Below are 288,358 nucleotides of genomic sequence, written 5' to 3'. Positions count from 1 at the left end.
GCAGGTCAGGTGGATTGGCCATGCTAAATTGCCGACATTGTTAGGTGCATTATTCAGTGGGAAATATGTCTGGGTGGGTTCCTCTCTGGAGGGTCACAGAATATCGATGCAACAGAGACACATTATGAAAGCAAAGGAAGCAAACCTCAGTGAGTGTCAAGAAAGTAAGGGTGGGACAGTGGTTAGCACAGATACAAATCACTATATATGCCGAGGAAACATCACAGAAGCACTTCACAGGAGGTTCCCAAGCACTGAGGATGTCACCTAGACAGGGGACGAAACATCTGCAACACAAATTCCCAGCTTGGCAAACAGAACTGCAACGGGAAAATATGATATTGTTGCCATCGTAGAAACATAGTTGAGGGAAGGGCTGGACTGGTAACACGTGAGACAGAGAACGGTGTAAAAAGGATGATGGTGTAGTATTATCAATTAAGATGTCAATTATAGCAATGAGAGATGGTATCTTGAATGGGTCATAGAGTCATGGAGATGTACAGCATGAAGACAGACCCTTTGGTCCAAGCCGTCCATGCCGAAGAGATATCCCAATCCAATCTAGTCCCAACTGCCAGCACCTGGCCCATATCCCTCCAAGCCCTTCCTATTCATATACCCATCCAAATGCATTTCAAATGTTACAATTGTATCAGCCTCCACCACTTCCTCTGGCAGCTCATTCCATACACATACCACCCTCTGTGTGAAAAGGTTGCCCCTTAGGTCTCTTTTATATCTTTTCCCTCTCATCCTAAACCTATGCCCTCTAGTCCTGGGCTCCCCCACCCCAGGGAAAAGACTTTGTCTATTTATCCTATCCATGCCCCTCATAATTTTGTAAACCTCTACAAGGTCACCCCTCAACCTCCGACGCTCCAGGGAAAATAGCCCCAGCCTGTTCAGCCTCTCCCTATAGCTCAAATCCTCCAACCCTGGCAACATCCTTGTACATCATTTCTGAACTCTTTCAAGTTTCACAACATCTTTCTGATAGCAAGGAGACCAGAATTGCACGCAATATTCCAAAAGTGGCCTAACCAATGTTCTGTACAGCCGCAACATGACTCCCAACTCCTATACTCAATACTCTGACAAATAAAAGAAAGCATACCAAACACCTTCTTCGCTATTCTATCTACCTGCGACTCCACTTTCAAGGAGCTAAATCCTCAAACAATGCTTTGTGAGTAGAACTTAGAAATATTAAGTGAGCAGCCACTTTACCGGGAGTGTATTGTAGATCGCCAAGGAGTCAGCAGGAAATAGAGGAGCAAATGTGTGAATAGTTCACAGAGATGTTGAAGAGTAATGATCGGGTTATTATAGTAGGGGGTTTCAACTTTCCAAACATAATTTAGGATAGTCAAAGCATTGAGGGTCTAAAGGGGGCATATTTCTTGAAATGTATCCAGGGCAGTTATTTGTATCAATATGTAGGAGCCCCAACAAGGGGCAGCACAGTGCTGGATCTGATTGTGGGGAAAGAAACCAGACAAGGGGCAGCAGGGGAACATTTTAGCAATTGCAGCCACAACACAGTACGGTTCAAACTTGTTCTGGACAGGGAAAAAGATGACCTGCAAAAGATGGCTTTGAATTGGGGAAAGGTATATTTTAATAAAATAAAGTGGGATCTGGCCACAGTAGACAGGGAACAGCTCCACATGTGGAAGTCTACAGCGGAGCAGTCGGGGGCATTCGAAAAGAAATTGGGGGAGTACAGGTCTAACATATATCCTTCAGAAGGAAATATAGGTTGCAATAAGTTCAGTGAACCTTGGATGCCTAGGATAAATAAGGACTGGATAAGGAAGAAGAAAAGGGCTTTTAGCAAGTCTAAAGGGAACAATTCAGCTGGGACCCTAGGGGAATACAGGAAGTGCAGGAGGGAACTTAAGAAAGCAACTAGAAGGGCAAAAGGGGTCATGAAAAAGGACTTGTGAACAGCATTAGGGAGAATCCTAAGATATTTTATAAATACATTAAAGGTGATAAGTTAACCAGGGAAAGAGTAGGCTCCATTACAGACTTAAAGAGGTAACCTGTGTATGATATTGGAAGGGAGTTGAATGAATATTTCTCTTCAATCTTCACGCTGGAAAAGGAGAACATAGATATGGAATTCAGGAGAAGAGGCTATGTGGAAGTTGCACAGTTTGACATAGGAAAGGAGGAAATGTTGGAGGATCTATCAGGCTTAAAAACAGACAAATCCCCATGCCCAGATGAATTGGATCCTAGGCTGCTATGGGAGGCAACACAGGAATTTGCAGGGGCTCAGATGCAATTTTTTAATTCCTCTCTGGCCACTGGGGATGTATCAGAAGACTGGAGGATGGCTAATGTGGTTCGACCTTTCAGGAAGGGTGATAGAAATGAACCAGGAAATTACAGAGCGGTGAGTCTCACGTCAATGGTAGGGAAACTATTGGAGAAAATTCTTAAGGAAAGCATGAATATCCATTTGGAAAGTCATGGGTTAATTAGAGATAGTATGGCTTTGTCAGAGAGAGGTCATGCTACACAAATTTATTGGAATTTTTTGAAAACATGATCATTTGTGTGGCTGAGGGGAATTCAGTTGATGTTTTTTATATGGATTTTAGTGAAGATTTTGACAATGTTCTACATGAGAGCCTGATTGAGTAGGTTAAATCATGTAGAAATGGGGAAAACTCGATGAGATGGATCAAAAACTGGCTTAGTACTATGACACAAAGGATAGTGGTGGAAGGCTGTTTGAGTGACTGGAGGTCAAAGTCCAGTGGTATAGCGCAAGGATCATTATTGGGACCCTTATTGTTTGTGCAAACGTAAATGATATAGATAAAAATGTTGGGGGAATGTGAAGCAAATTTGCAGCCGACACCAAGGTTGATAGAGTAATGATGAAGAAGATGATTGTTGGTTACAGGAAAATAAAGATGGGTTGATCAGATGGGCAGACCAGTGGCAGATGGTATTTAAACCTGACAAGTGCGAGATGAGTCGCTTTGGTAGAAAAAAACAAGCTGAAAATGTGTTGCTGGAAAAGCGCAGCAGGCCAGGCAGCATCCAAGGAGCAGGAAATTTGATGTTTCGGGCATAAGCCCTTCATCAGGAATTCCTGATGAAGGGCTTATGCCCGAAACGTCAAATTTCCTGTTCCTTGGATGCTGCCTGGCCTGCTGCACTTTTCCAGCAACACATTTTCAGCTCTGATCTCCAGCATCTGCAGATCTCACTTTCTCCTAGAAAAAAACAAGATAAGGCAGTATTTATGACAGAATATAGCAGAACACTAGGTAGCTCAGATGAACAGAGGGATCTTGGGGTAACTATTCACAGATCCCTGAAGCCAGTAGAGCACATAAATAGAATAATTAAGAAGGTATATGATTTAATTTTAGTTGATTTATTACTGTCTTGTGTACTAAGATACAGTGAAAAGTGTTTCATAAATGCCTTACAGACAGATTGTACTAGACAATGTATCAGGGTAACAGAACAGAGTGCGCATGTCAGTGTTGCAGACATAGATAAGTGCAGAGACAGGAAGGGAGAGGGAGAGAAAGATAGAGAGAGAGAGAAAGAGAGAGAGAGAGATCAGAATTAACATTTCAGAGGTCCATTCAAAAGTCTGATAACATCAGAGAAGAAGCTGTTCTTGAATCTGTTGGTGCGTGTTTTCAAAATTTATATATTCTCTGTCCAATGGAAAAGAGTGGAAGAGCATATTACCAGGGTGGAAGGGGTCTTTGACTATGTTGGTTGCTTTCCCGTGGTAACGGGAAGTATAATGAGGCAAATGGATGGAAGGCTGATTAGCGTGATGGACTGGGCTCTCTGTAGTCACCAGTGGTCTCGGAAAGAACAGTTGTCATACCCAGATAGGATGCTTTCTGTGGTGCATCCATAAAAAAATGTAAGTGTCTTTACGATCATGCTGAATTACCTTATCTTCCTGAGGAAGTAGAGACATTGTTGTGCTTTCTTGACTGTGGTGTCAACTTGGTGGACCAGGGCAGATTGTTGGTGACCATGACTCCCAGGCACTTGACACCCTTGACCATCTTCACCTCAGCACCATCGATGCTGACAGGTTCAGGCCCTCCACCTTCTGAAGCCAATGAACAGCTCTGTCATTTTGCTGACATTGATGAAGAAATTGTTGTCCTTACCCCTTGTTGCTAAACACTCAATCTCTTTCCTATTCCATCTCATCGTTGGTTTAGAGCTGACCTACAACATTGGTGTTGTCAGCAAACTTTTAAATGGAGTTGGGACAGAATTTGGCCACTCAGTCATTTGTGAATAATGGGTGCATATGGTCTGAGTATACAGCCTTACAGGGCACAGTGTTGAGGATTATCGTGGAGGAGATGTCATCGCCTATCCTAGCTAACTGCAGTCTGCTGGTCAGGAAGTCGAGAATCCAGTTACAGAGTAGGGGACAGAGACATAGGTTCTGGAGTTTGAAGATGAGTTTATTTGGAATTATGGTGTTGAACATGGAACTTGTAGTCAATAAATAGGAGCATGACATAGAAATCCTTGTTGTTCAGATGTTCCAGGGATGAGTGTTAGGCCAGGGAGATGACATCTGCTGTGGACCTATTGTGCCAAGGTGAATTGCAAGGGATCAAGGCAATCTGGGAGGCTAGAGTTAATGTGGTCCATAACCTACGTCTCAAAGCACTACATAGTTATGGAGTTCAGAGCCACCAGCTGGTAGTCATTGAGGCAGGCTGCTTGATATTTCTTCGGCATTGGGAAGATAGTGGTCTTCTTGAAGAAGATGGGGATTTCAGATCATAATAAGGCGATGTTGAAGATGTCAGCGAATGCTCCCACCAGCTGGTCCATGCAGGATCTGAGTGCATGACCGGGGACTCCATTCGGATCAGTCACTTTCCACGGACTGATCTGCAACGGTGACTGAGGGTACAGGTGCATCCAAGGCAGCTGAGACAGGTAACATTGTTTCACTACCCTTCTGTTCAAAGTGAGCATACCGTACATTGAGCTCATTGGGTAAGGATGTATTGTTGCCCGTGATTCTGTTCAACTTTGTTTTGTAGCCTATTATGTCACGTAAGCCTTGCCATCAACGATGGGTATTCATGTGGTTAGTCTGGGTCTTTCTTAAGCTTAGTTTGGTATTGTCTCTTGGCATCCCTAATGGTCTTGCCAAGGACGTACCTGGATTTCCTGTATAGGTCAGAGTCACTCAACTTGAATGTCTCAGACCTGGACTTTAGTAGGGAATGGATCACCTGGATCATACATGAACACTTGCTTTCTACAGTCATGGCAAAGGGTGTAACAGGAAGGAGGTAATGTTGGGGTTGTACAGAGTTTCAGTGAGGGCACAGCTGGAGTACTGTGTGTGGTTCTGGTCGCCTCACTACAGGATGTTTCCTTAAGAGCAGAGAAGACTGAGGTGGGACATGGTTGAGGTGTATAAGATTATGAGGGATATGGACAGAGTGAATAGAGAGAAAAACAGAAATTGCTGGAAAAGTTCTGCAGATCCGGCAGCATCTGTGAAGAGAATTCAGAGTTAATGTTTCGGATCCAGTGACCCTACCTCAGAACTCCAGAAACATTGACTCTGATTTTTCTTCACAGATGCTGCCGGATCTGCTCAGCAACTTCTGTTTTTGTTTCTGATTTACAACATCCACAGTTCTTTCAATTCGAATAGAGAGCAGCTTGGTTGAGGGGTCAATCACGAAGGGACATAGTTTTAGGGCAAAGGGCAGAAGATTCAGAGTGGATTTGGGAATCTGGAATGCACAGCCAAGGAATGTAGTGGAGGCTGGAAACCTCACAACCTTTAAAAATATTTGGATGAGCACTTCAAGTATCATAACATTCAAGGAAATGGGACCAAGTGTGGGAAATTGGGATTGGCTTATCTTTAGTGGTAGTCATGTCAGTGCAGATTTGATGGGGCCTTTTATGCCCTGTATGAATCTATGAATGTTTTCCTCTACAAATAGTCAACTTTGATAAAACCTTAATAAGTAGCAGTGCTTCCATGTACATCTCAAACTTTGGCCAACGCTGTTTTCATGTGTTGCCTGGTTTTTCTATGACATAGCCAATGTCCTTTCAGTTTCTCATTCAACTACCGTACCAAATCTAATTCTCAAATCGTCACCCTGTTACACTCCCCTTTGTAGAAGAAAATCATAGCCAGGCATCTTCTGTTATGCAAACAGATGCTTCTGAAACTATTGTTAGAAATTTCTCAGAAAAGATCTTCATCAGGTATTCATTTCCTAACTGATTGAAAAAATGACTTTCTTCAATCACAATGTTAAAAATCACACAAAACTAGGTTACACTCCAACAGGTTCATCTTTTGGATGGTTGCACCTTTGTCAGGTGGATAGTGGAGCAAAATCGTAGGACACAGAATTTGTAGAAAGATCATTGCGTCGTACGACTGATGTGAAATGTTGAACAAACTTAGATTGCTGTTAGGTTTTTCATCTTTTAGAATGGTTTGCAGGTTTTGATTCATTAATACGTAAATCCCAGAACGTCGTTCCAGTCACATTCCTGAGATAACGTAAGGTTTTATTAGTAAAAAGGTGACATCTCAGCTCAGACAATCCACGAAAGGGATGCGGTTAGAGTCTGTATGTATTCCAGTCTTGAGTCAAACTGGTTCTATTTCCAGAGGAGGAATTTATAAAATGTGCCATGGGCAGACAGGAACAAAGAAGAGAACAAGGTAGGACAGATAAATTAAACTGCATTTGTTTTTAATGCAAGAGGCCTAACAGGGAAGGCAGATGATGTCAGGGCATGGTGAGGAGCATGGGACTGGGATATCATACCAATGACAGAGACATGGCTCAGGATGGACAGGACTGGCAGCTTAATTTTCCAGGAAACAAATGCTACAGGAAGGACAGAAAGGGAGGCAAGAGACTAGGGAGTGTGTCATTTTTGATAAGGGATAGCATTACAGTTGTGCTGACAGACGATATTCCCAGAAATACATCCAAGGAAGTCATTTGGGTTGAACTGAGAAATAAGAAAGGGATGGCTAACTTATTGGGATTATCTTATAGACCCCCTAATAGTCATTGGGAAACTGAGAAACAAATGTGTAAGGAGATCTCAGTTATCTGTAAGAATAATAGGGTGGTTATGGTAGGGATTTTAACTTTCCAAACATAGACTGGGACTGCCATAGTGTTAAGGATTTAGATGGAGAGGAATTCATTGAGTGTGTACAAGAACATTTTCTGATTCAGTATGTGGATATACCTACTAGAGAAGGTGCAAATCTTGACCTACTCTTGGGAAATAAGGCAGTGCACGTGACTGAGGTGTCAGTGGGGGAGCATTTTGGGGCCAGCGACCATAATTCTATTAGATTTAAAATAATTATGGAAATGGATAGACCAGATCTAAAAGTTGAAGTTCTAAATTGGAGGAAGGCTAATTTTGATGGTATTTGGCAAGAATCTTCAAGAGCTGATTGAAGGCAGATGTTTGCAAGTAAAGGGACGGCTGGAAAATGAGAAGCCTTCAGAAATGAGATAACAAGAATCCAGAGACAGTATATTCCTGTAAGGGTGAAAGGGAATGCTGGTAGGCATAGGGAATGCTGGATGACTAAAGAAATTGGGGGTTTGGTACAGAAAAAGAAAGAAGCATATGTCAGGTATAGACAGAAGATATTGAGTGAATCCTTAGAAGTGTATAAAGGCAGTAGGAGTATACTTCAGAGGGAAATCAGGAGGACAGAAAGGAGACATGAGATAGCTTTGGCAAATAGAGTTAAGGAGAATCCAAAGGGTTTTTGCAAATACATTAAGGACTAAAGTGTCACGAGGGAGAGAAAAGGGTCCCTCAAAGATCAGCGAGGCAGCCGCAGGAGACGGGGAAGATACGAAATGAGTATTTTTCATTAGTGCTTACAGTTCAAAAGGACATGGAGGATATAGAATGTGGGGAAATAGATGATGACATTTTGAAAACTGTCCATATTACAGAGGAGGAAGGGCTGGATGTCTGGAGACACTTAAAGGAGGATAAATCCCCAGGACCTGATCAGGTGTACCCTAGAGCTCTGTGGGAAGTGAGGGAAGTGATTGCTGGGCCCCTTGCTGAGATATTTGTATCATTAATGGTTACAGGTGAGGTGCTGGAAGACTGGAGGTTGGCTAACGTGTGCCACTATTTAAGAAAGATGGTAAGGACAAGCAGGAGAACTATAGACCAGTGAGCCTGATGTTGGTGATGGGCAAGTTGTAGGAGGGAATTCTGAGGGACAGGATACACATGTATTTGGAAAGACAAGGACTGATTAGGGATAGTCAACATGGCTTTGTGCATGGGAAATCATGTATCACAAACTTGATTTTTTGAAGAAGTAACAAAGAGGATTGATGAAGGCAGAGTGGTGGACATGATCTATATGGACTTCAGTAAGGATTTGACAAGGTTCCCCACAGGAGACTGGTTAGCAAGGTTAGGTCTCATTGAATACAGGGAGAACTAGCCATTTGGATACAGAACTGGCTCAAAGGTAGAAGACAGAGGGTGCTGGTGGAGGGTTGTTTTTCAGACTGGAGGCCTGTGACCAGTGGAGTGCGAAAAGGATCGGTGCTGGGTCCACTACCTTTCGTCATTTATATAAATGATTTGGATGTGAGCATAAGAGGTATAGTTAATAGGTTTGCAGGTGACACCAAAATTGGCGATGTAGTGGACAGTGAAGAAGGTTGCCTCAGATTACAACAGGATCTTGACCAGATGGACCAATGGGCTGAGAAGTGAGAGATGGAGTTTAATTTAGATAAATGAGAGGTGTTGCATTTTGAGAAAGCAAATCTTATCAGGACTTAGACACTTAATGGTAAGGTCCTAGGGAGTGTTGCTGAAGAAAGAGACCTTGGAGTGCAGGTTCATAGCTCCTTGAAAGTAGAGTCACAGATAGATAGGATAGTGAAGAAGACGTTTGGTATGCTTGCCTTTATTGGTTGGAGTATTGAATACAGGAGTTGGGAGGTCATGTTGCGACTGTATAGGACATTGGTTAGGCCACTTTCAGAATATTGTGCGCAATTCTGGTTTCCTTCCTATCGAAAGGATGTTGTGGAAGTTGAAAGAGTTCAGAAAAGATTTACAAGGATGTTGCCAGGGTTGGAGGGTTTGAGTTATGCGGAGAGATTGAATAGGCGGGGGCTGTTTTTCCTGGATCTTCGGAGGCTGAGGGGTGACCTTACAGAGGTTTATAAAATCATGAAGGGCATGGATAAGATAAATAGGCAAAGTCTCTTCCGTGGGGTGGGGGAGTCTAGAACTAGAGGGGATAGGTTTAGGTTGAGGGGGAAAGATATAAAAGAGGCCGATGGGGCAACTTTTTCACACAGAGGGTTGTACGTGTATGGAATGAGCTGCCACAGGAAGTGGTGGAGGCTGGTACAATTGCAACATTTAAAAGGCATCTGGATGTGTATATGAATAGGAAGGGTTGAGAGGGATATAGGCTGGATGCTGGCAGGTGGGACTAGATTTGGGTAGGATATCTGGCCAGCATGGATGAGTTGGACTAAAGGGTCTGTTTCCATACTGTACATCTCTATAACTCTATGACACTGTGACTGCCTTCAGACTGTGTGCTTCTTGAACAGAATAGAATGCATCTGCAAATACAATTCTGCAAATGCAATTTCACCCCATAGACTTATATGTCTCTGTGTGTGCATGTGAGGGAGATAGAGAGTGAGTGAGAGAGATAGAGAGAGTGTGTATCTGTGTGTGTATGTGTATGTGAGAGTGAGGGGGGAGAATATGTGTCCGTGCGTACGCTTGATAGAATGTGTGAGTCATTGTGATGGAGTATATGCGAGAGGGTGCGTGCATGCGTGGGTGTGAGTGTGATGGGCGCGTATGTGTGTGCCTGAGAGACGCCATGTGTATGAGAGAGGGTCTGCGTGAGTGTGTGAATTACAATGTCAGTGCATCTCTGTCCAATATAGTTTCAGTGTTTTGTTCAAATTTTCATTTTCTTCCTTTCAATACTTTGCTCTCAAGGACAGTGCTCGGTGTGCATCACAACATTATTTTGACCACAATCACAACATTTTCAGATATTGCTTTAGTGGTCTCCCCTTGTGCCATGGAAAACCTGTTGTCTCAGGTCTCCATGTCAGGATCAGTAAGTCATGTTGGCCCCTACAGAATCGATGTTTCTTTTTTCCTTAGGATAGCAATCTGCCTTCCTGCCTGGCATAAGTATTGCTGACATGGATTTCTACATGTCAGCTTCACTTCAATGTATGCATCTGGTTCAGCTGCTGCTGTGTCCTTGTCATCATGATACTTTTTGACTTGCGGAGAATTTCTGTCTTACAGAACTCCTTTCAAAGACTGCACAGTTGCATTGTTTCCCTTCTTGGCAATGGTAGCTTGGGGCAAAATGTTATATCTGTTTTACTCAGACTCTTCAGTCTCAGCAATAATTTTGACATCTGGCATCACTTCAGACCATTCAGTTCCCCTTCTGTGATCCATGTAAAACTTTACAGAATCCTTTTTTTCAGAATCACTGAACCTCCTGAGTGGTGTCCTTCAGCTCTGCATTGTTCATGTCTCAGTAACAACTCAGGTGGGCTCTTTCCCATTGTAGTGGGTGGAGTTACTCTCTGCATGGCAGTGTCAGGCAAAATATTGGCAGTAACATCTTGCAATCTTCATCTTCAGCCTCAGTGATCCTCATAGATATCTATAAGGTTTGGTTTTGTCGTTCTACTTCCCCAGTTTTCAGTTGCTCTTTAGGGGTTTCTCTGTGGCTGTAACTATATGTACGCCACTAAAGTTTGTGAAATGAATTGGGGCCCATATGTGCGCTATATCAGGAGTTGGAAGGTCATGTTGCGGCTGTACAGGACATTGGTTAGGCCGCTGTTGGAAGATTGCTTGCAATTCTGGTCTCCTTCTCATCGGAAAGATATTGTGAAACTTGAAAGGGTTCAGAAAAGATTTACAAGGATGTTGCCAGGGTTGGAGGATCTGAGCTACAGGGAGAGGCTGAACAGGCTGGGGCTGTTTTCCCTGGAGCTTCGGAGGCTGAGGAGTGATCTTATAGAGGTTTACAAAATTATGAGGGGCATGGATAGGATAAATAGACAAAGTCTTTTTACTGGGATCGGAGAGTCCAGAATTAGAGGACATAGGTTTAGGGTGAGAGGGGAAAGATATAAAAGAGACCTAAGGGGCAACTTTTTCACGCAGAGAGTGGTACATGTATGGAATGAGCTGCCAAAGGATGTGGTGGAGGCTGGTACAATTGCAACATTTAAGAGGCACGTGGATGGGTATATGAATAGGAAGGGTTTGGAGGGATATGGGCCGGGTGCTGGCAGGTGGGACTAGATTGGATTGGGATATTTGGTCGGCATGGACGGGTTGGACCGAAGGGTCTGTTTCCGTGCTGTACATCTCTATGACTCTATATCAATTATATAGGGGATGAAGTGGTCTAGTGACACTATCACTGTACCATTAATCCAGCATCTGCAGTCCTCACTTTCTCCGTTAATCCAGAGACCTGAGTAATGTTTTGTGACCTGGATTCAAATCCCTCCACAGTAGATGGTGGAACCTGAACTCAACAAAAATTGTCGGGAAAAAAAAATCATCTGATTCACTAATGTCCTTTAGGGAATGAAACTGTCATCCTTACCAGTCTGGCCTACGTATGACTCCAGACCCACAGCAATGTGGTTGACAGTTAAGTGTCTTCTGGGCAATTAGGGCTGGGCAATAAATGTTGGCATGGCCAGTGACAGCCTCATCTCGTGAATGTGCAAAAAATACAGAATATTTTTGGTAGACTATGCCTTGGAAATATTTCAGCGTTTGCCATTATAGACTTTATCGATGCTTATACATAAGCGACATAACCATTCCTGGTGAAGGAACATGTCTAAGAGGTGAACTGTTATTTTTCCCACGGGCCAGCTGGTAACATGGTGTTGCTTGCTGGCTCTGATGGTTTGGGTATGCTGGCATGACTGAACAAACTGCTCCAGGTCATTCTCCAACCATGTCATCCGTACTACGGTTTATATGTTTTGCTTCGTACCAATCACCACCCAAGTGGTCCTCAAGGTAAAAACAATGACTGTAGATGCTGGAAATCAGATTCTGGATCAGTGGTGCTGGAAGAGCACAGCAGTTCAGGCAGCATCCAACGAGCAGCGAAATCGACGTTTCGGGCAAAGGCCCTTCATCAGGATCACCACTGATCCAGGACCCAAGTGGTCCTCAGTAACTCACATCACCCAGGCAAGACCAAAAGTTTGTGGCACTGCAACTCTATTTCTCCAGAGAACAGACTTTCCAGTTGTGCACAGTGCATCTTACTTGGTGATGCCCAACTTGAATGAACAATTCCCCAATTTCCCATTAATTGGTTTCTTTCAATTCTGCATCTTTGACAGTCTCTCGATCTCTCTTATTGACGTTGCTCTCGATTTAAAACTGTCACACACCACAATATTCAAATTTATTCTCCAGTAAAGTGCTGTGTATTTGACACTCCCTCACTTCACTGGTAGTTTGTCACTCATATGGCACTGCTATTGCTTCTGTCATGTCTTTAGCAGGCTTGATTCTGCTGTTCATAAATTTATACCCATGAACATTAGCTCTGTCACATCCAACAAGCAACTGACTGCATTTATTATAAATCTTGTTGGTTGCAATTTAACCCTCTCTGATCGCAGCCTCTCGCTATCTTCCTCTCTCTTGGTTTCATGAATAATGTCTTCTGAATATTGACTGTTCCTGAAAGGACCATGAGATATAGGAGCAGAATTAGACCATTTGCTCCATCATGTCTGCTTCACCGCTCAGTTGTGGCTGATATGTTTCTGAACCCCATTCTCCTACCTTCTCCCTGTAACCCTTGATTCTCCATACAAATCAAGAATCTATCTATCTTTGTCTTCAATATATGGCCTCCACAGCCTTCTGTGGCATTGAGTTTCACAGATTCACACCATCTATCAAAAGAGAATCCTCCTTCTATCCAGGTTATCCCTTCACTCTGAGGCTGTGCCCTCAGGTCCTAGTATCTTCTACTAATGGAAACATCCACTCTATCTAGGCCTCTCAGTATTCTGTAAGTTTCAATCAGATCTCCTTCCCCCACCCCATACTTCTAAACTACATCAAGTACAGACACAGGGTCCTCAACCGTTCCTCATACGACAAGCTCTTCACCCCTGGAATTATTCTTGTAAACCTCCTCTGGACCTCCTCCAATGCCAGCACATCCTTTCTTAGATATGGCGCTCAAAACTGCTCATAATATTCCGAATACGTTCTGACCAGAGCCTTATGCAGCCTCAGCAATACATCCCTACTCTTGTATTCCAGCCATCTTGAAATGAATGCTAACATGCATTGCCAATGAACTTTGTTTCGGTAAATATCTGGTGCTGCACTGATGTCTGACAGCAATTACTTGTGTCAATGAATTCCATATTAACTGACAACACTTGTGATATTCCTTGAATCAGGTTGGAGTTACAATCTGATGATATCAACCAGTTTAAGCAAAATTGGGAAACCTTGCTTGTTGACAACTCTGTAAGATTTCCTCCAAGTGGGAATTAGGTGATTGTGACTCATGACTGCTTCATTCACATGTTGCATATCACAGAAAGCCTGAGACCTCCATTTGGCTTAGGCATAACCATACTAAGGCTCACCTGAGGTGTAGTCCTTCAGTTGGCTCTATCATGGTCAATCAATTCCTTGATCTATGTCTCTAGTTTCTCTGTCAGACTGAAAGATGTACTTTATACTGGCTGAGCTACAACCTTCAGATTTTTCTCAACGTTTATTCTCTCTTGCTGACGTGCATCTTCCCAGCTTCTTGAAACACTGATTGAAACTCCTTTTGAAGCTTCACATAGAATCTCACTTTCAGTCCAAAGTACAGCACCCCCAAGGCTTCAACACATTCCCTGCTTCTAAGAAGTGAACTATCTTCCTCAATCACTATGAATTATTTCTCCACATTCCAATTTCCAGCTCTCCCAATCCCAACAAGCATCTGCCACTTTGAAATGGACTTATAGATGTGTAAGGATAGAGCTTTTTGACATATTTTCTAGATATGCAATTGATTCTCTGTCTTCTATCCCTCTCAGAGTATTTCACTGTCACTGAACTTGCAATGATGTTCACTTCAACACCACCAATAACAATTGCAACTTTCACATAGCTGATTCCATTAAGAAATAACATGTATCTATGTTTATCATTCACGTCCTCACTCTTTGCATCTTTAAATCATTCATGTTGCGTTACATTTATCTGTCATTCCTTTATGTCATTTACGAGGCTTATCTCTTCATACAGCTTTGCTCCTCCATATTTAGGCAAAATAGACTGTGACTTTTGGAACATGAGCCAAAATGTATTACCCATCCCTAGTGACCTTTGAGAAGATGTTGGGGAACTGCCTTTTTGAACCACTGAAGTCCATTTAATGGAGGTAACCCTACAAAACTATAAGGGAGGGAGTTCCAGGATTTTGACACAGGAGCATTTAAGGGACAGTGATATATTCCAAGCCAAGATGTTGTGTGGCTTGGATGGGAACTTGCAGCGGATGGTATTGTAATCTGTTGTCTCTCTAGATGGAAGTGGATAAATATCACACAACATCAGATTATAGTCCAACAAGTTTATTTGGAAGCACTAGCTTTCAGAGCACTGATCCTTCACCAGATAGCTGTGGAGCAGGATCATAAGACACTGAATTTATAGACCACAGTCTCATGCAATTGAAACAATATATTGAACAGCCTTAGATTGCTGTTAAGTCTTTCATCTTTTAGGATGAGTTGCAGGTTTCGGTTCATTAATGTGTAAATCCCAGAACTTCTTTTAAGTCACATTCCTGAGATAACCTAAGGTTTTATTTTTAAAAAAGTGAAATCTCAGCTCAGACAATGTATTAAAGGCACGAAGTTGGAGTCTATCTGTATCCCAATCTCAGACTGGTTCTATTTCCAAAGTAGGAATGTATAAAATGTCACATGGACTAACTGCCTGCAAATTGTGTGCATTTTGAGAAAAATAGAATGTATCTGCAAACACAATTCTACAAATGCAAATTCACCCCATAGACTTATATGTGTATGTATGTGTGTCATGTGAGGGAGAGAGAAAAAGAGAGAGTGTACATATGAGTGTGTGCATGTGAGTATTAGTGCACATGAGAAACTGTGTGTTTGCATGTGTGCGTGCTTGGTAGAGTGTGTGCATGAGTGTAACGGAGTATAAGCCTGTGAGAGGGTGTGAGTATGGGTGTGAGTGTGGGGATGTATGTGTGTTTGTCTGAGAGAGAGCATATATATGAGAGAGGGTCTGCGTGAGAGTGTGACACACTCTCTTACATACACACTCAAACAGACCCTCTCTCATATGGAAACACAGACTCTCTCATGTGCACTCACAATCACATACACACACACTCTCTCTCTCTCTCTCTCTCCCTCTCAGGTGCACACACGTGCACATATATGTCTATGGTTGAATTTGTATTTGCAGAATTGTATTTACAGTTACATTCTATTTTTCTCAAAAAGTATACAACCTGCAGGCAGTCAATCCATGTGACATTTTATAAATTCCTACTTTAGAAATAGAACCAGTCTGACTCAAGATTGGGATACAGACAGATTCTAACCTCACACCTTTAATACATTGTCTCAGCAGAGATGTCACCTTTTTTATACAGTTATCTTGAGAATGTGACTTAAAAGAAGTTCTGGGGTTTGCACATTAATGGACTGAAACCTGCACTCCATTCTAAAAGAAGAAAGACTTAACAGCAATCTAGGTTTGTTCAATATATCATTTCAATCACAAGACACTGTGATCTTTTGCTATAAATTCTGTATCTTAAGATCCTGCTCCACAGATACTTGTTGAAGGAGCAGCGCTCCAAAAGCTGGTACATTCAAATAAACCAGTTGGACTATAATGTGGTGTTTGTGTGATTTTTAACTTTGTCCACCCCAGTCCAACACCGGCACCTCCACATCATAGATGGAAGTGTCCGTAGATTTGGAAAATGCTGTCTCAGGATCTTTGGTGAATTTCTGCAATACATCTTGTAGATGGTATACACTGCTGCTACTGAGCATCAGTGGTGGAGGGAGTGGATGTTTGTGGATTATTCAGGTATGTTGTAATATAATGAATGCATCCATCAATGCCTGTCTCAAATGGGTGACATATTGAGTTACTGTTTTCCCCATTTTCTTACAAAGGCTGTGTGGAATTTTCAAGCAGGCTCAAGGGACCCCCACAGAACATGGTGGTAGATGCTTGAAGAGGACTTTGAAGACTCATCCAAATCTGCCACCTCATCCCACAACTATTTGGAATCCTCTGTGGAAGGGTTTTCCTTTTGCAGTGATGGTCCAACAGCCATGGCCATTTCCATTTCTGATTGGTTTCCTTACTTAGATGGTGTCTTCAGATCAGAACAAAATCACTGTCTGACGACTGTGTGTGACACTATGTGGAGATGGGACCCCAGTTTGCCCCCAGATGAAATTCTGACCTCTTTGTGCTACATGGGAATATAAAACATAGCAAGAGTGGGGGCAGGAGATGACCATGATTTCCAATTAGCCATTATTGCCACAATACTAGGCATATGGACTTAGAAGGGCTTGTTGCTGTTGGATCACCTTTCTTGCTACTGGATTTGGAAGGTATAGCAAAGACTCTGCAGGTGGTCTTTCTGCAATACTTCGAGATGTCTTCTGCAGGTTGTCCAAGTGCCTGATGCCTATGGGAATCCAGGTATCACTCCGCAGAAAACCACAACGTTTGTCTTGGTTTTAAGATCTCAGTTCTCAATATTTTTCTCCTCAGTTGGTCAAAGAGTAAGCTGGCATCTTGGAGGTGATGGTCACTTACGTAACCATAATGGGAGAAATGTGAGGTCCACTGCCGTTCTTGCTAAATTCTGCAAAGACAAGGCAACAAGTATATCTGTAAGCATCCATTACAAACTTGGGAATGTACCAACAGAGAAGATCCCAAAACATTCACATTCATTATTGTTATTATTATTCACAGTAACAAATAGCTGGAAGAGAAGTGAAAAACATAACATTCATTATGTTTGCAAGATACTGGTATTCTGTCTCTCCTGCTTGATAATTTCATTTTATCTGTTTAACTGAGTTTCTGCCTTGTAACTTGCTGCTGGCAATGTATCACTTTATCGAATCCAGCATCAAAACAGGACTCGGAAATATGGTGGGAATTATGTCAAATGGCATTTTTAAGAGCTACTCAACTAATTGGTAGACACTCAAGTAGGAATTACCGCAAATTGCTAAGCCAATTAGTCATTTGAATTCTTTCATCTGAGATGCACATAATGAGAATTACAGCATGAATTGATTACATCTCTTATAACCCCTTTATACTGCAGATGTACTGCAAAATAACATGATTGTGTGATCAGCTGGGACTCCAGAACTCAAATGCACACAGGGGAGAGTACTGGTACCAATGGAGGAACAGAGGAAGAATAGGATAATCTGGGGTAAAATTACACACGTCCCAGCAAGTTGAATGGCAATCAATCAGAACTATGTTATTCACCAAATGCCTGTTAAATTAAGTACTGCATTATCGTATCATTGATTATATGTAAATACAAGTGTCCTTACAATTAAGTGGTTAATATTCTTTAGAAGTGTTTGTTGTCATCATGCGACGTTCCTTGTGGATTAGATTTCACTTTTCAAGGATTCCTTTTGGAAAGGTCTATTTGTCAGCAGGTTGTTGCAGAATGCAATAATGTCCAAATCAAGGTTCAATTGTATGAATAAAATAACCTATATAGTGGAAAGACTAAGTTGTGACTAAGGTAAGACACAGAATCATAGGATTTACAGGACAGAAAGGACAATTGGGCCTATCAAGTCTGCACCTCGAAAATGTGTTATGACCTACAGAAGTCCCCCTTTCCTGTAGTAGGGCCATTACCTCGAATGTTATGATACTTCAGATGTTCATCCAAGTAGTTTTTACTTGTGCTTGTCAGATTGCATTCCTGGCTGAAAACAGACATTAACACAGGGGCTGTGGTGCCTGGGAAACACAAAATGAACACAATTGCCTTTGCCAGATCTGAGTGCTTCATTGCCTTATTCCATCATCTCTTGAAAGAAAAATTCCATCACCTTACCAAATTCGGTGCTTTCTGTACATCCCAGTCAGATGTGTAACATAAGGTGACTGGTTTTACAGTAATCCAAAGACAACTCTTGTGTGTCAGCCTCCAAATAGAAAGTCTTGTGTGGCATGTGGCATGACTACTTCATTATCCGTTCCCACACTGGTATAGTTCTCAAAGGAACCCAAACTAGTGTTCCTGTGTACTCGTAAGCAGGTTTTTTGTGCCCTGATTAATTCAGAGTAGTAGAGGAAAATAAATTCTCTTCTGCATTGCAAAATTCCTCTTTCCCTAATTTTCCGACTCACAACCAATAGGACCTGATTTAACAAATATCTCTTTGACCATCTCTGCTCAATTATCAAAAAGAGTATAAATGCACAATGTGACTTCTGTTACCAATAAGTCACTTCCCCATTTCTCCTTCTTGCTTAGTAATAAAGGAAAGTTAGAATTTTGTGAAGGGTTAACTATGCAATACTCTGTTAAAATCTACTGAGCTGATGCATACGTGGCCATGTCCTAATGATGCCTATGACCTTCGAAGTCTTAGTCCACCAGGTTTCTGTGTAAAACTTTCAGAAACATAGAAAATATGAGCAGGAGTAGGTCAGTCAGCCCTTCGAGCCTGCCCTGCCTGTCTTTATGTTTATGGTTGAGCATCCAATTCCATAAACGGGTCAGTTAAAAGTAGTTTTCCTCCAGATCCTTTGATCCACATACACACCATAAAATATTAAATCTTCGCAGTCAAATACTGATCCAAGTTTATCCTTCAAATGCTGTTCATAACAACATTATCACTGTTCATCATGACGTGTGTCCCATTGTGGAACAGCTTATGTTTTTGAACTATAACTCTGGAGCCACAAGCAGCGACAAGTACTATTTGTTACTGAGCTGTTTTCAGCTTTTCCATTCCCACCTGAGTGCTCACAACGCTCCTCCATGTTGTCCTAAAGAATCTGCTAACAAATGTTATAATGTCCATTGTGAAGAGAAAGGAAGATCCATTGCAATTCTCAGCAAAGATTCAGTATAAACTTTTCTGGATGTTTACTCAAAAAAAAACGAACCATCCAAAACCAAACTGGAAATGCACTAGCCCTGCCTTAAGACAATATTGCTGTCAGTATTCTTAATGGCAATGTGGATTGGTGAATCAGATAACATAGAAACATAGGAACTGGAGTAGTCCATTCAGGTCTTCAAGACTGGTCCACCATTCAATATGGCTGATCTCAATGCCCTGTTCTGACTTTCCTTCCATGCCCTTTGATCCCTTTAGCCCTCAGAACACCTGCTTGAAATTTCGGCCTCAACAATTTTCTGTGGTAGAGATTTCCCAGGAAATGGTTTCTCACTTGAGTTCTAAATGATTTATCACATATCCTTAGACTGTGTCCCAGGTAGAAATCATCAGACTGATTTGTGGCGGTTCATGTCTTCACAGTTGTGGCTCACTTAGCGCTTTAGTTAGCTCTAGGCCTCAAGACAGTGGGTTTATATCTTAATCTAGAAATTTAAAAGCAAACTCCAAGCTGGAGCCGCCATGTAACTTGCAGGGCGGCACGGTGGCTCAGCAGTTAGCACTGCTGCCTCACAGTACCAAGGTCCCAGGTTCAATTCCAGCCTCGGGCAACTATCTATATGGAGTTTGCACATTCTCCCTGTGTCTGTGTGGGTTTCCTCCATGTGCTCCGGTTTCCTCCCACAGTCCAAAGATGTGCACGTCAGGTGAATTGGCTATCCTAAGTTGCCCATAGGTGCATTAGTCAGAGGGAAATGGGTCTGGCTGGGTTAATCTTCAGACGGCCAGTGTGGACTGGTTGGGCTGAAGGGCCTGTTTCCACACTGTATGTAAGTAATCTAAACTAGCTCTGAGAGAGCACTGTACTGTTGGAGAATCGAACTTTCGGAGTCATAAAGCCCATCTGCTTTCCAGGATGAACTCAAAAAAATCCTGCTGCATCCTTTGAAGAAGCACAAGAGCAGTATGACCAATAATCAAAACCAATTAAAGGGTTACCTGGTGACTGTTAATGGTGGGATTTGATGGCATACAAATTTTCTACATTATAACATGGTGCATTTCAAAACCTATTCCATTGGGTGAGGTCAGAAAGATAACAGAAATGCAAGGCTTTCTTTCATCTAGCGGTATCTCTGCTGAATGAGGATTGATGTAAGGAACCTCACCTCATCAGATTCACTCTGAACGGATTCTTTGAGTGGGGAAGGAGAATAATAGGATGTAGAAAGCCCATATTTCTCAATTGCTGCTTTGCCTTCTCCACTTCTCTCCTCATCTACTGAAGCCAATAGCTGTTAGTTACACTGGTGAGGACAGGTCCCTACTAAGGCTAAACATCCAACCAGAGGGGAGGCCATATTGGATTTGGTACTTGGTAACGAACCGGGACAAGTGATGGGCTTGTTAGTGGGCGAGCATTTTGGTGATGGTGACCACAGTTCTGTGACTTTCACTAAGTTATGGAGAGAGATAGGTGCGTGCAGCAGGGTAGGTTTTACAATTGGAGGAAGGGTAAATATGATGCTGCAAGACAGGATCTGAGGAGCATAAGTTGGGAGCATAGGCTGTCAGGGAAGGATGTCGTGGAAATGTGGAACTTTTTCAAGGAACAGATACGTGTCCTTGATATGTATGTACCTGTCAGGCATGAAAGAGATGGTCGTGTGAGGGAACCTTGGTTGACGAGGGAGGTTGAATATCTAGTAAAGAGGAAGAAGGAGGCTTACATAAGGTTAAGGAAACAAGGTTCAGACAGAGCATTGGAGGGATACAGGATAGCCAGGAGGGAGCTGAAGAAAGGGATTAGGAGAGCTAAGAGAGGGCATGAAAAATCTTTGGCGGGTAGGATCAAGAATAACCCCAAGACCTTTTATGCGTATGTGAGAAACATGAGAATGACGAGAACAGGGTAGATCCAATCAAGGACAGTAGTGGGAGACTCTGTATTGAGTCGGAAGAGATAGGACAGGTCTTGAATGAGTACTTTTCTTCAGTATTTACAAATGAGAGGGACCGTATTGTTGAAGAGGAGAGTATGAAACAGACTGGTAAGCTAGAGGAGATACTTGTTAGGAAGGAAGATCTGTTGGGCATTGTGAAAAATTTGAGGATAGACAAGTCCCCCGGGCCTGACGGGATATATCCTAGGATTATATGGGAAACAAGAGAGGAAATTGCAGAGCTGTTGGCAATGATCTTTTCATCTTCACTGTCAATGAGGGTGGTACCAGGGGACTGGAGAGTGGCGAATGTTGTGCCCCTGTTCAAAAAAGGGAATAAGGATAACCCCGGGAATTATAGGCCAGTTAGTCTTACTTCAGTGGTGGGCAAAGTAATGGAAAGGGTACTGAGGGATAGGATTTATGAGTATCTGGAAAGACACTGCTTGATTAGGGATAGCCAGCACGGATTTGTGAGGGGTAGGTCTTGCCTTACAAGTCTTATTGAATTCTTTGAGGAGGTGACCAAGCATGTGGATGAGGGTAGAGCAGTGGATGTAGTGTACATGGATTTTAGTAAGGCATTTGAGAAGGTTACCTATGGTGATCTTATGCAGAAAGTCAGGAGGCATGGGATGGTGGGAAATTTGGCCAGTTGGATAGAGAACTGGCTAACTGGTTGAAGTCAGAGAGTGGTGGTAGATGGCAAATATTTAGCCTGGAACCCAGTTACAAGTGGAGTTCCGCAGGGATCAGTTCTGGGTCCTCTGCTGTTTGTAATTTTTATTAATGACTTGGAAGAGGGAGTCGAAGGGTGGGTCAGTAAATTTGCAGACAATACGAAGATTGGTGGAGTTGTGGATAGTGAGGAGGGCTGTTGTCAGCTGCAAAGGGACTTAGATATGATGCAGAGCTGGGCTGAGGAATGGCAGATGGAATTCAACCCTGTCAGGTGTGAGGTTGTCCATTTTGGAAGGACAAATAAGAATGCGGAATACAGGGTTAACGGTAGGGTTCTTAGTAAGGTGGAGGAGTAGAGGGATCTTGGGGTCTATGTTCATAGCTCTTTGAAAGTTGCCACTCAGGTGGGTAGAGCTTGTAAGAAGGCCTATGGTGTATTAGCGTTCATTAGCAGAGGGATTGAATTCAAGAGTCGTGAGGTGATGTTGCAGCTTTACAGGACCTTGGTAAGGCCACAATTGGAGTACTGTGTGCAATTCTGGTCCCCTCACTTTAGGAAAGATGTGGAAGCTTTGGAGAGGGTGCAGAGGAGATTTACCAGGATGTTGCCTGCGATGGAGAATAGGTCGTACGAGAATAGGTTGAGAGTGCTAGGCCTTTTCTCATTGGAACGATGAAGGATGAGGGGTGACTTGATAGACGTTTATAAGATGATCAGAGGAATAGATAGAGTAGACAGTCAGAGACTTTTTCCCCGGGTACAACAGAGTGTTACAAGGGAACATCAATTTAAGGTGAAGGGTGGAAGGTATAGGGGGATGTCAGGGGTAGGTTCTTTACCCAGAGAGTGGTGGGGGCATGGAATGCGCTGTCTGTGGGAGTGGCAGAGTCAGAATCATTGGTGACCTTTAAGCGGCAATTGGATAGGGATATGAATAGGTGCTTAAGCTAGGACAAATGTTCGGCACAACATTGTGTGCTGAAGGGCCTGGTCTGTGTTGTATTGTTCTATGTTCTATTATCTATGTTCTATTTGTGGAACACTTGCAAACCAGTCATTCCCTGAGGCTCTTTGGCCTGCTTCGAAATGCCTCTGGACATTTCCTCGACATGGTCATGTATCCGTGGAATTCACTACAGCAGAATGTGATGGATGTCAGGACAACAAATAAATTTATAGAGGAGATAGACTTTTTTAAATTAGTAGCAGGTTAAAGAGATATGAGGAGTGGGCAGGAAAGTGGAGTTCAGCCCTATTGAATAGCAGAGCAGTTTTGAAGGGCTGAATGGCCTACTCCTTGTACTTAAGGACGGACTACAGGGCTGTATTTCACCAAGGGGCTATCCTTGCCATGTGGAGTTGATCAGACATTACAACAAGAAATAAAGGTCAGAGAGGCCAGAAGAACATTTTTCAAACTCGTAACAATGTCTGCCGATGGGTGCTGAACTTCACTCTGATCTACACCCTTGTGAACGTCTGAGCTGTTCAAAAGAGGTAAGTGGCAAGGGCCAGGAATATTGTGCATCAGTGAGCTGCTTCATCACGAGGGGGAGTGTGTAACGATACATATTGGTTTTAAGAGGTGTATTTTATCCTTGTGTAATGAAGAAAGGTTGAGACAGAGGTGTAACGCAGTGTTTTCCTCAGACAATAAAATAAGCAACTTGCGAGATCTTGGTTTTTATTTTTAAAGTTGCAACAGTAGAAACTACCTGAACGGTTGGAGGCAGGCTCTCGCAGAACTAGGATTTTCCTTTTAGTTTTAGCTTTCAGCAGTTTCTGGGGCATTGTAGCTGGATGTAGAAGCTGTTTTTCCTCTCTCTGTTACAGCTAAAAGTTGGAACTGCATATGAGGCAATCTATTTTACTGAATTTGCCTTTGCCAAGAATGTGTTTATGGGATATTGCTGTATTGGAACAGTTAATTAGTGGTAATTTTATATATGTTGTTAAGCATTAGTTAAGTTATTCCAATTCTTTCTTTTATTGTATTTTAACTATAATGTATTAATAACATGTGTTTTGCTTCAAGACTGATAGTTTGACCAATCGAGTTGCACCTGGAATGCAATATCTGGCAATTATCTTTAAAATCAAAAAAGGTTAGGGTCTAGGCAATTGTCAGGGGTTTGGTCTAGTCCTTAATAAGTGGAAGACACCAGAAGCATACTAGAACTTCAAGGGAGTCAGGGGCAGAAGTGAGTGTCATGGCCATCACTCAGGTGATGGTGCTGGGAAGCCAAAAGGTGGAAAATTCATCTGGACCAGATGGACTACATCCCAGCATTCTGAAGGAGATAGCTGAGGAGATTGTGGAATCATTGTTGGTGACCAGCCAGGAATCAATACAGTCAGGGATTGTCTGAGAGGACTGGAAAATGATTAATGTAAGATTCTTGTTAAAGGAGAGAGAAAGGCAGGAGACAGGAAACCACAGGCTAGTTAGTCTGACTTCGGTCATTGTTAAGGTTTTAGAGTCCATTGTTAAGGATAAGATTGAGGAGTACTTGGACGTGCATGGTAAAATAGGGCAGCATCAGGGTGACTTCATTAATGGGAAGTCACGCCTGTCAAATCCATTAAGATTTCTTTAGAGGATGTAATGAACAAGTTAGACAAAGGAGGGCCAGAGGGTTTTCAGAAAGTTTTTGTCAAGGTGCTACACAGGAAACTGCTAAAAAAGGTAAGAGCCTAAAGTGTTAGGGGCAAGGTACTGGTATGGAGAGAGGATTGGCTGACTGGCAGAAAGCAGAGAGTGGGGATAAAGGGCTCCTATTCAGAATCTGCATCTGCATCTGCAGTCCTCACTTTCTCCTATTCTGAATGGCAGCTGGTGACCAGTGGAGTTTCACAAGTGTCGGTGTTGGGATTGAATCTATTTATGTTATACATTAACAATCAGGATGAAGGAACTAAAGGCATTGTTGTTAACTTTGCAGATGACAAAAAAAGAAAGGGATAGGTGGTGTTGAGAAAGTAGGGAGACTGCAGAAGGACTTGGCCAGACTAGGGGTGTGGGCAAAGAAGTGGCAAATGGAATACAATGTGGGAAAGTGTGAAGTCATGCACTTTGGTAGGAAGAACAAGGGCATGGACTATTTTATAAATGGGGAAAGTCTTCAGAAATCTGAAACACAAAAGACTTGGGAGTCCTAGTTCATGATTCTCTTAAAGTTAACATGGAGTTTCATTTACAATGAGAAAGGCAAATGAAGGCAAATCAGCATTCATTTCAAGAGTGCTAAAAATTAAGAACAGGGATGTACTGTTGAGTCTGTAAAAGGCTCTGGTCAGACTGCATTTGGAATATTGTGAGCTGGTTTGAGCTGCATATCTAAGGAAGGATGAGTGGGCATTGGAGGGGGGATCCAGAGGAGATTTACAAGAATGACCTCGGAAATAAAGGGCTTGTCATATGAAGATTCTAAATCTGCACTTGATGGAATTCAGAAGGATGAGGGAAGATCTGAATGAAATTTACAGAACACTGAGAAGCCTGGATAGGGTGGTATGGACAAAATCCTTCCACTGGTCTGAGCGACTAGGACTCGGGGTGGGGGACAACTTCAAAGTGAAGGGATGACCCTTTGGAACTGAGGTGAGGAGGAACTTCTTCAATCAGAAGGTGGTGAATCTGTGGGACGCATTACTGATGAAGATTAACTGGACGCCAAACGTTAATTCTGCTTTCTTTCCACAGATGCTGCCAAACTCAGAATGTGCAATTCTAGTCTCCATCCTATAAAAAGGATGTTATGAAACTTGAAAGGGTTCAAAAAAGATTTGCAAGAATGTTGCCAGGGTTGGAGGATTTGAGCGATAGAGAGAGGTGAACAGGCTGGGGCTATTTTTCCTGGAGCATTAGAGGCTGAGGGTGAACTTATAGAGGTTTATAAAATCATGAGGGGCATAGATAGGGTAAACAGGCAAGGTATTTTCCCTGGAGTGGGGGAGCCCAGAACTAGAGGACATGGGTTTAGGCTGAGAGGGAAAAGTTTTAGAAGGGACCTTAGGAGCAACTTTTTCAGGCAGTGGGGGTGCATATATGGAATGAACAGACAGAGGAAGTGATGGAGGCTGGCAGAATGACAGCATTTAAAAGACATCTGGATGGGCGTATGAATAGGAAGGGTCTAGACGGATATGGGCCAAGTGCAGGGAAATGGGAGTAAACATATTTAGGGTATCTGGTCGTCATGGGCAAGTTGGACCAAAGGCTCTGTTTCCATGCTGGACATCTCTATGACTCTATGACTGAGTTTATGCTGGTGAAATTTAAATTCAATGAAGGCAAAAACGTGGAATTAAAAGCTAGTCAAATGATAACTGTGCAAATAATTACTAGCTGAAAATGTGTTGCTGGAAAAGCGCAGTAGGTCAGGCAGCATCCAAGGAACAGGCGATTCGATGTTTCGGGCATAAGCCCTTCTTCATAACCCCTTCCTGAAGAAGGGCTTATGCCCGAAACGTTGAATCTCCTGTTCCTTGGATGCTGCCTGAACTGCTGCGCTTTTCCAGCAACACATTTTCAGCTCTGAACTTCAGCATCTGCAGACCTCACTTTCTCCTCAAATAATTACTAGGTCTACTAATGTCATTCAGAGAAGAAAATCTACCATCCTTACCTGGTCTGGTCTACATGTGACTCCAGACCTATGCTAATACAGTTAATAGTTAATGTCCTCTGAAATGGCCAACCAGTTCATTCAGGTCAATGGCAACTAGAGAAGGGCAATAAATTCTGGCCCATCCAGTGATATCCACATCCCTCAAATGAATTGTAAAAAGTCAGTATGGGTATGCAGGAAGGAATCACAATGAGTGAAATAAAGAGCATGCATTTTGCATTTTATTTGCTTGTCAATTGGTTTTTAAAACAGGCTTGTTCTGCCCTTGTGAAAAAAGGCTCATTAAAACGAAAATCCACTTTACATGGAAGCTTGGCAGCAGTCAAAGGAAAGGAATAGAAAGCTTTTGTGATGAGGGGGAAAAAAAATACATCTTGAATGACCTGCAGTTGATAACTTGACTAAAGCCAAATCAAAATGGGAAATCAATTATGCAAGCAGCACTTCGCCTTATAACAGAGAGAGCAAGAAAAAAATGATGCACAAAGTTATGCAAAGCAGGAGACATCTGCACTGTAGTGACTTGATTTTTATGATAGGTGTTTGCTTTACCCCAAGTGGTGGTATTGTAATTCATCTACCTCTGAATTAGGATGGGACAATTAGTGTAGTCATTGTGCCTCACGTGTTATCACCAATACTAATGAGGCAGCTTCCAGCTCCTGTCGACACTGGCTTGAAAACTGAGACTGATTTCTTTCCTCTGGTGAGCTGAATGTGATCCTGATTACCTCAGCAAAGGCCACCTGCTGCTTTCCTTTTGTGTGCGTGGCCTCCATTTGCAGAGGTCCCTGGAGAGCATAACCCCAAGGGCACTCCCAGCTGACACCAATCTGGTCACCCACTGACTATGCAATCAGCTCAAGTGGCCATTTCCCCCCAGCGACCCTCTGTCACGCAAACTGAGTGGATATTTGCACAGTGCAGCACCATGCCCTCCCCTACATTACTGACTTGCTGTGCCACTTTTTATATCCTATATACATGCAGTGCTGACCTCTTGCCACGTCTTAAACTGGGTAAGGGGCGACATTTTCAGTTTCAAAATGTGCTTGTCTCAACGTAAGTCTCTTAATGTCGATGTGACAGACTTTCCTAAGTTGTGTCAAGACACCACTCAATTGATTGGATTTTGATTTTACAAGTCAAATGTACGAGAGTGTATTTATGTTTTGGAAATTGCCCGTCCCTACCTTTGGGCTGATAACAGAATGAAAAAGTGCAAAAGAACAAAGTGTAAGAGGGAAGGGAAAGAGATGTACCAGACGGAGAGGTAGAAAGTAAGAACACAAATTTGCTGGATTAACACAGTAGGTCTTCCGAATGGCTCTGTTCTGGACCCGGAACATGCTTCCTCTGTACTGCTGCATTTTTCTTGCCATTTTTGTTTTTGCTTCTGACTTGTGCCAGTCTTTTGCTGTCTTTTGTTTATGAAAAAATGTTGGGCTAGAGAAAGACAATTGCTTTTTATTCATTCATAGAATGTGGGGTCACTGGGTTGGACAGCATTTATTGCCCGTCGCCAACTAAACTGGCAAAGGTAAGCTACCTCTTTAAACTGCTGCAGTCCTTCAGGTGTAGGGACAGGTGTTTGGAAGGGATTTCCAGGATTTTGACCCAGCCACATTTGAAGAATCGGTGAAGTGTTTTCCAACAGTGATGGTGTGTGGCTTAGAGGGGAACTTGGAGGTGGTTGTGTTCCCATGCTATTGCTGTCCTTGCCTTTCTAGATGGTGGTAGTCAATAATTTGGAAGGCACTGCCTGAGGAGCCTTGATGAATTTCTACAGTGCACCTTATACATGACACCCATTGCTGCTATTGAGCGTCGGTGGTGAAGGGAGTGAATGCTGAAGGTTATGTTGAAGAGGTGCCAATCAAGTGGGCTATTTTGTCCTGGATGGCATCAAGTTTCTTGAGTGTTGTTGGAGCTGCACTCATCCAGACAAGTTGTTGTGTTGTGTCGCCATAGTCTTACCAAACCATAGAGGCTGCTCTCTCATTAGAGAGAAGAGGGCGTCACTGGCTAGCCAGACAGCATTTATTGCCCAGAGGCAGTTGAGAGTCAACCACATTGCTGTGGGTTTGGAGTTACATGTAGGCCAGGCCAAGTAAGGATAGCAGATTTCTTCCCTAAAGTCCAGCAGATGGGTTTTTCCAACAATCGACAATGTCATCATGGTCATCATTAGATTCTTAATTCCAGATATTTATTGAATTCAAATTCCACCATCTGCCGTGGTGGGATTCAAACCCCCAGCCCCAGAACGTTATCTGGGTCTCTGAATTAACTTTATTCCTGATGAAGGGCTCCAGCCCAAAACATCAATTCTCTTGCTCCTCGGATGCTGCCTGAACTGCTATGTTTTTCCAGCAACACACTCTCAACTCTGATCTCCAGCATCTGCAGACCTCTCTGGCTCCTCTCTGGATTAATTGTCTAGTGATAATATCACTAGGCCATTGTTGCTTCTTCTCTTATGAAATGAGGGCTGATGAAGGCCTTATGCCCGAAACGTCGAGTTTCCTGTTCCTTGGATGCTGCCTGACCTGCTGCGCTTTTCCAGCAACACATTTTCAGCTCTTATGAAATGAAGCAAGGTAAGTGAATGAAGTATCAGTGGGAGAGCACGTCTGCACCAAAGATCCCACAGTGTTGTTGTTCATTGGTTAGCAGTGCTGCCTCAGCGCCACGGACCTGGGTTTGACTCCAGCATTGGGCAACTGTATATGTGGAGTTTGCACATTTTCCCCATGTTTGCATGGGTTTCCCCTGGGTGCTCCGGTTTCCTCCCACACTCCAAAGATGTGCAGGTTAGGTGTATTAGCCCGTGTTAAAATGCTCATAGTGTACAGACGCAGTAGATGAGGCGTTTGGATGTGCAGGAAAATCTCTGCCAGATGTGAAAAGATCCATTGGGGCCTTGGACAGAGGTGAGGGGGGGAGGTGTGGGTGCAGGTAGACCTAACAAGGGAATCACAGAGGCAATGGTCTCTTAGGAACGCAAAAAGTAATGGGGAGGGAAATATGTCTCTGGTGGTGGGGGTCTGACAGTAGGTAGTGGCAATGGCAGAGGTTAATGCACTGTATTTGGAAATTAGTTGGGTGGAAAGTAAGGACCAGGGGGCTATATTCTTAATGTGGTTGGAGGGATGGCGTTCAAGGGCAGAGGTGTGGTAAGCGGAGGATATGTGTTGGAGAGCATTGTCGATCAAGTGGGAGGGAAATTGCAGTCCTTGAAATAGGACACCTTTCTGGGAATCCTGGTGTGGAATTGCTCCTCCTGGGTGCAGATATGGCAGAGTGATAACAAGACCTGGTGTGCGAGGTAAGGGGCTAGGAGATGACATTAAAATTATTCCAGGATGTTGCCAAGGTAGGAGGGTTTGAGCTGTAGGGAGAGATTGAATAGGCTGGGGCTGTTTTCCCTGGAGTGTCGGAGGCTGAAGGATGACATTATAGAGCTATATAAAATCATGAAGGGCTTGGATAGGATAAATAGACAAAATCTTTTCCCTGGGTGGGGGAGTCCAGTATTAGAAGGCATAGGTTTAGGGTGAGAGGGGAAAGATATAAAAGAGACCTAAGGGGCAACGTTTTCATGCAGAGGGTGGTATGTGTCTGGAATGAGCTCCTAGAGAAAGTGGTGGAGGCTGGTACAATTGCAACGTTTAAAAGGCATCTGAATGGGTATATGAAGAGGAAGGGTTTGGAGGGATATGGGCCAGCTGCTGGCAGATGAGACTGGATTAGGTTGGGATATCTGGCCATCATGGACGGGTAGGACCGAAGGGTCTGTTTCTGTACTGTACATCTCTATGAGTCTATGACTGGTGGTGATTTAACCTGAGGGCCACCAGACCTCAGGCAAGGGAAGAGGTTGAGAAGGAGAGTCTTTCGTGGTAACCTCAAACCGGTGATTTGTATTGAATCCAAGTGAGCAGTATTCTATCACACTCAAGACCTGTGCCTTGTAGATGGTGGACAGGCTTTGGAGAAGTCAGCAAGTGAGTTAGTTGCCACAGGATTCCTAGCCTTTGACCTGTTCTTGTAGCCACAGTATTTCTCTGGCTAGTTTGATTCAATTTCTGGTCAATTGGAAACTTCAGGATGGTTAAGTGGTAATGGAGGGAAATGGCAATTGAGAAGTGAAGGTATGAGATAGAATTGAAATAACAGAGGAACACAGGAAGAGAGGAACAGGAGTAGTCCATTCAGTCCCTCGAGCCTGTTCTAGCATTCAATGAGATTTGTGGCCTAATTCCATATACCTGCTTTTGGTCCATATCACTTCAGACCTTCGATGAACAGAACTTTATCTATCTCAGGTTTAAACTTAACAACCGATCATGTATCCACTGCTTTCTTCCTGATATCTCTCCTCAACAGCCTAGCCCTAATTCTCAGGCTATTCTGCCTAGTTCTCAAATCCAAAACTAGTGGGAACAGTTTTTCTTTACCCCCATCTTTTCCTGTTAGCATCTTGAAGACATTGATTAGATCACCCCTTAATTTTTTAAATCCTAGAAAAAATAGGCTGAAATTGTGTAACCTTTCCTCATAATGCAACCCCTGAATTCCAGGTGGTGTCCAAGGGAATAAAAAGGGAACAGCCAATGGAAGTCAAGAGGTAAAGGAAAGTTTTGAAGGGGTAATAGAAGTGAAGAAAGAAAACAAGGGAGGGAGAGAAAAAGTTCAGCAAAAAACCAACAGAGAAAGAAAATTGAAGATGAAGGAGAACGAGAAATCATGAAGTTGAGCGCAACTGAGAAATGTAAGGTAGAGAAAAGTTAAGGAGGGTGGAACTATTTATGGTTGAGATGAAGTAAAGTAGCACTGACCATGCAACAAATCTGAAATTTTCCTGATTCCTCTGGGTAGACTAACCTATACAATTACTCAAAAAGCTTTCAGAAATCCCAAATCTACTTCAAAATTTAAAAAGTTAGACATTTGTTTCTTGATTTTTCCCTGTCTATTCCAGATACTCTTTTGAATACTGAAACACAGAACATGTGGCCAAAAGTGATTACTGCAGATGCTGGAAACCGGAGTCTCGATTAGAGTGGTGGTGGAGAAGCATAGCAGGTCAGGCAGCATCCAAGGAGCAGGAAAATCGACATTTCGGGCAAAATCCCTTCATCAGGACTGCAGGCAGGGAACCTCCAGGGTGGATAGATAAATGGGAGGGGGGTGAGATTGCGGAGAAGGTAGCAAAGAGTACAATAGATGAATGGGAGTGGGGATGAAGGTGATAGGTCAGAGAGGAGGGTGGAGCAGATAGGTGGGAGAGAAGATTGGCAGATAGGACAGGTCATGAGGATGGTGCTGAGCTGGAAGTTTGGAACTAGGGTAAGGTGGGAGGAGGAGAAATGAGGAAACTGGTGAAGTTGAAGTGTTCCAAGGCAGAAGATGAGGCGTTCTTCCTCCAGGCGTCGGGTCATAAGGGAGTGGTGTTGGAGGAGGCCCAGGACCTGCATGTCCTCAGCAGAGTGGGAGGGGGAGTTGAAATGTTGGGCCACTGGGTGGTGGGGTTGATCAGTGCGGGAGTCCCAGGGATGTTCCCTAAAGTGACTGCAATAATTTATTTCTGTTCTATCTGACTTGTCTGCGTGGTTTATTCCCACAACAGTGAGCACACTTAGCATCTAAACCATCAGAAAAGATAATGTTGAACAAAGCATTTTCTGAACAACAAGGCTTGTGTTGAGCTTTGCACTGCTTAGCCTTTCACTGTCAATAATCTTTTTCCTCCAGTCGATATTGCTGTTGTAGGCATGAAGATGGATCACCACCTGAATGGAAACGTCACCTTGCTGGAGTTTTGAGAGTGCTGATTTCTAAAAATATTTCACATCTATTTGCCATATCATGTCAGAAGACACTAGAGTCTAGAAGCTGCCCTTCTTCTGTATCTAATCAATAAACCTGTACAGCTCTGTGACATTCTATCAATAAAGGCATATGACAAGGGTGCAATCCAATAAAGGCTGGAACAGAATTATTTAAGCAATTATAATACACTGAGGTTACTCTTCAGTAACCATATAATACCATTTAATCCCAGGAGTGGGAGAGGCCCCATTACTCACACTGCATGCCAAAAGGAAAACATAATTCGCCTTTCAGTATTGTATTCTATTTATGCTCAAGGTTACTTCTCTGACTAAAACCCTTAGATATTTATATCCAAATTAAACACTTACCATCCAAGCCTCATGGGGCTTCCATTTGCCCATTGCACTGATTGTGCATTAAATGTGAATTCATTTTCTCCTCTTTACTCTTGTCAATGCATTAACATAGAATCTTAGCTACTTAACATAGAAGCATACATTTAATGGCCAATGTTTGGCCTGTAACCAAGATCACTCATTATCACATTGCCTTCTGTGAGAGCTTACGGTGCGTAAATTAACTGTCACCTTTTCTAAACAGCCTTAATGACCCCATTTCTAAAGGGCTTTGTTTGCTGAAAAGCACTTTAGGATATTCTGAGGCCACAAAAGATACCATATAAATAAGTTATTTGCTTTCACTGGAACAGTGGATTAAATTAAATTGCTCAAATGTATATATCTTTGATCCATGCCACTTGATCATCCCAGTCAATATCAAACCTAAGAATCTCAGTGTTGATAACAAGAGATCATAACTTTAAGGTGAAAGGCATGAGGTTTAGAGAGGATTTGAGGAAATTTTGTTTTCACCCAGAAAGTAGTGGAGTTTGGTACTCAATAGCCTTGGAGAGTAGTGTAGGCAAGTAACCTCCAACCTTTAACAAGTATGTGAATGAGCACTCGAACTGTCATAACATTTAAGGCTTTGGGCCTTGTTCTGGAAAGGATGACTAGAGTAGATTTAATGTAGCTTTGGCAATCCTGATTTGATCGACCGAAGGGCATCTTCTGTACTGTGTGATTCTATGATCCGAATTACAATCTTGAATGATTTGATTTGCCTGAACTTCCACAGCAATTTGGAGAGGAGCTTTTAGATTTTCACAACCTTTCTGGTTTCACTTATTTGTTGATTATAATCCAAGATCCTTTTTGGGATCCTGTCAGCTCAGTCTTGCTTCCCAGATAATCACTCTCAACTTAATATTGGGAAAGACAGGTCCTGAGGCACTGAATGACAACGGAAGACTGATCCAATTCTTCCCAAAAAATAGCACCAGCTGAGGTTATTACCAACCCCAAGCAAGCCTTTTAACCAGTATCTTCCATATCATTGTATTATGTCCAAACTTACCATGAAGATTCAGTGTACTCTATAGATATATACCTCCCCCACCTAAGACTGTATGGAGCTAGATCCACAGCTCAGAAAGAAATGAAGTCCAAGTGAGAAATTATACATTTTTAAACAGATTAAACATTTAACGAACTGAACATGCAATTTACAGGTGGTGAGAGTCAACTACATTTTTAGGATAGATTTTTTAAAAAACCATTTCTAGAGAATCCAAAACTTTCAAATTCAAATATTGTAACAGTAAAGTTGGATATTCATCAGTTATAAAAGAAACATTTACTGTAATTCTGGGCTGAGTTTGCTTCCAGTATGGTGCTTTATCTGATTAGAAATGCTTATGTTATCTCCTTTACCATGAGAAACTGGGCATGGTTATCGTGCTAATGAAGAGTCCAACATGCATTACAATCAACTCTTTTGGACAAATATTACATTCTTGAGGCACAAAGCTCAATGGGTCAAATGTCTTGCTACTGCTCCTACATCTTATGGAGTGTATGAGCTCATATTAAGCTTTAGATTACAACAGAGGAGTATGCTTACATGAGAGTGTCATGCTTCAAGTGATTTGAAGTAAGATGGAGTATGAGATTTTACTCTCAGTTCGCATGCTGTGAAACAGTGATGTTTTGAAAATGTCTCTTAAAGGTAAACTGACCATGGAGCATAACACAACACAACCCTTCCCTATAAGATAAAAAATGATCATAAACAGATATGCATAATTGGTCATAGGAATGTGCCATCAAATCACTAATTATGCAACAGGTAAAACAAAGTTGATAAGATTAACATTTCAATATTCAACGCAATGCTTTGCAGGTCTGACAATTAGTCCTGATCTGGTGATCGTATACCCATCTGGAGAGATGCGTGTTGTTTGCTGTGATATGCACTTGACAGCTTGCTGGTCTTGCTGCTGGTTGCTGTTACTCAACACCACCACATAATTATCATCACCTGAGTGTTCTTCCTCACTCTTGTGGTGTGTCATATCCAAGCTGCCCTCTGTCCCTTCAGAGTTGAACACCATGATCTAGATCAATTTTGTATGACCTTGTTGCATATTTGGGAGCTATTGGCTCATATCTGAGTCTTTGTGTCTGTATTTCCAATTCACACTCACTGTCCATTGTGCAGTTTCACAAGTTGTCTGTCTGCTAGCTCATTGTGCATCTTTTTCATTCTTCTTTGCCTTTCTAGATGGGCAAGGCGATGGCCCAGTGGTATGCAATGGACAATTTTACCCTTTGGGTACATGAACATCAGTTAACATTTTTAAACCTACAATTTGGGAAAAATAGCTGTTTTAATCCTACTGGATGGCTTCACATCCTGAAAGTGATGAGGTTCTTCAGATTAATAAAGAAGCTATAACTTAATGAAATGACAACAACTGACACGGCAAACTCTAGAAAGCAGAAATGTTAACCAACCATAGAGATTGACAGGTATCTTCTTGACTGCTCCCCGTGGCATAGCATTCATTTACAAGGCCGAACAGTTGTTGCCATAGCAGTTAAAAAGGGGGACAGAGCCCTTGCTTTGCAACCTTTTAGCAATGGAAGTCAATGATTCCACTTGTATGGAGTCTATCTTACCATCATTTTTAATTTAATGTACCCTCTGCATCCACATTGCATTTAACATGCACAGATATGGATTGATATGACTTGATTAAATTGAATGTTCATGTTTGATACACATTAAGATTTTAATTGAAGTAAGAGTAGTAACACTTTAATCTGAATCAAGATAAAATTCAACATATGACACATCACTGTTGTTTTAGCATTTCTGCAAATGCTATTTTCATTAGATTGGGGTGGGCTACGTTGCAAAACTGATCATCTACAATTTTTATCATTGAGTCTCAGCATCAAACCCTCCTATATTAAGTAAACCAAAGACCGATGCATAAGTCTCCTACACTGTGTCAACAACCTACCTCAGTTGTGACCTTTCAAGAGCACCCCTTACTGTGCCAACATGGCTTTGTCACTTCCCAAAGCAGCCATTTTTTGTGACCTGTCTAAGTGAGATTGCCAATTAGTGCTGAACCAATGCTATTTTGTGCTAATGGGGGATTTGTATTTGGAAACCTTTTGACTTCTGATTAATGAAATAAATCAGCACAAAAGGAAAATTGGGTTAAGCAATCGTTAGAAGTAAGCGAAGTACCAATTACTGATCATACCATTCACTGCCAGCAAGCCATTAAAATAACTAATAAAGAGTTTCAATTCTCAGTGGTGTGCCAGTGTTAATTGAGGTTCCCTTTGAGTCAAGCTCATCAATGTACCTTTTCATCAAAGCACATTTGATTTATGTTGGACAAAACAGGTTTAAAGTTGTTAAATAGAGAAAATGCCACAGTGTATCTCTGGATGCAAAATTTATCCCATGCGTGAGGAGAGTGAAATAGAACTTCACTGAGAAAGGAAGCATATAGACAGTGAGAGTGGCATGTTTCTCTTTTAAGTTGGGAATCCTAACTGGGTGGAACGTGAGGTCATATTGCAGGAGTTCAACAAGATTGAAATAAGGAAGCAAAATCATGGAGGCTATCTGGAAATAAAAGTACCAGACATTGCCAAATTACTTGCTTAGAGGCCAATAAAATGCAGGGGGAGGGGCATTTGAGGAAGTGGAGGAACTCTGGTTTCTGACTCAAGATGTCTCCAAAACGTTGAGACAGAATGAACTTGAGAAGCTAATGAGGCAAAGCCAAGTACATAAGAATGGAAATATAGGATGATGACACATTCAAATGAAGGAGAGAAGACCAGTTGTCGATGGGTTGGGTTTATATCCCATCGTGATGACATGAGATTGCTGGTGAGGAAGGAGCAAAATACCATAAACCCTGTACCCACTATCTACTTTCCAAGCCCTGACTTGTTGCAATCTTATTTGAGGATGGAGTGAGGCTGGATGGCTTTAAGTGGTCAATTAATGACCACTTGAAGACCTCATCCCACCTTTGCTGTGAATCAGTCTGGCATGGGAAAGACCCACATCAGGTATGCAGGGTAACAGCTCTCTCTTCACAGTCTAATATAGAGCTTGAGGAAGCAGATACCAGATTCTCTTTGATCTCTTCCCACTGGGTCTATCTAACTCAATCCTCTCACCCCTGTCTCCAGGACTGTCTGATCTCGCCTTTAATTCCCATTGTTGACCTTTCACTCTGGCTGCAGAGCCTCTTGAGATCAGAATTTGGATGCAATACCAACAGTGACCACACTCCCTGGTGGTGCATTTGGAACCAGGAAGATGCTAGAATTTGATTGGCTGGCTGCATTCAGAAGTGGGATGTCCTCAGTAATTGGAGGCACAAGCTCAATTTTAAACCAATGAAAGAACATCAGTACTTAGGGGATCTGCCAGAGCAGGAGGTCAAGAGCTCATTCCTAACTTTTCCAATGAGGTTCAGGAATCCTTGACTTAATAGAGTAACAGGACAAGGGGCACTGTTTATCACTGGCCACTCATGTGTTTCTGTTCTTCCTGGTGGTGAGATATAAATAATGGTTTCTGCACTCGATGTTTCTTCACTGTGTCCTACAACTATACAAAAACAAGATAGAGTGACAGGGGAAGAGAAATGGAAATAGTGGTTCCACTAGTTTTATTAGCATTTTGCCTGTGGATTTTGCCAATCCAGCTGAAATGTAAAGACAAGCCAGGGAATGATAGACCAGTGAGCCTGACTTGGTGATGGGCAAGTTGTTGGAAGGAATCCTGAGGAACAGGATATAAATGCATTTGGAAAAACAATGACTGATTCGGGATAGTCAACATGGCTTTGTGCATGGGAAATCATGTCTCACAAACTTAATTGAGTTTTTTGAAGAAGTAACAAAGAGGATTGATGAGGGCAGAGTGGTGGACGTGATCTATATGGACTTCAGTAAGGCATTTGACAAGGTTCCCCATGGGAGACTGGTTGGCAAGGTTAGATCTCATGAAATACAAGGAGAACTAGCCATTTTGAATACGGAACTGGCTCAAAACTGGAAGACAGAGGGTGGTGGTGGTGGGTTGTTTTTCAGACTGGAGGCCTGTGACCAGTGGAGTCCCACAGGGATCGATGCTGGATCCACTACTTTTCAACATTTATATAAATGATTTGGATGTGAGCATAAGAGGTATAATTAATAAGTTTGCAGATTACACCAAAATTAGAGGTGTAGTGGACAGTGAAGAAGGTTACCACAGATTACAATGGGATCTTGATCAGTTGGGCCAATGGGCTAAGAAGTGGCAGATGGAGTTTAAATTAGATAAATGCGAGGTACTGCATTTTGGGAAAGCAAATCTTAGGAGAACTTATACACTTAATGGTAAGGTCCTAGGGAGGGTTGCTGAACAAAGAGACCTTGGAGTGCAGGTTCATAGCTCCTTGAAAGTAGAGTCGCAGGTAGATAGGATAGTGAAGAAGGTGTTTGGTATGCTTTCCTTTATTGGTCAGAATATTGATTACAGGAGTTGGGAGGTCATGTTGCGGCTGTACAGGACATTGGTTAGGCCACTTTTGGAATATTGCAAGCAACTCTGGTCTCCTTCCTATTGGAAAGATGTTGTGAAATTTGAAAGGGTTGAGAAAAGATTTACAAGGATGTTGCTAGGATTGGAGGATTTGAGCTACAGGGAGAGGCTGAACAGGCTGGGTCTATTTTTACCTGGAGCATTGAAGTCTGAGGGGTGACCTCATAGAGGTTTGTAAAATCATGAGGGATATTTGTAAAAGCATGGATACTATAAACAGACAAAATCTCTTCCCTGGGGTAGGAGAGTCCAGAACTAGAGGGCATTGGTTCATGGTGAGAGGGGAAAGATGTAAAACAGACCTAAGGGGCAACGTTTTCACACAGAAGGGTGGTACATGTATGGCTTGAGCTGCCAGAGGAAATGGTGAATTCTAGTACAATTACAACATTTAAAAGGCCTCTGGATGGGTATTTGAATAGGAAGGGTTTGGAGGGATATGGGCCAGGTGCTGGTAGGTGGGACTAGATTGGGTTGGGATATCTGGTCAGCATGGACGGGTTGGTCCAAAGGGTCTGTTTCCATGCTGTACATCTCTATGACCCTATTAACCTTGGTCTACTTCAAGCATAAATTGAGGTATGCAGTCTTTAATATTAGTTTCCACAAAATTGCCATGTTTCAACTGCCTATACTTGTTCTAAAAGTTTATTTAAATGAATCATCTCTTTTAAATACAAGTAGGCAATGCTTTTTAAATATGAAAAACTACATAATGTATGAAATGTATGCTTTTAAAGAGATTTTCAGTCATTTAAAATCAGGTTTCATTTCGGGAGAAGAAGCCATTCATAATCAAGTCTTGTTTTATTTTTGATCAACAGCCGTATTTAAAAATATCTGCACCAGAATGCATCACACTTGAATGTGTAAATAAATATACTTTATGGAAGGAAAATAAATAAACATTCACATTCAATTGTGTTGCCCAGGACTTAAGAAGCTTGAGACCATCTTAGACAAAGCAGTCTGCTTGAAACGTTGACTTCTCCACCTCCTGATGCTGCCTGGCTTGTTGTATTCTTCCAGTCTTCTGCCTATCTGATTGAGAGCCCAAGCCCTACATTCAATATTTACTCCCTTGGCCATTCTCTGCACGATGGCAGAACGTACTATCTTTGAGACCCACAGCAATAGCTGTCAAGCCTCCTTAGACAGCAGCTTCCAACGTGCAGCCACTTCCATTAAGGATAAGAACAGTAGATATTTGGGAACGCCACTACCTGCAAGCTCTCCTCCACTCACCATCCTGACTTGGAAATATATTGCTATTCCTTTACTGTCTTTGGTCATAATCCCGGAATTCCCCTCCCGACAGCACTCTGATGTTCCAGCACCTGAAGGATGATATCGTTTCCGGAAAGCAGCTCCCCTTACCTTCTCAAAGAAACCAATAATTGAAAACAAATGCTGGCCTCACCAGCAATGCCCATATCTCATGAAAGAATGAAGAAATGTCTTTTCTCATTTCACTCCCGAGGTGTTTACCCCTAATTTTCAAATGTTATCCTCAGTCCTCATCTCTTAAGGCAGATGAAATAATTTCTCTTTGTTTATCCTCTCCCTTCAACTAAGCTGTGACCAAATCATGCCTTAAACATCTAAATTACAGAGAAAACAGCTTGCATTTATGTATTTCCTCCTTTTAAGTTAACCTTTGGATTGGGAAACATTTGAGTAAGTCTTTGCTGAATTCCTTCCAGGGCTGATGTATCTTTCCCAAGTTCTGATGTCAAAGCTGCTTACAATCCCAGAAGACCATATCATATCAGAGCAGAATTAGGCTATGTAGTTGTTTGAGTCTGCTCCGCTATTCAATTATGGCTTTTATGTTTGTCAATCCCATGGTCCTGTCTTCTCCCTATAAGCCTTGTTTCCTATAACAATCAAGAACCTATTTATTTCTGTCTTAAATTCTTGGCCTCCGCAGCCTTCGACTGCAATGAATTCACAGATTCACAGCCCTCTGGCTGAAGAAATTCCTCTTCAGCTCCATTCTAAAAGCTCATCCCTTCACTCAGAGGCTGTACTCTCGGGTCCTAGTCTCTCCTACTAGTGAAAGCATTTTCTCCATGTCCACTCTATCCAGGCCTCTCTGTTTTCTGTATGTTTCAGTAAGATGCACCCCTCCACCCCCCACCCCCCCTCCCCAATCCTTCTAGAATCCATTGAGTACAGATTCAGAGTCCTCAACTGCTCCTCATATGTCAAGCCCTTCACCTTTGGATCATTCTTGTAGATGTCCTTTGGACCTCTTCCAAATCTGAAACATCCTTCCTTAATTATGGAGCCCAAAAGTGCTCATAATAGTCCAAATGTAGTTTAACCAGAACCTTATACAGCCTCAGAAGTATATCCCTGCCCTGGTGTCCATCTGGTCCAGGTAATTTATCCACCTTCAGACTTTTCAGCTTCCCCAGCACATTCTCCTTAATGATGGCCACTGCACTCACCTCTCCCCCTGACTGTCTTGTCGTTCTGGTATGCTGCTGATGTCTTCCACTGTGAAAACTGATGCAAAGTACCAACTCAATTCCTCTGCCATTTCTTTGCTCCCCATTCTTACTTCTCCAGCCTCATCTTCCAGCTGTCCAATATCCACTCTTGTCTTCCACTTATCTTTTAGACATCTAAAAAAAATCTTGCAATCTTCTTTTATATGACCATCTAGTTTAATGTTATATTTCACCTTCTTCTTCCTTATTGATTTGAAAGTTATCCTCTGCTGGTTTTTAAAGGCTTCCCTATTCTTGCACTAATCTTCACCACCTTTCACTTTTACTTTTGCTTTTATACTGTCCCCGGCTTCCTCCAATTAGCATCTTTCATCTTCTTTGAGATGAATTTCTGCTGTGCCTCCTGAATTACCCCAGAAACTCCTGCCACTGCTGCTCCACCATCTTCCCTGCTAGGCAACCCCCCTCCTTCCAATCATTGCTGGCCAGCTCCTCCCTCATGTCTTTGTTGTTACTTTTACTCACTTGTAATTCTGTTACATCTGATTCCAGCTTCTTCCTCTCAAACTGCATGGTCAATTCTATCTTATTATGGATACTGCCCCCTCTGAGTTCTTTCATCTTAAGGTCCTTAATTAAGTCTGCCTTATTACATGTCACTAATTCCAAAGTTGCCTGTTCCCTAGGGGGCTCTACACAAAGCGGTCCAAAAAACATCTCATAGACATTCCACAAATACTTGCTGCCAACCTGATTTTCCCAGTCCACCTACATGTTGGAGTCCCCATGATTATTACAATAGAGCCTTTCTTACATGTCTTTTCTAGCTCCTGATTTATTTTCGACTCCACATCCTGACTACAGTCAGGAGACCAGTTCATAACACCCATCAGAGACCATTTTCCTTTGCAGTTCCTCAACTCTACCCACACAGATTCTGTGGTTTCTGACTCTTGCTACCAATTTATTTTGTTTTTTATTAACAAGACAACCAACCCTCCTTTGCTCATCTCCCTGTCCTTTCGGTACCGTCAATTCTTCCATAACGCGATGGTTGTGTTCTTGTACAGCCTCTCATTATAGAAAAACTGAGCTTTCGGACCAGCGCTTAAAGTTTTAGCAATGCAATCATGCTACAGCCAATACACGTTTTAAAAGTTCGCGCTTTAGAAACAATGTCTCCAAATCATCAATTGCGCCATAGCAAATTCACATTACCGAAACACTTATTGTAGCAGAGCAACCTGTATTCCAAATATGGTCTCATCTGAATTTTGTATAATCAGCATCTGCCAATCAGTGATCCACAAAGGTGTCAAACTGACTCATTCAGTACAGCTATCCAGTTCCTCTATCTTTTTATTGAAGGGCCAGCGACAGGTATTCTATGCACATACTGTTCAGCCAGCAATAGAAAGGGATTTCTTGCTGGCAGTTGCTCCTCCTCAATCGCTTTTATTTATATTTACGCTATGATTTATCCAACACCATCATCAAATTGCATCCTACTGTATAACCATACTGGTGTTTCTAATAATGGTAAAAGGAAGGAAAGATATAGCTAATTATTGTCTTATGTACCATTAAAGATAGATAGTATTACAATATTTACTCCATCCACCTGTAAAAATGAACGAGTGAGGTTTGATTCACTGAACGACTCAGTGAAATTTGATTCATTGAATGATTGAGTGCAGTTTGATTCATTGAAGGACTGAAATGTTTCAACGTTTTGTTTTCCAGCTTTGTACCTAAGATTCTGTACCGAGGTACCTTTGTCCCTAAGATGGCGCCGTAAGTGACGACTTGTAAACTTTTCACTGTACTCATGTGAGTACATGTGACAACAAAGTTAATTCATTCCATTCAGCTGCCTGATTACCGACTGCACCTGTTTTCGCGCTTCCTGTGTTTTCTGCCCCATGCTGCCTACTCCTACTCTCACTGTCAGCTGCCCCATGCTGCCCAGTCCCACTCTCACTGCCAGCTGCTACAGTCTTTTGGTGTTGCAGTTTTCTGTAATTTTTTTCCGTTTAGATAATAGTATTTTTCTTTGTTCTCCCTCCCAAAATGCACAACTTTTTCCTCATTGCACTCCATTTGCCAACGTTTTGCCCATGTGCTTTACCTGTCAATATCTCTCTGTAAATTGTCTGTAGCCTCTCACAATCTGCCTTTCCATCTACATTTGTGTTGTCTACAAATTGGGCTGGAGTCCATTCACTTCCTTCCTCCATGTCATTAATACACATCAGAAACAATTGAGGTCACAACACTGATCCCAGTGCAATCCTGCTGGTTACAGGTTGCTAATCTGTAAATCAGCTCCTTATTCCCCCGGTCTGTTTCCTGCCCATTTCTCAATTTGTCTGAACATGAATGGGCAGAGAACTGGATGTTCCTTGTCCATGATTGAGTGAGACTTGTGGATTCACCAATTTGTGCATCATTTATTCTTCATTGTAAAGTATACAGTCCTCCCAAGAGTCACAGCGATAGGTTCAAAGACCTCATCCAGTTCGGGTCTCTTTGATTTCTTATTTATGCTGTTGCTCACATTGATGACTATTGCCTTTTCACTCATTTATACACTCCACGCCTCTGACAAAGTATTCTTTGTTTCTTCCCCAGAAGTCTTAACAGGATGGAATAAGCTACAGCTAAGCATTCTTGAATAACTCAGGTTATGTTGCAATTCTTCAACGTATTAATTTTCAAAGTTGATAAAGCATCAAAGCTTCCTCCAAGAGTCTGAATGAATTGGGAGGTTTGGCATGAAAGCAGTAAAGGTTATCTAGTGAACATTTCCTGATTAAGTAAATATGTGGATCACATAACTGACCAATGCCACTATCAGGTTTATATTGTAACCAACTTCCTTCAAGGTTACATGACTTTTCATTCTTTCCTCTCAATACGTTGGACATTTTGAGTTTGGCCAGATGATCTCTGACACCCATTGAATCAAATTTCAGTTTTTGCCACCACCTGAAGAATGGGGGGTTGGGGTTGGTATGGTCTAGAAACAAGGAGGTGTTCTTCAACTAGGCTGAGTGGGTGTGGTCCTGTGTCAAGTCAAAGGAGTGGTGCAGGGTGTAGTTTTGGGATAATGGGAATAGAGTGTGTGGTTCTAAAACTGATGGGGCAGACAAGATTGTGTAGTCCAGTAATTGAGGGGTGTCTGGGAAGGGTTGGGGGCAGGTCAGGCACGCAAGCTTATGTCAGTCTATTTCCAACCGGTCTGAAGGAGTTCCAACTCTTGACAGAAGAAGGCATTTTGCTGGAGAATTGGAAAGGTGGGACCAAGCACAACAATGCAGTTATAGTAGCTGATGGAGGTTTCCGTTAAACATTTTTTATTTGCAATTTGTCTCTTTTATAGCATTTTTCTCACCTTTAGTTGTAGGCCTTGTTGGAATGTCCAATTTCCTTAGGCAGTGGCACAGTCTGGATATTGGGCTGCCCTATAACCCAGGTGGGGGGAGGGGAGGGGGAGGGGAGAGGGGGGATGGTGAACTGCTGTGCTGGGGGTGATAAGGACCTTGCTGTCCTGGGTTGCATTGCTGCAAATGTTAGCAGTCAAGTACTCGAGAACGGCAGACCAGTGAATTGGGACTGGACAGAAAGGAGCTGTATTCCTGATGAAGGGCTTTTGCCTGAAACATCAATTTTCCTGCTCCTCGGATGCTGCCTGACCTGCTGTGCTTTTCCAGCACCACTCTAATCCAGAATCTGGTTTCCAGCATCTGCAGTCATTATTTTTACCTAGAAAGGAGCTTCAGCTTATTAACTCAGCAAAGGAACAGCAATATAGTTGCAGCTCAGGATGGTGAGTGACTTGGAGGGAACTTCCTGCTGGTAGTATTCCCATGTATCTGCTGCTCCTGCTCTTCTAGGTGATAGGGATTAGGAGTATGGAAGATCCTGGTGAGAAACTTCAGTGCATCAGTGAATAGTTAACATTCAGATTTCATTACATACTTTATCCCGCTGCACTTTTCTTTCTCCTAATGTTGCCATATTTACGATGTTACTCACATTGAAGACTATTGCCTTCTCATTCCACTACACGCTCTATTCCCCTAATGAAGTTTCTTCCTCAGCATTGGTTGTCTTGGCAAAATCAGCAGAGAAAAATGAAGAAAGATCAGAAGGAAGAGTAGTATTCCAGTTGAAATGGGAGGGAAACCCTTGGGGAAAGAAAAATGAACTTATGCAGTATGACTTGTTTATTTCTGTTCACAGCACAGCATTAACAAAGCAGCATTTGCTGCCTGGGCCAGCTTTTATAAGTTGAGCAAGCTGTGATCACTTTGAAATGCTAACGGTTGCTTCTACAAATTTAAAAGGCTGAGCTGGTTTTCAATCACTAACATGATATTAATTGAGCATTTAGTCTGTGATCAAGACTCATTCAAATCTACACCATTTGATTCCAAATAATGCACAGACTATTTTGGAGCGTCACTGAACAATGAATTGATTTTTACATTTTCTGGTGGGAATGTCATTAGTTTGTGTTGTGAGTGCCATTGGGAAGAATGTTAAGACTGTGCCAACTTATTTCAATGCCAAATATTCAGCCGATAGACCTTCAGTCCATTATTTTGTCTTCTTCAACACTGGGGGCAAATAGATTAATAAGTTGGAGAGCCACAACACATTCTTGACTTGCACCACTGTTTATTGCAAAGCCACTTTAGGAGGCATTTCCTAAGATGGGATTATCATATCACAAGGAGTAGTCATTTCCACCATCTACCCAAGTTTCTATTTGTCTTGTGCACTCACTATAAACAGGACCTGGTTCTGTCCTCCCTTTGACATTTTCAGCTATACAATCTTGAGGTGAGTGTGGCCAGATAGCAATCACAGACAGGAATCAAGGCAGACTTTTGCACACTTATTAAGCAGCAGACTCTAAAGTCAATAATAGTGGCCTTGCTCTTTCCCCCAGCAAAGACCAGCTAATTCAACACTTGTGATGGATCAAAGCTAAGATCTTCCTGTCGCTTGGATCAGTCAATATGGCCAATCGGTCATACAGAGTATGTTGTCCACTGCCATCTATCTGACAATCAAATATTAATCAAGAGCAAAATAGGAGGAGCACAATTAAACCCCACAGCATGTCATAAACTTTAAAGTGGGATTGGGCAACTTGGAATATTGGATTAAAAGTTCTTAGGTAGCTTTGAAATAAGTTGATGTCATCTCAATGTCATTGCTAACTGGCACTCAGAACATCAAAGCACATCTAATTTATTCGCTTTATTCACTAAGATCAATATAGCAACTCACATTTGAATTTGATCTGGCAGTGCACTGGTTAAAGCATTTGTAGAAAATTCCTTGTTGCTATGATCACACTGTCATTAATCTGTCTGCAAATGAACTGGTTAGTGACTGTCAAAATAACAAAAAAATGTTATTTTATACAAATAAATGAACCAGTGCAGCACAGGGGAGAGTTAGTTAACACACCAGAAACAGACTAAGCACAAAGCCAGAGAAGCTAGAATCTCCTCGAAAGCTGTACACAGTGAATGACCAGCCTCATTTATCACCCTTCCTGCGATGTTCTTTCCATTGAGATCACCTAGACAATTACAGAAGAACAGCACAGTAGGTTCTAACAGGCTTCAATAAAGAAGAGAAAATGCTGGAAATTTCATCAAATTTCACCATATTTTCTCCTAACTTCATCTACAAGTTCACTGACGACACCACCGTTGTAGGTTGGGGATCACAAATAATGACGAGACGGAATACAGGAAAAAGATTGAGTATTTGGTAGCATGGTGTAAAGATAATAATCTCTCCCTCAATGTCAGCAAAACTAAAGAGCTGATCATCGACTTCAGGACACAAGGAGGAAGACATGCCTCAATTTACATCAATGGAGCCTCGATGGAAATGGTCAAGAGCATCAAATTCCAAGGAGTGATGATCACCAACAATCTGACCTGGTCCACCCTCACTGGTTCAGAGGTGATTAATCCCCTCCACCTTCACCAGAGAGAAAACTCACTGGGTCAAACACCAATTGTGTACTTGAAGTGCTGCCTGCTAATTTCCTTATCCAATCAGAAGTCTCACCACTGAAGTCCCAACATGCCTGAGATGGCTGGCCAGTCAAAAGGCAGCAGCTTTTAGGAAAAGCCGGAGCTCATTGCTGGACACCAGGAAGGGTTGAATGGAGTGAAGATAGATATGTTTTATTGGAGTATTATGGATTGGGGGTCATGGATGAGGGAAGTCAGGGAGATGGTGTTTGGAGGCAAGGGAAGGGGCTGGCTTACAATAATCACCCACTTGTCCCTATCTCTGTCCCTGATTGGCTCAAGATGGGGAAAAGGAGGCACTATCCTCGACCCATCAGCAGGATCCTGGCATCCCCATTGGGAAGCAAGTCATTCTCCATTCTGCCTGGAAAACAGGTAATTGGGAAGGTAATAAACAGAGGCTCTTCAGCATTGGTTAATTAACCATTTAAGGGCCTTCATTAGTGTCAAGTCAAAACAGTCACCCACAGAACAGCTTGCTGAGAAACGAGCTGGTGTCTCTGCAAGACCAACTGCTATTAGGAATTGGTGTCTCCTTAAAGTTAAATTTTTCTGCTATTTTTCATCCAGTATTAGACCTATGGAAGTGCTGCTACAGCACAATCATCTTTCTCCACTCCAGGACAAAATGAAGGTGACAATAAAGGAATCAAGGATCATCAAGTCACTCTATTCCATGAAACTGATGTCAAAGTGCTATCTGACATCAGATAAGAGTCCCTCTTATCAATGCAGCCTTTCAGACAATAAAGGCCTTGGAGGAATGGATTTGAACCTTTGAGTGAGGGTGGATAAGTGGGCAATGGTTTTCCTGACATTGTGAGCATTTGTTCTGTGTCCATTGGATAAAAGGAGTCAAATGTTTGATGGTCATCTGGTAAACTACCAGCCCCAAGAAACAGAGAATATCACTGAGGACTCAGAAAGAAGGAGCAGCCCTTGTCTGAGGGCAATGGGCACTATTGTGCAGCCTCCTTCAGATAGAAGCTAGACCAAGAGTGAAGGATGAAGACCCACTGAGTCTTTCAATTGAAGAGCAAGGATGCTGCCTCGGTCATTTCAATCTGTTATAGATCATCTACATTTTAGCCTAATGTATCCCAGGGAGGAGGGGTGAAGATTGCTGGGGATATATTTAATATGTCACTGACTCCAGGTGAAGTGCCAGGTGAGTGAAGGATGTCTAACGTGCTTTCTTTTGTTCAAGCAGGATAGCAGGGATAGGCCAGGAAATTACAGACCAGTTAATCTGATGTCAATGGTTGGGAAATTATGGAAAAGATTTTGAAGGACAGGATTAATCAATACTGAGAAAGGCAGTAATTGATTAGGTACAATTAGCCCAGATTTGTTTGAGGGAGATCCTGTCTAACTAATTTACTTGAGTTTTTTGAAATGGTGTCTAAATGTGAGAATGAAGGTAGTGCAGTTAATATGGTTTACATGGCCATCAGTTTGATAAGGTCCGATATGGAAGGCTGGTACAAAAGATAAGAGTCCATGGCAAGTTGACAAACTGGATCCAAAACTGGCTTACAAATAGGAGGCAAAGGGTGATGATGGAGGGTTGTTTTTGTGATTGGAAGCCAGTGACCTGCAGTGTATGCCAGGGATTGGTGCTGGGGCCTTTGCTGTTTGTAATGTATGTTAACAACTTAGATATGAATGTGCAATGTATAATTAGTGAATTTTGCAGATGACATGAAAAATGTGGGTGTTGTTGATACTGAGGAGGGCAATCTCAGGTTACTGTCTAATATTGATCAACTGGTTATTTGGGCAGAGCAATGTCAGTTGGAATGTAATCCCAATAAGTGTGAATGATTTGTTTTGAGAGGTTTGATACATGAAGGATACCCAATCCAAAAGAAGGGTTCTGACCAAAATGTTGGCTCTCTTAGACAATAGGGTAGAGACAATAGGGTAGTGGTGATGGGATATTTTAATTTTCCCATCATTGACTGGGATACACTTAATGTCTGAGGTCTGGATGGGGTAGAATTTGTAAGAACCGTCCAGGAGAGTTTTCTGGAGCAGTATGTCAATAGTCCAATGAGGGAAGGGGCCATATTGAACCTGGTACTGGGGAACGAGCCGGGACAGTTGATAGAAGTTGCAGTGGGGGATTTCTTTGGGAACAGTGACCACAATTCTGTAAGTTTTAGAATACTCGTAGATAATGAAGAGAGTGGTCCTAAGAGAAGAGTTTTAAACTGGGCCAAGGCCAATTATACCAAAGTTAGGCAGAAGCTTGGATATGTGGATTGGACACAGCTATTTGAAGGGAAGTCCATATTTGAGATGTAGGAGGTTTTCAAAGATAAGTCATAGATAGTGCAGGATAGGCATGTCCCGTTGAAGGCAAAGGATAGGAAGGGCAAGATTCGTGAACCGTGGATGACAGGAGAAATTGGACAACTAGCCAAGAGGAAAAGGGAAGCGTACATAAGGTCTAGGCAGCTAAGAACAGAACGGGCCCTGGAAGAATATTGGAAGAGTAGGAGAAGTCTTAAACAAGAAATCAAGCGGGCTAAAAGGGGTCATGAAATAGCTTTAGCAAGCAGAATTATAAGGAGAATCCCAAAGTATTTTATTCTTATATAAGAAGCAAGCGAGTAACTAGAGAAAGGATTGGTCCACTAAAGGATAACGAAGGAAGGCTGTGTGTCGAAACTGAGAGAACGGGTGAGATTCTGAGGAGAGGAACATGATGAATGTTGAGGTTAGAGATAGAAGTTTGATTAGTCTGGATCACATTGACATAAGTAGGGAAGATATGTTGGTAGGCAAGAGGCTATTAAGATGGACAAATCCCCAGGACTGGATGGGATCTATCCCAGGTTGCTGAGAGAGGCGAGAGAGAAAATAGCTGAGGTCCTGACAGATATCTTTGTGGCATCCTTAAATACAGGTGAGGTGCCGGAGGACTGGAGGGTTGCTCATGTTGTCCCCCTGTACAAGAAGGGTAGTAGGGATATTCCGAGTAACTACAGACCAGTGAGCCTGACATCGGTGGTGAGATAGTTGTTGGAGAAGGTACTGAGGGATAGGATCTATTTATATTTAGAAAAGAATGGGCTTATCAGTGATAGGCAACATGGTTTTGTGCAGGGGAGATCGTGCCTTACCAACTTAATAGAGTTCTTCGAGGAAATGACCAAGTTGGTAGATGAAGGAAGGACTGTTGATGTCATATACATGGACTTTTGTAGACTAATGGAGAAAGTGATGTCATATGTTGTGCAGGTTGTTCTAGCTAGGTGGATAAAGAACTGGTTGAGCAACAGGAGACAGAGGAGTAGCTGAAGGGAGTTTCTCAAAATGGAGAAAGGTGACCAGTGGTGTTCCACAGGGGTCAGTGTTGGGGCCACTGTTGTTTGTAATATACATAAATGATCTGGAAGAGGGCACTGTTGGTATGATCAGCAAGTTTGCAGATGACACAAAGAATGGTGGAGTAGCAGAGATACAGGAGGACGTAGATAGACTGGAGAGTTGGGCGGAAAAGTGGCAGATGGATTTCAATCCAGACAAATATGAGGTGATACATTTAGGCAAGACAAATTCTATACAATGAACGGAAGAGCCTTGGGTAAAGTTGATGGGCAGAGAGATCTGGGAGTGCAGGTCCATTGTACCCTGAAGGTTGCTGCACAGGTGGTTAGAGTGATCGAGAAGGTATATAGTATGCTTGCTTTCATTGGACGGGGTATTGAGTATAAGAGCTGGCAAGTCATGTTAACATTGTCCTAGACCTTGGTTCGGCAGCATTTAGAATACTGTGTACAATTCTGGTCACCACATTACCAAAAGGATATGGATGTTTTGGAGAGGGTGGAGAGAAGGTTTATGAGGATGTTGCCTGGTATGGAAGGTGCTAGCTATGAAGAAAGGTTGAGTAGGTTAGGTTTATTTTCATTAGAAAAAAGGAGATTGAGGGGGGATCTGATTGAGGTATATAAAATCATGAAGGGTATAGACAGAATGGATAGAGACAAGTTTTTTTCCCAGAGTGAAGGCTTCAATAATGAGAGGTCACGCTTTCAAGGTGAGAGATGGAAAGTTTAAGGGGGATACACGTGGCAAGTACTTCACACAGAGGGTGGTGGGCGTTTGGAACGCGTTACCAGCAGAGGTGATAAAGGTAGGTACGGTAGATTCATTTAAGATGCGTCTGGATAAATGCATGAGTAGGTGAGGAGTAGAGGGATAAAGATGATTAGGAATTGAGCGACAGGTTTAGACTGTACATTTGGATCGGCTCAGGCTTAGAGGGCCAAAGGGCCTGTTCCTGGGCTGTAAATTTTCTTTGTTCTTTGTTCTTTTGCTCCTCGAATGTTGCTTGACCTGCTGTGCTTTCTCCAGGAATATCAACAAGAATATATGTAATGAATGGTAGCTTCCTAGAGAGTACTGAAGAACAAGACCCTGGTGTACAGGGTGTACATTCCTGCAGGTGGACAGGGTGGTGGAAATGATGCATGGGATATTTGCTGGGTTGGTTTTGCTTGGAGCAGAGAAGGCAGAGGAGGATCTGACTGAGTTATATTAGATTATGTGAGGCAACGTGAGTAGATCATGAGAATCTCTTTCCCAAGGCAGATGTGTCTAAGACCAGAGGGCATAACATGAGGAATAAGTGTTTGAGAAAAGATCTGAGAAAAAGAAAATCACCCAGAGGGTGGTAGAAATATGGAAAAGTGCTGCCTGAGAGGGTGGTGGGAGCAGGTACTCTCACAACAGTTAAGAAGCATCCAGATGAGCAGGTCATAGCAGGCCTTGGATCAAGTGCAGGTCAATAAGATTAGTGCAGATCGGTGTGTGTTGATCACCATAGACATGGTAGACTGAAGGGTCTATTGCTATACCGCATGACTCTACATCTACAATTATCTTATGTATCAAATCTAAACTATCACTTAACAAACTTAATAAACAATCTGAAGAAGTCTTTGCAAATAGTTGCCTACATTAAGTTACGGCAGTTACAAACCACCAAAATCTAGTCATCCATTTGCCCATCTTGTCATCTTCCTGGTAAAGTCTAGGGATGGAAATATCTTGATTCTTTCTCCATGGACACTGTTAGATTAACTAAGTATTTCCAGCATCTTCTGTTTTTGCATCTAAAATGGTTTGTGGTTTAATAGCACCAGAAGACAAAATAGGAACAAGAATCCAGATATTCAACTACGTAAGACTGTTCCATCATTCAGTCCCATCTTATGGCTGGTGTTGGTCTTAAGTTCCCTTTAACTGGGGTGGGGGGAGTCCAGAACTAGAGGGCATGGGTTTAGGGTGAGAAGGGAAAGATGTAAAAAGGACCTAAGAGGCAACTTTTTCACGCAGAAGGTGGTACATGTAAGGAACGAGTTTCCAGAGGAAGTGGTAGAGGCTGGTACAATTGCAACATTTAAAAGGTATTTTTATGAGTTTATGAATAGGATGGGTTTGGAGGGATATGGGCCAAGTGCTGGCAAATGGGACTAGATTAGGTTGGGATAGCTAGACGGCATGGACAAGTTGGACCGAAGGGTCTGTTTCCATGCTGTACATCTCTGTGACTCCAACTGTTCTGCTTGAATAACCCTTGACTAACACAATTATCTATCAGGGGTCTGAAAGGGAATGTTGCCTTTCACTGGTCTAATGCTGACCCTATCTGTTGTTCTATTTCACCCTTCTTTCTCTTAGTTTCATTTCACATTTTCTGAGCCTGGTTTGTTCTCAGTGAGGAAAGCAAACAACTTAGAGCTGTTTTCAGAGTGGGTTGGCTAAAGACGAGCTGGAAGTTAGCAGCCAAGAACAGTGGATGTGTCAAATCAGACAAAATAAGAGAACTCAGGGCTAAATTCCTTCAGAAGAAAAGATAAACACAACTTCAAAAGCCAAGAAAAAGGCTGTAGAGCAGCTGCCTGACTTATCAAATGAGCAACTGACCTCAAAGAAAGAAAGCTTGCTGTATTATGGCAGGGGCCAACACAGACAGTAGTCACTGAATTTATTTTACATTCAACCAGGGCATGTGGGCTTCACTGGCTGGGCCAGCACTTATAGCTCATCCTGAGTTGCCCTTGAAGATTGAAGTGAATAAGGAATCACCTGCAAATGGCCAGACGTACGTATAATCCCCCCACTCACAGGGTGATCAGTGGTTGAAGGTATTCTATGCCTGAACTGGAATGCAAATAGGATCTGTGATTTTTTTTCTCTCTCTCTCAAGCTATTTAATACCTCGAAGGTACAACATTTCCATTGCTGAGCTAAACAGCATGGAAACCGGAAATTAGAGGAAAGAACGTTTTAAATACTTTGTTTTTTTTTAATTATTCATTGACAGGATGTGGGTATTGCTGGCTGGGCCAGCACTTATTGCTCATTGCCAACTGGCTGAAGGCAGTTCAGAGTCAACCACATTGCAGTGGATCTGGAGTCACATGTAGGCCAGACCAGGTCATGATGGCCAATCCCTAAAGGACATTATTGAACCAGATGGGTTTTTCTGACAATCGATAATGGCTTCATGGGCATCATTTGACTCTTCATTCTATACCTTTAATGAATTCAAATTCAACCATCGGCCATGGTGGCAGTCAAACCCATATCCCCAGATTTCTGGATAGCTAGTCCAGCAAGAATACCACTAGATCACTGCCTCCCCCACATGTCAGCCAGTAACCATGGGGGGAGAAGCTGAAGACTTGCTATTTTACTGGCTGCTGGGTAAAATATATCAAGAGGCAGATGGGCAGGCATGGTAAACTGTCAGGGAGCTGTGTTTGGGCAGCTCTCCAATGCCAGTTTCCCAGTGGTCAGAATAGAAGCGTCTCAGCCAATTGCTGACCACTTGCAGGGAGCTGGTTTAGCCAACATCTCATAACTGGATTCTCAGATTGCTGGCACCTTGCCATTGACACTACAGTTCTCTCTGCTGTGAGGACCAGCCTTGTGATCCCTCCTCCCACTGTGCCACTTCTGAGGGAGGTTGGGGCCTACTTTGTCCCAGGTAGAAAGATCTGGTATGTTCCTTCCTTAAAGGGGCACCTCAAAGCTGGAGTTGCCTTCTTGGTCACCTCTCTCTCTGGGAAGGCCACTTCTCGCGGTGGCACTGCTGAGGCTTCTGAGGAGCATCCTTAGATGAACAGAGGGACCAAAGGCAACCCAGTAGCAGGAAAATGGTTGAGCCCAGACCACCCGCTGTCCCACTCACATCAGCTCCAGGGGGCTTCCATTTGGCCCCAGTGTCAAGTAAAATCGTCCCCTTAGGCTTCAGGTCTACACACCATCATCAGTTTGAAATGGCTAATCTAGCACAAATGTATCAGGGAGGGAGCAAATTCTGACCAACAGGCAAGGCCATCAGCCAAGAACACAGAGTGTATGGATTCTGAAATAACCATAGACCTCGAGCATGAAGGACAACAGGGCTTGTGAGATTTAGAACAACAGGGCCAGACCATGAATGACAATGAACTATGCATCTAGCCAGTTAAGAAGATATATCCAAATCATATCTAGAATTTTGGCTCTGTGACGGATTGTGCATTTTGCAGGTCTACTGTTAGTATTGCGCATAGCACAACCCTGTGAAAAGAGCTGGGATGTGACCATCACTTACTGGACCAGCATTTATTGCCCATTCTTAACTGCCCTTGAGAAGGTTGTGATGAGCTGTTTTCTTGAATTACTAGAGTCCATCTCATGCTATTAAGGAAGGAGTTCTGTGATTCTGATCTAGTGACAGTGGAGGGAACAGCTGATTTAGTCCCATATTAGGATAATGAGGGGCTTGGCGGGGAATTTGCAGGTAGTGTTGTTCCCATGTGCATGCTAACCTTGCCCTTCTAGATGGTAGAGATTGCTGGGTTTCTTTTGGAAAATCAAGGCAACACATGATGAAAGACACTCAGGAGGATTTGGTTTTCCCTCAGCTCTTGTTAAGTGTCTTGACTCCTACGTTAGGTGACTGTCTGTGTGGAGTTTGCACGTTCTTCCCATGTCTGCATGGGTTTCCTCTGGGTTCTTCGGTTTCCTCCTACAGTCCAAAGTGGCGTAGGTTAGGTAGATTAGCCATATTAAATTGCCCCATAGCACACAGGGGTGTGCAGGCTATGTGTGTTCATCATGATAAATACAGGGATAGGGTGAGATGATCTTTGGAGGTGCAGTTTCGATGGGCTGAATGGCTTGTATCTGCACTGTAGGAATTCTAATTCTAATTCCAATTCTAAAAATTCTAATTCAAGAGGACTTATCATTCACACCATAGTTACCAAGGATTTGTAGCACTATGGGAAATGATTAAAGTCAAAGTTGGTCAAAAATCAGCCATGAGAGGAATACCCATTCTTGACAGAAATTTAATCTAAAGAAGGAAAGAAATTACATGTATGTGATAGAATTGTACAATACAGAACAGGCCCTTCAGCCCATCATATCTTTACTGCCAAACCTGTCCTAATGCCTACAATAGTCCCATTCTCCCACACTAGGCCCACAGCCTCATGTGTTAAACACATGCATCATCTAATCTGATCCTAAGGTTATCTTCATGTTCAAGTGGTTTTGTTTGGAAACACATTCACAACGTGAATGTAAAGGCAGCAGCAACCTCCAACAAGGTCAATGAACAAGATGAATTACTGGCTCATCTCGTCTTAGTGAATGTTAGGCAAGGAGAGGTCCCTGCTCTTTATGAAATAACGTAAAGGGAGCTTTAATGTCAACCCAGATCAGCCAGTGGTTTCATATTTGGATGACCTTTTATAATTAAAATACATCAAGCACTACGTGGGAAGAAATAAGTTAAAAATAGCTTTTGGTCAGTTTCATACCAGTCAAAATTCACTAATCATCGATTGACTGCCATTCTCTTCCACAGTTATGATTCCAAATTTGAAAACATAAAGTGGCATGATAAATAGTGAAAAATTGCACAGGCAGTGAGAGGAAGTAACTCTTGTGTAAAGGACACTCTATGTACACCACAGGAATGTATGTTTATATTCTATATGTTTTTCAATCTTCTGGTATTTACAGTAAGGGGCTTAAAGGAAAATTGTGGGGCCTCTTAATTTTCTCATCAAAGCATTTCTTAAATTCCAGCAGCATCATGAGAAAATGCATATTCAGTCTTTCCATCGTAACACAACTCACGTCCTCATCTCTGCACATGTCCTTGACACTTTGAAGTAGTACCCTTCCCTATCTTCAAGCATGAGATTTCACAAGGACATCACACCTCTTTGTGAACGTAATGTTCCTTTAACGAAAAAACTCATTTTTGTTTTCCCCTACATAATAATTCTCACTGCCCACATCCCAAAATAATTTATCATGTTAATTAATTAGCCTGTGGTGTGATCATCAGTAACACCATTGATCTCATAGATAGGAATCTCTCTCTCTCTCATTCCTCTGACCCAACCTCTGAGCAATGTTGGGCTCCAAAGCAATTCCTTTCTTTCATGGGATTCAATAAACTGTTGGGTTTTCCAAAACAATGTTTGTTGCCTCAGTTTATGCTGGAAAAACAAACTTGAACCATCATTAAAGTCACAAATGTCTAATATGTACAGACCAACTTCAAGTGAGTCATAACAATGTAAACATTCCACTGAAGGAGGCCTCCAGGACAGTATAACGTGATAATTCCATTCCCGTGCGATCCCGTGTTGGAAGAAAATCATGTAATAGCAACACCAGAGAAACCAATGGGACCAGAATCACATTATAGCCAATAGAGCAAGGAAAGTTCACACTCTGCAAATAATGGTCTAAATTCTTCAACTGAGTTATAGCCAATTCGTATTGAAGAAATATGTGTTATACAGAAATATCTGTAAACAAACACAGAAAACCTACCCATATACAATATTGCTAATCAATCTGTTCAGAGATATTATGACACACTTTGGTAGCAGGTAGGACTTGAACCCAGCTGTCTTGGTTCAGAGGCAAGGACACTATCACTGTGTCAAAAGAGCCCAAAGACAGCCTCTCCAGACTAAAAACACCCATCATTACTTTTTAAGCACTTATTGTTCAAATCGTTTTAACAAGGCACTTAATTGTCTGAAACAGGAGGTCATTATTTACTGTAGTCTGAGGGAATGACTGAGACCTAACAGAACTGGGGAATAGGCAATGCATATTAATTATAGGTGAATTGGGTGCGAATTGCATGCATACACACACTGCTGTGGTAGTATCCCCACCCCTCGACTGCGAGGCCTGGATTCCATGGTGTGATTTGCCTGGAAAGCACAATGATACTTTACCTCTGTATCTCGCTTTATGTGACAATAATGAATCAAACCAAATCAAAAAATCCACACGTGCGTATTAACATCATTGAATAGGTTGGTTATAAAGTATCTATACTCAGTGAGGTGGCAGGGCTTTTGTGACCCACAGTGGTAGCATACCTACCTGTGAGCCAGGAGGTCGGGTTTCAAGCCTTACCTGCTCCAGAAGTGTGTCAAAAAGTGTGGCGTTGGAAATGCACAGCAGGTCCGACAGCATCCGAGGAGCAGGAGAGTCCAAGTTTCGGGCATAAGCCCTTCATCAAGAATGTCTCCAGAAATGTATCATAACATCTCTGAACAGGCTCATTAGAAAATATCTAGTAATCACTATGGAGTGTGACTAACTTAAATAAAACGCTCACTATATGTGTGGCTTTGGACTTAGACTCTGCTCAATGAACAGCTATCTTGAAGAATATAAACTCAATGAACATCATGCAAAATATGCAAAAGTACGGACAGGTGGACAAAAACATCTGCAGCAATGGGATCTGCATCTGGTGTGTACAGTGATTGCACAAGATGTAAGAATATACCCACCTGGAGGTAAAGTGCAAAATAGCAATGCCAATCATCCTCAAGGAATTAAAAGCATGTCCACTTCTGGCACTAAGCACTTCCACATGGAGAGCAAGAAGAGTAAGACAAAGATGAGAATGTGGATCTAACCTGCTATAATTCCCAACTGTAAAATGAGTTCTACATTGCATGTACAATGCTGAATAATATTATTCAGGAATGGTATCTCTCATTCTCTTCTTAAACGTTTGATTTGATTTGATTGGATTTATTATTGTCACACGTACCTAAATAGAGTGAAAATTTTTGTTTTGTACGCAGTATAAGCAGATGATACCATACAAAGGCACAAAGATTAGAGGGTGATTGAACAAAGTGATGAATACAAAGTTACAACTGTAAGGAAAGTGTACAAAAAACAAGATAAACATTAGATTTGAAATTTGAGCGATCCATCCAGAAGTCTAAAAACAGTGGGAAAGAAACTGTGCAAAGATATAGATCCAAGGAAGAACATGCAATTATACAGCACCTTTCACAAACCTAGGGCATACCAATGTGTTTTAGAATGGATGAGATATTTTAAAATGTAGCCAACACTGTTGGAATTGTACAAATTCACAGCGGATTTTCACACTGCAAAGGCGCACAAGCAAAAAAATGTGATAAATGAGAAATTACTGCAGAGCTAGTGATGGTTAAGGGATGACTGTTGATCAGGACACCGAGGGAACCACTCTTTGTCAAATGATGTCGCATTCCCTCGAATACATGACTGGGCCTTCAGTTTAACATCTCACACAAATGATTGTCTCCCCTCAGTCCTGTATTGAAGTGTCAGCCTAAATTGTCTGCTCAAGTCCCTGGTTTAGGCTACAAATGCACAACTTTATGAACCAAAGTGTTGCCACTGAGTCAAGACTGACATCACAGGTACTGACTAAAGGACAGTCTTGGTTATGAATGGGAGAAGAAAATTCATATTCATTTAATTTGGAACTCTTATAGACATCAGTAGGCAGACTCAACTCAGTGGTAGAAGGGCTGTGTGTGAAACAGCTAGCGACCTCCCTAATTTATCTCAAAAACATAACTGTTCATTCATCTTTTAATTATTTATGTGGGATCACTAATACTACTGGAGGTGGATCCTTGACCGACACTCAATCACTTACTTCAATGAAGTTGATGTAGTTTCAAAGTTAAATGCAGAATTCTAAGTCCTATAATGAAGAGTAGGCCCAACTCTAATTAACACAGTGGGCTGTAACCTGCTGACATGCATCACCTGGATGTGGATTATTGATAAGCTGCTAGAGTGCTGCTGGGCCTAGCAAAGTCATAGACCATCACAGTTGGGTGAAGGAGTAAAAGAAGAAAGGAAGCAATGTTTCTTGAATACTCGAAAGGCATTAGAACTTTCCCCTAAAACATAGAGCCTTCAAGTCGACTTCTGCTTTAACAATGAGCATTTGAGCTGCAGTTGTGCAAAACAACCTTCTCTGAAGAGGAACCAATTGGAACATACCGTCTGGAGTCAACATGAAATGGCTCAAATGAGGGGAAAAAAAAATTGTACTGCAGCTGTTAGGAAGCAAAACTCCGAACAAATGGCAGCTATATTCATATTTTCCCTAATCAGATCTTAGCAATCAGCTTCAAAAATTTTCCCATATGTTTGAGAGTAACCAACAAGCCCAGGGTTATTGCAAGGACACAGGCCACTACAAGGTTACAAAGTCTGGCTACAATTAAACACTCAGTGCAGAAATTGTGATGATGCTTCAGGGAGCTCATTCATTTCAGTCAGATGTAATTATACGCCCAAGCTCTGGTTTCTGTGGAACAAAACCTCAACATTAACATACCTCAAGTCGGCTGCTTACAAACAGGAGAGGTCTTAATAGTTGTGGGGGTGACTGTGTTGTCATTAATCAATAGTGATGATCAATGAACAGAATTTAAAGTACAGTTTTAAAAATGTGGACTCCACTTTGTTAAAATTACCTAGGGATGCCTAGGGATGTCAAAATAAGCTTCCAGTGGGATTCCTGTCATTTAGCATTTTGCACAGATTCAGCAAGGTCCATGTTGAACTCCTCACCATTAAAAGTTACCATGCTTTTCTGCCACTGTCAGAACCAGGGCCCAGCCTGGGACCAATTGTCCCTGTTTCAATTTTTATATCAATCCATCTGTCTTTATGTGTGTGGGTGTGGAAAGAATGGGGCACACGTCCATCTCATTTTAACCTTTGGCTACAGCTTATAAACTGCTCAAGCTTTGCTTTTGAAGGTTAGACCAACAATGGATCTCTTCACTGAGGTTACCACATTATAAACTTGGTGACCTGTGACTCTCCGTGTGCATAATATGCATTTTATTATCCAATCATCTGGCAACCTTCACATACTGAAACCTCTGCACTACCTTGAAATCTCCATACAGCCGTTCTGTTACAAACGCCGCCAAAATTAGCATCTCAAAGAACCCCAGTACAAAAAGCTACAATCAAAGCTGTTGAATTAATAAATAACACGTGTGTTCTATGGCAACAGACAATGACAAATCCCCAAAAGTGACTAAAAAGCAAAAAATTCCACTTCAGTGTTCGGTTAGTGTTCGTAAGTGTGTCTCAAATTTCACTTGTCAGTTTGTAATATCATCAGAGCACCTTGACAGGATCACATTCATAAACTTCTCTCCCCTCGAAACCTTTGTTCTGTTTTAAAGTGCTGCTGAAGATAAGTGTGGAGTGTGTGCTGTACAAACAGTAAATGCATTACATTTTCTTTTATTCATTCAAGGGATGTAGGCACGGCTAGCTAGGACTTTAAATCCCTGGGTATGGTGTACATACAAGTGTCAATAAGCAGAAATATCATGTCATAGGAAGTCCTGATATGGTAGTAATGTCACTGACCTAGTAATCCAGGGAGGTAAAAACAATGACTGCAGATGCTGGAAACCAGATTCTGGATCAGTGGTGCTGGAAGAGCACAGCAGTTCAGGCAGCATCCAAAGTGCAGCGAAATCGACGTTTCGGGCAAAAGCCCTTCATCAGGAATAAAGGCAGTGAGCTGGAAGCATGGAGAGATAAGGTAGGGGAGGGTGAGGGTGGGGAGAGAGTAGCATAGAGTACAATGGGTGAGTGGGGGAGGAGATGAAGGTGATAGGTCAAGGAGGAGAGGGTGGAGTGGATAGGTGGAAAAGGAGCTAGGCAGGTCGGACAAGTCCGGACAAGTCATGGGGACAGTGCTGAGCTGGAAGTTTGAAACTAGGATGAGGTGGGGGAAGGGGAAATTAGGAAGCTGTTGAAGTCTACATTGATGCCCTGGGGTTAAAGTGTTCCGAGGCGAAAGATGAGACATTCTTTCTCCAGGCGTCTGGTGGTGAGGGAGCGGCGGTGAAGGAGGCCCAGGACATCCATGTCCTCAGCAGAGTGGGAGGGGGAGTTGAAATGTTGGGCCACGGGGTGGTGGGGTTGATTGGTGCGGGTGTCTCGGAGATGTCTAGCATTGGATAGACATATGGAGGATAGTGGGCTAGTGTAGATTAGGTGGGCTTGGATCGGCACAACATCGAGGGCCAAAGGGCCAGTACTGCGCTGTATTTTTCTATGTTCTATGTTCTATGTTCCCTAAAGCGCTCTGCTAGGAGGCGCCCAGTCTCCCCAATGTAGAGGAGACCACATTGGGAGCAACGGATACAATAAATGATATTCGTGGATGTACAGGTAAAACATTGATGGATGTGGAAGGCTCCTTTAGGGTCTTGGATAGAGGTCAGGGAGGCCTGGGCGAGTGTTCTGTGTGCATGGGTTTGAATCCTAACATAGCATGTGGTGAAATTTGAATCCAATAAAATCTGGAATTGTAAAGTTAGCCTAATAATGACCCATGTAACCATCAGTGATTGTTGTGAAAACCCATCTGGTTCACTAATGCCCTTTAGGGAAGGAAATCTGTCATCCTTACCCGGTCCAGCATCCATGTGACTCCAGACCCACGGTGATGTGCTGGACTCTTAACTATATTCTGAAGACGCTAAGAGCACCAATCAGTTCAAGACAATTAAGGGCTTGCAACAAAGGCTAACATAAAAGAGAATGGCACAGGAAGAGGCCCTTCGGCCCACCATGTCAGTGCTAACCATGATGCCATTCTAAACTAGTTCTATCTGCTTGCACATGGTCTGTATCACTACATGTGCCTGTCCAAGTGCCTATTAAATATTGTTATCTTACCTGATTCTGTCACCTCTCCCAATGGCACCACCCTGTTCACAAAAAAAACTGCTCATCTCAAGAAGTTCAGCTTTTCTCAACATTGAGCCCAACATTTTTTAAAATCTAAATCCCAGACTTTGAGACAGTATTGTCACTGCACAGCAGCTCATTGCCTATTAAGAGGGATTATTGCTTGTTAACAACATTATTCACTGCAAATCTTGATTCATTGAGGCTTAGACTATTTTCTAAGCAGGGGAAGGCTTCAGAAATCTGAAGTACAAAGGGACTTAGGAGTCTTCGTTCAGGATTCTCTTGAGGTTAACACGCTGTTTCAGTTGGCAGTTAGGAAGGCAAATGCAATGTTAGCACTCATTTCAAGAGGGCTACGATACAAGCACAATGTAAGACTCTAGTCAGACTGCATTTGGAATATTGTGAGCAGTTTTGGCGGCATATTGAAGTAATGACATGCTGACATTGGAGGTGGTCCAAGGAGGTATACAAAAATGATCGTGGGGATGAAGGGTCATAAGGATAGAATTGAATGCGAAGAAGATGTTTCCACTGGTAGGAGAGACTAGGACTGGAGGCCAAAGCCTCAGAGTAAAGGGATGAGCCTTTAGACCTGAGATGAGGAGGAATTTCTCCAGCCAGTGGGTGGTGAATCTGTGGAACTCATTGCAGCAGATGGCTGTGTGAGGCCAAATCATTGTGGTTAAGACAGAGATAGATAGATTATTGATTGGCAAGTAGATCAAGGATTACGTGGAGAAAGCAGAATGATGGGTTTGAGAAAGATATCAACCATGATTGAATGGTGGAGCAGACTTGATGGGCTGAATGGTCTAATTCCATTCCTATATCTAATGGTAATTAAAATGCATCTTTTTATCCTGCCATCCACTGTAAGCAGTATTGACGTTGATGATTCTTATCATGGGATAAGATATGCTTATCAGAGCAGGTATGTGGTACCTGACTCCAGCTCAGCCCTTCCTTCAAGGGGTCTCCTTGTTAGACAGCAGGCAGGCATCAACATCTCTGGGCAAACTCCATGGGCACTAGCTACACACAACAGGTCCTCAGGCATTACATTCTGACATGTGCCAACTGTAAGAACTCACATGGCATATCTCCAAGCCTCTTACAGGACGCTTCTGCACATCAAAGCTGCCCGTCAGGGATTATCAGTATCTATTGCTGCAATGTTGCTACAGAGATGCTTTATGTTTATGCAACTAGCTCATGGTCTGGAATCAATGCCATTCATTTACCATTCATTCATCTGACTTGTCTTGTATTGTATTCATTAGAGTTTAGAAGATTGAGGGGAGATCTAATAGAAACTTACAAGATTCTTGTAAGTTCAACTTCTGAGTTGAGGGGAAGGGAAAGTGAAAGTGACAGGGAGTATGGAGTTAAATGGAAAGATAAGCGACAGGATAGCATATGTGCAGGCAGATTTAAACTCGAGGCAGACTGGGAATGCAGCAAAAAGGAAGGATAACTTAGGACATCTTATGACTTCCAATATCTCTAATGATAAAGTTAGCATTAAGGCACTTTACCTGAATGCTCGTAGCATTCGTAACAAAGCAGATGAACTAATGGCACAGATCATAGTGAATGATTATGATGTGGTAGGCATCACAGAGACGTGGTTATGGGGCGTCAGGACTGGCAGTTAAACCTCCAAGGATTTTCAACTTATCGAAAAGACAGGGAGGTGGGCAGAGGGGGCGGGGTTGCCTTCTTAGTTAAGAACAAAATTAAATCTATGGCACTGAATGACATAGCGTCGGATGATGTGGAGTCTGTGTGGGTGGAATTGAGGAACCACAAAGGCAAAAAACCATAATGGGAGTTATGTACAGACCTCCTAACAGTGGTCAGGACCAGGAGCGCAACATGTACCGGGAAATAGAGAAGGCATGTCAGAAAGGCAAGGTCACGGTGATCATGGGAGACTTCAATATGCAGGTGGACTGGGTAAATAATGTTGCCAGTGGATCCAAAGAAAGGGAATTCATGGAATGCTTACAGGAGAGCTTTTTGGAACAGCTTGTCATGGAGCCCACAAGGGAGCAGGCTATTTTGACCTAGTGCCATGTAATGAACCAGACTTTATAAAAGATCTTAAAGTAAGGGAACACTTAGGAAGCAGCGATCATAATATGGTAGAGTTCAGTCTGCAGTTTGAAAGAGAGAAGGCAAAATCGGATGTAATGGTGTTACAGTTAAATAAAGGTAATTATGAGGGCATGAGAGAAGAACTGACAAAAATAGACTGGAAGCAGAGCCTAGCGGGGAAGACAATAGCGCAAAAATGGCAGGTGTTTGTGGGTATAATTGAGGACACTGTACAGAGATTCATTCCCAAGAAAAGAAAGATTATCCTGGGAGGGATTAGACAGCCATGACTGACAAAGGAAGTCAGGAAATGTGTCAAAGATAAAGAGAGATCCTGTAAAGTGGCCAAGAGCACTGGGAAATCAGAAGATTGGGAAGGCTACAAAAACAAACAGAGGATAACAGAGAGACAAATAAGGAAGGAGAGGATCAAATATCAAGGTAGGCTAGCCAGTAATATTAGAAATGATAGTAAAAGTTTCTTTCAATACATAAGAAACAAACGACAGGCAAAAGTAGACATTAGGCCACTTCAAACTGATACTGGAAGCCTAGTGATGGGAGATAAAGAAATAGCAGGAGAACTTAACAAGTACTTTGCATCAGTCTTCACAGTGGAAGACATGAGTAATATCCCAACAATTAAAGGGAGTCAGGGGCTGAGTTGAGTATGGTTGCCATTACAAAAGAGAAAATGCTAGAAAAGCTAAAAGGTCTTAAAATTGATAAATCTCCTGGCCCCGATGGGATACACCCTAGAGTTCTGAGAGAGGTGGCTGAGGAAATAGCGGAGGCATTGGTTGAGATCTTTCAAAAGTCACTGGAGTCAGGGAAAATCCCGAATGATTGGAAGATCGCTGCTGTAACCCCCTTGTTCAAGAAAGGATCAAGACAAAAAATGGAAAATTATAGGCCAATTAGCCTAACCTCGGTTGTTGGTAAAATTCTAGAATCCATCATTAAGGATGAGGTTTCTAAATTCTTGGAAGAGCAGAGTCTGTTTAGAACAAGTCAACATGGGATTTAGAAAGGGGAGGTCGTGTCTGACAAATCTGTTGGAATTCTTTGAAGAGGTGACAAGTAGGTTAGACCAGGGAAACCCAGTGGATGTGGTCTATCTAGACTTCCAAAAGGCCTTTGATAAGGTGCCACACAGGAGGCTGCTAAGCAAGGTGAGGGTCCATGGTGTTCGAGGTGAGTTATTGATATGGATTGAGGATTGGCTGTCTGACAGAAGGCAGAGAGTTGAGATGAAAGGTTCTTTTTCGGAATGGCAGCCGGTGACAAGCGGTGTCCCGCAGGGTTCAGTGTTGGGGCCGCAGCTGTTCACATGATATATTAATGATCTGGATGAAGGGACTGAGGGCATTCTAGCAAAGTTTGCCGATGATACGAAGTTAGGTGGACAGGCAGGTAGTACTGAGGACGTGAGGAGGCTGCAAAAGGATCTAGACAGTTTGGGAGAGTGGTCCATGAAATGGCTGATGGAATTCAACGTGAGCAAATGCGAGGTCTTGCACTTTGGAAAAAAGAATAAAAGCGTAGACTACTTTCTAAACAGTGAGAAAATTCAAAAAGCCAAAGTACAAAGGGATCTGGGAGTGCTAGTCGAGGATTTTCTAAAGGTAAACATGCAGGTTGAGTCCGTGATTAAGAAAGCGAATGCAATGTTGTCACTTATCTCAAGAGGGTTGGAATATAAAAGCACTGTTGTGCTACTGAGACTTCATAAAACTCTGGTTAGGCCCCATTTGGAGTACTGTATCCAGTTTTGGTCCCCACACCTCAGGAAGGACAAACTCACACTGGAGCATGTCCAGCGGAGATTCACACGGATGATCCCTGGAATGGTAGGTCTAACATACGAGGAACGGCTGAGGATCCTGGGATTGTATTTATTGGAGTTTAGAAGATTAAGGGGAGACTTAATAGAAATTTACAAGATAATACATGGCTTGGAAAGGGTGGATGCAAGGAAATTGTTTCCGTTAGGCTAGGAGACTAGGACCCGTGGACACAGCCTTAAAATTAGAGGGGGTCAATTTAGAACAGAAATGCGGAGACATTTCTTCAGCCAGAGAGTGGTGGGCCTGTGGAATTCATTGCCGCAGAGTGCAGTGGAGGCTGGGACACTAAATGTCTTCAAGGCAGAGATTGATAAATTCTTGATGTCACAAGGAATTAAGGGCTACAGGGAGAATGCTGGTAAGTGGAGTTGAAATGCCCATCAGCCATGATTGAATGGCGGAGTGGACTCGATGGGCCTAATGGCCTTACTTCCATTCCTATGTCATATGGTCTTAATGCATGGCTTAGAAAGAGTGGACTCTGGGAAATTGTTTCCGTCAGGCAGTGATACTAGGACCTGTGGGCACAGCCTTAGAATTAGAGGGGGCCAATTGAAAATGGAAATGAGGAGACATTTCTTCAGCCAGAGGGTGGTGGGCCTATGGAATTCATTGCCACGGAGTGCAGTGGAGGCTGGGATGCTAAATGTCTTCAAGGCAGAGATTGATACATTCTTAATCTTGCAAGGAATTAAGGGATACGGGGAGAGTGCAGATAAGTGGTGTTGAAATGCCTATCACCCATGATTGAATGGCAGAGTGGACTCGATGGGCCAAATGGCCTTAATTCCACTCCTATGTCTTATGGTCTTATGGTCTTACCCTTCTGCACTTTGCCCCCTCAGCCAGAGAGACCAGGTTCACAGTACTTCTGTATTGCCTTGCTGTTTAATCCTGATGCAAAACCAGCAAGCTTGTCCTGCTAATCAACTGCCCTCACTCAAATCAAGGCAGACAGCCTTCAGTCTTGGGATCCCAGTACAGAAAGCCAAGAGCAGCCTTGATACACACAGTTTTCTCCTCATAGAGAATGAGGAGCAGAATGTCAGGCAGCCCACCATCTGTCACAACTTTTTCTGCCATGTTGTGGGCTGCTTTCCTCCTGGAATGGGAGAAAGTAAAGGAGAGGAAAGTGGGTTCTCATCTGTCGTAGATGGAATCGATGCATTAAAAATGCAGAGGTGCTCCAAGTGAGTAGGCAGCACAGAGTTCATAGCAGCAGGATTAGGGCAGATGACAGTGAGTGAGGGAAAACATTGCACGCAACAGCAGGATTAGTAGAGCATGAGCTGTGATGTGAGGTATGCACAGTAACAGAGAGAGTGTGAGTATGATGTGTCAGACAGAAGATTACGCCACTTGCATTGGCAGGGTCACAAATGTCATTGACCTTCTTCCTCCACTACTGAGCATGCCTCCTGAGACAACACTGAACCAGGTGGCAAACTCACACCCGGGTCTGGTGGAAAATACATCTTAACGAAGAGGACATCCCTCCTATTGCAAACCTATCCACAAGGACCTCCCATTCACAAAGCTGAGTTCCTACGTTTCTTTGTCTGGGCAAATGTCAGAAAGCATGCGGGGAGCTCCAGACTGACAATTCTCATCCGGGTATAGAGTGGTCATTAAAGATGGCACCAGTGCCAAGGCTGTTCATGATTTCTGGAATATCCTGACAGTAGGAAGTTGTTGCAGCTCAGGGCGAGTGGTAGAATGGTCAAGAATCAGATGTGTGGGCCCTTACAAGGATGACATAAATAACCAATGAGGCAGGTTTGATCAGATACAGTGAGAAAATTTGCTTGGCCACATGGAGAGATACCCTCCATGAAACTCAACAAAATTAGCACGAAAATTTATATGATTCAGCTTCCAGTTATTATTCTTAGGCAATAATAATATTTCTTATCTAGGGTTCATGTAGTTATCCAGTCTTAAGCTGATAAAAGTTGTTATCTTGGAAATGTATACAGAAGTACTTCTTGTTCATCAAAGATGTGTTTCTTCTGTCAAAGACTTATTTGTGGTTAAGCCTTCATCACTATTACCAGTCATTCATGTGGGTAAGAATCAGAAGATGGGCTGGGAACAACAAATCTATCCAAAGGAGTGGCAATCACATTTGGACAACTGTTTGTGTTCTCCTATCTCAGTTCAGAAGATGGATCAATATCACTCAGACTGTTCCTCCGTGCAGTACTGAAGGAGAGCTGCACTGTCAGCAATGTGCTGCCTTGTGGAGGACACATCAAACAGGGAATCCATTTGACATTTCAAGTATGAACAATAACTCCTGAAGTATCTGGCAGAAAACAAATGGGAGTGATCCAGTGTCATCGGGTGCCAATCAGTATTTATCTCTTCAAGATATTAACAGGAAAAAACAGGGTAGATAAAGATAGTCGGTTCTGATATCATGTGATACTTCCATTCTTGTGCGATCTCCTGTAACAAGAAAATCGCACAATAGCACCACCATTTAAACTTATGGGGCCAGACTTGCGTTATAGCCAACAAAGGGAAGGAAAGTTTGCGTTCTACAAATTATGGGATAAATTCTTCAATCGTGTTAAAGCCAAATTGCATTTAATGCATTATAGCAGAACTGACTGAATTTCTACTGATTGAGGATTCTAGAACTAGGAGGCACAATCTGAGAATTAGAGCCAGAGCATTCAGGAAAGATATTGGGAAGACCTCCCACACACAGTGGCTCAGTGGTTAGCACTGCTGCCTCACAGCACCAGGGACTCCTTCCAGTTCCAGCCTTAGGTGACTGACTGTGTGGAGTTTGCAGATTCTCCCCATGTCTATATTGGTTTCCTCTGGGTGCTCTGATTTCCTCCCAAAGTCCAAAGATGTGCAGGTTAGGTGGATTGGCCATGGGAAATGCAGGGTTACAAGGACAAGGTTGGGGGGTGTGGATCTGGGGGAATGCTGTTTGGAGGGTTAGGCCAAATGGCCTGTTTCCACACTATAGAGATTCTATGACATAAAGGGTGGATGAGGTTTGGAACTCTCTTCCAGAAACAGCAGTGAATGTTGAATTGAGTTGTTAGTTTTAAATTTGAGGTGGTTACATTATTGCTAAAGAGTAGTATTAAGGGATATTGTCAAAAGGCAGGTATACGGAGTTAGGCCACAGATCATCCATGACCTTATTAAATGACACAGCTGCCTTGAGGAGCTCAATAGTCTACCCCTATTCCTATGTTCCCTCAACTAACATCATTAAAATAGATCATCTGGTCATTACCATATTGTTATTTGTAAAATCAATTGATGCACAAATTGTCCATCATATCATAACATTGAAAACTGGAAAAGCACTTTGGCACATTATAAGGTTGCAAGAGGCATTAAATAATTTTTCCTAAGTAGATAGAAATATTTAAACTTGTTGGAGATTTCCACTGCCTGGTTTTCATCTTTGAGGCTCTTAAGCAAATGTTCAACTTGGCATGAGCTCTACAGCTCCTGCAGTCGGAATGCCCATTGTGGAAATGAAACTCAGCAGTTTGTATAAATATGGCTTGGCGACAATGACGGATTTAAATCTGGACTTGATGGGATGCATTCGAGAATTGTATACGAAATCACTAGGGATAATGAATGCACTGGTAGTAATCCTTGGATTCTGGAGAAGTTGCAGCAAATTAGAAAAGTGTTAATGTAAAACTCTTGTTCAAAGAGGAAAGGAGCCAAAACAACAGATAACTGCACGAACGGTTAGTTTTATGCCGATTACTGAGAAAATCTCAGTGCCTATCACAGAGGATGTAATAGCAGTGCATTTTGCAAATGTACAATGAAAACAAACAGAGTCAGCATGGCTTCATGAAGGGAAAATCATGCCTGACAAATTTATTAGAATTCTTTGGAGTAATAAGCAGGATGGATAAAGGGAAACCGGTAAGTGAAATCTATTTGGATTGCCAAAAATCTTTTGATTATGTACTGCATGTATAACTATTTAATAAGACAAAAGTCCATGGTTTTGGAACTAGTGTATTAACTTGGAATTGGTTGGGTAGTAGAAGAGAGTTGGGATATGGGAAGGATTTTCACAATGGAAAAAGAGATCAGTGCTGGAATCATAATTGTTGACAATATATTAGTGACTTAGATGATGAAAGTGATTCTACTATTGCAGTTAACACAAAAATAGGTAGAAAGGCAAGTGCTGAGGGAAACATCAACTGTCCACAGAGGGAGACAGACAGTTAAGCTAGCAAGCAAACACTTGGCAGATAGAATATTATGTGGGGTAGGACAGGGTTTTGTACTTTGTAAGGAAGAAGAGAGGAGCTGAATATTAGTTAAATGGGAAAAGACTGCAGAAAGCAATGGAACAGAGGGAAAATGGATGTCCTTGGACATGAATCATCTCAAATAGCATGCAAGTTCAATAATAAAATCAGGAACTGCTGGAAAAGCTCAGCAGGTCTGGCAGAGTCTGTGGAGAAATATCAGAGTTAATTCAGGTCGCGTGACCCTTCTTCAGAACTGATGGTAGCTAGGAAAATGTCAATTTATATTCCACTCTCCGATGCTGAATGTTCTGTACTTAGCAAAGGTCTCAGTTTTACCCACTCTTTATCCCCAACTTCTGTGCACAAAGTAAGATCAACAATATTTGAAGTTAGAGAGGTCCATTCATCAGTCTAATAACAGCAGGGAAGAAGCTGTTCCTGTACCTTTTGGTGCGTGTGTTCAAGCTGCTGTATCTTCTGCCTGATGTAAGAGGTTGGAAGAGGGTATTACCAGGATTTGATGATGTTGACATCCTTTCCACGGCAACAAGAAGTGTAGATGGAGTCCAATTGGTGGGAGCTGAAAATGTGTTGCTGGAAAAGCACAACAGGTCAGGCAGCATCCAAAGAGCAGGAGAATCAACATTTCGGGTATGAGCCCTTCTTCAGGATCATCAAATCCTGGTAATACTCTCTTCCAACCTCTTCCATCAGGGTGAACCTCCACCGCAATCCCATTCCGGCAAGTATATCCACCTTTAGGAAAAATGAGCAGAACTGCATATAATACTCAGGTGTTGTACCACCAAAGTTCAATACAATTAAAGCAAGATCTCTTTAATGCAATTTTTAAATCATCTTGCCTCAAAGGCAAACACAACTTGCTTTCCTAATTGTTTATTGCACCTGCATGTTCACAGTCAGTGATTTACGACATCTCAGTTCACTTGGACATCAATAATTCTCAATCTCTGACCATTTTGGAAATGCCCTGCAGCTCCATTTCTCCTAACATGCGGCTAATCTTGCACATGTCCATATTATGTTCCAACTATTATGCTTGTGCCCAATCATTCAGCCAACCCCACAGCCTTTTGAAGCCTGTTTTTTATCCTGCTCACAACTCACATTTCCACCTAGTTTTGTGACACCCGCAAGCTTGGAAATACACCCTTTTGAGGTGGCATAAGGAACACTTTGCAATCAATTTGCAAGGTCACACAAACAACAATGTGATAAAGCCAGGCAATCTGCTATCGTGTTGTTGAGTGAGGGATAAGTGATGACCCAGCCAGCAGGCACATTTTTCCTGGTCTTTTTCAAAATAATTTGATACCATCCTTTCCATCCACCTGAAAAGACTTTGGTTTAATAACTGTAAATGTTGAACCTCCTCTTACCTGCAGTGGATTATTAATCTACCTTGGAGTTACTTGTGAACCTATGAGTTAGGAGCAGGGGTGGCTACTCAATTGTTTCAGTCTGCTCCCCTCACTGAATACAGTCATGGCTGCTGTTATTATTCTACATTTCTGCCTATCCCCAAATGACCTTTCACCTTCCTACTCATCAATAATCTATCTATCGCTGTCTTAAAAATATTCTGTTTCTGCCACCTTTTCAGAAAAAGTTAAAAGATCGTTTGTGAGAAAACAGTTATTCCTCAGTTTTCCTCCTCTCTCTACAAGAATCTCAGGGAATCCCTCTCCCACTGCAACGCTATGCTGCTTTCTCCCCACCCCACCTTCCTCTACTTATCTCTCCACGCTTCAGGCTCACTGCCTTTATTCCTGATGAAGGGCTTTTGCCCAAAACGTCGATTTCACTGCACTTTGGATGCTGCCTGAACTGCTGTGCTCTTCCAGCACTATTGATCCAGAATCTGATTTCCAACATCTGCAGTCATTGTTTTTACCTCGTTGATTTTAACCCTACTGCGAATCCTCTTGCGAGGATGCCTGCCTTAAAGAAGTTTTCCTCCTCTCTCTACAAGAATCTCAGGGAATCCCTCTCCCACTGCAACTCTATGCTACTTTCTCCTCACCCCCACCCTCCTCTAGCTTATCTCTCCACGCTTCAGGCTCACTGCCTTTATTCCTGATGAAGGGCTTTTGCCCGAAACGTCGATTTCGCTGCACTTTGGATGCTGCCTGAACTGCTGTGCTCTTCCAGCACCACTAATCCAGAATCTGTCTTCAAAGGGCAACCCCTTATGTTTAAGCAGTGCCCGCTAAATCTGCACTCAGATTTCTGAAGTTGAAAATAAACATTACAATCTTCTGGCTCCAGGGTGAGAGGGCTATCATGATCACACCAATCTTACACAGCACATAGGTTTGATCTGAGAAATATCAGTTTTCACCAGTTTGTGTATGAACCTTCTAATAAGATGGAGGACACAGACTATATTGAAAACATTCACTTCATAACTTAACGTTATGTACATGTAGAGAGATTTATAGTTATGACAGGCAAATTATTATACTTCATCTGAGTAAAGTAGGTAAAAGTAGAACTGAACATCAGTCAATGCTTACCCTGTTGTTTTGGTAATATATTGTACCAAGTACCATGTTAGTTCATAAAGAATATAAACCTGTGCTGCCAGCATTATAAAAGTCTGGGAAGTGCCATAAATAGACTGTTCAAGAATTACTGTAGTAATTATGATTATATTTTTTTCCTAAGGTGAGCCAGTTTGAACCTCATTTCCTTTTCTTATTTGGAAGTTCTGGTCCCTGTGGGTTCCATGGCCTGATTTAAAGTCTAATGCACAAAACAGCAGGAAAATAAAGATTACGTTGTCTGGTGTTCTTTGTCTAACAGTGAATCGTCTACAACATTTCTCATGATAAGTTAAATGATAATGTTAGAAGGATCAGGATATGCAAGAGGTGAAAGTGATCTTAAACTGTTCATTTGAGTCTGCAATATCTAATTCTTACAAGCAACCTGAGGTCAGTCAGAGTTTAATTGCTGTATGGTGATGAGCATCTGTGGGTCACCTGGTGTTGTTAAATTTCTGGTGTCCAGGGCAGAAAAATGACATGAAAGTGATTGCTTTCAAATGTGTTGTCTGAAATATGGCAGGGGAGAGCCGGAAGGAAGCAGAAAAGGAAAAGAGGAAGGGCAGACCAAGGAAGAGCAGAAAGAAGGATGGAAGGAAGGACAGAAAGAAGAACAGAAGGAAGGAAAGGAAGAAGTTTGAAAAAACATAAAAGGAAGGAAGAAGAGTAGAAAGGAAGGACATAACGAAGGAAGAAAAGAAGGGAAGAAGGGATTCTCAGCTTTCCTAAAATCGTGCATGTCTGCAGAACATTATCAGCCATGAGGAGAGATTAGCTCGCCTGAGGTGGCTTGCGTCAGAGCAAAGAAAACTGAAGGGGAATCGAATTGCCATGTATAAAGTTCTGAGAGGCATTGACAGCTTAGAAAGAGTGGGGATCAATAACCAAGGAGCTACAATTTTAAGGTCAGGAGAGGGGATTTGGGGGAAATTTGAGGAAGACTTATTTGACCCATGGAGTGATGAGCATGTAAAAGGGTAGTAGAAACAGAAGTAATCAAGGTCTTTATGAAGTAGTTATAGAGTCATACAGATGTACAGCATGGAAACAGACCTAAAATCTGATTGAAGATTTGTAGCTCGGGTATCCGTTGTTGTGGTTCTGCTCGCCGAGCTGGAAGTTTTTGCTGCAAACGTTTCGTTCCCTGGCTAGGGAACATCATCAGTGTGGTGGGAGCCTCGTGTGAAGCGCTGCTTTGATGTTTCTTCCGGTATTTATATTGGTTTGTTCTTGCCGCTTCCGGGTGTCAGTTTCAGCTGCAGTGATTTGTATATGGAAACAGACCCTTTGGTCCAACCCATCCATGCTGAGCAGATATCCCAACCCAATCTAGTCCGACCTGCCAGCACACGGCCCATATAACTCCAAACCCTTACTGTTCATATACCCATCCAAATGCCTTTTAAATGTTGAAATTGTACCAGCCTCCACCACATCCTCTGGCAGCTTATTCCATACACGGACCACCCTCTGTGTGAAAAAGTTGCCCCTTAGGTGTTTTTTATATCTTTCCCCTCTCAGCCTAAACCTATGCCCTCTAGTTCTGGACTCTCCAACCCAGGGAAGAGACTTTGTCTATTTATCCTATCATGCTTCTCAGGATTTTATAAACTTCTATAAAGTCACCCCTCAGCCTCTGACACTCCAGGGAAATCAGCCCCAGCCTGTTCAGCCTCTCCCTATAGCTCAAATTCTCCAACCCTGGCAACATCACTTGAAATGTAATAGCATCCAAGGCTCTGGGCCAAGTTCTAGAATATTGGGATGAGAATAGATGGAAACTTGATGACTGACATGAACATGATGGGCTGAAAGGCCTTTCTCCACACTGTCTCTCTGAATCTCTGATGCAACATACCTGATTTCACTTAAACAATATCAATGCTTGCAGTCAAAGAACAATAGGTAACAAATTCCTAGAGAGTGGTTAGAACAGTGAACTTTACACTGAAAATTTCTAATATGGTGAATTTATCATTTCAGTCACAGCATTGCAGGGAGATACAAAAGAGAACTAAAGGACCTACTCTTCTCACCTGCTTGTGCCAGGTACAAGATGGAAGAAACAAAGATCTGAGAAACAAGACACTTGACTGTTAGAAAAACAGAAATTTCTGGAGAAACTCAGCATGTCTGGCAGTATCCAATGAAAGGAAAACAGAGTTAGTGTTTGGAATCCAGTGATCCTTAGCTTTTCTCTCCACAGATGCTGCCGGATCTGCTGAGTTTCCTTGGCACTTTATGGTTCTGTTTCAGAGTTCCAGCATCTGCAGTTCTTTGTTTTTCACCTACCCACGTTCCAGTGTCAGATTATTCCAGAAAAATGAAGAACTAGTCGTTCCAAGAAGGTATTTCTGGGCTTACACATTTCCTGCGACATATGCAGTCATGTTCGAGTAACAGCCACTCGGTCGACTGCAAGAAAACCTGGATGAAGCTCAAGCATTCAAATCCAAAATTGTCACTATTTTGAACAGAATGGAACCAGAACATGGCAGCAGCAGATGTCAGTGAGTAAGACACAAGCTTGTAAAATGCTTTTCAATAGAATCTCTGCAGTGTGGAAGCAGGCCACTCAACCCATCGAGCAACACCGACTCTACAAAAAGCATCCCACTCTGACTAACTCTCCTACCCTATAATCCTGCATTGCCTATGACTGATCCACCGAACCTACACATCCCAGCACTATGGGCAATTTAGCATGGCCAATCCACCTGACCTGCACATCTTTGCACTGTGGGAGGAAACCAGAGCACCTGGAGGAAGCCCACACAGACACTGGGAGAATGTGCAAGCTCCACACAGAGGAAGGCTGGAATCAAATCCAGGTCCCTAGTGCTGTGAGGCAGCAGAGCTAACCACTGAGCCAGCATTTCACTATCTGTTTTAATGTTGTTTTAATGTTGATTCAAATTAATCTGAACCTTGGTCAGGTTTCTGTCTGTACTCTTCTTCTAGGAAATTTTCACAGAAGGTGCACTACGAATGTAGCCAATGGCTGCATCAACTAAAAATGTTAAAATAATTTTCCTTCAAAGAGAACAGTAACAGAATTAGAAAGGAAGTCTGCATTAATTATTTGGGCAGAAATGAAATGGTCATCACTGAACAATTTCTTTTGATGATGAATAGAGACATTTGAGAAATCTAAAGGAAAGTGCTTTCTAAAGGAAATTTTGCAGAAGAGCATCCTTTTCCTCAGGACAGAATGTGTTTCAACTTGGGATTTTCAGTAATTCCACACCAGTTGAAGTTACTATGAACGTCCTAACTTCTCAATTTCACCCAAGCTGACCATCAGGTTAAGCTGCTCCCAGTTGTCACTCTCTACCTCTCTCTCTCTATAATGAGAGAGCTGGTCTTTGGGGGAACCATAGGGGGTAACAATAAAAATTTGGACAAAATTTTTGAAAATCTCAGTGTATACCTCCAGACAAAATCAGGTCGGCAGATCAACTGATATGAATTTATTTCAGAGCCTGAGGTAAGAATCAGGTGAGCCTGATGACAATTTCCAGATAAAATTGAAAAGTGAGCCAGAAAACGTAAACACAGATGAAAGTCCAATAGTTTACCTGATCTGGGGCACTGCACACAAAAAAAATACAAATACAATTTGATTGGAAAGGGAAAGCTCACATTGGAAAGAGCCAGAGAACATGGAGGCAGGTACAGACAGATGAAGGCACTGAATATCCACTCGGGTAGAATTGAGTGAAGTCAAGAGAAGATATCAGTATTTGATACAGGAGGAAAAAATGATGAAAGGCAACATATCAGAGAGTCAGGTGTTATTGGCTAAACCTGGTTGAGGAGGATGATTACCTTCCAATGATTCCAAAAATGGCTGATAAGGATGATTGCAGGCTTTATGGCACGTATGGCATCATAGAGTTATCAAGAGTCACAGAATTTTTATAGCACAGAAAGAAACCATTGTGTCCAGTTTGATCATTAAGCATTCATCTACTCTAATCCTATTTTCCAGCACTTGACATGTAGCCTTACATTATGATGCTTCAAGTATTTATCTAAATATTTATGAAATGTCTTGCAGGTACTCATCTTTTGCCACATCTTTGCCACCAGTGGGTTCCAGGTGCCCAACACCCTCTGGATGGAAAAGCCTTTCCTCAAATCCTCTGTAAAAGTCCTGCTCCTGCTCATATAAATGTGCCAATGTTTGTTGACCATTCTACAAAAGAGGAAACATTTCTCTTTATTGACCCTATCTATGATCTTCATTACTTTGTACACCTCAAATAAGTCCTCTCGCAGCCTTCTCTGTTATAAGGAAAACCACTTTAGGCCTATCTAATCTCTACATAGCTGAATCAGTCGAGCCCAGGCAACATCCCTGTGACCTTCTGGTCAACCTGTCAAATGCAATCACGTTCTTTCTATATATCAAGTGGCATGTAGGAGGTTATGCTTCAGTTATTAAGGGTGTTTGTGAAACCATATCTGGAGCACTGTGTATAGTAGTACTCTTAATAAGAGATTAAATGAAGACATTTTCTTAGTCCATTCACAGGTTGTGGCCATCACTGGTAAAGCCAGCATTCATTGCTCATTCCGAATTACTCAGAGGGCAGTTAAGAGTCAATCACATTGCTGTGAATCTAGAGTCACATATAGTCCAGACGAGGTAATCTGGCAATTTCCTTCCCTGAAGGCCATTCATGACCCAGATGGGTTTTTCCAACTATTGACAATGATTATCTTCCAATGATTCCAAAAATGGCTGATAAGGATGATTGCAGGCTTTATGGCACATATGGCATCATAGAGTTATCAAGAGTCACAGAATTTTAATAGCACAGAAAGAGACCATAGATTTCTATTTACAATTTTTAAAAAAAATTCAAATTCCACTATCTTGCCACGGCAGGATTTAAAACCAAGTCCCCAGAACATTAAGTGGGTCTTCAGAGTAATAGCCTGGCAATAATACCACTAGGTAAGAACAATGACTGCAGATGCTGGAAACCAGATTTTGGATTAGTGGTGCTGGAAGAGCACAGCAGTTCAGGCAGCATCCGAGGAGCAGTAAAATCGAGGTTTCGGGCGAAAGCCCATCATCAGGGAAAGAAGATAGGCAGGTAGGACAAGTCATGGGGACAGTGCTGAGCTGGAAGTTTGGAACTGGGGTGAGGTGGGGGAAGGGGAAATGAGGAAACTGGTGAAGCCCACATTGATGCCCTGGGGTTGAAGTGTTCTGAGGCAAAAGATGAGGTGTTCTTCCTCCAGGTGTCTGGTGGTGAGGGAGCGGCGGTGAAGGAGGCCCAGGACCTCCATGTCCTCAGCAGAGTGGGAAGTGGAGTTGAAATATTGGGCCACAGGGTGGTGTGGTTGATTGGTGCGGGTGCCCCGGAGATGTTCTCTAAAGCGCTCTGCAAGGAGGTGTCTAGTCTCCCCAATGTAGAGGAGACTGTATCGGGAGCAATGGATACAATTAGTGATGTTAGTGGATGTGCAGGTAAAACTTTGATGGATGTGGAAGGCTCCTTTAGGGCCTTGGATGGAGATGAGGGAGGAGCTGTGGGCGCAGATTTTGCAATTCCTGTGGTGACAGGGGAAGGTGCCAGGATGGGAGGGTGGGTTGTAGGGGGGCATGGACCTGACCAGGTAGTCACAGAGGGAATGGTCTTTGCGAAAGGTGAAAAGGGGTGGGAAGGGAAATATATCCCTGGTGGTGGGGTCTGTTTGGAGCTGGCAGAAATGTCGGCAGATGATTTGGTTTATGCGAAGGTTGGTAGGGTGGAAGGTGAGCACCAGGGCCGTTCTGTTCTTGTTACGGTTGGAGGGGTGGGGTCTGAGGGCGGAGGTGCGGGATGTGGATGAGATGCGTTGGAGGACATCTTTAACCATGTGGGAAGGGAAATTGCGGTCTTGAAAGAAGGAGGCCAAGCTGTGAGAGACAATCTGCTCTGGTGATGCAGAGTCCAATGTATAGTTGTACAAAAAACAGCAAGGGAAAGAAGACATTGGTAAAAGTAGTGTATAGGCCCCAAAACAATGGCTACTCTGCAGGAAAAATGATAACCAACAAATAGTAGGAGAATGTAAAGTGAATAGAGTAATAGTGGAATACTTTAGTCTTCATGTTGACTAGATGAATCAAATTGGAAATGGTAGCTGTGACAAACTAATTCATTGAGTGTATTGAGAATAGTTTCCTGGAGCAATATGGTATGGAGCCAACCAGGGAGCAGGTATGAGATCTGGTCATGAATTATGAGGCAAATTTAATAAATGACCTCTGAGTAAATGATCCCCGAGGAAGTAGTGATCATAACATGATAGAATTAAATATTCAGTTCAAGAGTGAGAAACTTGGGTTGGAAACAACTGTGTTTAACCCAAATAAAAGGAATTACAATGAAATTATGGGTAGTTAGCAGAAAGATAGTAAGTAACAAGTGGCAGACATTTCAGGAGATGTTTCTCAGCAAAATTACATCCCAGTGGGAAGGAAAGATTCTAAGAGGAATAAACTAACCATGGGCAACTAAGGAAGTTAAAGAAAGTATTAAGTTTATAGAAAAAGCATAAAAGGAGGCAAAAGTCAGTGATAACTTACTGGCATATCACTGAAGACTAGGATAAATTCAAAATCCTGCAAAAGACCATTATAGAGATAATAAAGAGAGAAAAGATAAACTCTGAGGGCAAACTAGTGAGAAAGTTAAAAAAATGACAATAAGAGATTCTTTAAATATGTAGAAGGGAAGATAGGTCTCTGAGAAAATGAATATGGAGAGACAAACTTGGGGAAGACTGAAATGACAGAGGAGTTAAGTAGATATTTTGCATTAGTCTTTATGGTACTTTGAATATCCCATTAATACCAAAGAATATGGGGGATGAATTAAATACATCACCATCACTAGAGACGTAGTATTAGATAAACTAACGGGGCCAAAGGTAGATAAGTCTCTGGGCTCAAAAGGCTTGCATCTTCGGATCCTAAAAGAGGTAACTACTGAGATGATGGATGCATTGGTTGTAATTTTCCAAAAAAACATTGGATTCTGTAGGCCCACCAAAGGATTGAAAAGTACTGCTTATGTGGTATACAGGGGGAGGGGATGCAAAGGAGCAGTTCCCATAAGCTGCTGAAATCCAACTCTATGGCATAAAGTTGGAAAATATTGTGCCCACCCTTATCACAAAACCATGGAGGGAAATAGGAAAGCCGAGAACTAAACACAGACAAATGCATTGGGAAGTTGACTGAATGTCAGTTCGTTGTAATGTGTCCACCAACCACATGGAGAACTTCAAGAAATACATTGAGTGAAATTGCAACATTTGAAAGTGTGATAATTTTGAACTTTCACAAACCAGAAGTTTTAATAGTCTGCCTTCCCAAACAGCAAAAGAGATTAAAGTCAATTGAGGAATGCAGATAATATTACATGACCAGGGAAATGAAGGTCATCTTGTAATTGTTTCTGGCACATTGAAATGCCAATTTCCAAAACCGCTGCTGCTTAAGGGGATGAAGTCACACTTTAAGTTGCACACAGTCTGTACAAAATACAAAACGCAATGGTCATATCTAGTATCACTGGGAATAATCAACCAACATTACAGGTATCATTATGGAAAATTCAAAGGTTTGAGGTAACCGGTTACAGTAAATACCTTATCGCCGCAATACTCATCCATAATCAAGTTTGTTCATCCATTGGATTGTAGCTAGCACAACTGAGCTCTGCAAATCTTCCATTCACTTGGCCAAGCCCTTCACACTTGTGCTTGATGTTTTATTTCCTGTATGGGCTGACGCAATGGGTCATACAGTAATTTGGGGCAACAAATTGTCAGATTGATTCAGAGTTCTACATAAAACACAAAGACAAGTTATCCCAAAACAATAGGGGAGCCCAAGATATTGTGTTTTTTTTTAATATAATTTATCCTTGGCTGCTTTTCTTTAATAATCAGAGCTTTTTTTTTCCCTTCTGGAGTAGATTATGATCGAGCTGTGTCAGGATAATAAAATGAAGCAAAGGAAATAGTAATCCACAAGAGCCAAGAAAAGTAATCATGTACCATTAAAAAAACAGTGAGCACATGCCGTCTCAGTTTGAAGTGATTTGGGCCTGGACAGTGCTGCCAAAATAAGAAGTAGTTTGTAATGTCACGGTAGCATGTGTTGGACTATATTAAACTACACAATCATTTAATAAAAAGAGATTTATTGCAAAGTCTTCTGTTCTAATTCACTAGTTTTGAAGTGTCGCTGTGCAGATATCACTTTTCTATACTTCAAGTGGAAATGATGGGTTGGAGGTACTATCACTGGAGCTAGCAAAATTATGAACCTCAGGCCAATTTCTGTGGGACGCGAGTTCAGATCCTACCATAACAGATTGCGAAATTTGAATTTAATTGAAGCATGAAGCTAATGAAAACCATGTAACCACATTTTTTTGTCATAGAAACATATCTGGTTTATTAATTCCCTTCAGGGAAGGAGATCTGCCATCCTTACCTGGTCTAGCCATCATGTGAATCCAGATCCATAGCAATGCAGTTGACTCTTAACTGCCCTCTGGGCAATAAATATTGGCTAAGCAATGATGACTGTGAATTTCTTTTTCAAAAAGTAATTACCTTAAGATATTTTGCAATCTACTGACCATTTAAAATAATAGTTTAACCTCACTGATTAAACAGTGAAAAAATAAAGCTTATGCAAACACAGTCAATATCCTTTAGGGCATTTATACAGGAGTGACTAATGTTAGCCTCTCCAGTGATGCTCATATACAATGAAAGATTAAGAAAATATTTCAAGGCTACTGTCCTCCTGGAAGTTTCTGTCTACTTTGACTGTCTTCTGTGCACAGCATATTGACCATGCTCAACCAGCCCTGAGCTTACAAAACAGAAAACATAGTGTCCAACCTTCGATGTGATTCTGCTCATGGAGAAACTTTTCCTTAAATTTGATCATGGGATGTGGATAGAGCTAGCTAGGCCAGCAATTATTGCCCAAAACTAGTGGCTCTTGAGAAGGAGGTGATGAGTTGTGCTCCAATCCTTATGGTGTATGTAGACCCACAATGCCATTGGGAAAGAGTTGCAAGATGTTGACCCAATGACAGTGAAGGAATAACGGTATATTTTCAAGTCAGGATGACGAGTTGTATGGAAGGAAACGTGCAGGTGATGTATCTGCTGCCTTTGTCTTTCAGATGAAAGTGGTTTGGAAGGTGTTGTCAGAAGAACCTTGGTGAATTTCTGCAGTGTATTTTATAGATGGTACACATTGCTGCTATTGAGCATCGATGTTGCAGGATATAATGTTTGTAGATGTGTACCATGTGCCGTAGACCCAGTCTGGCAGCAATGTCCTTTAGGACTCAGTAGAGGAGCACTGATTCATCAGCCAAGGGAAAATGGTACATGGAAATCAGCAGGAGATTTTCATTGCCATGGTTGACTTGATGCCATGAGACTTCATGGGGTCTGGAGTCAGTACTAAAAACACTCAGAGAAACTCCCTCCTGACTGTATACGACTGTGCCGCCATATCTACTGGGCATGGCTCAGGACATATCCAGAGATGGTGGTGGTGGTGTCTGGGACATTGTTTATAATGTATAATTCCATAAGAATAACTATGTCCAGCTGTTGCTCCATTATTCCCTGAGACTGCTTTCCAAATTTCGGCACAAGTCCCAAAGTATTTGTAAGAAGGACATTGCAAGGTCAGCAGGGTTGTGTTTGCTAATATTGTTTCTGCTGTCTATGTCAATGCAAGGTAGTCAATTCCATTTCTTCACCTTATAAGAACACAAGAAACAGGAGCAGGATTAGGCAACCAGGCCCATCAAGCCTGCTCCACCATTCAATAAGATCATGACTGATCTTTTTGTGGGCTCAGTTCCACTGACCTGCCCACTCACCATGACCTTTCGTTCCTTTACTGTTCAAAATTCTATCTCTTTTTGCATTAAAAACATCCAATGAGTTGGCCTCAACTGCTCCACTGGGCAGAGAATTCTACAGATTCACAGCTCTTTGGGTGAAGAAGTCCATCCTCCACTCAGTCCTAAATCTGCTCCCCCTTATTTTGAGGCTACTCCCCCTAGTTCAGTTTTTACCTGCTTGCTTCTATCTTACCTATTCTCTTCATAATTTCTCAAGTAAGAAGAACAAAGCCTCACCAGCACCCTATACAGCTGCAGCATAACCCCGTTGCTTTTAAATTCCATCCCTTTAGCAATGAAGGACAATAATCAATTAACCTTCGTGATTACCTGCTGCACCTGCAAATCATCTTTTTGTGATTTGTGCACAAGGATACCCAGCTTCAGCAGCATGCTGCAATTTTTCACCATTTAAGTAAATGTCACCATTTAAATAAAAATAGCACCTTTATAGCTGCTGGATCAAAAAATTACCAAATAATCCTCATTGTGCCAAGAATTACATCTGAAATCGATTTGAGATTCCCAGTCAACTTCTAGTATGACTCAATTGACTATTACCACCCAATCTCAATCATTGCCTATCATTGAACAACATTTCCCACTGAGGGAAATGCAGCTCCTTTTCGAATCAAGTCAAGTTAGTTGACTACCTCACATGCTCCACTGGACTTATGAATCTGAAAGTACGTCTTTCCTGTTCACTGATAATTTTACAGAAAGGATTTATTTTTATATGTATTCTTGGAATGTGGACATTGCCCGTTCTGAAGAGCCACATTAGACTTGAAGCATTAACTCTGATCATCTCTCACAGATGTTGCCCGACTTGCAGAGTTTCTCCATAATTTTTTTTGTTTTTATTTCAGAATTCCAGAATCTGCAGTTCTTTGTTTTCCCTATAGGAAGTAATGGGTCTGCACAAACAATTTCTGGGCAACCAGTGTTTGAGGACAATAGATTTCCAGACTGGTGAGGTTAAAACATATTTGCAAAATAATGAGTAGCAAATTGTGCTTGAGAATTTTGCTCAAGCCTCCCTAAGATTTAAAATTCACCTTTAGAAACAGCAAAACAACATTTTAATATATCAAGCAAATTGAATAAAAAATGAATGAGCAAATAATTTTCACATACATCATCCAGTTTTATTAATTTTTTACATTAGAAGTTTTTAAAATTTTTTTAGCTGGCTAATCAAATTAGTGTAAATTGTAACTTTAGCTTCTGACTCAGATGGTTATGGGTTCAAGTCCCATTTAAACGATTATATTTGATTTGTTTTGATTTGATTGATTGTGGTCCCATGTACCTAGATACTGTGAAAAGCTTTTGTTTTGCGAGCAGTGCATAGCAAACAAGGACACACAGATCACAGGGTGATTAGAACCAGACATACGGGTTACGTTGCACAGGAAATACAGAGTAGACTTGCACTGCAAAGCAGAACTGAGGGAGTGCTGCACTGTTGGTGATTTATTCTGGATGTAAAAAATACAAAAATTTAGCAGGAGTTGACAATTCAGCCCATCAAGCCTGCAAATGTTAACTGGGGACCTCTCTATCCTCACAGGTCAATGTGAAAGATTCCACAGTATCCGTAAAAAAAAGCCATGTTAATTCTGCCCAGTACCCTGCCCTTATCCCTGAACTCAATCACTACAATAGAGTAACTGGCAATGACCATGTGGCTGTTTTGTTGGAGGTGCTGTATTCAATTTGCTTAGGAAACTGTATAAATATGAGTTTCTCCGTATGTCTTTAATACTCTGCTATTCTTACATAGGTAACCATTATCTTATCCTTCTTACAAACAGTTCTGACACTGGAAATTAATGACCTTAACGTTTTCAGTGAAGTTTTCAGAGTTCTGATTATTCATTCAATGAATAGGTCCAGCTATTTAAATACCCTTTCACTGGTTGCCGTGGCTTGTTTGAATTTTTCATAAGTGACAGTTGGATTCAAAATAATTGGCTGTCATGCATTTAACTGAGCAAATCACAACTTCTGATTCTTCTGTCAAAAGTGTGCAGTTCAAAAGCTCGCCTGAACTGACACTTAGAACACAGTATCAGTATAAATGTGGTGCAGTCATGTAAGATAGAAATTGTTTGTGTAGAATGCCTAAAGTGAAAGGAGAACCATTAGAAAGCTAGTCAAAAATACATCATTTTTTTGTTTGAATTACAGTAAGTTTACGGAGTAACTCTTATGTCTGTGCATTTTTCATCCTTCTGGCCTTTAATTTCTAACCATGTATGTAAAGGTCATTCTCAGTTAAATTTGTAAACTCTGACAACCAAAGAACCTAAGGATGTCTTTGTCCTTGTCATTGGCATGTCAGGCAATTTCCCATCAGACCAAATTGGTGCTTTCTGCTATCTCTTTGTCATAAATAGGTAGCCTCTAGGAGAAAGTGAGGTCTGCAGATGCTGGAGATCAGAGCTGAAAATGTGTTGCTGGAAAAGCGCAGCAGGTCAGGCAGCATCCAAGGAACAGGAGATTCGACGTTTCGGGCATAAGCCCTTCTTCAGGAATCCTGAAGAAGGACTTATGCCCGAAACGTTGAATCTCCTGTTCCTTGGATGCTGCCTGACCTGCTGCGCTTTTCCAGCAACACATTTTCAGCTCATAAATAGGTAGCCCCCAATATCTGAAAGTAGACCGTTCCCAGGAAACCTATTGTAAGTCGAAGTGACATAAAGTGAAGGTACTAATGTAGGTGTTTCATAAAAGCAAAATTGCATACAGCGAATGTTCGAAAAGCAGGGGATATCTGTATCTAAATATCTGAAGCAAAATATGCAGGGATGTGATGAGAAGGGCTGGCAGAGTCAGTCTATGAACTGCATACTAGGGGCCCTAGCATAGACATGATAAGCCGAATGGCCTTCTTCTGTGCTATGATGATTCTATGATTCCAGGTAGACAGTACGTACAGCACGATTTCAATAATACACAATTTTTCACTTCTCATCAATCATTGTTGGATTTTGTGTGCTGATGTAAGTAGACACCAATGATGTTGAATGGGAAAAAAAAGTCATTGTCAGCTTATGGTGAGTGGGTTGCTCCTATTCCCAAAGCTTAGACACTTATTACAACCTTGAGTGCAGGTTGGAATGTGTTGGTAACACGGGAGAGAATTTTCCCATTTCTAGCTAAAGAGACTGGTCGAGTGATATTGATGATCCACCAAGTCTTGGAATGACTTTGGGCTTATGCTCGAAACGTCGAATTCTCTATTCCTGAGATGCTGCCTGGCCTGCTGTGCTTTGACTAGCAACACATTTGCAGCTGTGATCTCCAGCATCTGCAGACCTCATTTTTTACTCGAATGACTTTTCTGACCTAGCATTCTGTTCCTCATCTTATTAATGATGCATTTAGTTTCATTGACACCCCATTTGTGGAAGTGCACAACAGGAGAGAAGGAAATTCTCACCAAGACCTTCCAGAATTTATGTCACTGGTGTCAAATTAGGGGCCCAGTTTGCTGGCACCGACGTGTGAGGGTGCAGGGTCAAGGTGACTGATGGCCATGGAGCAGACAAGGACAATAACACGATATGTCAGACACAGTCAAAGTGGCCAGGACAAGCATTCATTGAGCTGCAGCCATCAGGCGACTGTTCTGACTGTGCACGGTCTAGTTTCATGGGGAAGGAACAGAGAATTGGAAATGATGCATAAATAAGGTGAGCTGGGGCATTAATGAGACTGCACATACATAGAAATAAGATATTTGCCTCTCAATAGCAAGATACTGAAGTTGTCTTTCTTTTTAAGTTTAATGAGGAAAACCTCTAAAATCCATTCATGATGTCAATATTCTGGACTGAATTTTACCAAAGATCAGCCAAGGTCAATTTTGGTTTCTCACCAGAGGCTTGAGTGAGTTAACTCTCATAATTCTCTGCTGCTCATCTCATTAAATATGCACCTCACCTTGATGGTGCCACCTTTCTGCCCAATGTGACAAAGACCCTGTTGGTGCCAGGACCTCCCAGAGTTCATGCTGTGGGCACTGCCGTTAAATCCCAACTGCACATTCCACCAAAACACCACCAGCCTAGTGTAAGTGGCTGCCTGCATTAGTGAAGTCTTCAAGGAGAAAGTGAGGTCTGCAGATGCTGGAAATCAGAGCTGAAAATGTGTTGCTGGAAAAGCGCAGCAGGTCAGGCAGCATCCAAGGAACAGGAAATTCGACGTTTCGGGCACAAGCCTGAAGAAGGGCTTGTGCCCGAAACGTCAAATTTCCTGTTCCTTGGATGCTGCCTGACCTGCTGCGCTTTTCCAGCAACACATTTTCAGCTCTGCATTAGTGAAGTGCCTCCTACCCAGAGGAATGGGAAGCAATGCTGCAAGAAGGTTAATAACCTTTAGCACTCTGCAAAGGTAAGTGTTTTCATGCGCTGTCTGCTACCTCACTCTTACATCATCTCTGCCATTGCCACCCACTTCCCATCAAGGCTCAAGCTCTACCACGTTTACTCAGCATCTCCCGGCAGTCACTCTCACCCACTCTAGCTAGCCCCCCCAACTACAAAAATTAATATATTTTCCTGTATGCTGCACTTCCCACTCATTCACCTCCCCACATTCCCTGATGAAGGATTCCTGCTCTGACCATCCACAGTCCCCATTGGCAGCTGATTGCTAGCCAACATGGCAAGCTGCCTGACAAACTATCTGCATGAAAAGCCAAGGCAGAGATGCTGTGAGCATCCAAGTAAATGCAAAAGCAGTGAGTACAAAGAAAGCAAGCTAAGACCCTGTGACACACCATTATTTGATGCACAAACTGAGCGCCTGTTCATAGAATTCCTACAGTGTGGAAGCAGGCCATTCAGCTCTTTGAATCCACACCATTGAAACAGTGTTCTTCCTATGTGTTGCTATTAGCTCTGTTGGCTGGATGGCTGGCTTGTTATGGATTCAGTTCCAACACTATCTGAGGTTATTGTACAGCAGTCTCCTCTCATTTGAGGTGTGGTGACCCTCAGGTTTGATGACTACCAGTTGTCTCTCTTAGACAAGAAAGCAGCCCTGTGGTCTGATAAGAGTATGATGACTTTGCCTTTATCTTTAACTATATAATTAGAAATAAAATTTCCATTTATGGACACCTTGCAGAACCTTAGACCATCCCAAAGTGCTTTAACACCAATCAACAACCTTCCAAGTGTAGTCATCGTGTAATTGACAGTCACTTTGCACACAGTTAAAAATCACACAACACCAGGTTATAGTCCGACAGGCTTATTTGGAGGCAGTAGCTTTCGGAGCGCTGATCCTTCATCAGGAGGTGAAGATGCAGCATTTTGAAAGCTAGTACCTCCAAATGAACCTGTTGGACTATAACCTGGTGTTGTGTGATTTTTTTAATTTTGTACACCCCAGTCCAACACCAGCTCCTCCTCATCATTTTGCATACAGCAAGCAAACACAAACAGCAATGTGCTGATGATTAGCAAACCTGACTGAAGGTTTCAAATTAGAGGGAGGCGCATACATATAGCGCATCTGTTGACAACTATTTGCTTTGATCTTTATCATTCCTCAAATTCAAATTGAAATGCCCGTCAGCCCAGGCCAAGGGTGGGACAAGGAAGGCAGGAGTTCTGGTAGGACCACATGGGTAATGAACATGGCGGGAGTACATCAACGGCTGCTAATACAAGCACACCGTGTTCGAAACAATCCTTTTTTTAGATTAGATTACTTACAGTGTGGAAACAGGCCCTTCGGCCCAACAAGTCCACACAGACCCACCGAAGCGCAACCCCTTACCTAACACTACGGGCAATTTAGCATAACCAATTCACCTGACCCACACGTCTTTGGATTGTGGGAGGAAACCGGAGCACCCGGAGGAAACCCACGCAGACACGGGGAGAACGTGCAAACTCCACACAGTCAGTCGCCTGAGTCGGGAATTGAACCCGGGTCTCAGGTGCTGTGAGGCAGCAGTGCTAACCACTGTGCCACCGTGCCGCCCACTTAAATCCTCTTAAATCCTCCTTGTCCTCTAGCTTCTAGAGATGAGAAAGAATCTATTGATTCTAACATAGCAACTGCTATATGTTATTGTGTTGCTCAGTTGAGGTGCTAAAATGATGGGAAAAGAAGTACTAACCACAATAAGAAATAGCTGAATCCATTTTGTGAAAGTAAGGACATGATCTACCCCCTCTGATACAGCTACCTTCCTTCATCATGTATCGATCTTAACCCTGCTTTTGAGCAGATACACTGGGCACCGGATTTGGACAGGATGTCCCACATGTTCTCTCCACAAGTGCTGCCAAACCCGCTGAGATTTTCCAGCAATTTCTGTTTCTGTGTCATGTTTCCAGCATCTGCATTTTCTTCGTTTCTTTCTGGCCAGGGTCTTGCTTTTTTCCGCAAATTGGATTCTAATGATGTCAGTCATGAAACAGGAACATGTAACTTGGCTGAATTTGACCAAAAATTGGCGAGTGTCAGTTTCAGGGAGTTTCCTATAGGCTTTCTTTCCATGAGCCCCAGTGACGTTTCTCCCCCACACATTTCACAGAATCGCTATGGCATAGAAAGAGGTCATTCGTGCCAAGGTGGCTGTGACTGTCAATGACCAACCCTCCCTCAGTAACCCATGTCCTCCAGTGTACAATCACCAAAACTTCGTACAATATTAGGGATGGAACAGTGGCTCAGTGGCTAGCAATGCTGCCTTACAGCACCAGGGACCCAAGTTTTATTCCACCCTCAAGTGACTATCCATGTGGAGTTTTTATGTTGTCCGTATGTCTGTGTGGATTCTCTCCAGATGCTCTAGTTTGCTCCCTCAGTCCAAAGATGCGCAGGTTAGGTGGATTGGCCATGGGAAATGCAGGATTACAGGGAAAGAGTAGAAGAGTAGATCTGGGTGGGATGCTTTTTGAAGGGTTGGTATAGACTCGATCTGTCAAATGGCCTACTTCCACACTGTAGAGATTCTATGAATTCTCCCCTCACTATATGTTGAGTTGCCACTTTTACAATTATTATCACCTCAATATCCCAGCAAGCTGTCTCTAATCTCACAATTTAATTTCTCAACTTGCCTACAACAGGGGAACTGATTTCTAATAACACACCTTGTCTTTCATTGAGCTGACCATGGCCCACACCCTGACTGACTTCAAATTTCGGCCCCAAACAATGAGTGGCTAAACCCCTGACTGATTTTTGTGTTGCACAGAGCCTGCAGAAGTGACTGTGGCCTACCTCCTGGGCTGTAATGATACAGAGCCTCTGACCCTAACTGCCCCAAGTGGCTGACTGACTATGTCCAAGCCCCTGGACAGAGATGCACTTCTGTCCTTGATGCACTGCAGCAGAATCCCCAGACTTGCAAGTTTCTCCATTGGCTTGACTCAAGGCGACGCCTCCTTAGCCTTGGAGACAAAGCTGATTGGCTGAAGCACATTCAATGTGTTTGTTACATGAGTTACTGAGACTTACCGTAGGTGAGACAATGACAGTGCATGGTGCTGACAGACTGCAGACAACCCGTGATCAGATGCTGGTCTTTACATCTGCCTTAAACAACAAGGCAAGATAAATATACAGTGGGCCGTTTAAGTTCTAATGAAAGCAACAAAATGCAAAAAGGCAAGGCAGGGATGCTTTGAGTTTCCAAGTAGATGCAGAGTGAGTGAGCACTAAGTGAGCAAGTGAGGACTCCTGAAATACACTCTGGTCCAATCTGTGAGAGGAGTAATTATCCTGACATACAATGGCTTGGCAGCAGCATTGCAATGAAATCTACCAATGCAATCCAAACTGATTTGATTGACTTATTGGTCACACGTATTTTCTTACAACATACAGTGTAAAGTGTTGCATTGTCTTGCCATTATCTGGCACCATCTTAAATAAATAGAAAAATAAACCAAAACATAGAAGCTAAAGGCAGAAAAATAAAGAAATAAAGAAAAAGTGTTCAACTTTATAGTCTTTCCTGTGAAGTGCTCCATCATGAGGCATGGGCTCAATACCCTAGCACGGGGTCCCCTTCACCACTCTGCCATTGGAACAGAAGCCACCACTCTTCGGCCCCATCTTGCCTGCACAAATGCCCTCACCACTATGAGTCATTGCTGGACCTCATCATTGCAGGTGCCATCGGGTACTGCACTAGCCCAAACTCAACTCCACGACCACGATGAGTCTGCTTCAGGCCTACCTTGCCAATGCAACCACTTTTCTCCCCACAGATGCCGCCAGACCTGCAGAGTTCTTCCTTGTTGCAGCAATGAAGCAGACAACCAAAGTCTAAGTGAGTTGGAGATGTGGCATGAGGGTGCAGTGAGGCTGGTACATGTCCAATATCAGTAGACAGTGGTTTCAGTCTCTCACTGCCCATGGACAGTGCCAAGAGAGTATGGACACTGCTGGCCAAATGGTGACCTGGAGAAGCAACCAATGTGCTGGAGTCACCAGCATCTGATCCATCTTTCAAGCCAGGAAATGTCACTATCTGGTTTCTATCTGGCACATGGACTGATGGGAAAAAGCAAATCAGTAAATGAAATTTTTGTCTGCCATTCAAATCTTGATTGCAGTAAGTGACTTATTAATCCCAATGTCGAGAATCTCAATTTTCCAAATATACCATATTTTCCCATTTGACTAATCTTTCCCAACATTGCTCAGGGAACGATTCCCAATAAGTCTGATTGGATGGAACACTCTGGAGGGCTGTCTGCTTCACACTCACATATATTTCATATCATTCCCATCTCCCCTTTAAAATTAGAGCTAACAGTTCCAAAGATATGCAATGGAAATAAACCAGAATGTCAAAATAAAAAATAAAATTGCCAATTTGTTGGAGATACAACTTAAAGAATAGCGGCACGTCTCTTCTAATAGCTGTGCTTTTAGAGATCTGTAAAAGATTATGACTCTGGTCTCTTCTGACATTCAGTTACATAGAATCCCTGCACTGCAGAAGTAGGCCATTCGGCCCATCAAGTCCACACCGAAGTTCTAAAGTTTATCCCATCCTAACTCACTCCCCACCCCAAAACCCTGCATTTCCCATAACTAATCCACCTAACCTACACATCTTTGAACAGTGGAAGAAAACCAGAGCAAACTCACACAGACACAGGGTGCGTGTACACTCCATCCTCACCCAAGGGTGGAATCAAACCTGGGTCCCTGGCACTAGGAGACAGCCGAACTAAGAACTGAGCCATTGTGCTACCCTAAAACAGACAGAAAAAGCATCTTGATCTCCAGCCCCATAACATTGCCCTCATCTTTGGTCACAGTTTAATGGCAAGGAAAACAATGTTCAAAATGCCTGCGATGTGTTCTGCACTCGTTGGCTCGATTCATGCTGGTCTTTCCATTTCCAACATTTCAACCGTTAAAAACACACAAGGCATTACTAGAAAACCTTTTAAGAGAAAAAGTTCTGAATGAAAACCCATTGTAGGATTTTGGGATTAACTTGGGTTCACTGTAATAATGGGGCCCTATAAATGCTTCAGAAATATTTAAACTCAGCTGTTATAGGTGTCTCATGACTAGTGACTTTCCTCATCATTTTCCCCTCCAAACCCAGTCAAACAGTCAAAATTTGATTCCATTAAAATCCATAATGGAATCAAGAAATCTGCCTCCTTGCTGAGTCTGCTGTGGATCATGAGGAAAACTGAGCCTTTTTTGGGAAAAGAGAAAAACCACGGTTAGTTTCCTGACTGGATGCTCTGATTCAGGGAGGCTTTTCCCTCAAAAGGTGCACACTGATCATTTGGATAATTTGTTCCTTGTTACTTGACATATCCATTCGATATTTAAAGTTAATGCACACCTGCCTCAAAATTGTGCATATAAGAAAACGACAATCATCATTCTCCTCCCTATTGGAATCAAGAAATTATGGCATTTGTGTTACTTACTGCAGAAAATTAAAGCTGAAATGTCATGATGTAAGAACTTACAAGATGTAAGTTCCTTCAGTGTTGCTGATGTCCTTGAGTGAATGAAATCTGCTGCCCTGATCTTGTCTGCACCACCTGGGATTCCTGTTTCACAACAGTATGACTGACTCTTCACTGTCCTCTGAAATATCCCCTAACAAGTTGCCAAGTCCAAAGGTGGCTTGGGATGAGTTTCAACTTCTGGCCCTGTGAGCCACGCCCACATCCCATGAAAGAAAAGAGGAAAATCAAACTCAAACAGTTACTCTTAAAGGGGAGCAGTTAAAATTATGAAATCTCAATGCTCCAAATGGAGCAGTAAGCTGTCACTAGTAGATGCTGGACTTCAGGAGCTTTTTTTTTACAATTAGTTGGATGCTCATATTAAGAGAGCATACATATTAGTCAAAAATATTGTTCCCCTTTGCAGTGGTGTTCTTGAGACTGTCTTGATGAGTGTGTGATGAAAGGTGTTATATACTAGTTCAGTTTCGGAAACCTGATTAGAATGGACGAGGTGGACCAAATGGCCTGTTTCCATGCTGTATGACTCTATGACTCTATGCTCAGTACAGAGGCATTTAGATCTGCTGAGAAACCAATATTGTGAGCTCATTAACAACCAATTCAAGCAAGTGGAAAGCAAGAAATATCATTGTCCATTTGAGTGGCCAGTGAAAATACAGATATGTCTACTTCGCTAAGTTAAGATTTGATTTGGTTTTACTTATTATTACTTTGTGTACCGAGGTAGAATGAAAAGTTTTGTTTTGTATGCAGTCCATGCAGATCTCCCCTACAAAGTGCATTAGGATGGTAGAACAGAGTGAGGGATATAATGTTACGGCTGCAGAGAAAGTACATAAAGAGCGACGTCAACATTAAATTCAAAATTTGGAAGGTCTACTTAGAAGTCTAATAACAGTGGGGAGGTGTTCTTGAATTTCTGGTCCGAATGTTTAAGCTTTTGTGTCTTCTGCCTGATGGAAGAGATTGGAAGAGATTGTAACTGAAGTGGGCGTGGCCTTTGACAATGTCAACTATCTTTCCAAGGAAGTATCGATGGAGACAAGGAATGGAAGGTTGACTTGAGTGATGGACTGGTCTGTATTCACAACTCTGTATAGTTTCTTGAGGTCTTGGGAAGAACAGATGCCAAACTAAACCATGGTTTCTATGCTTTCTATGGTGCATCTATAAAATTGGTGAGAGGTTCAAAGGTAGTTGCATAGTGATAATGTAATTAGGCTAATATCTTGGGAACATAGGTTGAATCCCCTAGTGGCAGATGATGGAATTTGAATTCAATAAAAATCTAGAATTTTATTGAAAAGTTACTCTAAGGCAACCATTGTCATTTAAAAAAGAACCATCTTATTCACTTATGTTTGTTGGGGAGGGAGATCTGCCATATTTAATTAGGTTTGTCTACATGGCCAATGTGATATACTTCCTAATGCTTTATGAAATGGCCTGAAGAGCCACTTAATTCAAGGACAGCTAAGATGGGCAACACATTCCCCACAAGAGCAAAGAAAAGAAAATACTTATGCTGTGCTTTCTCTGTGCATCATATTAGGTAGAGGACTTCTATGTGCCATACAACATCTGCAAATGTTTCTTTGTTATCCATTCTTGAGATGTAGAATTCATTGGCCAATCTTTTTGTCAGAATCATTAGAGTTTTACAGTATGTAAAGAGGCCATTCAGCCCATTGTCTCCACAAACTCATTGTCCAAAATACCCAAACTACACTGTTTGCACCACAGGGTCCCATGCAGAACAACGAAATAATGACCAGACCATCCACTTTTTTTTGTGATGTTGATTGAGGGATAAATGAAACCAAGGATACTGGAGGGAACTTTTCTGCTGTTCTTCACATTAGGACCACAAGACCTTGCATGTCCACTTGAGAGCGCGGATGGGGGCTCAACTCAATGTTGCATTTGTGAGACATTTATGATCCATTTTCTGTATATGCTAGATTATCTAGGCATCAATCCCAATGGAATAAAAGCAGCATTTTTTCCACCTGTTTTATTTTCCGTCAGATCTGCTTTAAGACATGTCACTGATGGAATTTGGCACCAAGATACCAATCCCATGGATCCCATTGCTATTTTCATGTGAAAAAGAGTTTCTAATCAGAAATGAGAGTTTTGCTTTGGTTACCATCTACTCATTAAACATTGCAACCCCTGTGATTCATTTCTTTTTTTTTAAATCTTTCTGAAATGATTTAAATTCTGTTGGCAGCCAGAATTCAATATTCCTCTAAACTGTGACAAGCATGACATGTGCCTGTGCATACAAGCACTCTATTATGCGAGCTACAATGTTTTCTGAGATTTTAATTGAATCATATGGTCCCAAACTTGTTATTTTTAATTTGCGGTATTTGATTTCCAGCGCTGTGTTCCACTGTGTCATAAATTATGCAGGCAATAATCTTAATTGTGGATGTTATTAAAACAAAAGTAATTAGGTTTGATTAAAAAATTATGCCATGAGATGGCTGGAGCATATGTGCACAGCCGAATTCTCCCTCTTTTTTTGGCTTCTCTTTCTGTCTCTTGGTCACTGCGCACAGAAATGTGAGTTTTGATTGATTCTGACACAAATGAAGGCAAATGGAGGATTCTGCTTATTTGTGCGGCAAAATTGCATTAGCTGGAGCCACTGATAGTTCATTTTCGCCATTCCCAACGTGAATCATTTTGTTCAGCTAGCTGGAAACTCGGAACTCGCAGCCAATTTGCACAGGGTTGAAATGTTGGGAAATTTTAGAGATTTGGAAACACAAATTTTGCCTGACAATGAGTACAAGAAATTATTTTGTTGAATTCTTTTCTCTTTTGAGCTTTTCCTTTGTAGAGATTATAAATCTTACTATTATGAATCCAAGATCATTAAAAAAATTCTTCATTAATAAACCCTGGTAATAGAGATGAAAACTGCTGCAAATGTGTTGCTGGTCAAAGCACAGCTGGTTAGGCAGCATCTCAGGAATAGAGAATTCGACGTTTCGAGCATAAGCCCTTCATCAGGAATAAGAGAGAGAGAGCCAAGCCGGCTGAGATAAAAGGTAGGGAGGAGGGACTAGGGGGAGGGGCGATGGAGGTGGGATAGGTGGAAGGAGGTCAAGGTGAGGGTGATAGGCCGGAGTGGGGTGGGGGCGGAGAGGTCAGGAAGAGGATTGCAGGTTAGGAGGGCGGTGCTGAGTTGAGGGAACCGACTGAGACAAGGTGGGGGGAGGGGAAATGAGGAAGCTGGAGAAATCTGAATTCATACCTTGTGGTTGGAGGGTTCCCAGGCGGAAGATGAGGCGCTCCTCCTCCAGCCGTCGTGTAGTTGTGTTCTGCCGGTGGAGGAGTCCAAGGACCTGCATGTCCTCGGTGGAGTGGGAGGGGGAGTTAAAGTGTTGAGCCACGGGGTGATTGGGTTGGTTGGTTCGGGCGGCCCAGAGGTGTTCTCTGAAGCGTTCCGCAAGTAAGCGGCCTGTCTCACCAATATAGAGGAGGCCACATCGGGTGCAGCGGATGCAATAGATGATGTGTGTGGAGGTACAGGTGAACTTGTGGCGGATATGGAAGGATCCCTTGGGGCCTTGGAGGGAAGTGAGTGTGGAGGTGTGGGCGCAAGTTTTACATTTCCTGCGGTTGCAGGGGAAGGTGCCACCTTCCCCTGCAACCGCAGGAAATGTAAAACTTGCGCCCACACCTCCACACTCACTTCCCTCCAAGGCCCCAAGGGATCCTTCCATATCCGCCACAAGTTCACCTGTACCTCCACACACATCATCTATTGCATCCGCTGCACCCGATGTGGCCTCCTCTATATTGGTGAGACAGGCCGCTTACTTGCGGAACGCTTCAGAGAACACCTCTGGGCCGCCCGAACCAACCAACCCAATCACCCCGTGGCTCAACACTTTAACTCCCCCTCCCACTCCACCGAGGACATGCAGGTCCTTGGACTCCTCCACCGGCAGAACACAACTACACGACGGCTGGAGGAGGAGCGCCTCATCTTCCGCCTGGGAACCCTCCAACCACAAGGTATGAATTCAGATTTCTCCAGCTTCCTCATTTCCCCTCCCCCCACCTTGTCTCAGTCGGTTCCCTCAACTCAGCACCGCCCTCCTAACCTGCAATCCTCTTCCTGACCTCTCCGCCCCCACCCCACTCCGGCCTATCACCCTCACCTTGACCTCCTTCCACCTATCCCACCTCCATCGCCCCTCCCCCTAGTCCCTCCTCCCTACCTTTTATCTCAGCCGGCTGGGCTCTCTCTCTCTTATTCCTGATGAAGGGCTTATGCTCGAAACGTCGAATTCTCTATTCCTGAGATGCTGCCTAACCTGCTGTGCTTTGACCAGCAACACATTTGCAGCTGTGATCTCCAGCATCTGCAGACCTCATTTTTTACTAAATAGAGATGAAAAATTAGACACCCCCATGGTGAGCAAATTAGTCCCTTTATCCACTTGTTCATAATAAACGAATAAACAACAGTCAACAAGAAACTGCTTGATATGATTTTCAGTCTTCTTTAACTCAGCTATATTGATACTCAATCATACAATGTTACAATCTCCATAGAAGCCAATACCTTTAAAAAGAAAAGAATTACCCAATGGCTAATAGAAATAAACTAAAATGTCTTGACATTTTAAAATTTTTACTCAAAATAACATAACCAAAGTCAAACACAATTTAACAGGCAATTAATAGATTGAATGAAACACAAGACTTCTTCTTAGGCAGCCCCTTGATGTTGAGATTGATTTGGTTCCACTCCAGTTCAATGGGTCCGGAAATGGCTGGGATGTCAAATGTATGCTCGGAAGATTCTGCCATATGGAAGACATGTCAAATTTGAAGGGTTGGGTTGGTGTCTTCTCTGGAGATTTGCCTGCTATGTTGGATGCTTCAATGTTGCCTCTCCATGTTCCTGATGAAGTCTTGCAATACGCTTGATGCCTTGTCAATTGAAGCTTGAGTCAGTCAAATTCCAGGGTCTTCTGCAAATCAATGTGTTTATTTGACCTTTTCAAGAAATAACTTCTGTGAGCTTCCTGTGTTTTTGCCTCCATGATTGAAAACTGAGTAGAGCACTTCATTCAGATGTCTGGCAGCAGGAATGTGAACAATATGTTCCACCCAGCTAAGGTGGTCTTGATTGATTCATACTTGATGCTGGGTAAGTTGACTTGGGAAAGGGCATTGCTTTTGGACTATCTTTGCTTCCACCAGAATGGTAGCCACTGCTGAAGGTACCTCTCCAATTCTTTCAGACAGCCGCTGTGAATTACTAAAATCTCAGAAGCATTTAGGAATGCAGGAATCACTGCTGCCCATTAAACCACAATCTTACTCTCAGCTTTAAGATCTTGATCATTTATACATGAAGACTTGATCTGGCACATTGGAGCAATAATGAAGTTTGTTGTCTATCTCTACCTTGGTTGTGAAGAGGAGAAAGTGAGGTCTGCAGATGCTGGAGATCAGAGCTGAAAATGTGTTGCTGGAAAAGCACAGCAGGTCAGGCAGCATCCAAGGAACAGGAGATTCAATGTTTCGGGCATAAGCTCTTCTTCAGGAATTCTAGCAGTGGTTGTGAAGAGGCTACCAAGATAAGAAAATTGCTCCATATTCTGCAGCATTTTGCCATTCATCTTAATCTGGTTGAAAGAACGCTTTGGCTTTGAGATGTTTTCTGAAAGGTCCACTTTCTTGGATACTTCAGGGAAGAAAATAACAATGACCAGGCTCTCGATTTCTGACTGAGCATCATCTGCACTCAAAAAGTGAAGTCTGAATGGTTTTGGTTTTGGACTGAAGGCATGGTAGGCTTCTGCCTATACTGTAGATTACTACCAGACATGGTGAATTTACCTTAGGTGTGTTGAAGGACTGCAATGAGGAATGTGAAGAAGAGAGTTGGTGCAATGAGACAGGAATGCTCTAACTGTGACTATATTTAAGCAGGGAGAAACATTTGATTGCAGTAACTATAGAAAATTCTCCATGCTGTCTGTAACAGTAATGGCCATGGCAAGACTCCAATGATCGTGTTGTCATGAAGTTTTCACCCATCAAGAGATGACTGGGCTCAATCAAGTCTCAACAAATATTGCATTGGTTACTGTTCTCATGGAAGGATGCTGATGTGTTGCAAGAAATTCAAAGAAGGTTGACAAGACTAGTAACTGGAATGAGCAGTTTGCCTCATGAGGAAAGGTTAAACTTGCTAGGCTTGTGTCTTCCAGAGTTTAGAAGAGTAAGAAGTGACATAAATGGGCATCCCCTTATTTTTAAACATTGACTCCCTGGTTCTAGATTCTCCCAGAAGAGGAAACATCCTTTCTACATCCATCTGATTAGGTCCACTCAGGATCGTACATGTATCAAGAAGTTTAGAAATCAAGAAGGAGTTTAGAATAGTCACAGGTGACTTAATACACAACAATTTAAAACAATTTCAAATGTTTTCCATCTATATTACTTTACGAAGGAATCTGTGACAAATCTTGTCGGACAGAATGACATTCTATCAATTCGAACTTCACGAATTTTAAACCATGCACTTTGTTTCAGTCAATTACTACACAGATCCCATTGATGATTTTGATGATTATATAACAAGAAGGCAATGATATTTAATGTATATTTGTTCATGGGATAGAGACATCAGTGTCTTGGTCAGCATTTTTTGCCCATCCCTAGTTGCCCTGCGGAAGGTAATACCTCAGTCTTGAAATATAAAAAAAAATTGGATGTTCTTTCCCTCTAGTAATGGAATGCAAAATATATTCGGGTCAGAAAATGTTACTGTCCCAATTCAATAGAATCCTTAAGACCATAGGCATAGGAGCATAATTATGTCATTTGACTTATCAAATCTAGTCTGCTATTTGATTATGGTTGATATGTTTCTCTACACTATTCTGCTGCCTTCTGTCCATAACTCAAGAACCTATCTACCTCTGCCTTAAATATACTCAATGATTTGGTCTCCACAGCCTTCTGCAGCAATGGGTTCCACAGATTAACCATTACTCTGAGGTTGTGCCCTCAAGTACTAGTCTCTCCTACTGGTAGAAACATCTTCTCCACATACACTCTATCCAGTATTCTGAAAGTTTCAGTGAGACCCCAACACATATCCTTTTAAACCCCACTGAGTACAGACCCAGAGTCTTCAAGTGATCCTCATATGACAAGCCCTTCATTCTCAGGATCACTGTTGCAACCCTCCAATGCCAGCACATCCTCCTTAGATATAGAGCCCAAACCTGTCATAATATTCCAAATGTTGCCTGACCAAAGCCTTATACAGCTTCAGCAGTACATCTCCACTCTTGTATTCTAGCCCTCTTGAAATAAATGCTAACATCGCATTTGCCTTCCTGACTGCCAATTGAACCTGTATGTTAATCTTAAGAGAATTATGAACTAGGACTTCCAAGTCCCTTGTGCTTCAGCTTCCCATGAGTTCTAGGGTACACCTGATCAGGTCCTAGGGATTTATGCACTTTCATGCATTTCAAAACATCCAGCACTTCCTCCTTTGTAATATGACATTTTTCAAGATGTCGCCATCTATTTCCCTACATTCTATATCTTCCCTGTCCTTTTCCACAGTAAATACTGATGCAAAATACTTGTTTAGTATCTCTCCCATCTCCTGCGGCTCCACACAAAGGCCACCTTGCTGATCTTTGAGAGCCCCTATTTTCTCCCTAATTATCTTTTTGTCCTTAATATATTTGTAAAAACTCTTTGGATTCTCCTTAACTCTATTGCCAAAGCTATCTCATGTCTCCTTTTTGCCCTCCAGATTTTTCTCTTAAGTATACTCCTACTGCCTTTATACTCATCTAAGGATTCACTTGATCTATCCTGTCTATACCTGACATATGCTTCCCTCTTTTTCTTAACCAAAACCTCAATTTCTTTAGTCATCCAGCATTCACTATACCTACCAGCCTTTCCTTCCACCCTAACAGGTATATACTTTCTGTGGACTGTCAGTATCTCATTTCTGAAGGCTTCCCATTTTCCAGCTGTCCCTTTACCTGCAAACATCTGCCTCCAAACAGCTTTTGAAAGTCCTTGCCTAATACCATCAAAATTAGCCTTCCTCCAATTTAGAACTTCAACTTTTAGATCTGGTCTACCCTTTTCTTTATCACTATTTTAAAACTAATAGAATTATGGTCGCTGGCCCCAAAGTGCTCCCCCACTGACACCTCAGTCACCTGCCCTGCCTTATTTCACAAGAGTATGTCAAGTTTTACACCTTCTCTTGTAGGTACATCCACATACTGAATCAGAAAATTTTCTGTACACACTTAACATATTCCTCTCCATCTAAACCATGGGTGGCACAGTGATTAGCACTGCTGCCTCACAGCGCCAGAGACCCAGGTTCAATTCCCGACTCAGGTAACTAACTGTGTTGAGTTTGCACATTCTCCCTGTGTCTGCGTGGGTTTCCTCCAGGTGCTCCGGTTTCCTCCCACAGTCCAAAGATGTGCAGGTCAGGTGAATTGGTCGTGCTAAATTGCCCGTAGTGTTAGGTAAAGGGGTAAATGTAGGGGAATGGGTGGGTTGCGCTTCGGCGGGTCGGTGTGGACTTGTTGGGCCGAAGGGCCTGTTTCCACACTGTAAGTAATCTAATCTAAATCTTTAACACTATGGCAGCCCCAGTCTATGTTTGGAAAGTAAAGATCCCCTCCCATAACCACCCTATTATTCTTACAAATAGCTGAGATCTTCTTACAATTTTGTTTCTCAATTTTCCTCTGACGATTAGGAGGTCTATAATACAACCCCATTAAGGTGATTAGCCCTTTCTTATTTCTCAGTTCCACCCAAATAACTTTCCTGGATGGATTTCCGGGAATATCCTCCCTCAATACAGTTGTAATGCTATCCCTTATCAAAAACACCACACCCCCTCCTCTTTTGTCTCCTTTTCAATCCTTCCTGTAGCATTTGTATCCTGGAACACTAAGCTGCTAACCCTGAACCACGTTTCTGTAATTGCTATGATATCCCAGTCCCATGTTCCTAACCTTGCCCTGAGTTCATCTGCCTTCCCTTTTAGGCCTCTTGCATTTAAATAATTGCAATTTAATTTGTCAGTCCCACCTTGTCCTCTGCTTTGTCCCCGCCTGCCCTGACCGTTTGACTTGCCTTTGTTCTCAACTGTACCAGTCTCAGATTGACCTCTTTCCTCACTACCTCCCTGGGTCTCAACCCCATACCTTACCAGGTTAAGTCCTCCTGAGCAACCCTAGCAAATGTTCTTGCCAGTACATTAGTCCCCTTCTAATTTAGGTGAAATCTGTCTCTCTTGTACAGGTCACTTCTACCCCAAAACAGCGTCCAATGATCCAAAAATATGAATCCTTCTCCCATACACCAGTTCCTCAGCAATGCATTTATCTGCTCTATCCTGTTATTCCTGCCCTCAGTAGCTCGTAGCACCGGGAGTAATTCAGATATTATTACTTTCGAGGACCTTCTTTTTAAATTCCTGCCTATCTCTCTATAATCACCCTTCAGAATCTCAACCTTTTCCCTTCCTATGTCCTTGGTTCCAATGTGTACGATGACATCCGGCCGGTCCCTCTCCCCCTTGACAACATTCTGAACCCTCTCTGAGACATCCTTGATCCCGGCACCAGGGAAGCAACTTACGACTCTGTATTTTCGCTGCCGGCCAAAGAAACGTCTGTCTGTACTCAGACTAGAGAGTGGTGTGTTACTAAACAGGTGTGTTACATTCGCTCTTTTCTAATTTTTTGGGACCATCCCTGACTCCGATGATTCCTGAAAGATTACCACCCTACAACCTCCTCAGCAATCAACAACTATTGTGCTTTAATTGTATTTTGGTGTCATCAAGTACTTTGCTGTATTGTTGCTGTGTGCCCGGTGGTCAACGCATTGTTCAGTTCATGTGGGCAATTGTTATTGCATGCGATGTTCCTGGAAATGAGATTCAGCACGTTCCCGCTGATTATCTACAGAAGAAGAGCTACCACATTAATGAAATACCCGGCAAAGACCCAGAATAGCTGGATGTGTTCCTCAAAGTGCTTCCTCTCTGTGAATAAACCTCTAATATTTTGCTAAAACCAAAATAAATATTTTGTGAAAGATTTCAAAGGAACTGAAGTATCATATGTTGATTCCTGGTTCAATCAGCAAGTGATCCCCAGAATAAGGTGGCTACATTCATGCTGCCTTGGTCTGGGTGGAATTTGGTCAGTAATTGAGGTCATGGCCTCATGTAACTGTCGACAGAAACAATGAAAGGAGAAAATTAGGTAAGAGATGTATTAATACTGACAGGTAGAACTTCAGAATCAATTCAAATAAAGAGTTAATGCCCATGCACGTTATTGCACAGAGGGATGTGATATAACCTCATTAAGCGTTTGGCTTTGAGCCTTACCACTCTGAAGTTTGATTGCTTTGGGTGAAGAACTTTTCTGGTTGCTTTGTGTTACAAACCCACTCATGAACAATTTCTCTGGCCAGTGTTTTAGTAAAATCATAACAGCTTTAGAATTCAGTTACAATTTGGCCAGAAATACGGCACAGGGGAAATCATCACGAATGCATTTATAATGTTGCTACTTAAATTGATTCCCGTGTTCAGATATTGCTTCTGAACAATGGGACTTGGGATTAAGGGATAGATCTGAGCACAATGAGTATTCAACATTGTCTAAATTCGATGGCCTCTATCCTCTCCCTCACAAATTTCTATACACCCATTATCCCCAAAATTGGCCAAGTTCCACTTCTTCATTTGTTACTTGTCAGCAACATTCCTTTGTACCTGTTTTTAAATCCCTCCACAGCCTCACTGCTCCCTATCTCTACCACCTCCTCCAGCCCCAAATCCATCCAAGGTCTTTGCACTCCATTAATTCAGGCCTTTCACTTTGCCATTTCAACAATGTCTTGAATTATAGAATGAATCACAAAAATCCAAAAACTGGTTAAACATGAAAGAGGTCAATTGGACCACCGCTGAGTAATTCAGCCAGTCCTCCTCCACATCTTACCTCATCAGTAAATTATTCTGTTCTGTAAATTATTCCCTTCAGGTTTCTTTTATTCAACTACTTTTTAAAAGTCACAGTTGAACCTGCCTCAGTTATTCCTTCAGACAGTGCATTCCAAATTGTAACAGCAGGCTGAGTAAAATATGACTTCAGTTCTATCAACAATCACTTTAAGTCTGTTCCTACTGGTTCATGACATCATGTTTAAGAGTGTTTAAAGTCAATTGTGTCATTATTATCAGAACAGCAAAGTACCATTACTATGTGAGGGCTCACACCCCATCCTCCTCATCTAACATTACTAGCCCATCTTTCTATTCCTGTCTCCTTCATGCACTTAACTAACCATGTCTTTACAGCATCAACTTGTCTGTGGATTAATTGTGCTGTGGTTATTTGAACACACATCAGGAAACATTTTGGATGAACATTAGCATGATTTACCCACTTTCAGCATTGTTTTTGTTTCAAATCAACCTGTTCAAAGACTTGGAGATGCCGGTGTTGGACTGGGGTGTACAAAGTTAAAAATCACACAACACCAACATATCGACACAGATATCAAGTTTCTACAGGAATGCAGGCAAGCAGGAAAGATCCCGAAAGGATTCAACTTTAAAAAAAAGGTTTTGTGATTTACACATGAAAGAAGTGAAATTATCATTGTATTCTAACAGATGAAAGGCTTAACAGACAATCAATTTTTCAATGTATAATTTCAGTTACATCACACTGCAACATTTGGCTGTAAATTCTGTGTTACGATCGAGCCCTCCACTATCACCTGATAAAGGAGCATCGTTCCGATTGTGTTTCCAATTAAACCTGTTGGACTATAACCTGGTGTTGTGTGATTTTTAACTTTGTTCAAAGACATTATTACACACAGCTGGAATAGATGGGACTTGAACACAAGACTTTTGACTTGAAGGTAGGGAAACAATCATTGTGCCACAACAACAGCAGCACTGAGTTTGGATGTCAGAGACAAGGTAGGTCTATTCCCCCCAGCTCCTTGAGGGCAGAAGAACTTCACTGACATGCTGAAGGCCAACCTGAAGAAATCCAACTTGGGCTGGACCAGGTAGAGATAGAGACTCCCAATATTTGGAGACCCAACATGACAAAATGAACAGAGAAAGCGATAACAATGAAAGGGACAAACCATGGCCTAAAGTAATAATATACAACCAGACACTCAGCGTGACAACAAATGCCATAAAGTCTGCAGATTGAATTTGGCCTTAGCACCTTTGGACTCTTTATTTTTAAAACACATTCATGGGATGTGTGCATCTCTGGCTAAACATCTGTAATTGCCCAGATGGTAGTTAAGCATCAATCACATTGCTGTGGGTCTGAATTCACACATAGGCCAGAATAGGTAAGGAGGACAGTCTCCTTCCCCAAAGACCATTAATGAAGCAGATGGGTTTTTCCTGGCAATCATGGTCATCATTAAACATTTAATTCCAGATTCTTTATTGAATTTCAATTCAACCATCTGCTATATGGAATTTGAACCCTGGTCCCAGTTTCTGGATCAATAGTCTAGCGATAATACCACTAGGCTATTGCCTCCCCATAGATGGGGACCATCTTCACCTGCTAGAGATAGCAAACAATAATGTAATACACTCTACAGCTGCTGAACCAAGACCTCAAATATGATGCCTTCCATAGCTGGTTATCTCACTGATTGTCAATGTCTTGATTAGGACAAGGGGAAAACACTACCAGAGTGCAACGTAAAGGCCAGTCATAAATAGCAGCCCCCCAGGAATCAGCATATCCACCAGAAGAGGGAAGATAAAAGGAGACGGCTAATTGAGAACATACACAGGTCGCTTTCCTGTAACGCACATTTCATAAACACGATTTGGCTGTAACATGATTGGTGAATTGCGGATCTTTTCTTATAAAGGGAACTCCCATTCGTTGTTATGTGATTCCATCCCTTATATTACCAGTCGGCTGTGATTATTTCTACTGGTGCATCTATTGCAACAGAATATTGTGTGTATTCTTTTGTTTCTATCTACAACTAAGGTAGGGGAAGTGAATATTAGAATATCTTGCTGGAATGCTTGCTGAGATTGTGCATGGAGTTGGGGTGTGGGATCTGAGGAGCTGAAAGAGGGCGCGAGAGATAGGAAGTGAAAGCAGCTGCAAATATAGTGATGTCCAGTGAGTGTTGAAGACTAAGCGGGGCCTTTTGTTAAGCAGTGGCTCAGTTGCTGGCTATCTGAAGCTTCAACACATGATGACTTTACAAGAGTGTGTGGGGGTGTTTTGAAGGGGGAGATGTGAAACTAAGGATGGACCATTGGTGATCGCCATCTCTCCCCACCCCAGCCATCCCCAATTTATGCCTGATCCCAGTTCACCCAATCTCCATTTGAAAGCGGGATAGGGGAGGATCTGAGAGTCTTGGCCCCTCTTTCTCTCTGAAACCCGAGATCCATCAAAACCTCTAGCCATTCAGAGCATCCCAGCCTTTTAGCCATCCCTCAAAAAAAGAGATTTTACTCACGCCAAAAAGAACCTTCCAGAAGTTTCCCAAAGTTTATTGGCAGAGAGCCAGGTTCTGGATAAACTCCACTCTATAAGGAGCCAGGAATCCAGATACATTGGAAAATTTCACTTGTAACAACTTGGCATTTCTGTAACCGACCAGAAATGGACAGGTTCACTAAACGGACTCTCTAACCCTGTTTTTCCCACAGGACCCACGACTTCCATTGCACGATTTTATATAACATGACGTCGTATGGGATCACAACTTCAGTGTTACAGGAGAACTACGTGTATATAAAATGTTGAAATGACTATTAATGATTGATTTTTGAGAAGAAGAAATGAACACTTACTTTAAAATGATGTTTCAGAAGTATAATGGCATGGGCTTTCATGTCACATTCTTTTATTCTCTCATAGGATGTGGGTGTCATGCGGTGCATGTCCCAAATTGTCTTCATAGAATCCCTACAGTGTGGATGCAGGCCCTTCACCCCATCAAGTCCACACTGATCCTCCAAAAAGCATCCTACCCAAATCCAACACCCTATTCTATCCTTATAAACTGCATTCCCTACAGCCAATCCACCGAGCTTGCACATCCCTACAATTTAGCATGGCCAATCCAACTAACCGGCACAATCTTTAGATTGTGGGAGGAAACCAGAGCACCCCCACACAGACACAGGAAGAATGTGCAAATTCCACACAGACACTGGCTGAGGGTGGGATTGAACCCAGGTCCCCTGATGCTGTGAAGCAACAGTGCTAATCACTGAGTTGCTGTGCCACCATCAGCCTTTGAGCTGAACAATTCACTTGACCATTTCAGAAGGCAGTTAAGAGGCAGTCACGTTGCTGTGGGTCTGGAGAAACCTGTCATGCCCACCAGATGAGAATGGCAGATTTCCTGCCCGAAAGGACATGAATGGACCAGATGTGTTTTTATGACAATTGATGATAGTTTATGGTCCAGATTTTGTTAAATGCATTTCGGTTCTGTTTAAAGTTGCATTTGCGGCTATCCTTGGGTCAGACATATCTAATAAAGTGGAAGCCATGATCAGATCAATGTGTGGTGAATTAGGAGAAAAGTATCTGCAGCATGTTTCCGATGAGCATCTTGCCCACAGTGACAATCTGAATGTATCCGTCACAGCCTCATTGATTCTGTGGTCTGAAGCTTTCAGTTTGAAAGCTATGAACACAAGAATTGTAATGTGCAGTTAGTTAGAAGGTAAAATAGATTTAAAGCTGGAATCCGAGCATTTCTATTTGTGGCTCTCTCAATAAGACTCTCATTTCAGAGATGGAGGACTGTAGTTTCACTACTTAGTCGTGAGATTTGAGCACAATATTACTGTTGGAAATGCCCTGATGAATTGCTGCATGGTCAAATATTTAAAACAAGGCCCCAGAATGTCTTTCCAATTGAGATCTCATTGTGCAATTTCAGATGAAACTGCAAGATTTTCCTTGAAATAACTCCACACCCTCTACTTACGCGTGCACAGCACATACACTGACCCAGTTAGTTCAGAACCGACTCCTGGAATGAACAGCATCCCTGTTCACTCTTACTTTTATCAACAATGAATCCTTGATTGGGATAGTTTAACCTCTTCAATCAAGGAACTCATATACTATGAAATCGATCTGGCTGATCTCATTCCAATCACTGCAATTCTTATTGTTTATCTTAACAACACATTCTCAAAGCCAGTTGTAGGTGTGCAATAAAGACTTTGCCAGTGGCATCCACTTGCCATAACAAAATATTCCAAAAGAAAGGTGTTATACTAACTGGAAGTCTTTTCTCTTTTTAGTTTTATGAATGAATTACAAATTTCCTTTTGTTGAAGATTTATTCAAATTTGAGTGTCTTCCTCCTATTGTTGTGCTCATTTTATTTAAGAAAAGGGGGACTCACATATAAAACATATTCAGGACTAAGTTTGTGAGAAGATTTGTAGCTCGGGTGCTCGTTGTTGTGGTTCTGTTCGCCGAGCTGGGAGTTTTTGTTGCAAACGTTTCGTCCCCTTTCTAGGTGACATCCTCAGTGCTTGGGAGCCTCCTGTGAAGCGCTTCTGTGCTGACTCCTCCGGCATTTATAGTGGTTTGAATCTGCCGCTTCCGGTTGTCAGTTGCTGTCCGCTGCAGTGGCCGGTATGTAGGGTCTAGGTCGGTGTGTCTGTTGATAGAATTTGTGGATGAGTGCCATGCCTCTAGGAATTCCCTGGCTGTTCTCTGTTTGGCCTGTCCTATAATAGTGGTGTTGTCCCAATCGAATTCATGTTGTTTGTCATCTGAGTGTATGGCTACGAAGGATGGTAGTAAATCCTTAGTAGCCATACACTCAGATGACAAACAACATGAATTCGATTGGGACAACACCACTATTATAGGACAGGCCAAACAGAGAACAGCCAGGGAATTCCTAGAGGCATGGCACTCATCCACAAATTCTATCAACAGACACACCGACCTAGACCCTATATACCGGCCACTGCAGCGGACAGCAACTGACAACCGGAAGCGGCAGATTCAAACCACTATAAATGCCGGAGGAGTCAGCACAGAAGCGCTTCACAGGAGGCTCCCAAGCACTGAGGATGTCACCTAGAAAGGGGACGAAACGTTTGCAACAAAAACTCCCAGCTCGGCGAACAGAACCACAACAACGAGCACCCGATCTACAAATCTTCTCACAAACTTTGAACACCTACAGGTGAGAGACGCTAAGACAAGCCAGGAAATGGGAATCCTGTGCTAACTGCCTAAGCGCCACATATGAACAACTCCAATTCCTGCATGAATGCCGAAAGAATTGAATCCTTCCACCGTGTGTCAGATACAGACCACCAGTCAACAATCCATAAGCCAGGGACACAGCCAGACAGAACGGACTCAGGATGATCCAGGTAATGATTACAGACACTCACAACAGACTTCACAAATACAGACAAGAAATTGCATGCCAAAAATCGTTAATTTCAAAAACCACCAATCAGGAATGGACCCGGACCATAGAACAGGCTGTCACCATAGTACAGAACAGGACCACACACCGCAAAAAAACGGCACTGAAAGAAAAAATGGTCAAACTAACACACAACGAAGAGGACACCACAACACACACCTGGGTTAAAAACCTTGCCCACAGACAGCTCACAGACATGGAAAGAACAATATTGGCCAAGGGACTTAACTACAACCACAGAGACGCCAAGACAGCAGACTTCCTAGCAGCACTAGAATGCACACTCAGGAACAATGGACTGACAGAAGAGACACAACAAACAGTGAGACAAAGTATCGTACCTCTGATAACAAGGAAAAGACAAACACACAACCTCAATACCAAGGAGAAAGAAGCACTAAAATCACTAAGAAACAATAAGAACATAATCATACTACCAGCAGACAAAGGCAGAATGACGGTCATCCTGGACAAATCAGAGTACACTCAAAAGGCAGAACAACTACTTGCAGATACCAACACCTATCAAAAGAGGGAGTTTGACCCCACTCCACAGCTCACCAATAGGATAAACAACACACTGAGGAATCTACAAAAAAACAGACAGATAACCAGGTCTGACCTACAAAGAATGAAACCAGAAAGCAACAACACCCCCAGATTCTATGGACTACCTAAAGTACACAAACCAGACATCCCACTCAGACCCATAGTATCACTACCCAGAACACCATCACACAAACTGGCTAAAGAGCTACAACAGAAACTGAAACACCTGATCAGCAGATCCAGACACTCTGTACAGTCAACACAAGAATTCTTGGACATCATCAGAAATATACACATAGACAAGGAAGAAACCATGGTCTCATTCGATGTAACGGCACTGTTCACCTCTATTGACAAAATCCTAGCCAGAGAAACAATATCCAACCTGCTGGACATACATAACAGACAACAGGACGTTGAACCTCTTAACAAAGACGGCATACTTAAACTACTGGACCTGTGCCTCACAACACACTTCACATTCAACAACCAGATATATGAACAAATCAACGGAACACCCATGGGCTCACCGACTTCCAGACTCATAGCAGAAGCAGTAATGCAAAGGTTAGAGAAAAGTTTTTAACGCAAATACAACCCAAACTCTGGGTCAGATACGTGGACGACACCTTTGTAATCATTAAAAACACAGAAATAGAGAACACACACCGGATCATCAATGCCACACTCACAGGAATCCGATTCACGAGAGAGGAAGAAAAGGGCAACCAACTTCCATTCCTGGACGTGATGGTACAAAGAACACCGAACGGAGAATTCACCACGAAGGTATACAGAAAAGCCACACACACAGACCAAGTCCTGAACTATGAAAGCAATCACCCCAACACACACAAACGAAGTTGCATCAGGACATTATTCAAAAGGGCCACAACACACTGCAGCACACCTGAACTACAAAAAGAGGAAGAAGAACACCTCTACAAGGTATTCACCAAAAACAGATACCCGCGCAATTTCATTAACAGATGCCTAAGGGAAAGACAACAAAATGAGGACATGCCACACCCCAAAGGACTGGCCGTACTACCATACATCAGGAGCATTTCTGAACTGACAGCCAGACTGCTGCGACCACTAGGACTCATAACAGCACAGAAGCCAACAGACACTCTCAGACAACAACTCACCAGGACAAAGGATCCGATACCCAGCAGGAGCAAAACCAACGTAGTGTACAATATCCCATGCAAGGACTGCACAAAACACTACAAAGGACAAACAGGAAGACAGCTAACAACCTGCATCCATGAACACCAACTAGCCACGAAATGACACGACCAGCTATCCTTAGTAGCCATACACTCAGATGACAAACAACATGAATTTGATTGGGACAACACCACTATTATAGGGCAAGCCAAACAGAGAACAGCCAGGGAATTCCTAGAGGCATTGCACTCATCCACAAATTCTATCAACAAACACATCGACCTAGACCCTATATACCGGCCACTGCAGCGGACAGCAACTGACAACCACGATAAATGCCAGAGGATCAGCACAGAAGCACTTCACAGGAGGCTCCCAAGCACTGAGGATGTCACCTAGAAAGGGGACGAAACATTTGCAATCAAAACTCCCAGCTCGGCGAACAGAACCACAACAATATTCAGAACTAACTAGTCCTGATAGGCTTTCAAGGAAAAGCAGACTATCCACAAATCAGAAACAAAGGTAAAATCCTGCAGCTGCTGAAATTCTCAGTTCAAAGCAGAAAATACTAGAAATACTCAGCAGGTCAGGAAGTGTCTGTGGAGAGACAAACAGAGCACACGCATCACAAATGTGAAACATGACTGTTTCGCTCCCTGTTGTTGCTGTCAGACACACTGAGAGTTTTCAGTATTTTTCATTTTACTTCAGAACCAAAAAGCTGGAGTTAACCAAACTCTTCTCATGATGCTCTGCTTTCTGGTCCTATTAAAGTCAAGCTGATTGTCTTTAGATCCAAAAGGACTTCATCGACAGTATTCCTGATTGCTCTTCATGTGGTTAATGAGTTGATGATACTTGGCACATAGTGGCAGTAAAAATTGACATATTCTCATACAAATTAGCTCCAATTTATTTATGAATAAAATATCATCATTTGGCACTGCAGAATATGCACTCATCAAGACAATTTGCAAAATAATAATGCTTTGCTCATTTTCCGAGTTCCCTCTTCCCAATCAGTATAAACATGTAGTTCCCCTTTACATTGGTATTCTTGCCAATTGTTTCAGTGAAAGCTTCAACCAAAAAAAAATTATTCTTTAAAATCTATAATGCCTCTATATCAAGCTGTTCTAATCATTAACTATTTTGTGTAAACTGAAGGGGATTAACAATCAACTTTTCTAAATGAAATAAACATTGTTTTGGACAAGACCAGATTCCCTCAAAATATATTACAAAGATAGCTTAGGCCTTAGCTTTTTCTTATTTTAAAGGTAGATGTGTGGTGCTGTGTTCCAGGCATAATTTGATTGGTCAAGCTACATGACGTTATGTAAAACACAATTTATTCAAGCACTATAGCTAAAGTACAATAAAAGAAAGAGGAATAACTTAACTCTATGGAAAACGTAATAGAATAATAGATTATTTTATTGCTAAACATCAATTGTTCCAATACAGTAACATCCCTTAAACACACTCGTGGCACAAAGGCAAATTCACAAAACAGATTGTCTTTCATGCAGTTCTCCAATCCAGGAGGAAGGAACATCAAAAGACCATTCTGAAAGAAACCTCAGAGAGACAATATAGTAGCTGAAGAGCTTTACTCCTTCCAACTCTGCTGAATCCCCAGCAACAATTGCCAAAAGTTAAACATAAAATCCTTGGTTCCGTGTTTTGGGAGTTTGATCACACTCATTCAGGCTGCTTCTACTGATCCAGCTTTCAAGAAAAGTACCCAAGGCTTCACAAGTTGTTTATCTCCTCATAGACGGCTCTGCATCTGTCCTCCAATCTCTCTCTCTAAAAGAAATCAGGACAAGACACTCGTCTGTTAAAGACACAACATTATCACAGCACCTTTAATAACAAAAGCAGAAACTGCTGGTGAAGCTCAGTAGTTCTGGCAGCATCTGTGAAGAGAAAATAGAGTTAATATCTCGATTCCAATCATTCTTTATTGGTGACTCTTCAAAATCTCATGATTATTCGTCCCTCTAATAAAAGTCTCTCCCTGTCTATCTCATGTATGCCCTCAGAATCTTGTGCATTTCAATCAGATACCCCCCTCAGTCTTCTCTGTCTATGGAAACAACCCCAGCCCATGTAAACCATTTTCAAAGCTGAAACAATTCTGCTCAAGTAACATCCTGGTGAACCCATTCTGCATCCTCTCTCATACAATCACATCCTTCCTATTGAGTGATATCCAGAACAGCATGCAGTACTCCAGTTGTGAGCTAACTGACTTTATATACAGTTCCATCATAACCTCCTACACTTCTACTCAATACCTTGATTAATAAAAACAATTATCCCATGTGCCTTCTGATGAATTATGCGTCCATCTTGGGGATTTGACTTTACCGTTCTCAGTGAGGAGTTGGCATGCTTTACTAATTTTGTGTAAAAAATGAGGTCTGCAGATGCTGGAGATCACAGCTGCAAATGTGTTGCTGGTCAAAGCACAGCAGGCCAGGCAGCATCTCAGGAATAGAGAATTCGACGTTTCGAGCATAAGCCCTTCATCAGGAATATTATTCCTGATGAAGGGCTTATGCTCGAAACGTCGAATTCTCTATTCCTGAGATGCTGCCTGGCCTGCTGTGCTTTGACCAGCAACACATTTGCAGCTTACTAATTTTGTGTGTCTAGTATATAGTATCGCACTCGATGTTGCTAATGTTGCAACACTTGATGGTAATGCTGTTGGTGTTGTAAAGTGTATTTATGATGCTATTGTAATCTCATTGGGTAGCTTTGGAGCTGAAGATCTTTTATGCATTTCCAGCTCATGGTGTGAGTCATATATCAAGCCTTCTCTTATTTCAGTCTCAATGATGGATGGAGTTTCAACTTCAGCACCAACATTTGGTGGGTGCCAAGCTTTCATGATTGGACCACTTAACCAAGGACGTTTTTTTCCTCTTTACTCTTTCATGAGATGGGAGTGTCACTGGTCAGACCAGCACTCGTTATCGACCCCTAATTGCCCTTGAACAGAGAGACATGTTCAGTCATTGTCAGACAAGTGAAGTGTCCACCATATTACTGTGGATCATGCATAGGCCAGACCTGGTAAGGATGGCAGATTTCCTTATCTAAGCAGCATTCATGAGCTAAAAGGTTGCACACTGACAATTGATTATGGTGATCATGGCACAGTGGTTAGCACTGCTGCCTCACAGTGTCAGAGACCCGGATTCAATTCCCGCCTCAGGCGACTGACTGTGTGGAGTTTGCACATTCTCCCCATGTCTGCGTGGGTTTCCTCCGGGTGCTCCAGTTTCCTCCCACAGTCCAAAGATGTGCAGGTCAGGTGAATTGGCCATGCTAAATTGCCCATAGTGTTAGGTAAGGGGTAAATGTAGGGGTATGGGTGGGTTGCGCTTTGGCGGGTCGGTGTGGACTTGTTGGGCCGAAGGGTCTGTTTCCACGCTGTAAGTAATCTAAAAAAAATCTAATTAACTGAATTCAAAATTTACCTGGTGGGATTTGAAACCAGCATTCCAAAGCAGGGACCTCTGTGTTACGAGTCCAATGACATTGGCACCACACCATTGTCTACGCAAATTTGTCATGCTTGTTGAAGTGTTGACTTTTTTGGACCTGTATATCAGTGAGTCTTACGTTCTTCTGCCCACTTGGAGAGAGTATCTTACTTTACAGAATTGCCTGATACTTTCTGCTATTGAATAGCTTTGCAACGGATATCCTTGAAAAGTGAAGGTCAGAATTATGATACACCTTCCTCATGGATCATGTGGTGATGATTTTGAACCCATGCTGTCCAAAAAATTCATAAATTGTTTGGAGGTGAACTGTGTTCCAGTGAATAATAATTTTAGAAAAGTAAACAAGCTATTAATGACTTACAATGTTTCAAAATTTTTTTTTAGTTTAGAAGCAAAGGTTTATGATTGGAACAGCAAAAGAGGCATTTTTGTTTAAAGACATAGGGATGTCATGTTGCTATATTATTCATACAAATAAGAGCTAATTTTTTTTTATAAATATGCACATCAAGTGCCACACATTATTGCTGTATCTGGTCATGTGCTGAATCATAAATGTATCAGGTGAAAATGAGGACTGCAGATGCTGGGGATTAGAGTCAAGATCAGAGTGGTGCTGGAAAAGCACAGCAGGTCAGGCAGCATCCGAGGAGCAGGAAAATCAATGTTTCAGGCAGGAGCCCTTCATCAGGAATGAGGCTGGGAGCCTCCGAGGTGGAGAGATAAATGGGAGGAGGGTGGGGCTGGGGAGAAGGTAGTTGAGAGTGCAATAGATGGATGAATGTGGGGGTAAAGGTGATAGGTCGGATAGGAAGGTGGACCGGATAGGTAGGAAGGAAGATTGACAGGTAGGATTGGTCAAGAGGATGGTGCTGAGCTGGAAGTTTGGAACTGGGGTAAGGTGGGGGGAGGAGAAATGAGGAAACTGGTGAAGTCCACATTGATGCCCTGGAGTTGAAGGGTTCCAAGGCAGAAGATGAGGCGTTCTTCCTCCAGGCATCGGATGGTGAGGGATTGGCAGTGGAGGAGGCCCAGGACCTGCATGTCCTCAGCAGAGTGGGAGTGGGAGTTGAAATGTTCAGCCACAGGGCAGTGGGGTTGATTGGTGCGGGTATCCCAGAGATGTTCCCTGAACCACTCTGCGAGAAGCCATCCGGTGTCCCCAATGAAAAGGAGACCTCACTGGAAGCAACGAATGCAATAAATGACATTTGTGGAAATGCAGGTAAAACTTTGCTTGATGTGGAAGGCTCCTTTGACACTTTGGATAGAGGTGAAGGGGGAGGTGGGGACACAAATTTTGCAATCCCTGTCGTGGCAGGCGAAGGTGCCAAAAGGGGAGGGTGGGTTGTTGGGGAGAATGTAGCTGACCAGCTAGTCACAGAAGGAACAGTCTTTATGAAAAGTGCAAAGGGGTGAGAGGGAAATATATCCATGGTGGTGGGGTCCGTTTGTAGGTGGCAGAAATGATGGCGGATGATGCGGTTTATGCAGAGGTTTGTGGGGTGGAAGGTGACATTCAATCAGTCTACCAGCTACATGGAAAACAATCAGAAATATACATAGGAACCTCGATTATCCAAATATTAATTATCCAAAAGTCAGATTATCCGAAGGAACCTTGAGTTCACGATAGAAACATTACATCAAAGACGTGTTTCCAACAGTGATCACGTCTTTTGTTTACAGAGATTAAAAAGTCACCATCTCCAAATGACTGACCTCTCTCCCTCTCTCTCTACCCACACTTTCGCTGGAGTTCTACACGGGGATGTACCCTAACCACCAACTCCACCACACACCCACCCCACACCCACCCCCCACCCCCCCACCCCCGCCCTGGTTCCCAGGAATTATCTCTTCAACATTGTCCTGTGCAGGGCAAACCCAGGAACCTGTCAAAAGTTAGCAGTAAAAAGTTGTGTGTGTGGCTGTGTCTGTGCATTATTTGGAGACTTACCCCACAATGGCAGCTGCAGCAGCAGCAGTTTTATTGTTGGTGTACTGTCCAGACGTCCCAGAGAGGGGACTGGATGGATGGCAGGGGGCTGTGTTGGGGACGGGGGCTCATGTGCTTTCTGCTGGGGGGCGGGGGCGGATTTGGACCAGGTTGGGGGGCGCAGGGCGCGGTGTTGCACAGCGTTGGGGGTGGTGGAGGGGGTTGGGGGCGGGGGAGGTAGGTGTTCCACAGAGTTGGTATCGGGGGGGAGGTGTTGTGCGGGGTTGGGGTGGGGTCCTCATGCACTGTGTGCTGCCTTGTCTCCTGAATGGGGAGCAGACTTTAAAAACTCTGATCCCCAGAGAAAAGGCATTTAATCGATTTTCCAAATAATCGATTATCTGAACGAAATAGTGCTCGCCCATCTCGTTTGAATAATCGAGTTTTCACTGAACATGGTGACACACCATTATTGAGTATAAACTTTGGTATTTTCAAACATACAGGAACCAGCAGACAAAACATAGCAAGGCAATGTTTGAACTAACAGGGCAATGGAAAATACAGGGGTGGGAACGCAAATGGTTGGATTAAACTTCTTTGTTCATAGACATCCTGGAAAGTCTTTGACTGTCATAAGACATAGGGAATAAGAAGGAGTACTTTCATTCCGCCCAGTCACTAAAGGATATATAAGGAAAGAGAAGGTGAAGTTAACTCAAAGCGACAAGAGGAAATCCTGAAATCTAGTTTCAAAATGCTGCCATGATCTTCAGGATGGGATGGTGAGATTATAATATTCAACATCAGGTTTATATAAAGTCAAGAAACCATAAAAGCTTCAGGGAAATACCTTTCTGCTACTAATGTTTTCAATGAGAACCCCATTAACATTTTAAGCTTCACTTCAAACAGCTATTCCAACATTTTAAACATTTTGATTTTAAGAAAAAAAGCCTTCACTGTCTGGAGGAAAACTCTAATGACACACAGGATATAATCTCAACAATTCGGAATCCATACAATAGACAGATAAAGACATCAGCCAGTGATTCACAACACTGAGGCCCACTCAGGGATATACAGACATATTCTCTTCACTCCTGCAGTCTGCCAGAACTCACGATGAAATTAGCCTAATATCAAATCGAAAGTGTGTCTGCCTGGAAATCGTTTTGCTCTTCGGTTGTTTGTCTCTTGAGTGTCTATCTTTCTCACAGTTCGACATCCTTCCAATCCTTCTCCTGCTCACCTCACTACGCTTTCAATTTGTCTCTCCTGTCTCATTGTTTGCATAATGCAAATAAAGGCAAAAATACTGCAGATGCTGAAAATTTGAAATAAAAATAGAGAATGCGAGATGAACTGAGCAGATCTAGCAGCAACTGTTGAGGTGGAAACACTGTTACTATGTCGGGTCTGATACGATTCTTCTTTAGCTCTGACAATATCAGACTTGAAAATATAGCTCTGTTTCTCTCACCACAGATGTTGCTAAAACCTGCTGGGGTTCTCCGACAAAGTTTTGTTTCTATTGTTTCGCATAACTCTCTTCTCTCAGCAACAACTAGCATTTATCTGGGTTCTTTATATAGTAACATGATCCCTTGTAATCCTAATGCCTCAGACACTTCAGGCTGTCAAATAAATTGCAGCAGCTTCTGAAAAGGTACTGATCCTGCACCAAAAGCAGATAGAGTCAAGTCTTAATCAAAATTCAATTAGAGTTTTAGCTACATCATTGAAAAGTAGGTACCCTTTCAACATTGGGTGGCATGGTGGCTCAGTGGTTAGCCCTGCTGCCTCACAGCACCAATGACCCAGGTTTGATTCCAGCCTTTGGTGACTGCCTGTGTGGAATTTGCATATCCTCCCCATGTCTGCTTGGGTTTCTTCTGGGTCTCTGGTTTCCTCCCACAGTCCAAAGTTGTGCAGGTTAAGTGGACTGTCCATGCTAAATTGACCACAATGTTGAGGGATGTGTAGGTTTGGTAGATTAGCCATGGTAAATGAGGGAATAGGGTGGGCCTGGATTGGATGCTCCTCAGAGGGCCAGTGTGGACTTGATGGGCCTAATGGCTTGCTTCCCCACTGCAGGAATTCTTTGATTGCCTAGAGAGTCAATGGAGAAATGGGCCTCAAATTCAAGTATTGACTAATAAATGCCATCATACCATTTTAACCAACCACCCAGCCTAGACATCCAATGCATAAGTAATAATGGTACACCCCTCCCAGTCAGCCTTGCAAAACCCTCCATACTAAAATCAAAGTGAAACCAATAGCTGCACTGAACATGGATTTCTAGAAGGAATTTGATGGGATACCACATCCAAGGTTGGTAAAGAAGATAAGATCTTATTGTGTAGGGAGTGGCATATTAGCTTCAAGATTGATTAGTTAACAGGAAACACACAGTAGACAGAAATGGGTAATTTTCCACTTGTGCTATGCTGCAAAGTGGTGTGCTGCAGAGAATAATGGTGGGGCCTCAATTTCTGATGATTTATAAATAATAGGATGAAAGTTCCTAAAGCACCTAAATTTGCAGATTATACAAAAATAGATAGGAAACTAAGTTTCAAGGAGAACATAAAGAGGCTACGAAGGAAGGTAAATAGGGAAAAATTAAGTGAGTGGGCAACAATCTGATAACTCAGATATAATGTAGGAAAATGTGTAACCATCAATTTTGGCAGGAAAAATTTCCAAAAAGAACACATATGAACTAAATGATGAAACATAACAAAGCTCTGAGATGCAAAGGAATCTGGGAGTCCTCATGCACACATTATGAAAGGGAATATACTGATGCAAGTAATTAGGAAAGCTAATTGAATGATATCATTTCTTGTGAGGGAATTAAATACACAAGTAGGAAGGTTGTGGCTTAACTATTTAGTGCACTAGTGGGACCACAACTGGAGCACTTTGTAAAGTCATGGTCACTCAGGAATAACTCAAGAAACCTGAAAGAAAAGGAACATTGTTCGTTACTGAACACCAAAACAGTGCTACAACTCGTGCTGCACAGACGAGTGCCAACCGAGGACAGTCAGTTCTACAGACCCATTCCCCCTGAGTCTGCTTTATTTTGTATTTTTCTTTCTTTCTTTTAACATCCAGAAGTGTTCAGACACATAACAGAACATCTCTTTTTTCCTCACCACCAAATCACTGGGACTTTTTTTCACTATTAATCACCCCCACTGAAACAGCCATGCAGCCAATTGGCCGTTTACATGCAAAGCTTGCTACGGGCAACGCAAACTGTCAGAAGTGAGGAGGAGGTAGGGACTGGGTCTGCTTTCTCTTTAAATTTTATGGTGCTGGAAGTTGGGGCTGCAGAAGCGGGCAGGAGAATGACTTGTTGTTGCAGACCCCCTCCTATCCCGTTTGCCAGAGAAAGGTACCTCATTATGTTGATAGACTAAGGCTAATTCTGCACACCTGCATCATTAGGTTTCAGTTTCCCAAACAGCAGCATTTTTAAATATTTCCCCGTCACGGTCTTCCTGGTTCCGTTGAAAGGTAATGCTGTCTGAAACATTTCTTGACTCTTATCTAAAATGTAACAGAGTCTAAGAGTTGTCCAACACGGAAACAGACCCTTAGGTCCAATGTGTCCATGCCAACGAGATATCCTAAACTGATTTAGTCCCATTTACCAGCATTTGGGTCATATCCCTCTAAACTGTTCCCATCCAGATGCCTTTTAAATGTTGTAATTGTCCTAGCCTCCACCTGTTCCTCTGGCAATTCGTTCCATACACACACCACCTTCTGCCTGAAAAAGTTGCACCTTAGGTCCTCTTTAAATCTTTCTCCTCTCACCTTAAACCTCTGCGCTCTTGATTTGTACTCCACCATCTTAGGAAAAAGACCTTGGTTATTCATCCTATCCATGTCCCTTTTGATCTTGTAAATCTGTATAAGGTTACACCAATGCTCCAGAGAAGAAAACCCCAGCCTATTCAGCGCCTTCATACAGCTCAAACCCTTCAATAATTCAGGAAGTCTGACTGGAAAGGGACATAATTTATTGTTGAACACCAAAATAGAGCCACTTACTCGTGGCATACATAGGCGAGTGCAAGCCTGGGACAGGCTCTCTGCTGACTGAGTCTGCTTTCTAAAATGACTTTATTAACTTAGTTTTCTAATCAACCTGTTTAGATAATGCTTCTGGATCAGGTGGGATTTGAACCTGGGCTTCCCAGGCCAGGGGTAGGGGCACTACCACTGTGCCATAAGAGTGCCAATGAGTCTGCTTTATAAAGGGCTCAGGTGATGAGTTCCATCTGGCCAGGCCATTACCCATTACTAAGAGAACTCATTCCACAAGCTCCATGGGGAGATGAATTAGTGATTCCCCATGGGCCCAGTAGGGATTATCACAGTCACCTTATTTAATCCCTGGAATGAATGTGGTGTCTTATGACGGAAGATTGGACATGCTAGGGTTGTATCCACTGGAGTATCCACATGATGGCTCAATTTAAAAAAAAACAATGTTGAGGAATCTTGCAGGATGCATGTGGAAAAGTAGTCTGTTTTCATTAAGAACTTGGAAATAAGAGTTACTGTTTCAAACTAAGGGATAGTCCAATTCAGGTAGAATTGAGGAGAATATTTTTTTCTCATTGAGGGTGTTGAATTTTTGAAGCTCTCTTCCTGAAAATGGTATGGAGCAGAATCCTCGGATATTTCTGAAGTGGAGATAGTTAAATTTCTGATAAACAAGGGGTGAAAATATAACAGGGAGTAAGTAGGTAGATGTGTGGGGTACTCAGATCAACTTCATCTCATAGAATGGCAAAGTAGGCTTGAAGGGCTAAATGGCCTACCCCTGTTCCTAGTTCATTTATATCTTTACGTGTCTCTGAGGAATTGTTAGGGCAACTTTTTCACATGTTAAAAAGCAAAAAACTGCAGATCCTGGAAACCACAAATAAAAGAAGAAAATGCTTGAGAAACTCAACAATGGAGCATTGCTGGAGAGAGAAACAGAGATAATGGGTTGAATCCAATGTGATTCTTCTGAAAACGTTCCAGCTCCTGGAAGAATCATATCAGTCTTAAAACATTAACACTGTCTCTCCCTCCACAGTTGCTGCTGGAACTGCTCAGTTTCTCCAGAACTTTCTGTTTTCATTTTTGTTCCACATATTCATCAGGCCTACTATCATTGCAAACCATTCCTTTTAACCAGATTCTTCAGTATCTCAGATGAGGGCTTTGTACGATGGGGAAAAGTTAAGCAGGTTCAGTTTATTGTTATAATCATGGCAAACATGGACTATTGTTATGAAAGTGTAGAAGTGCACTGCACCTTTAACAGAGTGAAGGACTTGGCAAGCACACCAAGTGGTGGAGACCTTATAATATAACATTTGGTTCAGAACAGATAGCACTGGCTGAGTTGTTATGAGACAAAAAACAAATTTGAATTTGGCCAGACAGTTTAAATTACACTATAAAAATATCAAATTCCAATCAAGTTTGAATTGAGTATATTGACAATCTTAAAAGCCAATGACACAATCTGATGCTTTGTGAGTATAAGACCGGGGAGGATTAGACAGTTGAGAGGAGAACTGCCAAGCCAGCATTTGCAGACTACCCAAAAATAGCTCTTTTAAAGGTACCTTTATTGATCAGTAACCTGTGAAGCAGAATCCCCAAGAAGAAGAAAAGAAAACAGGAATACTGAGAAGAACCTTTATCAGACTAGTATTGTAGAAGATAGTTTAGAATAAGGAGTTGTAAATTGTTGTTAATTATCCTACCTATCCTCGAACTTTTACAGATTACTGCACAGGATAAATCTTTTCTATGTTGCTGGGTTAAATTGAGCAGGAGGATTTACCACATGTCATAACATTATCAACAACATCCATCACTTATTTTTATACCCAAAACATTCATAAACTGAACTTAAAGAGGCCAAAAACTGCCCTGAAATGACTGCTGTGACATAGACTGAGGCACATCCAGGGAATCCATATTGTAAATAGTAAACCAGCCGCATTGAAAATATTGTTTCATTCAAAGACAGTGAAACCAGATAAGTAACTCAGCACAAAGAAATTGTTCTCTCCTGTTTACTTCACACTTAACTGAGAGAACCATTCCTGATGAGGGGCTTTTGCTTGGAATGTCGACTCCCCTGCTCCTTGGTTACTGCCTGACCTGCTGTGCTTTTCCAGCATCTACAGTCCTCACTTTCACCTGAGAGGACAGAATAAAAGGATGCCAATTTAGATCAGAGATGAGGAGAATTTTTTTTCTCAAGAGGGTTGTCAGTCTTTGGAATGCCTGGCCACCCCGTGGAGGCAGCCCTTGTGCATATTTAAGGCTGGGACTTGATTTGATTTGATTTATTATTGTGACTTGCCTGACATAAATTTAAAAATATTGATTTGCATACTATCCAAACAAATCATACCTTACATAAGTACATCAGGGCAATAGAACAAAACGCAGAAGAAAGTATTATAGCTACAGAGAAGGGCAGAGAAAGATCAACTCAAACATATCAGAGGTCCCTCCATAAGTGTGATAACAGCAGGGAAGCAGTGTTTCAAACGTTCGTATCTTCTGCCCAGTGGGGAGGCTGAAAGAGTGTATAACTGAGGTGGGAGAGGTCTTTGTACTCCCTGAGCAGCAGGAATTATCAATGGAATCAGTTGGAGGAAGGCTGATTTGTGTGATGGACTAGGCTGCATTCACAACGCTCTATAATTACTTGATGGATTGATTTTGATCATTCAGGGAATCAAAGGAGGCGATGGCTGATTAGTATTATTGCTAGACTACTACTCCAGAAACTCAGCTAATGGTTGATTCCCACTATGGCAGATCATGGAATTTGAATTTTTTTTTAAACATCTGATTGTAAAACCATTGATAATTGTCAGCAAAACCCATCTAGTTCACTAATATCCTTCAGCGAGAGAAAGTTGCCATCCTTACCTGGTCTGGCCTCAGACCCACAGCAATGTGGTTGACTCTTAATTGCTCCATGAAATGGCCTAGCAAGCCATTCAGTCGTATCTGTCACTACAAAGTCTCAAAGAAATGAAATCTGATGGATCACATTGCATTGACCTAGGCACCAGAAAAGACAACTTCAGAAACAGCCCTGTTTACCCTCAAAGTCTTCCTTCCTAAAATCTGGTGCCAAAGTTGGGAGAGCTATCTCACAGATGAGTGAGAGCTATCTCACGGACGAGTTAAACAATAGCCTGACATAATCAGACTAATAGAATCATACCTGACAGACAGTGTCGAAGACACCATCATTACCATCTCTGGCTATGTCCTGTCCCACTGGCAGACCCAGCAGAGATGGCAGGATTAGATTAGATTACTTACAGTGTGGAAACAGGCCCTTCGGCCCAACAAGTCCACACTGACCAGCCGAAGCGCAACCCACCCATACCCCTACATTTACCCCTTACCTAACACTACGGGCAATTTAGCATAGCCAATTCACCTGACCCGCACATCTTTGGACTGTGGGAGGAAACCGGAGCACCCGGAGGAAACCCACGCAGACACGGGGAGAACGTGCAAACTCCACACAGTCAGTCGCCTGAGTGGGGAATTGAACCCGGGTCTCAGGCGCTGTGAGGCAACAGTGCTAACCACTGTGCCACCGTGCCGCCCACACGGTGTTGGTACACATTTGGGAATGAGTTGCCCATGGAATCCTCAACATTGATTCCAGATTCCATGAAGTCTGAAAGCTCCAGGTTAACCATGGGCAAGGAAGCCTCCTGCTGGTTACCACATACCGCTGATGAGTTGGTACTTCTCCATATAGAACAACACTTGGAGGAAGCACTGAGGGTGACAAATATGCAAAATATACTCAGGGTAGGCAATTTCAATGTCCACTACCAAAAGTGGCTCAGGAGCAACCCTACTGTTTGAGCTGGTCAGATTCTAAAGCACTGGGTCTGTGGCAGGTAGTGAGGAAACCAACAAGATGGAAAATTATAACAGATATTACCTGTACCAATACCCTGGCTGCATGTGCATCTGTCCATGATAGTATCAGTAAGAGTGACCACTGCACTGTCCTTGTGGAGACTAAGCCCTGCCTTCACATTGAGAATACCTTCCATCATGTTGTGTGGCACTATCATCATGTTAAATGGGATAGACTTTGAAAAGATCGAGTAACTCAAGACTGACAATACAGGAGGAACTGTGGACCATCAACAACAGCAGATTTGTACTTCAGCACAATCTGTAACCTCATGGCCGGGCATATTCTCCACTTAACGATCAATATCAAGCCAGGGGATCAACCCTTGTTCAGTGGAGAGTGGGAGTGGGCATGTCAGGAGCAACACCAGACATATCTAAAAATGAGGTGAAGCCACCAAACAGCAGAAGCAGCAAGTGATAGTCAGAGCTAAGCCATGCCACAGCTGACATTGGTAGTTTAGCTGATTGAAATTTATAAGATTCTGAAAGGGTTTGACAAGGTGGAGGCAAAGAAGATGTTTCCCTTTGTGAGCAATCTCATGGTTTAAAAAAAAGGCCTCCCATTTAGGACAAGAGATTCTTCCTAATACTTTAATAGGAATTTTGTGATGGGATCACTTTGAATAGTTCATCATTCCAATTGAAAACATCTTGGAACTTATGTGCCCTCTAATTTTTCCTGCTGCTGTATACTGTATAACCTCTGGGATCTATATGCAGCAGAATCTCCGGAACCATTAGTCAATATGTCTCTATCCAATTAGCATGTGCAAACTCTTCTCTTGCTTAGAGGAAATATTGCTCAGAACAGTGAAATCTCATTTGGCCCAATTTGCCACTCCACTTTTCAGAGATCAATTGCTTCTTCCTGCCACTCAATATACTACTTCCTACTTCTCTCTGCTGAGATCACTTTAATCCCCAGAAATACACAAAGTTACCTTTTGCTTTTATGCACATTGTTTCCCTCAATTGTCTTGGGTGATGACTTATTCCTCTTGTCATGTTTTTAAACACAAATGTTTATTGGACTACGCTTCTCACAGTTCACTTCCTAACAAATAGAACTTTATTGGTTGTGAACCACAGTGGCTCAGTAGTTAGTACTGCTACCTCACAGTGCTAGGAGACTGGGTTCCACTCCAGCCTTGGGTGGCTGTGTGGAGTTTGCACGTTTTCCGTGTGTCTGTGTAGGCTTCTCTCACAATCCAATCATGCACAGGTTAGGTGAATTGGCCATGCTAAATTGCCCATTGTGTTCAGGGATGTGTAGGTTAGGTGCCTTAGTCAGGGGCAATTATAAGGTAGGGGAATGGGTCTGGGTGGGCTACTGTTCAGAGGTTTGGTTTGGGCTGAAGGGCCTGTTTCCTCACTGAAGGGATATTAATTCTAATTCCAAACAATTTGGGACATTCTGAGAGGAACCATGTAAATACATATCTGTCTCTTAACCAATGATTACATATATAATGTTGGGAAAGGCAACAGGACAACTCAAACAATAGAGGGAGTAGAGAAGAGGACATAACTTGTGCCACAGAGCCTTTGAGGTCTTATTGTGTAGGACTTTTTACATCCACTTGAGAGAGAATCTCATGAGGGAGTGTGTAGGAGCCTAACATGCTATTTTGAAGGGAGTTTTGTCTGGTGTCATGTTAAATATTTAATGATTTCAAATCAACCTCTTCAATTGTGTTGCTAAAGTAGATGAGACTTGAACGCAGGCCCTCTAGCCCAGATTGATTGGCACTAGATTAGATTACCTACAGCGTGGAAACAGGCCCTTCGGCCCAACAAGTCCACACCGACCCGCCGAAGCGCAACCCACCCATACCCCTACATCCACCCCTTACCTAACACTATGGGCAATTTAGCATAGCCAATTCACCTGACCCGCACATCTTTGGACTGTGGGAGGAAACCGGAGCACCCGGAGGAAACCCACACAGACACGGGGAGAACGTGCAAACTCCACACAGTCAGTCGCCTGAGTCGGGAATTGAACCCGGGTCTCAGGCGCTGTGAGGCAGCAGTGCTAACCACTGTGCCACCGTGCCGCCCAAAAACTACTCCTGCACTAGAAGAGCTCTCTGTCAAATATTTATATTTTACCTAATCAACCTGTTCAGAGATATCATTACACCTCTCTGGAACAGATGAGACTTGAAATTGGGTCTCCTCGCTCAATGGTTAGGACACTACTAGTGCGCCACAGGAGCCACATCCCACCACTGCTGAATGTTTACTTATTTTTGTTTTTCTATCCAGAAATGCAAATGCACAATTGGATGACATTTCCCACCATTTAATTACCTGCAGTAAATTTTACCTATTAATCACCACCATTAACTCACTCATGTGCCCGATCATTCAATTTATGTGCAAAGACCATTAAAGGCAGCACAGTAATACCCCAAAGATGAGGGACAAGTAATGAGAGACATGGGAGAGCTAAATCAAAATGGAGTTGGAAGGGGAGATAAGGCACTCCACCCTCTGTAGTGCTTACCTCTCTCTAAAAGCATTGAGAGTATTGGTGGACACCATATATTCCCTCTCCAAGGACAGGCAGGCATATATTTAACCATGGAGGAGGGGCAGAGAGTTGGCAAAGATGACCCAGTCCACAGCCCACTGCCTGAACCTGTTTATAGGAGAAAGTGAGGACTGCAGATGCTGGAGATCAGAGTCAAAGAGTGTGGTGCTGGAACAGCATAGCCGGTCAGGCAGCATCCGAGGAGCAAGAGAATCAATGTTTCGAGCATAAGCCATTCATCAGGAATATTTATAGTCAGCCTGGCCAGGCCCAGGAGCAGACCCATGAGGAGGTCTTCCAATCTGCTAACACCCCTCCACATCGGGTGCCCAAAGGTCAGGAGCATAGGGTTGAAGTGCAACCAAAAACCTAACAAAAGCTTTTTCAAATAACTGAGGAAGGAGTTCCTGTTAAATATTTATCCCTCAACCAACGACAGAAAACAGAAGATCTGATTATATCAAGTTCATGTTTCTGGGACTCTGCTATGTGAAAATTGGCTGCTCTGTTTCCTAAATTAAAGCAGTGTCTATACATCATTGACAGTAAAGGGCTTCAGGACCTTTTTGCAATTCTATATGTAATTCCATGAAAACCTTTATATAAACATATATGTGTTTTTTTCTTCCAGCGAGTTTGAGGCCGAGAGAAAGCTAAGCAAATAAGCTGAGAAAACGAGAAAGATATGTCTCCTTACGCTATTTGAAGAAGTAATGAAGGGTGTCATATTCCTTCATTGCTACATTTTCCTCACAGCCCCTAGTTTTTACTCACAGATCAGTCTTGCTGAAGCATGTATCGATTGTTGTCTTAGATTTGTGTGAATTCTGCTCGAAAATGGCAAATCCAATCCATATGAAAGTTCAGATGGATGCTTTCACAGCAGTTATTAGCGTGTAACTGCATTTCACCAGTGGGTCCTTTTGCTTTCATTAAACCTTCCTTCAAAGCTGAAGGGCTCAGTGCAGTGGTGAAAGACTGCATTTCGCTTGAGGGCAACTTTTAAGCTTTCCAACGTGATTGTTGAGATTTATAGCTCACCCAACAGATGAGTTCGTTCATAAATAAAGAAGGGTTTTGATATTGACTGACATCTGTCGACTGGATTGTGAGCTGTTGGCATTGTTCATGAGCTTTGGAGTTTTGCAAGGAATGCTGAAAAATTAATCATGTTTTTAAAGATAAGAATTCAGTAGCTACTAATGACTGACTTGCTGCCAGTCTACACTCACCCTGACCTCTTGCCTTCACACGCTCTCTCACACGCAAAAGCCTCATTTTAGGGTCTTTAGGAGGCCAACACCTCACGCCCAAGTCAATTATGTTGGCGGATTTTCAGAAATCAAAACTGAGTTGGTAAAGACCGGAAAGTGGGACTCTGTGATGATTAATATGTTGACAGCCAACGGCAGTCGTATGGGTGGGTTGGGGGGAGGATGGAGATTGCATGAGAAGGACGTGTGATTGATACCACTAGGGATATGTCCAGCTAGAATTCAGAGTCACAGAGGTCTACAACTCAGGAAAAGGCGCTTTGGCCCATCAAGTCTATGCCATAGCAGCTAACTATACCCATCCCATTTTCCAGCACTTGGCCCAATGCCTTGGATGCTTTGCCATACAATATTCTCTTGTTCCAAGCAAATTTCTTTATTTGAAAAGATCCTTTGCAGCCATGTTATGGCACATTGCCATGGTCATCATGTTCTGATGTCAGATTTGATCCCAGGCCTTCAGGTGGGGACAGTACCTTTGCTCCATAAGATATTGTCCAGCCAGAGTTGCCACTGTATTCCACTGATTACTTATAAAGCAGGATGGGTAATGTAGCCATCTGTGCCAAAAAAAGAGTCCCAGGCAGAGATTGGACACAAAGGAAGAAAATCTCAAAACTGGGACATTTCAGTTAATTTTGTAGATAGCTGTCAGGAGATTAGAGCATTTAATGGAAGATTGGGACTGTTCTGTCAAAACCGATCAAACCGATTGGGCGGCACGGTGGCACAGTGGTTAGCACTGCTGCCTCACAGCGCTTGAAGACCCGGGTTCAATTCCCGACTCAGGCGACTGACTGTGTGGAGTTTGCACGTTCTCCCCGTGTCAGTGTGGGTTTCCTCCGGGTGCTCCGGTTTCCTCCCACAGTCACAAAGATGTGCGGGTCAGGTGAATTGGCCATGCTAAATTGCCCGTAGTGTTAGGTAAGGGGTAAATGTAGGGGTATGGGTGGGTTTCGCTTCGGCGGGTCGGTGTGGACTTGTTGGGCCGAAGGGCCTGTTTCCACACTGTAAATCTAATCTAATTCCTTGAAGGCTGGTATCCCATCACCAAGGCATCCTTTATTCACATGTGCATAGTACTTAACACTGGTCCAGCTAGCACAGAGCAGGCTCATGGAGTGAGTAGAACCTCTGACGCCCCTGTTTTTTTTTCCCCCCTAGTTACTTCTTTTTATTAAACAATACACAGTTTACAAAACAGTTAACATTAACAGCTGCATATAGAGAAGCAGCAATTTTACAAGAGAGAGGAGCAGCTAAGCCAGGCCCCAAACCCTACCGTTCAACCAGTTTTCAGGAAATTAGGACAAATCTCAAATCCTAGTTTCAATCACCATAAAACTGTTAACAAATACATATAAGACAGTCCAATTACATTTTAAAAAATGCATGCAATACAGACCTCAAACAACCCAGCAAGCCACCCGTCCCTCCCGCCTTATGCACTTGTTTTTTTTTGTGTGTGTGCAGGTGTGAGACACAGTGAGAGACACAAGGTGTACAAATCTTTACTCAATTTCCACCACCAGGAAGAAAGGAAACACCCAAGTGGCCAGTGACAAGCAGTGCCCCTCACAACGCCCCTGTTTATTTTCTTTTTTTCTTTTTTTTCACCTGAGTGGCCAGTGGCAAGCAGTGACACTCCTGTCTATTTTTTTTCTTATGCTGTGTGAATCTCCTGGGTTTTTTTTTAGTTAACCCCCACACTACCGCCTAACTGCGGTAGTGCTTATTTTTCCCCCAGCACCCATGGTGTGTGTGTGCAGGTGTGAGACACAGTGAGAGACACAAGGTGTACAAATTTTTATTCAATTTCCACCACCAGAAAGATAGGAAAGCACCCGGGTGGCCAGTGACAAGCAGTGCCCTTCACAACGCCCCTGTTTTTTTTTTCTTTTTTTAAATTAACCCCCACATTACCGCCTAACTGCGGTAGTGCTTATTTTTTCCCCAGCACCCATGGTGTGTGTGTGTGCAGGTGTGAGACGCAGTGAGAGACACAAAGTGCACAAATCTTTATTTAATTTCCACCACCAGGAAGAAAGGAAATACCCGCGTGGCCTGTGACAAGCAGTGCCCCTCACAACACCCCTGTTTATTTTTTTTTTTTGTTTTTTTTTCTTTTTTCTTTTTTCTTTTTTTTATATATAACCCCCACACTACCACCTAACTGCGGTAGTGCTTATTATTTTTATCCCCAGCACCCATGGTGTGTGTGTGCAGGTGTGAGACACAGTGAGAGACAAGGTGTACAAATCTTTATTCAATTTCCACCACCAGGAAAAGTAGGAAAACACCCGAGTGGCCTGTGACAAGCAGTGTCCCTCACAACACCCCTGTTTATATCTGTCAGCGAGGGTTCTCTGATTGGAACATATTAATAGCCTTAATCAAGGAACTCATATTCCATGACATCCACCTGCCTGACTTTGTTCCAATTATTACAATCAGACTGTCTGATCATCCCCTAACCTTGCAACATGTGCCAATGGCAGGTGGTAAGACAGGAAAGATTCCTGGCCAGCAATGTACTGGATAGGAATTGGTGCCTTGATTACATGTATCACCAGACTACAACTTGTTTTTAAGCTTCGTATTGCCACAGTAACTCCAAGAGTCTGAGTTGACAACCAATGTGGATCAACAACACATAGTTCAATCGTTGTGTGGCTGGGTTGGATTTGGAGCCTGCCTCCTTACCTGTGATAGAGGCACTGTGGGCTTATGCTCGAAACGTCGAATTCTCTATTCCTGAGATGCTGCCTAACCTGCTGTGCTTTGACCAGCAACACATTTGCAGCTGTGATCTCCAGCATCTGCAGACCTCATTTTTTACTGACAGAAGAAGAGAAGAGGTCCACCAAGTTTTAATGGACTGACTTGCTGTTTTCACTGACATATTCTGAGATTGAACTTGGTAACTGTGACTTAGGCACTGTCGAGTGCACCTCATGAACCCCCTTTGTTACTGAGGAACTGTCTTGAAAATCTCCTGTGATTCCCAGCTTCAGCAAACACCCCACATCCTCCCCATCCCAACACACATTGCAGCTGAATTACTCCCGTCATGTGTACCATCTCCCAAAAAGTTTGAAGCATTAAGGAAACCATCTGCCATCTTCCAAAGAGCTGACACATTTTTATCCCAGTAACATGGTTGTTCTTTACTTTTAAAAAGAGGCCTTTTCACAGCTGCATGTTCCCATTGTCCCAAATCAAATTCCCAGTGCGAGGCCTAAGCTGCACAGGAAGCGTACACAAATAAAGGTCATGAACCACCCTCACAGAAATTGGCCCTCTTGTAGAAACCATGCCAGCATTTTAGCCGGACTCGGTTGATTTGCCTTTGTTGCCTCAAAATTACTGTTGGCAACAGCAATGCACTTATGACATTTCTGTCATTTATTGAGATGTGTTATTAGCTCATTCACAATAAAAAGGTTAATGCCTTTCTGAGCAGATTAGCCTTATGTCAATGTGTCAAGCCTCTGGCCACTAATCCCACTAAAAGTAATTTCTAAGCCGCATATCAATCCTTTATAATAAATACAGATGAGCAATCGGCAACAATAATTATTGATTTTTGACAAGTGCAAGAACCCTATTAAACATGATTGTGAATTTTTTGTTGTATTTATCTGTGAGTCACAATTGAAAAACTGACCAGTAATGCTCTTGGCTGCAAAGGTGTTGTTCAGGCCTTTTGTGAAACATTAAAGGAGATAAATATCAGATCACTGATAATGTTAAAATGCCATCAATTGTTTACCTTGTAAACATAAACATATGCAAAACATAAAGGCTTTCATGACAGACATCCTGGCACCAGGAAAACTAAGTGTACCTTGGGAGATGGTCCAAGAGTAGCAGCCATCAATCATTTTTCACGGTGGCAGGTACTCTTTATGATGCCACTTCTCAACTAGCATTTTGGAAAGGCAAATCTTTGCAGGACTTATACACTTAATGGTAGAGTCCTGGGAGTGGTGCTGAACAAAGAGACCTTGGAGTGCAGGTTCATAGTCTCTTGAAAGTGGAGTCGCAGGTGGACAGGGTAGCGAAGAAGGCGTGGTCAGTGCATTGAGTGTAGGAGTTGGGAGGTCATGTTATGGTTGTACAGGACATTGGTTAGGCCATGTTTGGAAAACTGCATTCAATTCTGGTCCCCCTACTATAGGACAGATGCTAAACTTGAAAGGGTCCACAAAAGATTTACAAGGATGTTGCCTGGATTGGAGGATTGGAGCTGTAGGGAGAGGTTGAACAGGCTGGAGCTGTTTTCCCTAGTGTGTTGGATGCTGAGGGGTGACCTTATAGAAGTTTATAAAATCATGAGGGGCATGGATAGGGTGAATGGCCAAGGTCATTTTTTCCCAGAGTAGGGGAGTCCAAAACTAGAAGGCACAGGTTTAAGCTGAGAGGAGAAAGATATAAAAGGGAAATAAGGGGCAACGTTTTCACGCAGAGGGTGATTTGTGTGTGGGATGAGCTGCTAGAGGAAGTGGTTGAGGAGGGTACAATTACAGTATTTAAAAAGCATCTGGATGGGTCAATTATGTTTTAGCTTTACGTCCACTTTATGCTTTTTTCTAAAGCATCTTGAATGCTTGTTTTTTGCTCCTAATGTGCTGAGTCAAATGAAGGAACCAAAGGCCGCATGAAGGGAACTTTGTTTCCTCACAAGAAGTGAGATCCAGAGGGCATTGGCTGAAAGTGTGCTTGGGGGCAGTTTAGATCATGGCTTTCAAAAGAGAAATGGATAATTATTGAGAAAAGAAAATACATTGCAAAGGCAACAGGAAGAAGGCAACAGCTTGGGACTCAATGCGTTACTCGTGTAGAGACACAGCATGATTGGGCCGAATGGCCTCCTTCCATGATGTAACTGTTCCGTGCTTCCGTGGGTAATTCTTTGCTGATTCCACCATCTGGCAAGGAAGACTTCTTTGAGGGGATGCAGGCCCATCACAGGGTTAGCATCTGTCCGGTCTCAGTAGCTGATGATACAGTTGTTGGATGGGCAAGTGGACAGGAAGGTCTCAATGGTGACAGTCTATTGGAGTCAGGAAAGGAGGAGCGAGGTGGGGTGGGGCAGGGAATGCCACTTTATGGAGGAAGAGTGGGATCGAGACATTTGAGGATACTGCCTCCAATGGACCCAAGGGCTGGGCATTAAAGGATGTCCCCTTCAATTTCCTACCAATAGCCTGAGGAGTGGAGCATAGGGACATCACACTAGGCTCTGTGTCCTGCACAAAGAATTGCAGTGAGGCAGAAAGACCATTTAAAGGCCTCAATTTGCCTCAGGGGTATGGGTGGGTAGCTCAAAGCCCCTGTCACCATGTGTACAATGAGGTAAGTAGGCAAAAGAAAGCCTCGCATGGCATTTTACGATACCTGCCCACCTGTCATTCCATCCCCATGGACTTCCACAAGCTCACTTGTTGCGACTTTTACTTTAAATCCTACAGGCAGAAGGGAAACGGTCTCACATTCTTACATATGGACTCGATGGGCTGAATGGCCTGCTTGCACACTGTAGGGATTCTATGATTCCCCAGCTCACCAGAAACCACAGCAACCATTCCCCACAAACCCCTACCCTTTGCTCATGCTCACCTCAGCTACATTGTGACAGAAAATGGGACAGTAAAGGGACACTTGTCACTGGATGACTCTGGTGTTAAAAGGGCCTTTGATGAAAGTCGGAAGCAGGACTCAGGGACTGACTAAGAGCCAATGACTGGAAGGGAGAAAGGAAAGAGAGAGACCATGACAGGTTAATAGACAAAAGGAACCTCACCAGAAGTAAGTGCACTGCAAAGGACTAAAATTATACAGTGTATTCATATTTAAAGTAAATTGACATACTTCTGAGTAATTCCTTGGTTCTATTTTAACAATATTTTTAATTCTGTCTGTTTTAACACCCTAAAAATCACATAAAGCGCACTGAATTTACAAAACAACACCAGGTCATTCAGCCCAAAACGTGCATCTATGAGTCCTCCACATAAAACTCCATAAAACTTCAACCAGCCCCAACAGTAGAGCCTTCTATTCCTTTCCCTCTCATATATTTGTCTAACCTGCCCATCAATGCATCTCTATACCATCAACTGCCCCAGCCTAGTCAGCCCTGATGTGGTTTCTGGTCAAGCATATCATATCCTGTGTGATGTGATCTGACTGTTAACTATTACATTACCTTTTGGAGCATAGACCATTCACACTGATTTTTTTTTATTGAGACAGATATCTTAAAGTATATTAGTAGCACTAACAAAAATGCAATGGCCATACAATGACATCAGAGTAACTTCAACAGTCTGTCACCATTTTGCCTGGAAAAACAACTGTCTTCTAAGACTTGGTGCTTTCAGTTTTTAAGCTATTTATCCAGTTAACTACTGACCCTTACAGGGTGAGAGGTCTGGACAGAGTGGAGGTGTCGAAGTTGTTTCCATGAGGAGGAGAGACCACGATCCAAGGGCAGAGCCTCAGAGTGAAGGGATGACCTTTTAGAACTGAGTTGAGAATTTTTTTAATATATGGAACTCATTGCCATAGAAGGCTGTGGAGGCCAAGTCATCAAGTTTATATAAGAAAGAGATAATTAGCTTGATTCTTTATTAGTAATTAGGGTCAAGGGTTACAGACAGAAGGCAGCAGAATGAGGATGAGAAACACATCAACAATGATCTAATATAGGAGCAGACTTGATGGGCCAATTCTGCTCCTATACCTTGTGGTCTATGGACCTTCCAATGCCATAAACTTCAATGCTGTTAACAACTTATGATACCGTTTGTGATACCTCATTAACTTAGTTACTTCATCAAGAAGTTAATTGGATTAGTAGAAAATGAGCTGCCAGCAGTTTTCTTTTCATAAACTGTTGTCCAAATTTGTGCTGGCTCTCCTCAATCAACTCAAATCACTCATTGGTAATAAATTCCAAAACCTTGTGCATCACTAGTGTCAGATTTAAACATAGAGAATGCTGGAGAAACTCAGCAAGATCAGCAACATCTGTGGAGAGAGAAACAGAGTTAACATTTTGAGTTTGATATGGTTCTTCTTCAGATGGTCAGTATCTCTAGTGATCTGCTTTAGTTCCACGAAATTGTCATCCTCCCTGATGTTCCTCAATCTTACAAATCCTTAAAGCTGAAGCTAAAGACACTTCCTACACACATTCTAATGATGCTTTGGTCAAGGTATTTATCTTGAGTTCACTACTGGAGTTCTTTACTGACTATCATATACTTATGATGCTGAGTTTTTGTTATCACAACAGTGAAGACATCTTCTCTCCTCTTCGAAAACATTTCCTAATCATGAAGAGTATTGCCCTATTTTTTCTGGAGAATAGTGCTGATGTTTGATCAATTGTTTATTTTAAATCAGTATTTGATATTTATTTGTTAAAGGTTGAGGGATACTGGGGCTTTGAGTATATTGAGTTAGGCCAGTTATTAACTCCAAACAAAACCAGCAGAACCACCTTGAGAGGTTAAACAGCTTTCTACTTTTTTTTTATGGTCCATTCATCTACAGGTTTGGGTGATCACTCTCAAGACCTGCATATATTTCCACTGCACTATAACTTACAGACATTTCAGAGTCAACCACATTGCTTTGGTTTGGAGTCATATGGAGACCTGACCAGAAAAGGACAGAGATTATCTTCTCTCAAGGACAGGGAAAGTCCAGGTAAATTGTTAACAGTGTTCTATTAATTTCAGAATCACCAATACCAGTCTTTTAACTCCAGATCTATTTAATTAACCAACTTAAATTTCTCAGCTAGCATGATGGGATTGGAACTCATATTTTCATTTTATACATCCAGGCCTCTGGATTATTAGTCAGGCAACATAACTGCTGTGGTACACAGCAGGGTCTGGGGCTGAAATCAAGGTCTTGTTCTTGCCTGGGCACTTGATTCCATTGCAGCCTGGGAACAGAGACTGTGACCCCAAGCCAAGCCACAATTGTCTCGCTATAGTCCCAGGCCCTGCTACATTTTACAAGAGTTGAGATGAATAGAATGTAAAATAAAGGTCGATGATGCGTATGAACAATGCCAAGCATCTGGATACATTCTAATGAGCAACACTCTCCTTTTTAATCCAGTCATGGGATATGGACCCCTGCCCTGGCTGGGCCAGCCTTTATTGCTCATCCCAAACTGTTCTGGAACAGATGGTGGTTGTAGTGACCATAACAAGGTCAGCCAGCTGGACCTCATAGAATATAAGTTCCCTGATTGATGCTGTTAATCTGGTCCAATGAGGGAGCCCTGGCTGACTGGAAAGGATGAATGTCAGGGATACTGAACCCCAGAATTCCTGACTCAGTGTGAGACAAAGGCTCTGCATTTGTAAACAAAGAGTGAGTGGTGCTGGGATACCGGCCTCTGAAGTGTTATTACTTTGTGAGCCATCGTTTTCCATTGTGAAGTCTGTGGGGTGTAAGCTAGAAAGGGAATATGAGGATTTTACATGGTTTAATGTGTTTAATACACAACCACTTTACTTTCATCATTATATTTGTCAATTAATGGTCTTTTAAGGAATGAATCGTTCTTTTTTGCTTGCTTGCTATATTACTGTACTTCTTTTGTTATTAATGGTCTTTTTCTGAAGAAACTACTGACCTTTCAGTGTGCAAAGATCAATAAGAAGCTGATCAAAGCCAAGTTCATTGCAGCCCATAATAAAGCGAGCCTGATTTGTTTACTTACCTAAGTCTTCATCTGTCAGACCTATTATGAAATGATTTATAGGCCTCCACTCAATGAAATCATTTAAAGCATATTAGATTCGCAAAACAATCGCCTATAATATGACAAGCTGATTCAGGCTGACAAGTAACCAAGTTGCCTCTGACGGCAAACAAGTTCCAGAAATTCTTATTGGATTATAACATTAATGGTACTACAGGGAAAATAAGATTCAATCATGTTACTTAAATTTAGTTTCAGCACCAAAATGCAAATGTGTGCAGTCTAGCTCTGAAATTCAGAGACAGGCACTCAAAAGCCTGCCACTGGCACTGCAGAATGTATATTAAAAATTGCAATGCACAAAATATTGCCACATCCACATTTATCATCTATCATTTAAATTAATATTTATTAAATGTATGCTGTTTTTCTCTTTCACCTCAGCAAAAAAAAGTTTTAAAATGCAGCCTTTCAGAGATTCCTCATGCTGTTGGCACCACTCTTTCCCTCTTTGAGTGGAATTGATGGAATATCAACAATGTACATTTATGCAGCATCTTTTGAAATAATAAAATGTACCACTGGAATGTTGTAAAGCAAAATCTGACACTGAGCTATCAAAAATGTATTCGGCAATTGCCAAAAACTATAGTAGATTTCAGTGCATCAGTCATCAATAGAAGTCCCCAAAAATGATATGCAGAGTATAAAATACAAATCGTCCATCTGGATAATGGTAGTCTCCACTTTAAAATGTAGAAAAATCACAACGTATTTCATATTATGTTGATTTTCATATTTAATTAACATGGCTCAATATGTTATAGGGACATAGAGTTAGGGGGTCATATAGCATGAAAAGAGACTCTTCAGTCCAACCAGTCCACATTGACCATGTTCCCAAACTAAACCAGTCTCACCCGTCTGCGCTTGGCCCATATCCCTCCAAACCTTTTCTATTCAAGAACTTATCCAAAATGTCGTTTAAATGTTGTAACCGCAAGCTGCTCCACCATTTTCTCTGGCAGTTCATTCCACACTCTGTGTAAAAGAGTAGCCCCTCTTGTCCTTTGTGAATCATTCTCCTCTCACCTTAAAAATATGTCCCCTAATTTTGAATGCCCACATCTTAGAGAAATGATCCTTGTCATTCACCTGATCTGTGCCGCTTATGATTTTATAAACATCAACATGGTCACCCCTCAGCCTCCTCACTCCAGTTAAGAAAAATCCAGCCTTTCCAGGCTATTTTTATATCTCATTCCCAGCAACATCCTGGTAAATCTTTTCTGAACCCTCTCTAGTTTAACAATATCTTTCCTATAACAGGTCAACCAGATCTACACACTGTACTCTAGGAGAGGCCTCATCAACATCCTGTACAAGCTCAACATGACATCCCAACCTGTATACCCAAAGGTCTGACTTAATGAAGACATGCATGCTAAATGCCTTCTTAATCACCCCATCTACTTGTAAAGAAAATTTCAAAGAATTATGTACCTGAACCCCTAGGTCTCTTTGTTCTACAACACCACTCAGTGCATGACTTAATCAACCCTTCTCTCTGAATGCATGATACATTTGATCAGGTCCTGAGATTTACCTACATTTGTGTTTTATAAGACCTCCAGCATTTCCTCTTCTACAATGTGAACTGTTTTCAAAACATCAATATTTATTTTGCCAAGTTCTCTAGTCTCCATTTCTTTCTCAACAGTAAAACTGACACAAGATATTCATTCAATATCTCTCCCGTCTCCTGAGGTTCAACACAAAGACAATCTCATCAAGCTTTAAAGGGATTCTATTCTCTCTCTGTTGCTGTCTTGCTCTTAATGTATTTGTAGAATCTTTTTGGATTATCTATAACTTCAATTGCAAAGGCTTTTTCATATCCTTTTGCCATCCTGAATTCTTTCTTAAGAATCCCCCTACACTCTTTATATCCTTCAAGGGATTTAGTTGATCCCAGTTGCCTACATCTAAGACATGATTTTTTTTATTCTTGACCTGAACATAATATCTTTATTCAGCCATTGTTGTCTAATCTTACCAGGCAAAAGTGAGGACTGCAGATGCTGGAAACCAGAGTTTAGATCAGAGTGGTGCTGGAAAAGCACAGCAGGTCAGGCAGCATCCAAGGAGCAGGAAAATCGATGTTTTGGGCAAAAGCCCTTCATCAGGAAAAGAGGCAGGAAGCATCCAGGGTGGAGAGATAAATGGGGGGGTGGAGGGCTGGGGAGAAGATAGCTATGTGTACAATAGGTGAATGGGGGTGGGGATGGAGGTGATAGGTCAGAGGGGAGGGTGGGGGAAAGGTAGCAAAGGGTAAAATAGGTGAATGGGGGTGGGGTGGAGGTAATAGGTCAGAGGGGAGGGTGAAGCAGATTGGTGGGAAGGGAGATTGGCAGGTAGGACAGGTCATGAGTACAGTGCTGAGTTGGAAGGTTGGAACTGGGGTAAGGTGGGGGCAGGGGAAATGAGGAAACTGGTGAAATCCACATTGATTCCCTGGGGTTGAAGTGTTCCGAGGCGGAAGATGAAGCATTCTTCCTCCAAAGGTCAGGTGGTGAGGGGGTAGTGGTGGAGGAGGCCCAGGACCTGCATGTCCTCAGCAGAGGGGGAGAGGGAGTTGAAATGTTGGGCCACCGGGGCGGTGTGGTCGATTCACCTGCACATCCACCAATGTCATTTATTGTATCCGTTGCTCCTGATGCAGTCTCCTCTACATTGGGGAGACTGGAGGCCTCCTACCAGAGAGCTTTAGGAAACATCTCTGGGACTCTTGCACCAATCAACCCCACCTACCCATGGCCCAACATTTCAATAGTATTATGATCGCTAGTTCCAAATAACACTTCAGCCACTTTCCCTGCCTATTTCCCAAGAGACCATAAGATGTCAGAGCACAAGTAGGTCATTCAGCCCATTGAGTTTGCTCTATTATTTGCTTTTTGATGACAACATGGCTGAGCCGATAATCTTCAACTCCACTTTCCTGCTTTTCCCCTATGAACTTTGTTTCCCTTCCTGATTAAAAATGCACCTCAACCTTGAATGTACTTAATGACCCAGTCTCGACAGCCCTCGGCAGTTACAGAATTCCATAGATGCACTGCCCTCTGAGCAAAGAAATTCCTCCCCATTACTGTCATTGTTCTGAGGTTATACCCCTGGTCCTTCATTCTTTCCCACGGGTAAACAGCCTTTCCACGGCTACCCTGTCAATTCCTTTAAGAATCATTTTTGTTTTAATAGGGCTGCCTCTCATTCCTCTGTATTCCAGTAAGGCCCAACCTACTCAACCAGGAGAAAGTGAGGACTGCAGATGCTGGAGATCAGAGTCGAAGAGCGTTATGCTGGAAAAGCACAGCCGGTCAGGCAGCATCTGAGGAACAGGAGAATCGATGTTTTGGGCATAAGCCTTTCATCAGGAACCTAGTCAACTTCTATTTTTAGATTGTCCCTTTACAATTTAATGGACTTTGAAATCATCTCTTCATTTGGAAGTATATTTATACAATTAATTAATTCATAGACAGGTCAGCAAATGAGTCAAGATTAGAATGGTGCTGGAAAAGCACAGCAGGTCAGGCAGCATCTGAGGAGCAGGAAAATCTAGTGAACCTTCTCTGAACGGCCTCCAATACTTTTCCCTCGATAAAAACTGTTCACAGTATCCCAGCCATAGTCTGAGTAGTGCTTTGTATTGTTTTAGCAAAACCTCCTCATTTTAATATTCCATTCCCTTTGAAATAAAGGCCAGCATTCCATTTGTTTGCTCTAATAGCCACTAAACTTCAATGTTAGTTATTTGTGAGTCAGATATAAGGGGCTTCCACATCCCTCTGTGCTGCAGCTTTCTGCAGTATTTCTCGGTTTAAATAATGTTGTAGTTCTGTTCGCCGAGCTGGAAGTTTTTGTTGCAAACGTTTCGTCCCCTGGCTAGGAGACATCATCAGTGCTCTGGAGCCTCCTGCGAAGCGCTTCTTTGATGTTCCTTCCGGCATTTATAGTGGTCTGTCCTTGCCGCTTCCGGGTGTCAGTTTCAGCTGTCCGCTGTAGTGATTGGTATATTGGGTCCAGGTCGATGTGTCTGTTGATGGAGTTTGTGGACGAATGCCATGCCTCTAGGAATTCCCTGGCTGTTCTCTGTCTGGCTTGCCCTATGATAGTAGTGTTTTCCCAGTCGAATTCATGTTGCTTGTTGTCTGAGTGTGTGGCTACTAGGGATAGCTGGTCGTGTCGTTTCGTGGCTAGTTGGTGTTCATGTATGCGGATTGTTAGCTGTCTTCCTGTTTGTCCTATATAGTGTTTTGTGCAGTCCTTGCATGGTATTTTATAAACTACATTAGTTTTGCTCATGTTGGATATTGGCTCCTTTGTTCTAGTAAGTTGTTTTCTGAGCGTGGCTGTTGGTTTGTGGATCCATGGAGCAGGAAAATCGATGTTTTGGGCAAAAGCCCTTCATCAGGAAAGCACCTGCTGTGCTTTTCCAGCACCACTCTAATCTTGACCCATTTGCTTACCTGTCTATGAATTAATTAATTGTACAAATGTACTTCCAAATGAAGAGATGATTTCAAAGCCCATTAAATTAACTGTCTTTGGAATTTGATTTAAAGAGTTTACCAAATCCATTCTGAGTCATTTTGGTTCTGGCATAAGAATCCCAGTCTGGGTCAGATGTGGACTTGCAGGATCAGAACCATCCCTCCACAATAAATTGCCTTCTTCTCCATCCACTGAAATGGAGATTCCACCCTTGTTCAATGATCAGATGACATTTGTGCACGAAGTGTGTTCGACAATTTGATGGTGAAACTACACAAGACGTAAAGTAGGCCAAAATCTATATTTCAAACATGCATGAAAACTCATCTATTCTCAAACACCCACCTATTCGATATGGCTGAAATATAATCCCTGAATGTGTTGAGGAACACATCTAAATGTTGAAACAGGATTTTCGACTCTGCAACATGGGTTTTATTTTATCACAGGCACTGCATTTGATCACATTGGTTATATCAGGTGTGACCACAGCTGCTCTCTTTGCATAGGCCAACAGAATGATGATTGCACGCATTAATTAACCCACAACTTCACTTCATCCTCACGCTTCCACTCGCTGTCTTGATCATGCACAAAATCTCCTACAGAGAACTTGATTTGTGCCATGATTTTGTGTTAGAAAATTATTGCAGACTATAGTTTCATTCCATTGGTAATGGAGGCCCGTGGACCCATAAACCTTGTCTTCTCATAGCTGTGAGTCTAAGTCGAACATAGAAATATATAAAGCTTGAGCAGGATTGGACTCTTGGTCTTTTGAACCTGCTCCGACATTCAATACGATCTTGAATGATCGTCCAACTGAATAGCCTGTTCCTACTTTCTCCCTGTATCCTTTGATCTCTTTAGCCATAAGATATAAATATTTAACTTCTTCTTGAAAACATTCTTGAAAACTTTCTGTGACAGGGAATTCCATAGGCTCACCACTCTCTGGGTGAAGAAATATTGCTTCCTCAGTCCTAAATGGCCTACTCTATATACTTAGATTGTAACCGCTGGTTGTCGGCTTCCTTGTCATTGGGAACATCCTTTCTGTACTTCTCCTGTCTAGTTAGGTTCAAATTTTACAGGTTTCAATGGGATCACCCCTCATTGTTTTAAACTCCAGTGAACATAATCCTAATCAATCCAGTCACTCTTCATACGTCAGTCCTGTCACCCTAGGAATCAGTCCGGTAATCCTCCATTGGGACTCCATATCCAGAACCAAAATATCCTTACTCAGATTAAAAACTGCTCACAACACTCCAGGTGTGATCTCACCAAGGCCCGAAATAATAGCAACAAGACATCACTGCTCCTGTACTCAAGAACTTTTGCTATGAAGGCTAAAGTTCAGTTTACTTTCTTCACCTTCTGCTGCAGCTCCATACTTTGTTTCAGTGACTGGTGTACAAGGAACTCCAGGTCCATCAGACAGCCTTACTGCACTCATAGCTTGTCTTGGCCCAACATTGGAAGTTGCTGCAAGTGCATTTCCTCAGTGGGTAATGTGTTTCATGAGGAGAGTGCACACTTGGTCATGTGATCACAAAGAAGGCCCCAAATTCATACCCTTTCATGAAAATAGGTGGCATCCACCCTTCATATGCCCTTCATCAGCACTTCAACTAATTAGGGAGAGTAAAAGAGGGCATTTTGCCAACACCATTCATTGCAGCCTTCAACAAGTGGCCCTGGCACCAAAGCACAGGGTGCAAGGACCGGAAGGAGAAAGGGGTCCAGGAAACAGCTTACAGACAAAGACATTGAGAGACTAATGGCAATCCCACAGGTATTTTCAAAAGCACTGGTCTGCCTGCCAATGATCTTACACATTTTAAGCAAGGCAGATTCTTGCTCCAAATTGTTTGAGGGCGATACAGAGAAAGGTCTTCTGGAGGATTCCACTATTTTCTTTTCCATGCAGAATAGTGGGAATCCTGAGGCTCACAGAGTGGTTTCCAACGTAGAGAGGCCTACAATCCATTCCGGATTGTAACATGTCCTCTTCCTCTTTCTTCTCACATTGTTGCCAGGCAGCCAGCTGATCTGAGTTTGTCTTCAGCAGGACATTTTCCCCGATGCAACAGTGCTTATGTTATGCCTTGTCACATGATAAACTGGGGTAAATATCATGGTACTGAAGCAGACATTTATTATAGCTAATGCAAATATTACATTCACTGACATGTCACTGTCTGAGCTAACACTAAGTGATTAGATTGCAATAAAGAATAGCATGCTTCCACGGAGTGTCATGTTTCATGTGTTCCAAGGCAAGATGGAGTATGAGATGCAAAGATACAATGGTGATAACATTAGCATGTGTCTGAAAGGTACACCGACATACCAACTGTGAGATACTACACACCAGTCAGGCCAGACTACTCAAGGGGCCATCCCAGTCAATATAGTTGTGGTCAAACTCTCATGCAGGTCAGAGAGTGCCCTTTATATTTCTGACTTGGTTATTGAGTGACCTATGTTATAGGTGTCAATGAAACAGGCACTAAATACATGCAATCATACTGAATTTTATTTGAAGTTATTCATTCACAGCATATGGTCAGTATTTACTGCCCATCCATATCTGCCTTTGAGAAGTGGTTGGGAATCTGTCTTCCTGACCTGCTGCAGTCCACAGTGGTCTCCATACCCCTAGAGGAATTTTGTTGTGATTTGATACATCGGACTAACATGCTAGGCCTCTTCCATAAGCAGTTAAGAGCCAACCACATTGCTGTACACCTGGAGTTTCATGTCAGCAAGACCATGTAAGGGTTCCCTGAAGAGCATTAATGAAGCATATGTGTTTTTACAACAATCACAGTCATCATTACTGAGTTGATCTTCCAGATTAACAAATTTAAATTCCATCTGTCATCCCTTAAACATTAGCATAGACCTTAGGTTTACTAGTCCAGTGATATTAACATTACACCACTACTTCCCACATTTAGAACCCCACCCCTTTGCTTTTATAATAATTAAGAAGCTATTTTTTTTTGGAGAGAGTCATGAATCTAGGTGCCACTTCCAACATAGTAACACCAATCATGAATGACTTAATGGCCATTGAATTGGTTTCACTCTGGATACCATGCTAATTTAGCATTCTATGCTCCTACCCTAATTCCCCTTTGTTGAAACGCAAACATTATAGAACAAGGTGCGATAACACAATGTTGTAATAACACTTCCTCGACCACTGATGCTCAGTTACAACAGTGTGTACCATTTACAAGATGCATTACAGATGTTTGCAAAAAATCCACGTTCCAAATTCATGACTACTTCTATCTAGAAGGACAATGGTAACAGATACACAGGAACAACACCACCTGCAAGTTCCCCTCCAATAGTCACCACCACAACTTGGAAATATATCACCGTCCCTTTACTGTCACTGGGTCAAGATCCTGGAATTCCCTCCCGAATGGCATTGTTGATCAACCTACAGACATGGACTGCAACAGTTTAGGAAGATTCCTGATGAAGGGCTTCATCTCCAGTTGATTCTCCTGCTCCTCGGATGCTGCCTGACCTGCTGTGCGTTTCCAGCAACACTCTCGATTCTGATCTCCAGCCCTCACTTTCTCCTAGTTCAAGAAGGCAGCTCACTCCCACCTTCTCAAGGACAATTAAGAGTTGGCAATAAATGCTGGCCAATCGATAATGCCCGTGACCCACAAGTGAAATTTTAAAAAGACAAGTTTTAGTTCTATGTTCATCACTAGTACAGATGCACAACATAATTAACTCTATTTTGATTCATTTATAGAATGTGGGTGTTTCTGGCTAGGCCAGCATTTATAGGTCATCCCCAATTCCCCAGAGGGCAGTTCAGAATCAAATAGATTGCTGTGGATCTGGAGTCACATGTAGGCCAGACCAGGTAAGGATGGCAGTTTCCTTCCTTAAGGAACATTAGTGAACCAGATGGATTTCAGTTATGACAATTGATGGTTGTTACTTAGTCACTATTAGACCAGCTTTTTACTTTCAGATTCTTGTTGGAAGTTAAAAGGCAGGACGAGCAGAGTAGTAATCTCAGGGTATCTACCCATGCCATGGGCAAATAAGGATAGGAACAGAGAGTGAGTGTAGATGAACACGTGACTGTAGGAGGGAGGGCTTCAGATATACAGATCATTGGGATACCTTCTGGGGAAGGATGGACCTATACAAGAAGGATGGGTTGCACCTGAACTGGAGGGGCACCAATATCCTGGATGGGGGGTTTGCTAGAGTTCTTTGGGAGGGTTTAAACTAGGTTGGCCAGGGGTGGGAACCTGAGCTACACATTGGAGAATGGAGTAGCTAGTGAACAGGCAGATACAGCATGCAGAGAGTCTGAGAGGATGGATAGACAGTTTATAGGCTAAGTTGCAATTAATGTGATTGATTGATGTGTGTCTATTTTAATGCAAGAAGTGTTAGGAATATGGGTGATGAACTTAAAGCATGGATCAATACTTGGAACTATGATGTTGTGGCCATTACGTATATTTGGATATCACAGGGCAGGAATGGTTGTTGGATGTTCCAGGGTTTAGATGTTTCAAAAGGAAAAGAGGGAGAGGTAAAAGAGATGGGGGAGTGGTATTACTAGCTGCAGAAAGGGAGGTCATTGAGGAGGGCTAATCTACAGAGTCAGCACGGACGGAAGTCAGAAACAGAAAAGGACCAGTCACTTTATTGGGAGGTTTCTACAGACGGCCCCAATAGCAACAGAGACATGGACGAATAGATTGGGAGGCAGATTCTGGACAGGTGCTGAAGTAACAGGATTGTTGTCATGAGTGATTTCAACTTCCCTCAATTGATTGGAACTTCCTTAATTTAAAATAGTTTGGACAGAGCAGTTTTTGTCAGGTGTGGCCAGGGAGGATTCCTGACTCAAAATGTAGATAAGCTGACTAGAGGGGAAGCCATACTGGATTTGGCGCTTGGCAAAACAACAGACCAGATGTCAGATCTCTCAATGGGAAAACATTTTGGTGATCATGATCACAACTCCCTGACCTTTACTATAGTCATGGAGAGGGATAGGAGTAGATGGCATGGAAAGGTATTTAATTGGGGGTGGGGTAACTACAATGGCATTAGGCAGGAACTGGGTGCCTAAATTGGGAACAGATGTTCTCGGGAAAATGCACGAAAGGAATGTGAAGATTGTTTGGGGAGCACTTGCTGATAGTGCTGGACAGGCTTGTCCTATTGAAGCAAGGAATGGTAGGGTGAAGGAATCTTGGGTAACAAGAGATGTAGAACATCTAATTGAGAGGAAGAAGGAAGCTTACTTAAGGTTAAGGAGCCTAGGATCAGACAGGGCTCTAGAGAGTTACAAGATAGTGAGGAAGGAACTGAAGAAAGGAACTTAGGAGACCTAGAAAGAAGCATGAAAAAGCTTTAACGGGTAGAATTAAGGAAAGTTCTAAGGCATTCTACACTTATGTGAGGAACAAGAGGATGGCCAGAGTGAAGGTGGGGCTGATCAGGGATAATGGAGGGAATTGTGCCTGGAGACGGAGGAGGTAGGGGAGGTCCTTAATGAATACTTTGCTTCAATATTCACTAGAAAGAGGGAGCGTGTAATTTCTGAGGACAGCATGAAAAGGTTGATATGCTAGAACAGGTTGATGTTAAGAAGAAGGATGTGCTGAAAATTTTGAAAAACTTACGGTTAGATAAGTCCCATGAGCCAGGTGGGAGATACCCACAGTTACTATGGGAAACAAGGGAAGAGATTGCTGTGCCTTTGGTGGTGATCTTTGCATCCTCACTGTCCACAGTGCCTGATGATTGGAGGGTGGCGAATGTTATTCCCTTGTTCAAGAAAGTGTATAGGGGTAGCCTTGAAAATTAGAAACCAGTCAGTTTTAGGTCTGTGATGGGCAAATTGGTGGAGAGGATTCTGAGAGACAGGATTTATGATTACTTTGGAAATCATAGTTTGATTAGAGACAGGCAGCATGGCTTTGTGAGGGACAGGTCATGCCTTACAAACCTTCCCTAAATTGATTGGACTTCCTTAATTTAAATAGTTTGGACAGAGCAGTTTTTGTCAGGTGTGTCCAGGAAGGATTCCTCAATTATTTGAGGATGTGACAAAATACATTAATAATGGTACAGCCGTGGATGTGGTGTACCTGGATTTTAGCAAGGAGTTTGAAAAGGTTCCCCATGGTAAGCTCATTCAGAAAATAAGAAGGCATCAGATACAGCAAAACTTGGTTTCTAGATTCAGAATTGGCTGGCCATGGAATACAGAAGATGCTAGTGGATGGAAAGTATTCAGCCTGGAGCTCAGTGACCAGTGATGTTCCACAGGGATCTATTCTAGAACCTCTGCTGTTTGCGATCTTTATAAATGACTTGGGTGAGGAAGTGGAAGGGTGGGTTAGTAAGTTTGCTGATGACATGAAGGTTGGTGGAGTGGTGGATAGTGTGGAGGGCAGTTGTAAGTTGCAACAGGACATTGACAGGATGCAATCAATGAATTTCAACCAGGAAAAATGTGAAGTAATTCATTTTGGAAGGTGAATTTGAATGCAGATTATAGTGTTAAAGGATTCTTGGCATTGTGGAGGAACAGAAGGATCTTGGGGTCCATGTCTATAGATCTCTCAAAGTTGATAGAGTTGTTAAGAGGTGTATGGTGTGTTGGCTTTCATTAGCAGGGGGATTGAGTTTAAGAACTGTGAGGTTATGCTGCAGCTTTATAGAGCCATAGTTAGACCATATTTGGAATATTGTGTTCAGTTCTGGTCGCATCATTATAGGAAGGATACGGAAGCTTTAGAGAGGGTGCAGGGAAGATTTACCAGGATGCTGTCTGCACTGAAGGGCATGTCATATGAAGAAAGGTTGAGGGAGCTAAGGCTTTTCTTATTGAAATGAAGAAGGTTGAGAGGCGACTTGAAAGAGATGCAAGATGATGAGAGGTATTGATAGAGTGAACAGTCAGAGACTTTTTCCCAGGGCAGAAATGGCTATCACAAAGGGGCATAATTTTAAGCTAATTGGAGGAAGGTTTAGGGGACATGTGAGAGGTTGGTTCTTTACAGAGAGTGGTGGGTGCGTGGAATGCACTGCCTGCAGTGGTGGTAGAGTCAGAAACATTAGGGATATTTAAGCAACGCTTGGATAGGCAGATGGATGATAATACAATGAAGGATATGTAGGTTAGTTCGATCTTAGACTATGATAAAAGGTCGGTACAACATCAAGGGCCTGTGCTGTACTGTTTTTTTTAATTATTGAGTACACCATCTGTCATAGTGGGGTGTGAATTGATGTCCTCAGACCGTCAGCTTGAGGTTCTGGGTGACTGGACCAACGACATTGTCAGCACAACACCACCTGCCCCACCTTTCAAATCAATTGGTATGCCATAATCAAAAAAGCAAATAAAGTCAAATGCACATTTTGTTTCAAAGCTTTAAGCTGGCTCTTCAGTACAGTTTCTCTATATTTTCTAACAGTCCTTCTCATTTCTCTCTTCCTTTCTTTCTTTCTTTCCTGTCTTCCCTTCTTCTATTCCTCTTCTTTCTTCATAGACACTGCTATAATGTTGACGTTCATTTATATTGAAATTTATATAGTCAGGATTTTACGATTGGAAGTGATATCAACAGGTACAGTTTCAGTGCTGTGATTTTCCCCTTTTCCGACAGCAGTTTAGGGTAGTCACCAAGTCAAAGGAATGATTTGGCATGCAGCTACAGTGATATCATCAAGCAGTGCCAGTAGCCAATTAAATTAAAGTATTCTCACAGACAACAACTCAGGAAGATCCACTTTTAATTTCAATTTGCAAAGAGCAAATTCATGCTTCTACACTTTAAATTACATCAATTGTCCATCTCTATCTCTTTCACCCCAATTTGCATCCATTTTGTCCTTTGCACTAGCCCTCTGAAATACCTGTCTCCCCAGTTCCTTCTCCATCTCTGTCAAAAGTATGAAAACTTCTATTTTCCATCTCCTTTCAGTTCTGCAGAAGAGTTATTCCAGCTGTGAAACATTAACTGTGGTTTTCTCTCCACAGATGCTGTCAGACCTGTTGAGTTTCTCCAGCATTGTATGTGCTTGTTTTAGACTTTCAGCATCCATTGTATTTTGCTTTTATTCATGAAATAATTGATTGGATGATGTCTAAAGAATTGTTTTTTTAAAAATTCTCGTTTAATCGACAAAAGCATTTTTGTTAAATTGTGCGGAATTGAGAAATTTCAATATATTAGATTTTCAGAGCTATTGGTGGTGTTTAGCAGTGGTAAAGTTACACGCCTTAAAGTCTCAGTTAAACCTCAAAGAGCAATATGTAACATTTTGAAGGGCTTTTTTTCCCTATGACACTAGCAGCTTGAGAGTGGAAACGCTTGTCAATTCGACTGATTTCCATTAATTAATGCGTGGGGTGCCCTCGACAGTACTCACTTTGGTCAGGCTTAGAATTGTCGCTTCTGTTTTCTGTGTGTATATGAACTCCAGAAGTTTCTACGAGGTTCTGTGGAATAATGACACAAGCGCTGACAGTTTTGTGATCTTTGCGACCGCAAAATCTGGGCCAGTTAAGTATGCGTGGATGGAAAGGATCCCATAATTGCAATCAAAGGAAGGAAAAGAAGCATGATGGGTCTCTGGGCCAGCAACCAACATGAGCAAAACAGATTGACTGGTCATTTATGTGGGACTTTGTATGTTGCATTGCAGCTGCACTCGTTTATAAAGTGGCAGAGAATACACTTCAAATGTAATTCATTCTCTGTAAGCATTTAAGGACATCCTGAGGATGTGAAAGATGCTATGTAATTGCATGTTCCTTCCCTTGTTTAAAACAATGTTGTTCATCTTTGAATTATGAGCGGATCAAAGACCCTATTCACCTCAGGTACATATCATCAATTTGCAAATCTTCACATTACAGCCTGCTTAAAGCACTTATTCAATTTAAACAAGGCTGAACTAAAATATGTATCTCATATGAAACTGAGTAGACCTGTTAAATGGACTGCCGTCTCCAGATGTAATAATACAGTGGACTGACTCTTTAATGGGGTTGGTTTTTAAATCCAGCTATTCAGCGAAGATGAGATCACCAATGTTCCAACATTTTATTTTAATCTCCGGTTGGGGAGTATTTAATGCTCTGAGCAGGATTTTATATTTCAATTTCATGCTGAAATCCGGTTTATTATCCAGTGAGAGTAAATGCGGTATAGATTGGTGTATTGATATTCTGCCTTGGATCAGTATTCTGATCACGTGAATGTCTGTTCTCAAGATGCATGAGGAATGGAAACTATTAGGAGCAAATCTATTCCTCTTGAGTGTTTTAGCAACATTCTGAAGAGCACAAAGATCGGTGAAAGAGGAATAACTGTCCATTGCACTTTGTTTGTTTAATATTGGATATAGAAACATAGATACTTGGGATTGGATTAGGGCAGTAAACTAATCAGAGGGCTCCAAGGTTTATATAAGGAATCTAATAGATAGTTGGGAATGAATTCAAGGCTGCAATTTAATTGAGAGGTTCAGAATATAGAATTATGGATACTTCAGAGTGATTACAATACAATAATCTAATGAATGAGTTCAAAAGGTTCATATAAATAATAATGGATACCCGAGAGTAATCTAATTCAGGGTTCAGTACGTTTATAAGAAGAATGATTGACACCTGCGAGTAATCGAATCATGGGCTTCAATGGAAAGGGATATCGGACAGTTTTTCTAATGGATGAACTATCTACAACACAAACATATGGCTCAGCAGTATGTTGAAAATCTTCTCCATCGTTTCTGTTATATTATTCCTCCATCCCCCTCCCTTACAACTGTCTGAGGTAGAACCAACAGTTTGCAGTCACTGTGTCCTATTTGACACCAGGGTGAGGTTTCGATCACATTTCTGCATCATCCCTAAGAACGCCTGTTTCCATCTCAGTTACATTGCTGTCTCGGGTTATCCACTGCTGACATGTTCGTTTGTGCCATTCTTACTTCCAGACTTCACTATTCTAACAGAAGCTTGATATTTCCCTCTTTCTCCCCTCCAAAAGCCTGAGTTCATCTATAAACCTGCATTCTGTGATCCAGCACACCAAAGCCTGCTCACCTCTGTTCACTGGCCTACCACTAATCTGACTGCTGGTTAAAATTCTCATCCTTATTATCAAATCCCTCCATGGTCTGGCCTTTCCTTTGCCTGTAACCTATTGTAGCCCCATAATCTTCTCAAGTACTTTTGTGTCCAGCTCTCACATCTTGAGTTTCCACAACTTGATTTGCTCTATCATCTATTTGCAATTGCCTATGTCCCAGAAATTATGAGGAGGGAGAGTTTGCAGCTTTTATAATGGCTTTGATTGGAAAACAAATTGTTTAACTGGCAAAAATCATCCCACTGAGATGGTAAATATGTTTCAGAGATCAGTGATTGGCATATAGAATTATAGATTCTCAACAGTGTGGAAACAGGCCATTTGGCCTATCAAGTACACACCAACCTGCCAAACAGCATCCTACCCAGAACCATCTGCCCTCATTACCCACAAGCAATTTAGCATGGCCAATCCACCTAAACTATACATCATGAGAGTGTGCGAGGAAACTGGAGCATCTGAAGGAAACTCATGCAGATACAGGGAGAACATGCAAACGCAACAGTCGCCCAAAAATGGAATCAAACCTGGGTTCCTGGCACTGTGAGGCAGCAGTGCTAACCACTGAGGAACCATGTCACACCATATGGTACGAGAGGCATTGAAATGGCTTTTAAGGAATAAGTCCTCCTAAACTTGTGAACCTCAGTCTCACACAATGTGGGATACTGTGAATAACACTTTCATCAATGTTCTTTATCCCCTGTGGAATACCAGGCCATTATATCCTGCAGATACTCAACTTCCAAAGGCCAGACTGCACTGAAACATCATAATTATGCTGTAGAATATCATTTAGCATCAAATAATTTCAGTTTGTATAATACATGAAATTGTGCAAATTGGTCTTCTCCCCTTAATGCTGTAACCTATAAATAAATAATGGCAGTAAAGAAATATTCATATGAAAAGAAAAAGATTAGAAAAGATCCATAATGCTATGTACCAGTTTGATGTTCTTTTTTGAAAGAATTCAGCCCTTTTCTGTTAATGGTGTGTTGTTGTTATTTGTGTATTGAGAGACATAAATAACTGTGCTGACAGGAAATACTTTCCACAATTAAATTAGAATTATGTGCATTTATAGTCAAACTCAAAGGATCATTAGTCCAATCCTGTAATCAGGATTTATGACAAAATTAATGCATTTTTGTTCACCAAGATACCCTGAGGTCCTGAAAGGACCTATATAAATGCAGATTCTTTCATTCCTCTTTCAATCATCTTGAGCATGGTAATGATATGGTACATGTACTGCAGATTGAAATATGCATTAAGCCAACATTTACAGTAATTACAGACATCCTAATGATGTACATATATGATCCAGGAAATTACATTTCGCAATAGTAGGAGACAATTGCTTTGAGCACTGGTATGATTTTGCTCTGATTATAATTTTGACTGAGGACTTAACCCAAAGAATCTCGACAATAGATTAACACCACAATTACAATAGAGGAAAAAGAAATGACGTGTGAATGAATTAAATGTATGTTCATTAATATCGCTGACAGTAACTTTTAGTCCACAATAAACTATACTCAATGCCTGGGAATCCAAGCCAATAATGGTTGCAAAATATTAACAGTTAAATTGCCCTACTGCTTCTTTACTTCATACATGACAGAACTCTACAACATACAGAGGGGTTATTCAGCACATTGTGCCTGCGCTAGTTCCTTGGAAGTGTAATTCACTTCCTCCCATTCTCATGTTCTGTTCCCATAAGCCCAGTATTTTCATTTTCTTTTGAAACATTTATCCAATTCCCTTTTGAATGTTATGATTGAATCTGCCTACACCAGCCTTTCTGACAGTGAATTCCAGATTATAACAGCTTGCTGTATGACAACTCTCGCCATCACCCTTCTCATTCCTTTGCCCATCGCTTTAAATCCATTTACCAATCCACAAGAAACAGATTTTTTCTTATTTACTCAATTGAAATCCTTCATCATTCTGGGTGTGTATATCTTTGAACAGGTTAATTAGAAATATCCTTCATAATCCCGAATTGCTCAAATAAATCTCTCCATAACATTCGCTACTTGAGAGCAAATTATCCAAGCCATTAAGGACAATAGAATACTTTATTCCCTGACAGAACTCAGTCAGATTTACCTATTTTTTCTATTCAACCTGTTCAAAGATGTTCTGACAGACCTCTAGATTATGTAGGACTTGATGCTGGATCCTTCCGTTCAGGGTAGTGACACCACCTCTGTGCCACAAGAGGACCTCTTCAGTCAGGTTTATTAGAAATGTCAAGTTTATTGACTGTTATTAGTTTATTTCTGGTTGGTTGATTTAATTTCGCTCAACATTCTGAGACATGAAGTGTTGAAACATTCCTGCATTAAAATGGACTATTCTGATATTTTGTACAGCTTTAACAATTCTATCATTAATTGCCAACAAGCACTTACTTTCTATTTTGTTGTTTGCATTTTATTCAGAAAGGAAAACTTGCATTGAGATAGTACCATTTATGATCTCAGTTCACCATCAAGTGATTTACTAACAATGAGGCACTTTGTAAAGTGTAGTCACTGCTAAAATGTAAGGAACATAAAATAATCAATGTGCATATAGCAATGGCCTACAGCCAATAATATGATGATGAGCAGAAACACTGCTTTAGTTGCACTGGTTGCATCAGTCACTTTGTTCTCAATGAATTGTAAACCATTCCACTCATGATAAATCACAACCAGTTGCTTGGAGAAACATAGGGGAAGCCAAGAAATCCTGCTACTTGCTGCACATCTCTGTTTGCTTCCATTGTAGATTCATGACTGCTGCAGCTTAAGTGCATTTTACACAAGAGTTATGGCTACACCAATGGACATGTGAATGAGTTGACCAGTTAAACAGAAAATGTTTGCAAACCGCTAATATAGAACAACCTGAAATACAACAGCGTGAAGACAGGATGAGCAACAGTTCAGTTTACTTTCGTTGCCTTCATTCCTTAATCACACTGTGCTAATTTATTCCAATTAAGCCACTAATTAAGGAGTACAGTTAACGAAAGTAAACTCATTATGGTGAGAGAATCATAATGATTGAAGCAATAAGCAGACAGCAATATTAGTAAGCTGTAGACATGATTAACTTACAGCGTCCACAGCATTAATTATTTATTTTCTAGAAGGATTAAGTCTGCAATGTGGTTTCTGGTTTTCGAACACAAATATATAGCAATGTCTTTTGTAGAAAATTAAAGACTTTTACTCAGATTATTGCCTGCCAAAAGCCCTCTTGAGATAGGATTTCAGCATTAAACACATTGCCACCTCTCTTCAATAAACACCAAGACTGCAAACTTGTGGGCTTTCTTCACCCCAACCTATTGATGCCTTCATAATCATTGGACTGAATTCAATGGTCACGGCAAGAAAGCAGGTGCACGGACACATAAATTGGTGCACTATGCCACTAGCACCATACCTACTGTGACCCACCTACATGGCCTACATGCGATTCCAGATCCAATGTAGTTGACTATTAATTGCACTCTAACGTGGGCGAGCAAGCCACTCCGTAGCATCAAAGTCACAAAAAATTCCAATGAAAGGAATGAAATCAGACAGAGCATCAGGCATCAGCCTAGCTGCCAGGAATGACAATGGCTTAACGTGCTCTATCAACCACCTTACTAATATCCAATATGACACCTATAAGGTGTCTGTATAGTCTGTCCTGCAGACTAACCAAGCAACAGCCTGACATAGTTATACTCTCAAATTCATACATGGAATATTTCAGACACCATCCCCAGATCGGTTCTGTCCCACTATAATATAAGATTCACCAGAGAATGGCACATTGGCTTACAGTCATGGGAGTCCACTCAAAATTGACTTTAAACCCCATGAATTCTCATAGCCACCAAACCAAACATCGGCAAGCAAACCTCTTATTGAATGCCAGCTACAACCACCATCACCATGCCCCCAATACTACTCTCAGCTGACTAATCAGTACTCCTCTACCTTGAACATGTTGGAGAAAGCATTCGATGATAAAGATATAGAATGTACTCTCGATGGGGGACTGTCTATCACTAAGAGTATATTGGCAGCAGCACTACTAATAAAACCGCTTGACCCTCAAGGATATATCTGCTAGACTGGGTCTGTAGCAGGTGGTAAGGGAACCAACAAAAGGGAATTAATGTATTTGACTTCATTGTACCAATCTATTTGTTTTAGATGGATCTGCCCATGACAGAATAGGTAGGCGTGACCACCACTCAGTCCGTGTGGAGATGGAGTATCATCACATTCAGGATTGTGTCATATGGCACTGTCACCATGCTAAATGGGACAGATTTTGAACAGATGTAGCAACTCAAAACTGGCCATTTGTGAGGCACCGTGGATCATCATCTTCAGCAGCTTTATACTTATCTATAATCTGTAATCTCATACCACAGAATAACACCAATCTACCATTACCACCAATCCATGGAGTCAACTCTGGTTCAATGCAAAGTGCATGATAATATGCCAAAAGTAACATCAAGGAAACCTAAAAATGAGTTGTCAGCTTGTGTAGTCACAACACAAGGTGACATGTGTGCCAAGCTGTGGGAGCAACAATCAATACACAATGCTAAGTAATCCCATGTACTTAAGCTCTGTGGTCCCACCTCATTTTGTTTGAATGGTGGTGGACAATTAAACAGGAAGAAGAGCTTCACAAATTTTCACATCACAATGATTGGGAGTCCAGCACATCAGAGCAAAAGATGACGCTAAAGTATTTGCATCCATCTTCAGCAGAAGTAAATAATCCATCCCAACCTCCTCCAGAAGTTCCCATTATCATGCAGTGTGAGATAATTTGTTTCAGACAGTCGTGGTTGTTGGAGGTCAGTCATCTTAGCTCCAGAACATCTCTGCAGCATTCTTCAGGGTAGTGTCCTAGGCCCCAACCATCTCCAATTGCTTCATCAATGACCTTCCCTCCATCATAAGGTCAGAAGTGGGGACGTTCACCGATGATTGCAAAATGTTCAGCACCATTTGTGATTTACCAGATGCTGAAGCAGTCCCTGTCCAAATGAAACAGCACCTGGATAATATCCAGACTTGACTGAAGTGGCAAATAACATTTATGGCACAACACTGCCTGCAGGTTCCCCTCCAGGCCACTCACCATCCTGACTTGGAAATATATCACTGTCGCTGGGTCAAAATCCTGGAATTCCATCTCTAAGGGCATTGTAGGTCCAACTACAGCACATGGACTGCACAGTTCAGGAAGGCAGCTCACCACCACAATTTCAAATGATTGCAATAAATACGGGCCAGCCCACAACACCCACGTACCACGAGTGAATATTTTTAAAAATGTCAAGCAATGACCATTGCCAATAAGAGACAACTTACCCAGTGGCTCTTTACAGTCAATGGCATTACCATCACTAAATTTCCCAATATCAATATTCTGGGGGTTACTATTGACCAGAAACTAAATTGGACCCACCATAAAATACAATAGTTATAAGAGGCTAGGAATACAGTGGCGAGTAACTTACCTCCTGACTCTCCAAAGCTTATCCACCATCTACAAGTCGCTAGTCAGAAGTGTAATAAAATATTCCCCACTTGTCTGCATGAGTATGTTTCAACAACACTCAGAAAGTTTGACATCATTCAGGAGAAAATCTAACCTGCTTTATTGACACCATATCCACAAACATTCAGTCACTCCATTCCAATCCTCATTGCCCACTGTCTACAAGCTGCATTGCAGAAATTTGCCAAAGATCCTAAGACAGCACCTTCCAAACCCACCGCCACTTTTATCTAGAAGGACAAGGGCAGCAGATACATGGGAACATCACTACCTCACTTCCAAATCTGTCACTGTCTTGACTTGGAAATATACTGCCATTCCTTCACTGTTTTGGAGTCAAATTCCTGAAATTCCCACCCTCAGGTATTGTGGGTCAACTTCCAGCATGTGGACTACAGCAGTTCAAGATGGTAGCCTATCATGACCTTTTCAAGGACAACTATTGATGGGTAATAAATGCTGGTCAGCCAGCAAAGCTAATGTCCCAAAAATGAATGAAAGAAAGAGGAGCTAGATTGACTGCTGTTTTTTATTATCTGAATTCATTAAGCATTGGGTGTCTAAGATTCCTGGCTCTCTGTCAGCTTCATCGCTATTTCATACCAGATGTGATGTTGCTTTTTTTTCCTTCCAATGTGCCATTGTTGGTACATCTCTGCGCATATCTGCCATTTTTCTGCCAAGTCACACATTTGGTACATGATTCCTATCGGTCCTAGGCTTCTAGCTTTGACATTGTCTACAATTTTGATTGATTTGCATTGAGCTTTCTGAATCTAAGTTATGAACATTTGTATTGAGTTCTGGGCCATCCCAGTCATTACTACATGAGAAATACCTTTCTATCAACACCTCCCTGATCTTAATCCTCGGCATAAAGCATTGATTATTCTTCAAGAATACTTTGCTGTGTTTGTTGAAGGCATTCTGTAAATACATGTCCTTTGTGCTGGTTTCTAAATCAGTGCCTTTAACTCACCACATGAAGACCAAATCCATCCACTTTTGATAGACTCCCAGTATTATAATGGCCCAATTTTGAGGCTGTAAAATGCTTGTCATATTTTGACAGCACAGTTTAGGAGCTCGAAGATGAGGCTAATGTGAATTTAAGTGGGATCTGATCATGGAAGTCAATAATAATTTCATGCAATTCACATAAAAATTTGTTTTATTAGTTTTTATTGTGGCTGTGGATTAGGTGATTATGCCACTGGCTTTTATTTTAGCAGCAAAAAACATTTGTTACAGTTTAAACATAACCGTGAAATATTTAACTAAAATGCATGTTTACAGGAATGCAATTCAGTGTGAATGTATGAATTGGTGTGTCACTATGATTGTGAGACTACGTGAGTGATAGTCTATATGTGAGTATGAATGTGAGAATATTAAATACTATACATTGGGTATTGAGTTCCTGTCTTAGTACTGTCTTCATTATAACGTAGACATTAATACAGGATGTTTTGTCTGACTGCCTGAAGTTCTAACCAGATGTGAATACAAAAGTTGGTTTGAGATGGTCGATTGTTGGAAAACAAATCAGTGGCCAATTTTTGGGGAAAGCTAACTTAAATCCAGCATAATATTTCTTGTGAACTTGAAGCCTGGTAAAATGTTCAGGACACTCCAACAGAGACGCAACTTACATTGTTCAAAATTGGCATGTGAATTAATTAGGAACAAACTCCAGAAGCTGACCAAAGTCACAGTTGTGAAGGTGAATGTCACAACAACAAGACTATGTCACAAGCTTAATCATGTCAAACTGATCAGTATCACTACCTCTCAGGTTATCGCAGCAACTTTGCCTTGAAATGTCCCTATCCTGGACAAAGTCACTCAGTGGCTGTGTATCAAGAGTTAAAGCTCTAACTTAGGGGTTCATAGGAAAGTAATAAACAGAACTTACAGTGACTTTTAACAGTTACTGAAATGCCTTGCTCAAATTACTGCTTTGAGATCATTCGCACATATCAAGTGCCACAGTCTCACTCATACTTACCTCATTTATTTATTTATATATAAATTGCTGTTACATATCATAGTAAAGTAACAAGCTTAGATTAGATTAGATTACTTACTGTGTGGAAATAGGCCCTTCGGTCCAACCCGCCGAAGCGCAACCCACCCAGACCCATTCCCCTACATTTACCCCTTCACCTAACACTACGGGCAATTTAGCTTGGCCAATTCACCTAACCTGCACATTTTTGGACTGTGGGAGGAAACCGGAGCACCTGGAGGAAACCAACGCAGACACGGGGAGAATGTGCAAACTCCACACAGTCAATCGCCTAAGGTGGGAATTGAACCCGGGTCTCTGACACTGTGAGGCAGCAGTGCTAACCACTGTGCCACCATGCTGCCCACGGTGCTGTACACTATGAATGCATTGCTGCTTCATCTACTAATTAATTGTATCCAAATTTTAGTAGAATCAATCTGAATCTCCGTGTCTTTGACTTACAAAATACTTAAGTAAAGAAGTTAACCCATAAAGTTGAATTAATATCATATACATTTCTTTTATTTGTTCCTGGAATGTGGTCATCACTGGTTTGGCCAGCATTGTTTACCAATATCCAACTATCCTGGAGAAGGTATTGGTGAGCTGCATTCTTAAAATTTCCATTGTCCTTGAAATGGAGGGACACCCTAAGTCCATGAAAGGGGTATACAGGACATAGCGTCAAAGTGGTCAGATGAGCTATGGGGATAAAGGCAAGTGAATGGGACTGAGTACACATCGAGCCAACATGTACTCGCTGGCCTCCCTCTGTGTCTTGAATTACTCGATAAATTGACAAAATGAAACTCAGCATGTATTAAAATAGTTAAGAGAACAGTAAGAGACTTTAAGAGGATACTTTGGTGAAATGTGAAGACGTGAGAGACACAATTGAAAGCAGAAAATGTGAATGATTCATTTTAAGAATTTTCACTATCAGCCAAATTTAAATGGAGTGCAGAAACAGTGAGAGCTGAAGACATATGCACATGATTGATAGTATTGTACTTATATTACTTGACTAGTGATCCCAATAACTGGAATAGTACACTAGAAACAATAAGTTCAAATTCTACCATGGCAGCTGGGAATTTTAAATTCAATGACTAAAATAAATCTGCAATAAAAAAGCTATTCTCTGTCTTGGTGACCATGACAGAGAATAGCTGTCATGGTGACTACTGGATTGTTGGAAAAATAACCCATCTGGTTCACTGGTTGAGAAATCCTCTGTGCTTACCCTATTTGGCCAAGATGTGATTTTAGATACAGTGCAAAGTTGTAGGTTTATCTCTACGACTCTAAGAATCATAAGTGCCCTCTGAAATGGTCTAGCAAGCCACTCAGCTGTATCAACCTGCAACAGAATCCTTTCGGGTGTTGTGATACCACACTGACTGTAGTGGCTGGAGAAAGCAGGCAAACATGGGGACTGCAGATGCTGGAGATGGGAGTCGAGAGTGTGGTGCTGGAAAAGGACAGCAGGTCAGGCAGCATCCAAGGAGCAGGAAAATCAACATTTCGGGCAAAAACCCTTCATCAGGAATGGGGCTGGGAGCCTCGGGGTAAAAAGATAAATGGGAGGAGGGTGGGGCTGGGGGGAAGATTAGAATTGGGATAAGGTGGGAGAGGGGAAATGAAGAAACTGTTGAAATCCACATTGATACCATGGGGTTTGGGGGTCCTGGGGTGGAAGATGAGACTGAAGAAAGCAACTCACCACTACTTTTTGAAGACCAATGGGAATAGGTTTCAAATACCAGTGATTCCCCCATCCCATGTATCTAAAAATATTGAACATGGCTGAACAAGTTGTGTTGAGTTAAAAAAACTTTACAATATCTTTTACGTGGAATCAAAATTTCTCAGCCCAGTGGAAATAGATTTGGAAGAAACACAGAAAATGCTGGAGAAACTCAGCAAGTCTAATAGTACCTGTAGAGAGAGAAATAGAGTTAATGTTTCATGTCTGAAATGACTCTTCTTCAGAACTTCTAGTTTCAAAACATTAACTCTATTTCGCTCTCCACAAATGCTGCCAAACCTGTTGAGTTTCTCCAGCTACCTCTATGCTGTTTCAGATGCCCAGTATCTGTAGTATTTTGCTTATACTTGAGATAGATTTAGAGCCTGGAGAGAGGTCGATGGGACAATGCGGGGGGAGGAGGGATTGGATACAAGTAGTTCTATAATGTGATAGTTGCAATCTTGTGCAAGTCTGTGTTGTAGAAAAATCGCGCTTTACAAACAGCACTTAACATGTTGGTGATGTAATCGCGTTACAATCAACACACGTTTTAAAAGTTTGCACTTTAGAAACAGTGTCCCCAATTCATCAATCATATTACAGCAAATTTGCATTAACAAAATGGGTATTATAGCAGAACAACCTGTAGGTGGATACCCACTGATGAATTCCTGACGAGAGGAGGTTTACCCTTGGACAAGTTGGGAACAGAGTTGGCAGTCTCAGAGTTGGGAGGTTGAATCACACCAGAAATTGGCTATTATTGGAAAGTTTCATAGAGGGTTTCTCTTCAGCAGCCCTAATGGGTTTTCACATGATGTTGTCCAAAAGACGCCTCATTAACTACACCACTCCTCTACGGCATTGCATGGAAAATATTCTCCCACTCATCACAGGTGGCAAAAGTGGCCACTGCTGGGACCTGCTGAAATTCCTACTGTTGGCTTCATGTTCAGTGCAATGCTGGCAATCCACAGCTACCTTGCAGAGTTTCCCTCATTTTTTCAGGTGTGTTGGGCAGAGGCAGAATTAGCACTCACTTTTCCAATTAGAATCTGCAGGTCTTGCTGGAGAGGATTGTATGCAGTCGCTGCCCTTGGAGTCTGCCCTGAGACGCTGGTGAGATGTGGAGATCTCGAGGAGCAAGGAGCGAGTTGGAGTCACCAGGTTACAGCTGATCTTCACATCAGGAATTGTCACCAGCTAGTTTCTATCAGGTGGATGGGAGAATAGAAAACTGCATATCAATGGGATAAGATAAAATTATAATGAAAGGATTAATGGGCCAACTCGGCCTCTTACCACTGACTAAGAGAGAATTTCATCTCATTGTTCAATATTTAGTTGGAAAATGGGACTCCTGAATCTTGGCATTGGGAGGCTCCTCACTATCAATTCCACCTAATTCCAATGTTCTCACTATTGTCCATATTATTTAGGGCTTGAGAAGACAATTAAGATAATTAAGGCCCAATTTATGTGCTAGTTTCCAAATAGTTTTCCTGGAAAAACGTGCAGTCTGCAAACTCCTCAAAGCTATTGACCTGCTAAGAGATCATTAACACGTCCCTGCAGGCTGCAGTAAATGACTGCATCAGGCTGCAAAGCTCTCAGGAGTGGTCAAAGGCATTCTTTCTGAAGGGATTATTCTTCTACCTGAAGCCTATCAGAGTGATGTGCCTTGCTGTAATTTAAACTGAAGATGAGACCTTGGAGAAATTCTGCTAGTTTGTGGTGCCCCAGCAATCCCTCTCTTCCCCCAGCACGCTCTTCTGCCAGTGTGAATGTTATGGGACATTACTTTAGGGCCTCCAACTCGTCCCCTTTCCCTGCTCTGGAGGCCTCATCACAGCTACTTCTAGGTTCCTGACCCAAAACTGAGGCCTACCTCAGGATCGAGACAGACTCAGCAACAATTCATCCCCCAGACCACCAAGACAGGTGTCAGAAGACTGGAGGTTGGCAAACGTGATGCCACTGTTTAAGAAGGGTGGTAGGGACAAGCCAGGGAACTATAGACCAGTGAGCCTGACATTGGTAGTGGGCAAGTTTTTGGAGGGAATCCTGAGGGACAGGATGTCCAAGTATTTGGAAAGGCAAGGACTGATTAGGGATAGTCAACATGGCTTTGTGTGCGGGAAACCATGTCTCACAAACTTTATTACTTCTTTAAAAAACTCAATCAAGAGGACTGATGAGGGCAGAGCGGTAGATGTGATCGATATGGACTTCAGTAAGACGTTCGACAAGGTTCCCCATAGGAGACTGATTAGCAAGGTTAGATCTCATGGAATACAGAGAGAACTAGCCATTTGGATACAGAACTGGCTCAAAGGTAGAAGACAGTGGGTGGTGGTGGAGGGTTGTTTTTCAGACCGGAGGCCTGTGACCAGTGGAGCCTCCACCACATCCTCTGTTGTCAGGGTTGGAGGATTTGAGCTACAGGGAGAGGCTGAACAGGCTAGGACTGTTTTCCCTGGAGGTTGAGGGGTGACCTTATACTGGTTTACAAAATTATGAGGGGCATGGATAGGGTAAATAGGCAAAGTATTTTCCCTGGAGTCGGGGAGTCCAGAACTGGAGGGCATAGGTTTAGGGTGAGAGGGGAAAGATATAGAAGAGACCCAAGGGGCAGCTTTTTCACACAGAGGGTGGTACGAGTATGGAATGAGCTACCAGAGGAAATGGTGGAGTCTGGTACAATTGCAACATTAAAGAGGCATTTGGATGGGTATATGAATAGGAAGGGTTTGGAGGGATATGGGCCGGATGCTGGCAGGTGGGACTAGATTGGGTTAGAATATCCGGTCAGCGTGGACAGGTTGGACTGAAGGGTCTGTTTCTATGCTGTACATCTCTATCACTCTATGGCAGAATATTATGCTAAACTTACTTAAATTGCTGTCTCTAGCCCAGCTGTAGAATTGTGTTCAACTCTAGGCACCTGAATTTAGGAAAGACGTTAAGATCTTGGAGACAGCTGTTGGCAGTGATAGCTGGATTATTCCTCCTGTTTCCACCTGTGATGATAGAGAAGTATAAGAAAATTGTTTTAAACATCAGAGTTCTCTAATAGTGAAGAACATCAGGATTTCCTTCACACACACACACACACACACACACACTTGCAATCCTATGTTTCCCTTTATTGTCCACTGAAGAAATAGAGGTTGGAGATTTATGAAGAATGGCTTTACAGTGGCTTACTGCTTACAGAAACAGGTTTCTCTAGCTAGAGTTTTGTCAAAGTGCAGTTGAACCATACAATGAAAACCCAGTTTGATTCTTCAAATAAAGGCTATTCTGAGTCGTTTTCATTTTGACATATCATAGGTAGGGTACGCTATGTTGCTGGTCTGGATCAGTTTCACCCTCTCTCTCTCTGTCACCAAACATGTGCCTTATTAATCATTCTTTATCAGAAACTCTTTGTATTGTCATGTAGTCATAGAATCTGCTTTCTTGGTCCTCACAAATGTTGTCTGATAACCTGGTCACTGAGGCACAGTATAGTTTAAATTTCATCCATTGCTTATACTTATGACAGAGTGCTTTACTCAACTAGTCTTTGCAATTCTCCAGCCAAGCAAGTTAGCAAAAGAACCATAGGCACGAAGAAAGTTTTCTTTGCACAGTGTGTTTTTGTGATCTGGAATGTGTTGCCTGGAAGATGCCTTCATGCTTGAATACAAATTACAATTAGCTTTATTGTCACATGTATTCACATGTGTACAGTGAAAGGTTCGAGTAAAAAGTGAGGTCTGCAGATGCTGGAGATCACAGTTGAAAATGTGTTGCTGGTTAAAGCACAGCAGGTTAGGCAGCATCCAAGGAACAGGAAATTCGACGTTTCGGGCCAGAGCCCTTCATCAGGAAAGATGAAGGGCTCTGGCCCGAAGCGTCAAATTTCCTGTTCCTTGGATGCTGCCTAACCTGTGCTTTAACCAGCAACACATTTTCTACAGTGAAAGGTTTACAAGTCTCCACTTTTGGTGCCAAGTTAGGTACAGGTTTACCTGGGCACAGATTCTTAAGTACAAATTCTTAGGGAAAAATTAGAAATATAAAAAATCTACCATTACAGACCTCTGTGCCATCTTAGGTGCAAAAGTACAAAATTATAGGAATAAATTAGAATAATAAAGAAATAAAAAGTTCAGAATAACAGTCCTTCCAACCCAGTTCGCACTGGCACGTCCAGATCACACCAGGCCTGTCCTTCAATCCATGCCAGCCCTCACCTCCACCACATGCCAGGCCTCACCTTGAAACTGGGAATAGCATGAGCCCACTCTGGATTCACCTCAAGGCTATAAAGAGATCATTAGATAATGGAAAAGAGCAGAGAAACAATTGGATAGCTTATTCAAAGAGGCAAAAGTGAGGACTGCAGATGCTGGAAACCAGAGTTTAGATCAGAGTGGTGCAGGAAAAGCACAGCAGTTCAGGCAGCATTCGATGAGCAGAAAAATTGACGTTTTGGGCAAAAGCCCTTCATCAGGAAGGCAGGGAGCCTCCAGGGTGGAGAGATAAATGGGGTGAAGGACTGGGGAGAAAGTAGCAAATAGTACAATAGGTAAATGAGGGTGGGGATGGAGGTGATAGGTCAGAGAGGAGAGTGGAGCAGATAGGTGGGAAGGGAGATTGGCAGGTAGGACAGGTCATGAGGACAGTGCTGAGCTAGAAGGTTGGAACTGAGGTAAGATGGGGGGAGGGGAAATGAGAAAACTGGTGAAGTCCACATTGATACCCTGGGGTTGAAGTGTTCCGAGGCAGAAGATGAGGCTTAGTCAAAGAGCTGACACAAGTAGTCGAATGGCCTCCATCTCTGTCACATCCTCCTATGTTTCCCTGATTCTGTGGATGCCCAATTAATTACTTGCAAAGTTCATTCACTGTGGTAATGTAGCAAATTCAGCAATGAGATAATATCCAAATCGCTGTGATGTTGGTTGATTGAAGAATATTGGCAAGGGGACTGGGGATTTTCGCTAAAGTAGGGCCATGAAGCCTTTTGCATCCATTGTAGAGTGCATACGGCGTTTTGGTCTGACGCTGCAGCTTTCCCTCAGCATTACACTGGAGTAAGTCAGGTTGCATGTGAGACTTGAAGTCCCTGTCTTCTGAATCAGAGTCAGAAGTCATACAACACCAGGTTGTAGTCCAACAGGTTTATTTGAAATCACCAAGCTTTTGGAGTTTTGCTTCTTTGTCAGGTGAAGTCATCACTTCACCTAATGAAGGAGCAGTGCTCTGAAAGCTTGTGACTTCAAATAAAATAAATCTGTTGGAATATAACCTGCTATTGTACGACTCTGACTTTGTCCACCCCAATCCAACACTGGCACCTCCATATTCTGAATCAGAGACAGATGTGTGACTGGCTGAGCAACAGTGAAAGGGATAGTTTTACAATTATTTTATTTTGCTATAGTGAAAGCAAAGGTATCTATTTTAACAAGTAGTTAAAGAATGTGGTATCAACACTGGCATTTGAGTAGTTCTAAAGAAATAAATTCATTGAGTTGAATCTTGCAATTGCTAATATATTCTAAAATGTGGGAGAACTATGGAGCTGTCTCCCACAAAAGCAGCTCAATCAAATAATTTTAAATTGGTGAGAGATTATTTCTAGAGAGGTATTAAGGGACATGGAGCTAAGAAAGGAGGACGAAGACAGGACACAGATCAGGTAGGAAAGACCTAAGGCACTGAATGGCTTAATCCTGTTGCTATGTATAAAGTATGCAAAGGAGAACCAAAAGGAAATAGACAACAAACACAATCATACAGGCTTTTATTTTCACTCGCTTTCTTCCCAATGAATTCCAGCTGGGTTTTAGTGTGTTCAATCGGGTTTTAGTGGCTGGATGAGAGCGTTGTGAAATTAGACGTCCAAGGTGGTGATTGAGGCATCTGTACACTGCAGCCTTCAAAAGCGACAGGTAGCGCAATGCTCCATTATTTACTGCTGTCCTAATTTAGACAAATTCACACGTTAAAACCTACTAATGTGAACTGTACGAGGTGATTTCAATCAACAATCCTAGCAGGAATGAAAAGGGATCTTAATCACCCTCCATAGAATACAGAGACACTATAAAATACTATTAACCTCATCTGTCTAGATTGAAAGCTAATGCGCCATTGGCCCTGTATTGTCTTTATCGCAGCCAGCGATGTACATATTTATTAATCCACTCTTCTTGAGGAGATTCTAAAAGAAAACCTACAGTAACCTTCAAGTGCGCAGGCATAGGTTAGGAGGGCACTAATTAAATGTCAGTCTTTTGACAGATTAAAATTATGAAATTTAAAATTGCACCGAAGCTCTTTGTCATTGTCAAATTAGAATGTGGCATGATGAGGAAAAGTGGAAGGAATGGTTTAATGGATTGCAGGGGATGTGGATTACTGTTAGGATTGCAGAGAATTCTGATCAGTCTACAGAGAGGTAGCACCCCTCCTTAGTGCAATTTAGTATTCAGCACAAGTACCAACCTTGCTGACCTGGTGTAAAAACATTCATGTAATGCCTCTCTTTTCTCAAGCTGATGCAATCAAACAAATTTCTCCATCTACCATGTATATATCCAGATTATGATTCTGATCCTCGCAGTGTGAATGTGCAGCAAGCTGCCTGCTTTTCCTCACATCAGACCCATCACTGCTAATTTTTCTTCCTCCTCCTCCTCCTCCTCCCTCTTCCCCAACCCCTCTCCCAAAGATAAACAAATAAACAAATAATAATAATTCTGAGGGCATTCCAGTTAAGTCTGGTGCACAGCTTGCAAGATTGAAATTAGCAAGCCACAAGCTGCAATTCTGTAGTAACACTCACAAAAGAAGAGGATTTATACTGACAGGATCCAATTAAATTTAATTACACAAGCTGTATTTTCATTTTAACTGACACATTTTATTAAGCCTCCACATGCAGTACAGCTACCAACTTCAGCCAAATTATATCTCAGTAACACAGTTAGGTTATGCAAAATTCTCACTATCTAATTTTCAAAAGAAAAACTCAATTACAAACAGGCCTTTTTTTTCCCCTTGTTGCGTCCTCCATTCCCACCCCCCAACTTTCCTGACAATAAAGCGCTCTCTTTGTTTGATAACAATCAGTGCGTTCTCGAGGCATATTCCAAATGTTAGTTTTGTTTTGTCCCAACTATTTATTTTTTTTGTACCGTTTACCTCACGTTACTATTTGCCCGGCTGAGATTTCCAACACTTAAGAGGAAAGATGTGCTGTTTAGTCTGACGCCGGAGTCCTTACTAACTGGGCCCTGCTGCTGAGCAGAGACATTTGATCACATTGATAAATGAAAGGCCATGGGGCAAATACCTGTCGTGTGGAGCAGGCTAACAGAGTAATGACAATAATAGTTTGTACATACAGACATATAGACCTAAAGATTTAGCGTCAAGGTTGCAAACAAAATATTTTGGCCAAGAGGTCTTCACAAATTCAAAGGAGGAAATGAAATTGCTTGCCCCTTTTGTTTGCAACCAGGAAGCGTTGCTCTCGTCTGGGTGATCTGACCATCTGCTCCCTTCTACAGCCAAGCCGTAATGTCAATCCCGAGGGGGGTCAGAAAGGTCAGTGGCAACACGAGATTTCACTGTTATTCGGGCTGATGCCGCGACAAGACAGATACAGCTTCTCCTGACGATAGTGATGTATGTTAAATTTGTAGCAAATTACTGGCATGATGGATCTATCGGAGATCTATTACAGCTGTCAGGATGTCTCTATCAGCCTTTCAGTTATCCTTCCTTCTGCTGACTCCTGACATGCAACCTCCTCCTCCCTCCACCCCCCCCCCCCCTCATACACACACACATACACACCACCCCCCCTCAGTCCTCACCTACCCCCTCCCCAAGCCTTGTCCAGCCCCCAATCCCATAAGGTGTTGTACAGTGCAGACTCAGACCCGAGTGGGGACAAGATATTAGCGGTTGGAGGTGTTATTTCTACCTATTTTTTTCAATAAACCTGTTCAGAGATGTTATGACACACCCCTGGAGCAGATGGGAATTGAAGCCGGGCCTCCTGGTCCAGGGGAAGGGGCAATATCTCTAACCGCCCAAACCGAGCCAGGTTAACAGCAGTATTGTTCCTACATAATGTCAAGCGTATAAGATCACACTCCCACACCCCAGCAAACGCACACACACCCCAATACCAAGTTTCACGGTGACAGAGGGACAGTAGAGATCTCGCAGTTTCAGTCACAATCCCAAATCGTCTTGAAATCATAACGGCTTTGAAAATCCATCCGTCCGTTTGCATTGTATCTTTCACACCTCAAGGCATACTCAATATTAAAAATAAAATCGCCCTCATGACTAATGGTTCTAACACCCTGACAAGTGACCCTCATTTTCTCTCTCTCTCTCTCTCTTAATAGGGAGAGGAATTTGGTCGCAGCTCGCCCCAATGGATACAGTATTTACTTTTGAAATCTGGCGTTTTCTCACAGGAGATGTAAACAAAACGGCAACTTCTGGTAACATCCCAAACAATGTCTGGTCTCTCTATAATGGAAACAAAAGACTGCCTATGACTGCTTCTAATATAGGCCAAAGTAAAACGAATGTAGATAACTCCCCTGCTGTGCGGGGACCACTGTTGCATCATTTTAGCATTTTTTTTTGCCCTGATCTTAATAGATCTAATGAATGTTATTATGTTTGTTAGTGAATTGCAGACGGTATTCCAAGTCGTGTGCGTTTCTCCCTTTTTAATTTCTCTTTGCAGAATCTTTCCCTAATGATATTTGCATTGCCGGGTTTTGGAGAGGCAGGTTAGGTAAAAGATATTACAGACAGGGTCTATGGAAAGGTAAACGGCCCAGAGTTTAATGTTGTGCTGGTCTTGCCTCTTATGACAGCAGGGCTGAGACGGACTGCGTTAACTGATGGCCGCTTACCGTATTTCCAATGAGCCTTTTAAATGGCAAATCACACTTAGACCAGCTCACCACACAAAGGCTGTAATTGAATCCTAACTGTTGACTTCAAACATTTTTGCACATTTGCTCGGAGAAGTGAATTTTCCCAAAGATCCCATCTTGATGCAGTCAGGCGAAATGAAATGTAATATTCTTTATCCGCCGCAGATCGCCGTGGATGCACTGGTTTAATATGAGGTAAAATAAGATTTAGTGTCTTCCACTCCTCATCTCGTTCACAATTGGAAGTGATTCGGATCAATATTGCTTCACAGCCTGGAGGACAGCGTTTCAATAGCCGAGCGGGGGCTGTATTCAATTTTTTTTTCTCTCTCTGTATGTGTGTGTGTGTGTGTGTCAAATTAATTTCCATGTTATCCCAAAATTCAATTAGAAGGAGACCCGGTGTAACTAAAAAGTGTCCAACATCCCAAAGTGACAAATTACGCCGCTCAGTGCGCATATCAAAGCGAGGTGTTGAGTCTTGCTAATCTTCTCACTAATTCTCAATTACTGTAAAATGAAGCCATAAATCACCCAGACAGAGGAATCGATGGAAATGCTGTTTTCCAGGGTGATTGGCAGTCGTCCCCACAGATTTTTTTTTTAAAAAGTTGGTTTAAGGTTACCGCTCTCTGAGGGGGATTCATTCAATCCATACCCACATGGACAGCAACAAAAAAAATCCTGGGTAGAATTGGAGAGAGGGACAACACCAATTTCAGCCCATCAACCATCCAATTTTTCTCCCTTTTCATACCTGCTACTGCAAATGAAAAAGAAATTAAATTTACAACCACCCCCCCCCTCCTTTCCACCTACCCACCGTCCCTTCCCCATCACTCCCTGGTCTCTGCAGAAACCATTTAAACCAGTGCACAGGAAACCAAATTGTCCCCAGCCAAATACCTTGAAAAATATACTGTGCTGGTGTTACAGAAATAAATCTGTGTCACTGTGGATACCGTTCCCTGTTAATGTCATTCACGGGCGACCCATTAAATGAGGCGACCACTAAAATACAATGCCCAGCTTGGTTCCACTGCGGTTTCAGTCTATCCCCTCCCTGCCCCAACCGGTGAAATATTCTCGCCGTTATTAATTTGCAGCCAGCATTTTTTTTTCACATTCATGAGGCCAAGATTGAAATGTAAATCAGGATTTAAATCTGTAGTCAGCAGTAACGGAGGCTGTGTCAGTGACTCATAGACTTACATGAGAGCAGTTATCACTCAGAGAGATTAAGCGCGTCGAACATCAATCACTGCTGCAAGGAAACAATGAATAAAGTGACCCAACACGATGGAAAAAAATTACAAGAGCAGGGAAGTGGAAAGGGAATGTATTTCAGAGCTACCTGTTGCTGAGGGGTGACTTGCAATTAAGCTGGTGGAAATGTTCCTGAAGTAGGGTTTTAAAGGAATATTAACCCTGCACGGGTTCGGGAGTGCATTGCTGTGCTGCCGTTGAGTCTGTCTGTGTGTCTTGCTTCCAAAATTAGAACCAATCCATGTCTCCGCCCATTCCCAATCCCATTCCAATTCCCGCCCCAACTCCAGAGGCTGGTGTGGAGGTTCAACTGAATTCCTTGCTGTTTCTTTCTCCAGCAATTTCTGTTTTCTGTTTGTTGCCAGACTGCACCATGTCGTTGAAAATAAAACATCTTACCCAATGGAAGAAGAACTGTGGGTGCTGGAATTCAGAAACAAAAACAGAAATTGCTGGAAAATCTCAGCAGGTCTGGCCGCATCTGGGGAGAGAAAGCGGAGTTAACGTTTCAGGACCAGTGACCCTCAGAACTCGCCTAGTGGAATGATGCATGTGATTGGTACATGGATGTGCAATGAGTGCGTGTATATTTTTTTGTTTAAAAAAAAAACCTCACATAATAAATAGAAAAACAAAAACAAATACTTCTTAAAAGTTTTTGGCAGCCACAGTCATACCCATCTGGCATTTCAGCAACTAACTGTGCCCAAGGACTTCCCATTGAGATTATCATATCCTGTTGTTGGGTCCTTCAGACACAGGGAAAGAATGTATATCTGGAAATGACTGGTAAAATAGTTATCTAATCAAAGGATACTGCAGAACTCAGGAAGTTAATCCTTGAGCAGTTTATTGCTGGAACTGGAAGCTTGAGGTTATGTTGCTGTCCTGAATTCATTCCCAAATATCTCACCTTTGATACCACTGGCCAAGTGTTTCTAGTGCAGTTTATAGCACTGGTTTCCATCCTGGCAATGTAGAAAATTGCTCAGATATATCCTGTGCTCAATGAAAAGCAGGACAAATTAAGCCCAATCAATTACCAGCCCATCAGTCTACTCTTGACAATCAGCAACATGATGGAAAGTGTGTTCAACAATGACTTGAAGCACCTTTCGCCCAGCAGTGATGTGTTCACTGATACCCAGCTTAGGTCCTGGCAGGGTCACTCAACTCCTGATCTGGTCCAAAAATGGATAAAAGAGCTCAACTCCAGAGATAACATCAAGGCAGCATTTAACTGAGTCAGGTACCCAGGCAAAACTGGAATCAATGGAATTTAGAGGAAATCACTCAGTCATTCCTAGCATGAATGTGATTTTGTTTTAAATGCAAATGCTTGAAATTTTAAAATAAACAAACAGGGAGTACTGGAGAAACTCAGCAGATCTGGCAACACCTTTAGAGAGAAAAAAAAGGTGTGAAAATAGAGTCTGGTGACCATTCTTCAGAATTGAAAACAGCAAGGAAAGAGTGACATTTATGCTGAAGATGGGATATGGTGGAGAATGTACACGGAGAGAGGGAGAGAGAAAAAAAAAGGATACACAAACAAAATTTAAAAAAATCACACATCATCAGGTTATAGTCCAACAGGTTTATTTGGAACCACTGAAAACAAAGATATCATTTATGATAAGCCAAAAGAGTGATAAATGCTGGATGAGGTGCTAATGAAAAAGTTTAAATCATTGAAAATGGGTTGACTGTGCTGGAAGCAACCTATACAAAACAGGACCTGGGCTGAGGCAGGGAGGGTAGTGAACGTGGACAAGGGTGTTCACATTCCGAAATTGCTAAATTCACTGGTTGAACCCTGAAGGACTGAATCAGAAACAAAATCAGAAGTTGCTGGAAAAGCTCAGCTCTGGAGGAAGGGTCACCAGCCACAAAAAGTTAACTCTGATTTCTCTTCACAGATGCTGCCGACCTGCGGAGCTTTTCCAGCAACTTCTGATTTTGTTTCTGATTCACATTTCTTTTGGTTTTTATTTCGAACAAAGCCTCATCTTTTGCTTAGGTGCCTTACAGCCTTCAGGATTCAACAGTGAACTTAGCAACTTCAGAACAAAAGCAAATGTTGCTGGAAAAGCTCACCTCTGAGGAAGGGTCACCGGACCCAAAAAGTTTACGCTGCTTTTTCTTCACAGAGTCTAGATTAGAGTGGTGCTGGAAAAGCACAGGTCAGGCAGCATCCAAGAAGCAGGAAAATAGGTGTTTCGGGCAAAAACCCTTCATCATGAATGAGGCAGGGAGCCTCCGGGTTGGAGAGATAAATGGCAGGGGGTGGAGTTGGGAGGAAGGTAGCAAAGAGTACAATAGGTGGATGGGGGTGGGGATGAAGGTGATAGGTCAGAGAGGAGGGTGGAATGGATAGGTGGGAAGGAAGATTGGCAAGTAGGACAGGTTAGGAGGATGGTGCTGAGCTGGAAGGTTGGAACTGGGGTAAGGTGGGGAGAGGGGAAATGAGGAAACTGGTGAAGCACATTGATGGTCTGGGGTTGAAGTGTTCTGATACATTGCTGTCAGACTTGCTGAGCATTTCCAACAAATTTGCTTTTGTTTATGACGTCTGGTTTATCAAACGTGTGTCAAGTTCTATTGGGACACTGCAACAGGGCTGAGACAGAAATGTTGGCAGAGCAACATGGTGATGTGTTGAAGTGACAGGCAACTGGAGGTTCAGGGTCATTTTCACAGACAGAATCAGAGTGCTCAGCAAGATGGTCATCCAATTTGCCTTTTGTCTCCACAATGTAGAGGGGACTACATTGTGAGCAACAAATACAGTAGATTAGATTGAACCCTAGAAGTTGTAGCTGAGACCTTGGATAGGTGAGGATACAGGAGGCAAATCAGCAAGTGTTTCACCTTCTGCAATTGGATGGGAAGGTGCCTTGGGAATGTGGAGAGATGTTAGGAGTGGAGGAGGTCCAGGCTATAGTGCTCTGCCAGAAATGGATCCTGTGGAATGCTGACAAGGAAGGGGAGAGGTAGGTGTGTTTCTTGATGACATGCCTTTGAAGGTGATGGGAATGGCGGCTTTTGACCCTTTGGATTCAGAAACTAGTGGCATGGAAGGAGTGGTCTGATAGACCCTATTTTGTTGCGGGAGGGAGGGAAGGAATGAAGGCTTTTAAAATCTGAAACACAAACGGACTTGGGAGTCCTCTTCACATTAATACCTGGCATTTCAGGAATTAACTGTGCCCAAGGACTTCCCATTGAGATTATCATATCCTGTTGCTGTGTCCTTCACACAGACGGAAAGAATGTATATCTGGAAATGACTGTAAAATAGTTATTTAATCAAGGGAGGCTGCAGAACTCAGGAAGTTAATCCTTGAGTAGTTTATTGCTGGACCTGGAATTATGTTGCTGTCCTGAATTCATTCCCTAATATAGGGCAGCTGGCCAAGTGTTTCTAGTACAGATATAGCACTAGCTTCCATCCTGGTAATATAGAAAATTGCTCAGGTATGTTCTGTGCACAATGAAAAACAGAACAAATTAAAGCCAATCAACTATCATCCCATCAGTCCTATCAGACTATGGGATGAAGGGCTTATCATATGAAGAGTATTTGAGGACTTTGGGTCTATATTTGATGGGGTTTAGGAGGATGGGGGGACGGGGGGGCGTGACTGAAACTTACAGAATATTGAGAGACTGGACATTGAGAAGATGCTTGCACTCGAATGAGAGACTAGGACTCAAGGGCAGAGTGAAGGGATGGCCTATTGAAACGGAGAGGAGGAGGAATTCCTTCAGCCAGAGGATGGTTAATCTGTGGAACTCATTGCCACAGAAATCTGTGAGGCCAGGACATTGTATTTAAAGGCAGAGATAGATAATGTTGGAGTTGACCATTGCTGAAGAGAAGTGTAGTTGAGGCAGCAGTTTCCACACTCAGTAATGTAGCCTTCATGGGCCTGGTGGCATTTATCCTAGGATTCTCTGGGAAGCAAGGGAGGAGATTGCAGAGCCATTGGCCTTGATTTTTATGTCCTCGTTGTCTACAGGAATAGTGCCAGAAGACTGGAGGATAGCAAATGTGGTTCCCTTGTTCAAGAAGGGGAGTAGGGATAACCCTAGTAACTATAGGCCGGTGAGTCTCACTTCTGTTGTGGGCAAAGTCTTAAAGAAAATTGTAAGGGACAGGATTTATGAACATCTGGATAGGAATAATGTGATCAAGGAGAGTCAGCATGGTTTTGTGAAAGGCAGGTCGTGCCTCACAAACCTTATTGAATTCTTTGAGAAGGTGACTAAGGAGGTGGACGAGGGTAAAGCGGTAGATGTGGTGTATATGGATTTTAGTAAAGCGTTTGATAAGGTTCCCCAGGGAAGGCTACTGCAAAAAATACGGAGGTATGGCATTGAGGGTGCTTTAGAGGTTTGGATTAGGAATTGGCTGGCTGGAAGAAGACAGAGGGTAGTAGTTGATGGTAAAGGTTCGTCTTGGAGTGCATGTTCCGCAAGGATCTGTTTTGGGACCATTGCTGTTTGTCATTTTTATAAATGACCTGGAGGAGGGGCTAGAAGGTTGGGTGAGCAAGTTTGCAGATGATACGAAAGTTGGTGGAGTTGTTGACAGTGAGGAAGGATGTGGCAGGTAACAGCGGGATATAGATAAGCTGCAGAGCTGGGCAGAAAGGTGGCAAATGGAGTTCAATGTAGGTAAGTGTGAAGTGATTCACTTTGGTAAGAGTAATAAGAAGTTGGGGTACTGGACTAATGGTCAGATACTTGGTAGTGTGGATGAGCAGAGGGATCTGGGTGTCCATGTACACAGATCTCTGAAAGTTGCCACCCAGGTAAATAATGCTGTGAAGAAGGCATATGGCGTACTGGCTTTTATTGGTAGAGGAATTGAGTTCCGGAGTCCTGAGGTCATGTTGCAGTTGTATAAGACTCTGGTGCGGCTGCATCTGGAGTATTGTGTGCAGTCATGGTCGCCATACTATAGGAAGGATGTGGAGGCACTGGAACGGGTGCAGAGGAGGTTTACCAGAATGTTGCCTAGTATGGTACGAAGATCATATCACACTTGGGGCTGTTTTCATTGGAGAAAAGAAGGTTTGGGGTGACGTGATAGAGGTGTACAAGATGATTGGGGTTTAGATTGACAATGAGAACCTTTTTCCACGTATGGAGTCAGCTATTACGAGGGGCCACAGCTTTAAATTAAGGGGTGGTAGGTATAGGACAGATGTTAGGGGTAGATTCTTTACTCAGCGAGTCGTGAGTTCATGGAATGCCCTGCCAGTAGCAGTGGTGGACTCTCCCTCTTTATGGGCATTTAAACGGGCATTGGATAGGCATATGGAGGATAATGGACTAGTGTAGGTTAGGTGGGCTTGAATCGGCGCAACATCGAGGGCCAAAGGGCCTGTACTGCACTGTATTTTTCTATGTTCTATGTTCTATGCTCATACCAACTAGATAACAAAGTGCCTCATAGAAATCTTAGTGGGGAAGAGAAACTTGTAATTTTGTAAAGTGTAGAAGGGAAAGTCTGATCCCATCATAATCAAAGGTGGTTCTCAGTAATTGCCATTGCATATTATACATGTAGGTATTCAAAATTATAAATGCAACTAAACAAGTTAAAGTTAATGAATGTAGGTGAATTCGTTTAGACAAATGGCTGGAGATAGTAGAGAGAATCCCCCATCCCATCAGCAGGGGGTGATTGAAGAATAAATAATGCTTACATCAAGGACCAAATGATGTGTAACGGAAGGTATAAAGAGATAACTTCATGAAAGGAGACCAGAAAACAGATAGCATTATAAGGGGGCAATTGCAAAACATTATTTAGTCATTATTACCTTGGGTAAATAATCACAGCTTCTCAAGGTAACAAATAACATCAGCTCACAAATGGTGCGAACAGCAAGTGTCTAGGAAGGGGCATAACAATTAGTGTCAGAATGTGGTCAATAAGATGTATTGTAAGAGCCCTAGGAGAGGTGATAGGAGTTCTGAAAAACATCATGAGATAAAGAAAGGATCTAAGGCTGACCATGAAGTTGTCCATCATTGCTCGTGTATTCACAGGATTGAATGTGTGGGTCAGAGTGGATGTGGCAAGCACTGATGTCAATGTTGCACGTAACCATTGTAACGCAGTATGTATAGATATTGTGTACTTTATTTGGAAAGTTAGAGTGTCACTGACCTCCGATCTGAGCCACAATTGAGGGCAACTGGGCCCCATGTGAAAGTCAGATTCAGAACGATATCTGGCCTCTCCCACATGTGTGGTATAAGAGCCCTGAATAAAAGTCGCGTGTACTGCTGAACACAGAGCTGGAGGCCCCACTTCGACTTCTCTCCTCACCAGATATGTTCTTGATAGGTAAGGAGATCAAGGATTGTAGGTAGAAGGCAGGAGAATGGGGTTGAAAAACATGTCAACCATGATCAAATGGCCAAGCAGACTCAATGGGTTGAATGGCGTAATTATGCTCCTATGTCTTATGGTCTCAGGCAGAAGTGTGGGAAATGGGTCAGTCATGGTGGAGGGAAGATGGTTGCTGTTATTGGAGGCCAATCATCTTGATCCAAGGAGGTGTTTACAGGAGTTCCTCAGGGGAGTGTCCCAAGTCAAACCTCTCCAGCTGCTTCATCAATAACTATTCCTCCATCATAAGGTAAAAAGTGGGGATGTTCACCAATAATTACACAATGTTCAACACCATCCATGATTTATTTGATACTGAAGCACTCTATTCAAATGCGAAATGACCTTTATAATATCCAGATGTGGTCTGATAAGTGAACCATGATGTTCATGCCACACAAATGAGAGAATCTCTCAACTACCAAGAGAGAATCCAAACAATACTCACTGATGTTCAATGGCAATACCAACACTGAGTCCACCACAGTCAATATCCTAGGGGTAACCATTGACCAGAAACTGAACTGAACCAGCCACATACAGGACAGAGGTTTGAACTTTTGCAGCTAGTAACTCACTTTCCTGCCTCCACAGTGGCCACCCATCATCTACATGGCCCAAGTCCAGAGTGTGACAGAATATTGTCTACTTGCTTGGATGGGTACACTTCCAACAATGCCAGAACAAATTGACCCACTTGATTGGTGTGTCATCCACCACCTTCAACATTCAGTCCCTTTAGCATTATATATAGTGGCAACAGCATGAGTAATATCTATAGGATGCACTGCAGTACTCACCAAGGCTTATTCACCTTTGGAACATGGAATCAAAACCATTCAGGATCTAATAAATTTCAACTAAGTCATTCCTCATTCTAAACTCCAATGGAAATAAGCCTATGTACAAGTTCCCCTTCAAGCCACACACCACCTTGACTTGGAACCATATAGCCACTTCTTCACTATCATTGGGTTAAAATCCTAGAAATCCCTTCCTAACAGCATTGAGCCTGATCTGACACCCAAAGGGCTGCAGCATTTCAATAAAGGCAGCTCATCATCATCTTCAGGGCAATTTTGGATAGGCCATCAGCGTTGACCTAACCAATGAGTAACATAAACAAACTACACAATTTGAATTCAGCATCGGAGGTATAACTCACTTTTTATTTTATTTCTTTGCACACTCCAATGAAGCCAACTTTGAGTTGGCCTTCCCCGCTTAAACAATGGCCTGAAAATCACAGAATTGTGGCAATCCTGGAAGAGACCATTCAGCCCATAACCTGTCCTCTAGCTCTCTAACTGAGCATCTCACATCATGCCATTTCAGACCCCAATGTTGTTTGATTGTTTGTGGCTTTGTTCACATGACAGCACGGTCACCACTAACTTGAAATGAGCCTCTCAATGGATGATTGAAGACCCGAACTAACATATTTAGTGTCCAGGTTGCAATTCTGAAGGACAAACTGACAATTGAGAAGCAACTTTTACATAAATAACCCTATATTGTATTTACCATGGGATGAACAGTGGTAGCCCTCTTTCCTCAGAGTCAGAAGCAGTGGGTCTACCCCTGTAGATGTTTGAGCACAATTCAAGTGGACATTGGGGTGTAGAACTGAGGGAGGGCTGTACTGTTGAAGGTCGCAATTTGCTGACGCACACATGACTTAGCAGCAGAAGCAGGCCATTTGTCCCCTTGGGCCTGGTCAGCCATTCAATAAGATCCTTTGGCAATCACTATAAGGCTGCATTTCGTAAACATTTGCAGTGCACAAACTGGCTGTCAGATTTCCCATATTTCACCAGTAATTGAACTTCAGAAGTACTTCATTGAATATGAAGTACGTTAATCCATCCCACAGATATGAAAGGCATTACAGTGTACTGTTATTTCTTTTTGTGGCCCGGACCATAGAGCAGTTCTTATCTGAGTTTCATGGTTTTCTTTTCCTTATCCTAGGCAGCAAATTCTCAAATTTATTGAATTCAGTTCTACATGTGTAATTAACCCATGGTCACTGATTTCCATATCTAGTACTATTTATCAGTCCCATAAACTAAAGCAATCTTGTTCACGCTGGTTAGGGCTTTTTTTTAAAAATCAAAACTGGAGTGCATAATCCTGCAGTGCAAATTAAGATCATTCAATGTTGTGCTAATGACAGACAACAGATCATCTCAACTTGGAACAATATCGATACTCCTTCAATTGCTGCTTGATAACCAGTTGATGACAAGATGGGCCAAAGGGTCTTTTTCTGAGCTGAAGAAACCCCACGATTCTCTATTTCTGGGTTACATTCCTGGAACTCCTTCTATGGCAACACTGTGGGGCACGCCAAGGACTGCTGCAGTTCAAGAATGCAGCTCGCCATCACCTTTGCCAGGGCAACATTTTACATATTTCCTAAATGGGCATCACTGGCCAGGCCATAAAGTCCATTTCAGAAAGCACTGAAAACGTGACCACATTTCTGTATGTCTGGAGTCACACATAGGCCAGACCAAGTAAGGTTGGCAGATTCCCTTCCCGAAAGGACATTGATTCTGGTGACAATCTGATTCACCAATTGTTAAATGGTGGCACGGCCACTATTGGATTCACTTTTAAGTTTTGAATCCATATCCTCACAGCTTAGTTTGTGGCTCTGGATTATTAGTTCTGTGCCCACAGCACCTCACCAACTCCTCACTCATAAAATGGGCAATATTTACTGGTTTAGCCAGCAATCCCCACGTCCCGTGAACAAATAAGCGAAAAGATTCTGCGTCAGTCTGGGAGTTTCCATATTCCACTGCATAAAATCCTAAAGATTAAAAAAGATCACAGTCCATTCAATCATCTTTTGCTATCCTGGTAGTCACTCAATACAATGATAACAGAGATGTTAATGAATAATAACACCCACTTACATAGCAACTGACCTAGATATGAATTAAGGAAACACCAGTACTCAAGATCTATGTTGGTTATAAGTTCAAAGTCATTTGTTCCTCCCAAATATATGACATGTACCACATGCCATGCACCCCAAAATAATTTCTAAAACAAACCTATCAAATTTACATTTGAATGAAGCAATACTAATTGCTTCCACTGTCTCCCCAGAGTATCTGTTCCACAGATTGCCCATTCATTCAGAGATAAATGTTCCAACACATTAATTTTGAATTCACCCTTAGTCAAGTACAGACTCTGTCCTCTCATTCTACTCTTTTGGACACACTCAAATAGCTTGTCATGGTCCCCTTTAGAGTCCTAAAAAAATAACAATCATTATCACCTTTGAACACCAAAACAACCACCTTTAATTGGAAGGTGTCTTTAACATTGTAAATTGCCCCAAGGCGCTCACAGGAGTATTACCAAACAAATCACCCAGAAAAGGAGAAATTAGGGGAGATTTAGTAAAAGATTTTTTTCAGTCATAGGTTTTCAGGAATATCTTGAGGAATGAAAGCTCAAGAGACAGTGAAGTTGCTTGTCTTATGAGGAGGCATTGAGCAGTTCAGGCCTCTGCTCGCTAGAATTCAGAAGAATGAGTGGTGATCGAATTGAGCTTTTTAAGATGCCAGAGGGCTTTGACAAAATAGACACAGTGGGTACTTTCCCTTGTGAGGCAAACAAGAACAAGAGGTCAGTGTTTAGGATAAGGGGTAGCAGATTTAAAACAGAGATGAGGAAGAATTACTTCCCTCAAAGGGTTGTTAGTTAGTGAAATTCACTTCGACCAGACCGCAGTGAAAGCCAGGGACACTGAATAAATTTGAGGACATAGACAGATTTTTCATTCATAATGAAGGCTAATGGGGAATGGGTAGATAAGTGGAGTTGAGGCCATGATTGTATTGAATAGTGGAGCAGGCTCAAAAGCTGAAATGACTACTCCTGCTCCTAGTTCTTAAGTTCTGAAGTGGAAATTCCAGACTTGGATCTTGTCCATCAAAGGCATGTTTGTCAATGGTGCAGCAAGTAAAATGCTTTCAGAGTAACTAACTCTTCTTCTCAGCAAAATGTAGAAAATGGGAGCAGAGGTACACCATTCAGCCCTTCAAGTCTTCTCCACTATTCCTTATGACCATGGATGATCATCCAACTTAATAGCCTGCTCCCAGCTTTTCCCACTACCCTTTGATCCATTTAGCCCCAAGTGTTATATCCAACTCCTTCTTAAAATCATACAATGTTTTGACCTCTATGGCCTTCAGGGTAGTGAATTCCAAAAGCTTACCACTCTGGTGAAGAAATTTCTTCTCATAGTTGTAAATGAATTACCTCACAGCCTTAGAATGTGATCCTTAGTTCTCAACTCCCCCACCAATGGGAACATCCTTTCTGCACGTACCTTGGTCCTGTTAGAACTTTGTAGGTTTCAATGAGAAACCCTATAAAATTCTATACAATTGAAGCAAGACTTCCTTCCTCCTGTACTGAAATCATCTTGTGATAAAAGCTGCATTTGCCTTCCAAGCGCTTGCTGCACTTGCCTGCTTACTTTCAGTGACTTGTGAGCAAGGACATGGCGGCTCCTTTGGGCATCAAAGCCTTCCAATCTCTCATTTTAAAAATTCTCTGCACCTTAGCATGTCCTCCAAATGTGAATAACCTCACATCTCTCCACAATATAGTCCATCTGCTGTGCTCTTGCTCACTTACTTAGTGTCTGAATCTCCTTGAAGCCTCTTTACATCCTCTTCATATCCCTACCAAACTTTGTATTGTCAACAGCTTTGGAAATATTAACTGATCTAGCTTGAGGGGTCAAGCTTTGATGTTTAAAATATCCCACTGGTCATAGCCAACCTGAGAATGTGACATGTATTCCTGCTGTCTGCTTTTTGCCCGTTCATCAATCCTCAACCCATGTTGGTATATTACCCCAATCCCTTGTGCTTTAATTTTTTTTCCTTACGAACCTTACACATGGTACTTCTGAAAAATCTGAATATATCACATCAACTAGTTCCTCCTTACCAACTCTGCTAGTAACATACTCAAAACATTTCATCAGGTTTGTCAAACATGATTTTCTCTTCATAAATCCTGGTTGGTTCTGCCCAATCAACGATTATTTTCTTAATATCTAGTAGTCACACCCTTTATAGAAGATTCTAGTGTTTCCATACCATAGACATTAGGCTAACATCGAAAGTGTCAGACGGTGTGAGTAAAGTGTTGATAGCTGAATAGCAAGTGAAGTATTACCCATTATCTGATTAAATGAGGCAGAGAGATAATTACAATAAACTTAAAATAATCCTTTCGCTTATTATTCAGGTGTTGACATTGTACTCTCACCATCTGACACTTCTGATTACCTGCAGAGAATTATTATTCAATACTCCACTCATAACATTTGTACAATCTTTTGATCTCTCTGTCCTTGATTTCTCTGCCTATAAATCCGGTGTCTGTGTGCTTCCCTCTCACTTCACCGGATGAAGGGGTTACATAGAACATAAAACATAGAAAAATACAGCGCAGTACAGGCCCTTCTGCCATCGATGTTGCACCGACCGAAGCCTACCTAACCTACACTAGCCCAATAACCTCCATATGCTTATCCAATGCCCGCTTAAATGACCATAAAGAGGGAGAGTCCACCACTGCTACTGGCAGGGCATTCCATGAACTCAACCTGCTGAGTAAAGAATCTACCCCTAACATCTGTCCTATACCTACCACCCCTTAATTTAAAGCTGTGTCCCCTAGTAACAGCTGACTCCATTAGTGGAAAAAGGTTCTCACTGTCAACCCTATCTAAACCCCTAAATCATCTTGTACACCTCTATCAAATCTCCCCTAAACCTTCTTTTCTCTAATGAGAACAGCCCCAAGTGTCTCAGCCTTTCCTCATAAGATCTTCCCACCATGCCAAGCAACATCCTGGTAAACCTCCTCTGCACTCGTTCCAATGCCTCCACATCCTTCCTATAGTATGGCAACCAAAACTGCACACAATACTCCAGATGAGGCCGCATTTCGAAAGCTTGTGATTTTGAATAAATCTGTTGGACTATAACTGGGTGTCATGTGACTTCTGACTTTGTCCATCCTATCCAACACCTGCATCTCCATATCATGTACAACCTCAGTATGATTTCCCAACTCCTATATACCAAGGACTGAGCAATAAAGGCAAGCGTGCCAAATGCCTTTTTAACCACCTTGTCACTATGTGACACAACCTGAACCCCTTGGTCCCTCTGTTCTGCAATACTGCCCAAAGCTCTACCATTAATTGTATGAGTTCTACCCTTGTTCGTTGTACTAGAATGCAAGACCTAGCATTTATCCAGATTGAATTTCATCTGCTATTAAGTGAGGAAGACCCAAGAGCTTTTGAATGGCCAAATTCACCTGTATTCTTTCCAATCATGCCACACTTACAGCATGTCAGCCTCCGGTTTCTGCTAGGCAATTTTTGTGTTTCCAGTGCAATTCACTCAGAAATATGGCCAAACAAGCTCCAGAGATTGCAGTTAAATTTACATGTAATTTACTGTCAGCACAAATCAAGTTTCTGCAATCTTTTGAGCCAAATAAAATTACACTGGAACTTGGTCCCTCTCAGAAAACTTACAGCTCCCCCCTTCCATATCGAATTAATCATCATCGGGTATTTTTGTTAACTGCACACTTAGTGGACCTGTAAGGAAACTTACTAAATGAAGAGATTGTTTTAGGCCTCAGGACTGTAAGAGGAAAGCTTTTAAAATGTTTTTCACCTACTAAGAACTCACCACAGCCCACCAATTTAACAAGTTGACAACACTGTACAGGTTTAATAATTGAACATTAGCTGTATGAAATTAGTGCTTTCAAATTGAAGAATTTTTCTTGCCTGTAAATTTGCCTTGTTCAAAAACAAAAATTGTTCTGAAATTTTTCCCTAATGCAGAGGCTCATGGCAGATTTTATGCCTCAGTGATATGCAAATTCGTCTGAGCGGGACCATCAGGAGGAAAACACATGTAATCTGTTGCATTTGTGAGCTCAATTTGCATTTGGACTTCTGATCATGGGCTTTGTGAAAAGTCTTGGCCATCATGCCTTAAATTACCCATTGACCAGATTGCAAACTATCTCCTGCATCAGACAGGAATGGGATTCCATATGTATTCCATTCACTGCCCTGCTGTGCTCCCTGATCACACTCCAGTGTGGCACTGGGTTTTGGTTAAAGGTGAATACCCAAGATTCAAAGCGCAAGGTAAAAAACAGCAAACTGAAAACTGAGGCCAAGCAATTTGATCAGGATGACATCTGTGGAAGGAGGGATTAATATAAAGCAGTTTTTGGAAATAATTACGACCTAGCGAGAACGTAGACACAAAGATGGAGACTGGTGTAGAGGCAACACTCCTGTTAGCCTAGATATAGGTCATGTTTTTATCTTTGTTAGACTTTATATATTTTATCGTGTTAGACTAGATATATATCATGGTTTTTAATCTTTGTTTTTCCCACATTACGCAGGCTGCTCATTGAGTTTTGTTTTGGATGTGGCAGCTGATTGCACATTTGGATGCCCCTCCTGTCATGGACCATTTCCATTTACCAGGGGTTGAAAACCAAAGCGTGACTGACCAGAAAACTATCCTACTCTTCGCATCTGCGATAGGCTTGATGGAAGGATTTGAAAACTGGCAATCAATCTCTTTGGCCATATCATGAACCAACTGTCCATGGTCAACAAAAAATGCATGGGATGTAGAAGATTCATAGTGGTCTAAAGCAGGGAAACAGGCCCTTTGGCCCAACTAGCCCATGCCACCCAGTTTTCACAATTAAACTAGTCTCATTTGCCTGTGTTTGGTCCATATCCCTCTGTATCGATCCCATCCATGTACATTTCTACAATGTTTCTTAAATGACTAAATTGCACTCGCCTCCACCACTACCTGTGGCAGCCCTTTCCAGGCACTCACCACCCTATGTGTGAGAAAATGCCCCTCTGGATCCTTTTGTAGCTCTCTCCCCTCTCTGCTTAAACCTATGCTCTCTAGTTTTAGATTCCCCAACCATGGGGAAAAGTTGTTGGCTATCTAACTTGTCTATGCCTCTCATAATTTTATAAACATCCAAAAGATCAACCCTCAGTCTCTTACGCTCCAGGGAAAAAGTCCAAGCCTATCTAACGTCTCCTGATAACTCAAACCTTCTAGTCCAGGTAGCATCCTATACACCTTTGCTGCACTCTTCCTAGTTTAATAATTTCCTTTCCAAAGTAGGGGAACCAGAAATGCATGCAGCACTCCAAATTTGGCCACCTCAACATCTTGTAGAGGTGCAACAAGATGTCCCAATTCAGCTACTCAGTGCTCTGACTGATGAAAGTAAGCATGCCAAAAGACTTCTTCCTGTGAATCCACTTCTAAGGAGCTATGAACCTGTAGCCTTAGATCTCTTCATTCTATAATACTCCTAAGGGCCCTACCATTGATTGTGTAAATCCTGGCCTGGTTTGCCTTACCAAAATGCAACACCTTGCATTTAGCGAAATTAAACTCCATCTGTCAATCCTCAGCCCATTGGCCCAGTTGATCAAAATCTCACTGTATTCCCAGATAACCTTTTTGACTGTCCACTATACCACCAATCTTGGTGTCATCTAAGACTTATTGAGTGAAGTACTTATTAAAAACTGGGTTCAGCTTACTGATATAGTAAAGTAGAAAAGGGCAACCAGCCACTATAATACTGTAGGGGACAATGACAAACTGTGCTTAGAGTAAGGACAGATTGAACCCTGGAGCATATCACAACCCCCAGTCAACCCCATCCTAGATCAAGAACATAGCTACATTTTCAAAGTTTGAAGCAGGATGGAGGAAATATTGAGTGAGATGAGGAGTTTCAGAGATATGTGGGCCTTGGAGAGTGTGAAATCAGAACCAGTGTCTGTCCAACAAGTCCCAGTCTAAACACAGTGAGGAGGTCTGGAGAAAGTGGTGGTTTTGAGAGCTTAAGAGTCATGCTCAGCACATTCACTGTGATGAAATCAGAAAGTACAAGAAAGAGATAAACAAAATAGTGTGGAAGCTGATTTTAGCAAACATTTTCTGTTCCAGGATTTCTGAAAGATCAAGCAAGAAATAGGAGCAGAATTAAGCCCTGGGAGATTGATTTTCAGTTCAGTCTGATCGGAATGCCTTCCTGCATCCTCTCCATTTCCCTTGATCAAGAAGCAAACTTATTCAATGGTACCTATTGTATAGGAGCAGATATTTGACTCAAAAAGTTGCTCCAATGTGCCCCACAATAGGGAGGATATGGTACTGGATATTAGGGTGATCCCTGGCTTCAACTGGTGGATATTTACAGCTTGTTGATGCCTTTTTATGTTGATATCTGCTAAATCCAGAACTGTGCTGCAAAACTAAAAAGAGGAAACAAGTAGAATTGAGAGAGTTACTTATATTCATTTACAAACATTTGCTGTATGTAATGAGGTCAGTACAAACATACACAAAGCATAACTGCAAAACTATACAAAGCACTAAAGACCACAGCTGGAAAGCTGTGAAAAGCTTTGAATTCCTAATCCAAAGGAAAGATATACTGTCGTTGGAGGCAGTCCAGAGAATGTTTATTAGTTTGGTCTCACGTATGGAGGGACTGTCTGATGTGGAGAGGCTGAGTAAGTTAGACCTGTGCTCCTTGGAGTTTAGAAAAATGAGAGGTGGCGTTATTGAGCCATTTATGATCTTTAATGAACTTGACAGGGTAGATGCAGAGGAAGTGTTTTGCCTTTGGGAGAGTGTAGCACTAGAGGGCACAATGTCAGAATAAGGGGTCACCCGTTTAATACAGAGATGAGGAGGAGTTTCTTCTCTCAGAAGGCAGTGACTCTGTGGAATTCTTTACCACAGATGGCTATCGAGGCTGGGTCATTAAATATATTCAAGGTTGAGACAGATTTTTAATCGGGAAGGGGAAATCGAGAGTTTTGGGTAAAGGCGAGAAAGTGGAATTGAGGATGATCAGGTTGGCTATGAGCTCATTGAATGGTGAAACAGACCTGATGGGCTGAATGGCCTACTTCTGCTCCTATGTATTATTTTTGGAACTTCCTTTTTCTCTCAGGCAATCCAGAATTCATCACCACAACATAGCACTTCACCAACTTCTACCCTTGACTGAGTATTACATCCTTGTGTTCATGGGCTGTTTGTGCACATTTCATGTGAGGAGCCTTTCACTGGCTCAATACCATGCAGCCAAGTCCAGTGTTTCCTCTGCAAAGTGGGTCTGGCCTTTGCCAGTTCGCTAGTCAATCACTAGCACTCTCCTGTCACTAGCACTTCAATGGCACTCATTAGATTAGATTAGATTAGATTACTTACAGTGTGGAAACAGGCCCTTCGGCCCAACAAGTCCACACCGACCCGCCGAAGCGCAACCCACCCATAGCCCTACATTTACCCCTTACCTAACACTACGGGCAATTTAACATGACCAATTCACCTGACCCGCACATCTTTGGACTTTGAGAGGAAATCGGAGCACCCGGAGGAAACCCACGCAGACACGGGGAGAACGTGCAAACTCCACACAGTCAGTCGCCTGAGTCGGGAACTGAACCCGGGTCTCAGGCGCTGTGAGGCAGCAGTGCTAACCACTGTGCCACCGTGTCGCCCACGGAATCATCTCCATGATTCCTCATAAAACCACACACAAAATAATCAAACTGAGTTGAATTCTGCCTATCAGGTGAGTTACCCCATTCTCTTAAGAAATAATGGAATCGCTCAGCTTTAATAACTTCATCCACACAGACTTGACCAGCTCAATAAAAGGAAAGCAATGTTGGCTGCATTTCGATTGACTGTAGCCTGAGCTTAGTTAGTCAGGCAGATCTGGCTGCATAAGTATCCAGCTTCTAATATTTAATGTTTTGAGGCTAGGGAGGGTAAATGAAAAGGTACAGAATGTCAAGCAATGGCTCCTCAGAATGCGGATGGGATTGTTAATTAAGGATACTGGCGATGACAAATGTTTCCAAATCCGCACCAGGTTTTTTTTCCTCAAGATTGCAAGTCCGTCTCGAACAAAATGATAAAATGCTGTAAGTTTGCTCAGAAAGAGAAATCTTGCAGCAATCTAGGACTCCTCAGTCTGCACTTCTGCCACACTGCATCTCATGTGCCTTTATGTCATCATGAAGGATATTTTGGCGTTGCTTTCCCTCCAATACAGATTTACTAAAATGGTCCGTGAACTTGCATTAACTAAATTACGGGTAGAGGTTAAGCAAGCTTGGGTTATATTCCCTGTAGTTTTATGCCAGGTGATTTGATTAAAGTTTTTGAGATTTTAAGGAGAAACTGATTGTCTCAATTTATCCAAACTGTTTCCCCTAGTTGTGGTGTTTAGGATTGGGGAGTGTGGCCAGAAAATTAAGATCCGGATCTTTCAGGTCTTATAGAGGTGTATAAAATCATGAGGGGCATGGATAGGATAAACAGACAAGGTATTTTCCCTGGGGTGGGGGAGTTCAGAACTAGAGGGCATGTGTTTAGGGTTGGGGGGGGGGGGGGGGGGGGGGTTGGATAAATTTAAAGGGACCTAAGGGCAACTTTTTCATGCAGAGACTGTTGCATGTATGGAATGAGCTGCCAAGGGAAGTGGTTGAGGCTGGTACAATTACAACATTTAAAAGGCATCTCGATAGGTATATGAATAGGAAGGGTTTAGAGGGATATGGGCCACGTGCTGGCAAATGCAAATAGATTAGCTTGGGATATCTGGTCGGCATGGATGGGTCGGACTGGAGGGCCTATTCCGTGCTGTACATATCTATGACTCTATGACTAAAGTATGGGAAGAGTTATGCAAGGAGTGGAAGAGGGAGGAGTGTTGGAGTGAGTGAGTGCATGAGTGAGTGAGTCTGTGAATGTGTGCCTGTGGGTAACAGGAGTGGGGAAGGATAAAAGTGTACCTAGATTCCCCTCCCAGTCAGTCAGAGTGACTGAAAGAGAAGGAGCAAAGAGATTCAGCTGACCTCCACATTTCCATTATCTGATCTTCATCACTCAAACATCAACAGTTGATGACAAGTCTGGAAAAATACATAATGCACTCTTCAAAAGTCTCAATGCACTGCAAAAATCACTCGAACAGAAAACGACAGTGAAAGGAGTATATTGCAATCTGAATTTCAAAGTAACCCTGAAATTCATAAAATGGGGCAAGAAGTGGTATTTTAGAGATGGGAGCATATCCACTCATCCCACATAGTGGTCATGAGCAATGATCCAGAAATATCAAGACTATGGTGGCTGACATGCCTGATTTCAGTCCATTTGCTAACAAGACGACCTGTAGGCAAGGACTAACTTTTTTTTAAAAAAAAAGCACGTTGATTTGTGCTTCAAATCCCCTTCAGGCCTAACTAACTAAGTTATCAATGTCACACGCCTGGTTCCTAAGTAGGGGCCGTGGTGGCAGAAACCAGGGGCCCTGACACGAAAGAGACATCATGTTCTCAGGCATCCAGCCACTTTTCTCCTGCAGTCCAAATCTGATGCAGTTGACTACTAAATCTCACAGGTACAACAGGGCCTGTGTTAGGATGCAAATTCTACTGAGAGGTTGGTGGGAATGCAGTGGGAAGAACACTTTCCAATAAAAGAAATGGGGTGATGAACTGATGGCTTTACAAAAGCCAGGGACAGGAGAATGGTACACAGCAGAGGCTACAAGTGACTGGCCTATCAATTAACTTGCCCTGTTAAAAATAAGGGTCTGCATGTGTTAACCAGAACCTAATAAAATAAAAAAGAAATAAAGATTTGTAAAGACAGAAATAAAACCTGCTTTTGGATGTGGTAAGACATCTTACAGCTGGCTGTCAGGACCCTGGGTTAAGCTGTCATTTCTCCCTCAAAACACTTAGGAGTTCTTTGTTTTCAGAGTCTCTCTGTGAAGCAGATGCTTGTCTTAAAATAAAAGAATTCCTCCCAACTATCATAAAATTGAATAATGACTTTCTAGTCTAAGGTTTGCCTTGTTTGTTGCAGTTTATTAATGTTAACCATTGTTTTCATTTTGCTTGTGAGGGTGGGAGTAGGTGGGGGTGGGTTAAATAAAACAGATGTTAGCAACTTGCGCAGAAAATCTACATGCCGAGGCTAAAGTATAAGGCCAGATGGTCACTTACAACCAATGTAATCTGGTACGCTCCACTGAGAGAAAGACTATTGATTGGATTTCTCACTTCAGATGTGGGTCCAATATCTACACATGTCTACACTCATATCAGTTACTTGAAATCCTATACAGTGGCCATAGAGTGAGAGATGAGATTAAGTGTTACCTATTACAATAAAATGAATCCACTCTCTCAAACCCATCTGTTGCCCATGAGCTATTGCAAAACTAGCTGTAACAATGCAAGTAATAACTCATGAGCAATTCGTGGATGCAGGCCACAAATCCATACAGGAGATTGCATACTTTTCCTTTTAATCAGTTCATTCACTTGCTCAACTAAGAGGCAGAGATCTGTTTTTTATTGAAGTGGCTGTACGGTCACAAGTAAAACAGCAAATCTTGAAGACACTCGCACAACACCATCTCTTACTCAGTCCCATCTTGATTTACATCCCTCTCTTTCTGTGTAATCGACCATGTTTATCATCACTGAATTATTACAGATCAGATCAACTTTATAGTATCTGTTTCATCTTTAGTGCAACACGTCTCGACCCAAAAAGGTTTCAAATCAATTTTCTGCCTTCCCCCTCATTTCATAGCAGATTAAAATTTGTCCATCAAAAGGCGGATTTAAAAAATATGACATCAATTGCAACCACCTTTCAGCCAGCTTGGTTTTAAACATGCCTAACATCAGGAAGATACACAATATAAAATTGAACGTTATGGATGGTTAAAACATATTCAATTGCAGTGGAGAACAGAAATATAGAGGAATAGTAAATGGACATTCACTTGACATGGCCGCACTAGACCTTGGAGCAGGGACCTTGAATAGGACCTGAAGCCATGTTCCGAACCCTGGCTAATGAAAATAGTCTCTATTTAAGTACTTCTTCTTACACTTTTGTACCTCAAAATGGTACTGAACTGAAGTGACAGAACACTTTCCACTGCATATGTGAAGTTGATAGATTTGCATAAATACATGCGACAATAAATCACTCATTCATTCATTCAGTGCAAACCATCAAAGGCAAGGGAGAGGTAGTGAAAGAGTTAAATCAAAAAGGAGTTCAAAGGGTGATAAAGCTTTCCGGTCCCTTCAGTGCTCACTTCTTTCTAAAGAGATTTAAAAATAATTATTCTCATCAACTTGCTGACACAACTTTGGAGCAAGTGGAACTCAGACTTCACAGCTGAGAGAAAGGGACACGACACTTCACCACAAAAATCTTGCTATACCGGTGGTGGAAATCAGATCAGACATAGTTTTGTTGAATGGGAAGGAAGGCCACATATTTTAATAAGTGTTTTATTGTGCGGGCAGCAAATTAGCACCTTATCTAAAGGATGTCAGTGGAGCATAAATTCACGTACTCTACTGGCGTGCCAGTCTAGACCAACTTTCTAAAGTTGCAGTTAAACCCGCAGCATGCTGATGAGAAAGTCAGAGTGCTACCAACTGAGCTACAGTTGGCAGTGTAATCATGCTCAGAGGTCAACAAGAACCAAGACTTAGGAATTCAATCGATACAACTCAGACTTCAGATGTGACATAAAAAGTGACTGCTCTGACACCTTCCCTTTCTTCAGGCAAATCAATCCAAGGATTTGGTGAGATTTTTAGCTGATAAAACCCTATCAATACCACTGCACATTATTCACTGTCCTTCTCTCATTCAAACGGTTTGGATCTTGGATGCGTCTTTTTGGGAAGACAGAGCTTATTCCATTCGGAGCTAACAGAGAGACTAATATTGTACTTATGTAAAATGGATTACCTAAAGTGCAGAGAAGACCACAACAAGAGCCTTTAAATTAGATTAGATCCGACAATAATAATAATAATAATAATAATAATAATAGTGTCCTCCTCTGCAAAAATTCACTTTGGACAGCTGGCTTCTTTAAGTAACTTCCATCCAGTGTCACAGAAATGATGTCTCAGAGTATTCAATGATCTCTATCCTAATTCTTATAAACTTCTCTCTGCTTCCTAACCAGACATTCATCATTTCTATTTTTAAAAGGTGTTAATCAACATGGCATCAAATATCTTATCTACATGTTCACAACTCTGAGAAGAAATCCTTCTGATCTCCAGTCTTCTTTGAGGCTCATTAATGTTACACTCATGTCATCCAGTTGTTTGCTCAGAGCATTGTCTTTGGGGAATGGCAATTAAAATCATGAGCTGTCTTTTATGATCACCGGACATCCAAAGCATATGCAACAAATTCAGTAAAGTAACTATAAAACTGTTAACCACATCCATGGGCAAGATTAATATTGCATTCACTTATCCACTTAGTTCATGAGCATGAATATATTTCTCAAAACTCTAACACTTCTTATGCGCTAGAAATCTGAAGGTGGTGTTTGGCTGATTCGTTAAAGTGCCATTGAGCACAAAAGCACATCAGTGTTCACTGACTGCACAATATTGTAACCTTAGTAATCATTTGTCAAGACATTGCCAATTACTACCACTTTGGGAAAAGGACCCAAATATCATTCACCTAAAACCAGTATCAAACCCCCTGTTGTTGGCATTAATCTAATTTACAGCTATCTAGCCAATACCCCGGTGTATATTTAAGGCAGAGATTGATAGTAGGGGAAATCAAGGGTTTCGGAGCAAAAGCCAAGAAAGTGGATGCGAGGAATGTCAGATCAACCATGATCTTATTGAATGGAGGAACAGCCCACTCCTGTTCCTATTTCTTTTGGCCTCATGTTGTATGGTCATGCCGGCTCAGTGTGTTGTATGGTCTTATGAAGTGTAGGAATCTACGCGTCTCCCTTGGTCTAATGTGATAGAGGAAAACCCCATTTCCCGTCTAACTCAGTTTGTTGTATTGTTAACAAGATTTTGAGCTGAAATCTTTCTTTTATTTTTGGTTAAGTGCCATTTTCAGGGAGATTCATGGAGGGTTTCCCATCATGGCCCACAGTGACTTTCGGGTAAAAAAATGAGGTCTGCAAATGCTGGAGATCACAGCTGAAAATGTGTTGCTGGTTAAAGCACAGCAGGTTAGGCAGCATCCAAGGAATAGGAAATTCGACGTTTCGGGCATAAGCCCTTCATCAGGAATCCCTTCATCAGGAAAGTGACTTTCCTCATGCAATCCCCTGCTGATCACTTCCTTAACTATACATCATAGCTCCACATCAGCCTTCACATGGAGCCAGCGTGGGTGGAAGCATTTACTGTTGCTGAAAACATCCGGGGCGATTGTGCTGTCAGCGGCAACTTTGACCCTTAGCTGTTCACCGTGTCAAACGCTGCCAACCAGGGAGTGCCCTTTATACAGAGGTTCTTGGCCATTATTAATAAGGACATGGCCCAGAAAGGGAAGCCCACATTACAGACAGGAATCTGGAGGTTCTGGTGAACAGGACAGTTGACAGAAAGAGTGCTATTTCCTCCAGAGAACCAACATGACCGCCTGCAAGCCCATTAGCCACCCTGGTTATTGCATTCCCCAGGATGAAGAAAGGAAGGCTCACCGCTGCCACAATCTTCTGCACTCCACCAGGTAAAGTGTAACAAACTGTTTTCTCCATTACCTCACTAACACCGACTTGGCACTGCACGGTAACATTGGTGAGGCTAACGGTCTACGACATGCGGGCCGGCCTTCAGCATTTTCACTAAACAGCTCTCATCCACCTTATCTCCCCATTTGACTAAACCTTCCTGCCCTGTGCTTTGTACCCACCCAGATGGAACACCTCACAGCCTTTCCTGCTCCTGCTTCACTGCCAATAGCTCTTTCAGCCCCTTTCATCTCGCTCAATCCCTCCTTTTGTGTCATTGCAAGGGAAACTGTCACACAGGAGTCTAAAACTTCACACGATACTCAAGGTAAGGTTTCACCAAGTCTCTGTCCAGTTGCAGTAAGACGTCTTTGCTCCTGTACTCAAACTCTCTTGTAATGTAGGCCAGCTTACCAGTAGTCTTTCTCACTTGTTTCTGCACTTGCCTGCTTGCTTTCAGTGATCAGTTGTTGTCTTACCATTAACTGGAGTTACTTGTGCATGTTTATTAAGTTCTTTTATTACAACAGGATACTTTCAAAAAATATATCAAGTGCTTTGTGATGTCCTCAGGTGGAGTAAATTCCAACTCTATCTGGTTTTCATCTCCAGGATAATGAATCATAAATTTAATGCCACGATTTAGCATTTTCATTCTAAAGGGGAAGAAAATGGATTTTAATTTTTTGTTCTGTGAAGATCTAACATTTTCAAGGTCAGAAAGTTGTTTTGAATATTTACAGGGAAATTTCTAAGAGTTATTTATTTACAAGAGTCTTGTGATTTAAGCTAAATGTTGAGCAAGCCACCTCTGGAGATAATTGCTAAGATGTTTGCTGACTTGAGGTTTACAACCAACAGTGACAGACAATGGCAGGAAGTGCCAAAGACAGATTCATGCAGGGGGAACAGGTATGACAGCAGAGGTGGTTGGTAGCAGTCCCCAAACTAATCAAGGCTGGAGAGAAGTCCTGAGGAGCTTAGAAGTCAGTGAAAAGAAATCTCCAGAAGCAGGAGGCTGTGGAAATGTCAAAGATGAAGACAAGTGTTGAAGGTATGAGTTTAAGGAATCTACGTTATGTAATAAGTGAGCTGAGTTAGCATCTTCAAGAGAGATAAACTGAAAAACAAAGCATCAAGTCTGCAAGAGAGAGATTGCCAGGTGAAATAATAGCATCAAGTGAAAACAAAATATGTGCTGAAAGGAGACAGATTAAAGCCATGCCAATTGAGCAAGAAACGATAGTGTGGAGGTGGAGCGGACTCGTTACTGAGTTTGTGTATCTGTAGGCATATTGCTGGGGTAAAATGATTTAACTCTTTCTTACACATGTTTGAAATGAAACCGTTCAAATTGTTCCTGCATACTGTAACATGGTTCGTGATTTCCTTTTTGTACAATAGACTTTTGTGCTCATGTGCTAAAAGTAAACTTGCAGGCTCTTGTGAATCTGTTCAGTGACTGGCTTCCATGGTGAACAAAAGTAGAAGTGACAGATTCTGGCTTTAAAATGATGGCCTGGAAGATCCAGCCGCCTATTGCATTCATGTAGGAGCTTACCCAGAGAGAGTTTGTGGCTGAGAGAACTGTGGTTAATTATTAACCAGTGCCGTGAAGTGGCTTTGGAAGCTGGCCCCCCAGAACGGTAATGGAATCTCTGAAACATTCACCGCCACCTTTAGTGAATAGAGCTGAGCCTGAATGTTCTCAGACTTTCCAAAAAAGTTGGTAATATATTGACAGAAAGTCCAAAGAAATTCACTGCCCCTGGTAGCTCATGCCTTATTATGTGTAAGAATAGAAAGAAACCTACGATAGGTTATATTGCTCAATAACACCAAATATTTTGCCATCTATTCCCTGTATCGAGAGACATGAAACCTTACAGCATACTTTACCAATGGAGAAATCTTTTATGAAACTTTACAGAACTGAACAGGTTCAAAAGGGCCAAGTTCCCAGGGTTGGAGGATTTGAACTATAGGGAGAGGTTGAAAAGGCTGGGGCTGTTTTCCCTGGAGCATCGGAGGTTGAGGGGTGACCTTTTAGAGGTTGATAAAATCTTGAGGGGCATGGATAGGGTAAATAGACAAGGTCTTTTCTCTGGGGCGGGGGAGTCCAGAACAATAGGTTAAGAGAGAGAGGGGAAAAAAATTAAAAGAGATTTAAGAAACAGCTTTTTATGCAGAGGGTGGTGCATGAATGGAATGAGCTGCCAGAGGAAGTTATGGCGGCTGGTACAATTATAACATTTAAAAGGCATCTGGATGGATACATGAATAGGAAGGGTTTAGATGGACACGGGTCAACTGCTGGTAAATGGGACTAGATTAGATTAGGATGTCTGGTCGACATGGACCCAAGGGTCTGTCTCTGCGCTATATATCTCTATGACTCTATGATGATGGTGACAATGATAACTCTATTGAACATTGTGCTACCACTTAACCAAGATTGACCCAGAAATGGAAGAAATGTATAATCCTAGATTTCTGATCAATTTTGCTGACCATAAGACAAAACATTGGAAAAAATAGACAAATATTTGTGAACCTAGAATTCTGTCAATTTCATTTTTATCACCTGTCCAAAGATTTAGTCCAAGCTATTGTCTATCATGAACCATCCTGAGAAAATCAAGTTAAACCTTCACAAATATCCATAATGGGTGGTGGAAGCAAAGACTGCACATGATTTCAAAAAGAAATTGCATGAGTTCTTCAGATAAATAAAAACTTAGAAAGTGAAAAGGTAGAGGGTGAGAGAATGGGACTAGCTGGATTGCTCTCCAGAGAGCTAGCATTGACTTAATGAGCCAAATGAACCCCGGTGACACTAAGATTACATTGCATGAAGGGATAGGGCACCTTCTATGGATTTCAGTAGAGAAATCCAGGATGTTGAATTAACAATGAAGAATAACAGTAATATATTAACATTGAATCAAATTTCCATTTGGGAAATGATGAGATTTGAATGCTTGTTCCCAAAACATTTGCCTGGATGACTCACCTACCACCCGTTTAAGTTAGACAGTGTTGGTTATCTGTAAGGGCTGGGTTAGAAGTGGTTAAAATTTACCAAGACAGCAAATGATACCTAGTCAAGATGTACCTCAGCTACCTCCCAATGAAGTCTATGATTCATGAAGACATTGCTATTGCTGCCACACAGTCTGACGCAAGCTACTTGCATAGAATAGGGGCTGCAATTATATCCGCATGATTTAGAAATTCCCCAACTGTTCCTGGCAGGATGTGGCTGCTTTTGTTGAGCTTTTCTGAAGATTTTCCTTTGGGACCTTCTCCAATTGTTCAAGGAGCCATGGAACCAGCATGGCATTCATGTGGGAGCACAACATTTCTTTTCCCACAAAGCGCAAATATATTTTTGGCTAAAGAGAAGGGCCCGGACTCAAACTTGACTTTTCATGTGGATTGTGGAGATTTTTGTATGGATTCCTGGGAGAAAAAAAAAATCAAATGCAACGATCGTAGATATTGCGATCACTTGGATGTAGAGGTTTCATATCCGGCGTGGTTAAATCAAACAACAGGCAGGCATTTTTCTTTCTTCTGATGATCTTGATCCCATGAAAAGGTGACATTCTTGGGAGAAGGGAAGGGAGGAGTTGAAGGATACATTCACCCTAGTACTCCTGACAGATTTTAACCAAGTACTCACTGCTAGGTAATGCAGTGGTAATGTCACTGGACTAGTAATCCAGGCTAACCCTCTGGGGACAGAGTACAAATGCCCATTTCCCAAGTGAACATTTGAATGAAACTTTAATTAAAAAACTGGTCCAGTGATGACGATGTAACTACTTCTGATTATTATTAAAAACACAGTTGGTTCACTAATGTGCTTTACGAAAGGAAAATTGACTTCTTCAAGCCAGCAGTGTGATTGACTCTTAAAACACCCCCTGGGCCACTGAGAATGGGCAGCAAGAGCTGGCTTAGCCAGTGATTCCCACATCCCATGAACAAATAATGAAGCAATTGTACTGCCCAGTCACCACAAAGACATTTGTTAAAAATTAATTTCTCTCTAATTTTCATTTATACTTATGGTGTAGCATTTCTAGCTAGACCAGCCTTTCTAGACCAGCATGTCCTGGATTGCAGTCAAAAAAGTGATAATGAGCTGCTTTTTGCGTCAGTGAAATCCATGTGGTGAAGGTACTCCTGAAATACTGGCAGGGTGGCAGGGTCAGGTTATGGCCCAGCAATGATGCTAAATGCTGAGTAGTGGAGTAGCATTGTAAGATACTGAAGAGCATTGGAAGGATTAAGGGAAGTAAAATACAACACATCAAGGCTGATTTGAAGCTGCACTGCTGGATGATATGGGATGGTGATGGCCCAAAAATCACAGCCCTCCATGTTTTAAATCAGGTCACTGGGTCAAAATCCTGGAACTCCCTCCCTGGTAGCATTGTGGGTGAACCTACAGCAGGTGGAGTGCAGCAGTTCAAGAAGACAGCTAGTCAAGGGCAGCTGGGAACAGCCAACAATACCCCTGTATCAAACAAATGAATGATAAAGGAAAATTCCTGTTTACCACCACATGGACACCTTATTCAGGCAGGAGTCTCATTTTAAAGGAATTAATCAGGATGCTGAGGCATGCAGGTTTGCTGGTCTAACATAATTAAGGATCAAGCTTCAAAAAAAAAAATGGGCAGGTCTCAACCAGAGACAATGGTGCAATCAGGTCACTGAAGGTCCACGTGGGATTAAAATTCACCCCAGGGAGAAAAGAGGCATATTGTATGGGAAAGAAGGGAGAACTCGAAAACAAAAAGGTATCTTCCAACATGTGGGAGATTGGAAGCACAATTCTTGCATCTTCCTTCTGAGGGCAGCAATGTCTCATCACTAAACTCTGCTGTTACGCAAATTGTAACCAGAGAAACCCAAATGACAAAGTTTTCATTTTCACTGACATTATATAAAAAGATATTAAACTGCTTTAGTTTCAAATTATACAGTATCTGCTGCAGAAGAAATGCCATTTGACCAACAAGGTCACACCAGTGTTTGTGTTCCATATGTCCATTCCCACATCTTTCTTCATCTACACCCACTGACGTATCCTTCCACTCCTTTCTCCCTTGTATTTATCTTGACGGTAGTGGTGGCTGTTCCTCAATTTGGGAATAATGTCTACTCAGGATCTTGAGCTTCTGCTATGCGGCTTTATAGGATTTCCTTCCTTATCTTGTACAGCTGACTTTCGTGATGCAGAGGGTGATGTGGAATGATGGCCAAGTTGTCACCATTTTGAGCAATTGGCAACAAGCTTTTTCTGAATTACATGTTTAACTAACTGTACCTCGTATGCACCTGTGTTTGTTTCTGTAACTGATTCTGCAAAGTCCAAATCTCACCATTGAAAATCATTTGCAAATAAATGACATATGTATTACTGAGCCACCCATGGATCGTTTCAGGATTCTGATTAATGGAGGACTTCTTAAAAGAACTGCAGTAGACATGACTAAGAAAATATGGATGTAGGTTTGCTCACTGTGCTGGAAGGTTCATTTTCAGACATTTCATCACCATAGTAGGTAACATCTTCAGTGAGTCTCTGGATATGCACTGGTGATGTAGCCTGTTTTCTGTTTATATGGTTTTGGTTTGCTTGGGTTGGTGATGTCATTTCCTGTGGTGATGTCATTTCCTGTTCTTTTTCTCAGGGGGTGGTAAATATCTCTGAATTGCCACCCCACATGCATAAAATACCCAAATCGAGAATCCACACTACTGACTAACCTGTTAAATAGTAGAGACCCCAGGCATGCAAACTAATTATTCACTCAACTACTGGAGCTGAACCATCTGTGTATTTACTGCCAATGATCAGCACTTATGTCAACCTTGAAAAGCACTTGCTCACAGAATGCTGAGAGACAGGGTTTGCATGATCCTTGTACCCATCAATCAATCGATCCATCTCATCATTGCATCTAGACTTTTTGTTTCATCATTCAAGGGCTATGAATATCGTTGGCTGGGCACTCATTTCCTGTCCCGAGTTGCCCTTGAGAGGATGGTGGTGAGCTCTCCTGTTGAATCGCTGTAGGCCGTTTGGTGATAGACCATTAGGGAAGGAGATCAAGGATACTGATCCAGCGACATTGAAGTAACAGTGATATACTTCCATGTCAGGATGGTGAATAGCTTGGAGGGGAACTTGAGATGATGGTGTTCTCATGTGTCCGCTGCCCACATCCTTTTTTTAAATGGATGTGCTCCTGGGTTTGGAATGTGCTTAGAGACTCGTAATTTCCTGCTGCACAGTTTTAGATTAGATTAGATTACTTACAGTGTGGAAACAGGCCCTTCAGCCCAACAAGTCCACACCGACCCGCCGAAGCGCAACCCACCCATACCCCTACATATACCCCTTTCCTAACACTACGGGCAATTCAGCACGGCCAACCCACCTAACCCGCACATCCCCGGACCGTGGGAGGAAACCGGAGCACCCGGAGGAAACCTCTGGAGCAAAACTTTACACTGGGAGCACCAATTTGTTAAATACCCACATTGATATTGTAACTTCATATTACATTTGAAACTGGGCAGAACACAGAATAAGTCACTTGTCCTACCTTTACACCACAAGATCCCACTCCCACTTATCTCCATAAAAGTCCTTACTGTCATTTGCAGCTATTCCTGAAGAGGTCTGAAGCACAAGCCAAGGACAAGCCAAACAAAGACATACAGGAAAATTCCTAGAAGCATGGCATTCCAACCAGAACTCTAACACATCAAGTTAGACCCTATCTACCCTGAGAAAAAGGAGCAGAAAGTGACTTCACCACTGGAAATGACATCACCACCCCAAAGAAACCCAAAACATATAAAGAGAAAGCAGGAATTTTCAGCATTGCTTCTTCGCATGAGGTCCACTGAAGAGGTTACCTAGTAAGGTAACACAATATCTGAAACTGAACCTTTCAGCTCAGCGAACAAACCTACATCCAAAATCTCAACCTGAGCTACAAATCATCTCAAAACTCGCCTTCCTATTCATTTACCCATCCAAATGCCTTTTAAATGTTGCAACTGTACCAGCCTCCACCACTTCCTCTGACAGCTCATTCCATACATGCACCACCCGCTGCATGAAAAAGTTGCCCCTTAAGACTGTTTTATATCTTTCCCCTCTCACCCTAAACCCATACCCTCTAGTTCTGGACTCCCCCACCCCAGGGAAAAGACCTTGTCTAATTTATCCTATCCCCATGCACCACATGATTTTAAAGACCTCTATAAAGGTCACCCTTCAGTCTCCAACACTCCAGGGCCTTAATGGGTTATATTTTAGGTTTAATCAAGAGACATATCTCAATAATAACATATAATCAAGAAAGAACACACTCAACACACTACTGCAGACTTATTGTAAGGCCACACTTAGAAACAGTCAAGTGAATATTTTATGCTGTGTTCTCTCCCAAACAGGTTCCTCTAGGATTGGTTGTGAATTCCACTGTTTGCTAATTTTCCCAGACGTCAACTACATTGCTGTAGGTCTGAAGTCACGTGTAGGTCAGAACGGGTAAGGAGGGCAGTTTCCTTCTCTCAAGGACGTCAGTGAACCAGATCGGTTTTTCCCCTAACAGAAGACATTGACTTCATGGCCATCCTTAGATGCTTTTCCAGATATTAATTGAATCTAGACTCTGCCATCTGCCTGGGAGGGATTTGAACCAGCGTTTCCAGATAATTACTACAGTTTCTGGATTAATAGTCTAGCAATAGTACCATTAGGCCATTGCCTCCCCTCCAGTACTCACCTCCTTCACTGAAAAGTTCATTGATACGAAGTTTGCTCCTTCACATACAGTTAGACAAGCAGAAGGCTGGAAGAACACAGCAAGCTAGGCAGAACCAGGAGGTGGAGAAGTCAATGAAAGTGTAACCCTTCTTCAGGGATGGAGGTGGGAGTAGGAGGAGCTCCAAATAAAGAGACGGGGGAGGGTTTTGGGTAGGGCAACAGGCAGAGTGGTGGGGTAGTGATAGGTGAACACAGGTGGTGAGTATGATCTGGTTGGTGGATGGGAGGAATGAATCTGGTTGGTAGAGTCAGAGATGTACAGCATGAAAACAGACCCTTTGGTCCAACCCATCCATGCTGACCAGATATCCCAACTCAATCTAGTCCCACCTGCCAGCACCCTGCCCATATCCCTCCAAACCCTTCCTATTCATATACCCATCCAAATGCCTCTTAAATGTTGCAATTGTACCAGCCTCCACCACTTTCTCTGGCAGCTCATTCCAAACACGTACTACCCTCTGTGAAAAAGTTGCCCCTTAGGTCTCTTTTATATCTTTCCCCTCTCACCCTAAACCTATGTCCTCTCGTTCTGGACTCCCCGACCCCAGGGAAAAGACTTTGTCTATTTATCCTATCCATGCCCCTCATGATTTTGTAAACCTCTATAAGGTCACCTGTCAATCTCCGATACTCCAGGGAAAACAGCCCCCCAGCCTGTTCAGCCTCTCCCAATAGCTCAAATCCTCCATGGAATGGGAGGAGCAGGACTGGAAAGGAAGTCAGGGGATGGGAAGGAAGATTATTTGAAAATCGGACAACTCAATGTTATGTCCTCCGGACTGTAGTCAGCCATGCGGAAGATAGGATGTTGCTCCCCAGTTTGTGGCCAGATTCACTGTGGCAATGGAGAAGGCTGAGGATGGACATGTCACAGGAGGGAGTGGGAAGGGGAATTGAAATGGGCAGTGGCTGGGAGATTAGACTGGCCTTTCGCAAACATTTAGCAGCATTTAAACACGTTCAATTTCCAATGTTAAAAATCACACAACACCGGATTGTAGTCCAACAGGTTTATTTGGAAGCACTAGCTTTCTGAGCGCCGCTCCTTCATCAGGTGGTTGTGGGAGCAGTACTTCAAAAGTTAGTGCTTCCAAATAAACCTGTTGGAATATAACCTGGTGTTGTGTGATTTTTAAACTTTATCCACCTGGTCCAACACTAGCACCTCCAAATCAATTTCCAATGGAATAATAGACAAGGATATGAAGAATTACAAAAGAGAGGTGAGTAGATGGAGTGAAGATTCAGAGAAGCCGTGATTGAATGAAATGATGGAGCAGGCTGAAGGAACTAAATGGCCTTCTCCAGTTTCTGCGATTACCTCTTCTGTTTAAGTACACCCATTTTCAATGGATCTATGAAAAATGTTGTCCTAAATGTGTGAGGGTTGCTGTCTACACACTGCATGCCAATGAATATATTCTCCCCTTTTGCTTCAATCATGTAGACTTCAGTTGTAAATGCTCATGGTCTATTTTTAAAGATGACATGAATTCCATTGATTTCAATGTGGCAAAGTTGTCAAAACTTAATCTAACAGTGATTCTGCAGCTGGTGGGTGTGCCATTTAACTCAATCAAATAAATGTGGTTTAAGTTAATCAGGTCTCCCTCACCATAGTTGATACATTCAATCTGCAGCTGTAAAATACTTACCACCTGTTCAAACTACTTTAGTGCTTTAATGTAAATCCTGCCTAAATTGACCTTAACGCTTGGGTCTAATGATTACCAACAATGTGAATATGAGCACCAATGCAACTCAAGGGCAACCATTTACACTTCAAGTAACTGGGCTTGTTACTTTTTGGGGGGTATTATGTTCTTATACTCGATACATAAAGGTTATAGATGAGTTGCCAGCTGCACTTTAATACATGAGCACTTTTCAGGGTCGGCTATGCACGTATATATTGCTACCAGACCCGGACCTTTTTTTTAAAAAGAAGGTTCTTTAAATTTTCCTTTGGTTTATGGCTTTTGCTTCAGGGCATCAGAATGACACATCTCATTTGATATTTTATCAGGTAGCTTTGTTGTACAATGAATGAATAAGCAAATAAACCATGGTTATGTAACTCACATTTGCTTAGAGATATTACATACTAATAAATTTTTAGTGGCAAGGTGGCTCAGTTAATAGCACTGCTGCCTCATCATGCCTCGGGTGACTGTCTGTGTGGAGTTTGCACATTCTCCCAGTGTCTGCATGGGTTTCCTCCGGGTGCTCTGGTTTCCTCCCACAGTCCAAAAATGCGCAGGTCAGGTGAATTGGTCATGCTAAATTGCCTGTAGTGTTCAGGGATGTGTAGGTTAGGTGCATTAGTCAGGGGAAATGTAGGGGAAATAGGTAGGGGTGATGGGTCTGGGTGGGTTACTCTTCGAAGGGTCAGGGTGGACTTGTTGGGCCAAGTGGCCTATATCCACACTGTAGGGATTCTATGATACAGGAGGTGGAGATTAGTCAATAATTGCAGGCCATAATTAGCTGGTGTTCAAAATGTTCCTGGGGTGGGGTTGGAGCATGTTGGCAGCAGCATCAAAGCACATGTCTTCCTACCTTCAGTCACAAGCCCCAATTCATTTAAAAAGACCTGACCCATAATTGCAACCAATTTGTGGATTTGTCACAGCATACACACTGAATGTGAAATGAATTAAGGCCTCACAAATTCCTTATTCAGAATGGAAATAGAAAAATAAAATTCCTCGTATGAATCAGGAGGGACACAGGAATGGGCCTAAAGCTCTTAAAACAAACTGACGGGAAGGTTTCCTGCGTAAAACATTTTCTATTTCTTTGTTGATTCCTTCACAGGTTCTTTGTTTTTTAATGTTGGCTTCAACTCCATACTAAAAATATCGGGCATCAAAAAAGATTTACAAGGTTTCAGGATGGTTTGACTACTTTCCAGCCTTTCCCTCTGGTTTGAATTTTTGTGACTTTTTTCAACTGATTGATCTCGGTTTGTGCTCATGGAGAAAAATACAAGAAGAGTGGATTTTAGTAAAGCCTGACTGGTTGGCAATTTTGGATTGGCTTGCGCATATATTGAGACCCTTGCTCATCCAGTGACATCTTCAAATATTCAAATCACGGAGCTCAGGAGGAGACCATTATGACCAACAGGATTTTAATTCAACAGTAATTGTACGGGATGAGGCCATTTGGCCCATTGTGTCTGCACTGGCTCTTTGAGCATTTTGGCTTGGTGCTAACTCCTGCCTTTTCCCTGAAGTCCTGCACATTGATTATTTAGATAGAAACATTAAATGCCATGGGAATGCATCAGTTGACAGCTTTGAGCGAGATCTGAGTAGTCTCACTCTTTCCCCATAGTCCTGCAAATTTTGTCCAGATCCGTTCTGAAAATTATGATTTGAAACTGCTTCCACCAACCTGTCAGATGACATCTTCCACATCACAACAACTTGCTTTGTTAAGATAAAAGTTTCCTCATCTCCTTTGACATTAACTTGTATCTGTTACCTTTGCATATTAACCCTTTGTTGTACTCACCAACTAAGTTCCACTCTCAGTCTTGAACAATGTGACAAGTAGCCAAATGTGGGGTGGAATTACATCAAGTTAGCTCTGCATACATTGAAAACACATTGGCTGAATGATTTGAACGGCTTCTCTACCTAACTGTTGTGAACATGTAGATAGTTTGCTTTATCTTGTATTATGTTCCTTGGGAACAGACTAAAAAGACACTCTGCTAATAATCATCCTTCTTCAAGCTTCATTATGGAGGAAAATGGGTCGTGGTCATGGAAATAAGATGGGGAGGCATATCACAGTGGAACAGTGATACCAGCTGTCATAGATAAGATTCAGAAAAGAGTGATGGAATAGTCTGAACAAGTCAGAGGTCCCAAAAGTGTAAAATATATAACAAAGCTCATTGAAGATGTTTTTGAAAACATCTTCAGAGTTATACCTAAGTTACTCAGAAGTAGAGGGAAACCTTGCCAACCCAGAAGAAGCTACGTTACCCAGAGTGAAATATAAATAGTATTCAAAGTTAGTCCTTTCCTTAAGCTGGTGTTGTGCTTTGTTGGATCATTACAGTAGGTTCAAGACATAAATTGTTAGCATGAGAGCAAGATGGTTTATCAAAATGGCAAGCAACTGGGAGGTCAGGATCATTCCTATGGACAGAGCAGAGGTGTCCCACAAAGCACTCACTGTGTGTGTGTTTGGTCTCGTGAATGTACGGGAGATCACATTGTGGATACAGTGGACCGGATTGAAAGTTGGACAGGTGAAATGTTACTTCAGCCGGAAGGTATGTTTGGACATTTGGACAGTGACTTCTTTCCCTCCTTCCCAGAACAACCTTCCACCACAATAGACCCCACATTCAAAGGATCATCCTTCATCATTTCCTGCCATCACACCTTCCCTTCCTGCCTACTGTCAGAATTCTGCAGAGACTATTCCTTCTGGAATGCTCTGGTCCATTTTTCCATCATTCCAACACTTCCTCACTCACCCATGACACTTTCCCATCCATTTGTAGAAAGTGTAACACTTGCCTATGTCAATGATGCACTAAAAAGGTAGACAGAAAGGTAAACAGGCAGTGGGGTTTTGGAAGACAATTCAAGAACTTAAATATTGGCAGCTGAAAGCACATGGATATCAACAGCAACAAATCAGACAAATTTAAACATTGCTCTGTATCACCAGTGTGATTTGGAGACAGTTAAACATGTCCTTTGATGTTACTGTGCATGTGCCACAACTGGATGGAACCCATCAGCTGAAGGGATAATTGTGTTCCGACTATCTGGTATTTCAGACCTCAACTTTTGGGAGAACATTCAGAATCTTTGATGGACAAAAACATCCACAACTGCATGATTAATCATTATAATGCTAGTTAATCAAGGAATAACGTGCACCAAATCGGAGGGAAGCTCAAATGTTTATGTATGTAACTGTAGATTGCGCTGCGCTGTAATTGAGACACTAAAATGCTCATTTAATCATAGGATAAAGGCATCACTGGCCAGAATGGCATTTATTGCCAATCCCTAAGTGCCCAGGAAGCAGTTAAGAGTCAACCACATTGCTGTGGGTCTGGAGTCACATGTCGACCAGACCAGGTAAGGATAGCAGATTCCCTTCCCTAAAGAGAGTGTGTGAATTAATGGGGGGTTTCCTGACAATGCTCACCATTAGGGCTAGCTTCTGCCCTTACATTTTCTTAAAATTTGAATTCAAATTCCACCATCGCACCCCTGTCCCCAGAACAGCAACCCATGGTTCAGAATTATTATCTCAGTGACATTACCACTATACCAGCACCTCTCCAGTTTGAGTCCCCTGAGAGGGACTTTTGGTTTTAATATGTATTGGCTGGCACAAATTAGTTACTGCTGTTAAGTGTGATCTCTGTTTCTGTGGGCTGTATTCTTCAAGGTCAATCTTGTTCCAGGTGTCAGGTAAAGAGTTTTCTCATAATGGAGCTGACACTTTCATAATTCCTTTACTTGCCGTGAGGCCTGCAGACCACAGATATTTGCATAGTGCAGAGTGTCCCCAGTTTGTCAGCTCACCACTGCAGCTATCAAGAAATCAGATCTCCATAACAATAACATTCACAGCAGTTGATGCCTTCACAAAACGTAAGGTTAAAGCATTTTTAGATCACACAAAGACATATTTCAGATGAACAATAAATACTTGCCTTGCCACTGCTGCCAGCATTTCATAAAGCCATTTTAAAAATTCACTCTATGGGGTGACCTTATAGAGTTTACAAAATTATGAGGGGCATGGATAGGATAAATAGGCAAAGTCTTTTCCCTGGGGTCAGGGAGTCCAGAACTAGAGGGCATAGGTTTAGGGTGAGAGGGGAAAGATACAAAAGAGACCCAAGGGGCAACCTTTTCCACACAGAGGGTGGTGCGAGTATGGAATGAGTTGACAGAGGAAGTGGTGGAGGCTGGTACAATTGCAACATTTAAGAGGCATTTGGATGGGTATATGAATAGGAAGGGTTTGGAGGGATATGGGTCGTGTGCTGGCAGGTGGGACTAGATTGGGTTGGGATATCTGGTCGACATGGACGGGTTGGACCGAAGGGTCTGTTTCCATGCTGTACATCTCTATGACTCTAATGACTCTCTTTTCCTGAATTTGAAATCAAGTAATAGAGTCATAGTGACGTACAGCATGGAAACAGAGCCTTCACTCCATCTCACTCCTGCTGAACAGATATCCAAAATTAATCCAGTCCCATTTGTCAGAATTTGGCCCATATTCCTGTAAACCCTTCCTATTCTTGTACCCATCCAGATACCTTGTAAATGTTGTAATTGTACCAGCCTCCACCACTTCCTCTGGAAACTCGTCCCTTACACGTACCACCCTCTGTTGCCACTTAGCCCTTTTAAATCTTTCCTCTCTTACCCTAAACTTATTCCCTCCAGTTCTGGACTCCCTCCCCCAGGGAAAAGTCTTGTCTATTTCCCTATCCATGCCCCTCATAATTTTAGAAACCTCCAAAAAGGTCTCCCCTCAGCCTCCAAAGCTCCAGGGAAAACAACCCCAATTTATTCAGCCTCTCCCTATAGCTCAAATCCTCCAACTCTGGCAACATCCTTGTAAATCTTTTCTGAACCCTTTCAAGTTTCACAACATCCTTTTGATAGATCAGAATTACACACAATATTCCAGAAGTGTGATGTAAGATTTAAACACATGCGCGGTCCAAAGATCTGAAGCAGGGATTCTTTACTTCTTTGATTCTTTACTTCATTGGCATCAGGTCAAGGAGGAAGTGTATTAACAAGAGAAGATATATCAACTATGTACATGAAAAAGACCATGTGAGTTGCATTCGCCTGAAGAATTCCTTTGTCTGTCTGCCCTCCCTTTCCATCAGCCCACTCCCCACCAACGACACTATTTTTTTCCAGTGATGATTTGGGATGCCAGTGTTAGACTGGGGTGTACAAAGTTAAAAACCACAACATCAGGTTATAGTCCAACTAGTTTAATTGGAAGCACTAACTTTCGGAACGTCCGAAAGCTAGTGCTTCTAATTAAACCTGTTGGACTATAACCTGGTGTTGTTTGATTTTTAACTTTTCCAGTGACAATTTGTTCAACATGTCCAGCTGTCCTCCCTCACCATCGCCACCTGCAGATAGAGGTCCAGCAGAATTGCTTAACTCCGTTGCTCAGTACCCTCAAATCACTGTCACCACCTACTGATGCAGGTCCCTTTATAGAGAAAGATAATTGCTCCATTTAGTGAGGGGGACAAAACAAGGAGGCGGCATCCATTAACTACGAACATGAGAGGCAAATGTAACAATTCTTATGGACTGTCCCAATCTCTGCTATGAATATGCACTGGATATCAAGCTCCCACTCTTATTCTTTCAATTTCAAAATTCTAATACTCCCTTAAGTGGTGTCATTACAAACTTTGTTTGATAGTACAACTGTGAAGTGCCAGGTGATGTTGTTTAAAAATGCTATATAAAAGTGCAAGTTGTTGTCCTTGAAGAGTGTAGGAACATATAAATAAGGAGTAGGACTCAGCCACTCAATCCCATGAGGTTGCTCTAACATTCTATCAGATCATGGTTGATCTGATTGTAACCTCAAATCCACAATCCCATTACACCCAATAAAGGGGAGGCGATGCTATTGGGTAAGAAAAAAAAACAAGAGAATCCATAATGAATGGAAGAACTATGGGAAGCACCAGGAATCATGGACTCTTTGGTTTGCATGTACACCATTCCCTCAAGGTATCAGGGCAGGTGGATAATGTGGTATACCTGCCTTTATTAACCAAGGGATAAACTGTAAGTCCATGGAGGCTTTGCTATAAGTATATAAAACATTGGTTAGACCACAAGTGGAGGATTGTACACAGCTCTGAAATATACAATATGGAAGGGATGTAATAACATTGGAGATGGTGCGGAGGAGATTGTTTGAAGTTGTCTGGACTGGAGAGTTTGAATTATGAAAAGAGATTGGATAGACTGGGGTTCTTTTCGTTAGAGCAGAGGAAATGGAGGAGGAACATGATTGAGATGTATAAATTTATGAGGGGAGCGGATGGAGAGATAAGAAGTAACTTTTCCCTTTGATGGAGAGATAAATAAGCAGGGGATGTAGGTTTAAGATGAGGGGCAGAAGATGGAGAGGAGAAACAAGGAAAACCTTTTTCACCCAGAGGATGATGGGAATCCGTAACTCAGTGAAATGTAAGGATTTAAGAAATTTTTAGATGTGAACTCACAATGCCAAGGCTACTGTCCAAGTCCTGGAAAACGTGACCCAATGGTTAAGTGGTTGTTTTTGACTGATGGAAATGTGATGGGATGAAAGGCATTTTTCTGTGATGCAGACCTCTATGACTCTACCTCTTTCATTAACAAAAATCGGTCTGCTTCTGCTTTAAAAATATTTAAGGTATCTGCACCCACCACCTTTTCAGAAAGACAGTTTCAATGATTCACAACCTTTAGGAGATAAAATAATTCTGTCTAATCTCTGTTCATAAATTTATACATCTCAATCATGTTCCTTCTCAATCTCCTCTGCTCTAACGAAAAAAACCCCAGTCTATTCAATCTTTTTGCATAACTAAAACTCCCCAATCCAGGCAACTTCAAACAATCTACTCAGGACCATCTCCAACGTTATCACCTCCCTCCCATATTATATATTCCTGAGTTGTGTACAATACTCTCCTTGTAGTCTAAACAATGTTTTATATACTTGTAGCAAAACCTCCATGCACTTACAGTTTATCCCTTGGTTAATAAAGGCAGGTATACCAGGTGCCTTCTTAACCACATTATCTACCGGCCCTGATACCTTGAGGAAATGGTGTACATGCAAACCAAAGAGCCTATGATCCTTGGTGCTTCCCATAGTTCTTCCATTCTTCATGGATTCCTTGTCTTTTTTTTTTCCTACCCATCTAGATCTACAAGAGCCTTCAGGATCATTAATTCTGAGGATTGGCAGCTTTATGAAATAAAGCAATGGAGGCCTAAGAAACTGATGTGGCAGAAGAGAATAAAATATGAATGTAATCTTGCAAAAATCACAAACATGGACTGTAAAAGCTTTCTTGGGAATGTGAAAAAATGAAATACTTGGCAAAAACAAATGTAGGTCCATTGCAAGCAGAGTCAGGAGAATTTACAATGGAGAATACAGAAATGACCCAAAAAATGAATATTTTGTGTCTGTTTTAATAAGAAATATGCCAGAAATCTCCCAGAACGAAGTAACTCTGGACAACGAAAAGTTGAAGGAACACTTCAACACTTAGTGTTTCTAAGGGCAGAAAACATCATTAAGAGTTGTTCAGATCTATAAACAGCCGTGGAGATGTAAGGGAGGGCATTAAAACAAGAAGTGAGACATACGTGCAGTAAGGATACAACTGTAATCATGGGTGACTTTAATTTACATATAGATTGGGCAAACTGAACTAGCGATGATATTGAGACAGAAGTTTCCTGGAGTGTGTAATGATGGTTTGTAGAGCAATACGTGAGGAATCAGAGAACAGCTTATTTTAGATGAGGCACTGTGCAATGAGAAAAGATTCACTAATAAGCTTGCTATGCTGGGTCCTTTGGGGAAGAGCGACCATAATATGATAGAATTCTTCAATACAATGGAGTGTGAAAAATTTGAATCCAAAACAAGGTTCCTGAATCTAGGTATGAGGAGTAATTTGGTAAGGATGGACTGGGAGAACATTACTAAAGGGGTTGATGGTGGATAGACCAATGGTTCATATTTAAAGATTATATACATAAATTACACAATTTTTCATTCTTGTCTGGTGCAAAAATAAACAGAGGAAAGGTAGTTTAACCATGGCTTACAACAGAAATTAGGAATAGTCTTAGTGGAGACATATAAAACTACCAGAAGAACCAAAAGCCTGGGATTAAGAACATTTTAAAAGTCAGCAAAAAAGGACAGAAGTTTAATCAAGTGGGGAAGGTAGAGAACGAGAGTAAAATTGCAGGGAACATAGAAACTGACCGTAAAAGATTTATAAATATGTGAAGGGAGAAAGAAGAGTAAAGACAAATAAGTCCCTTACAGTCAGAAACAGAGAAGTTATAATGGACAAGAAAGAAACAGCAGGCGAATTGAACACATACTTTTGTTCTGTCTTCACAAAATAGGGCATTTAAAAAAAACCGACAGAACTGTGGATGCTATAATACAAAAACAGAAATTGCTGGAAAAGCTCAGCAGGTCTGGCAGCATGTGTGAAGAGAAATCAGAGTTAATATTTCAGATCCTGTTCCGAGGAAGGGTCACCAGACCCTAAACATTTACTGATTTCTCTTTAAAGATGCTGTTAGACCAGCTGAGCTTTTCCAGCAACTTCGGTTTTTGTTTCTGGCATTTAAAAAAAACCTTAGGAGAAATGTTATGGAACCATAGATCTGATGATATAATGGAACCAAAGGAAATCAGTATTAGAAAGAAAATGGTGATCAGGAAATTAACAATCAGGAAGTTAAAGACTGACAGATCACCAGGTAATGATAATCTACATCCTAGGGTACTAAAGAAAGTGGTCTGGAAATACTCGATGGTCATCTTCCACAGTCTATATACGCTAAACTGGATCCTACAGATGAGGAGGTGTGGGAGATGTAGCCCTGCTATTTAAAAAAGCAGGGAGTGAAAACAGAATCACAAACCAGTTAGTCTAACATCAGCAGTGGGGAAAACGCTAATCTATTATAAAAGATGCGATAACAGAATAATTGGAATGCAGTAAAGGGATTTTTCAAGGCAGCTTGGGTTTATGAAAGGAAAATCATACTCAACAAACCTACTGGAGAGTGCGATGGAGGGAATAACTAGTAGAATAGATAAGGTAAATGTGAAGTCTTTAGATTTTCAGAAGGTTTTTGATGAGGTCCCTCATAAGAAGCTCATGATTTAAAGAATTTAAAAATTAAATTAAAAATTTAAAAGAACACAAGTAGAGTTGATATGCAAGTATATAACAAGAATTAGTTGACAGGAAACAGATGAGAATAAAAGGGTCTTTTTCTGATTAGCAGGCAGTGACTGATGGTCTTGTTACTCATAATATACATCGACGATCGAAATGAGAAAACTAAATGTAACATTTCAAATTCTACTGAAGATGCAAAACTAAGCAGAATTTTGAGTTGTGAGGAGGATAAGAGGTTTCAAGGTGATTTAAACAAGGTGAGTGAATGGGCAAACATGTGGCAGATGCAGTACAATGTGACTCAATGTGAAGTCTGACACTTTGGTGTGAAAAACAGAAAGGAAAAGTATTATTCTAATGGTGATATATTGCTAAGTTTGGATATACAAAAGGGATCTGTGTGTCCTTGTACACCAGTCAATGAAAGTAGGCAGAAGGTACAGTTGAAAATGTGTTGCTGGTTAAAGCACAGCAGGTCAGGCAGCATCGAAGGAATAGGAAATTCGACATTTCAGGCATAAGCACTTCATCAGGAATTCCTGATGAAGGGCTTATGTCCGAAACGTCGAATTTCCTATTCCTTGGATGCTGGAGATCACAGTTGAAAATGTGTTGCTGGTTAAAGCACAGCAGGTCAGGCAGCATCCAAGGAATAGGAAATTCGACGTTTCGGGCATAAGCACTTCATCAGGAATTCCTGATGAAGGGCTTATGCCCGAAACGTCGAATTTCCTATTCCTTCGATGCTGCCTGACCTGCTGTGCTTTAACCAGCAACACATTTTCAACTGTGATCTCCAGCATCTGCAGACCTCATTTTTTTTACCAGAAGGTACAGTTATGCTCTTTGGAAGGAAGAGTAGAGAAGTGAATATTTAAATGGAGTAAGATTGAGGAGATCTTGTCACAAAAAGCAAGCATCCAAGTTCAGCAGTAATAGTGAAGGTGAATAGAACGTGGCCTTAACTTAAACGGAATATAAATGTAGGGAAATTTTGCCAAAACTGTAGAAAACACTAGACAGACCACAGCTGAAATGCAGTGAATAGTTTTGTGCCCCTTATCAAAAGGAAAGGCATATTGGCATTGGAGGCAATGCACAGAAGTTTCACAAGGCTAACATCAGGTATAGTTCCTGATGGAGGGCTCCAGCCCAGAACGTCTATTTTCCTGCTCCTTGGATGCTGTCTGACCTGCTGTACTTTTTCAGCAACACACTCAACTCTGATCTCCAGAATCTGCAGACCTCACTGTCTCCATCAGATATAGAGGGACTATTTTTTAAAAAAAAGAGATTGAGTAGATTGGACCTGCACTCATTGGAATTCAGAATAATGAGAGGTGACCTTATTGAAATATGAAAAGATTCTTAGGAGACTCAATGGGGTAGATTTTACCTTGTAAGAGAATCTAAGATCACAAAGCATCATCTCAGAATAAGGGGTTGCACATTTAAGACACAAATCAGGAAGGATTTCATTGCTGAGAAGGTAGTGAATCTGTGGCATGTTTTACTGCAAGACTGAAACACATTTGAAATCAGATCTTTGTGAATCGGGTTAGTACAGGATGGGTCCTATTGTGCAGCTGAACACATGTTCAACAGCCTTCTTAGGACACAGCATCAACTTGAGCTGTGAGGTTCAGGATGGCACTTCATGTGCCAAATCTGCATCAGACACCTTCTACCATGACCACCTGACAATGCAGATGTTTCCAGCACACCCAGACCATGCCCACCTAGTGTCCCTATAATCATGGCAGTCGGGTGGGTGCACCGGAAGTGACAAGGGGCAGTCTGGTCAACAGTGCTGGGAGTTCCCGCTTTCTGTAGCACTGGCACCGACAGTTCCTCGAAGACGGGTTTCATGCTCCATTCACGCTTACACTTGCAACCTGTTACAATCCAATGGAACAGCACAGAAAGAGGCTGCTGAGCCTATCATGCATCCAGTGGCCTTTTGAACCATCTAATTTATCCCACTTTCCCATTCTTCACCCACAGCTCATCACTTATTTTCATTGAAAACTTTGAAAATTACTTTTGAAGGGCTTTCACTACACTTTCAGATTGCTTTTTTTGGAATCAGCAATTTCCCCTCTTCTGTCTGGTTCTCTTGCCAATTATGTTAAATCCTCTGTCATTTGGGCCACAGAACCTTCTGTGAGCAAAAGCAGTTTCTACTTATTTATTTGATGAAAATCCTTTATAATGTTGAATAGCTCAATTAAACTAATCACCCTCACACACCATAGACATGTCTAGTCCATAAAGAACCATGCCAGCCTTTTCCATCTTTCTTCAAATATCATCAATCAGTGTTGACTTGAGCTTCATTTAAATGGACACCCTCATTTAAATGAAGCTTAGGTCTGCACATGCCTGGTCCCATTTGTCAAATAAATCCAGGATAGAGCCAAGAAGGGTATAAGTCCCTGGCTTCAAATTTATCTTTGGAAACAATCGTCTTTGTTTGAGTTTTTTTTAAAAAAAGGCTATTCAAGGCTCGTGGGCATCACTGGCCTGGTCAACTTTTACTTCCCATCCATAATTAGCCATACGGCGATTGAAAATTAACCACATTGCTGTGGGTCTGGAGTTACGTGTAGGCAAAGCTAGCTGAGGATGGTCGATTTCCTTCCCTAAAAGACATTAGTGAACCAGATGGACATTTTTTTTCCCCAACCATCAATAGTGGTTTCATGGTCACAGTAGATTTTTAATTCCAGATTTTTGTTTTAAATGATTGAATTAAAATTACACCATCCCCAGAATATCTGCTGGTTTCCTGGATTATTAGTTTAGTGACTAGGCCATTACATCCCCCTGGTTCTGATTAGTTGCTACAGTGATACAATCTAAGAAGTTAAGTACAATTAGTTCACAGGCACATTACTCCTATCGCAGCCTGTTTGGCTAATGAGCAATTTTGGGGGTATGAATTAAGTTGATTGGCATAGCTTTGCATGACCAGGAAATGCATTGATTGACTCAGTCAATTCTGCAGCTCCTCAACCTGACGCCAGGGATGGTTTCTCTGGACATACCTCGACTAGCTAAACAGAGAAAGAGAAGACATTAACAAAGGGAAACTTCAAATGTAACCTCATGGCAGCCAGAACCCCAGGGCTGGAACAAGAATTTTCAATAAGCAAAGTGGACGAGCAGGAGGATAATGCCTTTACATTTTCTCATCATTTCTATTGGCATGGTAACAGTGAATCATTCATCAAAATGACATTTCAACCCCCATCCCCCCCACCACCGACCTCCACTCACTCTGCAAACTGATCACTGGCCAAGCAAATACACCACTTTACCTCAGGAGCTGGGAGAGATGTTTTATTGGTGGAATAATTTGGGGGTGGGGGCGATGAAGTTTACAACATTTGACTGAATATTATTAAAACAGATTTCCTAACAACATCATCTAGGCACATCATAACCATCCCTGGTTATCTCTTTACTTGAGCAAATATAGTGCATTACAATGAGCTTTGATCTCAGTAATAAACAGAGCGGAATTTGTTAGTGTAACAGAAAACAGGACATCCTCCTTTATTCAATGGTGGACAGCTGTATTATTAAAGTAAGGGCAAGATCATTTGCCTAGTATTTATTAGACACAGGTGCATTTAACTGGTAATAAATAACATGACAATAGAAATAGTTTTTTTTATAAATGTACCAGGAAAGGAATGGTGCTTTCCAAAATAAAAATAATGGTTTTAAATGGAGTATATCCACTCAATGTGATAATCTATTACTTGCTTGAACAAGAGGAGGAATCAAATCATTGCAGTTGCAGTTTTTGTTTAATCGTTTTCAGGAAATGACTAACACTTATTGCCTATCCCTCATTGCTTTAGAGGAGGTGGCGGCCATTAACATTCTTGAACCTTGTAGCCCATGTAATGAAGATGCGCACTGTGCTGTTTGACAGCACGTGCCTCAGTGATGGTAAAAGAATGGCAAAGAACATCCAAAACTGGATGACGTGTAGCACAGTTGGGGGTGGAGGTTGATCTTGAAAACAATAGCCTTGCCAAGAACTTGGCAAGCTTGTCCTTCTAGGTCAGGTTTGGGAGATGGTATTCAGGGAAAAAGATCTATAGGTTGGAATGATCCTGGTGGGAGTAGCGCACTGGAAATTAAACTCAACTATTCTACCAGTCATCCCAAGTGTGAAGTATGACCAAGTTAATGTCTTGGAAGATTAATTCCTGAAAGTGACTATTGTCCAAGGTAAAAGGAACTCGCACTACATTTTATCAATGAACAAGAATGCAAAAATGTCTAATTTGATAAATTTATCCTCGAGGAGAAAGTGAGGACTGCAGATGCTGGAGATCAGAGTCAAAACATGTGGAGCTGGAAAAGCACAGCCATTCAGGCAGCATCCAAGGATCAGGAGAATCAACATTGAGCATAAGCGCTCCATCAGGAATGTGGGAGAGGTCTAAGGGAGCTGAGAAATAATTCGGAGGTGGGAAGGACTGGGGGTAAGGTATTTGGATAGTGATAGGCTGATGGAGGTGGGGTGCGATGGTGATAGGTCGGAGGCGAGGGTGGAGCGGACAGGTGGGAAGGAATATAGACAAGTAGGACAGATCAAGAGGGCAATGCTGAGTGGGAGGGTTGGATCTGGCATAAGGTGGGAGGGAGATGAGGAAACTGGTGAAATTAGCATTGATCCCATGTAGTTGGATGGTCCCAAGGCAGAAGATGAGGCATTCTTCCTCCAGGTATTGTGAGACTAAAATCTGGCAGCGGAGGTGGCCCAGGACTTGCATGTCCTTAGTGGAGTGGGAGGGGGAATTGACATGTTCGGCCAGAGGACGGTGGGGATGGTTAGTGTGTGTGTCCCAGAGATGTCCTCTGGAATGTCCCGCAAGTTGGCATTCCGCAAGGTATTGACGTGATGGGGGTGCAGAAAAATCTGCCAGATGTGGAAGGACCCTTTGGAGCCTTGAACGGAGGTGAAGGGGTGAGGAGTGGGGCACAAGTTTTACACTTCCTACGGTGGTAGGGAAAGGTACCGGGAGAGGTGGATGGGTTGGTAGGTGGGGCATGGACCTAACAACGGAGTTGCAGAGGAAATGGTCTCTCTGGAATGCAGATAGGGGTGGGGAGGGAAATACCACCAGAGATATATTTCCAAATTTATCCTCTATTATGTGGCAAAATAGATTATTAATTAACTTTAAACTAAACCTCCTTAAATCCAAGTAGTCACATTCACTTGTGCTTGGGATGGCCAGATGAAAGTGACATTCTTCTTAAGAATAACATGGGTGAAAAATATAAGTGAAAAGGTACATTATCTGTCAATCTATAGTGGAAAGAGATGAGTCTTCTTATAACTTATACTTCTGGCAATGATATTAAATTGTTGCCAACTGTGGTGATCCTAAACTTGGTAGATGGTCAGTTGGAGCTGAAAATGTGTTGCTGGAAAAGCACAGCAGGTCAGGCAGCATCCAAGGAGCAGGAGAATTGATGTTTTGGGCATGAGCCCCAAAATCCACAAACCTGACTGCCCCAGCCGACCCATTGTCTCAGCCTGCTCCTGCCCCATCGAATTCATCTCTGCATACCTCGACACGGTCCTGTCCCCCTCAGTCCAAGAACTCCCCATTAAAAAAATGCTGCCTGACCTGCTGCGCTTTTCCAGCAACACATTTTCAGCTCTGATCTCCAGCATCTGCAGTCCTCACTTTCTCCTCGAAGATGGTCAGTTGGACCTAGGTCTTTTTTTTTTTGGCGAAGTGTTTGAGGGTTATTACTTTTCCAAATAAAAATGGGGGGAGGGGGTGGTGAAGATCCAAGTGATCTACAGACTTTTTGAATGTCTGTGCCAACCACTCATCGAGTTTGTAATAAACTGACACATAAACCAAGTTGCTGGGCATTTATTTTTTTTTCCAAAGCCATCTGGTCTTAGCATGCCCCACTAAAAAAGTATTGACACCCACTTTCAATGAAAAATGCCTCATTGTGTAACTAATAAGTGACCACAGAATTTTTCTTACCTTCAATTATGAAAAATAATCAACTCTGTCCTTTTCTGTGAAGACACTTTGATTTATCCAGTTTATATTTACAAATGTTCGAGTAAAAAATGAGGTCTGCAGATGCTGGAGATCACAGCTGCAAATGTGTTGCTGGTCAAAGCACAGCAGGTTAGGCAGCATCTCAGGAATAGAGAATTCGACGTTTCGAGCATAAGCCCTTCATCAGGAATAAGAGAGAGAGAGCCAAGCCGGCTGAGATAAAAGGTAGGGAGGAGGGACTAGGGGGAGGGGCGATGGAGGTGGGATAGGTGGAAGGAGGTCAAGGTGAGGGTTGCAAATGTGTTGCTGGTCAAAGCACAGCAGGTTAGGCAGCATCTCAGGAATAGAGAATTCGACGTTTCGAGCATAAGCCCTCCCCCAGACGTGAACCCAGATGGCCTCCTTCTTCAAGGACCGCAGATTCCCCCCAGACGTGAACCCAGATGGCCTCCTTCTTCAAGGACCGCAGATTCCCCCCAGACGTGCATCTGCTCCCAGGAGGACCAATTCCAACACCGCACAACCCAGATGGCCTCCTTCTTCAAGGACCGCAGATTCCCCCCAGACGTGATCGACGATGCCCTCCACCGCATCTCCTCCACTTCCCGCTCCTCCGCCCTTGAGCCCCGCTCCTCCAACCGCCACCAAGACAGAACCCCACTGGTTCTCACCTACCACCCCACCAACCTGCGCATACAACGTATTATCCGCCGCCATTTCCGCCACCTCCAAACGGACCCCACCACCAAGGATATATTTCCCTCCCCTCCCCTATCAGCGTTCCGCAAGGACCACTCCCTTCGTGACTCCCTTGTCAGATCCACACCCCCCACCAACCCAACCTCCACCCCCGGCACCTTCCCCTGCAACCGCAGGAAATGTAAAACTTGCGCCCACACCTCCACACTCACTTCCCTCCAAGGCCCCAAGGGATCCTTCCATATCCGCCACAAGTTCACCTGTACCTCCACACACATCATCTATTGCATCCGCTGCACCCGATGTGGCCTCCTCTATATTGGTGAGACAGGCCGCTTACTTGCGGAACGCTTCAGAGAACACCTCTGGGCCGCCCGAACCAACCAACCCAATCACCCCGTGGCTCAACACTTTAACTCCCCCTCCCACTCCACCGAGGACATGCAGGTCCTTGGACTCCTCCACCGGCAGAACACAACTACACGACGGCTGGAGGAGGAGCGCCTCATCTTCCGCCTGGGAACCCTCCAACCACAAGGTATGAATTCAGATTTCTCCAGCTTCCTCATTTCCCCTCCCCCCACCTTGTCTCAGTCGGTTCCCTCAACTCAGCACCGCCCTCCTAACTTGCAATCCTCTTCCTGACCTCTCCGCCCCCACCCCACTCCGGCCTATCACCCTCACCTTGACCTCCTTCCACCTATCCCACCTCCATCGCCCCTCCCCCTAGTCCCTCCTCCCTACCTTTTATCTCAGCCGGCTTGGCTCTCTCTCTCTTATTCCTGATGAAGGGCTTATGCTCGAAACGTCGAATTCTCTATTCCTGAGATGCTGCCTAACCTGCTGTGCTTTGACCAGCAACACATTTGCAGCTATATTTACAAATGAAATAGCTGTGCTCCTTGCAAAGAACATCAGTCATTCAGCAACCTTGAATATGTTAAATTAGTGGCATAGTAACCAGCTACTGGAAGAGTTTAATTCCAGTCCTGATGTCAGTAGATCAAAATTAGGTAGAGAAAAACAACTGGAAGTTGGGAAAAAAAAATCAATGAATTCAGATTGCTCAGTGTACATCAGATATATTATAACTCTTTAACAGGGTTTAGAGGCAGAGTTTGATGGTGTAATGTAATACAGTGCCTCCAAGGCACAACGTATGATATTGGGACATGATTAGCTGTAACGTATTGATTTCTAATGCTCTCTGAATGACATGTGCGTCAAAAGCTCACATTTATATTGCATCTTTCACATAATAAAATGTCCCACGGTGTTTCAAGGACTGTTACCGGAAAGGATTTGACACCTCACTGCATGAGGATATATTAAGATAGGCGACCAGACAAGGAGATGGGTTTTAAAGAACATCCTGATTGAGGGAAAAGCATGGAGAGATTTAGCAAGGAAATTCCAGAGCTTAGTCCAGAATCTCCTCCTCCATGGAGCTGGCAAGAAGGGGAAATGATTGGGTGAAATGGCCCCGGAGAGATACTTGTCTCATCTCAACAGGTCACCAGTTAAATGGGAGCGAAAGACCACTGGCAATTAAAAACTTTAGGTGGCCAATTAAGGGTCTCAACTCGCCACTACCCTGATTACCATCCTCCCCAGCAATATGTGAAAAAGGTGGGTGGTTTTACTATCCTAATTGCTGGGTTTGTGGGTGGGGTGGAGAAGGCAGTATTTCTCTCATCTTGGAGCAATCAGGCGGCGATGGTTGAGGGAGGTTGAGACGATGGTGTGTGCACCAACCTCTGAGGGAAGAGCATCCCACCCAGACTCAGCCCTATCCCCATAACTCCACATTTACCAAATTTAATCCACCTAACCCACATATTTTTGGACCATGGGAGGATATCAGAGCACCCAGAGAAAATCCACACAGACACAAGGAGAATGTGCAAACTCCACATGGACAGTCAGCCCAAGCTGAGATCGAACCCGGGTTCCTAACACTTTGAGGCAGCAGTGCTAACCACTGAGCCACCATGTCACCAGCCATATAGTCTGCAGATCAGACAGTTACTGCCTCAACGTGAGTGTGAACACATTAGAAAATGTTCAGAATTCTGTTCATAATTACAAATGGGAAGACTGTTCCTGTCTCAAAGATCATGGGCAAAAGGTCTGTGTAACACCAGTACCAGTAGGTTTTATGCCAAGTGACACTCCAATTCCAAAGTAGTCAATGCTGCAGTCAAAACATCAACTCTGCCAGATCAACTGAGTTTCTCCAGCACTCCTTTGTTTTAGATCAGATTAGATAACCCACAGTGTGGGAACAGGCCCTTCAGCCCAACAAGTCCACACCGACTTTCCGAAGAGCAACCCACCCAGACCCATTCAACTGATTAATGCACCTAACACCAAGGGCAATTTAGCATGGCCAATTCACCTGACGTGCACATCTTTGGACTGTGGGAGGAAACCGGAGCACCCGGAGGAAACCCACGCAGACACGGGGAGAATGTGCAAACTCCACACAGACAGTTGCTCGAGGTGGGAATTGAACCCGGGTTCCTGGCGCTGTGAGGCAGCAGTGCTAACCACTGAGCCATCGTGCCACCCTTAACGATTAGATTCCCTACAGTGTGACCCAACAAGTCCACACCAACTCTCTGAACAGTAACCCACCAAGACCCATTTCCTCCCCTATATTTATCCCTGACTAATGCACCTAACACGATGGGCAATTTAGTATTGCCAATTCACCTGACATGCACATCTTTGGATTGTGGGAGGAAACCAGAGCACTGAGAAGAAATCCATGTGACACAGGGAGAATGTGCAAACTCCAGGCTGTTCTCCGAGGTGGGAATCAAACCTGGGTCCCTGGTGCTTTGAGGCAGCAGTGCTAACCACTGAGCCACCATGCTGCCCACCTTCCTGTCATAGAACTATCCTGTTGTTGCCTCAGTGTCGCTGGGTCAATATCCTGAATCTCTTTCCCTCATGGTTTGAGGGTACGCCTATGGCACACAGACTGCAGCAATTCAAGAACGGATCTCACTGCCAGGGAATTGGGAAAAGACTATAAATGCTGGCATAGCTAACTGCCCAATTTCTGTGAATTAATTTTCGAAAAGGGCTTTGTCTACCTGCTAGCTTCCATTTTAAATAAAGGGTTAAATCTTGCATTTTAATCTTTCTATCTTTTCAGAAGATGACTGCTCTGCCATCCATTTTTCCAGCATTTTAAATCACAGAATTTTAGAAGGGTAGAGCAGACACTGAAACCATTCAGCTTAGAATACAGAATCATTGCAGTGTGAAAAAAAGCCATTCGGCCCAACAAGTCCACACCAACCCACTGAAAAACATCCCACCCTATCCCTGCAACCCTGCATCTCCCATGGCTAATCCACTAAGCCTACACATCCCTGGACACTGTGGGCAATTTAGCATGGCCAATCCACCTAATCTGCACATCACTGGACTGTAGAAGGAAACCAGAGCACCCAAAGGAAACCATACAGACACAGGGAGAATGTGCATACACTGCACAAACAAACAGTCACCCAAGGCTGGAAATCAACCCGGGTCCCTGATGCTGTAAGGTGGTAGTGCTAACCACAGTCACTGTGCTACCCCTTGTTGTTAAATGCATAGCATTTGTTTTTTTCACTATTGTTAGCCAAAAAAAATTTACAAAGAGCTTATTTGATTGACTAAACTATGAATAAATAATGCGAATTAACCTCACTGTACATCTCCATACTAAAAAAGCAAAATCTCATTGCAGTTTGTCACAATATTGCAATGCTATTGTAAAAATATTCAAGAAATAATGAAACATTAAAGCCAATATTAGAATGCACTGTCAGTAGTCATTGACATTACTTCATAACTTAACTGAGGTTTTTGGCTGTCTCTGAATTATATCAGTATCTCCAGAACTCTGATTGTACATATGTGGAGCATGCTTTCTTTCTGAAATTCTTCCCTTGTTCCATGCTGTTTTTGCAACAAGGCTTACTTTCTTTAAAACCTCACTTCACCAATGATGGAGTTTTATTTTATTTTGCCTGGAAATCTCTCTTTTGCTCTCTTCGACTTTTTTTAAAGTGTCCAAGAGAAAATCATCCTGTTGTGGCTCAGAAGGGACGAGAAAGAAGATGGAGGAAACGCTGCTGATATTGAAACTGGGAAATGGCAAATCATTTCGGCCAATTCAATGCAAATCTTACCTGTACCTTCTGATGGATCCATTTCAGAGTCAGAGAGTCTTTGTGAGATACAGCATGGAAGCAGACCCTTCGCTCCAACCAGTCCATGCCAAACATAATCCCAAACTCAACTAGTCCCACCTGCCTGCTCCTGGCCCATATCACTCCACACCTTTCCTATTCACGCACTTATCCAAGTGATTTTTAAAAATCGTCACTGTACCCTCATCCACCACTTCCTCAGGAAGTTCATTCCATATGCCAAAGACCCTCGGTGCAAAAAATCTGCCCCTCATGTCCTTTTTAAATCTTTCTCCTCACACCTTAAAAATCTGTCCCCAGTCTTGAAATTTCCCAACCTAGGGAAAAGACACCAACCCTATCTGTACCCATGATGATTTTATAAATCTTTTTAAGGTCACCTCTCAACCTCCTATGCTCCAGTGGGAAAATGTCTTTATCACTCAAATCTTCCATACCCAACCACATCCTGGTAAGTCTCTTCTGAACACTCTCTAGTTTAATAATCCTTCCTACCAGAGTGAAGAAAACTAGACACAGTACTCCAGAAGAGGTCTCCCAAATGTCCAGTACAACCTCAACAGGACTTCCCCCAATTCTGTACTCAAAAGACTGAGCAATGAAGTCAAGTATCCTAAACATCTTATTAACCATCCTGCCGACCTGTGCTGCAAACTTCAAAGAATTATGTACCTGAACTCCTAGGTCTCTCTTTTCTACAACACGATCTATGGCCCTACCAATAATTGTATAAGTGTTTGTGTATTAAAATGCAATGTTTTCAAGGGGACTAGGATGGGGAAATGGAGCTAAGATAAAAAATGTACCACTACCTAACTCAATGGAGCAGCAAATGACCCTCTCCTGAGCCCATTTCTAACATTTTGCAGTGGCTTCAGACCAACCAGGAAGTGTGTGGATTGGATGTGTACCAAGGACACTTAAGTGAACAACCCAGCTCTTCAGATTAGAAACAAACATAGATGCATTTCTCCGCCACTGCTGCCAGGTCATCAGTGCTGCAGCCATGTTGCAGAAATGTACCAGTGCTGCTTCACTCCAGGGAATGTCCAATGGGCACAGAAGAAGGTGGACAAAGACAGAGCACATATACCTTTTTCTTGACTACAACTCAGTTTTTAATGGTTCTTCAATAAGTCTGTGAATAGTTGATTGATAGCGAGATAGCAGCAGGGTCAGGCTGCGAATTGGAATTCTTGCTTCAGTTACACTGGTTAATGTCTGAGCTGCGTCAGAGATTAAACCGTGTAACGTTTCCAGGATAAGTCACCAGACAGTACATAGCCCAAGACTCTGTCTGACCTTGGACATATTGCCTTCAGCAGTACAAATCAACCTTTTGCAAGCTTAAACTTTCTGGGCAATTGATGCGGAAGAATGGCCTGGTGTTCTGCACCATCAGGTTCCAGAATGTTCTGCACCATCAGGTTCCAGAATGTTCTGGCATGTGAAAGATGCCTGGTCTCACCTGTCTGTGCTGAGTTTGCATGTTATTCCCATGGGTTTTCTCCAGGTGTTCCAGTTTCCTCCCATAGTCCAAAGATGGGTTAAGTGGATTGGCTATGCTAAATTGCCCTGTAATGTCCAGGGATGTGCAGCCTAGGTGGGTTAGCTATGGGAAATCTGGGGTTATGGGGATAGGGTGGGACTCTGGGTCTGAGTAGGATGCTCTTCAGAGGGCTGGTGCAAACCTAATGGACCGAATGGTCTTTTTCTGCACATGTAGGGATTCTATGATTCTATATTCCCCCATGCCTCACCCTCAGGTCATTGCTTCCTTAATCAGTCAGAAACATGATACTTTTGCCTCAGATAATTTACTTATCAATGGCATGTGATGCACTGCCTGGTTTCAGTTATATTTAATAATGGTCCTTTATGCAAGCTCAATAATGTAACGCCTTTGCTGTTCTTTGCAAAAATGATTCATTCCTCTCAATTGCTAAAACCCCTCTCAGTTTACAACATACTGAATCTCAATGGCTCCCCACTGCTGTATAAATCACAGTAGGGTTTGAACTAAACAGAAAATATATGGGAGATGTGAAATTAAATGTGGTTAAACAACACAGAAGATATTAAGCCTTACATCATATGTCACCTAGTTACATCAAAGACACATGGGAAAATCTGGCATATGACAGCTGAGCTTGTTTTAGTAGGTTTCACTTATTAATAATTAGCTTAATTGGTATTTTAGTCAGGATGTCCTATCATCTGACAGTGCTGAATGCTAGGCTATTTCTTCACTTACATTGATTTTGAAAGGCTAAATTTGGAAAGATGCTGAAATATTGCATCTGTGTTTAATGTAATATGGAATATGCAGACTTGAAAACAATGGCCTTAATCCATACATTCCTACAAGTGGGATTTTCATTCTAAGCATTAAAAAGCCCTGCACACATAACTAATCCAAACTATGACTGTCCTCTTTCCACAAAATCCAATTGTTTCTCAAAATACACCAAAATTATTTCCAAGGCTGTTAAAATATATTTAAAAGGGTGTAACAAAAGAAAATGGAAGAAATACCTGGCGCTCAATAGTTAAATAATGAGTTTGCTACCTGCAATCATTTAACTTCAGAACGATTTTGTGGACGTGGAAGTATTAATTGCCCATTTTCTCAAAGCAGAGAAAACGTGTTTTTAAAACTGCTTGAAACAAAAGCAGAACTTTTGATTGATTCACAGGATATAACAATCGAGTGTTTCGTTATATTACTTTTGTCAGGGAACGTGGGATAGACAAATAGTCTGTGTGCGTGTAGGATATTGAAGAACTTGCCTCTGTCCCGAAGCAGAGTTCTCACAGCATAGGAGGAAATTACAGTCACCCCTGTTGTCAAAGTGAGGGATCAGAGCTGGGCATAAATCAGTCTCTAACTTATTTTGCACATTGATCAGCTCCACATGTACCTGCAACCGAGATACAGTTTAAGGGTCTCTCGTGCTTAGAAAATGGCTAATTCAATTCTCCCTCCAATGCATTTTTGCACTTTCTTGTGCTCCTGTGCTCCAATGAATTAATCGGTACAGCACTTTGTCGCTGTAGAATGTGCAATGTACCGCAAATTAAATGGACGCAGTCTCACTCTGGTATTTATCTCTGAAATCAACGTAAAAAAAAACAGATTTTCTGGGTATTTTCACATTGCAGTTTAGGAACGCTTGCTCAATGCAAATTTCAGTAGCTAACATGTTTCTTGCATTACTGCAGTGATTACAGTTTACTGGCTGTAAAGTACTTTGAAATATCCGCTGTCTGTGATTTTTTTCTTTTTTTTAAAACAATCTTGTGTATGATGATGAACAGCCCCAAAAAACTTGCATTGTTTGCTAACTCCTGCCACAGAAAGTTTCCTGACAAAAAAAAGCAAAAAGAGGCAAACTTTGGTATACTCTACGCCTCCGGTTCTGCCAACTAGTACATCTCCGTTTTATTCTCCATCAACTATCTTGTTCCTAAACTCTGGAATTCCCTTCTGAAACCTTCCTGGATCACCACTTGTTTTGGTAATCACGGAAGCATATCTCTTTCACAGAGCTTTCTTAAATTTGTCTGATAATACTCCTCCGCAGTGCCTTGGCAGGTTTAACTGTCTTAATGCAGCTATAGAAATGCAACTTACTGTTGTTGTAGAAATGATCAGTAGTAATCAGACGAGAAAGGTTCCAAAATTGTCAGCTGACTTCGAGCGGAGGAGACGGGTATTACAATTGGGTGAGCATATCCGACACTAGGAAAGGGACAACTTGTGACTTCTGCTGCTGATTAAGTGCCCGATTTTGACATTGATTTGGGGAGCGGGAAAAGCTCAGCTGCAACATATCTGTCCAATCCCAAAAACAATCCTGCTGGTTTTCACTGTTAAAGCTTGAACATGAAGTCCTTGTGTGCAGTATCAGTAACTTCCTGCCAAAGGGTGCAAGTTCATATTTTCCCATTACACTATCAAATTTTTGTCCACACTCCTTTGCAGCCTCTCTATCTCCTCCAGTCAGCTTACCTTCCTGCCTATTTCGGTGTCAGCAGCAAGTTTAGTTCCCTTACATTCAGCCCTTGCATGTAGGAATATAGACCATCAATAGTTGAGACTCCAATATTGATCTTGGTGACTGTCCGTGAGTTACAGCCTATCAAACTGAAACAAAATGCTCGCATATCCCTAACTCTGCTTCCTGTTTGGCAATCCTTTACCCATGCTAACTTGTTATCCCAGTCTTATTGCCTCTTCTCATCTCTCAGGGGAAAGTGAGGACTGCAGATGCTGGAGATCAGAGCTGAAAATGTGTTGCTGGAAAAGCGCAGCAGGTCAGGCAGCACCCAAAAAGCAGGAGAATCGACGTTTCGGGCATGACTCCTGAAGAAGGGCTCATGTCTGAAACGTGGACTCTCCTGCTCCTTGGATGCTGCCTGACCTGCTGCGCTTTTCCAGCAACACATTTTCAGCGCTTCTCATTTCTCAAGCTATTGTGATGGACCTGATTTATACATTGCATTATACTTTCCCATGTCATTTTACTATATTCTCTCATGTCTCTGCTATCAGCTTTGATTCTCCAGGCCTTTGCCCTTTGTGGGAATGTATGCACCCGAATCTGAAGTATCTCCTCCTGAAAAATCACCCATTGCTCCAGTTTCCCTTGCTAGCCAAAGATTCCATTTTATCCAGGTTAACTCCCTTCTCATTGCGTTGAATTCCTTTTATTAATTCACTCGTGGGATGTGGGTGTCACAGGCTAGGCCAGCATTTGTTGTCCTCCAGATTGGCCAGGAGAAGGTGATGGTGAGCGATCTTCTCAAATTGCTGCAGTCTTTGAGGTGCAGGGACACCAAAGATGTTGTCAGAAAGGGAGTTCTAGGATTTTCACCCAGCAACCAGTGAAAACATGCCAACTTAGTTCAAAGGTCAGGATGATGTGTAGCTTGGTGAAGAGTCGGCTTCCCATGCAACTGTTGCCCTTGTGAGTCTAGGCAGTAGAGTTTGTAAGTTTCAAAGGTGGTGTTGAGGGAGCCTTGCAGTGCATCTGGTAGATGGTACACAATGTTGTTACTCTGTGCGAGTGATGAAGTGAGTGAATGTTGAAGGTAATGAATGTGGTGTTAATGAAGCTGGCTGCTATGTCCTGGATGGAATAAGCTGCTTGAGTGATGTTGAAGCTGCACATATCCAGGCCAATGAAGAATATTCCATCACATTCAAGATGTATGCCTTGCAGATGGCAGAGAGGCCATTCTGAGACAGAGGCTGAATTACTCACTGGAGAACTCCCAACCTCTGACCAGAAACTGAACTGGAGCAGCCGTGTAAATACCGTGGCTCCAAAGCAGGTCAATGGCAACACTTAGGAAGTTAGGAGTGTGGAATTCAGAAATGGTAATACATTAAATGTCAAGGAGTGGTGGTTAGATTCTCTCCTGTTAGAGATGACCATTGCCTGGCATTTTTATGGTGCCACTTGCCTAGGTCTTGCTGCATATGCGTATGGACTGCATCTGTATCTGAGGAGCAGTGACTGTGCTGAATGTAGTGCAGTCATCAGGGTAAAAGCAATGACTGCAGATGTTGGAAACCAAATTCTAGATTAGAGTCGTGCTGGAAAAGCACAGCAGTTCAGGCAGCATCCCAGAGCAGAAAAATCGACGTTTCAGGCAAAAGCCCTTCATCAGGAATAGAGGCAGAGTGCCTGCAGGGTGGAGAGATAAATGAGAGGAGGTTTGGGATGGGGAGAAAGTAGCATAGAGTACAATAGGTGAGTGGGGGTGGGGATGGAGGTGATAGGTCAGGGTGGAGGGTGGGGGAAGATAGCAACGCGTACAATGGGTGAATGGGGGTGGGGATGAAGGTGTTAGGTCAGAGAGGAGGGTGGAGTGGATAGGTGGAAAGGAAGATAGGTTGGTAGGACAAGTCATGGGGACAGTGCTGAGCTGGAAGTTTGGAACTGGGGTGAAGTGAGGGAAGGGGAAATGAGGAAACTGGTGAAGTCCACATTGATGCCCTGGGGTTGAAATGCTCTGAGGCGGAAGATAAGGCGTTCTTCCTCCAGGTGTCGGGTGGTGAGGGAGCGGTAGTGAAGGAGGCTCAGGACCTCCATGTCCTCAGCTGAGTGGGAGTGGGTGTTGAAATGTTGGGCCACAGGGCAGTGTGGTTGAATGGTGTGGGTATCCCAGAGACGCTCTGCTAGGAGGCGTCCAGTCTAGCGGAGACCGCATCAGGAGCAACGGATACAATAAATGATATTGGTGGATGTGCAAGTAAAACTTTGATGGATATGGAAGGCTCCTTTAGGGCCTTGGATGGAGGTGAGGGAGAAGGTGTGGGCGCAGGTTTTGCAATTCCTGCGGTGGCAGGGAAATAGTGCAATCATCAGCAAACATCCACATCTGTGACCTGATGATGGAAGGAAATTATCTCTTTTCCCAATTACATTTTCTTTCTTAGATTGTTCCTTGTTCCTCTGCAATACTGCTTGAAACCTTATAATAGAATGATCATTCATATCCATGTTATCCCCTTGAGACTTGCTCACCTTAGCACACCTTATTCCCAAATATCAGCAATACCCTCCTTCTCACTTTCACCTGAGAACATGCAGATCAAGAACTTTTTCCTGAACTCACTCCATGCTTATCCTATCATATTCCTACACAATAGTGTATGCTTATAACTCAACAGCATTGCTTACATTATAAACCATAAGACCATAAGACATAGGAGCAGAAATTAGGCCATTTAGCCCATTAAATCTGCTCCACTATTCAATCATGGCTGATGAGGTTTTCATCCCCAGTCTCATATTTTTTGAAATCCTTTTTACTCCACTTCTATCCAATAGGGAACTATTTCCTTCTCTTGCACTACCCAGTATTTTTACTTTCTGCACTGTAATCCTCTCTTCTATTTCTGGTGCCCATTCACCTCACCAATTTTGTTTAAACCCTCCTTAACCACACTAATGAACTTTTCCAATGAAGACATTGATCACAGTTCTTTTAAGGTGCAATCCATTCCTTTTAAATAGGGGCCTTCCATTACAGAACTAGTTCCGCTGCCCCAAGAATCTGAAATCCTCAAACTGCACATCCTCCATTTCTCACTATTTCTGACTCTCGCTAACTCTGTCAGTAATCCAGAAGTAATTTCCTTGGAGGTGCCACTATTTTCATTCCTCACTAGATCCTGAAAATCTAACCAGTGGACCTGGATGATTGCCCCTTTTTTATTATCTTTGTCACCCATATGTCCAAACACTTCTGCCTCACTCCCTTCCCTTTGCAGAATGTTTAAAGGTGAGGATGCCACTGACAAAGACAACATTCTGAAACCAACCCTCAGCTCCTTCTTTCTTCTCAGGTCTGACCATGCTCTTACTCTCACTGCTGTTATTGCTATTCTTCCATTCTCTGGCTAGGAAACAAGAAATAAATCAGAACAAGGTCTGCCATTAGATCCAGCAGGACCTCAGCACATCCCAGATGCTAAAATCTCAGGCTATCTCCTTCTACAATCTCCCATCTCTCCATGCTTCCCCACCATCATACACAGACACACACACAAGCAAATACAGGCACACATAGACAGCTAAACAGACAGACACACACACACATTGAATATAGGAGGAAGGCCATTTGGCCCATCAAGCCTGACTCCATTATTCAATATGATCCTAACTGATCATCCAACTTAGTGCCCTGTTCTTGCTTTCTCCCTGTACGCTACCATTTGATCCCTTCATCCCTAAGAACTACATTTAATGCCTTCTTGAGCTCATTAAATGTTTTGTCCTGAACCATTATCCATGACAGAGAATTCCACAGGCTCACCACTGTCTGGGTGAAGAAGTCTCTCCTCATTTCACACACACATACAGTTCCCATAGTGTTTACATGTGGCATATTTCTCATATTTCTGTCCATGGCCACGCCTGCCTCATTCTCCTTTGTGTCAACATCTCCCTATTTTTCTCCTTCCTCTGCAATATGCAGACGTTTGAAAGAATATCCGCATGAGGTTTCACTGTCTACAATTACTTGATTTAAGTTAATATTTTTCTTATTTCACCCAGTTCAAAGAAAAATGTGAATGACACAAACTGGTCCAACTCGAAATGTATGGAGCTCCAGTATGACCAGGATGTTCATTTCCGAGTATCACTTGTTATGACATGGGGTAAACCCCTCTGCTAATTTAAACCAACAACACAGATAAGATTCATCCCATGCTGTAATCTGTTAAAATTTAAGAGGCAAAGAACAATCACAAAATTCACTATTTAAAATAAAAATTAACAACTTTATTCTTTAAGTAGAACAGAGAATATTAACTAACAACTTTATACAACACCTTTCTCTTCAACCTAATATTTACCTCCCCCTCTACAATACTAGTCAGATAAAAAATTCGCGATTACAATTTGCAAAAAAATGCAATCATGTTTCAAAATTGGTCACCGAGCTTTGTCTCTACATTTTCCTATCTTCTTTTCTGCTTCTTAGGATTCTGCTTCACAGGTCTTTGCTAGACAAAGATACCTTTTAGAGAGCAGTTCTGCTGACAGTCTGTACTAGTTGGTATCTTGCTGCTCTTTGCTACTCTGGCTAACTGTTCAAAATGTCTGATATTTATACCCCGAAACATCAGATTGTTTCGCTTGTTTTAATATTGTCAGTATACTAAATTAAAATGTGATTGGAGTTTGGTATCTTGGGGCATAATTTAAAACTGGCCAAATTTGAATTTGTTTTTGTCTCATAGCAATCCAGCTACTGCCAGCTGTTTGACCAAATGTTACATTTTAAATTTTCCAGTACCTGGTGTGTTTGCTAGCCTTTCAACTTTCTTAAAAGGTACAGTACACCTACAACTTCATAACACACTGTACTGAATGGTATTCTCATCTAGAATAATTTAGCCTTGATACTGATTTCCACAACATCTTCAGCTTTGTTGAGGTTTCCCTAAACAGGGGAAACAAAATGAAGTCAGTTGAAAGTTTGCAAATATAAGCTCGCTATATTTCCAATTTTAGCAAATTGTCAGGGAAGAGAGAAATAGCCTTCTCCCGGGATAGAAAAATGCTGTAGCAAATAAGATTTCATTCCAATATTTGCAGCGGTATAATACTGCTGTGTTTGTTTTTGTTGTTGGACTCATAGCACATAGGCTTTCTCTGAAAATACTTGATCTTCAGTTAAGCAACTTAAAATAACATCTGGAACTATAAGGCTGGCAACTGTAGGATTTTTGTTAAAAGTTGAAAACATTCATTGGCATCCTTTAAGTTGGTAAGCCTGCTCTGTAAACATGACTCCTATATACTGTACTATATACTGTATACTAGACGTGACTCCTGTCCAACACCACCGCAGTTCATTCTCAATGCCGGACAGGCCATTCAGTTGTACTTAAATCCAGCAGTTCAAGATGTTGGGCAACAAATGCTGACTCAGGGCCACAAGAAGAAGGAGTGGGGCAGCATGGTCATTAGCACTGCTGCCTCACAACGCCAGGGACTCCAGTTCAATCCCACCCACGGGCAACTGTCTGTGTGAAGTTTGCACGTTCTCCCTGTGTCTGTTTGTGTTTCTTCTGGGTGTTCTGGTTTCCTCCCACAGTCCAAAGATGTGCAGGTTAGGTGGGTTGGCCATGCCAAATTGCCCATAGTGTCCTGGGATGTGTAAGCTAGGTGGGTTAGCCATGGGAAATGCAAGGTTACAAGGATAGCGTGGAATGTGTGAGTCTGGGTGGGATGCTTTTCAAAGGGTTGGTGTGGACACGATGGGCTGAATAGTCTACTTGCACACTGTAGGGATTCTATGATCCACTACCTATCGGTTCTCCCCAATCATTCAGTACAATTGTGGCCATCATCTTGGACCTCCACTCCATCTCCTTACTTTTTCCCAGCCTCCCTTGTTTCCCTGAGAGACCAAGAAGCACTTTGCCCCAGTCGTAAATATATTTTCAATGGAAAAGCTACGAGGCAGAGAGCTTCAAAAAAGATTGGCAACTCTTTGGGTGAAGTAATTTCTCCTCAACTCAGTCCAAAATGATTGACCTGAGATTATGGCCCATGCATTTTAGATTTCCTCCCTAATACAGGCTTTCTCCCATCATCTACCTCATAAAGCCCCTTCAGGACTTTAATATAAAAGGAAAGTGCTGCAGCACGTCCCTCAGAGCCTCGTCTGTTTTAATGAAATCCTGCCATCAAAGGGCACAATCAGAGCACAAATTTAGAAAATCAGAAAGTAGGGTGAGATCAATCGATACATTGTCAATTCACATATTGATAAAAGGCAACAAGAAAACTTGTGGAAGATAATAAGGGGAATATTATGCAAGAATGGGATCTGTCATCAGCTTTCAGCTGCTCAGCCTCTGCGAATTGATCACCAGTTACCAACCATGAAATCTCTGGCTGTTTTGCTCTGAGTACCTTAAACATTTACATTTTTAAAGAATTCATTCAAAACATCTGTGGCGCCATTCCTCATAAAAATGACAGAATCGGGCGTTGAAACGACCAGAAAATGACAACCATTCATCTCTTCCAAGATTGCTTGAAAAGCTGTGAGGATCCGTGAATTTTCTTAGTGCCAAAGTTGCTGACTGGCCACTAAGAATAAGGAGCTCCAGTGAAGGTTGTAATTTTGGTTCCAAGGTATTAAAATATTTGCTTTTGATTTCTGAGCCCTTCGTTCTCAAACCTGTCAATCACTGGGTCTCAATGAGAATCAACATACTTTAGTTTTCCTTCTATAAATGGAGCACAGGTCACACATTTTAGGCTTCTTCTGCAAATGTGAGTGGGATGGTAGGAACCTTTTGCTCCGGGGAAAATCAATCACAGATGGGGATGATCTGTAAAAGATGTGCATTTAGCAGGAGCCCATAATTCAACCTTGACACACAGGCATTGGGGCACATGGCCTGGAGCCCTTGAAACCTGCCAATGTGCCACAAAATGGACAGGGTGACACCAGCTCATCTGGCAAGCCCCAGTAAGGTGGGATCTTTATGTGCCATCTCCACTTCAGTCCTCCACCAAAAAGGGTCACACAATACCCAAGAAGAAAAATATTGAGGAAAAGAAAAGTTTCGTCCATTGTAAGGCAAAATGATCTTTTAGAAATTCCCTTGCAGTTCCAGAAAACAATCAAGTCAATGCCCCTAAACCATCCAATGCAGGTTGTACAGCGCCCAATTATCCACCTGGCATCTCATTCCAGAAACCTTTGTCACTATCTACAGCTTGCCCCCTTGAAAATAATTACAGCAGGCACTTTCCACACATACTGACGTCTTGACCTTATTGCGTGTCCTTTTGAGAGAGGCTTCCCAGCATCTAGTCTCACTCTATGTTATTGTCATTAATGCTTATGGCCCTCAGTCCTCTCTAGTCTACTTCAAGTAGCCGTACCAACTTCTTTTGGCCCAGGGTTCCCACCTGATGGCACTCACGCCTGATCTCAAAGAAAGCTGCCCACAGTGACTAACCAGATTGCCCCTTTTCCCAATGTTCGTTTGAATCTGGAGGCATCCTCCAGGATTTCACTACACCTTCAAGCAGAGTGAGCAGCCAATCATATTCAGGTATTCTCACGGACAGCAAACCAGAAGTTAAAATGCACGATTAACCTTCACTTGAAATTAAAATTCCAAGAGAGTGCAGAGTAGAAGATTGAGAAATACATACAGGTTTAAGGTAAAAATCCGAAATATTGTGAACAAAGTAAAGAGATGTAGACTTTTTTTCAGGTCATCATGCAGGAATGTAACATTCCATAAATAGAAATTAACTATTTCAGGGCCAATAAGGCTGATTAGCTGTGCTATAAGTTTAAATAAAACCCCATTCAACCTCGTTCCACAAGGCGTAACTTTTTCAAGGATTTTTGTCAGTCTCATAGCCTAAAAGGGATGTGTGCATCTGTTCAGTGATTTCTAGTTGCCTCGGAACTGACAAGCATCAATAGCTCACACAATGGTAAAGTGTTAAATCATTGATTCCAACATCTGGAACCCTGCTTTTAATTGCCCATGTATGGGTGACAGAGCTCTGTCAGTTTCAGAGACGTCATGACAGGGAATGCTGACAGTTTCACTGTCATTATTGGAACAGAATCCAGGGCAATACCTTAAAGACTTCAATCACATCTCCTCAGAACATCAGATTTTAAAAGCTAAAAGCCCTCGAGATTAATCTAATTGTAGTGATTGGAACTAGGTTGACCTCATCGACATGGGGTCGTTGATTGAGGTTGTTAACCTGAGCCAATGGCTGACCAATACAACCAGGAGATTAGAATCCCCTCAAGTCAAGTGACTGACTCCAGCCAGTGTACTGTGCACAATAAAGGAGATACCAGTCTATGTTCAGTTATTTCATTAATGGTCATCATCTGAACACTTTTCAGTCTCTACATCTCTCACCTGCAAAAGATTCTGCAATTTGATACAGTATTCCAGATCTAGTCTGACCAAGGGCTAATATGAAGAAAGGATAGTCCTTCTGTTAATTATTTCCTATTGACATTTGTAATCGCCTTCCAACTTTGGTGATAGAATTTCCATTACACATGCACGGAGAACATAAGAACTTGAAACTGGAGTTGGCAATTCAGTCACTTAAGCCTGCTTCACCATTTGAAGTGATCATGACTGTTCACAGCTCGGCCTCAATTTCATTTTACTGCCCATTCTCCGTAACCTTTAATACATTATTAATTCATAACCTGTAGACCTACTCCTTCAATACATTCGGTGTCACGTATTCACCAACTTGGCATCCTCTCACTCAGCAGACTTGAGCTCATGGCCCTGCATAGAATAGGTATGCGTGAAGAAGTGATCCATCCTGAGGAATGTTGTACAAAATTCCTTTATATTATGAATCAACAATCAAATACGAGACCAGTCCAAAAACATTGAACTTTGGCTATTTTCCATTGCTGAGATTTCCCTTCGAGAAACTGTTGTTCCTGTAAACCCTGCCCAAAATTATTTATTTCTCTCACAGGTGAATAGATTCCAACATTCAACACCATCCATCAAACAGCATTCCACAACAACAACTTTCTTTGTGTAGTGCCATTAATGCAGGGAAAGGTCCTGAGCTGCTCAACAGGGGTGTGCTGCATTATAGAATCCCTCAAGCTTCTTTGCCTTACTAGAGACTCTGAAACATCAAGAGAAGGGGTCACAAACCTCTTTGTATGTGGCTTTTGGTCATCCCAGACAACTCATTTCTGCTCAGAATGTAGCAATTTTCATTTAAAATGACTTGTGGTGTTTTGTTATTTTATAAAATGCGAACTGTCATTATTGAAGGTGCAGACAGTATGATTCTATGAAGGGAGGCATGGTGGCCTTTTAGTTAGCACTGCTACCTCACAACACCAGGGATCTGGGTTCAATTCCATGTTTAGGCAACTGTCTATGATGAAGGGCTTTTGCCTGAAACGTCGATTTTCCTGCTCTTTGGATGCTGCCTGACCTGCTGTGCTTTTCCAGCATCACTCTTATCTAAAAACTGTCTATGTGGAGTTTGCACATTCTCCCCATGTCTGTGTGTGTTTCCTCCCACAGTCCAAAGCTGTACAAGTTAGGTGGATTTGTCATGCTAAGTTGCCCATTGTGTCCAGGAATGTGCAGGCTAAGTAGTTTAGCCAGGGGAAATGCAGGATTATAAACAGAAATAGCCAAACTTCAATGTTTTTGGACTGGCTCATATTTGATTGTTGATTCATAATGTAAAGGAATTTTGTACAATGTTCCTTGGGATGGGTCACCACACATTCCTATTCCAAGCAGGGCTGTGCTGAGTGGGAGACTGCCAAGTTGGTGAATACGTGACACTGAATGTATTGAAGGAGCAGGTTGACAGGTTATGAGTTAATAATGTGGTAAAGGGTACGGAGAATGGGCAGTAAAATGGAATTGAGGCTGAGATGTGAGCAGAAAAATGTGTTGCTGGAAAAGCGCAGCAGGTCAGGCAGCATCCAAGGAGCAGGAGAATCGACGTTTCGGGCAAAAGCCTTTCATCAGGGATGAAAATAACCTGTGGTTGAGAATAGATGCGTTTCCATATGTACAATTTTGTCACAAACTAAAACACCGCAAGTGCATCATCCGCTGGATTACTTTTAAAATAATCACTGCTGTTGGACATGGAGATCCAACACAAATACGATACATGAACCAGCAAAGAAGACAGCTGATCAGTTTCTGGCCGGTGCTGATTGAAGGGAAGACGTGTGGTCCAGAGCACCAGGTGAATCCCCTGCTCTTCTTGGACCAGATCCAGGTCTCAGTTTGATACATTACTTGTCAGACGGTGCTTTTCAACAACACCGTAGGGCTTTCTCAGTGGTGTCTGGTGTGGTTTCAAATCTTAGAGTGAAACCTGATCCCACAACAAAGACAAAGGGGTGAGCAACTGCTTCAAGCTGCATCAACACAGTCAGACATTCAAACAGCATCTAAACAAGCATTTGACAGGATCAAACAGCATGTCTTTACCCAAAGCATTGGAAGAACAGTAAAGCAGTAGCTGAGGTGAGTAGCATTGAGTGTTTTAAGGAAAAGTTAGATAAATGCTTGGGGTGGGGTTAGGGGGTGTTAGGTCTATAAGGTTATATTGATGGGGTAGAAAGTACCCAGTATGGAGCACAAACAGCAGAATGAACCTATTGGGCTCAATGGCTTGTTTTTATGCTACATAGATGGTGTGGAGGAGCTGGTTTTAGGCTGGAGTATACAAAGTTAAAAATCACACAACAGCAGGTTATAGTCCAACAGATTTATTTGGAAGCACTAGCTTTCAGAGTGTTGCTCCTTTGTCAGGTAGCTATGGAGCAAAAGATTACAGTCATGCAACTTATCAACCTGGACCTTGGGTATGTGTCACGCCACAGGTGATCCCGCTACACTATACACCCTCCCACACACAACACATGCGCACACACACCACACTCCACACTCACACCCATGCACACATGCTCTCACAGGCTTATACTCAGTCACACTCACACATGCACTTTACCAAGCATGCAAACACACAAACACTCTCTCACGCACACTCACACTCTGTCTCATGCACGCATACACGAATGTAAGTCTATGAGGTAAATTTGCAGATACTATTTTGTTCAAAAAGCACATAAACTGCAGGTAGTCAATGCAGGCAGTCAATCCATGTAATATTTTATAAATTCCACTTTGGAAATAGAATCAGTCTGACTCAAGATTGGGATACAGACAGACTCTAACCTCATACCTTTAATGCATTGTCTGAGCTAAGATATCATTTTTTTTTATAAAACCTTAAGTTATCTCAAGAATGTGACTTAGAAGAAGTTCTGGGATTTACACATTAATGAACTGAAACCTGCAACCCATTCTAAAAGATGAAAGCCTTAACAGCAATCTAGATTTGTTATGACACTAATCTTTTAGTTGCATGACACTAATCTTTTGCTATAAATTTTGTGTCTTATGACCCTGCTCCACAGCTAGCTGTGGAAGGAGCAGTGCTCCGAAATCTAGTGCTTCCAAATAAACCTGCTGAACTATAACTTGATGTTGTGTGATTTTTAGCTATGCTGTAAAGTTCTGTGTAACTCAATACTTCATAGATTCCCTACAGTGTGAAAATAGGCCATTTTGACCCCACACTGACCTCCGAAGAATATCACACCCAGACCCATTCCCCGATCCTACATTTTTTTACCCTGATTCATGCGTCTAACCTACACATACCAGGACACTATGAGCAATTTAGCATGGCCAATCCATCTAACCTGCACATCATTAGACTGTGGGAGGAAATTGTAGCATCCGGAGAAAACCCACACAGACACAGAGAGAATGTGCAAACTTCACACAGACAGTTGTGAGGCTGGAATTGAACCAGGTCCCTGGAGCTGTGAGGCAGCAGTGCTAACCACTGAGCTACCATACTGCCTTTGAACTGCATCAAACTTACTCTATGGGTATGCTGAAGGATTTCCTCTCATGATGACTGTCTAATTGAGTGCTGGGAGACATTGAGGGTGAAAAACCTAATCATTTTGCAACCTTTTAGTGTAGAATGTGGGAATAAATGTATAATTGTGTTGGACTCTGCCTCAACATCACCTCAAATGCATTTGGTATCGCATTCAGTCAGAATTTACTCTAATGTCACTGGGGACCATCCTAAATGGTCATTTGATCTCCTACATCAGTTGATGAGGGGTCAAATGCATGTTTATAAGCAAACTCTCCAAGTTCCTCAGCTTACGCTGGACCACCTTACTCAGTTTTCCAAGTGATTCGGTAGCCCAAAGAGTGGGCCTTACAGTGGCTGCTCCAGACTGTCGAGCAAACAGTAATGTTTTATCATTTATGTGGAACGAGGAGACCCAAGAGTGCTCTTCCTCCTGCCTCCGCAACAATATTGGAGGCAGTGTCAGCGTCAACACTGAGAGCTTGTTTCCCTAGTTGGGAAATCAAGAACCCAGGGACATGGAATCAGGCCTGAGATTGGAAGAACGTTTCAGAGGTGAAACGTTGGGAATTCTCTACTCAGGAAGGCTGTGAATGATCCACCATTGGATGTACGTAAAGCTGAGACAGATTTTTGATCATTCACAATATAGGTCTAGGCAGGAAAATGGAATTGAGACAGGTTAGTATTGAATGACACAGCAATCTCGAGGGATTGGATGGCCTACTCCTGCTCATATATCTTAGATATCCTCACCTGTCTTCATTTACAAACCCTCTAATTCATAACACCTATCTCCAAGACATACTTGAGACCCCTTCCAACATGTATCTGCCTAAACTGGTCTGCAGAAAAATGTGGATGTCCATTGCTCCAAACGTACCTTCCCATGAGAAATGGGCTGAAACAAACTTATCACTCATTGCTCAGGCAGGAACTGTATTGGGATTGGTGTCTTTGCGCTGTAATCTCCCTCACACCCATTGTACAAATGAATAAATCAAGAACCTGGGTAAACTATAAAGATGTGGCCAATGTCAGTCAAACTGTACTGGTGCAAGGATACCTCCTTCAGAACAGGAGGAGACAGACTGGTGGTGGTTAAACTAAAAACCTTTCCTCCTCACAGCGCTGTCTTTCATTGAGAAGTAAATGGTCACAGTAAAAATATTCCCAGCTGTATTTGTAAACATGAGCATAATGATTAAATTAGACCTGAATTAATCTGTCAAGTCCTTTTATCAAATCTTAGTGTTATTCAAATCATATCACTTCTTGCCTAATGCCTTTTATTGTCATAAAATAACTTGCTCCAGGGATAAGAGTGCAAAATAATTTGATGATATAGAATGTGGGTTTCATTTCCGCACAATAGATTTACATTAACATTGCTGTAGAGTTACTAATAAAAGCAAATGCATTGTCATGCTTCCAGTTCTTGGCATTATGCACAATTTTCAATGTTAACCCTCAGCCTGCTGCCAAAAAGGACTTAGCATAGCAGCAGGGATCAGGTTCAAAACTAGGCAGGGCACAGGGTGGGAATAGAAGCAAATTCAAGATTTCCATTGATCCATCGATAGTTGACTAATAGCTCAGCAATTGATTCATTGTGAGTAGTGGGATTTCACAAGACACAGGTATTTTCCAATCAGCCCCTTTGGAAGTAGGTGGGTGTGAAACTGGGCCTCTTGGCTCAGAGGTAGGGAACTACTGCTGCACTATAAGAGTCCCCACATACTCCTGATATGCTGAAGATGTTTAATAATGCATGGAGATGGGAGTTCATTGCTATCACAAACATGGTTGTGGGAGGGACAGGCCTGGTCGTTCAGTATTTTTGAGTATAAAATTTTCAGATGAGGTGGGGTTATAAGAGTGGAGGTGATATCACAATATTGGTCAAGGAGTCAGTTGCTGAAGTATTAAGGGATAATATTTTAGATGTTCTCAAACGAGGACATATGAGTAGACCTTAAAAACAAAAGTGAGCAATCACTTCCCTGGCATGTATTTTGGACACAAAGTCTTTTCCCTGGGGTTGGGGAGTCCAGAACTAGAGGGCATAGGTTTAAGGTGAGAGGGGAAAGATATAAAAGAGACCTAAGGGGCAACTTTTTCACGCAGAGGGTGGTACATGTATGGAATGAGCTGCCAGAGGATGTAGTGGAGGCTGGTACAATTGCAACATTTAAGACGCATTTGGATGGGTATATGAATAGGAAGGGTTTGGAGGGATATAGGCCGGGTGCTGGCAGGTGGGACTAGATTGGGTTGGGATATCTGGTCGGCATGGATGGGTTGGACCAAAGGGTCTGTTTCCATGTTGTACATCTCTATGACGCCCAAAAAGTCATAGAGAGATGGTGAGGCAGATATAGAGGCAAAATCGCAGAATAGTAACAAAAAAAGGGTAATAACAGGAAGCGATTTTAACTTGCCCAATATTAACTGGGATAGATAAAATATGAAAAGCTTATAAGTGGTACTCCACATATCCCTCCATCACAAGAGTTGAGAGTGTGGTGCTGGAAACGCATAGCAGGTCAGGCAGCATTGGAGGAGCAGGAGAATTGACGTTTTGGGACGGAGCCCTTCATCAGGAATGAGACTTATGGGACTGGGGGCCTGAGAGATAAATGGGAGGGGGCTGGGGCTGGAGGGGAAGGTAGCTGGGAATGGAATAGGTAGATGACGGTGGGGGAGAAGGTGATAGGTCAGAGAGGAGGGTGGAGCAGAGAGATGGGAAAGACGACATAGAGGCATTCCTGAGCCAGAGCTTATGCCCGAAACATCGATTCTCCTGCTCCTCGGATGCTGCCTGACCTGCTGTGCTGTCCCAGCACCACAATCCCAACTCTGATCCCCAGCATCTGCATCCTCACTTTCTTCTTCATCACAAGACACAAGTGTGAGTTTAAAATTAGAGGGAGAGTTTCTGCTTTTAGCAAATTGAGAAAATTGCACTCAATGTGCCCAGAAAATAGCATTGATTTGGTTACTATGTCTGCTAAATTTTATATAAATCACCACAGGACAGGCATAAAGTCTTGGCTGATTCACCACAACTGGGAGGAATCTCACAATTGAATCTGTGAGCAATCTGGATATAATAAATTGAATCTAGAACTAGCCTGAATAATTACGGGAAATGTGACAGACACATGTGGATTTTGGCTGTAACTTTAATATGTTTAAAATTCCTTGATCTTTGCATTGGTTCAGGTTATTCTGCCCAGAATACTCTGACATTGCTCACATAATTGAATTGAAACTCTGCCTCTAAATTTACAATTCTACTTTGGGAGTTAGTTGTTATTATTTTATTCTATATCTGACAGCCAACTTGGGAAGTGGATTGTTGAATGACAAGCAAGCAAGGTGGATGAGCTAAGAGATCTGAGCACATGTGGGGCTGAGAGTATCTGCGTGGGCAAGTTAAGGTGTGCCAGGTGTAGAGCCTGTCTGAAAATGGAGGAAATTGTACAAATAGATACTAAAGCTGCTATTTGATGGAAGGTCTTATTTATCCACTGAGAATCTCCAAAGTAAAGAAGAAAGAACTTCAACAAATGATTTGATGGAATATTTCAAAATGGCAATGTTCTCGGTGTTCTAGATCTAGAGTCATAGTCATACAGCAGAGAAGCACAGTGGTTAACACTGCTGCTTCACAGCACCAGAGACCCGGGTTCAATTCCGGCCTCAGGCATCTGTCTGTGTGGAGTTTGCACATTCTCCCCGTGTTTGCGTGGGTTTCTTCTGGGGACTCCTGTTTCCTCACACAGTCCAAAAATGTGCAGGTTAGGTGAATTAGTCACGCTAAAATTGCCCATGGTGTAGGGGGATGGGTTGGTGTGGACTTGTTGGGCCGAAGGGCCTGTTTCCACACTGTGGGTAATTAAATCTAAAGCTCGTCCATGCCGACAAGGTTTCCTAAACTAAACTAGTCCCATTCTTCTGCATTTGACTGATATCCTCTAAATCTTGCCTATTTGTGTACTTGTCCAAATATCTTTTGAATGTTGTGTGAAAATGTTACCCCCTCAGGTCCCTTTTAAATTGTTCTCTGCTCACCTTAAAAATATACCCCCTCCATTTTGAACTACCCCACCCTAGGAAAAAAAACTTAGCTATTCACCTTACCTATGCCCCTCATGATTTATAATCCTCTATAAGATCACCTCTCAACCTCCAATGCTCCAGTTAAAAAAAACATTACAAGCCTATCCAGCATCTCCTTATAACTCAAGTATTAGCTGTTTTCCAAAAGAAAAATCCTTAAAGGAGTTACTATCCTCATTCTCAGGATCACAGAAATATTACGTGCAGAAAGAAGACATTGGCCCATGGTATCTGCACCAGTTCTGCAACCTAGTATCAGTTTCTTGTCTTTTCACCATATCCCTGCATAGCATTTCCATCCAAATAAACATCCAATGCCCTCATGAATGCCTCAATTGAACTTGCTTTCATCACTTTTCAAGGCAATGCATTCCAAACTCTAATAAGAAAGCCAACTATTTTCTTCTTTTCAGCAAGATATCGAATTGAAGTAATAAAGTAATTTATTTCTAAATCTTTATCTCCTCCCTATACCAATCACCACAACAAAACGAGTAACAGAAAAGGGGTTCTATCAGGATTTTATTTCCTGGTTATTTCATAGGATTGGGCTGTTGCCACCAAGACTTGTGTTTGCTGTTCATGCCTACTTGCCCTACAGAAGATGCTGGTGAACCTGTTTTCTTGAACTACTATGGTCTACATGACGTGGGTACACTCACAACCCTGTCAGGAATTGACACAGCAACAGTGAAGGAAAATTGGTATTGCTTGAAATCAGTATAGTATGTGGCTTAGTATGTGGCTTAGTAGGGAGATTTTAGGCTGTAGTATCAATATGCATCTTCTGCCTTTGATATTCAAGGTCAAAGGTGTCTAACCACATGTGTCCGAGGCCACATTTTGTTTATTTCCTCATTCAAGGGCCAATGAGCAAATTTCAAAATGATAAGGTTTGGTGCAAAATTAAACATTAACTTGAACTAAAAGTTAGGGTATGTAGCAAATTAAAAAATGTCAAAGCAATCGTTTAATACAAAACAATTAGTTGGATGATCATTAAAAAGCCACAGGAATAATGGTTCATTTAAAAAATACTTTATAAAAACTTTTGCGCTTAAAAGTGGTGCTAGCTCTAGAAAGAGAGATGGTGTGACTTGGAATGTTTGCTTTCTTCCTTATGTACCAATGCTGTACCCCAACATTCTGTTAGTGGAAACTCAGATGAGGAGGATTTAGAACCCTCCAAACAAATCTTTCTTTCAATTTTTCTTTTAAGACTAATGGGGACAATGAATCTCCTTCCCTGGCTAATGGAGACAATGAACTCTCCTTTCCCGGCTAGTTATCAATCATCCCATTGTCTGCCTAGCTTTCTTTCTCTCCTGAGCTCTGCCTCCACCTATAGGCTCACTTAGAGTCATGAAGTCAGAGATGTACAGCACGGAAACAGACCCTTCAGTCCAACCCGTCCATGCCAACCATATATCCCAACTCAATCTAGTCCCACCTGCCAGCACCTGTTCCGAATTCCTCCAAACCCTTCCTATTCATATACCCATCCAAATGCCTTTTAAATGTTGCAATTGTACCAGCCTCCACCATTTCCTCGGACAGCCCATTCCATACACGTACCACCCTCTGCATGAAAAAGTTGCCCCTTACGTCTCTTTTATATCTTTCCCCTCTAACCCTAAACATATACCCTCTAGTTCTGGACTCCTTAACCCCAGGGAAAAGATTGTCCATTTATCCTATCCATGCCCCTCATGATTTTATAAACCTCTGTAAGGTCACCCCTCAGACTCCAACACTCCAGGGAAAACAGCCCCAGCCTAATCAAGCTGTCCATATAGCTCAAATCCATCAACCCTGGCAACATCCTTGTAAGTCTTTTCTAAACCTTTTCAAGTTTCACAACATCCTTCCGATAGGAAGGAGATCAGAATCGCACCCGATATTCCAACAGTGGCCTAAATAATGTCCTGTACAGCCGCCCACCCCCACCCCCAACCCCTTTTGTCAGCATGCAGGTCATTCTGCTGTAACATGTGTTTCATAAGCATGAATTCATTGTTAAGCAATCGACGATTAGGGGACACTCTTTCAAAAGTGCAAACTTTTTAAACGGTTGTTGGCTATAGTGCAATTGCACCACCAGCACTTTAAATGCCATTTGTATAGCGTGACTAGATTAGATTCTCTACAGTGTGGAAACAGGCCCTTCGATCAAACAAGTCCACACTGCCCCTCCAAAGAGAAACCCACCCAAACCCATTCCGCTACCCTATATTTACTCCTGACTAATGCACCTAACACTGTGGGCAATTTAGCATAGCCAATTCACCTGACCTGCACATCTTTGAATTGTGGAAGGAAACTGGAGCACCTGGAGGAAGAACGCAGGCACAGGAAGAACGTGCAAACTCCACGCAAACAGATGGGAATCGAACCCAGGACCTTGGTGCTGTGAGGCAGCAGTGCTAACCACTGAGCCACTGTGCCACCCACAATCTTTGTATAGTGCGTGGTGGCACAGGAATGTAACCACCGTGTAATAGCAGAAATATCTGTAAATATCATATTTCTCTAGCTGCTATCAGTTCTGAAGATGGGTCACCAGACCGGAAATGTTAACTCTGTTTTCTTGCCACAGATGCTTCCAAACCTGTTGAGTTTCTCCAGCAATTTCTGTTTTTGTTTCAGATCTGCAGTTCTTTGTCTTATTTCTGAGGATGGTGTTGACTTCTTGAACTATTGCAATCCATCTGGTGTAGGAACAATCACTGTGCTATTAGGAGGGGAGTTCCAAAGTATAGATCTAGCAATAGTAAAGCAGCAGTGAAATAGTTCCAAATCAGAGTGGTATCTACCTTGAATACAATTTTTACAGGTGGTGGTGTCTCCATGCATTATCATGGCCCTTGTCTTTCTAGTTGGTAGAAGTTGCAGGTTTGGAAAGTGCTGTTGGAGAAGCTTTGATTCCTGATGAAGGGCTTTTGCCCGAAATATCAATGTTCCTGCTCCTTGGATGCTGCCTGACTTGCTGTGCTTTTCTAGCACCACTCTGATCTAAACTCTGGTTTCCAGCATCTGCAGTCCTCACTTTTGTCCTGTTGGAGAAGCCTTGTTGAGTTACCACGGTGTACCTTGTAGGTGGTATATGCTGCTATCACTGTTTGTAGGTGGTGGAGGTTGTAAATATTTAAGGAGATAGAATGGGCACCAATCAAGTAGGCTGCTTTGTCCTGGAGCAAAGGAATGGACCATTGTGGGCTGAGATAAGGAGGAATATCTTCATTTAGAGCATTGTGAGTCTTTGTAATTCTCTGAGGGAGCTGTGGATACTCAATCATCCAATATAGTCAAGCTGGAGATTAACAGATTTTTGATTACTAAGGGAAATGAGGCAAATGGGGAAAATGCAGGAAGGTTGAGCTGAAATACAAAATCGGCCATTACCTTATTTAATTTTGGCACAAACTTAGAGGGCCAAATTACATCCTCCCACTTCTGCATCTCTGTTTTGCAGCTTTCTCGACTTGTCCTATTCTCCTCAAGAGCTTCTATGTTTACCTTTCATGAGATAACATTTAGCATGATTTCCCGTTAAGAGATCAACATGCAAATAAATCAAGTCTCTGGATGATATAAGATGACTACAGCCTCTTGGCTCTGTAACACTCAAGGCAAAAGCAGTGTCCGAAATTTATTCTGTCCTGTATATATTGGTTTAGCTGTAAATAGACTGAAGATCACCAAGTTAACAGAATCCAGGTACCCCATTTGTGATACATGTAGACAGTACAAAAATGATTATTACAACATCTATCATTCCTCATGAGTCTCTCTGTCTCTGAATATGCAATAAGATTATGCCATCTACCTTTTTGTGACATTGTCTCATTCTTCCAGTCAACATGAATCACAGGTCTATGGCTATCCTCCTCACTTTATTTCCAAATTCTGTGTCATATATCAATTTTAAAGCAAAACATTGGTAAACTAAGTCATAATAATCAATAGTTATTGCAAAGTATGGCTTCAGCATTGACTATTAAATGACACCACTTGATATTTTCACCCAGTCTGAAAAGCAACTGCTCACCGAATCCCTATAGTGTGGAAGTAGGCCATTCAGCCCATCAAGTCCACATCAATCCTCCAAAGTGCATCTTCCTCCAAATCCCCGTAACCCCACATTTCTCATGGCTAATCCACCTACCCTGCACTGTATGTCCAATTTAGCATGGCCAATCCACCTAACCCGTACATCTTTGGAATGTGGGAGAGAACTGGAGCACATGGAGAAATCCCACATAGACATGGCGAGAATGCGCAAACTCCACACACAGTCACCCGAGGGTGGAAATGAACCCAGTCCCTGTTGCTGTGAGGCAGCAGGGCTAGTCACTGAGCCACTGAGCCCACCCTGTTCTCTACTATTTTTCATTATTACAGTAATTACGTGTGTGTCAATTTTGCATCCACATGGTCACTTCTCCTTCACACTGATGGGTTTAAATTTTACTAAAACATTGATTTAGTAAAAACTTTGGAAAGTCCATTGCAAAGCATCAATTATACCATGCTCATCACTCCTCTCATTGACTGCATCAATGAACTCAGCTAAGTTAATTAACTATATTTTGCCTTTCACATGTTTGTGATTGCTTTTCATTTTTAGCTCAATCTTCCAAGCACCTGTTAAACTTTTCCAGGATCATCTTGTGCAAAAACTCTAACATTAGCCAACCAGCCAATAGTTCTCACCAAGGATGATGGGTCCAAACCCGAAGCATCAACTTTCCTGCTCCTCTGATACTGCCTGATGTGTTGTGTTTCTCCAGCTCCACATCTATTGACTCTAGTTCCCACCAAGATGCTGGTATTACTTCCACAGCTGAGCAGGGTTGGAAGAATGTGGACAAAGCATCCACAATTTCCAAATGAGATCTCCAGTCCTAACTCTCCTTTAATGACTCATTTTACTATAGATTTGTAGTTGACATGATTTCACTCATTTGTATGTAACTTCTGTCTGTGGTGAAATCAATAACTTGCTCTTCTAGAAAGCATAGAATCATGAGCAGCAATTTCTATATTTCTATTTTTCATTGCACATGTGCATACTCCAGAGTTGTTGCCAGTTGCAGAGGAGTAGTGACAGTGAATGCTGAAAGCTGCACCATCATTAGCCCCACAAAACCCAAATTACATTGTTATTATTAGACATTAGGATAATGTTAGCTTTGCTAGACTAAGCCAGCGTTTATTGCCCAGTATCCAAGCACTGACAACACCAGTAACAGAGGGAAGGAGAGTGAGCCTTGGAGTGAACAGCAGGATCAATACCTGTGGAGCCCGGTCAGTCAGCGTGAACCTAGGTTTGAACAGCAGGATAAATTCCTGAGGAGCGGGGTCAATCAGAGTGAACCTGGGGGTGAACAGCAGGATAAATACCTGAGGAGCGGGGTCAATCAGAGTGATCCTGGGGGTGAACAGCAGGATAAATACCTGAGGAGCAGGGTCAATCAAAGTGAACCTGGGGGTGAACAGCAGGATAAATACCTGAGGAGCGGGGTCAATCAGAGTGAACCTGGGGGTGAACAGCAGGATAAATACCTGAGGAGTGGGGTCAGTCAGAGTGAACCTGGGGGTGAACAGCAGGATAAATACCTGAGGAGCAGGGTCAGTCAGAGTGAACCTGGGGGTGAACAGCAGGATAAATACCTGAGGAGCAGGGTCAGTCAGAGTGAACCTGGGATGGACAACAGGATTAATACCTGAGGAGTGGGGATAGTCAGAGGGAACCTAGGGATTAACAGCAGCAGCATAAATACCTGAGAATTGGGGTCAGTCAGAATGAACCTGGAGTGGAAGGGTGGAGCTCCAGAAGTGATATTACGACTCAAAGAGAGTCCTTTGACGAGGTGCCTCATGGCAGGCTGATACAAAAGGTGAAGTCACATGGGATCCATGGTGGGCTGGTAAAATGGATACAGAACTGGCTTAACCACAGAGGACAGACAGTAGGGTCGGAAGAGTATTTATCTGTCTGGAGATCTGTGACCAGGAGAGTTCTGCAGGAATCAGTGCCAGAACCCCTGATGTTTTTAATATTTATATATAAATGATTTGGAGGAGAATTTAGGTAGCCTGTGTTAAGATATTTTAAAATAGCCCAGACCCTAACTTTTACTTTTTAAATGGCAGGTGTAATGTGGGTATTCCAGGGGCAATGAAGCTGGTTAAACCCCTTGGCTTCAAGCAAAACAGAATTTATTTACACATTAGGGTTGAAATAAGAACAAAAAAAAACAGAATTTAGAACAACTATTTGAAAACCCAACCGACTCTATCCCAACTTAACGGGGCTGTTCCATAGAACATAGAACATAGGACATAGAAAAATACAGCGCAGTACAGGCCCTGTGGCCCTCGATGTTGCGCCGATTCAAGCCCACCTAACCTACACTAGCCCACTATCCTCCATATGCCTATCCAATCCAATTTCTGCAACATCCCATAAACAAACCCCTTAGCAAAAGGCAAAGTCCAGTTCAGGTTCTTACAGGCAGGAGAAATTTCAGAGCGAAATCAGGCAAGTAACATTTGTTGAAGAATGGAGCCTCTTTTCACTGTCACTGCTTCTCTGTTACCAGCAGTTTTCTAACTCACTGCTAAAACTAAACCAAACTCAAAATAAAACCTGATTTGGGAGAACTGGCCACTGCCCTGTCATTATTGAAAGTAGCCACTTCCAGACATATCAGCCCCTCTGCCTTTAAGACCCCTCTTGGAAAAAAAGACAAGGATAAATATAACCTTGTTAAACGGGCTGCATTGCCTGATTAATAAGTTTACTGGTGATACAAAGATTGGAGAAGTTGCAGATAATGAGGAGGATTGCCAGAGAATACAGCAGAATACAGATAGGCTGGAGATTTGGGCAAAGAAATGGTAGCTGGAGTTTAATCCAAAAGAATGCAAGGTGATGCATTTTGGAAGATCCAGTGCAGGAAGCACAATAAATGAAAGAACCCTGAGTAGCATCAACTTTAGATTAGATTAGATTAGATTACTTACAGTGTGGAAACAGGCCCTTCGGCCCAACAAGTCCACACCGACCCACCGAAGCGCAACCCACCCATACCCCTACATATACCCCTTACCTAACACTACGGGCAATTTAACATGGCCAATTCACCTGACCCGCACATCTTTGGACTGTGGGAGGAAACCGGAGCACCCGGAGGAAACCCGCGCAGACATGGGGAGAACGTGCAAACTCCACACAGTCAGTCGCCTGAGGTGGGAATTGAATCCAGGTCCCTGGCGCTGTGAGGCAGCAGTGCTAACTACTGTGCCACCCCAAAGGATCTAGGCATGCAGGTCCTCCATTCCCTGAAAGTAGCATGCAAGTGGATGAGGTGATCAAGAAGGCACATGTCATGTTGCACCTGTATAAAGCTTTAGTTAGGCTGCCTTTGGAATATTGTATACAGTTCTAGTCACCACGCTAACAGAAAGATATGGAAGGTTTGGAGAGGGTACAGAAACAGTTTACCAGGGTGCGCCTGGTTTGGCAACTGCGAGCTTTGAGGAGAGATTGGAATGTTTACTTTCACTTGAACATTGAAGGATGGAGGGGTGACCTGATAGAAGTTTACAAAACTATAAGAGGCATGGATAGAATAGATAGGGTCTTTTTCCCAGGGTAGAAATGTCAATTATTAGGGAACATAGGTTTAAGGAAAAATGAGGAAGATTTAAAAGGAGATATGAGGGCAAGACATTTTTACACAGAGGGTGGTGTATGCTGGAATGAGCTGCTAAACAAGGCGGTGGAGGTAGATATAATAGCAATGTTTAAGAAGAATCTTGACAGATATATGTTTAAGCAGGGAATAGAAGGATACAGACTGTGTTGAGGCAAAATATTTTTATTTGGGAAGGCATCATGTGTCAGCTCAGTCTTGATAGGCAGAATATGGTCAGCCTTCATCCTTGTATGCTCCAGTGAAAGAAGTCCCAATCTTTCCAGTCTATTTTAAATCACAAACCCTTCATTCCTCGCAACATCCTGATAAGTCTGTAGCCTCTCCAGTTAAATAGTAGCCTTCCTATATCAGGGTAACTAGAACTGACCACAGTACTCCAGAAGACGTCTCATGCACATCCTGTACTACCTCAACATGACATCTCAACTCCTATACTCAAAGGTCTGAGTAATGAAGGCAAGCGTGCAAAATGCCCTCTTAAACATCCTGTCTACCCGTGATGCAAATTTTAAAAGATTATGTGCCTCAACCCCTATGTCTCTCTGTTCTACAACACTACCCAGGACCCTACCATTAATTGTACAAGTCCTATCCTTGTTTGTTTTCCCAAAATGCAATAATATTTACCCAAATCAAACTCCATCTGCCACTCCTCAGTCCATTGACACAATTGTAATCTTTGTAAATTTAGATAGCCCTTTTCACTGTCCACTATACCACCAATTTTTGGTGTCATCTGCAACCTTACCTACCATGCCTGACATATTATCATCCAAATCATTCAACTAAATAACAAACAAAAGTGAACCCAATACTGATGCCTATGGAACACTATTGTGTATAGCCCTCCAGCCCGAAAAAGAATCTTCAAGCATCATCCTCTGTCTCCTACCACAAAGCCAATTGGCAAGCTTACCCTGAATCCCATGTGATCTAACTTTACTAGTTAGTCTACCATGCAGAACCTTGTCAAAGGCTTTACTAAATTACAAGTGAACAATGATTACTGCTCTACCCTCATCAATGCTTCTCAATACTTCTAAATAAAACTCAATGAAGTTTATGAGACACAATTCTCCTTGCACATAACCATGCTGACTATCCCGAATCATTCCTTGCCTCTCCAAATGCATGTAAATCTTATCTTTCAAGGCTTCTCTTTACAGGATTTCTTAAACATTGGCACAACATTAGACACCCTCCGGTTCTCCAGTATTTCACGTGTTTATAGATGATAAAAATATTTCTGCTACAGGCCCCATAATTTCCTCCCTAACTTGCCACAACAACCTAGGATACAGTTGATCAAGGCCTGGAGGTTTATCTACCTTTATGTTTTCTAAGACCTTCAGTACTTCCTCTTCTGTAATGCAAACTGTTTTCAAAACATCAACATGTATTTCCCTGAGATCTCTAGCCTCCAATTCTTTCTCAACAGAAAAAACTGATGTGAATATTAATTAATATCTCTACCATCTCCTGCCATTCAACACAAAGACAACTTCATTGATTTTTAAGGGGTCTATTCTCTCTCTCGTTGTTCTTGGTGTCAATGTATTTGTAACATCTTTTTGGATTATCTTTAATCTGTCTGCCAAGGCTATCTCATATCCCGTCTTTGCCTTCCTGAATTCCTTCTCAAGAATCCCCTTACACTCTTTATACTCTTCAAGAGATTTAGTTGATCCCAGTTGTCTATATTTAATTTGCGATTCTTTTTTATTCTTTTCTAGAACTTCAATATCTTTATTCTTCCATTGTTCTCTAATCTTACCAGCCTTGCTCTGACAATGCCTCTGACCCTTCCTTATCATACTTTTGAAGGTCTCCCATTTCTCAGTTGTCCTTCTACATGTGAACAGTCCATTCCAGTCAACTTTTGATAGTTCTTCTTTCATTCCCTTAAAAGTTTACCTACTCCAATTAAGAACTTTGACTTTTGCAGAAGACTTATCCTTTTCCATAACTATTTTAAAACTAAGAGTATTATGATCACTAGTCCCAAAGTGTTCCCCTACTAAAACTTCAGTGCATTTATGTGTTTACAAAATACTACCAAGTTCCCACTTACGTGACATGCTGATCTATTCTCATATTCTACCTTTCTTTCCTCAATTTTCCCCTGTCCTTTGTGAGTTTATAGAAACATAGGAAATAGGGACAGGAGTAGGCCATTCAGCCCTTCCAGGCTGCTCTGCCATTTGTTATGATCATGGCTGATCATCCAGCTCAGTAGCCTGTTTCGATTTTTCCCCAATATCCTTTGATTTCTTTATCCCCAAGTGCAATATCAACTCCTTCTTGAAAACATTTCATGTTTTGCCCTTAACTGTTTTCTGTGGTACAAAATTCCACAGGCTCACCACTTTGGATGAAGAGATTTCTCCTCACCTCAGTTTTAAATGGCCTACTCCATATCCTTAGACTGTGACCCTTGGCCTCGCTATCATCAGGAATATTCCTCCTGCGTCCACCCTATGTAGTACTATGAGAATTTTAGAGACTTCTATGATTCCCCCTTTCATTGTTCTGAACTCGAGTGAATACAATTCACTGTCTCCTCATACGCTAGTCCGGCCAGCCCATGAATCAGTTTGTTAAATGTTCACTGCACCCCCTCCACAGCCACAACATCCTTATTTTGTATTCAACGTGCAATATTTAACAAAAAACATACGTCTAGTTGACCCTGCAAAATTTGTAAGGTCACCTAAAAACCCAGTCAGGTGCAGTTTTACACTTATGGCCATGGAGGATAGGCAATCCCAGTGCCATATCCCTCCCAAACCCCTCAATTCCCCCTCTTCTCTAACCAGGCAAAATCAGTGTCCCATATCTCTGGAGTTTCACACTTGAGTCAACTTCTGGGCTATTGATGAATAGCTCTCTGAAACAATAAGAATAATTCGCAGCGTAAAGGGTTGAGCTCTGTGGAAAGATGACTAGGAGGAGGTCAAGGAAGGGAACTCATTGCAGAATGTTAAACAGTGTGGACAAGGTCAATTCAGAATATTACTTTAAAGTAATGACAGAAGTATAGGGCCAGGGGAAATAAATTTAAATCAGTGAAAGGTAAACTTAAAGCAGATGTTGGGAAAATGCTCTGTACCCAAAGGGTAATAAATATTTAGAATAACCTGCCAGCTACGTTAGAATAGGTAAAACATTAGGGACAAAGTGTAGTTGAATGCTCAGCTGAGGGGGAGGGTGGAGGCGTTAGCATAACATGAAGATTCCAAGAACTTCAATGAGCCAAATATCTTCCCATGCTTCACTTTTCTTAAAATTCACATGAGGCAGTTGAATGTTTTGACTGTCAACAGGAGGATTAGAAATCAAACCCTTATGGAGCAAGATACCCAAACCAATTTACATTGTTGGAGGGGTTTGTGCTTCTTTTACCTATGAGCTGGGAATTTATCCTGCTGAGAAAAATTTAAATTCAAAAACAGTCATTGTTAGCATTTGAAGTGATCTTTACATCCTTTCCCCTTCTTGTTTCTGAAACTTCCTACTCCAGTGCTACAGTCCTCCAAGAATTCCAAATTTTCAGTATTCCCAACTGCTTGTGTTTCATCGTCGGCACTCGTGCCTTCAGGTGCCTGAACCTTAATCTCTGGAATTACCTCTCTAAACTTTGGTCTTTCCTTTCCTTTAAGATGGTCATTAAAACTTACCTAACCTGTCCTAATATCTGCTTAGGTTGATTTTGTATCAATTTTTGTCTGTTATTGCATCTGTTACTGCTGTTGGCTGAAGCCAAGGCTGCCCTGCTGGGCTACATGAGGCGGAAATGTGCTAACTTGCAGCTCCTACAGGGAAATTAAGCACTTGAAAAAGGCACTCGCTCACAAACTTAATTTTCTAAATAAGCCCAAATGGTCGTCCAATTGGCAATAGCAAATGGTCTAATTTTGTAAAGGAAATATGAAACACAGAGCACAACACGTTCTGAAATTCCCAAGAGGAGAGGCTAGTGCATAGTTGGCCCTGGGGCAAAGCATAAAGGGGCCTGATATTAGCATTGTGTAAGTAGCCTCAAAGTGCATACACTGAAGTGAAAAGGTGGTTCAGGCATCATAATGATACTGTATTGACCAACACAGAAACAGCCCGTTTGGCTCAACAGATCCATGCAGTGTTTTATGCTCCACAGGACTGCCTTTCTTCATCTAACCTGATCAGCTTAACTTCCTGCTCCCCTCTCCCTCATGTGTTTCCTCTTACATACTACTATGTGAGTCAACTGAGCTATTTCTTATGGCAGCAAAACGCACATTCTAACCACTATCTCGATAAAGAATTATTTCCTCAATTCCATTTTGGGTTTCTATCAGGCACATATTTATGGTCTCTAGTTCTACTCTCTCCTGCAATGGAAACATCTTGCTTATCCAACCGTTACCATTTTAAAGACTATAATCAGGTTACCTCTCACTCTTCTCTTCATATTTTATTTAATATAATTAATACTTATATTTAAGAAAGAATTCAAAAAATTGAAAGATTTGAGAACTATGGGGAAAGAGGGGAGTCAGCTATTGAGACTGATAGAGTTAATCAGCCTGGAAACAGACCCTTTGGTCCAACTTGTCTATACTGACCAGGTTTCTCAAACTGAACTTGGCCCATATCCCTTTAAACCATTCCTATTCATGTACCTGTCCAAATGTAGATGATTGACCATGAAGATGTTGAATGGCAGAATGGGCTCAATGAGCTAAATGACCTACTCCTGCTCCTATTTTCTCTGTTTCCAAGTTTCTTTTCAAACATTTACTGGTAGTTAGTTTTGAAAATGTGTTGCTGGAAAAGCGCAGCAGGTCAGGCAGCATCCAAGGAGCAGGAGAATCGATGTTTCAGGCATGAGCCCTTCTTCAGGAAGAAGGGCTCATGCCCGAAATGTTGATTCTCCTGCTCCTTGGATGCTGCCTGACCTGCTGCGCTTTTCCAGCAACACATTTTCAGCTCTGATCTCCAGCATCTGCAGTCCTCACTTTCTCCTGGTAGTTAGTATTCCCAATCACTTTCTTTTATTTGAACTTTTCATACAATGCATGACTTGACAGTCACACTTAACACCCAAAACAGCTCAAAAACACTAACAGTCCAGAATTTGTTTGTAAAATCATAGAATCCCTGCAGTGAAGATAGAGGCCATTCAGCCCATCAAGAGTTCACTGACCCTCTGAAGAGCATCCAAACCCACCACCCTATCCCTGTACTTACCGTAGCTCAGACACCTAACTTGCACAACACAATCCACCTAACCTGCACATCTTTGGACTATGGAAGGAAACTGGAGCACCCGGAGGAAAACCACGCAGACACGGGGAGAATGCGCAAACTCCACACAGACAGTCGCCCGAGGCTGGAATTAAACCTACATCCCTGTGAAGCAGCAGTGCTAACCACTGAGCCACAGTGCCATAATATGGGATGTTCACCAGAAGTCTCTCCTCAGCAGCTCAGTGGCTGCACCTAATTCCCATGGAATGTAAGATTTAAGGCAGACAGCTCACCAAGTATGAAAATTAGGGATGGACAATAAGTGAAAGCCTAGTCATCAAATAAAACAAACAGCAATATGTCATGAGATAGAGATAGGGTTAACTGGTGAATCATCACACATTACTGGACAATCACATCACCCTGTCATTAACCTCAAAAGCAGGAGATCACCATTAACCTCCCCCAGAGTATCAAGGAATTGGATTTGTGTTGTTAATACAAATTAAACTCAGTGCAAAAGCCCCAGGCTAGTATTGGTGATGTAATCTTTTAATGATGAGATTTATATTCCTACAATGTCACTCTATCTTGGAGACTGAGCATAGGATAATAGATATAATGGAGTTATATTTCTGAAGAGAATAAATTGTTCATTAAACTTTCCAAGTTTTAAAGTCTAAAACTCTTATTGTTCTCTTCCTTCTTTCTTAATCCATTTTTTTCCCCCCATCTTGGCATTAGAGAATCTGTGAAAATAAGTGTGGCTGGTATGATGCATGATAAACTCTTGCCCATAGACTAAGACTGTACTTGGGTGATGCGGGTCAGTGAGAATACAAGTTCACATCATGGCACTTAATTGGCCGAATGGTGGCTACTGCCAATAATGCTTCAAGGAATGTCACTGAATCCCAGGACATGGGGAGAGGGCTGGGATATAAGTCATAGGATGGGACCACTGGATAAAGAGTAGAGGGTCGAAGACAGGTAATAGGCATGGATGGGTGGCTTTTAGAACACAGGCGCTTTGCCCTCGATGTTGTGCCAACAATTTATCCTACAGATCAAACTAACCTACATACCCTTCATTTTACTATTTTTCATGTGCCTATCCAAGAGTTACTTAAATGTCCCTAATGCATCTGATCAGGCAGCATCCAAGGAACAGGAAATTCGACGTTTCGGGCAAAAGTGGCTCAACACTTTAACTCTCCCTCCCACTCCACCAAGGACATGCAGGTCCTTGGACTCCTCCATCGCCAGCATAACAACACGACGGTTGGAGGAAGAGCGCCTCATCTTCCGCCTGGGAACCCTCCAACCACAAGGGATGAACTCAGATTTCTCCAGTTTCCTCATTTCCCCTCCCCCCACCTTGTCTCAGTCAATTCCCTCGAACTCAGCACCGCCCTCCTAACCTGCAATTTTCTTCCTGACCTCTCCGCCCCCACCCCATTCCGGCCTATCACCCTCACCTTGACCTCCTTCCACCTATCCCATCTCCATCGCCCCTCCCCCAAGTCCCTCCTCCCTACCTTTTATCTTAGCCTGCTGGACACACTTTCCTCATTCCTGATAAGGGCTTTTGCCCGAAATGTCGAATTTCCTGTTCCTTGGATGCTGCCTGACCTGCTGCGCTTTAACCAGCAACACATTTTCAGCTCTGATCTCCAGCATCTGCAGACCTCACTTTTTACCCTAATGCATCTGACTCTGCTACCTTTGCTGGCAGTGCATTCCACCACCCACCACTCTTTGTGTAAAGAACCTACCTCTGACATCTCCCCTAAACCTTCCTCCAATCACCTTAAATTTATGGTTGAGAGTGTGGTGCTGGATGTTAGGCAGCATCCGAGGAGCAGGAAAATCAACATTTTGGGCAAAAGCCTTCTTGCTCCTCGGATGCTGCCTAACATGCTGTGCTTTTCCAGCACCATACTCTCGACTCTAATCTCCAGCATCTGCAGTACTCACTTTTGCCACCTTAAAATAATGCCCCATCGTGATAGACATTTCTGCCATTGGAAAAAAGTCTCTGGCTATCCACTTTACCTATGCCTCTCATCATCTTGTACACCTCCATTAGGTCACCTTTCATCCTTCTTCACTCAAATGAGAAAAGTCCTAGCTCCCTCAACCATCTTTCATAAGATTTGCTCTCCAGTCCAGACAGCACCCTTGCAAAACTCCTCTGCACCCTCTCTAAAGCTTCCATGTCTTTTCTACTATACGGCGATCAGAACTGATCACAATATTCCAAGGGCGGTCTAACCAGGGCTTTAGAGAGCTGCAGCGTAACCTCACTGCTATAAAGCTCAATCCCCTGCTAATGAAAGCCAGCACACCATACACCTTCTTAACAACCCTTTCAACTTGGGTGGCAACTTTAAGGGATCTATGGACATGGACCCCAAGATCCCGCTGTTCCTCCACAATGCCAAGAACCTGCCTTTAACCCTGTATTCTGCATTCAAACTCAACCTTCCAAAGTGAATTACTTCACACTTTTCCAAGTTGAACTCCATCTGCCACTTCTCAGCCCAGTTCTACACAAGAATCCTGCCTTTAACCCTGTATTCTGCATTCAAATTCAAACTTCCAAAGTGAATCACCTCACACTTTTCCAAGTTGACCTCCATCTGCCATTTCTTAGCCCAATTCTGCACCATGTGAATGTCTCGTTGCAATTTACAACAGCCCTCCACATTATTCACAACTCCATCAATCTTAGTTCATCAGCAAACTTACTAACCCACCTTCCACTTCTTCATCCAAGTCATTTATAAAAATCACAAAGAACAGAGGTCCCAGAACCGATCCCTGCGGAACACCACTGGTCACCAAGCTTCAGAATGTATATTTTCTATCTAGCACCACCCCCTGTCTTCTAAGGCCTAATCAATTCTATATCCAGACAGCCAGATTTCTCTGTATCCCATGCCTCCTCACTTTCTGAATAAGCCAACCATGGGGAACCTTATCAAATGCCTTGCTAAAATTCGTGTACACCACATCTACTGCTCTATCTTCAAAGTGTTTTGTCACATTCTCAAAGAATTCAATAAGATTTGTGAGACCTGATCTACCCCTCACAAAGTCTAAATTAGAGTGGTGCTGGAAAAGCACAGCAGTTCAGGCAGCATCCGAGGAGCAGTAAAATCGACGTTTCAGGCAAAAGCCCTTCACCAGAAATACAGAGAGCCTGAAAGGTGGAGAGATAAATGAGAGGAGGGTGGGGGTGGGGAGAAAGTAGCAGAGAGTGCAATAGGTGAGTGGCGGAGGGGACCAGGGTATTTATCTATCCTTATGTTTTTCAAACGTTTCATCCCCTCCCCCATTCACCTTTTGTACTCTATGCTACTTTCTTCCCATTCCCACCCTCCTCTCATTTATCTCTCCACCTTTCAGGCTCTCTGCCCTATTCCTGATTAGATTAGATTACTTACAGTGTGGAAACAGGCCCTTCGGCCCAACAAGTCCACACCGACCCGCCGAAACGCAACCCACCCATACCCCTACATATACACCTTACCTAACACTACGGGCAATTTAGCATGGCCAATTCACCTGACCCGCACATCTTTGGAGTGTGGGAGGAAACCGGAGCACCCGGAGGAAACCCACGCAGACACGGGGAGAACGTGCAAACTCCACACAGTCAGTCGCCTGAGGCGGGAATTGAACCCAGGTCCCTGGTGCTGTGAGGCAGCAGTGCTAACCACTGTGCCACCGTGCCGCCCTCAAGCCTGATGAAGGGCTTTTGCCCGAAATGTCGATTTTACTGCTCCTCGGATGCTGCCTGAACTGCTGTGCTTTTTCCAGCACCACTAATCTAGACTCTGGTTTCCAGCATCTGCCATCATGGTTTTCACCTGTCCCTCACAAAGCCACACTGACTGTCTCTAATCAAACTATGGTTTCCAAGTAATCATAAATCCTGTCTCTCAGAATCCTCTCCAATACTTTGCCTGCCATAGACGTAAGGCTGAGTGTCTGTAATTCCCAGGATTATCCCTATTTCCTTTCTTGAACAAGGGAATAACATTTGCCACCCTCCAATCAACTGGCACTACTCCAGTAAACAGTGAGGATGCAAAAATCATTGCCAAAGGCACAGAAATCTCTACCCTTACTTCCTGTTGTAACCCAGGATATATCCTATGTGGGCCAGAGTATTTATCTATCTTTATGTTTTTCAAACGTTTCACTACATCCTCCTTCCTAACTGTGGATCAATCTGTTCGAGCATATCAGTCTGTTTCACACTGTCCTCAGAAACATCAAGGTCCCTCTCAGTTGTGAAAACTGAAGTAAAGTATTCATTAAGGATATCTCTTACCTCCTTTGACCCCAGGCGCAAGTTCCCTCCATTATCCCTGATTGGCCCTACCCTCACTCTGACCATCCTCTTGGTCCTCACAAATGTGTAGAATGCCATAGGGTTTTCCTTATTCCTACCCTCTCAAGCTTTTTCATGACCCCTTCTAGCTCTCCTAAGTCCATTCTTCAGTTCCTTCCTAGCTACCCGTAACCCTCTAGAGCCCTATCTGATCCTTACCTCCTCAACCTTCTTTCTTCCTCTTGACTAGATGTTCCACATCCCTTGTCACCCAGGGTTCTTTCAACCCACCACCCCTTCCTTGCCTCAGTAGGACAAACCTGTCCAGCACTATCTCTACACGGAATCTTGTACACCACATTTCTCCTGCACATGATGGTAGCACAGTGGCTCAGTGGTTAGCACTGCTGCCTCACTGCACCAGGGACCCAGGTTCAATTCCAGCCTCTGTAACTGCCTGTGTGGAGTTTAGATATTCGCCCAGTGTGTGGGTTTCCTCCAGGTGCTCCTGTTTCCTCCCACAAAATAAAGACATGCAGGTTAGGTGAATTGGCTATGCTAAATTGCCTATAATGTTCACAGATGTGTAGGTTAGGTGTATTAGTCAGGGGGTAAATGTAGAGTAATAGGGAAATTGGTTTGGGTGGGTTATTCTTCAGAGGGGTGGTGTGGACTTGTTGGGTTAAATGGCCTATTTCCACACTGTAGGTCTTCTATGATGGGTATTGGGTCTTTTGTTCTGGTGAGTTATCTTGTGTATGGCTGTTAGTCTCTGGGCTGTCATAATCAGAGTGGTCAGAGAGGTCTGGCTGTTAGTTCAGAGATTGTTTTATATAAGGTCGCATGGTTAGTGTGTTGGGTCATGGTATGTCATTGCTGCCAGGCATCTGCAGAAGAAGTTGTGGGAATATCCACTCTTGGTGAAGACTCTGTTGGGGTGGTGTTCTTCTCTCTGCAGATCAGGAGTGCTGCAGTATCTTGCAGCCCTTTTGAACAGGGTCCTAATGCAGCTTCTCCTGTGCCAAGTCTTTGCCAAGAACAGATATCCCTACAACTTCATCCACAGATGCCTGGCAGACCCAACGCATTGACCACACTTCCTTATATTAAAAGGTCTATGAACTAACAGCCAGGCTTCTGACCACTTGGATTTATTACAGCCCGTAAACCGACAGCCATGTTCTGACAACACCACTACCATCTGCATGTTCCTCTCTAAACCACTTACCATCCTGATTTGGAAATATGTCACCATTGCTCACATAATACCATAATTCATGGAAGCAGAGTTAGGCCATTCAGCCCATCGTGTCTGCTCCACCATTCAATCATGGCTAGGAAGTTGCTCAATCTTATTCTCCAACTTCTCACCATAACTCTTGATTGCCTTACCATTCAGGAAGCTAACCATCTGTCTTAAATACATTCAGTGGCTTGGCCTCCACAGCCCTCTGTGGCAATAAGTTCCACAGATACCTCACTTTCTGGCTGTAAAAGTTCCTCCTCATCTTAGTTCTAAAGGGTCTTCACTGCAATCTGAGGCTGCGTCCTCAGGTCCTAGTTTCTCCTACAAATGGAAGCATCTTCCTCATGTCCACTCATCCAGGCCTCTCAGCATTCTGTAAGTTTCAATCAGATGCCCTTTCATACTTCTAAACTTCATCAAGTACAGACCAAAGGTCCTCAACTGCTCCTCATGCGACAAGCCTTTCATCGCTGGGATCATTCTTGTAAACCTCCTCTGGACCCCTTTCAGTGCGAGTACAACCTTCCTTAGATACAGTCCTCAAACTGCTCACAACATTCTAAAATTCTGGAATGCCTTTCCTACCGGCATTGTGAGTAATTACATAAAATTGACTGTAGCGGTTCAAGGAGGCAGCTCACCACCACCTTCTCAAGGACAACTAGAAATGGGCATTAAACACTGGCCAGTGAAACTTACACTCCATGAACAGATGAATTTAAAAAAAAACAGGGAGCGAGAGGATAATTTTGATTTCCAGAAAATCGGACTGGGATGAGTTTCTGAAACATGGCAGTGGTAAATTCGGTAGTAACATCCAAAAAAAGAAATTGGATGCAAACTCGAAGGAAAAAAAAGCCATTGGAAGTTATATAGGATTGAACAAAGTCAACACAAATACAATGAGTTGATTGATGCCTTTGTGTGTAATGTTGCATTAAACTGGATGCTGTAAGGTGTAGGTTCCTCAGCTGGGTCACAAGGCTGAAGTTTACATTTTTTTGTTCAAGTCCAAGTGGTGTCAATTATTTTGGAGGGTTCAACGCCACAAGGTCTAGTGAATCATCTCACTATAATGTACCAAATTCACCTCATTATTTACCTACTGCACCTCCCTGGCTCTTCTCACATCTGCTTGTAGTCCCAGTTTACCACTCACAACACTGGAGGTAACTCACCACTGCTGTGATAGGCTGAAATGGACTGGCATTCCTGGCACATGCACCATTGGGTGCCCAGGTAATTGCTGGCTGTTTGGAATTTCCCTGCACAATTCCTGACATTTACCCTGAACATGACAGACAGGAAGATTGGAACACTAACTCTACACTACCTGCTCAACTAGTTGGGACACCTTCCCATCCAAAACAAAAATACATCCAAGCCACTCACTTTCACCTTTCAGGAGGGAGCAGAGGGAGAGGGAGCAGAGGGAGATTCACCGGGACTTTTTCTAGACTGGAAAGTTTTGGTTATGAAGAGAGATTGGACCGACTGGGGTTATTTTCCTTAGAGCAGAGCAGATTGAGAGGGGACATAATTGAGATGTGTAAAATTATGAAGGGGTATGGATTGGATAGTTAGGAAGAAACATTTCCTATTATTGGAGAGGTCAATGATGAGGGGGCATCGAGTTAAAGTAAAGGGTAGCAAGTTTACAGGAGATGTGAGGAAAAATGTTTTCACCCAGAGGGTGGTGGGAATCTGGAACTCGCTGTCTGTAAGAGGTGGAAACCCTCATAACATTTAAGAAATATTTAGATGCGTACTTGTGATGCCATGGCATACAAGAGTAAGGGCCAAGTGCTGGAAAACGGGATTCGAATATTAAGTGACTGTTTTTGACTGAGATGGGCTGAAGGGCCTTTTCCTACACTTTCGATTTCTATAACTTTATGGTTCTATGGCACCTAAAGAAATTTAAACTCAATGAATAAATCTGGAATTGAAAGTTCATCATGGTAATGATTATCATGAACTGTCGTCAATTATTGTAAAAAGTTGTCTAGTTCACTAATGCCTTTTTTTTCAGGGAGACAAATCTGCCATCCTTATCTGTACTGGTCTACATGTGACTCCAGACCCATAACATTGTGGTTGACTTTAAACTGCTTTCTCCACTCAGTTCGAGAGGCAATTAGGGATGAGCCGAAAATGCTAACCTCGACACTGGTGCCCATATCCAATGAAAATGAAAAAAAAATCAATCAACTTTAAAGATAAAAGACTAAGTTTGACTGCTCCATCAGTATGAAGCTCTCTGTAAAGGTGTCAAACTATCAAAGGTGATTGAAGTATACTTTGTCCTTTGAAGAATGTCCCTTCTTGAAGTAGGTCATTAAGTCATACATTCCTTACCCTTGGGGCAAGACATCTGGATCTAATGACTTCTCCACAGGTTTCTATCAAATGACTTTGTGATAAAATTGGTCCTACAGTTTTATGCACTTTTGATGAGGATAAAGGTAGAACTCAACTTTTGCATAATACTCTATTCATGGCTTTAATTACTGCCTTGCATCAATAAGATATGGGCCCTACCAGCTGTCTAACACACACACTATTTTAATAAAGGCAAGATATTAGCCAAGGTAATTACAGTCAGACTGGAGAAACTTCACCTATCTATGATTCATCCCGGCTGCTTAGGATCCTCATTTGTAACTCTTCTACTTCTAACTCAAGACACTGATTGATATTCTAATGGTCGACAGTCTCTACACACAGCTCGATTCTTATTTTGATGAAACTTTACAATTAAAATACATTTTTACACTTAGAGGCCTTTGGGCTGGTGAAAGGTTTGCAATGATGCACTGGCTTTCAGTCCGATTGAGGTAATTGCCATCCTTTTGATCTACACCATGGCACTCAGGAAGAATGTTTTCACTGATTGCTATTTTTATATCTGTTTGATAACCAGCCATAGAAAATGTATCAAAACCCAAAGAACTGTGAATGCTGTAAATCAGAAACCAGAACAGAAATTGCTGGAAAAGCTCAGCAGGTCTGGCAGCACCAATGGAGAGAAATCAGAGTTAATGTTTCGGGTCACGTCATCCTTCCCCAGGATGGAAAATGTATGGGTGTGAAGAAACTGCGAATAAGACTTAGTCTTCTCAACAGGTCTCATTTTTTAATCAACCATCTAGCAAACTGAGATCTAACTGGTTATGCTTTATACAAAACCCCAGGGTGAATTAGGTGAATTGGCCATGCTAAATTGCCCGTAGTATTAGGTGAAGGGGTAAACGTAGGGGAATGGGTCTGTGTGGGTTTGGTGTGGACTTGTTGGGCCGAAGGGCCTGTTTCCACACTGTAAGTAATCTAATCTAATTTCTTCAATGAAGCTCAAGCCCTTGTTAAAGATTAACATAGCTTTGCTTAATGTCACCTTCTTCAATTTCCTCATGTTTTCTGCAAGATTTTCATGAGCAAAATTAAGTGAACGTCTCGTGCAATCAAATCTGTATGCCATTGACCTATAGAACCCGGAAAATGTTTACCTCTGACTTTCCTGTTCCTACATTTATCAACAATTTTACATATTTTAATCCCAGCCTCAGTTGCCATTTTAGATTTCCTTCTGTTCATTTAGTAATGCCTAATAATTCTTTAAGAGGAAGTTAAACAAGAGGGACCGAATGGTCCCAGCCTCTGAACTACATGGGCAATGGTGATTGGTGAAATGGGAAACTATGTTGAAAACAGAAAAAATAAAAACAAGTCTGATTTTCCACTCAATGTTTTAATAATTAGTTAAAAATCGCACAACACCAGGTTATAGTCCAACAGGTTTAATTGGAAACACACTAGCTTTCGGGAGCGACGCTCCTTCATCAGGTGATAGTGGAGGGCTCGATCGTAACACAGAATTTATAGCAAAAATTTGCAGTGTGATGTAACTGAAATTGTCTGTTAAGTCATAGACAGAGAACACAGGGGGGCTAACACCTTCAACATATTGTCTAGCTATCATCAGCTAATCCGAGAATGCAACTTTTAAAAAAAAGTTTTGTGATTTACAAATGAAAGAAGTGAAACTATCACTGTATTCTAACAAATGAAAGGCTTCCTTCCCCCTATCTGCACTACCCTCCCCACTGACCCATGACCTTTACCCCCACCTCCATCCACCTAATGCACTCTCAGCTACCTTCACCCCATCTCCACCCCCCTCCCATTTATCTCTCCACCCCTGAGGTTCCCACCCTCATTCCTGATGAAGGGCTTTTGCCTGAAACATCGACTTTCCTGTTCCTCAGATGCTACCTGACCTGCTGTGCTTTTCCATCACCATACTCCTGACTCCAACCTCCGCATCTGCAGTCGTCACATTCAGATAGCATCATGCTTTATCATGATCCAGTCAAGTCACGTTTGTGTGCAGCAACATGCACCCATCTCAATCATCAGAACATGGTGTATCCCAGCACACACAGCTTGCATTTTTAGTGTTCACTTACTTTACACTAACCTGGATGCTCACAGCATCTCTGGAGCACTTTGCCTTTTTGCACCTTGCTGTTTCATTCACAACTCACAGAAGATTGTCTTGCACAGACAGAAAGCCAGCTTGCCATGCTTGTCAAGACAGTGGACATGCATGGTCAATGTCACAACCACAGCCATGTACTAGCAACTTAGGCTGCAAACCCAAGAAATGAGTTTCAACCAAACGGCCATGTCTGAAGACAGTCCTTAGTCCAGTCAAGGGGCACTGAGGTTGGTCAGGGGATCCCGCCCCAGTCTGTCAAAGGCAGTGTCAGAGGCTTGGCCCTGGCCATTGTGTGATCAGGCTCCGAGTATAGGGAACATCTCTGGGACATCTGCACCAATCAACCCCACCACCCCGTGGCTGAATATTTCAACTCCCCCTCCCACTCTGCCAAGGTCATGCAGGTCCTGGGCCTCCTTCACCACCGCTCCTTCACCACCTGACGCCTGGAGGAAGAACGCCTCATCTTCTGCCTCAGAACACTTCATCCCCAGGGCATCAATGTGGCCTTCACCAGTTTCCTCATTTCCCCTCCCCCCATCTTACCCCAGTTCCAATCTTTCAGCTCAGCACTGTCCTCATGACCTGTCCTACCTGCCTATCTTCCTTCCTACCTATCCGCTCCATTCTCTTCTCCAACCTATCACCTTCATCCCCACCTCCATCCACCTATCATACTCTTGGGTGCCTTCGCCCCAGCCCCTCCCCCTTCCCATTTATCTCTCCACCCTGGAAGCTCCCTGCCTTCCTGATGAAGGGCTTTTGCCCGAAACATCGATTTTCCTGCTCCTCAGATGCTGCCTGAGCTGCTGTGCTTTTCCAGCACCACTCTAATCTAGACTCTGATTTCCAGCATCTGCAGTCCTCACTTTTGCTTCCGGGTATATGTCTCACTATACTCTGGGGAGTCACTCCTGCAAGTCAGGCCAAGCTGGGCATTAGCAGTAAACCATCAGCGAGTGAGCTGAACCGAGATCAGTCAAATTACCAGTCAGGGTTGTTATTCCAAGTCAGTCACGGGAATGGGATGTGGTCAGTTCTGGAGTTCTATGCACTGCAAGTTAATGAGGGTTATCAGGTGTCACTGCTGCTTTTTGGGAAATTTGGTAAGTTAGGCGTCAGGATTAGATGCTGGGATGCAGATGGGAGAATTACGGTGAAAGAGGGAAACTCAACATCGGAGATTATAGGAGAACATAGGGTTCTGGGGAGGGGAAGTTATGAACTTCAATGGGAGGATAGTGGATACCTAAGTAAGTGGCATAAGTAAGCATATAAAAACTGAATCTTGGGGGTAAAGTGGGCTGATGAGAGTTAAATAAAAGTGCTGGAAGTAAATGTGAATAAAATCAAACCTGATCAATTGACAGGGAGGCCAATGCAGAAAGGAACAGAATGAAGTTGTTGGAGGGAATCCTGAGGGACAGGATGGACATGTATTTGGAAAGGCAAGGACTGATTAGGGATAGTCAACATGGGAAATTATGTCTCACAAACTTAATTGAGTTTTTTGAAGAAGTAACAAAGAAGATTGATGAGGGCAGAGCGGTAGATGTGATCTATATGGACATCAGTAAGGCATTCAACAAGGTTCCCCATGGGACACTGTTTAGCAAGGCTAGATCTCCTGGAATACAGGGAGAACTAGCCATTTGGATACAGAACTGGCTCAAAGGTAGAAGACAGAGGGTGGTGGTGGAGGGTTGTTTTTCAGACTGGAGGCCTGTGACCAGTGGAGTGCCACAAGGATCAGTACTGGGTCCTCTACATTTTGTCATTTATATAAATGATTTGGATGCAAGCATAAGAGGTACAGTTAGTAAGTTTGCAGATGACACTGAAATTGGAGGCGTAGTGGACAGCAAAGAGGGTTACCTCAGATTACAACAGAATCTTGACCAGATGGGCCAATGGGCTGAGAAGTAGCAGATGGAATTTAATTCAGATAAACGTGAGGTGCTGCATTTTGGGAAAGCAAATCTTAGCAGGACTTATACACTTAATGGTAAGTTCCTCGGAAGTGTTGCTGAACAAAGAGACCTTGGAGTATAGGTTCATAGCTCCTTGAAAGTGGAGTCGCAGGTAGATAGGATAGTGAAGAAGGTGCTTGGTATGCTTTATTTTATTGGTCAGAGTATTGAGTACAGGAGTTGGGAGGTCATGTTGTGGCTGTACAGGACATTGTTTAGGTCACTGTTGGAAAATTGCAAGCAATTCTGGTCTCCTTCCTATCGAAAAGATGTGGTGAAACTTGAAAGGGTTCAGAAAAGATTTACAAGGATGTTGCCAGGGTTGGAGGATTTGAGCTAGAGGGAGAGGCTGAACAGGCTGGGTCTGTTTTCCCTGGAGCGTCGGAGGCTGAAGAGTGACCTTATAGAGATTTATAAAATTATGAGGGGCATGGATAGGGTAAATAAACAAAGTCTTTTCCCTGGGATGGGGGAGTCCAGAACGAGAGGGCATAGGTTTAGGGTGAGAGGCGAAAGGTATAATAGAGACCTAAGGGGCAGCTTTTTGTCACAGAGGGTGGTACGAATATGGAATGAGCTGCCAGAGGAAGTGGTGGAGGCTGGTACAATTGCAACATTTAAGAGGTATTTGGATGGGTATATGAATAGGAAGGGTTTGGAGGGATATGGGCCAGGAGCTGGCAGGTGGGACTAGATTGGGTTGGAATATCTGGTCGGCGTGGACGGGTTGGACCGAGGGGTCTGTTTCCATGCTGTACATCTCTATGACTCTATGACTGGGGAAGATGCTGAAAATAACAGGTGGAACCCTGCTCACCCTTTGGTGCATGAGTTGTGCTGCCTTCATCTCCAATTGAATCACAAATGTGCAATGAAAATGAAAAATGGCTGACCGCAGGGGAAGTGTGTTTTGTTGTAATCTATGGGAGTGGGTTGCCATTTTGAAGCCCCTCAAGGGGCAATTACAATAATTGGACACTGACTGTTTAAATGAATCTGCAATCGAAAATTTCTGAATAAACGCCCTCCCGCATTGACCAACTCTGTGGAGTACATATCCTCAGCACAAGCAATGCAGAATGTGACATTGAACATTTCAAATTAATTCTACCTATCTCCGTGAAGCAAAAGTGATCACATTAAAGGTTACCTATCACAATTCACTGACACATACCAAGATTGCAAAGCCTGTAACTGTTTTCCCCCTATATTGGACTGCAATTTTTAAAATGTTTTTATTTTGGTTAAGGGATGTCGGTGTCACTGGCTAGGTCAGCACTTATTGCCCATCTTGTTCCTGTTCTACAGGGAGTTCCTCTGGACTGTTGTGCATCGCACTAACCTGGGTGCCAACCTGGAATAGGCTGGTAGGGTCTGTGCCATGGTCTCCTCTGGTGATCTGGGGAAAGATTACAGACCTCCTCTCCAACGCATTACCCAGCAGGGCCTCCAGACTCCTGCCAGTGAGCCAGGATGGCATCTTGCCTCTGTTAGCCATCTGCTGTGAGATCCTTGATCACACATAAAAGGCAGGACTTGGCTTTTGGAATGGTTATGTATAAACGGAAAGAAGTGCGGATGCTAGAAATCAGAAACAGAAACATAAATTGCTGGAAAAACTCAGCAGGTCTGGCAGCAGCATATAGAGAGAAATCAGAGTTAAGACCTCCAGTCTGGTGATCCTTCCTCAGAACTTCCTCAGCTCGGAAAATATTGTTTATTTTATGCAAAGGATAGAGCGGGAGGAGGAGTAAATGATAGGTGGAGATAGAGCCCAAAGAGAGAGGAAAATGATAGGACAGACAAAAGAGTGAATAATGATCAGCCTAGAAGAATGAATAGCTACTAAAAGGAACTACCCTCACCCCCTCTCTTTCCTCCCACAACAGCGATCACATCCACGTCAAGAAGACCATTAGGCATCAATTAAACCACCTCCAGCAGGATGCCACTACCAAACACCATTCTCCTTCCCTCCTTTATCAGCCTTCCACAGGGTCTGTTGTCTCCTGAACTCTGTGCTCCACTCCTCCTTCATGTCCAACACTGTCCCCTATACCCCCACCCGCCAGCACCCCCACCCAACAGCCTCAACCTTACCCTGCAACTGCAGGAGGTGTAACACCTCTCCATTTACTTCATCTCTCCTCAGCATCCAAGGGCCCACACACAGCTTCCTGGTGAAGCAGCGCTTTACCTGCACTTCACACAATCTAGTCCATTGCATTCACTGCTCACAATGTGATCTTTTCTACATTGGAGAATGTATCATAGACTGGGTGACCACTTTGCAGGACACTAATGTTCTGTCCACAAAACAGACCCTGAGCTTCCAATTGCCTGCCACTTCAAAACACCACCCTGTTCCCTGTCCAACATCACTGTCTCAGGCCTGTTGCAGTGCTCCAGCAAAATCCAGTGTAAGCTGGAAGAACAGCACTTCATTTTCCACTTGGGAACTCTACAGCCTTCTGGAGTCAATATAGAGTTCAACAATTTTATGGCTTGAGGCCCCTTCTCCCATGTCCTTACCCCAACCTCCACAGACTGACTTTGTAATCACGTGGCGATAGTGAGGACTGCAGATGCTGGAGATTAGAGTCATGAGTGTGGTGCTGGAAAAGCACTGCAGGTCAGGCTGTATCTAAGGAGCAGGAGAATCAATGTTTCAGGCAAAAGCCCTTCATCAGGAATGAGGCTGGTTATCACATAATCTGCCATTACAATCCATCATTAGCCACTAATTGTCCACCAATAGCTATTCATTCTCCCAAGCTGATCATTATCCACACCTTTGACTGTCGAGCTGTCCTTCTCTCTCATTGTGCTCCATCTCCATCTATCATTTACTCCTTTCCTTCTTCCCCCACTCTGTCTTCTGCATAAAAGGAAAAATTCCTATCTACCATCAATACTGAGGAAGAGTCACTGAACCTGACAAGTAAACTCTGATTTCTCTCCACAGATGCTACCAGACCTGCTGAGCCTTTCCAGCAATTTCTGCTTTTCCTTTGTGGTTTAAGTATTGTTGCCAATGATGTGAACATCAGAATGACCCAGCATTGGGAGGCACTTCTACAGCTGCTGAGTGCAAGATATTGCGAGAGCAGTACTGTGGAGGGATGATGCATCCATAACGAGGTATGGATAGGTTTTACAGGAATAATACTTCCTGACTAAGTAAGAGCTTTGATGCCATTTATATTCTACATGACACTTTGATGTGAATGTTATGGTGATTTAACTAGATGGCTTATCCAAAGAAAACTAGTTAACCAGAGAATGGAAGTTCAAATTGAGAATTTGAATTTACAAAATTTGCAAGCCAATAAAAGCTGATGAGAATGATCCTGAAGAGGTTAAGTTATTGCCAAAACCTCAAATGTGGTTCATTCTAGGGAAGAGTTATCTAGTCCTTGCCCAGTCTGGGCCTATGTTGAATGGCAAACTCATGCAAGTGTAACATTCAACTGTGTCTTGCAGTTGGTTAGCCAGCCACTCAGTCACTACCCTCTCAGGGACGGGCAATAAATTATGACATTGCTGGCAGCACCCACATCCCAGGAATGAACATGAGAAATTAAAAAGAAACCTGATCTATATCAGCAGAGTCCTGGACCAGAGGTTGAGCTATTTCTTTTCCATGAACAAATAACATAATCATCAGCTGTTCTATGTAAGAATCAATTCCAAAACTGGAATGCATGGGGGGGGGAAGAATTCTAATAATTTTAAATTTTGTTTGAAGTTTATTCCTCGTGTACTCACCCATTTGCTGTACTCAATGTCTGTACTACCTCACTTTCTTGCATCCACACTATCCATTTCTTCAAGAGCTTGATGCTGGATGGCTTTGATACTTTTAATATGGCAGTTCAAAAAAAAGGATTTGCGTGCAGCTGCATGAGTCATAGTTTCTCTGCTCAAGTTATCGCAAGAGTCCTATTTAAACCCAGTGCTATGCTTTAATGTAAAACAATGATATTATTTTACACTTTGTATACCTTCATTGGGTTTGTGTAAAGAGTTCTTGGTATGAGATGTGGAAAAGTAAATTGAAAGGCCCCAAAAGACCTGCCCTAGGTTACGTGCCACTTCATCTTTGTTTTCAATCTAAATACTGACATTGTTAGTTCGTGTTTTAATTGGCATTGCTAGACAGTTAGGGAAAACCTAAGATTCTGTTTAGCTGCCGGGCAGCACAGTGTTTTCTGACTGAGGCATTTGGATCGAAGAGCAACTTCCAAATTTCAGAGCAGTCAGCAGAAAACAGCAGCAGCATGAAAAATAACAGGGAGCAAATTCAATGTTCTTCAAATGAAAACAGAATGCTCACTAACCCTTTTAAAAAAAAGACCAACATTTCTTCCACAGACTCACAGCCCTGTTTGTGCAGCTTCAGTTTTGTTTTGTATTTTCTTTTCTCTCGTGTTGAATTTTCCCCATGGATGTAGGAATTTTACTTCGGCAAAAGAATGTTCCAGGAAATTAATTGTCTGCCACAGTGGAGGTAGCAAGTCACAACAGCAACTGTAACCAGTGGGCCTCATCCAACTACCACAGGTCCACACCCTGCAGGGGTTGATGGGATAGGAGTGCAGACCATGAAAAGACCAGACACCATTCGCTGCCACCTACATCAGTGACAGAGAAGGGGTTTCAGGAGAGGGTAGAAGGGAGGCAGAGGAGTCTTTGGCAAGGGTGGCTGAACATTTCCTCTGAGGAATGCTGCTGGGTCCTGAAAAGAGACGACTTTGAATCACCTGATGGCCTTCCCACCATCTGACACACTGCTTCAGCCTCCGAGGAGAATCTGCAGTGGCAGCTTTGTTTTAGAAGCCAAATGAAAACGAATAGTTCCCTGTAATGTGTGGCAGCAGAATGCCAGTTTTATATCTGATCGGTAGCTGGAAAAGATAGTCCAAAGAACCAAAAAAAAAATCCAATGTTTGAATATTGTATGCTGATGTGGCAAGTCTCTCCTCGACTCTTCTTTGCACTCCTTAACAAGGTACAAGTGAAGATTTGCTGTCTAGTAGGTACTTTCTAACTCTCTTTCTTCCCTGAGTGAAAGCTTTCTTACACCCTCTGTTATCAATCACAGAACAATCATAGCTGGTTTCAACACGCATTCCTCTTAAATTTCAGATGTTGCGCTCAGTGTTCTTTCTCCTCCCATGTAGCATTACATGCAAAACAGAGTCTATTTTCAATTGTTATCAGCCTAATCAAAGACTCGCTAAACCGGAAGGAGCCCAAAATTTAATTGGGTCCAAAAGACAATAATGGGGTACAAATTACATGATTTACTTCCCCACCCCCATTCTGTTTGATGCCCACAGTACATAAACCTCAGATCTGTTGTGACTCAATTGGTGGCAATCTTACCTGTGAGTCAGAAGGTTTTGGTCAAATTCCACAGCAGAGATTTGTGCACAAAACAATCTCAGTTCTGGTATCAGAATGAGAGAATGCTGCATTGTCAAAGATGTCATTGTTCAGATGAGAAGTGAGATTCTGTCTTCTTTCTCAGGGTTGTAATCGATCCAATGGAACTATTCAAAGTAGAGCAGGGATGTTATTCACAAAGTCCGAACTAGCATCAATCAGGCAGGTCATCTGTAATGTAAGACATGGGCAGTTAAGATCAGCTAACAAATGCTGGCCGTACCAATTATTTTTCTCACCCTATGAAAACATTATTAAAGAACGATCAAAACTGCCCTCTCCTGCTGGTTTAATTTCATTCCTACCCTTAGAATCAGAGATGTACGACATGGAAACAGACTGTTTGGTCCAACTCGGCCATGCCGACCAGATATAAGCCCTTCTTCAGGAATCCTGATGAAGGGCTTATGCCCGGAACATCGAATTTCCTGTTCCTTGGATGCTGCCTGACCTGCTGCACTTTTCCAGCAACACATTTTCAGCTCTGATCTCCAGCATCTGCAGACCTCACTTTCTCCACGCCGACTAGATATTCTACATTAATCTAGCCCCTTTTGCCAGCATTTGGCCCCTATCCCTCTAAACCCTTCCTATTCATCTACCCATCCAGCTGCCTTTTAAATGTTGTAATTGTACCAGCTTCCATCACCTCCTTCTGGCTTTAGATTTTAGATTTTATTGTCACGTGTTCAGAAGTACTGTGAACGTCATGACACACCTGCCATCTTGGTACCAAAGTATCTAACTACAAAAAACTTTGGTATAAAGTGTTAAGAGAAACGTGAGTTAAAAAGTTAAGTATTACTTCATAAAATAAGTAAGGTGACTGTTAACATTAAAGATTATGTAAGTTTAAACTAGGACAATTAAAGGAATAAGTTAAAAGTTCAGCAGTCTTTGAGTCCTCTATATATCATACTCTCTAAGAGACCTCAGCTGCCTGTTCTCAACACCAACACAGTTATCGTCACTCCTACTGAAACCACCACCTGTCTGATCTCCCCCGGTGCTCGGAAACATAGTCAGGCAGGATCAACTCGCACACTGAGATGTGACCCCACCAGGGGCCACTGAGAGACCAGGCCAGGAATCACTATGAGACTCTGGTAATATCCTTGTAAATCTTTTCTGAAGGGAGACCAGAATTGAACACAGGATTCCAAAAGTGGCCTAAGTAATGTCCTGTACAGCCGCAACATGACCTCCCAACTCCTATACTCAATGCATTGACCAATAAAGACAAGTGTACCAAACACCTCTTCGCTATCTTGTCTACCTGATACACCATTTTCAAGGAAATATGAGTTTGCACCTTAAGATCTTTGTTCGGTAACACTTCACAGGACCTTAAAATTAAGTATAGAAGTTCTGTCCTGATTTGCCTGACCAAAATGCAGTACCTCATGTTTATCAAAATTAAACTCCATATGCCACTTCTGGCCTATTTGCTCATCTGACCGATATTCCATTGTACTCTGAGATAACCTTTGCTGTCCACTATGCAACCAATTTTCAACAACAATCATCTGCAAACTTATTAACCATACCCGCTATATTCACATCCAGATCATTTATTTGAATGACAAAAAGCAGTCAACACAGCTCCAATCCTTACGAATCTTTCCACCATCTTCCACTGATGGCCTTAGAAAGTTCCAATTAGGAAAGCAGGGCATTGTGAAGTGTTTTAAAGTCAACCCGTTTCTTCTTGATGTAAACCTGTGGCATAGAAAATTTGGTAATCAATTTCAGGACAGCAAGATCCCAAAAAAAAGTGCAACAAAAAGATTGGAGACTAAATATTGACAGGGAGTCCAGTGATAACATCTCCTCTGAAATAGTATTGAAGTTCTTTTACTTTTATCTGAGTTGGCGGACGGGGCCTTAGTTTAACGTCTTGTCTGAAAAATGTCACTCCAACAGTTATTCCATCCCTTGCTGTTGCAATGGACCATCAAACAAGTGTCTCAATTGGGATTTGAACACACTACTTTCTGACTCAGGAATGAGGACCCATCAACTGAACAAACGGAAAAACTAATCCATTTGCCCCCACATTGTAAGTGACTGGCTCTGAGGAAGTACAGAGTCAAGCTTGCGAGATGGGTGGATCAAGACCAAGAACTTATTCATTGAAGATGCCAAGGGGCTGAACTCTTTATGCTGTTGTAATTCTTTCCTAGTTATCCACTGACTTTACACAAAGCTACTCCCCTTTCTTTCTGGCAACACTCAGCTGTTGACTTACAACAGACCAGCTCCAGAAATATCATTGCCAAGAGAGGTCATTGTTTTCAATCCAGTTCGGAGCTGAGCTGTCACTCCAAACCAAGAGTTTTCAAAACAGTTTTACAGTATTACACGCATTATGCTTACACTGAACATACTCCTACAAAGTGCATTCCAGAGATGAAGTATTTAGTATACAATATTTGGGTGTAGTAATGATTAACATACTTTCTAACGCTTCTGGCAAAATCCTGAGTAAATGTTTGGCTGCTATCTTTGGACAGCTTATTGACTGATCTATGAGTGGTTGACTAATTAACATCTGTGCTTACATTTCACAAACTCGCAGATGAAGGTAACCTGAGAGGGAGGTTCTTTCTAATTTAACCTAAACATTCACAGTGGAAGTCTTCTACTATGATCTAAATGTAAATTAAATTTAGTTGTTAAAAGTGCCTGGTTTAGATTTCCAAGTAGATGAAAACTTTACCTTCTAGAGGTTTGGTGGCTGTCTCATTGGAGAAGGAATCTGAATGTTCCAGAGGTTTGAGTTCAAATCTCACTACAAGTGTTACTCAGCTAATAAAATATATCTGGCCACGCACAGCAACATCTATGATAGTGATAATGAAATTCCCACACTATCGTAAAAATCCATCTGGTTCACTATTGTCCCCAAGGTGAGAAATCTGCAGTCCTCGCCCAGTTATTCCAGATCCACAGCAATATGATTGACTCTTAACCACCCTCTGAAATGGTCTAGCAAGGACTTTGCTCAGAAAAATTGGAGGTGGGCAATAGGTGACAGTGATATACAGATCTCACAAATTAGCATTGGGAAAAAAAAAGGTTTATATGCTGCACAAGTTGAGTCACCAACGTGCTTTAGGGAAGGGAATCTGCCAACCTTACATGGTTTATATATGTGACTATGTGTGGAAAAGGAGGAGGGAGGGAGACTGAGGGAAGGAATTACCATTGGAGTGACATTTTTCAGACAAGATGTTAAAACTGAGACCCCGCCTACCAATTCTGGTAGAAGTTAAAGACCCTCAACACTATTTCAAAAGAGGTGAGTTATCACTGGAGTCCCAATCAATATTTAGCCATCCTCTAAGTGACTGCAGATGCACAACAATGTAATTGACTCCTAATTATCCTGGCCTTGCCAGTAACACTCACACCCCATGAAAGGGTGAGAAAATTCACCAAGAGATATTTTCAACAGGTAACACTCTCAGGTAACAGGTAACTCCACTTTGCTCCCTATGCCTTTGAAGATCTCTACATCTATCCGTGATACACCAAAGCTCAACTGTATTGGTCTTGTTCTTCTCTGATTTATGCAAATACTGGGCTTAGGGATCAAAACCTGATGTCATTTGAAGGAACATGAAGTGTAGATGCAAACGACAAGGATTACAGCTAAGCCTAGCTCTCTGTGTTGAATTGTAACCAATTTAGTTTTCAGTTCCAACTGAGGGCAGTTTTTACTTCTTGTCTTGCAAAGGTTTACGATGTCTCATTCACCACACATACAGCAGGAATCTTCATGAAGAAGCTCACTCCATGAGATGTGAATGAAAAGTGTCTCCATGAAACCTAACTGGAGAAGTCATATAAATACTGTAGCTGCAGATCAGAAGTTGGACAATCTGTGGTGAATAATTCATCTTCTCACTTCCGAAAGTCTATTTTATCATCTACAAAGTATAGAACAAGTGTGAGATGGAATACTTATCACTTTCCTAGGTGGATGCAGCTTCAACAACACTCAAGGAACTTGATAGCATACAAGACAAAGCAGTTTGTTTAAGTGGAGCCCATTCTACCATCTTCAACATTCAATCACTTCAATACTGTTGCATTACAAATTGTCTGAGGAAGGAGCAGATTTGGCTGTTCATCAGATCTTCTCATTTTATGGTCTCTCATGTTCTCAGGATCATGTGTAAATAATTGATGCGTTTACCCAAGACAAAGAATTGTATCTCCTACAAAGGAGAAAGATTGTCCTTGTACGTGGAAGGCGCTTGCTCTGCTATACTCTCGCAAAAAGGTTATACCAGCCATGTAACTATTTTCCCAGCTCCTAGAACACTCCTCAAAACTCTGCCTTCCCTGTACTGATACTTCTTAATGTGGCTCATTTTGTTTAATGAAGCTCATGCAATGGTTTACCATAAGTTCTTAAATACACAGTTACAAATGAACCTGCTCTGCTATTCAAGAGATCATGGCCTCAGTTCCACTTTGTTCTCTATGCCTTTGACTCTTTTGTTCAAACATTTGACCTAGCTCACCCTGAAAAGTGTTCAATGATTCTATTTGCCCCTACTCTCTGGAGGAGAGAGTTCCGGTGCCTTGTAACGGTGGCACAGTGGTTAGCACTGCTGCCTCACAGCAGCAGAGACCCGGGGTTTAATTCCAGCCTCAGGCGACTGACTGTGTGGAGTTTGCACATTCTCCCCGTGTCTGCATGGGTTTGCTCCGGTTTCCTCCCACAGTCCAAAGATGTGCGGGTCAGATGCCATGCTAAATTGCCCATAGTGTTAGGTAAGGGGTAAATGCAGGGGAATGGGTGGGTTGTGGGTCGGTGTGGACTTTTTGGGCTGAAGGGCCTGTTTCCACACTGTAAGTAATCTAATCTAATCAAAAAAAAACCCTCAGAGAAAAAAATAATCCTCCTCATTGCTGTCCTAAATAGGAGACTCCTTACTTTTAAAGCATGCTCCCTAATTCTTGTTGTTTATATATGTATCTATAATCAGGTTAGCATTTCTTTATAAAATTGATTCCAAGTAAAAACCCAAAAAGATCTTTGATCAAACAAAACAGACATTATGAACCAGCTACTCATGTTGATTCAAATTAGATTTAATCAAGAACTGTATGCTACATGATCAAGATGCTTCACTCTAATAAAGAAAACTTACAGGAGAGTCTGGGACAAGAGGGCATCATCTCAGAATTAGAGATTTGCACATTTAAGACAGAGGTGAGGAGCATTTGTTTCTCTCTCAGAGAATTGTGAATCCATGCAATTCTTTACCACAGAGGGCTGTTGAGGCTGTCTCTCTCTCTCTCTCTCTCTCTCTCTCTCAGCCTTGAATACACTCAAGGCTGAGATAGACAAAGTTTTAGTCATTTAAGGTAGTCAAAAGTTATGGGGAGCAAGCAGGAAAGTGCACTTGAAGATTATCAGATCAGCCATGATCTCATTGGATGGCTGAGCAGATTTGAACAGTTGACATTAGCTCTTTTGTCTCATTGTCTTCCAAGTTTATTTTTCCTCTGTGCTTGTTTTGAATCGTCATAGAGTCATACAGCATGGAAACAGAACTTTCCATCCAAATAGTCCATGCTAACCATAATCCCCAATTAAATTAGTCCCACCTGCCTGTGCTTGGTTCATATCCCTTTGTACATTTCTCATTAATGTATTTATCCAAATGTCTTTTAAAATGTTGTAACTGTAGCCACATCCAGTACTTCCTTTGAAAGTACACACAAGAACCACTGTCTGTGTAAAAAAAAAAGTATTTTTTAAAATCTTGCTCCTCTCACCCTAAATGTATAGCCCCTAGTCTTGAAATCTCCCAGCTGAGGGAAAAGACATCTGCCATTTATCTTATCTACACCTCTCATTATTTTATAAATCTCCATAAGGTCACCCTTCCACTTCCTTCATTGCTCCAATGAAAAGAGTCCCAGCCTATCCAGCCTCTCCTCATAACTCAAGCACTCAATTCCCAACAACATCCTGGTAAATCTCTTCTGAACTCTCTCCAGCTTAATGATATCCCTCATATAACAGGGAGATCAGAACTGGACACAATGCACCAGAAGAGGCATCATCAACATCTAACAACAATATAAATCCTTGTCTGCCTATTTTATAGCAGTGTGTAATTAATTTGCAATTACATTAGTGCCAAGGTTATAATTCAATCCAATCCAAGATGGAAATCAATACTTTTGAATCAATAGACAGGTAATTAAATAACACAAAAACAGAAGTTGCTCAAGAAACTCAACAGGTCTGGTACAATCTACAGAAAGCAGAGAATTGTTGCTGGACCCAAAACATTAATTCTGCTTTCCCTCTACAGATGCTGCCAGACCTGCTGATTTTCTCTGGCAATTTCTGCTTTTATTTAAGGTTCTCAGCACTCACAATTCTTTGCTTAATTTAATGAAATAACACACTTCCTTTTTGGGCAGCAAGCTCTGATCAGTTACCCAGAATCTGATGTCCTGCGGACATCCCAAATGTTTTACAGCCAATTAAATACTTTCAGAGTGTAGTCACTTTCATGTTGTAGGAAACATCGCAACCAATTCACACACAGCTGAGTTGCTCTAAATTTTCACTTCAAAGGTGAATCATTGAGACTCTGGGTCCCTGAAGGGATGTTTACTCATAGACTCCCTATGGAAGCAGGCAATTCATCAAGCCCATCAGGTCTACACTAACCATCCCATCCCTGTAACCCTACATTTCCCATTCCTAAGCCAACTCATCTACACATCTCTGTGACTATGGGAGGAAACCCACACGGACACTGGAAAAATGTGCAAACTCCACACAGTCAGTTGCCTGTGGCTGGAATTGAACTTGGGTCCCTGGTGCTGTGAGGCAGTAGTGCAAACTACTGAGTCATCATAACACACTCACTATGCATAGTCAAGATTGAGGTTGATAGACCCTGGGCTCTAAGGGAGTCAAACAGTATGGGAATAAAGTGGAGAAATTCAAACATGCACCTATTGAATGGCAGAAGAGACTTCATGGGCCAAATGGTCTCCTCCAGGTGATATTCATTACGAGCTTATGCTAATCTGATACTGGAGGATAAATATTGGCTGGAACACCTGGGAGAATTTCTCCTCTCTTCTTTGAAGAAGTGTCATGAGAATTTAAAAAAATAGTTAACTATAATCGTTTGATTAAAACCTCGAGCTACCTTGGAGTTACTTGCACTCTATTTCAACAACTTCACTCCCAAGTGCAATGTAAACAAGAGGAAAGAAACCTTAGTGAAGTGTGAGCAAATTCTGAGGCAACGCTAGGCCTTGGTGCCTCTGGGGGATTGAAGTACTGCTGTCAGCTTGACGAACCAAATGTCCTAATTTTGCATTGTAACTTTCTTTTATTCAATCATTCCAGCACAATAATGCACACACATTCTTTGATTGAACTGAATGCCAGGAAGATTGGTATAAAATTTGCTCTTTAACAGGAAAGTCAGGCCTTTCTGGATATCATTAAAACCTGTGTTTCTTGGCACCTGGTGCCATGCTCCTGATCTCCATCAATCAAGAAGAGTGTTCTGAACCAGGTCCTCAGCTCACAGTAATGTGAGCCTGTGAGCTAGTTAGTCTGGTAGTGACGAGAGTAAGGGGAAGATTTAGGGATGGCGATAAATTCTAGCCAAGCCAGCGATGCCCACATCCCATAAACAAATTAATTATTAAGTTTGCTGACTGGTACAGGAATGGAGCCAGCTTTCCTAGCAATGTGGTTGAGAAACTGAAACATAGAGAGGCATCAGACTGAATCTAATTCCTTGCCTTTCGGAACTTTATGAAAGCTGAGGAAAGCAGTTCACTCAAAATTGCTAGTTATAGATCGAATAACCTTCCCACCCTTGACCCAACTACAGCTGAAGTCAACGCACTCTTGCAAAGAGGGAATAGAAAGGTTAATAATTGTCAGTGACTGGGTGTTTTTAATATATGCTGTTTGGCTTTACACAAGAGTGGGAGTATGAGATATAAGGCAGAAGAGTGTTGAAAAGTTAAATAGAAATATCATCAGACTGTGGTGTTTGTGACGAGTTATGGAGGCTAGAAAAACAAATGAACAGAACTGTTGTCAGATTTACAGTGCATCTATCTCAAGGCAATAAAAGTTAATTAGTCATTTAGTTGGACTTACTCAAGTAGTAAAGTAATAAGGGGTGACTGCTTCCATTTGTACATTGATGAGACAGGGTGTATTTAAATTTTGGAACATTAACAAGCATACATACGTAAAATCAAATCAAAACATCATGCATGCTGCAAATATTTTGTCCAGTTTTAAACTTGGGTGAAAGTCACAAGGGAGGGGGTATGAAATATCTTGTGAGATAATAATTCCATTCGCTGATTCCGAAGATTAGTTATATCCAGTAAATTGCCTGCGGGTGGAACTATTAAATAGCTTTTATAAGACAGAAACAGGCCATTCAGTACAATAAGTCTGTGTCAGTGTTTCCTTCTGTCGCCAATAGAGCATGTGAGAAATTCACCCACAAGATCAAAACTATACTGCCCTCGAGAATCACCTCACCATTGAATGGAAGAGTGCAAAAATGCAGATAAACAAGTTAATGCAGTCAGTTTGTCTCAGCACTTCATAATAAAAAAAAGACTTATATTCCCACTAAACCTTTTATTATCTGGCACTTATGGGAGCAGGAATGTGTCGATTGATCAAATATACTGGATAATCAAAAAGTCCACATAAGCAATGTAAGAACACACACTAAGTAATTGAAACATAATGCATGAGTAATACATGTCACTGATTTACTTTATTTACAGCATAAATCAATTAAATAATATTGCAACTTTGCCTTAAGTAAAACTTACCGGCAGACTCGCACTTTCAACTGACTACTCAGGCATCACAGTGCAATCTGTACTGATATAACACAATAATTCAGTTCCTGTTATAAGAAAATCATGTAATAGCACCATTTAAACCAATGGGTCTGGAATCACATTACAGCCAAGTTCACATTCTACAAATAATGGTCTAAATTCTTCAATTGCATTATAGCCAATTTGCATTGAAGAAGCGCGTGTTATGGCAGAACCAAGTGCGTTTGAGGTGAAATTGACTTGAATTTAAATCAGATGTTGATATTTTGAGGGGCCATTCAATTGAACTGTAAGTATATTTACATTGAGGTAAATCAATTTAAAAAGCTATAATAATTGGGCAGAAGAATAGTGAACTTTTCAGCATTTGAGCTATATAATTTTTGCCAGTTTATAAACTGAGTCATATGGGGCCAGTTAAAATAAAGTTTGTTGTAAATACTTCTTTTCACAAGCTCAGGGCACTCCAAAGTCACTTTTGCCACGTGGCTGTCAATTTGTGTACAGCAAACTCCCACACACAGGGACAAGTTAATAACCAAATAATCTGATATAAAACACCTTGCGGTCAGGGTCTCAGATTATCACCTCATCCAATAAGCAAAATTCCACAGCCTCACGCACCAGTAGACTGTCAGCCTAAAGCAATGCTCAACTCAATTGGAGATTGACTTGAACCCACTTTGTTCTGGCATCAGAGGAGAGGGTAGCCACTAATGGAGCTACGGCTGATACTTCAGTTTATCAAATCCCTGGAGTTATACAATGCAAGAACACAAATGGTCTCGCACATAAGATGAAGTCCTGGAGGACTTTCACCCTCCTTACCCCAAGGCCATTCTGAGTTGTCCAACATCTCTCCATGGCAATGTTCAAGGAGCAGCCCAACACTAATTGAAAAGCAAAGGGGAAATATGTCCCTCTTGTGTCTAACAGAAGCAGTATGTTTGTTTCCAAGTAGCAATGCTTCATCATCATGAATAACAACAACCTGCATTTATAAAGTGGCTAGAACATAGTGAAACCAAAGTCATAACATCAGCTCCACACTGGCCTCCGATCAAAGTGTTCTTCAGTCAGTTCATCCTGTTCTTTTCCTTGTTGTCACAGAGCCAATAAGATGGTGGTCTTTTCATTAATATCAAAATGCTGGAAATGAAGTCAACATGTTGCTCGGAAGTTAGTTCAACACCCCAAGAGATTTAGTTCAACTTAGTCCCCCACTAAGCACAGTTATACTGCAGACGTTGAAGCAATGTCATACACTGACCTAAATCTGATTCAAATAATAGCACACTCCAGTTACACTGCTCAAGCCAAAGCTGCGTTAAATCAGTTTAGAAAATATAGCGTACATGGCCCTGAACAACCCTTTGCATTTATCATGGGTACATAGACTTTTCATTAAATTGTTGAATAAAGTTATTGATAAATATTGCACACCTTCCAATTGTTTCATAAATAAATTTATGCTATTTAAGATACAACCTCCAGTTCTGGAATATTAACATTATATTTCACTGAAGCATAATATCAATTAACAATGTGGTTCCCCTCAGGATTGTAGCAAGAAAGAAAGATTTGCTTTTCTGTCCTTTTTTGCTGACCTTAAACAGTCCCAAAATGCTCTCAAACTATAAAGAAGTGCAACTAGATGTGTAAACACCGTTCCAACACAAGATATGTCACAAACAATTTGACGCAGGAATATCCTGCAAACTGTTTTATGATAAAAGGTTTGATAATTTGATTTCTTTTTTAATGTTGTTAAGTGAAGAATGAATAATGTCCAGAACACTGAGGAGAACTGTCCTACCCTTTTTCAGAAACTGTAGTGGCAGATCAAAAGCTTATCTGAATATACCTTGAGTTATCTTCACAGATAGTAGATGCTGGAGCACTATGGAATTGTAGATATTTTCTAAACAGTCTGTTGAGAGATGTTATTGCACACTCCTGGATCTGATAGGACTTCAACTCAGGTCTCCTGAAGAAGATTCTCCCAACTTTCAGCTCAATTGGTGGGTCAAAACCCCCAAAGACAGCGGCAGTTCAAGAAAAATTACAAATGGGCAATAAATGTTGGTTCACCAGCAATGCCCTAATTCCATAAAGAAGTAAGAAAAACACTGAGAGGGGTATCCAAATTAATGGGACAATGGTAGTGTTATTTGTGTAGTTAAAGTATCAAATGAAATAGACCTTACAAAAAGATGCAAATAAAGGGCCAAATTGGTAAGAATCAACAAAAAAAATTATAAAAGAACTAATATTTATTATGCTCATTGGAATTTGGTTTGCATTTAATGTTCTGCTTGTAACTATCACTCAGGGAACTCAGTAGTTGTCTTGAGCATCAATTGTCCTGTGTGTGATCAAATGTACATTACAATAAGAATTTTATTTAAGGGACCAAAGATTACTGCTCAATATCTCTTCTGTGTAGGTCAGTCAGAAGGAAGACTCAATTAGCAATGAATGGTGAAAGCCACCATTTAAAACCAATGGTGAATACGTGAGTTTAAACCGTTTCGATCATCAGCCTGCCTGAGACTTCACTCAGCATAGTTTTCAGTCTATTAGTAAATATGAAGCTAATTGACTAATGTAATGAGAGACTCATTTGTATGTTGGCTGGAAGGATCATTAAGCACTGGGTCTGGGCAGTTTTAATTCAGCCATGGATAGTTTACAACACAACAACTGACACTAATTCAGAACTAATTGTCATTGAGATGGCAATTCATTCAAAGGTAGTTGTGAGAAATAGCAAAAGTGTATATGTCACACTGGCACTATATGTACTACTCAAGTGAAGTTGGAATTGAGGCATTATATTGAGGAAGTAAAAAGTGATAGCTGCAGATGCTGGAGTTCAGAACTGAGAATTCGGAATCTTGATTCCTGATGAAGGGCTTATGCCTGGAATGTCGATTCTCCTGCTTCTCGGATGCTGCCTGACTTGCTGTGCTTTTCCAGCACCACACTCTCGATTATATTGAGGTAGACAGGTGTTAGCTCAGCTTCTTCGGGTTATTTTGCTTGATGAGATAATGCTTATGTATCTTTGTATGATGTAAGAAACTGTGGATGAATATTTTGATATTGAAGAATTCAACAGATATTTGTTAGTACTAACTATTGTGTACAAATATTACAATCTTCAGGCATATCTGAGTCTGTGCTACCATTGAGCTATTAGTTTAAATCAGAGAAGAATGCTTCCTGTAGAATGCCATGTTTCAAGCGATCCAAAGTAAAATAATATTGGTGATCTTTTTATCCTCAGGTCACAGCTATGATACTAATGATATCATAAGCCCATGTATTAAAGGTACACTACCATGCTGACTGTGGGACATTATATAACATCACCCTCCTTTCAAAGCTAAAAACCTATCCCAAAATAATGCGCATAGCTGCATATGGGCATATGTTGTCAATTTGATAATCTTACAAACTGTGTGAAAGTGTTAACTATTTCAAACTCCAGTATATTATTTTGGAGCTTTGACAACTTATCTGAACTGATCTGCTGGTCATATGCTCATCTGAGGCAGGACATTTTGTTCCCAGTTCTAATGGTTTCACAATTTAGTTGTCATACTCATTGTTGCTACCATCCAACATCACTGCGCAATCATCATTATTGGAGTGATCTTCCTGACAGCCTTTGAATATGATGTGGTATATTGTTCTGAGCTAACTTCTGTTCCTTCGCAATGGAACACCATGGGCAGCAATGACCTTGTAAGGTCTGGCTAGCTGCATATTGTGGAAACCTTAAATGGTATCCAAGCAGTTGTATTTGTATTCTAATTTGCACTCCACTGCTGCAAAGAGTGATAGTTCTCTAGTGCTTGTTCCTCGTGGAGCTCATTACTTTTCTTTGGTCTTTGAAGAAGAATATCCTGGTTTGATAGTTGATTGCGGGGCAATGTCTTCACAATTGCCTTCTGATCATAAATCGTACTGCACATGGTAATCCCTTCTCCATTGGTGTTGCAGCAACACAATGCAAAAACCTTGCTTTGCTGCTTGATACTTAAAAATAATTGATTTGATAATATATAACATATATTCTGCTAGACCAATTAGGCATGAATAATAGATATGATGAGATTATATGGGTCACTCCTCACTCTGCATACATCTTGAAGCAGTTTAAGACCATTAGACGTAGGAGCAGAAATTAGGCCATTCAGCCCATCGGGTCTGCTCCACCATTCCGTCGTGGCTGATAAGTTTCTCAATCCCATTCTTCCAGTTTCTGTCAGTAATCCTTGATCCCCTTGACTATCAAGAACCTATCTGTCTCCACCTTAAACATACTCAATGACCTGGCCTCCACAGCCTTCTGTGACAGAGTCAAAAAGTGCAGCGCTGGAAAAGCACAGCCGGTCAGGCAGCATGCAAGGAGCAGGAGAGTCGACATTTCGAACACAAACCCCGCATCAGGAATCCTTCTGTGACAGTGAATTCCATAGATTCACCACTTTCTAGATGAAGAGGTTTCTCCTTATCTCCATCCTAAAAGGTCTTCCCTTTACTCGAAGGCTGTGCCCTTGAGTCCTAATGTCTTCTACCAGTGGGAATATCTTCCCAATATCCACCCTGTCCAGGCCATTCGGTATTCTGTAAGTTTCAATTAGATCCCACCTCATCCTTCTCAACTCCAGCAAGTTTGCCGATAT

The 288,358-nt window shown here is 42.2% G+C and overlaps 1 long non-coding RNA gene across 1 annotated transcript; it reads right to left on the bottom strand.

Annotated features, from left to right (window-relative positions):
* Positions 1-161,254: 161,254 nt before the first annotated feature.
* LOC132816865 (uncharacterized) lies at positions 161,255-274,949 on the bottom strand. The gene is made up of 3 exons (XR_009644827.1): positions 274,725-274,949; positions 163,930-164,056; positions 161,255-162,246 (listed from the first exon to the last, which is right to left on the bottom strand). It is a non-coding gene; the product is annotated as an uncharacterized LOC132816865 (long non-coding RNA).
* Between the last annotated feature and the right edge of the window lie 13,409 nt (positions 274,950-288,358).

The sequence above is a fragment of the Hemiscyllium ocellatum genome, chromosome 6, assembly GCF_020745735.1.
Source record: "Hemiscyllium ocellatum isolate sHemOce1 chromosome 6, sHemOce1.pat.X.cur, whole genome shotgun sequence".
Taxonomy (NCBI): domain Eukaryota; kingdom Metazoa; phylum Chordata; class Chondrichthyes; order Orectolobiformes; family Hemiscylliidae; genus Hemiscyllium; species Hemiscyllium ocellatum.
This window is presented reverse-complemented; position numbering and strand designations above follow the sequence as displayed.